This window comes from Pelobates fuscus, chromosome 9 (assembly GCF_036172605.1).
Source record: "Pelobates fuscus isolate aPelFus1 chromosome 9, aPelFus1.pri, whole genome shotgun sequence".
In the NCBI taxonomy this organism is placed as follows: domain Eukaryota; kingdom Metazoa; phylum Chordata; class Amphibia; order Anura; family Pelobatidae; genus Pelobates; species Pelobates fuscus.
This window is the reverse complement of record NC_086325.1, coordinates 108,522,561-108,810,918: the sequence shown is the minus strand read 5'-3', so window position 1 is coordinate 108,810,918 and position 288,358 is coordinate 108,522,561. Positions and strand designations below refer to the sequence as shown.

At 39.3% G+C, this 288,358-nt stretch overlaps 1 protein-coding gene across 1 annotated transcript; it reads right to left on the bottom strand.

Annotated features, from left to right (window-relative positions):
- Positions 1-100,106: 100,106 nt before the first annotated feature.
- Positions 100,107-235,421, bottom strand: LMX1B (LIM homeobox transcription factor 1 beta). Its single transcript, XM_063431071.1, has 8 exons — positions 235,189-235,421; positions 233,210-233,396; positions 109,929-110,161; positions 107,930-108,108; positions 106,864-106,941; positions 106,626-106,692; positions 104,459-104,620; positions 100,107-100,915 (listed from the first exon to the last, which is right to left on the bottom strand). Exons 1-8 carry the CDS (start codon positions 235,325-235,327, stop codon positions 100,758-100,760), a joined length of 1,203 nt encoding a protein of 400 aa, XP_063287141.1. The 5' UTR covers positions 235,328-235,421; the 3' UTR covers positions 100,107-100,757.
- Positions 235,422-288,358: the final 52,937 nt, after the last annotated feature.

Genomic DNA, 288,358 nt, shown 5'->3' with positions numbered 1-288,358 from the left:
AATGGAGCTCGGTAACTATTGGGTATTAGCCATTGACCACAAGGTTAATCACCATTTGTTTCAGAACTCCTTTGACACTTATCCAGTTCACATCAGCTGATCGCCAGCTGTTGAAGAGCTGTAGTACCTTTGATGCATAACAATACTTGCTGCCTAAGCACCACAAGACTTGAAGTTCTATGACAGCTGTTCCTATTCACTTAATATATGTGCCCTATATAATGGCACAGGGGATGGGAAAAAGGTTACATAGTTACATAGTTACATATCTGAAAAGAGACTTGCGTCCATCAAGTTCAGCCTTCCTCACATATGCTTTTGCTGTTGATCCAAAAGAAGGCAAAAAACCCAGTCTGAAGCGCTTCCAATTTTGCAACAAACTAGGAAAAAATTCCTTCTTGACCCCAAAATAGCAGTCAGATGTCTCCTTGGATCAAGCAGCTATTAGCCCACTAATTAGAAATTGTATCCCTGTATGTTATGTTTTTGCAAGTATTTATCCAATTGCAATCTAAACATCTGTATAGACTCTGACAAAACCACCTCTTCCGGCAATGAATTCCATATCCTTATTGCTCTTACTGTAAAAAAACCTTTTCTTTGCCTTAGATGAAATCTCCTTTCTTCAAGCCTAAATGTGTGACCTCGTGTCCTATGTATAGCCCTGTTTATGAATAGATTTCCAGATAATGGTTTGTACTGGCCCTGAATATATTTGTATAATGTTATCATATCCCCTCTAAGGCGCCGTTTTTCCAAACTGAAGAGATTTACATTTTTTAACCTTTCTTCATAACTAAAATGCTCCATTCCTTTTATCAATTTTGTAGCTCGTCTCTGCTCTTTTTCTAGTGCCATGATATCCTTCTTTAGAACAGGTGCCCAAAATTGCACAGCATATTCAAGGTGTGGTCTTACCAGCGATTTATAAAGAGGCAAAATTATATTTTCATCTCGAGAATTTATGCCCCTATTTATACATGACAAAACCTTACTGGCCTTAGCAACGGCAGATTGACATTGCATATTGCTACCGAATTTGTTGTCTATAACAATTCCCAAATCCTTCTCGTGTGTGGTTATCCCTAGTTCACTACCATTTAGGGTGTAAATTGCTTGTGCATTCAAATTGCTTGTGCACAGGTTACAGTTCATTACTACAGCCCCATCACTCTTTTTATTTAACCCCTCGTACACCTAATGGGTGACGGTCAAGGGGAGAGCGTAAGAACTCACCAATCCTTAACCCAGAGAATTGGAGGAGAAGACAGTGGGCACCAATGCATGCTGCTTCAATTCTTAACCTCACCCTGTAACACCCCCTCTACTCACTTCCTCCTGTATCAGATTCATTCCATCTTAAATAATTACCTCCTGACACTGGCATACATACCACGGTCGCAGGGGTCGCAGCTGCAACCGGGCCCGGCCCACCAGGGGCCCCGGTTCGGGTATGTACACAACCGGGTATGTACGCCAGTTTGCCAGCCTCTTTTCCTGGATGGCCCAGGAGTTGGCCACCTCAGGGCTCCCGAGGCTGGCAGTGGCATTACATGGTGGGCGCGCGAGGGAGCATATTCCCCTGAGCGCTCTCTGCCCAGCTCCCTCACGTGCATCGCAGTGATGCCGGAGCCGGAATATGACATAATTCCGGCTCCGGCATCAGTAAGTGGCGCACGAGGGAGCTGAACAGGAGGATCAGTGCTCCCTCGCCGCCTGCAGTGACCAGCCGCCCACTGGACCCCAGAGAAAGCTGGAATCCCCTCAGCACTCCCAAAGGTAGGAAGGCTGGGGGATTAAATTTAAAGAAAAAAAATGTGAGTGTGTATGTGTGTGTGTGTGTCACTGAGTGTGTTAGTTTTTGTGTGTCAGTGTGTGTGTGTGTCTGTTACTGAGTGTGTTAGTTGTGTGTTTGTGTGTGTGTGTTATTGAGTGTGTGTCTGCTAGTGAGGGTCAGTGTGTGTGTGTGTTAGTGTTTGTGCCAGTGAGTGTTACTGAGTGTGTTAGTTTGTGTGTGTCTGTTAGTGCGTGTCTGTTAGTGAGTCTGTTTGGTGTCTGTTAGTGAGTGTGTTTGTCAGTGAGAGTGTATGTTTTGTAAGTGAGTGTGTATGTCTGTCTGTCCGTCAGTGAGTGTGTATGTTTGTCTGTCACTGAGTGTGTGTCTGTCAGTAAATGTGTGTGTCTGTTAGCTAGTGTGTATGTGTCTGTTCGTGAGAGTGTGTGTGGTTAAAACCCCTTCAGCACTTACCTTTCTCCAGCGCCGGGCTCCCTTGGCGCTGCGGATCTCTCCACCCCGATCCGCCTCTCAGCTTCAAGGGGGCCACGGATCAATTTTTGCACCAGAGCCCCATGGATCGTGTGTACGCCACTGCCTCCCGAGTTCCACTATCCAAGGGATTGAGGGAATGTTGTGACATCTGTTTTGTCTACAGCCACGTGCAGTCAAACTATTGATCACTATTGGTCTTTCCCTCATCATTAGTGATGTACCAAACGGTTTGATGGCGAATAGTTCCTGGCGAACATAGCGTGTTCGCGTTCGCCACGGCGGGCAAACATATGCGCGGTTTGATCCGCCCCCTATTCGTCATCATTGAGTAAACTTTCACCCTGTGCCTCACAGTCAGCAGACACATTCCAGCCAATCAGCAGCAGACCCTCCCTTCCAGACCCTCCCACCACCTGTACAGCATCCATTTTAGATTCATTCTGAAGCTGCATTCTTAGATAGAGGAGGGAAAGTGTAGCTGCTGCTCATTTGATAGGGAAATGGATAGCTAGGCTAGTGTATTCAGTGTCCACTACAGTCCTGAAGGACTCATCTGATCTCTGCTGTAAGGACAGCAACCCAAAAAGCCCTTATTAGGGCTAGAACATCAGTCTGCTTTTTTCCCGGTGTAATCTAATTGCAGTTGCCTGCCTGCCAGCTTCTGTGTCAGGCTCACAGTGGATACTGTTCCCACTTGCCCAGTGCCACCACTCATATCTGGTGTCACAATAGCTTGCATTTAAAAACAAAAAATGTTTTTCACTGTAATAGATTGAATATCAGTTAGTTGTCTGCAAGCGTCTGTGTGTCAGGCCTACAGCATGTACTCTGCCAACCTCTGCCAGTGCACAGTGCCACTCATATCTGGTGTCACAATAGCGTGCATTTAAAAACAAAAACAATTTTTTCACTGTTATAGATTGAATAGCAGTTAGTTGTCTTCAAGCATGTGTGTCAGGCCTACAGCGTCTACTCTGCCATCCTCTGCCAGTGCACAGTGCCACTCATATCTGGTGTCACAATAGCGTGCATTTAAAAACAAAAACATTTTTTCACTGTAATAGATTGAATAGCAGTTAGTTGTCTGCAAGCGTCTGTGTGTCAGGCCAACAGCGTGTACTCTGCCAACCTCTGCCAGTGCACAGTGCCACTCATATCTGGTGTCACAATAGCGTGCATTTAAAAACAAAAAAGGGTTTTTGACTGTAATCTAATAGCAGTCAGTGTCCTTCAAGCGGGTGTCAGGCCTCCAGTGTGTACTCTGCCAACTTCTGCCAGTGCCCAGTGCCACTCATATCTGGTGTCACAATAGAGTGCATTTAAAAACCCAAAAACTTTTTTCACTGTTATAGATTGAATAGCAGTTAGTTGTCTTCAAGCGGGTGTGTCAGGCCAACAGCGTGTACTCTGCCAACCTCTGCCAGTGCACAGTGCCACTCATATCTGGTGTCACAATAACTTGCATTTAAAAACAAAAAAAGGTTTTGACTGTAATATAATAGCAGTCAGTGTCCTTCAGAAGTGTGTGTCAGGCCTACAGCGTGTACTCTGCCAACCTCTGCCAGTGCACAGTGCCACTCTTATCTGGTTTTGCAATAGATTGCATTTAAAAACCCAAAATCTTTTTTCACTGTTATAGATTGAATAGCAGTTAGTTGTCTGCAAGCGGGTGTCAGGCCTACAGCGTGTACTCTGCCAACCTCTGCCAGTGCACAGTGCCACTCATATCTGGTGTCACAATAGCTTGCATTTAAAAACAAAAAAAGTTTTTGACTGTAATATAATAGCAGTCAGTGTCCTTCATAAGTGTGTGTCAGGCCTACAGCGTGCACTCGGCCAACCTCTGCCAGTGCACAGTGCCACTCTTATCTGGTGTCGCAATAGATTGCATTTAAAAACTAAAAAACTTTTTTCACTGTTATAGATTGAATAGCAGTTAGTTGTCTGCAAGCGGGTGTCAGGCCTACAGTGTGTACTCTGCCAACCTCTGCCAGTGCACAGTGCCACTCATATCTGGTGTCACAATAGTGTGCATTATAAACCCAAAAACTTTTTTCACTGTTATAGATTGAATAGCAGTTAGTTGTCTGCAAGCGGGTGTCAGGCCTACAGCGTGTACTCTGCCAACCTCTGCCAGTGCACAGTGCCACTCATATCTGGTGTCACAATAGCTTGCATTTAAAAACAAAAAAAATGTTTGACTGTAATATAATAGCAGTTAGTGTCCGTCATAAGTGTGTGTCAGGCCTACAGCGTGTACTCTGCCAACCTCTGCCAGTGCACAGTGCCACTCATATCTGGTGTCGCAATAGATTGCATTTAAAACCCAAAAAATTGTTTTCACTGTTATAGATTGAATAGCAGTTAGTTGTCTGCAAGCGGGTGTCAGGCCTACAGCGTGTACTCTGCCAACCTCTGCCACTGCACAGTGCCACTCATATCTGGTGTCACAATAGCTTGCATTTAAAAACAAAAAAGTTTTTGACTGTAATATAATATCAGTTAGTGTCCTTCAGTGTGTGTCAGGCCTACAGCGTGTACTCTGCCAACCTCTGCCAGTGCACAGTGCCACTCATATCTGGTCTCACAATAGCGTGCATTTAAAAACAAAAAACTTTTTTCACTGTTATAGATTGAATAGCAGTTAGTTGTCTGCAAGCGGGTGTGTCAGGCCTACAGCGTGTACTCTGCCAACATCTGCCACTGCACAGTGCCACTCATATCTGGTCTCACAGTAGCTTGCATGCATAGTACCACTAATCCAAAAAAAAATGACAGGCAGAGGCAGGCCACCCCGCAGGGGCCGTCGTGGTCGTGGTGCTGTGATTCCCTTTTGCCCTAGAATAATGTCCAGTTTTCAGAGGCCACGTACCCTGAACTTGAAAAGTTATGAGGACATAGTTGACTGGCTAACACAGGACACCCAATCTTCTACAGCTTCTGCTCGGAACCTTGACGCACCATCCTCCTCCAGCTTAGCTTCGGGCACCTCTCAAGATACCACTCACCCGCCTGCCGCCACCACCAACACTAGCACCACAGCCGCTTCACTTTATCTGTCAGAGGAGTTATTTACACATCCATTTGAAGAAATGAGTGATGCGCAACCATTATTGCCAGAGGATGTAGATAACAGGGATATGTCTCAGTCAGGCAGCATTACACACATGGACGTACGGTGTGATGATGATGATGTTGTACCCGCTGCTGCTTCCTTTGCTGAGTTGTCAGATACAAGTGAAGCGGTTGATGATGACGATGCGTCCATGGATGTCACGTGGGTGCCCGCTCGGCAAGGAGAAGAACAGGGTGAAAGTTCAGATGGGGAGACAGAGAGGAGGAGGAGACGAGTTGGAAGCAGGGGGAGTTCGTCGCAAGGAGCTAGTGGCACAGTCAGACAGCATGCATCGGCACCCGGGGTCAGCCCGACAGCACGCCAATCAACGCATGCTGTGTCCACCACCAGAATGCCGTCATTGCAGAGCTCAGCAGTGTGGAATTTTTTTTGTGTGTCTGCCTCTGACAACAGCGATGCCATTTGCAACCTGTGCCAAAAGAAAGTGAGTCGTGGAAAGGTACAACTGCTTTGCGTAGGCACATGATCGCACATCACAAACGCCTACGGGATCAACACATGAGTACAAGCAGCACACAAACTCAAAGCCGTCATCCTCCTCCTGGTCCAGCATCTTCAGCCACATCAACCACTGCTGTCCTCCTTGCCCCCTCTCAACCATCGGCCACTCCGTCTCTCGCCTTGAGCAGTTCACGCTCATCTGCCCACAGTCAGGTGTCTGTCAAGGACATGTTTGAGCGTAAGAAGCCAATGTCAGAAAGTCACCCCCTTGCCCGGTGTATGACAGCTGGCTTGTCTGAACTATTAGCCCGCCAGCTTTTACCATACAAGCTGGTGGAGTCTGAGGCATTCAAAAAATTTGTAGCTATTGGGACACCGCAGTGGAAGGTACCCGGCCGAAATTTCTTTTCACAAAAGGCAATCCCCAACCTGTACTCGATTGTGCAAAAGGAAGTAATGGCATGTCTGGCACACAGTGTTGGGGCAAGGGTCCATCTGACCACTGATACCTGGTCTGCAAAGCATGGTCAGGGCAGGTATATCACCTACACTGCGCATTGGGTAAACCTGCTGATGGCTGCCAAGCATGGAATGCGTGGCTCTGCAGAGGAGTTGGTGACACCTCCACGACTTGCAGGCAGGCCTGCTGCCACCTCCTCTACTCCTCCTACTCCATCCTCTTCCATAACCTCCTCGGCTGAGTCCTCTTCTGCTGCTGCATCTTGCTCCACATCAACGGCACCCCCCCAGCTCCCCAGGTACTATTCCACATCCCGAATACGGCAGTGTCACGCTGTCTTGGGTTTGACTTGCTTGAAAGCAGAGAGTCACACCGGACAAGCACTCCTGTCCGCCCTGAATGCACAGGTGGAAAAGTGGCTGACTCCGCAGCAACTGGAGATCGGCAAAGTGGTTTGTGACAACAGAACAAATTTGTTGGCGGCATTGAAGTTGAGCAAGTTGACACATGTGCCGTGCATGGCACATGTGTGTAATCTGATCGTACAACGCTTTGTGCATAAGTACACAGGCTTACAGGACGTCCTGAAGCAGGCCAGGAAGGTGTGTGGCCATTTCAGGCATTCCTGCATGGCCATGGCACAATTTGCAGATATCCAGCGGCGAAACAACATGCCAGTGAGGCGCTTGATTTGCGACAGCCCGACACGTTGGAATTCAACACTTCTAATGTTCGACCGCCTGCTCCAACAAGAAAAAGCTGTTAATGAATATTTGTATGACCGGGGTGCTAGGACAGCCTCTGGGGAGCTGGGAATTTGTTTGCCACGTTACTGGAAGCTCATGCACAATGCCTGTAGGTTCATGCGTCCTTTTGAGGAGGTGACAAACCTAGTCAGTCGCACCGAAGGCACCATCAGCGACATCATACCATTTGTTTTCTTCCTGGAGCGTGCCCTGCGAAGAGTGCTGGATCAGGCCATAGATGAGCGTGAAGAGGAAGAGGAAGAGTCGTGGTCACCATCATCACCAGAAACAGCCTTATCAGCATCGCTTGCTGGACCTGCGGCAATGCTGGAAGAGGATTGTGAGGAAGAGGAGTCAGAGGAGGAATGTGGCCTTGAGGAGGAGGAGGAAGACCAACCACAACAGGCATCCCAGGTCACCTATCTGGTATCTGTGGTGTTGTATGTAGCTGGGGGGAAGAACATACCTTCATTGAGATCACTGAGGAGGAGGAATGGGAAATGAGTAGCTCGGCATCCGACCTTGTGCAAATGGGGTCTTTCATGCTGTCGTGCCTGTTGAGGGACCCTCGTATAAAAAGGCTGAAGGAGAACGACCTGTATTGGGTGTCCACGCTACTAGACCCCCGGTATAAGCTGAAAGTGGCTGAAATGTTACCAAATTACAACAAGTCGGAAAGGATGCAGCATTTGCAAAATAAATTAAAAAGTATGCTTTACACAGTGTATAAGGGTGATGTCACAGCACAACTGGAATCTAACAGGGGAAGAGGGGAAAGTAATCCTCCTCCTCCCACGACCACGCCTGCAAGGACAGGACGCTTTACAGACGTGTTGTTGATGGAGGACATGCAGAGCTTTTTCAGTCCTACGCATCGCCACAGCCCTTCGGGATCCACCCTCAGAGAACGACTCGACCGTCAGGTAGCAGACTACCTCGCCTTAAGTGTCCTGTTAGAAAGGACCTTCAGTGCAGCAGGAGGTATTGTCACTGAGAAGAGAAGTCGCATAGATCAAAAAAGTCTAGATTACCTCACCTTTATTAAGATGAATGAGGGATGGATCCCGAAGGGACTGACAGTGGGAGATACATTAGACTAAAAAAGGCCTGATGAAATGAGCTGCCTTGGGCTAAAAATGGTCCACACGCTGCTGTATTTTAGCTCTGAATGCCGGTTGACTTGTGTGACTTATCCGCCACCAACTAGGGTTCAAGCCGCAATGTTTTAGGGCACTTTCTGCCTGGGAAACAAACATCAATTTTTCTGGCCGCTGCTACAGCAGCGGCTGCAACAATACCTAATTTTTCAGGCCTAATTTTTCGGGCCTCTGGTGCTGCACTGTGGCTTCAAAAACCAAACAAAAAAAAAGGCACATAACAGGGATTAAACTGATAGGAATAGTACTACTTAACACACCACTCCTATCTGGTGGCACATTAGATTGCACGCGCAGTGCCCCAAATTTGAAGTAGGAGGACCGACCAAGCATCTTTTTCCATCTTCCAGTTCCTAAAATCGATGCCATATACACGTCCCCTGATAGGGCGCCAGCTCGTTATTCTCTTGGGCACCAGGTCGTTATTCTCTTTTTCACTTCACTATGGACACTTTACTGCACTATGGGCACTTAGACCCACTCTTTGTCTTGCACAGTGTTATTCCTAGCCAGCATCTGTGATGGGAAATCATGCAGTCATCTAAACGTTTAGATTGAGCTTTAGCTTAGAACACCCTTGAAGGTGTTTAAGGAGATTAGGGCTAGTTTAGAGGATTCTTCTTAGACCTGTCTGAGTCTTTATAGCCCTTCTACCTATCCAGCATTTCTGGAAACTAGCTAAGAGAAAGGGTGGCTGTGTGTCTGTGATACATTTAACTTTATATCACCTTATTGACACTGTTTATGACAGCATCACTCCGGTCTCCATACTCTCTGCCTATACTCATCTATTTAGAGGGAATTTCCTTGCCCCTGGCAGTATTATATAATAGGTAATAGTATTATCATTATTACACAATTAGCCACTATAGGGGAATGAGTATAGTATCCCTTTGTTATTTATAAATGATACAATAAAGACTTTTGTCCATTACTCAATTTACTTTAACAAAGGGTACTAACCACGGTATTAGGGAGCATTACTCTGCTTTCCCTTTCTCCCTCTATTATACACCTATGCTCACTAGGATTTGTAGGTATCACTTTATTATAGTTGTCTAACCTTTTCCTATGCCAGTTTTATATCTCCTTCTTTGGAGATTTTTTATTTTTTCAGTTTATTAGCATACCTGGGTACAAGCACTCGGTGGGGCTGGCACCACCACCTGACCACATTTCCTCGTTTCTTCCACTCATACCACTTTTTCCATCTTTGAAGGGGTTTGGAGAAACAAGGAAATCCTCTACTCGTAACAGGGATTAAACTGATAAGAATAGTACTACTTAACACACCTTATAATAACGCAGAGAGAGGAGTCTGAAGAAGAGGAGTCAGAGGAGGAAGGCGGCTTTGAGGAGGTGGAAGACCAAACACAGCAGGCGTCCCAGGGGGCTTGTTGTCACCTTTCGGGGACCCTTGGTGTTGTACGTGGCTGGGTGGAGGAAGAGACCTTCAATGACATCAGTGAGGACAAGGAACGGGACATGGCTAGCTTGGTATCCAACCTTGTGCAAATGGGGAGTTTGCGGTTGTGCAAATGGACTGTTTGCGGTTGTTTGCGGTGCGTTAAACGGGGAGTTTGGTCTGTCACTGTGAAGCGGGCGTAACCCTTACACTAACTGATCGATACAACATCATACAGTAGGTCCCCACCCTCATTATTTTTATGGCCCCCATCCATATTTGGCATTTAGTGAATATTCCCTATTCTGCTCTGTGTCAGTGTGTATCAGGGTCTCTGAGGACAGGTGTCAATCCATATCTGCCAAGTGACCCTATGTAGGAGGAACAGTCCCTATTCTGCTCTGTGTCAGTGTGTATCAGGGTCCCTGAGGACAGGTGTCAATCCATATCTGCCAAGTGACCCTATGTAGGAGGAACAGTCCCTATTCTGCTCTGTGTCAGTGTGTATCAGGGTCCCTGAGGACAGGTGTCAATCCATATCTGCCAAGTGACCCTATGTAGGGGGAACAGTCCCTATTCTGCTCTGTGTCAGTGTGTATCAGGGTCCCTGAGGACAGGTGTCAATCAATATCTGCCAATTGACCCTATGTAGGGGGAACAGTCCCTATTCTGCTCTGTGTCAGTGTGTATCAGGGTCCCTGAGGACAGGTGTCAACCCATATCTGCCAAGTGACCCTATGTATGGGGAACAGTCCCTATTCTGCTCTGTGTCAGTGTGTATCAGGGTCTCTGAGGACAGGTGTCAATCCATATGTCAAGGTGTCAATATTTAATATGTCAGGTGTCAATCCATATCCATTGTGATTTAGGAATGTTAGGTGATTTATGCCCTTTATGGATTAAAACCAGACTCTGCATTAACTGTGTAATTTTCCATGGGAGTTTTGCCATGGATCCCCCTCCATCCCACAGTCCAGGTGTTAGTCCCCTTGAAACAACTTTTCCATCACTATTGTGGCCAGAAAGAGTCCCTGTGGGTTTTAAAATTCGCCTGCCCATTGAAGTCTATGGCGGTTTGCCCGGTTCGCCGGTTCGCGAACATTTCCGGAAGTTCGCGTTCGCCATTCGCGAACCGAAAATGTTATGTTCGCGACATCACTACTCATCATTGCTTCCTAGTCACAGGCAGAAAAGAAAAAAACAGATGTTTTCAAATCACTGGGGTTTTTGAGCCAGGGAAAGCCTAGAAGTGTGGATCAGGGTACCTTATATGCTTGAACTAGGAATTTGTAGTGAAGTAAGTTTGCTTGAGAACAAAAAGTTAAATTATTCTCCTTCAATGCCTACTTCAATGCCTGATTCTCTTCAAACTATTTTTAGAACTGAAATTTTACAAAATATCCAAAGACGTGCTCAACAATAACAGCTTTTAGCTCACTAGCTTTTCCTGCATCTCTACACTAGATCTCCCCTGGACACTGTTGATTACTTTATTTTTCTTGAAACACTACAGTAAAAAAAAAAAAAAACAGTAGTGGAATATAAGATTCATTGAAATTCTACTGTGAAAGACAAAAGATACAATTTATTGCATAGAGCTTCTAAAACTCACAGGTGGTTGGAAGATTTCAGTGGAACAGGGTATATTCAGTCATAAAAGAGACATGCTAATCTCTCAGTATCATAAATCAACTGCAATGGAATATTGGTCGACTGGAGCACAAGTCAATACAAATCACAGATCTGTATATTATTACAAAGCTATGACCAGAACACCTCCATAGCAGTCATGGAGAAAACCTCAGATGTTGCAAGTAATGTTCTGTTTAATTTAAGTTATATTCTTAGAATAATCTCTCCTTTACCACATTGAATGTATAGCTTGTATGACTCTCTTCTGTGTGTAGATACAAATACCTCTCTCCTGGTTCTACCTAATTCATTTAATACCACTTTTTTGTTATTTGGAACCATTTATATGACAATGATTTTGGAAATGTCAAAACAAACAAAAACACTAATGCAAATAATAAAATTGTGTGCTTGCGATGCACCCATAAACTGTGATTTTAATTACCCAACATTTCAATATACATTAGACTTAGGACATTCGTTTCGGACCGAACAGTAATTCAGTCTAATTTTGGCTAATTGAAAGAATTTGATTTCTGAACTGCCTGTGCAAATATCTTGGGGGAACGGACTCGCATGAGCCCGAATATGCTCTTTTTCATTCATGATTTGGAGCACTGTTCTGGAAAAAAGGGAAATGGAATGGAGAAGAGATTTTTTTTTGGGGGTGGGAGCAAGTAAGCAGCTTAGTTTCTCATGATGGACAAGATATGCCCAAACGTGTGAGCTTTATCTCCTGTCCAATCAAGAAGTAGAAAACAAAAGATGATTGATGGCTAGTGTACAACCACTAAATGTTGATTTTCTTCGCAGATCAAGAGAAGTGGCCAATAGACAGGAAAAAAGAGCAATAAAACAACTATAGTTCCAAGCAGAATTCTTCTAGACATTGACTTCAACTATTGAAAGAGACAGACACGCTGTCATCCTGCCCCCCCCCCCCCCCCCCCCTCCTAGTGGAAGATAGGAGATTGACACTTAGGAGATAGGAGATTGACACTTTGAAGACATTTTGTAATTGATCCCTGTGTGAGTCTATTTTACTTATATACTGATGTTAAAAGGTCTTTTTTTTGTTAACTGTTTGGAGGAAAGAAAATTCTCCTTTTGGGGGCTTGGGTGTCAGGAGAAAAATAATCATTTAGCATAATCAGGGTGATTGATTCTAGTTTGAGACTAGCTTTCGTTTTATGCTAGTATTGCCAGGTGCACTCTTTAGAAATGAGATACATTGTAAATAAGATACTTTGTTTATGTTCTAAATTAAAGTTAGTTGCGTACTATGCCAAATCCCTGTGCACATTTAAATTACTGGAGTTTTTTTCCAATGGCCAATCAAGTGTAAGCTCACCTGCCACGTCAAGGCAAAACCTCTTAGATGAGTCCTACACTAACTTGTTTTTTATTGCATGTCTTGGAGCTGACGTGTGCTATAGTCATTGATGCCGCCCAGGAGTAGTGGGAGTTTAAGAGCAGTGCATAATTTGGTATGCTAAAATGAAAGTTTCTATTTGAAATGTTGGGAGGTATGCAGTAATTTTACAGTTGTAGTAAATCCACCAAGCAACAACCCATTTTTCAACACAAACATAAGGCAGAGTAAAACCACAACAACAACAGGCATTTTAAAAAGGGGGAGCAACAGCAGTATCTCCTCCACTACTTCAACCTTAGCAGTGGAATCTATCATGATTCAGGTGTTTGTAATAAGTGACCTTTTGGGGGGAGTAAGTTTGAGTACAGTACAACTTTACTCAAATTTTTACTGGAGTAAATTATAAATTTGAGATCTGAAGATGTTCATTACAGCCCAAACAGGTACCTGATATGAGAAGATTAAATTTAAGGTTACATCTTCAAAGACCATGTGACATTTATTCACTATCAAATGCATGATTATTATTATTATTTTATTATGTATATAGCGCCATCACATTCCGTAGCGCGGTACAATGGGTGGGAAGAACCTGGAGTTCTATAACCATGAGTTTCTCCTCTTCTGTAAAAACCCATACTCACACTATCTAAAGGAAGGAATTGGTTCTCCTGGGTCCTTTCCATCATGTCGATCTTTAAGACTGCAGCCATTTTTATTTGGCAAAAAAAGAAATAATCTCAGTTTAAGCTATGCTTTGTACATGCTAGGTTGATAACCCAAGTTGTGGTCAATACATCCTTAATTTTGTTGCTAAGATGTTTTGATTTTATGGTCTAATAATAAAATTACAATTTTCATCAAAGTGGTTTTGTCCTGCAGTGCCTGTTACTACCTTGTATAAGCTGATAAGGTTCTGGTTTTTTTTCACACTGGATGGTCATTGACACTATGGACTGGATATGTGGGAAAGCTAAAAAAAAATTTCTCAATGACTTTATAAAAAATCTCCTACTTTGAACTTGAAATGACTCCTTCTCCCCATTTGTCATTAATTCAAGATAGTAAAGACGTTTACAATCACTCATTCTAAAACTCTCTCACCTCTCACCATATTTTTTTTTAATCTAGATATCTAATTTTGGCAACTCAGAATTAGCATTGCAAAAATGACTGATGTTGCATAGCCTTTAAGCCAAGCAATATTGTAGCCATTTTTGCATGTCAGTACATTCATAGACAGCATTCTTCCTGCCAACTGACCTTCCCGAATATTTTTTGTTTTTCAAAATTTGGCCATGCGAAACCGCGACATGAACTAAATTCTGTCTACCGAAATATATATTAAAAAAATCCACCCTGCACAAGTATAATAAACATCATAAGATAGGATGTACCATTTCTTTAGTGCCTGAACAGTCTAGACACAGGCCACCTTTTCGCTATTTTCTGCTGCCTCGTTAATTAAATGTAGGGTCTATTCACAAAAGGCTGAGTTGCATTTCAACGACAATTAGTGAGAAATGTACCATGTGATTTTCTCCAGAGAGGCAAATGCATCCGTGATTCTTTTCGGTGTTGCAGTTTTATGGTTTGATAATTGTAAAATATCAGTGTGAAGTGTTAATCATCAATTATTTTTTTTCTATAGATTATAATTAGCCTAAAGTCAGACATGGGAAATTGCAATTATTAACTGTTTATTGATAAGCAGATAATTAATCTGCTTAATCAATTATAAAACATTTAACAAAACAAATAAATGAAAAATGATAAATTTTAAGCTATTTAAGGTACAAGATATACTATAGCTATATTATGTTGCATTTCATTTTTTTACAGATATTTTTGTTTTCTGTTCAGATATGGTTAGAACTAATAGTATACTGCTGTTTTCCAGATTGATTTTTATTAAAATTACCCTATTTATCGGCGTATAACACGCACCGGCGTATAACACACACCTCATTTTAAGAAGGAAATTCCAGGAAATGTCCCCCCCTCCCATAGTATTCCCCCCCTCATCCCATAGTGTCCCTCCCCTTTCCATAGTATTCTCCACACCCTCCCATAGTATTATCCACCCCATCCCATAGTGTTCCCCCCCTTTCCATAGTATTCTCCCCCCTCCCATAGTGTTCCCCCCCTCATCCCATAGTGTTCCCCCCCTTCCATAGTATTCTCCCCCCCATAGTATACTCCACCCCCTCCCATAGTGTTCACCCCCTCATCCCATAGTGTCCCCCCCTTTCCATAGTATTCTCCCCCCTCCCATAGTATTCTCCACCCCATCCCATAGTGTCCCCCCCCCTCCCATAGTGTCCCCTAGTGCACTCTCCATCCCCTTGTCCCATATTTACTTACCTGTCTTGAAGCGTGGGCCGGCTTCACAGCGCGCACCGCAGTACTGGAACTTCAATTTCAGGTTCCGGTTTCCGGCGGGACTGAAAGGAAGTGTGCACACTTTCTTTCAGTCCCGCCGGAAACCGGAACCTGAAATTGAAGTTCCAGTACCTCGGTGCGCGCTGATCACCGGCCCACGCTTCAAGACAGGTAAGTAAATATGGTATATCGGCGTATAACACGCACCCATCATTTTCCCCCTATTTTCAGGGAGAAAAAGTGCGTGTTATACGCCGATAAATACGCTACATCTATTTTCCATGTTAAGACATAAAAATTAATTAATTAATGTAAACAAAAAAAATATATAAATATATATATATAAATATTTTTATATTACTATTTTTATTATTTTTATTGTGTTCTTGCATAGCAAGACCACTTAATGTTATCTCACATATATATTATTATTCTTATTATAGCCAAATTTACCACCCTAACTCCTCCCACAGTTTTTACACTACATAGACAAAAAATATACCAAAATGTGCGGATTGTTCCCGATTGGTGTGCTATTACTTTGTGGAACGTTTCGCCGAATGGTTCACGGAATATCGTCGTTCTTGTGGCAAAATTGGTCCCATAGGAATGAATGGCAAAATGTTCAAAACTAGAGTGTGAGCTGGCAAAAGCTGAAAAATCAGGACATGATTTCTAAACTGCCACCATTCCCTCATTTTCAAGCCCACCTACACAAATCTTATATCAAAACGTTCAGCTATCCCTGCTGCCACTAAAAGTGTCCACGGCTAAGCCATAGTCCTGATAGTTTTCACAATATGACCATTTGTTTGCAACTCACGCCGTCCATTGACATTCATTGAAACTCCACTCTAGCCAGCTCAAATTTGAAGGGCAATTTCTAAACTGCGACTGTGCCTTCATTGTTAATATTTCAGAGACATACTATGCATCAAAATGTAGGTCTGGGCCTTGTGATTCTCACAATATAAAGCTCTTCGCTGTAGGATGTATAGTTTTTAAAATACGACCGTTTGAATATGGCAACCGCCAAAATACTCTGACCTGTGCCAGGCTGGAGCAGCAAGTGATGTCATAGACAGGGCCTTTTGTACACCTGGTAATGTTTTTATAAATGTATGTTTTAATGTAACTGTGAAGCACTTTGGGCAACAACGTTGCAATTAAATGTGCTATAATAAATAAATAATAACAGTTACTCCGCCCACTCCAGTTGTAGACTACTGGTGGAGGCAAGAACACTTCACACAATTTCCTCAGAAATTGTAGCTTTTCTAGTTATTATTATTATTACTAGCATTTATATAGTGCCAACGTATACAGCAGGGCTTTACAATATTATAAAGGGGGACATTTAACAATAAATTAAATTCATGATGGGATTTGGGAAGAAGCTAGAGTTGTATTACCATGAGTTTCTCTTTTTCTGTGAGAACTCATACTCACCATATCTTAAGGAAGGAATTGGTTCTCCTGGGCCATTTACGTCATGTCCATCTTTAAGACTGTAGCCATTTTTATTTGGCAAAAACAGAAATAATCCCAGTTAAAATTATGCATTTGAAGTGCTCGGTTGCTAACCCTATTTGCTAGCAAAATGTTACAGGAACAATAGGTTGATAAGGACCCTGCTCAAAAGAGCTTACAATAAATATATAATAAATGACAAATTAGTGACTTACCCTAAGTCACAAATTTGTAATTTATTATATATTTGTGCACATTACTGTATGTTATTAATCTTGATTAAGACCCAAGAGGTACTAAACTTTTTTTTTATATTACACTTATGAAAGAATCCAGTAGAGTGCTCTTTCATTTACCTTGTGTATATATATATATATATGCACACACAGTGACGAAAATACGATGGGAATCACTAGCGCAGTGCCCTCAGTAAGAAGCTGGGAGGAACAGAGGCCGGGCATCGATGCCAGGCTAGGCCCCTGTAGTATTGGCTGGCTAGGACAAAGTGACAGCCATTCACTTCCTCCCAGCTTCTTACTGAAAGCACCGCGCAGGAGGTAGAGGGTAGAAGTGAGATGTTGCAGACCCACATCAGTTTCAGCCAGCAGCAACCCAAAAACGTCACCCCCTTCAGATAAAAGGTAGGAGGGTGATTGTAAATCTATAAATGATGATATGTGTGTTTATGTTACTGTTTGTGTATCTGTGTGTGTTAGTGTGTGTATATCTGTGTGTTAGTGTGTGTGTATATGTGTGTCAGTGTGTGTATCTGTGTGTCTGTGAGTCAGTGTGTGAATCTGTGTTTGTATACATGTGTGTTAAGGTATGTGTATGTGTTACTGTGTGTATCTGATTGGGTGTATATGCCAGTGTGTGTATATGTCCAGGTGTGTGTATCTTTGTGTCTGTGTGTGTATAGGTGTCAGTGTGTTTATATGTATGTGTCTGTGTGTTAATGTGTATCTATCTCTGTGTACATATGTATGTATGTGCATAAATACCAGCAAACACCAACACAACATGCAAACACACTCTTGCAAACACAAACATTACATACAAACGCACCCTTAAATTCAAACACCAAAATTCTATACAAACACACTCTTTTACTCTAACACTAGTACTATACATAATGTACATCCACATTTCAAATACAACATTACATCCAAACACACCCCTTAATGTAAATGCAATCATTACATACTGTATTAAATCACTAAAATTATAAAAAAAATACACCCTAAATGCACACACATACTCTATACAGAAACACGCTTACATCCAAATGCACAACACAAATACAACCCTGCAAGGATGGTGTGACGGAACCAGCCTCGCTACTGGGCATTGGAGAAGACTGATTGCCAGCCTCCTGCCATGTGACTATGGCCCCTGGGATGTATTGCCTGTTCTCCTGTACTGCTGAAGTTTGCTACCAACTAGGTGGATTTGGCTATGGAGCTTGTCTAGTGCCCTCTGTTGGTAGCAATAGCAATATGCACTACCTGAATAGCAAAACTGGTTAATTTGCATATCCGGGTAGATTTGCATATTGCTAATTCTGCAGGCATGTGAGATATTTTCTGTTAATTATTGTCTACCCCACCTCTTTGAAAATATGCCATTGTGTTATAATAAGTCACTGTATGTTGCCTGCTATGATTTGACCGTTTGTAATTTTATTGAGTTTTCACAGCAATGTTAATGTAATGACCATATGGGCTAGTCCCAATGAAAATAAAGTTTTAGACAGTTCTTCTTGACCCGCAACACGTAGTCTTGTCTTGGGATTGGAGGGGACAGCTATACTCACTCTGGGGATTGGTATGCTCTGCATACTCCCCTGAGCTTTAATCACTTATCTATTTTAAGAGCTGTTCCTGTCATGCTCTCCTTGGAGGAGAGGTCTTCCCCACACAGTCCTGGACGCTGGAGGTTCATACAGGGTGGAAGGAAGAGGTCTTTCCCACACGGTCCTGGTGGAAGCTGATCCAGGGTGGAATGAAGACGGCGAGACTCCAGTCAAGCTACTGTGGTTGCGGAGTCTGCAGTGGTTGTGGTGTCCGGTGCGGTGCTTGTGGTCCTCGGCGCAAGCTAGGAAGCGTCCATCAACGTAGGGTACCCGGTCGTAGTACGGGGAGCTCCGTTACAGATGCGTAAATGGTAGATTCCCAGCTGGCATAGCATTGTGGGAGTTGTACAAAAAATTTGGTTTGCATCTTTCTCAAAAGGGAAGAAATATTCTCAGCGAGCAGTTCAGAGATTTTGCTAGGATGTATTTAAACTAGGAGGGGGGGGGGGGCAAAGGGTGATAAAACATCAATCTAATTGCCCCTCAAAACAAGGACAGAAAGTAACTGTAACGGGTAAAAAAATGATAAGTTTAGAGTCATGTCTACAAATGCTTGCAGTTTAGGGAATAAGATCCATGAACTTGTGGCAATAATGGCAACTGATAATGTAGATTTAGTTGATGTTACTGAGACATGGTATAATGAGACAAATGGCTGGGATATAGCAACACCAGGGTTTTCTTTATATAGAATAGGCAGAGAAGGCAAGAAATGGGGAGGGGTGGTCGTGTATGTGAAGGATAGCATAAAATCTAGCCTAATAAAAGTTAGTGAGACGAACATAGAGTCAGTTTGGGTTACGTTAGAATTTGGCAATCACACAGGAACTTGTGTAGGAGGACAAATAGAAGAGTTAGATAATCTACTAGTTGAGGAAATAGCTAAAATGACAATAAAGGGGGAAGTTATGATCATGGGTGACTTTAATCTTCCTGATGTGAATTGGAAAACAAAAATAGCTGCTTGTGCCAGGAGCACACATATTCTAAACTCCCTACTGGGATTGTCTCTAAAACAAGTAGTTGAGGAACCAAATCCATACTAGATTTAGTGTTAACAAATGGAGATTTGGTATCAGATATTACTGTAGGTGAAAGTTTAGTATCCAGTGATCATCAGTCAGTGTGGTTTAATATAAGAAAAGTGACTGAGTCACACCACACAAAAACAAAGGATTTATATTTTAGAAAAACAGACTTTTCTAAAAGTAGAATATGCGTAAAGGAGTCCTTATCAGACTGGAGAAGTTTAAATGGAGTCCGGGAGAAACGGAATTATTTAAAAGTTGCATTACTGAAAGCAACAAGCCCAATTCCATTGGGCTTGTCAGGGAGAGCAGAAAAATGAAGAAACCACTGTGATACTGCGCAAAAGTGGCCAAAATAGTAAAAAAACTTAAAGTAAGCATTTAGTAATTATAAAAAAACACAGAGTGAGGAAGACAGACAAATCTATAAGATTAGGCAGAAAGAGGCTAAGCAAGTTATAAGAGCATCCAAAGCACACACAGAAGAGAAAATAGCACAGTCAGTAAAAAAAGGGGACAAAACATTTTTTAGATACTTAAATGAGAAAAGGAAAGCAAAACAAAGTTAAATTAAAAACATAATAAGGATGTGCATTGTATTCCCCTGTCATGCCCTACAACAATTATGTTTACTACTATATAGCGGGTACATGCTGTTGGGGCATGGCACACACATTTGCGATTGTTATTCTTCTTTATGCACTCAAAAAATAAAGATTTTTTTTAAAAAGCAAGGTATGTAGAAGAGGATAAAGGTCTAGCTGACTGCCTCAATTAATATTTTTGTTAAGTATTTACAGATGCATATGAAGGAGAGGGACTTCAGTTAAGAAAATGGACAAATTAGTAATTTGTTACATGTGAGTTTACAGAGGAAGATGTTCTTTTTCAACTGTCAAACATATAGACAAATAAGTTGAAGGGGCCTGATGGGATACACCGAAAGTTATTAAAAGAGCTTAGTGATGTGCTAGCAAAACCATTTACATATTTATTGAACCAATCATTTTTAACAGGAGTAGTCCCAGAAGATTGGAAATTAGCGAATGTTGTACCCATTCACAAGAAAGATAGTAGGTAGGAGTCGGGCAACTATAGGCCAGTAAGCCTTACTTCAGTAGTGGGTAAAGTAATGGAAACCATGTTAAAGGATAGGGTTGTTGAACATCTAAAATCACATGGATTTCAAGATCAGAGACAACATGGGTTAACTTCAGGGAGATCATGCCAAACTAATCTTATCGATTTTTTTGATTGGGTAACTAAAATAATAGATCATGGTGGTGCAGAAGATATTGCTTACCTAGATTTCAGTAAGGCTTTTGACACTGTTCCACATAGAAGGCTCATCAATAAACTGCAATCTTTAAGTTTGGATTCCAATATTGTTGAGTGAGTTAGGCAGTGGCTAAATAACAGGCAACAGAGGGTTGTAGTGAACAGAGTATTTTCGAAAACAAGGTCTAGTTACCAGTGGGGTACCCCAGGGATCTGTACTGCAACAGGATTGAAGTTCCAGGAGGGATAAGCTAAATGGCAAATGATTTAGGTAAATTAGAAAAATGGTCAAAGCTGTGACAACTGATATTTAATATGGATAAGTGCAAGATACTGCATTTTGATTGTAAAAACCCAGAGGCAGAGTATAGAATATTTGATATTATTATTATTATTATTATTATTATTATTATTATTATTATTATTGCCATTTATATAGCGACAACAAATTCCGTAGCACTTTACAATATTATGAGAGGGGGGATTAAACTATAAATAGAACAATTACAAGAAAATTCACCCCCTGTCAGCCCTTTTTAAAAGAAATTAAAACTCACCTTATATACAGCACCACACGATTCCGCAGGCACTGACCCCGCCCCCTTGGTGACATCATCCGAATTGCAGATTTTTAACCAATCCAATGCTTTCCCTTGGGGAAACACTGTTTGGCCAATCAGCACCTCCTCATAGAGATGCATTGAATCAATACATCTCTATGAGGAAAATTCAGTGCCCCATGCAGAGCATGGAGATGCTGAATGGCAGTGCTGCCTACTGTGCAGCACTGAGCCAGGAAGCACCTCCAGTGGCCATCTGATGAGTGACCACTTGGAGAGAACGCACAAGGCGGGGAGCATGAACAGCATCAGCAGAAATACAACTGCGCTCCTCAGGCCCATAACCCTTCCAATGTACCAAGTACTGAAGCCAACCCCTAAGGAAACGAGAGTCAAGAACAGCAGACACTTCGAATTCCTCAAGACCCTCCACAGAGACAGGAGGAGGAGGAGGAGCATGCCGGGTATAGCGGTTGCGCACGTAAGGCTTCAACAACGAGGTGTGAACAACATTAGGTATGCGCAGATTCTTAGGCAGACCCAAGGCATAAGAAACGGGATTAACCTTATGTATAATATGATAAGGACCAATGAAGCGGGGAGCCAATTTCATAGAAGGCACCCGGAGACGAATATTCCGCGTGGAAAGCAAAACTCTGTCCCCCACAACATAGGAAGGAGCCGCTCTGCGATGCTTGTCAGCCTGAGCCTTCTGGCGAGCAGCAGAGTCAACCAAAGAACGCTGAACCTGCTCCCAAGTATCACGCAAACCAGCCAAATGCTCATCCAGAACTGGCATGCCCTGTGAGGAGAATGCAGCCGGGAGAACAACGGGATGCTGGCCATAGACGACGTAAAAAGGGCTTTTGCCGGAAGAATCATGAGTGGCGTTATTCCGAGCAAATTCAGCCCAAGGAAGCAGGTCAGACCAATTGTCCTGATGGTGAGACACAAAACAACGGAGGTACTGCTCCAGAGACTGGTTGGCACGTTCAGCAGCTCCATTAGACTGGGGATGGTAAGCGGAACTATATGATTATATAATTGAAATGGGACAAGAACAGTGACCACCTAGCCTGCCTGGAAGACAATCTTTTAGCTTCGCTAAGGTAGGACAGGTTCTTATGATCCGTAAATATGAGGATGGGATCCTTAGTGCCTTCTAACAAATGTCTCCATTCTTTGAGTGCTAAAATGATAGCAAGGAGTTCGCGATTACCCACATCATAATTTGTCTCTGCTTTGGACATTTGTTTAGAAAAGAAGCCACAAGGATGCAATGGCTTTTCAGGAGACTCTCTTTGAGATAAAACAGCACCTACCCCGATATCTGAAGCATCAACTTCAAGTATATAGGGCAATGAGGGGACAGGATGCTGTAAAATAGGTGCAGAGGCGAACGTAGTCTTAAGGAAGTCAAAAGCTTGAAGTGCCTCGGTAGACCAGACCCGAGTATTGCCATCCTTTTTTGTCATACGAGTAATAGGTGCTACAATAGACGAAAAACCTTTGATAAAACGTCTATAATAATTAGAGAAACCCAGAAAATGCTGGATGGCTTTTAGACCTTGCGGCAGAGGCCATTCTATGACAGCAAGCGGAAGAAAACGAGAGAGAAATACCCATTTCTGTACAATAGGCCTTCCAGAACCAGGAAATAAATTGGCTACCCCTATCGGACACAATAGATAAGGGAATGCCATGTAACCGAAATACTTCTCTAGCGAAGATAAGGGCCAGTTCCTTGGATGTGGGCAACTTGCGAAGAGACACAAAGTGAGCCAATTTGGAAAACCGGTCAACTATCATCAGGATGACTGTGTTACCATTCGAAGGGGGTAATTCAACAATAAAATGCATAGATAGGTTGGACCAAGGTCTCTCGGGAACGGGTAACGGATGCAACAGCCCACAAGGAACTCTACGAGAGGATTTCATACAGGCACAAGTAGTACAAGCACTTATATAGTCAGTGACATCCTTTCGTAAGGAATCCCGCCAAAAATACCGAGAAACAGCTGACACTGTTTTGGAAATACCAGGATGTCCAGCAGTCTTAGTATCGTGATATAGTGACAGAATATCCCGTCTCTCAGGAACGTCAACGAACAATTTATCATTAGGCCTCTCGCTAGGTGCCATGCTTTGTTTCGCTTGTATGGCCTGCAATAGGGACGAGGAAATAGATAATACAGTAGTTGCTATTATCCTGTCTGGGGGAATGACAGGAGTAACATCAATCTCCTGTTTGTCAATAGTTTCAAACTGTCTGGACAGAGTGTCCGCTTTAGTGTTCCGATCACCTGGCCTATAGGTGATTATATAATTGAAATGGGACAAGAACAGTGACCACCTAGCCTGCCTGGAAGACAATCTTTTAGCTTCGCTAAGGTAGGACAGGTTCTTATGATCCGTAAATATGAGGATGGGATCCTTAGTGCCTTCTAACAAATGTCTCCATTCTTTGAGTGCTAAAATGATAGCAAGGAGTTCGCGATTACCCACATCATAATTTGTCTCTGCTTTGGACATTTGTTTAGAAAAGAAGCCACAAGGATGCAATGGCTTTTCAGGAGACTCTCTTTGAGATAAAACAGCACCTACCCCGATATCTGAAGCATCAACTTCAAGTATATAGGGCAATGAGGGGACAGGATGCTGTAAAATAGGTGCAGAGGCGAACGTAGTCTTAAGGAAGTCAAAAGCTTGAAGTGCCTCGGTAGACCAGACCCGAGTATTGCCATCCTTTTTTGTCATACGAGTAATAGGTGCTACAATAGACGAAAAACCTTTGATAAAACGTCTATAATAATTAGAGAAACCCAGAAAATGCTGGATGGCTTTTAGACCTTGCGGCAGAGGCCATTCTATGACAGCAGCGAGCTTCCGGGGATCCATACGAAAACCCTTAGCGGAAATCAAATACCCCAAAAACTGGACTTCGGATTGGTCGAATAGACATTTTTCTAATTTACAATAAAGACCATTAGCAAGAAGGGTCTTCAGAACGGTCGTAACATGTCTGTGATGAGTGTGTAAGTCTGTAGAATATATTAAAATGTCGTCTAAGTACACAATAACGAATGAGTGAATAAAGTCTCTCAAGACATCATTAATAAACTCTTGGAATACTGCTGGGGCATTGCAAAGCCCAAATGGCATGACGGTATACTCATAATGACCTGACCTAGTGTTAAAGGCTGTCTTCCATTCGTGGTCCTTTTTTATACGTATCAAATTGTATGCTCCTCTAAGATCTAATTTGGTGAATACCGTAGCATGTTTGAGCCTGTCAAACAATTCTGTTATTAATGGTATAGGGTAAGCATTTTTGATGGTGATTTTATTAAGACCTCTATAATCAATGCAAGGTCTTAAATCACCTTCTTTCTTCGATACAAAGAAGAACCCCGCTCCAGCCGGAGAAGAGGATCTCCTAATAAATCCCTTATCTAATGATTCTTTAATATATTCCTCCATGACACGGTTTTCTTGAACCGATAAGGGGTACACCCTGCCCTTTGGAGGTATAGTGCCAGGCAACAAGACAATCGTAGGGTCTGTGAGGCGGTAATTTGTCAGCCTCTCTTTTATCAAAGACAGTCTTTAAAGATAAATACTGAGAGGGTATAGCCGTAGACAAAGGAGGAGTGGTAGGAACATTAATAGAATTCACAGGCGTGACTTCAATGGTACACGATTCATGGCAGGCCTCACTCCATGATTTTATCTGCCCTGTCTCCCAGTCAAAAATGGGATTGTGGGCACGTAACCATGGATACCCTAACACTAACTGTGAAGAGGGAGAGGTGATGACCTGGAACCGAATGGTTTCATAGTGTAAAACCCCTGTGTACATGTGTAACGGTGCAGTCTCATGAGTAACAACTGGAGATATCAATGGTCTACCATCTATGGCCTCAACGGCCAAGGGTATCTCCTTCTCCCTGATGGGAATGTTGTTTTTCTTTACAAAACCAGAGTCTATAAAATTCTCGGCTGCCCCAGAGTCAACCAAGGCGTATATATTTTCAACTATACAACTCTCTCCCATATGTAACGAAACAGGGAGAAGCAGTCGGTTAGGAGGCAATGTAGGAGACTTAGAAATCACACCCAAGGCCAGTCCCCTATAAGGTCTTAGGTGCGAAAGTTTTCCGGGAGCAAAGGACATTCCTTTACCATATGGTCTCTCCTACCACAATATAGGCAGAGTCCCTCCCTTCTCCTATGTAATTTTTCATTATCAGAGAGTTTGGCAACCCCTAATTGCATAGGTTCCTCTTCGGATACTTTTACACTCTCCGGTGTATCAACTCTGGGGTGAATAGGTGTAACAAAACGTCTATTTCTGTTCTTGGTATAGAGCCTGTCATGAATCCTTTTATCTATATCGATGAGGTAGTCAATAAGGTCCTCTAAAGCAACAGGAAGCTCCTTAGCTGCTACCTCATCCAATATAGAGTCTGATAAGCCTTCCATGAAGGCAGTAGTTAACCCATTGTTGGTCCAATCTACCTGTGAGGCAAGAGTACGAAACTGTATAGCGTAATCAGCCACAGACCTAGAACCCTGTTTAACCCTCATTAATGCTCTTGCGGCATTTTTAGACCTTTTCATAGTGTCAAAAGTTCTGCGAAATGCTGTAAGAAAACTGTGAAAGTCATGCACCATAGGTCCATTAGCTTCCCAAATAGGATTTGCCCATTCAAGTGCTTTGTCGGTAAGTTGGTGCATAAAGAACCCAACCTTAGACCTCTCTGTGGGAAATGAACGAGGATACATCTCAAAGTGAAACTCTATTTGGTTAATGAACCCTCTGCATGTCTTAGAATCCCCTCCATACCTAGGAGGAGGTGTTAATTAGCATTAGCCGTAGCATTAGGCACAGTCGATACTTCAGGAAGAAGGGGTGTAGGAGGGTTAGGTGTGGTTGCTGGAATGGTTCTAGCTAAGAGCGTCTGAAGAGCCTGGGCTATCTGATCCATTCGGTGATCCTGCTCTACAAATCTAGCCTCATGAGACGCCATCTGTCGAGCTAAATCTGCGGGGTCCATGGCCCTATCGTAATGTAACGAGAATATACCCCTACACGCAGGATCCAGCTAAACAGAAGGCAGAACAGAGGAGAGATACGTCTACCGGACCTTAGAATGGCCGGACTCGACGTATATAGGAGAAGTACAGAGTCAGGACCAATCCGAGGTCTGGTACACAGGAAACAGCAAGCCGGCAAACAGAACAGACAAGGATAAAGCGAAAACGAAGTCAGAATACAAAGCCAAGGTCAAGTACGGAGGAACACAACTGAACACAAGAAGCGCTAAAGGGAACTGTAGCAGAAACTACGATAGGGCAAGGAACTAAGGGAAAAGGGTAAGTATAAATAGGTTCAAAACTAATGTGATTGGCTCCTGTCACTTCCACACCCCCAAAAGGTAAGTGTATGGGGTGTGTGGGATGACAGGGGCCAATGGGAGCCTTTTGGCAATTTAGGCTCCCACTGTCTCTTTAAGAGCGCGCCCGAGACTCGCGGCGCGCTCTTAGATTCAGGCGGGACATGTGACTGCATCTCGCGGTCACTGCCCGCCCTCCTGCCTGAAGCGTCGGATGATCCGCGCGCGGCTCGTGCAGCTGCAGGACCGCGCGCGGCTTGAAGAGAGGACCGCGGCCGGCCCCTGGGAAAGGTGAGTAACGCTACACCTACCCCTATGAACCAGCCTCCATTGTGTTGTTTTTTTATGATAAAGTATCAGGATATTTATTCCTTTATAAAATATTTTTACCAGGAAGGATACACTGGGATTTCTTCTGTTTGCAAGTATATCCCAGTATATACCATAAACAAATAAAAAATTGATAAATGCCAGAGGAAATGTAATCAACCAATTTGTTAACATTACTAAACATTATTATGGAGACCAAGTCTTAGATAAGACATTTAAATTCCAGAAAAGATGATTCCTGAAAATATGTGTGTCAGCATAGACTAACTTGTGTTTGGTTAAGGGGTTGGCAGCCCACCCCTTGTTCCAGATACTTGCCCATCTTCCATTCCAGGCTGAAAATTTGTGAAGTGATAATATATATTTGTATTTTATAAGTGTATTTTTCTTGATTGAGCAGTTTTGAGCAGCCTGTCACTTCCTCACAGTTTTACAGTGCGCCACATGGGAGGGAGGGATGAGACAACGGGAGGTGGCATGGAGGCAGAGGAGAGGCGGAAGTGAGCTTCTACATGCTCACTTCCATCAGCTTCAGCCAGCACCAGGACCCCAAGCAGGCAAAGTGAACGTGAAAGGTAGGCTAACAGGAGGGTGGGTGCCAAAATAAATAGAAATATCACATGTTTGTGTATATGTGTTTGTCAGATTGTGTATGTGTCAGGGTGTCCATCTGTGTGTGTCAGTGTGTGTCTGTGTGTCAGAGTGTTCATCTATGTGTGTGTCTATGTGTGCATCTGTGTGTATATGTCAGTGTGTGTGCACATCTGAGTGTCAGGATGTGCATCTGTGTGACAGAGTGTGCATCTATGTGTTGTGGTGTGGGCATGTATCATTGTTTGTGTGTCTCAAAGTGTGTGTATCTGTGTGTCAGGGTGTACATTCGTGTGGGTGTGGGTGCATATGTCGGTGTATGCGTGTGTTAAGGTGTGTGCATGTATCAGTGTGTGTATGTGTCGATATCTATATCAATGTGTGTGTATGTATCAGTGTATTTATATGTATCTGTGTATTAATGTGTATGGATAAGTATGTATGGATGTGGTAGTGTATGTGTTGACGTGCAAATTTCTAAGCAATCAAATACCAGCAGAACATGCAAACACACTCCTGGAATCTAACACAAATATTACCTGCAAACACATCCCTGCATTCAAATTCCAAAATCATATACAAACACACTCTTAGACGCTTTCGATTAAAAATTATTTTTTTTTTCACTGTAATAAAAGAGCAGTTAGTTGTCTGCAAGCGTCTGGGTGTCAGGCCTCCTTCAGCGTGTGCTCTGCAGACCTGTGCCAGCGTACTTTGACAGTTGCCAATCAAATCTGGTGTCTCTTTAGCGTGCTTTTACAAAGAAAAAAGGTTTAAAGTGTAAGCTAATAGCAGCCAGTCAGTGTCCTTCAAGCGGCTCTGTCAGGCCTACAGTGTGTGCTCTCCAGAACTGTTCAAGTGCACATTGCCAATCATATCTGGTGTCTCTATAGCGTGCTTTTAAAAGCAACATTTTGTTTCCACTGTAATAGAAGAGCAGTTGCCTGCCTGCCAGCTTCTGTGTGAGGTTCACAGTGGATACTGTGCCCTCTTGCCCAGTGCCACCACTCGTATCTGTTTTTACAATAGCTTAAGCTTTAGATTTAAAATAAATAAAAAAAATTCACTGTATTAGAAGAGCAGTTGCCTGCCTGCCAGCTTCTGTGTGAGGTTCACATTGGATACTGTGCCCACTTGCCCAGTGCCACTACTCATATCTGTTTTTACAATAGCTTAAGCTTTAGTTTAAAAAAATTTTTTTTCACTGTAATAGAAGAGCAGTTGCCTGCCTGCCAGCTTCTGTGTGAGGTTCACATTGGATACTGTGCCCACTTGCCCAGTGCCACCACTCATATCTGTTTTTACAATAGCTTAAGCTTTAGATTAAAAAAAATATTTTTTTTCACTGTAATAGAAGAGCAGTTGCCTGCCTGCCAGCTTCTGTGTGAGGTTCACATTGGATACTGTGCCCACTTGCCCAGTGCCACCACTCATATCTGTTTTTACAATAGCTTAAGCTTTAGATTTAAAAGAAATTTTTGTTTCACTGTAATAGAAGAGCAGTTGCCTGCCTGCCAGCTTCTGTGTGAGGATCACATTGGATACTGTGCCCACTTGCCCAGTGCCACCACTCAAATCTGTTTTTACAATAGCTTAAGCTTTAGATTAAATTATTTTTTTTCACTGTAATAGAAGAGCAGTTAGTTGTCTGCAAGAATTTGGGTGTCAGGCCTCCTTCAGCGTGTGCTCTGCAGACCTGTGCCAGCGTACTTTGACAGTTGCCAATCATATCTGGTGTCTCTTTAGCGGGCTTTTACAAAGAAAAAAGGTTTCCAGTGTAAGCTAATAGCAGCCAGTCAGTGTCCTTCAAGCGGCTCTGTCAGGCCTACAGTGTGTGCTCTCCAGAACTGTTCAAGTGCACATTGCCAATCATATCTGGTGTCTCTATAGCGTGCTTTTAAAACCAACATTTTGTTTCCACTGTAATAGAAGAGCAGTTGCCTGCCTGCCAGCTTCTGTGTGAGGTTCACATTGGATACTGTGCCCACTTGCCCAGTGCCACCACTCATATCTGTTTTTACAATAGCTTAAGCTTTAGATTTAAAAGAAATTTTTGTTTCACTGTAATAGAAGAGCAGTTGCCTGCCTGCCAGCTTCTGTGTGAGGTTCACAGTGGATACTGTGCCCTCTTGCCCAGTGCCACCACTCGTATCTGTTTTTACAATAGCTTAAGCTTTAGATTTAAAATAAATATTTTTTTTTCACTGTAATAGAAGAGCAGTTAGTTGTCTGCAAGTGTCTGGGTGTCAGGCCTCCTTCAGCGTGTGCTCTGCAGACCTGTGCCAGCGTACTTTGATAGTTGCCAATCATATCTGGTGTCTCTTTAGCGTGCTTTTACAAAGAAAAAAGGTTTCCAGTGTAAGCTAATAGCAGCCAGTCAGTGTCCTTCAAGCGGCTCTGTCAGGCCTACAGTGTGTGCTCTGCAGAACTGTTCCAGTGCAGATTGCCAATCATATCTGGTGTCTCTATAGCGTGCATTTAAAAACACATTTTTTTTTCACTGTTATAGATTGAATAGCAGTTTAGTGTCCTTCAAGCGGCTCTGTCAGGCCTACAGTGTGTGCTCTGCAGAACTGTTCCAGTGCAGATTGCCAATCATATCTGGTGTCTCTATAGCGTGCATTTAAAAACTAAAATTTTTTTTCACTGTTATAGATTGAATAGCAGTTTAGTGTCCTTCAAGCGGCTCTGTCAGGCCTACAGTGTGTGCTCTGCAGAACTGTTTCAGTGCAGATTGCCAATCATATCTGGTGTCTCTATAGCGTGCATTTAAAAACAATTTTTTTTTTTCACTGTTATAGATTGAATAGCAGTTTAGTGTCCTTCAAGCGGCTCTGTCAGGCCTACAGTGTGTGCTCTGCAGAACTGTTCCAGTGCAGATTGCCAATCATATCTGGTCTCACAGTAGCTTGCACGCATTGTACCACTAATCCCCCAAAAAATGACAGGCAGAGGCAGGCCACCCCGCAGGGGCCGTCGTGGTCGTGGTGCTGTGATTCCCTTTTGCCCTAGAATAATGCCCAGTTTTCAGAAGCCACGTACCCTGAACTTGAAAAGTTCTGAGGACATAGTTGACTGACTAACACAGGACACCCAATCTTCTACAGCCTCCGCTCGGAACCTTGACGCACCATCCTCCTCTAGCTTAGCTTCAGGCACCTCTCAAGATACCACACCCGTCTGCCGCCACCACCAAAACTAGCACCACAGCCGCTTTACTTGGTATGTCAGAGGAGTTATTCACACACCCGTTTGAAGAAATGAGTGATGCGCAACCATTATTGCTAGAGGAAGTAGATAACAGGGATATGTCTCAGGCAGGCAGCATTAAACACATGGAGGTACGGTGTGATGATGATGATGTTGTACCCGCTGCTGCTTCCTTTTCTGAGTTGTCAGATACAAGCGACGCGGTTGATGATGACGATGCGTCCATGGATGTCACGTGGGTGCCCTCTCGGCAAGAAGAAGAACAGGGCGAAAGTTCAGATGGGGAGACAGAGAGGAGGAGGAGACGAGTTGGAAGCAGGGGGGGGTCGTCGCAAGGAGCTAGTGGCACAGTCAGACAGCACGCATCGGCACCCGGGGTCGGCCCGACAGCACGCCAATCAACGCATGCTGTGTCCACCACCAGAATGCCGTCATTGCAGAGCTCAGCAGTGTGGCATTTTTTTTGTGTTTCTGCCTCTGACAACAGCGATGCCATTTGCAACCTGTGCCAAAGGAAACTGAGTCGTGGGAGGTCCAACACCCACCTAGGTACAACTGCTTTGCGTAGGCACATGATCTCACATCACAAACGCCTATGGGATCAACACATGAGTACAAGCAGCACGCCTACTCGTAGCCGCCATCCTCCTCCTGGTCCAGCATCTTCAGCCACGTCAACCACTGCTGTCCTCCTTGCCCCCTCTCAACCATCCGCCACTCCGTCTCCCGCCTTGAGCAGTTCCCGCTCATCTGCCCACAGTCATGTGTCTGTCAAGGACATGTTTGAGCGTAAGAAGCCAATGTCACCAAGTCACCCCCTTGCCCAGCGTCTGACAGCTGGCTTGTCCGAACTATTAGCCCGCCAGCTTTTACCATACAATCTGGTTGAGTCTGAGGCGTTCACAAAATTTGTAGCTATTGGGACACCGCAGTGGAAGGTACCCGGCCGGAATTTCTTTTCACAAAAGGCAATCCCCAACCTGTACTCGATTGTGCAAAAGGAAGTCATGGCATGCCTGGCACACAGTGTTGGGGCAAGGGTCCATCTGACCACTGATACCTGGTCTGCAAAGCATGGTCAGGGCAGGTATATCACCTACACTGCGCATTGGGTAAGCCTGCTGACGGCTGACAAGCATGGAATGCGTGGCATTGCAGAGGAGCTGGTGACACCGCCACGACTTGCAGGCAGTCCTGCTGCCACCTCCTCTACTCTTCCTACTCCATCCTCTTCCATAACCTCCTCGGCTGAGTCCTCTTGTGCTGCTGCGTCTTGCTCCACATCAACGGCACCCCCCAGCTCCCCAGGTACTATTCCACATCCTGGATACGGCAGAGTCACGCCGTCTTGGGTTTGACTTGCTTGAAAGCAGAGAGTCACACCGGACAAGCACTCCTGTCCGCCCTGAACGCACAGGTGGAAAAGTGGCTGACTCCGCAGCAACTGGATATCGGCAAAGTGGTGTATGACAACGGAAAAAATTTGATAGCGGCATTGAAGTTGGGCAAGTTGACACATGTGCTGTGCATGGCACATGTGTGTAATCTGATCGTACAACGCTTTGTGCATAAGTACACAGGCTTACAGGATGTCCTGAAGCAGGCCAGGAAGGTGTGCGGCCATTTCATTTCACGCTTTCTCAAACTTAACCTCTCTAAAACTGAACTCCTTGTCTTTCCTCCTCCTAATACTGATCCTCCTCTCTCACTCTCCCTTCAAGTCAGTGATATCCACATAAGTCCATCCCTACAAGTGCGCTGTCTTGGCGTCATACTTGACTCTGGTCTCACCTTTGAGTCTCACATCCAGTTTGTTGCCAAGTCCTGTAGGTTCCAACTCAAAAACATAGCCCGCATCCGCCCCTTTCTTACGCAAGATGCTACCAAGGAGCTTGTCCATGCTCTAGTAATTTCCCGCATGGATTACTGTAACCCTCTCCTGATTGGTCTCCCCAAAAGCCGTACTGCCCCGCTACAGTCTGTAATGAATGCTGCAGCTAGACTGATTTTCCTATCCAGTCGGTCCTCTCACACCTCGCCCCTCTGCCAGTCCTTACATTGGCTCCCTGTATCCTATAGGAGTCAATTCAAAGTGCTAACCCATACATTTAAAGCACTGAACAATTCCAGCCCCTCTTATATCTCTTCACTGATCCAGAGGTATGCCCCTCCTCGTACCCTCCGCTCTGCCCGCGACCACCTCCTGACCGCTGCTCGCACCCGTACGGCCAACTCACGCTTGCAGGACTTCTCACGGGCGGCTCCTCTCCTATGGAATAACTTGCCTACTGCCATCAGACTCTCCCCTAGTCTTCAATCATTTAAGAAGGGCCTTAAATCCCATCTCTTCAGGAAAGCGTATGGCCTCCCAGAGTAATCTCTCCCTTACATACCTGTCTCTTGCTCTCCTATGGGATAGTGCTTTGCTCTCTCCTCTAGCTCTGCTTCACTCCTACTTGATATTTCCTATCCTAATGTTTCTAATACCCCACCTCCTATAGACTGTAAGCTCATTTGAGCAGGGTCCTCTTCAACCTATTATTCCTGTAAGTTTTCTTGTAATTGTCTTATTTATTGTTACATCCCCCCCTCTCAAAATATTGTAAAGCGCTACGGAATCTGTTGGCGCTATATAAATGGCAATAATAATAATAATAATAATAATAATTTCAGGCGTTCCTACACGGCCATGGCTCACTTTGCCGATATCCAGCGGCGAAACAACATGCCAGTGAGGCGCTTGATTTGCGACAGCCCTACACGTTGGAATTCAACACTCCTAATGTTCGACCGCCTGCTCCAACAAGAAAAAGCTGTTAATGAATATTTGTATGACCGGGGTGCTAGGACAGCCTCTGGGGAGCTGGGAATTTTTTTGCCACGTTACTGGACGCTCATGCGCAATGCCTGTAGGCTCATGCGTCCTTTTGAGGAGGTGACAAACCTAGTCAGTCGCAACGAAGGCACCATCAGCGACATCATACCATTTGTTTTCTTCCTGGAGCGTGCCCTGCGAAGAGTGCTGGATCAGGCCGTAGATGAGCGTGAAGAGGAAGAGGAAGAGTAGTGGTCACCATCACCACCAGAAACAGCCTTATCAGCATCGCTTGCTGGACCTGCGGCAACGCTGGAAGAGGATTGTGAGGAAGAGGAGTCAGAGGAGGAATGTGGCTTTGAGGAGGAGGAGGAGGAGCAAGACCAAACACAACAGGCATCCCAGGGTGCTCATTGTCACCTATCTGGTACCCGTGGTGTTGTACGTGGCTGGGGGGAAGAACATACCTTCAATGACATCAGTGAGGAGGAGGAACGGGAAATGAGTAGCTCTGCATCCAACCTTGTGCAAATGGGGTCTTTCATGCTGTCCTGCCTGTTGAGGGACCCTCGTATAAAAAGGCTGAAGGAGAACGACCTGTACTGGGTGTCCACGCTACTAGACCCCCGGTATAAGCAGAAAGTGGCGGAAATGTTACCGAATTACAACAAGTCGGAAAGGATGCAGCATTTGCAAAATAAATTAAAAAGTATGCTTTACACAGCGTATAAGGGTGATGTCACAGCACAACGGGAATCTAACAGGGGGAGAGGTGGAAGTCATCCTCCTCCTCCCATTACCACGCCAGTAAGGACAGGATGCTTTAAAGACGTGTTGTTGATGGAGGACATGCGGACCTTTTTAAGTCCTACGCATCGCCACAGCCCTTCGGGATCCACCCTCAGAGAGCGACTCGACCGACAGGTAGCAGACTACCTCGCCTTAACTGCAGATATCGACACTCTGAGGAGCGATGAACCCCTTGACTACTGGGTGTGCAGGCTTGACCTGTGGCCTGAGCTATCCCAATTTGCGATAGAACTTCTGGCCTGCCCCGCTTCAAGTGTCCTGTCAGAAAGGACCTTCAGTGCAGCAGGAGGTATTGTCACTGAGAAGAGAAGTCGCCTAGGTCAAAAAAGTCTAGATTACCTCACCTTTATTAAGATGAATGAGGGATGGATCCCGAAGGGACTGACACTGGGCGATACATTCGATTAAAAAAGGCCTGATGAGATGAGCTGCCTTGGGCTAAAAATGGTCCACACGCTGCTGTATTTTTTTTTTTTTTAATTCTTTATTTTTGCGGTGCTTTGCATGACAGTAAAAGAGTACATTGCAAGTCAGAATTTCCAGTATATAGCATCAACATATTTATCTTGCATCTTGTGAGACTGCACCAATTATATAATTTTATAAAATACAAGCAATAACTTGGATCCGGGTCATTAACCGCTTAACCTGTGTTATTTGTGTGTTTGAGTCGTATATTCGGTGCTGGTATCCGCATTCCGTGTGTGAAGTAGTTATGGAGTATGTGGTGCCTCCATGGGTGTGCCTGTATGTGTCGGTATGGTGTCCCATGGGCATATTGATGGGTGTGTACTAGTGAGTGACTTCTGAAGCGTGTGGGCTGTCCAGTGCTGCCTCCTGCCGTGAGTGTGGTCTCTGCCTCACGTGATCGAAACTCCTAACCTAGGGAGTCGCGGGGGGGGGGGGTGTGGTCGTGGTAAGAGTGTAGCAGTCACTCCATTAAGCGTTTGTGGTATGTCCCCGTCTTAGGTGTACCAGTCGTGCGAGAGTGGGTCCCGTCGAGCCTGTGGTGTCAGTCAAGTACGGTCCATGTCAGGGTTAGGCCTGTCGATTGTTGTACGTGTGTCAGTCTTCTAGTAGGGATCGCAACAACATAAACAATAAACCGTTTAAACGTCCTTTTGTAACTCAGGTATGGTGTGAAGTTAGATAGGTTTCTCCTGACCTTTGCTTTTGTATGCAATTCTTGACTCGTTTTAGACTTCACAAACCCTCGAGCTTAAAGCTCTACACCCACTAAGAGTGCAGGAAAAACCCTAATCTTTGCAGAATAATGTAAGTTGCCATATGGACACTTTGACGGTAGGTAATGGGTCGTATACAACCTGTACCTTTACTATGCTGCCCTCTTAAAGGCCGGCTACTGTTCAGTATTCTAGATTAGTCATCTATATAAGGTCAGCATTTAATATTTAGCAATATATACATTTTGTCAGACCATTTAATCTTGTTTTTGTAGCTTGAAAGTAGTGAGGTGTGTTTATTAAATTTTAGTGCCCCTATTCAGCCTTAGGAGGATAATGTCCCCTAGTCATGGGACACTGAGCTTGGCTTTAACCTCTATCAGATGTTTGGAGACCTTACAAACTGACAGCCACCGGCTCAAAAACAGGGTTCAGGAGAAAGAACAAGGTAATAAACAATTGTGATTTTCGCATTGAGTGTACGAACTGTAGGAATTATGGTAACGTTTCCAAAACGGCACTTGGTTACCAAAATTGGGCTCACAAAAAAAACAAGAACAATGGGGTACTATAAGAAATGTTAAACGTTCAATGAAAATAACTTTGCAGTCTTTAGACCTGAGGTAAAGGTGAGCGCTGGGAAGGTGTCCCTACTGTGCCTCATTGTCAGCCAGTCCCTTGAGGCTGTCTTGGGTACGAGGACCGAGGGCTTCTGTTCCGCGGTACAAACGTTGCGGTGCGCTCTGGGTCCCAATTGGTAGTAGAGGGTCTTGAGGGTGAGTTGGCGGTCGGTGGGTCCAGTCCCAAGGCCTGTATTATTGTGGGTGCCTCTTCCATGGAGGCAAGTGTGAGTTGGGATCCGTTCTGTGGTATCACCAGGGATCCGTGTGCCCCCATCGATAGGTGATGTCTGCTGCCCTCAGTCTGTTGGTGACCCCCGGCTCCAACCAATTGACTGAAATCCTCCAAGATGGCACCAATATACCAGTGGTCTAAGCATCTTCCCACCTTGGCCTAAAAAGGGGAGGTGATTCCACAATTAAAAATCGCTGCCATATACACGTCCACTGATAGGAGACGCGGAAGGTATTAAACTGATATGAACAATACTAAACTCACAACTCCTATCTGGTGGCACATTAGCTTGCCCGCGCAGTGCCCCAAATTTCAAGTAAGAGGACCGACCAAGCATCTTCTTCCATCTCCCTGTTACATAAATCAATGCCATATCCATAGAAATTGTAGAGAATATCCAGGATAGTTTTACAGGGCCAAATCATGTCGCCTGTTGAAAGAGGTGACCTTGCTCGGGTCCCAGGTGTGCGGTTCCTAAAATGGCTGCCATATACATGTCCACTGATAGGAGACGCGGAAGGTATTAAACTGATATGAACAATACTAAACTCACCACTCCTATCTGGTGGCACATTAGCTTGCCCGTGCAGTGCCCCAAATTTCAAGTAAGAGGACCGACCAAGCATCTTCTTCCATCTCCCTGTTACAGAAATCACTGCCATATCCATAGAAATTGTACATAATGTCCAGGATAGTTTTACAGGGCCAAATAATGTCGCCTGTTGAAAGAGGTGACCTTGCTCGGGTCCCAGGTGTGCGGTTCCTAAAATGGCTGCCATATACATGTCCACTGATAGGAGACGCGGAAGGTATTAAACTGATATGAACATTTACTAAACTCACCACTCCGAGTGCTGTTATTTATTTAATTTTTTTGTGTTGAGGCTTTACAGGACAGAGTGCTTCTCCACGGGACATGTTAACTCACGGGCAGCTGGCTCATCAAGGAACAAGAGCAGCTTGAACGAGGTGACCTTGCTCGGGTCCCAGGTGTGCGGTTCCTAAAATGGCTGCCATATACACGTCCACTGATAGGAGACGCGGAAGGTATTAAACTGATATGAACAATACTCCACTCCTATCAGTAGGTCAGTCCCATTGTGATTTATGCCCCCCACCCACCGTGCAGGGATGGGGTCCGGGGGGGAGGAAAGTAGGCCCCCCATTGTGATTTATGGCCCCCACCCACCGCGCAGGGGTGGGGGCCGAGGGTGGGAGGACAGTAGGTCCCCCCATTGTGATTTATGGCCCCCACCCACCGCGCAGGGGTTGGGGAGGACAGTAGCTCCCCCCAGTGTGAATCATGGGCTTTGAGGACAGGTGTCAATCCATACCTGCCAAGTGACCCTATGTAGGGGGAACAGTCTCTATTCTGCTCTGTGTCAGTGTGTATCAGGGGTTTTGAGGACAGGTGTCAATCCATATCTGCCAATTGAGCGCATGTAGGAGGAACAGTCCCTATTCTGCTCTGTGTCAGTGTGTATCAGGGGTTTTGAGGACAGGTGTCAATCCATATCTGCCAAGTGACCCTATGTAGGGGGAACAGTCCCTATTCTGCTCTGTGTCAGTGTGTATCAGGGATCATTAGGATAGGTGTCAATCCATATCTGCCAAGTGACCCTATGTAGGGGGAACAGTCCCTATTCTGCTCTGTGTCAGTGTGTATCAGGGGTTTTGAGGACAGGTGTCAATCCATATCTGCCAAGTGACCCTATGTAGGGGGAACAGTCCCTATTCTGCTCTGTGTCAGTGTGTATCAGGGGTTCTGAGGACAGGTGTCAATCCATATCTGCCAAGTGACCCTATGTAGGGGGAACAGTCTCTATTCTGCTCTGTGTCAGTGTGTATCAGGGATCATTAGGATAGGTGTCAATCCATATCTGCCAAGTGACCCTATGTAGGGGGAACAGTCCCTATTCTGCTCTGTGTCAGTGTGTATCATGGTCTCTGTGGACGGGGAACAGTCTCTATTCTGCTCTGTGTCAGTGTGTATCATGGTCTCTGTGGACAGGGAACAGTCTCTATTCTGCTCTGTGTCAGTGTGTATCAGGGGCTTTGAGGACAGGTGTCAATCCATACCTGCCAAGTGACCCTATGTAGGGGGAACAGTCTCTATTCTGCTCTGTGTCAGTGTGTATCAGGGGTTTTGAGGACAGGTGTCAATCCATATCTGCCAAGTGACCGTATGTAGGAGGAACAGTCCCTATTCTGCTCTGTGTCAGTGTGTATCAGGGGTTTTGAGGACAGGTGTCAATCCATATCTGCCAAGTGACCCTATGTAGGGGGAACAGTCCCTATTCTGCTCTGTGTCAGTGTGTATCAGGGATCATTAGGATAGGTGTCAATCCATATCTGCCAAGTGACCCTATGTAGGGGGAACAGTCCCTATTCTGCTCTGTGTCAGTGTGTATCAGGGGTTTTGAGGACAGGTGTCAATCCATATCTGCCAAGTGACCCTATGTAGGGGGAACAGTCCCTATTCTGCTCTGTGTCAGTGTGTATCAGGGGTTTTGAGGACAGGTGTCAATCCATATCTGCCAAGTGACCCTATGTAGGGGGAACAGTCTCTATTCTGCTCTGTGTCAGTGTGTATCAGGGATCATTAGGATAGGTGTCAATCCATATCTGCCAAGTGACCCTATGTAGGGGGAACAGTCCCTATTCTGCTCTGTGTCAGTGTGTATCAGCGATTTCACTATCTTTATTCAGATTCAAAAATTACAATTCCAGGAAAAATTTAACAAACATTTACAAGAACATGTTATGCACATCATAGAAACAACGTGAACCTCTTTAAAGCCACAAACTTAAGACAAAAAATACGTACACACAATGTGTAAGGGTTTGAAAGAATATTCTGAATCCTTACATGTTTACTTTATCGTTTGTTTGATTTTTGTGAACCATATATAAACTACAAGCAGCGTGAAAACTATAAAAACTCAAGTGGCCATGCTGATCAAATTAAAAAGTATGCTTTACACAGCGTATAAGGGTGATGTCACAGCACAACGGGAATCTAACAGGGGAAGAGGTGAAAGTCATCCTCCCCCTCCCACGACCCCGCCGTATCTGCCAAGTGACCCTATGTAGGGGGAACAGTCTCTATTCTGCTCTGTGTCAGTGTGTATCAGGGGTTTTGAGGACAGGTGTCAATCCATATCTGCCAAGTGACCCTATGTAGGGGGAACAGTCCCTATTCTGCTCTGTGTGAGGAGGAGGAACGGGAAATGAGTAGCTCGGCATCCAACCTTGTGCAAATGGGGTCTTTCGTGCTGTCGTGCCTGTTGAGGGACCCTCGTATAAAAAGGCTGAAGGAGAACGACCATTGCTGGGTGTCCACGCTACTAGACCCCCGGTCTCTATTCTGCTCTGTGTCAGTGTGTATCATGGTCTCTGAGGACGGGGAACAGTCTCTATTCTGCTCTGTGTCAGTGTATCAGGGGCTTTGAGGACAGGTGTCAATGTTAGGTGATTTCTGCCCTTTATGGATTAAAAGCAGACTCTGCATCAACTGTGTAATTTTCCATGGGAGTTTTGCCATGGATCCCCCTCCGGCATGCCACAGTCCAGGTGTTAGTCCCCTTGAAACAACTTTTCCATCACTTTTGTGGCCAGAAAGAGTCCCTGTTGGTTTTAAAATTCGCCTGCCCATTGAAGTCAATGGCGGTTCGCGCGGTTCGCCGGTTCGTGAACATTTGCGGAAGTTCTCGTCCGCCGTTCGCGAACCGAAAATTTCGGGTTCGCGACAACACTATTCACCAATCCATTGTACAGTACTTCGGAATTTGATGGTGCTTTATAAATCTTAATAAAAATAATATATATTCCTTCTACTGGTCTCTTCTCTTGATTTGTGAATAAAATAAATATTTGGTGACCATGACCTTTACTAGAAAATTATTAGTTGTCATAGCTGGAGCTCTAGTAAAGATGGGATCAAAAAAGAGAATGCAAGGAGTGGCTTGGACACTGAAGGGAGCCGACACATGGCGGCTGAGCTCCGGCGCAAAATGATGCAGACGCAAGCCTCAAGGTGTTTAGACACCCAATATTGGCAGACACAGTGCCCAATAGTCCCTACAAGATATGGGGAAAAAGACCAAAAGGCTAAAAACTATAACCTGAGACGGCTCTCACAGTATCAGCGACCTCTTGCAACAGCGGCCTAAGCCTAAAATGGCGGCGCCGCTCGACTCACCTTATTACTCCTCCGAGGAAGACGGCTTGGATGCCCCTGGTAAAATCCCTCACGGCTAAACCACCGGCAAAAGACTTACAAGCTCCAGCCACAAAGGGGGACATGAAGGCCCTCATGAATAATATCCGGGCCTTCTTCAACGCTGACTTCGACATTATCAGGAAGGATGTCGCTGGGGTCTCGGCCCGAGTGAAGACCACTGAGAAACACGTCTCTTCTATGGTCCACCAACAAGACAGCAGCAAAGAGGAAATACAACAACTGCAGGCGGCCCACAGAGCAGTTCAGATCAAGCTGGACACCCTGGAAGGCACACGAAGACGCAATAACCTAAAGATCTTGGGTATCTCTGAAAGAGTTGATGAACAAGAACTGCCGCACTTCTTACGTCACCTCCGGGCTTCCCTGCTACCTCAACACTCTACTAAGGGAATACAATTAGATGGCTGCTTTCGACTCCAGAAATCCAACAGGGCTTCGTCTGGGGCCACCCACAACGTGCTCGTTCGCTTCTTAATGAACCGGGACAGGGTGGCGGTCCAAGAGGCGGTAAGGAATAAAGCGCCCTACCGGTTTGAACAAATGCACCTACAATTCCTGATGGACTTGTGCAGATCCACGCTGGCCTGGAGAAAGTCCCTTCAGAGGGTCACCCTACGGTCAGAGGGAGTTACCTATAAGTGGGGCCCATCCCGTAACCTGCAGGCCACTAAAGATGGAGGCACTTATCAACTTACCTCAGCAGAGGAATCGGAGGCGTTTCTGCTGAAACTGGGCCTCACACGCGGATTCCGGTAGCGGACCGAGTGGCACATGGAACGTTGCCGGCTTCGTCCCAAGAGCCGCTGCTGACACCGGCTGAAGCCGGGGTGGCGCTCAGTAATGATCACTATACCGATCCGATCCTTTCAATAGTCAGACCTATTCTGTTTCCGTTAATACTTAAAGTTTGTAAATGATCCGTTATTGATTTAAATACACATAGTATGTTTTAGCATCGTTTAATTTGCCTGGAATGCAAAGGTAAATACGTGTCTACCGCTCCCCACACCCCAGCGCTCAGAGGTGTCTCCCTCTCCAGATAGCTATAAATGCAGCCTACTTATCATTTAACCAGCCTTATTCCTGTTATGGTCCTGTTCACACAGGCTCGTAGCCTTTAGTCCTAGACAAACTGGCCATACAGGTACCGTCCCCTTCCAGACATGTAAATTAAACATGTTGTTGTACCTTGACTTAATACCACAAAAAGTGCAATTATATCCTGTGACATTTTAAGCTACACATATATTGTTTTCATACTGTGTGAGCCCTTGTCAAGATGTCTATATACTCTTGCATGTTCCTCTATGCACACAAAAATAAAGAATAAAAAAAAAAGAACGCGAGAGACTCATAGAGAGCTAGAGAGCTACAGTTAGACAGAGAGACCTGGATCATTATATACAGACATTTTACTGTGAGGGTAGCTCTGTGTAATCCCTCACCTAGTATTGAGTATTGTATGGATATCCATATATTATATATTATAACTAGCTAAGAGTATTGTATGGGTAACTTTATATCGTATGCAGCTCTGTGCATTGTGTGGGGCATAGTAAAAATCCATTTATGTTTTTTTATTTTTACCCCACAGCACCCCAAACATCATACTACACCCCAAACACCACACTGCACCCCTCACACACACACACACACACACACACTACACCCCAAACATCACACTACACCCCAAACACCACACTGCACTCCTTACACACACACTACACCCCAAACATCACACTGCACCCCAAACACCACACTGCACTTCTTACACACATACACACACACACTACACCCCAAACATCACATTGCACCCCAAACACCACACTACACTCCTTACACACACACTACACCCAAAACACCACACTGCACCCCAAACACCACAGAGCAACCCAAACACCACAGAGCACCCCAAACACCACAGAGCACCCCAAACACCACAGTGCACCCCAAACACACAGTGTACCACACACACATACACACTGTACCCAAAATACCACACCTCACCCCGCACACACTGCACCCCAAACACCACACAGCACCCCAAACACACCCTTCACACACACTACACTCAAAACACCACACACACACTGCACTCCAAACACCACACAGCAACCCAAACAAGCAATGCACCCTTCACACACAGGCACCTCTCACACACTTACACAGTGCGCTCACTTTGAGATGGGGCGTGCTTGTCATTGGTGATGACAAAACACTCCCCTCTCTGGCCCTCCCCCTTCTTAGTGGGCTGCTGTGATTCAAAAATGCCCGGGTGGATTTTTTTTCCTAGTCCAGCCCTGAATGGAATCACATAGTTGTAAATGTGTATGATAAAGTCAGTTAAGAAAAACACATCAGATGTTTACCTTTTCCGTGTATTGAGTTATAATTTTACCATGATGACTCCTTAAATTAAGTGTTAAAGGTTTTATCTTTCAATCAATTTTCCTAAACTAATTTGTATGGGGTGTTCTAGTGCTGCAGCTATATAGGTGATGTAGGGATATTTTATAGATCTGAAATATACCTTCATATGTTTGCACAGATCAAATAAGAAAAGATATCAAAGAACAATAAATATTATATATCTTATGCAACTGGAAGAAAAAAAAACATTTGTTGGGTCTCACTCAATTCCTGCAGACAGAATGAGAGACGTGTTAAATAGCTCTAGGCCATATGTAATTATAACAAGGGTGAATGAACAAACAGAACGTAGCCAGAATAAATTGCAAGAGAACTCTTGATTTTTTTTTTTACATAGTGAGAATTGTACATCTCTCTCAACAAACTTGGCTTGCAATTAAATTCTATCCTGTATAGTATATGTGTGTGTTTTATGTGTGAATGAGTTCATATTTAGCAATTTGCTCACCATTAAACGATGGGTGAAGCCATGTTTCAAACAGTTCATTAGCAGATAAGATCAGATTAAGACAGATCACATACAACGCAGACTGATGTATTTTTTCCAATGTCACATTATTTACGCTTTTACTACTTTGATTTACTACATGAAGTAGGGTGCAAGCTATTTATAGGCTACCCATTAGCCCTTCTCGCGGTTACACAAACAAGGGCAACTCACTACATGCGTTAGTAGTATTTTTTTTAGATTAGATTCAACTTTATTATCACTGTGCAGTGTAAACATAAGACATAAGTGGCCTCCAATCAAAAGTACAGTAGTGATTACTAAAATATACAATAAAATATGTAGATGTAAAGATGTACTCTCAGTGTAAAACTTTAGCAGTCCTTACATAATGTCGTAATACAGCTAACACCCTCAACCATTAAAAAAAAAAAAAAACTTTAACAGCCTAATCCTACATATAGACATTACATAATAGTGCCACCAATATTATACAATGTGATTATATAGACTATGCCCTCTAATTCAAAATAAAAACATCTATCCAATATAGACCAACTACGATATACCTCATGTGAATAGAGTGTCTCAATCAGACTACAAATACAGTTAACACAATCTAGTGCGAATAAAGTACATAATTCTCAACATATACCTTTATCATGTGAAAAAACCCGCACACCATGTCTCAACCTTTATCATGTGAAAAAAACGCACACCATGACTCATTAAACATTCACAATACACGCAAAACACAGACTGCAAACATGTACGTTTCCCAGTGCATGCGTCCATTAAGTTCAGCTCTTCTCACATCTGTTATTTCTATTCATCTTAAAGAAAGCAAAAAACACAGTTTGAAGTGCTTTACATTTTGCAACAAAATAGGAAAAAATGTCTTCTTGATCCCAGAATGATAGTCATATCTCTCTTTGAATCAAGAAGCTATTACCTAACTATTAATTTGCAAGTATTCATCCAGTTACTGTTTAAATATCTAAATAGACTCTGATGAAACTACCTCTTCAGGCAGAGAATAGCACATCCTTATTGTTCCTATTGTAAAAAAAAACTTTCCTTTGCCTTAGACTAAATCTCCTTTCTTCCAGTCTGAAAGCATGACCTTGTGTCCTATGTATAGTCCTGTTTATGAATAGATTTTCAGAGTGGCAGAAGAAAATATGGTGAAAGTAGCAATTAACATCTACAGACAGCAAAACTTTAATGCCAATGCCACCTGCAGTGTTAGCAGCTATAATTTTACAGTTGTGTAAAACAGTTGTGTTAACAAAAAAAAATACAGTCTATGCTGCAGTCTGAGACATACGCATCTCTTAAGAAAAAGCTGACTGAATATCAACTATCTAACATGTTTTGTAAAAGAAAAAAAAACTCACTGGTCATGTTGCAGACATGCAATGAATCGTTGTTGAAGAGTTCTGCTCCCATCAGCTCATGATAGAGGGATGTGACATCACACGTAATTACTGTGTGGGCCACCAGTAAGGAGCTCTAAACAGTACTTTATTAGGCATCAGCAGTAGATCTGGTCCTGGAATTTACAAAAAAGATTCAGCTGCTATCGGATCTCCTCCAACTGGCAGCTGTACATGGTACCCAGTAATTTTTATTCTTCACAATCATTATCTCATCTGATGTATATCACAGAAGATTTGAAAATGTAACTTTATATGTAAAAAATTTACATAACTTGAATCTGTGGGAAAAGTCACATATTTGCATTTCCCTTTATTCCTTCTGGTGATTGCTATTGTGCCAACCTTCCAGTTCCCAAACTCAAGTTTGTCATTTCCTTTCCTGTCAGATCCTATTGTCCCTCTTTTTCTTCAGTGTGCTTTTTTTTAAAATTCCTATCATTTAATCTCCACTTTACCATTTACCTTATAATACTCTAGCTAACCCTGCTTTAGGTTTACCATTATGGCAGTCAGATTATGATATGTTACTAATGATTTACCTTTCTAATAAACGATGAACACACAATAATGTAGATATTATTGATTAAAAGGTTACTCCAAGAAAGACGACCACTTCAGTGATCTGAAGTGGTCATGCTGCCTGGACTCTTAATGTGCAGTGTTTGGCTATGAAATGCTGCAAACACAGAGACAAGCCCCTTACCTATAGAAGATTCAACTCAACTCCAGCAGCTTCATTAGACAGTCCAGAACAAAGTTCTGGGCTGGCTAATGTTAATTCTGTGCAAAATTGGCATCTGTTGTGAGTACGCAATGTATGCTGACAGACATAAAATGGGGGCATTCCCCTCCACCTCTGTCTTCCCCTTAGTCCGTACTCCCTGACCTCCAGTGAGAGGAGGTTTCGTCAATCAAGGAGGATAGGGCTGATGAGAGAACTTGGACTCAGCTATGGAACAGAAGTTTTAATGTTTCTTTTATTTATTTATTTTAAGTTTCAGGGTCGACCCACCTCAGAATAGATTACTCTAACCAAAACCATTTTTGCTTAGTGTAAACCTTTAAGATCACTATACACTGTAATGCAAAGTTTTAATGTTCTCACATTTGAATAATATTTTTGAAAACTAAGTAATATAAGTGATGTTTAATCAATTCACCATGGGGCAAGAAAGCCTATGGTTTTAGCTTTTCTTTTATTTGTATTTAACATTTGTTTAAAGAATGTTGGCAATGGAAATATCCACTGTTCTTTGATGAGTAAACCAGTTGGAAAATAACAATATGATACATCATGTAGGAAATGCCTTGACTGAAAATGAGGAAGGATGAATATACAATCATTGCATTAAAGTGATATAGTTCAATATTACAGTAAATAACTAAGAATGGCTTTATATGCCACATCCATATGTGTAAAGTTAGGCTAAGTGTCAGGTCTATATTTAAGTACAACTTTACCATCACATGGAAAGAAAGGAGTGGGACAAACTGTATCTATGCAAATGTGTGAGGTTTGACAAAAAAAGGTTTGAACACTTCGGTTGTGTTGGAAGAAAAGAGTTTAAGACATTGAGGTGTTGCATTACTTTGTTGCTAGTTTTGAAGTTCTAAGAGTTATATTTGAGTCATCATTGCCAAATTGCTAAAAGAGGAAATAGGAACATCTCCTTCAATCATACCCTAAAATGCTGCTTACAGTGGTTTGACCATCCTGTGCTCAAAATGCTAAATATAGACATTGTTTACACTAAACATAGTTCACACTATTGTTCATTGTACCTGGTCCCCATGTGCCACCACTTCTTACTAACAGGGCTGGTGCAAAGATTTTTGGGTAGACAGGCGAATATGATTCTGACACCCCTCTCCCCCCATCCCCCCGCCAAAAAAGCATCTTTTCATGTGTACCTCTTAACCCGCCTTTTGATTCTTATCCCCTTTTTTAAATGTCTAAGCCCCTGTAGTGTAACTTATCCCCTATTTTTAACCATTGTGTGTCTTACACATCCCTTGTGTATCTCTTACAACCCCTCTTTGTGTGTACCCTTCTCTCCCATCCCTTTTGTGTCTTTTACTCTTATCAGCTTCTTTGTGTGTGTCTCTTTCACCCCACGCCCCTTTGTATTTCCACCCCAGGCCCTTCTATGTGTTGCTTTCATCCCCAGCCCGTCTGTGTACTTGGGGGTTGGGGGGGCCCCATGGATCAGTTTTGCACAGGGGCCCCATGGATTGTGTGTACGCCACTGCCCTTAGTGTTCCTCTTTCCCCCTTACCTGTCTCTTAGTGTCCACGATTCCCCTTAATGTTCTTCCCAAATCCCCCTTAGTGTTCCTCTCCCTTCTCTTTTAGTGGTCCCCCCTACCCAAGTGTTCCTTTTTCCCCTCCCTCCCGTGTACCTTATTGCCCCCCCTTAATTCACCCACCTTCTGCCGGTCACTCTAATCTAGCGCCCCCCCCCCCAGGCCGGTGCACCCTAATGCCACTTGTGCCACCTTATAGACACACCGGCCCTGCTTACTAATAAACCAATATAAAATAAAACGGTTACTAATATAAAATAAACAGGGAAGGGGTAGTGGGGGGGGCTATGGGAGGGATGCATTGAGTGGCAGCTGGGGGCTATTATTTATGTAACCCAGGTAATACCGTATGCCCCCAAACCTATTCCTGAGCAGCAGATGGGTGCTGTTAATTTAATAACCCATGGGTGGCGGGTGGGAGCTTAAATGAGCACTAACATGTTAGGAATGCAGACCTGCTTCTTTAGGGTAAAATTAAAATTTGGAGCTAAAAGGAATACTATAGCATCAGAAACACATTCATAGTGGTAAAATAACAGTTTAGCTTCATGGCCCCCTTTCTTTACTTTAAAAAGGTGTTTTTACTCACCTTTTTTTCATCGGAAAGCATTGGGAGGCTATTGCGCATGTGCAGCAAATAGCAGCATTGAATCAGTACATCTCTATGGGGAGCACTCATGAAGACGCTAAACATGTGCAGCACTGACACAGGAAGCACCTCTAGTGGCTGTCTGAGTGACTGTCACTAAAGGTGTTTCTAGACAGCAATGTAAAACTGCCTTTTCTCTGAAAAGGCAGTGTTTACATTAAAAAGTTTGCAGGGACAGGCTGTTGACACCAGAACAACTACATTAAGCTCTGGTGACTATAGTGTCCCTTTTAATGAGTAATTTCCAGCATGTATTGCCAATGATACTTTGTTGAAAAAAAGGATATGTACACTTAAATTAAATGTTATAGTGATAACCAAAATAAAACATATAATAAGACTTTAACTGAGCCAAGAAAATCTGATGAATTTCATTTGGATATCTATGCATTATTCTGAGAAAGCTTTAAAGGAGCACTATAGTGCCAGGAAAACAAACTTGTTTTCCTGACACTATAGGGTCATTCGGTTCCCCCCACCCTCAGGGCCCCCCTCTCGCTGGGCTGAAAGGGTTAAAACCCCTTCGGCCACTTACCTTTCTCCAGCACCGGCCTCCCTCTGTGCTGGGGAACTCTCCACCCCCTGCCGACGTCAGATCTGAATGCGCATGCGCGTCAAGAGGCACGCGCGCATTCAAACAGTTTATATGAAAGCATTACTCAATGCTTTCCTATGGACATCCAGCGTCTTCTCACTGTGATTTTCAGCGGCCTCTAGTGGCTGGATTAACCCTCATTGAAACATAGCAGTTTCTCTGAAACTGGTATGTTTTCAGCTGCAGGGTTAAAACCTGGGGGACCTGGCACTCAGAACACTTCATTGAGCTGAAGTGGTCTGAGTGCCTATAGTGGTCCTTTAACACTGCACCATACAACATCAATTTTAATTTTGTTTTACTACTAACTGTTCTAAATTATGAGAATACTAGGAACTCAAATGGTTACAAAGATACAATGATGATTAATTTCAGCATTGCAGATATTCATGAACAAAATATTCTATGAAACACTGCCTTTTTATATTTCAAAGAAGATTATTGTTAGTCATTTAATCTTCTAAAGCCCAGACCTCACAAACTTTTATGTAGTGAAAATGAACAATTTTCAGGTACACGTGGGCATGATTTTTTTTTTTTTAGCTGAATTGGGAGGTGGAAGGATGGTAATTCTTAAACACATACCCATTGTTTGGGTTCAGAGCCTGGAACCAGATCACAAAGAAGGTAAATTCCTGGGATGAAAACGTTGACAATTAAATACATCTTACATCCACAAGACACATATTTGGGATGAAAATCAAACCACACATTTTTTTTTTTTTTTTTTTTTAAACCATACAACTTAAGCTCACATGTTCCTCCCGGGAAGAAAGATTTTCCCATATTTGATGGGCTATGATGTACATCTGTAGCTGGATATGTACATAGAGTAATAAATCACTGTCTGAGAGATACTGTTCAGAGGTTTTGGTAGATCTGCACATCACTCCACATAAATAACTCAGATACAAAATATTCCACTTGCACTTTGGTATATTTTACATTTAAAAATTAAAGTAAGTGAAATATTGATAGCTTCAAAATATATATATTAATAAGAACTCACAATCAACCAATAATATTAATATATTACATTCAAATGTAAATCATTCCCTGTAATAGTTCGATATAAATCTATCCATTCTTCCACTGTTAATCTATCTAGCCATCCATTTGTGTGTCCGTCCATTTCTAATATTTCCCATTCATTAAACCATACAGTAAGGTCCTATATTTTAGTAAGGTTAGTATGCATTGATTCCTTCTAACAGATAGTTTTTTATAAAACTGTGCCAAAGTTAATAAGGGTTTATGGGATATGGAAACCATAGACAGGCTGAGAGGCTCCTGATGGTAGAATCTCTTTCTGGTGTGGGAGTTGTATGCTTGTTGCAATTTTAGGGTATAAAGCAGGGGAACCCAAAAGGTAGATCCCCAAGTGTTTACAACTACAGCTTTCATGATGCTTTATCAGTCTAAAAGCATGCAAAGCATTATGGGAGTTGTAGTTCTGGGGAATTTATCTTTTGAGCACCCCTGATATAACGTATTCCCCATGCTTCACATGAGATTACTTCTACACTAAAAACACTCATTAATTACATAAAACATCCAAGATTTAATCCACATTAGTCATTTAGATTGCAAGCTTCTTTGGACAGGGCTCTTTTCACCTACTGTTCAATGTCAAGCAAGTTTTCTTAGAATCAAATGTTTGTTTTGTTTCCTATTGAACACTTCGGCGTATGTTGGTACTATTTGAATAATTGTAATTGTAGTAAAAATCCAATTAGAAAAAAAATAGATTAATGTGAGAAAGTACAAAGCAAATAAATGTGGCGGGGATAAAACAAGAAAAATGCTGGACGCATTTAACATTTACTGAGAATGTTTGTAGATGTGAAACGCAACAAGTCTTTGTCTTTTTTTTCTTCCTGAATATTCTCCCTGCAATTATTTGCTTTATACTTTGCAGATGCTGTTTATGCCATGTGTATATAAATATTTTTTGTGGGATTTTAACAAATTTCCAATAAAGTTTGAATCTTGTATATAACCCACAACACCAGTGGCCTGAGTGTAGATGACACATGATGTATAAGGATTACTTTGGCTCCAAAGGGAAAAGCAGGTATTTCCTCTAGAACAGAATGATTTTCCTAGATGCCGCAAGTATGATCTGAATGAACCGAGTGTAACGGATCGCCTGACACCCCGACTGGGTACCTCCGTTAAAGGATGCTCCTAGCGCTTCCTGAGGACTCTAAGCACTCTGGCAGACACCACAATCACCGAACCTATTCAGCATATGAATCTTCTCAAGCATAGGAATACTGTAGACCGTTGAATAGGAACCATACGAATAGGCTTATACTCCTAGCAGTCAACTGGAACAGCATGCAATAAATCCTTCCCCCAATAATGAGACGACACTTCACTTTGAGGGTAAAACAGGAACTCTGGACTGGCACATCCAGCCTGGCTTTTATTACAAGAGTACACATACAGGCCACACCCAGGGGGAGGCATAAAATAACCAATAGTATCACGGGTGCAACCCACACATCCCCTCCCCTTAGTGTGACACATAATCCCATTATTCATACAGTTTAAAATATACTTTTTATACAATATGTATAACTTTAAAACCATACATCACATCTTCATCACAATTACATATTTGGAATCAGCACAATTCAAACATAAACACTTCCAAAAATCAGGCAAATCCCTCCAGTGGATCAAAAGTTAGGTGGAAGTCCTTTATGACCGACCGGAAGCACAATTTCCTGCCCAAAACAGTTCCATAGATTTGGGCTGTGCGGTCGGTCAATTTCATGCAGAAAAACAACTAAGTCCCATTTCGAACGGGACTTAGTCTCTGGAGCTGAAAAACGAAGTGTAGGAGAAGGTAAGGGTCAGCGGTGTTCGGTAAAATGTGTAGCCGATTTCAGTTCCACAGAATCTTTAGCATACACCGCTGACCGCGTTCGACTGAACAAAGATGGCCGCCGCCACGTGCAATTAACCTGCAGTAACCTCACAGCCTGGGAGGTAAATTGCCTGCACACTTCAACTTCTGGGTGGTCCGCCTGTGTGGTACTTGGTTCAGTAAGCCCTATTTACTGAACCAAGAGGGAGAAAGTCAGGGACAAGTTATTTTACAGGTCTGGGGACATAGTCTTAAAGGAGCATTGTTCACCAAAGTTACAAGATGTCCCCAGACAGTTCTTAAAGGGCCATACACACCGAATAAAAGTCCATACATTTTCAGGGGCCATAGTCTTAAAGGGTATTGTTACCCAAAGTCTCAATATGTCCCCAGACAGTTCTTAAAGGGCCAGCAGCAGTACAATAAAATACCATTCACTGTGCTTAAAGGGCCAGCAGTTGCACAATAAAATACAATATGCCCCAAATAACCCAGGGGCCATAGTCAGCAGGTAGGAGGTGGGCAAACAGGCTTCTCCAGGGCCCAGTGGCGAGGTTGGTTTCGCCACACCGAGATTGTTGGAATGTTGTTGGGAAATATACCAAATATTCTCAATTCCAGGGACGATAGCATGGTTTCAAGACTGGTTCACACTTCCACCCAGAATTACTCAATATGTGGGCAGCCCCAGAAAATATTTAGTAGGTCGACTCTCCCCTTCCCACATTTCAAGCAGCTGGAGGAAGTGGACATTTCCATTTAAGTTGGTCATCAAGCGCTAAATAAGCATATAATACTATCCACCAATACATCTACTGGTATAGAAGGACTGGAATGAGTTTTAGTAATTTTTTTCTACTATTTTAATATGTTTTTACACAACTTATATTGGATTTACCTTCTTTTAAAAGATGTTTTGATCTTAGGTTTCTCACCTTGCCAAATAAAGTCAGATATATTACTCTCTGCTGTTGATTCAGTATACAGACTTGGCCTCTAAGAGGGATAGCTCTTAAAATATATGTAAATTTGGGGATTAAGTCTGCATTAACTGTATTTACTCTACCATGCCAAGATAATCCAAAACCTTTCCAGACTGTTAACTGTTTCTTAAATTCTGTTAACATAAGTAAATAGTTTTTCTGGATCAATTCATCCAGTGTCATTCATAAGATGAATTCCTAGATACTCTATTGAATCTTTATTTTATTTTAAATGGTACAGTAAAATCCATGCGTTTTACATTTAAATGCATACCATAGGGCTGTCAGTAAGACCTCCCAATTGTTATATATTTCCAGAAAATTACATGCTGGAGTCAAAAGATCTTCCATATTTGAGTTTGATCTTAAAATAATCTCATTAAACCTCCATCTAGTTCTGGTCTTATATTGTTGATTATTCTTGATCTCTATAGAAAAATTGAATATACAAAGAAAGGTGAACAGCGCTAGCGGTATACACAGATGTATATATATTTACATACGTAATTGGAGATATTCCTCGATGGTATAGCTTAAAAGAAAAGAACAAAATGCAATAATAGTGCAATATGTATTGATGATATAGTGAATGATAAAAAATTATATAAAATTATCACTCACACTTTTAAGAGCTTTATAAGCTCAATGTCAAGAGCCTGGACGGAATAATCCCCGTCTATGGATTTCTTGGTGTGCAATCTTCTAGATGAACTTTGTAGGTGTGAGGTTTCCGTGGTATATGGAAAAAGAGAGTACAAAAGACCAATGGTACAGATAGTAGGTGTATATGCAGTGCAAACAAAAGAGAACCTACTTACATAGACTAGAGCAATGGACCTGCTCTAGTTTAAACAGCTTCAGGTGGAACAATCCCCACCTAAGGATGTACTGGACCCAAATGTAGCAGCAGCAGGATGAGGTAGGAAGTAGGACTAAAATTAGACTGGGTAATGTAAAAATGTAAATACTTTATTTTATCCAAAAAATATTTTTTAAAAGTGAATAACAAATATATAAAATACCAATATAAAATATCAAGATAAAATTTTAAAAGTCCGTGGTTCTTCCTCACTTAACGCGTTTCGCCTTGGCTTTTTCAAAAGTGCATGTCTGCTGCAGGGGGTCCTCTCGGTTATAAGTCCTCTGTGATTGTGGAAATGGATTCCGGTGTGTAAATTGCGTCACTTCCGGTTTCGTCGCGATGACGCGAACAGGAAGTGCTTCGGGCGCCATTTTGGATATGGGCAAAAAGTCCGTGAGTGCCCACAAAACGGCACAGTGGTTTGCACATAAAAGTAACATGTTAGATAGATATTTACTCATAGAGAAAGGGTAAATGTTATGCTAGTACAGATGTTTAAACATGCAGGGGAGGCATAGAGATATTGCATACAGATACTAACTGTTTAGATGAACGTCTGGGCATTGATATTGTATATACTGATATATGCAGTCTAAATAAAATTAAGAAGGTAAAATAATAGTAAAATAGAGATGTGGAATAATAGAGACAAGGTATGTGAATAAAATAATTGTTAGCAACACTAAGTGCATATTCAAATGTGACCAAAAACAAGATTAAAACATAAGATACTTAAAACATTATAAAGAGAATATTTATAAAAAATGAATCAGATCGAATTCTATATTCAGCCCACTGGGGTGGAGGGTATCTAAACGGTAAACCCATTCCATTTCTAGTCTTCCAATATTTCTAATGATGTCTCCTCCTCTCCAGTGTGGCTTGTATTTTGCAATCCCTGTAAATTTTAGAAGGCTGGGGTCTTTATTATGTTGTAAAAAATGTGCGGACACTGAGTGGTTTTTATAGCCCTTTTCGATGTTTCGGCAGTGTTCGCTGATGCGTATCTTTAGTGGACGTATGGTTCTTCCAATATATTGGAGTCCACAGGGGCATTCTAATAGGTAGACCACATTGTTGCTATTGCACGTAATGATTTCATTTATATTAAAACTTTTTCCATTTCTGTGGGATTTAAAATTTAAAGTGCACTTGTCCATTATGTGTGTTTTTTTACAGGCTATACATGTGTTACACTTATAAAAGCCTTTGTTAATGGTAAGGAAATTATTTTTACAGATATTTTGATTTTTTGTAAAAAATTTTGTCAGCTGTAGTTTTAAGTTGGGGGCACCTCTGAATATTATGGTGGGTTTCTCTGGTAGGGATTTTTTTAAAATTGGATCTTCTTTGAGTAAATGCCAGTTTTTATTGATAATTTTTTTAATATGTTTATTTTTATTATTATAATCAAAAATGAGGGGGAGAGTAAACTTATTGGTCTGAGGGTCTTGAGGGGGTTTTTTGTTTAGTAATATTTCTCTTTGTGCTTTATCAATTAACGTAATTGTTTTATCAATTTTTTCGATGTTATAGCCTCTTTGTACAAACTTTTGTTTCATATCTACGGCCTGTGTTTGGAATACCAAAGGTTCTGAACAGTTTCTCTTTAATCTGAGCATTTGGCTTTTAGGTATTCCATCCAGCCATGTCGGATTATGGCAACTATCATAACTGATGAAGGTATTTGTATGTACTTCCTTGAAATGGGTTTTTGTATATAGTGTGTTTTCTTTAATATATATCTCCAAATCTAGGAAGGTGACTGACTGTTCGCTGAGATGAGAGGTTAGGATGATCCCCTCATCATTTTGGTTCAGATGGTCTATGAATAATTGTGCTGAGGACATAGAGCCTTCCCATATGAATAGGAGGTCATCTATATAACGGTAATATGAGACCAGGTTTGCGCTCCAGCCATGTCCTTCCCATATTGACCTATCTTCCCATTCTCTCATAAATAGGTTGGCATAGCTGGGCGCAAACCTGGTCCTCATCGCCGTGCCCTTGGTTTGAAGGTAGAAGGTGTCTGCGAACCAAAAGTAGTTATTTTGCAAGATTAAGTTTATCCCTTTTAAAACAAATTCTATTTGAATGGGGTCCATATCTTTGTATTTGTCTAGGATTGACTTGACCGCTGAGATCCCTTTTTCATGGGGAATTATCGTATAAAGGGATTTTACATCACAGGTAATTAGGATATAGTTATCTTTCCATGTGATATCTTTTAGCTTATTCAAAAGGTCTATGGTATCCTTAAGGTAAGATCTACTTAATTTTACATATGGCTGAAGCATGATGTCTATATATTCCGACAGATTTGCCAAAATGGCGCCTATTCCGGAGACGATGGGTCTCCCGGGTGGATTGAGGGGGTCTTTGTGGATCTTTGGGAGGAAATATATGACGGCTGGAGCGCAAACCTGGTCTCATATTACCGTTATATAGATGACCTCCTATTCATATGGGAAGGCTCTATGTCCTCAGCAAACCTATTTATGAGAGAATGGGAAGATAGGTCAATATGGGAAGGACAAGGCTGGAGCGCAAACCTGGTCTCATATTACCGTTATATAGATGACCTCCTATTCATATGGGAAGGCTCTATGTCCTCAGCACAATTATTCATAGACCATCTGAACCAAAATGATGAGGGGATCATCCTAACCTCTCATCTCAGCGAACAGTCAGTCACCTTCCTAGATTTGGAGATATATATTAAAGAAAACACACTATATACAAAAACCCATTTCAAGGAAGTACATACAAATACCTTCATCAGTTATGATAGTTGCCATAATCCGACATGGCTGGATGGAATACCTAAAAGCCAAATGCTCAGATTAAAGAGAAACTGTTCAGAACCTTTGGTATTCCAAACACAGGCCGTAGATATGAAACAAAAGTTTGTACAAAGAGGCTATAACATCGAAAAAATTGATAAAACAATTACGTTAATTGATAAAGCACAAAGAGAAATATTACTAAACAAAAAAAAACCCTCAAGACCCTCAGACCAATAAGTTTACTCTCCCCCTCATTTTTGATTATAATAATAAAAATAAACATATTAAAAAAATTATCAATAAAAACTGGCATTTACTCAAAGAAGATCCAATTTTTAAAAAAAATCCCTACCAGAGAAACCCACCATAATATTCAGAGGTGCCCCCAACTTAAAACTACAGCTGACAAAATTTTTTACAAAAAATCAAAATATCTGTAAAAATAATTTCCTTACCATTAACAAAGGCTTTTATAAGTGTAACACATGTATAGCCTGTAAAAAAACACACATAATGGACAAGTGCACTTTAAATTTTAAATCCCACAGAAATGGAAAAAGTTTTAATATAAATGAAATCATTACGTGCAATAGCAACAATGTGGTCTACCTATTAGAATGCCCCTGTGGACTCCAATATATTGGAAGAACCATACGTCCACTAAAGATACGCATCAGCGAACACTGCCGAAACATCGAAAAGGGCTATAAAAACCACTCAGTGTCCGCACATTTTTTACAACATAATAAAGACCCCAGCCTTCTAAAATTTACAGGGATTGCAAAATACAAGCCACACTGGAGAGGAGGAGACATCATTAGAAATATTGGAAGACTAGAAATGGAATGGGTTTACCGTTTAGATACCCTCCACCCCAGTGGGCTGAATATAGAATTCGATCTGATTCATTTTTTATAAATATTCTCTTTATAATGTTTTAAGTATCTTATGTTTTAATCTTGTTTTTGGTCACATTTGAATATGCACTTAGTGTTGCTAACAATTATTTTATTCACATACCTTGTCTCTATTATTCCACATCTCTATTTTACTATTATTTTACCTTCTTAATTTTATTTAGACTGCATATATCAGTATATACAATATCAATGCCCAGACGTTCATCTAAACAGTTAGTATCTGTATGCAATATCTCTATGCCTCCCCTGCATGTTTAAACATCTGTACTAGCATAACATTTACCCTTTCTCTATGAGTAAATATCTATCTAACATGTTACTTTTATGTGCAAACCACTGTGCCGTTTTGTGGGCACTCACGGACTTTTTGCCCATATCCAAAATGGCGCCCGAAGCACTTCCTGTTCGCGTCATCGCGACGAAACCGGAAGTGACGCAATTTACACACCGGAATCCATTTCCACAATCACAGAGGACTTATAACCGAGAGGACCCCCTGCAGCAGACATGCACTTTTGAAAAAGCCACGGCGAAACGCGTTAAGTGAGGAAGAACCACGGACTTTTAAAATTTTATCTTGACTGGTATTTTATATATTTGTTATTCACTTTTAAAAAATATTTTTTGGATAAAATAAAGTATATACATTTTTACATTACCCAGTCTAATTTTAGTCCTACTTCCTACCTCATCCTGCTGCTGCTACATTTGGGTCCAGTACATCCTTAGGTGGGGATTGTTCCACCTGAAGCTGTTTAAACTAGAGCAGGTCCATTGCTCTAGTCTGTGTAAGTAGGTTCTCTTTTGTTTGCACTGCATATACACCTACTATCTGTACCATTGGTCTTTTGTACTCTCTTTTTCCATATACCACGGAAACCTCACACCTACAAAGTTCATCTAGAAGATTGCACACCAAGAAATCCATAGACGGGGATTATTCCGTCCAGGCTCTTGACATTGAGCTTATAAAGCTCTTAAAAGTGTGAGTGAGAATTTTATATAATTTTTTATCATTCACTATATCATCAATACATATTGCACTATTATTGCATTTTGTTCTTTTCTTTTAAGCTATACCATCGAGGAATATCTCCAATTACGTATGTAAATATATATACATCTGTGTATACCGCTAGCGCTGTTCACCTTTCTTTGTATATTTGTCTTGTTATGCACAAGGTTGAGGGAACACCTTGTTGGTGAACTGCAGCTTTATTTACAGACAGAGAGCACTTATTTTTGTAATTTTTACCCATAGAAAAATTGAAGCATGGTCTAACCACGTTATGGAACCAATTTTCGATATCAAGATATACTCCAAAAGATGGGTTATTCTTGATCTCTATAGAAAAATTGAAGCATGGCCCAACCATATGATGGAACCAATTTTCGATATCAAGATATATTCCAAAAGATGGGTCATAATTAAAAAAAAATTGATTAGGGAATATGTTTGATGAACTTTAGAAAACAGTGTGAAGTCTTTGCATAGTATATGAGGAACCTTTAGAATGAAAGTCAATTATACTATTCCTTTTTTTCTTCTGTCAATCTTTGGATCGATTACACTATTAAAGTCTCCTCCAAAAACTAGGAAGTCTGTCGTCAATTCATCCACTTACTGCAGCACTGAGTTTATCTTGAAACTTCTTAGGGGTTTGATTCTGTGGATAGAGGTTCTCAAAGGTATAAGTTATATCATTAATTTTCTCTATCAAAATTTTAAACCTGTCTTTTTTGTCACTCTATTTGACACTTTAATGGTGACTGCTCTTTTCTTAACTCCCAAATGATTGAAATGATAGATTATTGGAAATTTACCAACATTTTTAACTGGAGCTATGCTACATAAATCCTATTAATCACATTTTCTACTAATAAATTATATATACAGTGTATTTTTGTGGGGAGTTTAAGCCCTGAACATTAATATAACATTAATAGAAGTAATTTCAGTAATAGAAGCAATTTTAAAAACAACAGGAAATTAATAGACGCATTACTGAACCTCATCCCGACCCCCCAGTGCTGTTAAAAAGAAAAAGTCCAGTGAGGAAGAACTCTTTCTGCTGCCATGTATCCAAAGTAGTTTTGTCCAAAGTGTGCTGCCGTTTGTTCCCAGCTTGGTAATGGGTCGGCAGGATTGTCTGGACCAGATCGTATTTTTAACAGCACACATGCCACAAAGTCTTCCACACCACCTAGAGCTGCGAGTTTGAACATGGGCACATCATTACGTCCCATGTGTGATTAAAGTTAAATTTACAGAGCATGAGATAAAAATGTATAAAGTATTTTAAACATCTGATTTTAAACATCTTTTCTTTTCATGCAGGCTGTGTGAGTCACAGCCAGGAGAATTGTGACAAGAGCTACATAAACAGAAACAAAACTAATTTAACTACTAAATGGCAAAGAATTGAGCAGTGAGACTGCATAGTATAGACCTATAGAATACAATTAAAGGGACACTATAGTCACCTGAACAACTTTAGCTTAATGAAGCAGTTTTGGTGTATAGAACATGCCCCTGCAGCCTCACTGCTGCTTGTTTATGAACCCTAGTCACACCTCCCTGCATGTGACTTGCACAGCCTTCCATAAACACTTCCTGTAAAGAGAGCCCTATTTAGGCTTTCTTTATCGCAAGTTCTGTTTAATTAAGATTTTCTTTTCCCCTGCTATGTTAATACCTTGCTAGACCCTGTATGTGTTTAAAGTTCAATTTAGAGATTGAGATACAATTATTTAAGGCAAATTACATCTGTTTGAAAGTAAAACCAGTTTTTTTTTTTTTTTTCATGCAGGCTCTGTTAATCATAGCCAGGGGAGGTGTGGCTAGGGCTGCATAAACAGAAACAAAGTGATTTAACTCATAAATGACAGTGAATTGAGCAGTGAAATTGCAGGGGAATGATCTATACACTAAAACTGCTTTATTTAGCTAAAGTAATTTAGGTGACTATAGTGTTCCTTTAAGCTTTCTTAGACATGCGATATATTCCTTTCATCCATTAGAAATAACAGCTAATGTATAGAAATCAAGAGATCTCAATGGTTTAGCTAGAGGTCGTTTGGATCCTTGATTGTATATGTCCCTCCAGCTATACCTTCAGGGCTTCCGATCTAGCGTACAGTTGCTGACAATGTTGCTGTTTTTGTTTGTTTGTTTGTTTTGAAATAATAAAGAATATTAACAATACCAATATAACTTTGTTACCTGTCACAATTGCATGCCTTTTTATATTTGCACATTGTTATTAAAATGTATTTTAGATGATACCTTGATTGTAATCTACGCACACTATGGCTTCGATTTAATATTGTTGGGTAAGCTTTTTAAATGATTTAGTATTTTTGCATAAGCATTTAAAATGATTTAATATTATGAAAAATATTTGAATGTTGGTCTATTTAGATTTTTTGATTTTCTTTAGGTGATGATATATATATGTAAATCAAAGTTTTATTGAGCATCAATGGAAAAATGTATACATATTGCTTACAGTCAACAGTCACATGGGGGTATGATATATAATAAGCAATGTTCATTCAAGTGCAGTGGTTTCTTTTGTTCTGCATCTCGTTTCTCTTTTGTTTCAGTGGTGATGTAAGCATTTATACAATAACAATCCAATGAGGCTATCAACTCAGACTGTTTAACCCTCTGCTAGTGATGTCCCGAACGGTTCGCTGGCGAATAGTTCCTGGCGATGTTCGGTCCGCCCCCTATTCGTCATCATTGAGTAAACTTTGACCCTGTACCTCACAGTCAGCAGACACATTCCATCCAATCAGCAGCAGACCCTCCCTCCCAGACCCTCCCATCTCCTAGACAGCATACAATTTAGATTAATTCTGAAGCTGCATTCTTTTTTTTTATTATTATTTTTGTTTTGTTTTTTGTGTTTGTGTTTATTATACATTATCCTCCATAGCCAGTAACCTGTGTTTATTATACATTATCCCCCCGTAGCCAGTAACCTGTGTTTATTATACATTATCCTCCCATAGCCAGTAGCCTGTGTTTATCATACATTATCCTCCCCATAGCCAGTAACCTGTGTTTATTATACATTATCCTCCCATAGCCAGTAACCTGTGTTTATTATTATACATTATCCTCCTATAGCCAGTAACCTGTGTTTATTATACATTATCCTCCCATAGCCAGTAACCTGTGTTTATTATACATTATCCTCCCATAGCCAGTAACCTGTGTTTATTATTATACATTATCCTCCTATAGCCAGTAACCTGTGTTTATTATACATTATCCTCCCATAGCCAGTAACCTGTGTTTATTATACATTATCCCCCCCATAGCCAGTAACCTGTGCTTATTATACATTATCTCCCCCATAGCCAGTAACCTGTGTTTATTATACATTATCCCCCCACAACCAGTAACCTGTGTTTATTATACATTATCCCCCCACAACCAGTAACCTGTGTTTATTATACATTATCCCCCATAGCCAGTAACCTGTGTTTATTATACATTATCCTCCCCATAGCCAGTAACCTGTGTTTATTATACATTATCCCCCCCCATAGCCAGTAACCTGTGTTTATTATACATTATCCTCCCATAGCCAGTAACCTGTGTTTATTATACATTTTCCCCCACTATAGCCAGTAACCTGTGTTTATTATACATTATCCCTCCCATAGCCAGTAACCTGTGTTTATTATACATTATCCCTCCCATAGCCAGTAACCTGTGTTTATTATACATTATCCCCCCATAGCCAGTAACCTGTGTTTATTATACATTACCCCCCCATAGCTAGTAACCTGTGTTTATTATACATTATCCCTCCCATAGCCAGTAACCTGTGTTTATTATACATTATCCCCCACATAGCCAGTAACCTGTGTTTATTATACATTATCCCCCATAGTCATTTATCGTTGGACCTAGGCAGCATGATGTCTTAGGCCGGCCCAGAGAGTGAGTGAGTGAGTGAATAATATAATATATATGCAGGGCCGGATTAAGAGCACACTGGGCCTGGTGCTGACAATTATGATAGGCCTAATTACGGAATCGTATCGACCAAAAACACTAAAACAGTCATAACTCCCAAGCGTCATGAATCCGATGGAGATGGTGCTGGAGGGAAACTCATAGGATGCAGTTATAAGAAAACACATACTCTATGCTAATCTCTCTCTAATTTATGCTTTCATCTTTCAAGTAAATCCAAATCCCCCAACAGCAGTGTCCAGTGAAGCAGGAAGTCAATGGGGGGGTTGGTGGGTGGGTTGAGGGCGTGCGAATCACGTGACCAGACCTACCAAAAGGGGAGAACTTGCCCAAAAAGGAGGCATGTCTGTCCAAAGAATTTGAAGGACCGCCTGACATGAATGCATGTCAGGCTGCCCACCAATCCTGCAGGCTGTCCAACTAAGGGCATACTATGCAGGCAGCACCCTGAGCTTGACATAAATGCGTCTAATGATGCGCTCACTCCATGCTTTCTAAGGACTGTCCCCTAGCACTTGCTGCCCCACTTGTCTCCTTACCTTCTTACTAACAGGCAGAAGTTCCTGGTATATAGTCTGAGACAGAGAAAAGGTGTATGTAGTGAGTGTATAAGAAAGGGGACATGCCACAGTGTTAGAGAGACCAACGTCTGCATTATCTAAACTAATTTTATTTTAAAACCAAGTTTTGTTCCCATACATCCCTCTTAAGCTTCCAAACTTAAAGGGACACTATAGTCACCAGAACAACTACAGCTTATTGTATTTGTTCTGGTAAGTAGAATCATTCCATTCAGGCCTTTTGCAGTAAACACTGTCTTTTCAGAGAAAATAACTCCACTGGCCACTCCTTAGATGGCTGCTAGAGATGCTTCCTGGGGCAGTACTGCCTAGTATGCAGCACTGCCATTCAGTGTCTCCACCCTCTACATGCAGACACTGAACTTTCCTCATAGAGATGCATTGATTCAATTTATCTTGATGAGGAGATGCTGATTGGCCAGGGCTATGTTGGACTTGTGCTGGCTCTGCCCCTGATCTGCCTAGTTGACAGTCTCAGCCAATCCAATGGGGAAGTATTGTAATTTGTTCAGACCACCACTTCTGATGATGTCAGCAGACAGTCAGTTCAGAGGCAGAGCCAGCAGCTGCAGACTTGAATACAAGTTATATTTTACTATACTTAGGGAGGCAAGAAGGGGCCAGGGTGGTGGTTTTAACATAATAGAGTCAGAAATACATGATTGCGTTCCTGACCCTATAGTGCTCCTTTAAGCAAGAGTATGTGAAGAGTAGTTAGGGTTGCCACCTTTCTTGGAAAAAAATGCCAGCCTTAATCATTTGTATAATCACAAGGAGTAACATCAGAGAAACTTCTGTAAAATCACCAACACACCACTCACAGTTTTATTCTGCTGTATAGAGGGATTGCTCCCAGTGTCTCAGTCTGGCAAGTAACCCAGTGTCTCAGTGTCCCTATGCATCACAGTGTCAGTGTCCCCATGTCGCCCAGTCCCCTAGTCTCCCAGTGTCTCAGTGTCCCCATTTCTCCCAGTGTCCCAATGTCTCAGTGTGTCCCCATGTCACTAGGATACTGGGTACACAGTGAGACATGGGGACACTGAGAGACCCGGGGACACTGAGAGACCCGGGGACACTGAGAGACCCAGGGACACAGAGACATGGGGACACTGGAAGACATTGGGACACTAAGACATTCAGGGAAACTGGGAGAAATGGGGACACTGAGACACTAGGGACACAGACACTGGAAGACATGGGGACACTGAAACAGTTGGGGACACTAAGACACTAGGGACACAGAGACATGGGAACACGGACACTGGGAGACTAGGGGACACTGGCTGGGAGACAGACACTTGGGGACAGTTGTGGACATAGACATGGGGACACTGGGACATATAGGGGCACTGGGAGACATGGGGACACTAGGCACACTGAGACACTAGGAACACAGACACTGGGAGACATGGGGACACTGAAACATTTGGGGACACTAAGACACTAGGGACACAGAGACATGGGAACACAGACACTGGGAGACTAGGGGACACTGGGAGACTAGGGGACACTGGCTGGGAGACAGACACTTGGGGACACTGGGAGACATGGGGACAGTTGTGGACATAGACATGGGGACACTGGGACATATAGGGACACTGGGACACATGGGTACACTAGGCACACTGAGAGACATGGGACAAAGACACTGGGAGACTTGGGGACACTGAGACACTAGCGACACTGGATGGGGGACATGGGGACACTGGGAGAAATGGGGACATAGCGTCTCCGTGTCCCAATGTCTCAGTGTCTCCCAATGTCCCTATGTCTCACGGCGTCCCCATGTGTCTCAGCATCCCCTTGTGTCCCAGTGTCCCCTAGTGTCTCAGTGTCCCCATGTTTTCCAGTGTCCCCAAGTGTATCAGTGTTTCCAGGTCTTCCAGTGTCTGTGTTCCCATGTGTCTGTGTCCCCATGAGTCCCCTAGTGTCTGTGTCTCCTAGTGTCTCAGTGTCCCCATATGTCCCCTAATGTCTGTGTTTCCCATAGTGTTTCCGTGTCCCCATATGTCCCCTAGTGTCTCAGTGTCCCTCAGTGTCTCAGTGTCCACATGTGTCCCTGCTGCCTTTCCCCCCATCCCTCACTTACCTGAGCTGTAGAGCTGCTGTCTGGACTCTGTGCTGTGTTGCTGCTCCCCCACGGATCAGTGAGTAGTAGAGAGAGGCAGGGAGGGATATGCTGTAACTTCCTATCCCTGTCTCTCTCCACACACAGTGACCCCTACTGGCCGGTGCTGATATTGCAGAGTAATCTCCATTTATTCTGAGAAAAATACCTGCATTTGTATTGCCTGTATTACTGCAATACCGCCACGGCCAGGCAGCCTCAAATACTGGCTGTGCCAGTAAAATACCAGTCAGGTGGCAAACCTACGAGTAGAGTGTAAAAAAAAATTTAAAAAAAATGGTTTTCTTACATGGGCCTATTCCATGGGCCTGGAGCTGCAGCTCCATCAGCCCATATGTTAATCCGGCCCTGTATATATGTTCAGAAACATATTAGTGATATATGTAAATCGGGTTCATGCAAAGAGGGTGAAAAGGTATTAAAGAAAAACACAGTTATTGCATCAAATTTACAAAGCCAAACTTTTAAATGCTTTACTCATTTCTTTCTCGGGATGAGGAATATATCGGTTGTAGACTGAGGATTTCCATCTGCCCAATCTTTTAATAATATGCACTGGAGTGTCAGTGTTGAAGGAGACCGAAGCTGCCCCTATTCTAAATGAAAGACCCGAGACATGGATACAACCCAATCTTAGGAGTAGTGTTCTGATGTAGAAGATGAATTTAGCGGTAGTCAGAGGGATTCAGTGAGAGTAGTGGTGAAATGTGTGTGGCATGACTGAGTGTGGGTAAGTAAGAGTCAAGTATTTTAACTGGGCACTAGTTCTAGGTGGGATAAAGTGGTATAGCGGATGGATGAGTAGTTTGGTTCGTTTTAGAGGTTTGTAGAGAAAGTATATAGTGATCATGATTTTTAGCGTTATCCAATATTTTTAAGGTGGTCTCAAACAAACATAAAATGCTATATAAAATTTGTGGGAATATCGAATAGTCGTGTACAGTAAATCAGAGAGGGCTCAGAATATCGAACCATCGATTGGTAACCTGGATGAAGTAGGGGGTCTATCTGTTTTATTAAATACGCAGTAATATGCTTTTAATGGGATAGGACGTTAGGAAAGGTGTGTGATTGGGATAAGTGGTTGTGGCTGTATTTACCTTATCCTGGGACCGACCTGGCTCCTAAGCTTGAGCCATGCGTGGCTGGATCACTCCTGCCTCCACACGAGCCGCATGCGGCTTGATCTCCTCTTCTGACTTAGCCGCGTGCACTGACCACAGTGATCGGTCACGTGGCCCGCCTGGCACTAGGAGCACGGCTCGTGTCACGAGCTCGCTCTTAAAGGGGCAGTGGGAGCCAAAAGTTGATTCAGGCTCTCATTGGCCCACGTCATTCCAGCACCCCCACACACGAACGTTTTGGGGGCACAATAGCTTGCATTTTAGAAAAAAAACTTTTTGGACTATAATATAATAGCAGTCAGTTTCCTTCACACATGTGCGTTTCAGGGCCTGCCAGGGCACAGTGTCACACCAGTGCAACTCATATCTGGTGTAACAGTAGTGTACAATAAAAAAAAAAATACAGGGGGCTTGTTGTCACCTTTCGGGGACCCTTGGTGTTGTACGTGGCTGGGTGGAGCAAGAGACCTTCAATGACATCAGGACAAGGAACGGGACATGGCTAGCTTGGTATCCAACCTTGTGCAAATGGGGAGTTTGCGGTTATGCAAATGGACTGTTTGCGGTTGTTTGCGGTGCATTAAACGGGGAGTTTGGTCTGTCACTGTGAAGCGGGCGTAACCCTTACACTACCTGATCGATACCACATCATACCTGATGTTTTAAAGCACGTTATTCCAAACAATTTAGGAATGTTAGGTGATTTATGCCCTTTATGGATTAAAACCAGACTCTGCATCAACTATGTAATTTTCCATGGGAGTTTTGCCATGGATCCCCCTCCGGCATGCCACAGTCCAGGTGTTAATCCCCTTGAAACAACCTTTCCATCACTATTGTGGCCAGAAAGAGTTCCTGTGGGTTTTAAAATTCGCCTGCCTATTGAAGTATATGGCGGTTCGCCGGGTTCACCCATTCGCGAACATTTGCGGAAGTTCGCGTTCGCAAACAGAGAATTTTATGTTCGCGACATCACTACCCTCTGCCATTATTTTATAGTTAAAAAAGTATTATTTGTGTGGTCCAAATTTTTAACAGATTTTAAATGGTCACTCCAGAAAACTAAAGCACTTCAGCTTACTGAAAAGGTTTATGTGTAAGGAGGGTGTCCTATTATTTTCATTTTGAAAAGAGTGTAGATTTCAATAGAAATTTACACATTTATAATTTAACCTGGCTCTACCCCTCCAGGCAGTCAATCAGACAACCGGTCCTGTTACTAACTGGTTTGTTTAGTTCAGTGGAGCTAAACTCAAGAGGCAACAATTGCCAAGAGCACCTGTCCTGCAAAGACTTTTCATTGAACTGTATTGGGAAGTCTGTGATTGGACAACCACAGAAAGTCTGGATGAGGATAGAAGGGAAGGGCTTGTAAAGGCTGCAGACAGGAGAACTGCAGGTTTTGCAAGCTATTTTTAGATATATCCCAAAAGAAAAAACACATTATTAGTTTTCCTTTAGGGTATATATACTATACAGTGATTTGTATTTATTTTGTATTTGATCAGTGGAGTATCCTTTTAAATAGTATTCCATAGGCATTAACTTTATATATGAACCTGCAACTGCACAGAGAACAGAAGGGGAGGATAACTAAAAAGATACCGGTGTATATTGTCGACCGGGCTACCAAACTTAGAACTCCTAACTTGTTTAACAAAAGGGGGATGTCTAGTACTTTAAACCTCTGTTGCTATATCGGAGATCAGACAAATGGGGAATGATTGACAGACTGAGATGGCAAACCTGTCCGGAGGTTTGACGTTTAGGATATTGGATGTGGAATCATTTTCATGTAGGTTAGCTAGCAAATCATAGCATTCACATTCTTTCAGAATATTTGGTAAGGAGATGTTTGGATTAGTGGCATAAAAGAGAAGATTGTTTGCCCAGGACATACTTGAAAACGAGAGAAATCTCAATGTATCTTTCCTGGTAAAATATTTTATAAATAAATAATAGACTGCCAGTTTATAGTGCCCCTGTCAGGATTGTGATGGACTGCATCTAGGAAGGGTTCGAGGCCAAGGACGAATGGGCAGTCGTGATGCATGCCATTATGAATATGAAAGGGAGCGGTCAACACCCGGTACATGCACACTCTAGCATTAGGTGCAGAGTACAGTCCTTTAAAGGGACACTGTAGGCACCCAGACCACTTCTGCCCATTGGAGTGGTCTGGGTGCCAACTCCCACTACCCTTAACCCTGCAAGTGTAATTATTGCAGTTTTTTTTAAACTGCAATAATTACCTTGCAGGGTTAAGTCCTCCCCTAGTGGCTGTCTATTAGACAGCCACTAGAGGGAACTTCCTGCTCTATAGCACAGAAAATCGCTTTCAATGCTTTCCTATGGGGTGCGCTAATGCGCATGCGCGGCATTGTCGCGCATGCGCATTAGGTCTCCTCGGCCGGTGGGCGGGATCAGTCTCGCCCACCGGCCGACGTAGGCAGAAGGTGGAGCGGCGGGGGAGGAGCAGGCAGCGACGTGGGACATGTCGCTGCCTCAGGTAAGTCACTGAAGGGGTTTTCACCCCTTCAGCAACTGGGGATTGGGGGGTGGGAGGGAGAGGAATCCTGCAGTGCCAGGAAAACTGATTGTTTTTCTGGCACTGGAGATTCCCTTTAACCCACTAAAGCAGGTGTGGACTGAAGTCCACCTGGCATTTGATATATATTTTTTCAGATGATATAATTTTTTATATTTTAATATTTGCGGGGAAATAAACATTTTAAAAGTATATCCAAAAATTAAATCATTTAAAAAGCTTATCTATCAATATTAAATTGATACCTAGAAAGTAACTGATTATTTATAGAATGAAATGAAAAAAATAATGCAATGAAAATGTAGCCATGTTCTCTGCCACTCAGTGAGTAAAGGATAGACCTTTTAAAAACAGAGGTTAAAGGATTATGTAGGTGAAGAATTACGGATTTTTGGCTTAAAATATTCTGGACAACGTAAAAACTATGTTGGAATCTTCAACAGATTTTTTTCGTTGAATCTTTTAAATAGTTGCACTTCCTTTCTTTCTGAATGTCTGTGCAAATTTCCTACTGTGGAAGAAAGTGTGTGTGCTAAAATGCTGGTAGCTGTTCCCAGCTGTGCTCTGCCTTCCAGCAGAGAGATAAGCTGAGACAACCTAAAAAGAGAAACCTTTTGATGTCTCAGGTAACTTAAGTGCCCTTGAGATAAGTAAGAGAGATCAGGACAATCCTATCTAAACCTGTTTGGGGAAAAACATTGCAAAAACTCTAACAGGTGTTAACCCTCCAGATACCAGTAGAAAATGCCTAACAATACATTAGTTATCCGCATAGCTTTAATGTCATCTAAACTGGTTTCCTATATAAAAAAAACAGAAAGCAAGTCTCATCTACTGAAGAAAGATATCATTCTTTACTTGTCTTTCTAATTGTAAGAAATGTACAGAAATGAAGGTCACCTTAAAGGATCCCTCAACATTAGAATTTAGAATTAGATCTTCATGAGGAGGTCTGTCACTGTGTCCTGCACACGGTTCATTTTCACTTCAGCAATTTCCAAAGTTATAATAATGTCAACATATGTTATGCTTCTAATTTGTACTTGTCTAGGCACCTTGTGTTGTGTAAAATATGTCTGCTGTTTATATCTGTTATATGCTGTTTAAATATGTCAGCTTATTTTATAAAATTGTCATTGAGTTAGAATAGGCCTGGCTCCAAAATTTCAAGCTGGACCGCTACAATTTAAAAGAATAGTAAGAATGGGATTATGGGGAATGCGTGGATGGATGGATGCATGGATGCATGGATGCATGGATGCATGGATGGATGGATAGATGGATAGATGGATAGACGGACAGATGGCTAAGGTCTGGTTATCACATAGTTTAAGGAAGTTTGATTCTTGTGTATTAGCTGAATCATGAGATTGGTAGACTCTCATGATGTTATTCTCTGATGTCTTAAAGGGACACTATAGTCACCTGAACAACTTTAGCTTAATGAAGCAGTTTTGGTGTATAGAACATGCCCCTGCAGCCTCACTGCTCAATCCTTTGCCATGTAGGAGTTAAATCCCTTTGTTTATGAACCCTAGTTACACCTCCCTGCATGTGACTTGCACAGCCTTCCATAAACACTTCCTGTAAAGAGAGCCCTATTTAGGCTTTCTTTATTTCAAGTTCTGTTTAATTAAGATTTTCTTATCCCCTGCTATGTTAATAGCTTGCTAGACACTGCAAGAGCCTCCTGTATGTGATTAAAGTTCAATTTAGAGATTGAGATGCAATTAGTTAAGGTAAATTACATCTGTTTGAAAGTGAAACCAGTTTTTTTTTTCATGCAGGCTCTGTCAATCATAGCCAGGGGAGGTGTGGCTAGGGCTGCATAAACAGAAACAAAGTGATTTAACTCCTAAATGACAGTGAATTGAGCAGTGAAATTGCAGGGGAATGATCTATACACTAAAACCGCTTTATTTAGCTAAAGTAATTTAGGTGACTATAGTGTTCCTTTAATATGATGTATGTTGGAAAGTTAATATCTTACTTGAGAACTGAAAAGTCAGCAGTAAAAAAAGTCCTTGAGTAGATTTGCAATGTTGTATTTTGTGACAAATGCAGACATGTCCCTATTTGGAGGTACCACATGGGGGACTATATGTTGTACAGTAACGCCTCCATTTTGCCAATCTTGTCTGCAGAAGAGACAGCCATGGTCTTAGTTGTTGGAAAAGAAGGATGCCAATATCAAAGCTTCTATCACTTACTGATAGCCAAAATGTTTTAAAAATGCCACCCCTTTAAGCTCCCAGGCATTAGTATAGTAGCTTGTGAAATCCCATTAGAATATCTTAAGGTTTAGCATGTGTGAGCACAAAGCTGTTAGCTCCACGTCTGCTTAGATAGCTGGTAGCTCTGTTTCCCCTAAATATAATTTTAATAAAGATAAAATAATGCAAAGCTGTTGGAATGGCATGTAACTAGGACTGTGTCTGACTCCAATACACATCAATGAGTCACTGTGAAATCAGTTAATAAAATCTTACCCTAAAGTCCTATTTGATAGGAGTGTCTTTACTTACAAAATATAAAAATATGACTTATAAATGTAATTACTTGTTATGTTCTAATAGTTTACATAACACTGTATGATTTTTTTTTGTGAGTTTTTAATAAAACTAAACAGGATACGAGATTAATAAAGCAAAATGTTAAAGAGCTATTGAATAAATAGCAAGTACCGTATCATGATGTATATATATACTTTAATGGCTGGTTTCCTAAAGCCTTCTTGGTCTCCCAAAATTTATTTTGTAATTCCATTTAAGTAATTTACAAATCTGTGTATATTCTTGTGTTTTATACAAAAGAGCATTGCGGATTCTTGGCCAAGGCAAAGAGAAGCAGTAAATGCAGGAGATGCTCCAAAAACTACGAAGTGACGTCGCACTTCCATACTGTGCTTGTATTTTACAGGAATAAGGGGTCCAAGAGAGCACCAAGACTGTATTCACTTCTAAGGACCTATTATGAACTTGATGCTCATTGTTATACTGTACATCATATGAGCCAAATGTTTCCCCTGAAGGGTTGTCTTGTTCTTTTGCTTTATTTGACATCTGATAAATGAGAGATGCCCCAAGATAAACTCTGTCATTACCCTCTCCCCACTGAATTGAGCATTATGGATATAAATCATCACCATTCTGTCTATCTTTGTAACATTTGTTTGCCTGCACCTGAAAGGATGCCATGAGAGTATTACGTCTCCTACATCTTCTATACTGAAAATGTAGAGAGAGAGAGAGAGATAGATTGTGTGTGTGTGTGTGTGTGTGTGTGTCTGTGTCTGTGTTTTTGTAATATGTTGCTCATAGCATATGTATTTGTACATATGCAACAACAGAATAATATACATGTGCATTCTGTATATATACTCTGAAGACTACACCCTGGGCTCACTGCAGATATGTCGAAGCATTGAAATGCTTGGATTTGGGATTGACTCAACTGAGTTACATTACACAGCATTATGAACACAACATCAACAGACATAAAGTGAGAATTCAAAGTTAATTTCAAATTCAAGGCCAGAAAAGCCTAATTAGAAAAATTCAGCAACACATTCAGGTTACATACTTTGGCTTAAAATGTGAAAGTCTCCTTGAATTCACTTTGAATTCTCATGTTTGTGAATAACCCTTTATATTAGAGATTGCCATGTAGCAGCAATGTACCATTCATCATACATATATAGTCTCCAGTTTCAGTTAACAGAACTTTACCTATGCATGACCAACGTAACACCTCTTCTTTTTCAAAGATATTTTTTAGACACTATTTAACTGGTTGTCACAATAATTATAATAATAATAATAATAATAATAATAACCTGAACAAAAAACATTATGTTGTCCAGCAACTTCTTGCTTAGCCGTCTAATAATACACTAACAGATTTATACAAATGAAAGTGTAACAGACATTTGTCGCTGCTCGTTTTGTCACTGTGTTTGCAAACAAACCTGCTTTTCTAGGTAACACCTATTCCTTATCTCATTACTTAGCAATAGGTCAATTACACATTTAACAGAAGAAATCTCCATTAAATTCTAGATGGATATTGACCCCTTGGGGCTCAATTTGAAAACCTTGAGTTTAATAGGAATCACTTTCCTATGCAAAACACAATTTAAATATGGTTTTATCTACAAACAGACCGGGCTCTTGTAATCACGTGTTAAATAAAGGGTACACTTACTTGCAATGAACACAATTCAGAAGCACCTGGATTCTCAGTTAGGGTCTAATTAACTCCAACTGCTTTTAGACTGAATTATAAAAAGGTTTAAAATACCTACCTTGCTTCAATGCTGTCCTTAAGCCATTGTTTCCATTGAATGTGTATTTATGATAACTATTGTTTCTAGCTATTTGTTTAAATCCATTTCCCAGGGTATGCCAAACTGCTACAATGATTCCTTTTCAGTCCTGCTACTTATAGTGTGATAGGTCTTTATGATGTAACAATTCCATGAATGTGACTGTGAATGTATGATGTCATCAGATTAACTATGTATGTGATATACTGGAGTTCCAAGCTCAAAGATGGATATTGTTATAAAAGACTGTTACATTGAGAATAAAATAACATTTATTATATCCAAATAGTTTGAAATGTTTATTTCCAAATGTTATTTTAATAGCCACTTTCAATTTGCCCCATACCACATGTGAATAAACTCATTAAATGGCAATTCTACTGCTTCTGTGTCACTCACATGTTAAATTCCAAGAATATGGCTAGAATAAGATATCCTCAAATCTTATGCTTATATCAGGATAAGGAAGCACCCATATATTTTCGCGTCATAATCACTATAATGATATATAGGTGGTATGATGCTTAAAATGCCCATTTAATACTTGTCAAATTTGGGCAATTAAAATGACATTTCAGTATAGGATTAGGGGTCAGAATACCCTGGTGATTCCTATATATGTATGTGTGTACAGCAAGACCTGCTATTGTTAAAACTAGCTGCAATAATATTCATTGACCAATGGCATTTATTTATTTTATAAATCTAATTTTTTTTTTTTTATAAGATTTTTGTTTGTTTGTTTTTTCTCTTTTCCTCTTTTATTCTCCAGCCTTTACAATAATTATGCCTTTGAGCAATTACCAAACAGCGTAAGAGTGAAAGAATCGAGATCGGTGTTGGCAGTGTTCACTGATGACCTATCTCCATGAAGATTGCCATTTCCAGCATAGATCATGACTTCCTCACTGCTAGATTATCAAGGAAGAGACGTGGGATTTGGAAGGAATGCACACAACCTTTTAATTCTGTAACATGGAATGTTGAGGTGCACAAGTAAATTTCAACAACAGAAAAAACTCAATTTCTTGATTACACATCTAATACAGTATTTTAATTTTTTTATTTTTTTTAGAACACTCCTTTGTGTCATGCAGGTTTTATGTTTCCCATTGTTCTTAGTACAAAGAAGTTAAACAGATTCTTTCAGGTGAATGAGTCAAGCTAAGCATTCTTCATCTTGGCAAATGTGACATTTTTGGATATTTTGAATTGTGATGATATATGTATGACTGTAGATATACCAAATAAGGCATAAAACAAGCTGTATTAGGTTTTCTCACCATTGCCAAGAGCGAGTAGATTAGTAGAGACAACCAAACTTTCCCTAAATGTTACCAGCCTGTGACTGGTTGCTGGCTTTCCATGGTACATTGGATCTGACTGTTCTCTCTTTTTTTCCATTTTTTTTTTTTTTTTAATGATAATTTTTCTGGGTAGCATTAAACATCAAAATTTCAAATAATTTTGTCAATGCATTATTTTTCTATTGATGACACTAAATCTACCTGCTGGGCATTATGATCTATCTAACTGACAAGTTATCAGCCAATTACCTCTGTTTAAATCTAGGCTGTATGCTAATTATCGCCCTACAAAACTAGTAATCCCTCCAGGGCAGCATTACCATAGATTCTCTTAATGGTAATTATACTAGTTACATTTATGTTTGAGAAATATAGATCTATCATCTTGAACAATAACAGTGTATTTCTTATTTAACCTTTTCATGGCAAAGAGTAACACACAACAACCCTCCTAGTACATCATGTGCCAAGCAGCTTTTAAACCCAGAACCTTAGACTCGTTTTTCCAAATTGACTATTTTAGCCATGCCAAATTACATTTCGCCACGTCATTTACAAGAGCATTCTAAGCACCATAACCACTACAGTGGCCCACTGCAAGCTGTGAAAAAGCTTAGGAACAGTTTGACACTGACATTGGTCTTTGGCCACACAATCTTTCTGATTCACATTATTATCATTAGCACGTTATGCTAAAGTAGAAGTTCATACGTTGGCATCTGCAATTTCAAGTTTATGCAGTTTTGCACAATATGTGTTTACTGACAACTTTGGACATTATTTTTTAAATGAGAGTGTCAGCTGAAAGTTAAGTCTAAATGCTTTCTGGTGGTTATGTTGTATAAAGTATCGCTTTAATCATTTCACTAATGAGCACTTTTGATTGAGAAAATATTAGCATGAAGTATTTGAAGCAAAGGATGCACAGCTATCGTTTAAACATATCATAACAGTTTTTTGGGGGTATAAATGTTGCTTTGCAGACAGTTGTAAAAATTTAAATTATGACAATTTACACGATTGGTACTTCTCACTCATTTGTTCAGCCTTTATTTAACTATTTGGGAAATAAAAAGCTTTAGACAGCATACAGTGTCCATTATTTTACAATATCTCACACAGAGTCTGAAAAAGTATAAAAGCTTTTTTTCCCCACATACAGTAGATGTGACAAAATAGATAAATATAATTTGTGAAATACATTGCTTATAGGTATTTATAAGAACATTATATAAGAAGGCATTATTAGCAGCACAGCCTACTAAAATTAGCAACAGAAATTAATGTCTGAATTTGAGCATAATGCCCACGTTCAGTAAATACAGCTAAATAAATATTTCTAAAATAATGGTTTTTAAAACTGCTTTAGCAAGCTTTCTTTCCTCCCCTTCCCTGACTGCAGGAATGATATGACACATTGAAACAAATTGTACTGTTTGAAATCAAATATTCCGGCTTTATAACAGTAACTAGTAATTTTGTGAAGAGAAATGTGTTCCTCTACAGGCTCATAATCAAAACTAGAGCATAAATGAGGGTGAGTGAGGTTTTATGAACTAGTGTGTGTGTGATAGGTGAGCATTTGTGTGGAGCAGACTCAATCAGTGACCCAGAGCACTGGCTGAAGTGCTCTGAGTCATTACGAAGTGCTGGGGGACCGTGAGGAAGCTCTTAAAGTGATTTATAACCAATATTGGTGCAGACCACAAAGCTCCATCAAGCAAGTGTAGGTATTGAGGGAAATCTTTTTGATCTCACCGTTGGCTTGAAGAGGGCCCCTCACTGCTGAAACTCCAGTCCCAGACAAGGGCCCGATGGACCTTTGCAATGGACAAACTGGCTGATGAACTGGAAAATAAATAATTTGTTTACTCCAGTACATGAATCCTATATACAGCTGGTCAGCACTTCAAGGTTCTGCCTGACACAATACACAATGCATTAGCATCCCTCAAAAAAAGATCCCTGTAAAGGAAATCTGCTCCTTCAAGTTTCCAAACCTGCTCCACATCAAGGCAATAGATTTCAACTACAGTCATCCACAATACCTTCAGGGCAAGCTTTGTCAACATCCCTGCTTATAAAAGACAATATACCCACCCACCCTTATCTTAACTCTTTAAGACAGGTGTATGTGTGAAAATGACTGATCCACTAAGTTAATTGGAGCCTGGTTTGAGGACTTGAGAAGTGAGAATAAACTCTGAAGCAGTGTTTGATAGAAGTGTCTATCACTCAAACCTCTTAGCACTACAGGTTTTACAGATCAATGGTTAAGTTAATTGGTCGTTTGGTCTTTTTCAGATACACTTGTGATTAAATAAACCTACAACCAAACCCTACCCCATTGAGTGATGGGTAGTTGAGGAGTTAGGTTACATATTGTATTCCTATTTTACTGGAAAGGGAATTAGGAAGCCACATGACATACCATGAGACCCAAGCCAATGCATAATGTTTTCAACATTGGCCTTTTCAGACATATCGAAAACAATTTTGCTGTAGTTGTAATTGCCAGTAATAGAAAAATTACTGGGGCGTCTGGATCCACTTTTTTCTGCTGGACAAATGTCACCTGTTCATGGTGAAACGCAACAAATGAAAAGTGCTTTTTTTGCAGTATGTAGAATCAATGGTGGCTGGTGAAGTTTAAAGATCATGGGGTGCTAGACTCTATCCCCCACTCACTGAATTCAGCCCACTTAACTCAACCCACTTAACTCAACCCCTGAGATACCTTGTCCTGTTCATCATAAACCAATAGATACACATTACAAAAAAAAAAACACAACTGCTTTAAAGAGTTTCGACTCCACTCTCAATGCAGTTACACATGGTAGCATTAGAAGACAGGACAACACACAGGTCTATTTTTTTAGGGTGTCCAGGATGTGATGGCCCAATACAAAGCCAGTGGGTGACATAAAAAATCATAAAAGAACAAACAAAGTTATTGAATAGGCAATACAACAGGTAGTGTTTTTCAAATACACCTCCAAATATTTGCATGAATAGTTGTTCAGGCACTCTCAGACATTTCTAGCCATTATTAAAGGGGGGTGAGACTGCAGAACCAACACATTTTATGAATTTTGTTTTCCTAAAACATGCTTCATTAGTCTACACACACAACAAAAGTTGGTAAAAAATAGATGGAGGGGGCACCAGTAACGTAGCTAGAACTTTTGCCACCCGGCACTGCCCCTGAGTTTGCCGCCCCTATTCTGACCCATGTTATGTCCGGTGCAGTCACGGACGTCCGTGGCTGCACCAGACATACCTCTTTCAAGTGCCCAACGCCTCTAGCCCAACACAGTTTACAACCTTTTCAAGCATTTTGTAAGATATACACACAATGAATACATGCATGAACAATTCATGCATGTAATTCATTGGGGGCATATCTACTAAACAGTGATTTTATGAGGCTGTGGGTTTTGCCCATTTGGGCAGAGTGTTCCTTTAAATAATTATTGTTACTGAAGCGCTTCAGTATATTTAACTTTTTATTGGTGTGAACAGAAATACTTAGGAGTGAAATGCAGCTTATTGAATCTAATTTTTTACACATTTAAAAAAATATATACTTTATGTTTTGGAGGGTGTGTGTGTGTGAGTTAGGGGGACGGTGCAGGGGAGAAGGGATCTGTACAGGGGAGGGAGAAGGACTGTCAGGGTGCTGGGGAGGCGGGGGGAGGGATCTGTACAGGGGAGGGATGGGATCTGTGCGAGGAGGAAGGTGGACTGTCAGAGTACAGATAGGGGTGGCTGTGCAGGGTGAGAGGGGATCTGTGCAGGGGAGGCTGGGGAGAGGGAATCTGTGCAGGGAAGAGGGCTGTCAGGGAGGCAGGCGGATCTGTGCAGGGTGAAGGAGGGGGAGAGGGGTTGTGTGCAGGGGAAGAAAGGGAGAGCAGATCTATGCAGGAAGACGGGCTGTCAGTGAGGGAGAGGGGTTGAGTGCAGTGGAGGCATGGGGAGAAAGGATCTGTGCGGGAAAGGGGGCTGTCATGGAGGCAGGGGGATCTGTGCAGGGGATGGAGGGCGGAGAGGGGATGTGTGCAGGCGAGAAAGGGAGAGAGAGGGGATGTGTGCAGTGGAGGAAGAGAGAGAGAGGGGATCTGTGCAGGGAGGGTGGCTTTCAGGGAAGCGGGGGATCTGTGCAGAGGAGGGAAGGGGAGAGGGGATCTGTGCAAGGAGGTGGGCTGTCAGGTAGGCAGGGGGATCTCTGCAGGGAGGTGGGCTGTCAGGGAGGCAGGGGGATCTGTGCAGGGAGGTGGGCTGTCAGGTAGGCAGGGGGATCTGTGCAGGGGAGGGGGAGAGCAGTTGTGTGCAGTGGAAGCAGGAGGAGAGGGGATCTGTGTAGGGAGAGTTCCGGGCTTCATGTGTGCCAGGGATGTGTAATTTTACAACATGACAGGAGGCTTCATATTTTGCATTAACCTTCTTTACTAACTCCATAGCAGGAAAGAAAAAAACTGTTAAAATAAAGAACCAATCAGAGCGAGTCAGAGTATATATAAGTCCAAGCATGACCAATCATTTCCTCTTTCTTTGCTGCTCCATCACAAGTCAGGTCAGAGTACTAATTTCTTAACTGTAATTTTTCAAATGTATTATAATCTTATAGTTAAAGAGACACTGTACTATCTTTCAATGTATTATTTTCTAGGTATTTTATATATATTTATAGACTGTATAGCAGAATTAGAATTATTTAATTATTATCTTATTGTGCAAAAATACAATTATTATTGTTTATGTTACTGGCAGGGGATCCCTTAGTATTTAATACCCATTGGGCTGTTAACCGTTGCAGGGGTTAACCCCTCTCCCCTCAGTAATGGAGAATAAATATAATCTCTGTGCTGTAATGCTGCATTGTAAGCTTGTGAGACTTAGATAGACATGTATAGCAATGTCAGTATGTCCAGATTATGGGCTATTGGATAGCATATTTCCATGTAATATTTTTATTCTCTTTTCATTAGAAGCCTCTTCTGAGGCAATGGAGTTTCACCTTCCCCCTCCCCCCCCCCCTCCCCTTATGGTGGCTACGTTCGCCCGCTGTTTGCACTGTAATCTGTGCGTACAGAGTGGGCAGTCACTCTGTTCGTGCATTGCAAGGCACGAACAGACGTGTGACTGACTTCCCCGCCTGTTCGCATTATATTTGTGCGAACGGAGCGGCCAATTACTGTTCATGTCTTTCTACACGAACGGGCCAACCACGAGACCCGTGGCAACCATTTTGTTGATGTAGTTTTGGCGGAATACCACACTCATCACGATAAGGCAAACAGGCTGAAGAATTTCTAAAAAAATGACCAGAGATGATTCCAGTTTTCTCACAGGTACGTGTGCAGGTTGGTTTGACTACCCCTGGGGAGTGGGACTGCCAGTTAAGGTATACCCTAGTAGTCTGGCAAGGGGTGAGCCCCCATTTGGGTAATTCCCTGAGTGCTGCCTAACGGAACCTGTTAAAGCAGTTCCGAATTCCTGGGTGAGCCCCAGCATTAGAGAGTCTGCTTTTTTCACGCCACTGGGCGACAAACATTATACGGCCTAACGGCCTGTCTACATCCCTCCCACAAGGTCCCTTCAACCCTCATACCTGTGCCTAATAGTGCCCAAATCATGGAGGACACACAGAACCCGATTGACCTTCAAACCATAATCAACGCAGTTGCTCTGTCCTGAAGAAGGCAATGGCGAAGGTTTTACCAACTGCCTCTGAACCTATCAAGCCGGTTGGCAATCATTCAGACACCAGGGAGGACTCAGATGAGTCAGATGATTGCAAGGAGAGACAACGCCCGGCGAAACGGCACTTGACGGGCGAGGAGTCCAAAAGGCCGCTAACAAAGGCAAGGCACCGCTGAAGCACAGTAAGTGCCCTACGACCACGGCCCCACATACAAAACTCGAGAGATTTCCTCAGATGAGGACAAAGATATGCCCCAATCCCTCTCCACTTATGGATGAGTGGCAGGCAGAGGTTTTAGATTCAGACGAGGGCGATTGGGGCTCCAACGCCTTATGTCAAGGAGACCTCCTTGGGTGAGCCCCAGTGTGAAGGGGATGTGAAGCCATCCACTACAGTTGCTACACAGGAACAGGAGATATTCCTGGATGCCACGGGACAGAGGATGTTTGACCCCAGGAACATACGGCACCCCCGCTCCGAGGAATAGACCCCGCCTGAGCACCTACTCAGGGTTCCGCAAGTCCCTGGAGAAACATGACCGCAAACGGATGAGAGTGGAGTGCCCCAGACCACCCCTGCAAAACAAGGTGACTTTTCACGCCAGAGTTTGACCAACTCATGCTGGCCTTTATGGAGCGAAGGGACGAGGGGTCGAGAGAAACTTTAAAGGGGCGCAAGACAAGCTCCTGGACGAGATGGGGCCACTGGCCCATGTGATATACCTGGCGAATGAAGCTTACGCCAGAGCAGACTCATTTACTGTGGACATGATGCGTGAATGGGCACATGATATCCGAGAATGGACCCAGAGGGGTTTCTGCTTTCTCGAGAATACCAATATGGCCCTCTCATTAGAGCGGTGCCGCGCAGCACTTTTCCGCATTGACCCCAAACAGGCCGATCTGGGGGTAAAAGAATTGGGCCCACATGCACAGGGTAAAATTTTGGTGAGGCATTTATGAAAGAGCTGAATAAGCAGGTTCACCTCGCTGAACAGAGCCGCACATCCATGCGCAAGGTCTTCAGGGACAACCCTTCAAGGGGGGTTTTCTCCCAGGGCTGATCGGCAACAGGCCGTGCCACCAGCCGATTCAGGCCATCAGACCCCATTTGGGACACCCACAGCAGGTTACCCGCAACAAGCGTACCAGCACACCGGCTCTAGACAACACTACCCCTACTACCAAAGGGTACAGACAGAGGACGGGGTGGTTGCGGATATACCCACGCAAGAGTCCCCACAGGTAAGAGACCAACACTTATCAAGGTCTCAACTAAACATGACTGCCAGCCGTGTTTCTCTTTGTTCCCATAATTGGGCAAAACTACCCACAGATGCTATGGGTGTTACAGAAGGTCAATGGGCACCACATCGAATTATGAACGTTCCCTGTGCAGAGGTACCCTCCTTGTCCCTTATACCTCTCAACTTTGGACGCTCACCTCATAGAAGTGGCGCTATACAACCCATGTGCAAACAAGGGGGCTTCTTCAGGATCATGTTCCTCGCCTGCAAGAAAACCGGGATTTCAGATCGGTGATAAATTTAAGAGACCGGAACGCCCAGGTGACCTACCGCTACTTCAAATTGGTAGACATACACTTACCTCTTTCAAGAAGGGGACTGGTTTACGCGTCTAGATTTCAAAGACACATACTGGTCGATCCCAATTCACAAAGTCAGCCGCCCCTTCCTTCGGTTACTGTGGCACGGCTTCCCATGGCAATTCACTTGCCTCCCTCTCGGACTAAACTCTGCACCAGGGTACTTCACCAAAATGTTGAGACCAGGGGTAACACACCTCAGAACACGGGGGATCAGATGTATCACTTACCCGGACAACATACTTTTAGTCTGCAGAACGAGAGAACTGGTCGTACAACATACCAATTATACAGTACAATTGTCCCCAGGTTTCATCGTCAACAGAGCCAGACCAGGAATGACCCCATGCAAGAAATTCAATTAATGGGCTTGGAGATAAACTCCAGGTCTCACATACTACCGTCGACCAAAGCGACGGCCATCAAGAAAGATTTCAGCAGAGTACTCAAGCTTGACTCCATGTATAACCAACCAGTTTCGCTGACAGACAATGTGCGGCAAGAACTTGGATGGTGGCACAACTGCATGCAAGCATGGAACGGTCGGTCCATCTCCGGCAACCACCCGAGCTTCGTACCGGAATCGGACGTGAGCAGACTGGGATGGGGCACCATGGGTGGAGAGGCATCCACGGGAGGAACGTGGACAACCCAGGAAACTCTCGATGCATTTCAACTGCCTGGAACTACGAACAGGGTAATTTTGCTATACTCAACCTAACGAAAGGACAATCCAATTGTTGGATACTTCTGCGGATGGACAATATATTTGCAGTACGGTTCATCAACAACTTGGGAGGGACTCGTTCACAAAAACTGGCCAATTTTCATCTACTGCCTCCCACGCAAAATCACGATACATGCATAACATTTACCATAACATAACATTTACCAGGCGGTCGAACCCGAGACGCCAGCGACTGGCAGTGGAACCCGCAGATATTCGCCTACCTGAACGAACTGAAAGGACCTTTCCTATTGGATCTGTTTACCCCACGCAACAATCAATTACCGCAGTTACAGCTTGCTCCCAGACCGGAGTGCTTGGCAGTGGACGTTTTCAACCAACGCTGGCCATCACAGGTGGCTTATGCCTTTCCACCAATTTTTATGATTGCAAGAGTTCTCCACCAGGTCCGGAGACGAGTAATAAGTAACCCTCCGGACGCCCCTCTGGCCGAACCACCCCTGGTTCCCAGAACTCCTCGAGATGTCCTACGAGGACCCAATTCTGCTGCCGAACGACTCCACCCTACTAAGGGACCCAGTGGGAAACCCCCACCCTATGCTCCTGGACGGACGCCTATCCTTGGTAACCTGGACTCTTTCAGAGGAACATGGTGTACCAACGTTTTATCGACAACGACTAAGAATCTTCTATGGGACTCCTGGACCCTTGGAATGCGAAAGAGCTACTTATCTGCAGGGCGATCTTGGACCAGTTTGCGCATGGGGCGGGACCTACATCCCTTTACTGCCCTGTTTCCAAGATCATGAACTTCCTCTCGTCAACCTTCAAAGAAGGTAAGTCGTCATCGATCTCCTATCCGTTCTTCACCTGGGACCCCCAAATGTGTGTGGTCAAGGCTTGGCAGGCATATGTGGCGGCAGCGGAGACGTTACGCCCACCGACAGACCAACAGCTATGGGTGTCATATGTTAACCTTCACGGTTCGGTTTCGGTCGTCACACTGGCCAGATGGATCAATGGCTCCTCTCCCTAACCGGTTTAGGCCCGTCTTTTGACACGCATTCCGTGCGAGGGGCAACAACATCATCGTTTTTTTTCTGGCGGGTGCACACCTAGCAGACATATTAATAGCGGCGGACTGGTCCCGCGAACCGACGTTCCAGACATTCTATTTCCGTCCGTCGTCCAACACCGAGTTCGCTCTTCTACCTAAGCGTTAAAATTGCAAAATATGAAGCCTCCTGTCATGTTGTAAAATTGAAGATTATGCTAGCGCAGTGTACTAATAATCTTAATTTTAATAATGACAGGAGGCGAATATTTTCCCTCCCTTTTTTGACTTGACGTTCCCACCCTAATCTGAGGTAAGTTAGAATTAATGGGTACTAGTCTAATTCTAAAGATTAAACATTTATACTGGTATGAACTATGGTTTGGATTGCTGATGTGGATTGACTCTATATGATAACATTTACGGTTAGTCAGATTAGTTATTATAAGGATTTATATACCGTATTTTTCGCTCCATAAGACGCACCACACCATAAGACGCACCTAGTTTTTAGAGGAGGAAACCCAGAAAAAAAAAATATTCTGAACAAACTGTCCCATAGTGTTTCTTACTATGGGACAGTTTGTTCAGAATATTTTTTTTTCTCCCCTGTCCCATAGTGTTCCTTACCACCCACTCCCCTCTCCTGTCCCATAATGATCTTTAAACCCTCCTCCCCTGTCCCATAGTGATTTTTAACCCCTCCTCCCCTGTCCCATTGTGTTCTTTAACCCCCCATCCCCTTGTCCAATAGTGTTCTCCCCTCCTCCAATAGTGTTCTCATTCCATAGTGTTCCCCCTCCCCTTGTCCCATAGTGTCCCCCCTCCCCTTGTCCCATAGTGTTCCCCCCTCCCCTTGTCCCATAGTGCACTTTCCCTCCCATAGTGTTCCCCCCTCCCCTTGTCCCATAGTGTCCCCCCCCTGCCCTCATCCCATAGTGTTCTCCCCCCTCCCCTTGTCCCGTAGTGCACTTTCCCTCCCATATTGTCCCCCCTCCCCTCATCCCATAGTGTTCTCCCCCCTCCCCTTGTCCCATAGTACACTTTCCCTCCCATAGTATGCCCCCTCCCCTTGTCCCATGGTGTTCTCCCCCCTCCCCTTGTCCCATAGTGCACTTTCCCTCCCATAGTGTTCCCCCCTCCCCTTGTCCCATAGCGTCGCCCCCTCCCCTTGTCCCATAGTGTTCCCCCCCTCCCCTTTTCCTATAGTGTCCCATAATTACTTACCTGTCTTGTAGCATGGGCCGGCTTAACAGCTCGCACCACGGTACAGGAACTTCAATTTCAGGTTCCGGTTTCCTACATGACCTATGGTATATATGTGATTGTATAACCATATGTTTAATAAGTTGTGTTATAGTTTAATGGTGAACTAAATGTATGCAATTAGAGGAGATCTTAAGTGTAATTATCACACTGTGGCCACATTGAATTTCATACCATCTTGGATTGAACAACATTGGTAGAGGACTTTTCCATAGACGCATTTCACATTGTTCTATTAATTGATTTCAGAGAAATGTACTACATGCTTTGCACTTTTATTTCTTTATTTGCTTTTTAGTATAATTTTTTTTTGTTTAAATACATTTCCTGTTTTGGGCACCTCTAAAAACTATTTTTGCTTTTTTTGCAATAATATTTTTAAGAATCTCTTCTTCTGTAAAAATGTTCTAGTGTATATTAAAACATTTAAAAAAAAAACAAAAAACCCAGACTATGTTTGTTAAATTTTAGTACTCTAGATAAATTAAAATCATTGCTGAATGTTTCTTTGTATTTAAAAAGAGCCTCTCTGGGGGGCAGAGCCGGACGGCCATGCTAGCAGGCTGCAAGTCACTATGGCTCCTGAGGAAACTGGCTATTTACGACTAAATACTTGCTTTACACAGCTTGGGAATCCAGCCTGGGAATCCATGGTACAAGGCTCTGGAGTTTCCCGGTGCAACTGGAGTGCCTGATATCTGGTGATTCTGGGTCTCGGTGAGAGACTCTGGGACTTGAAGACTGAGGCCTACCCGGAAGGGGAGTGAAGCGGATGACCGCTGCCTCGCTACCCACCCCGGCTACTGCTACACTACATCTCACCTATTGCCTTTCAGGTCCCGTTCATCCCCCCCCCTTTGGACCGGCGGAGGTTATCCTGGTCACCACAGAGGAGGCGGCTGCGCTGCTGATTCAGTGCTGCAACACCAGGGCACGCTGACTCACCATTTAAGATGGCTGCAGGACCGCATGGCGCAGGCACATGAGGAGGGGGAAATAAGCTGACAAGTAAGTGCGGCTGCTTGCAAGCATCTGGTCGCAGGGGACCCAATGACCGCAGGCACTGCTGCACCGACAGTGAGAAAAGTAGAAATAAGGGCTGCGCCAATTCTTATAACAAAATATAATGAGCAGTAAAAATCACAACACATAAAATAGGTAAAAAAGCCAGATATCTGTAAGAGTCCAATATGAAGGATCTTACTGAGATCAAATATAGAATAAAGTGCTTGATCGGGAGTAATATCCTCAGTGTCTTGGTCCAAATGAATCCACTCATATGAAAGACAAAAAACTAGTAAAAAGAGCCAATAGTGCAATATGAATGGTCCAATATATATGTAGATGAAACAAATGGGAATAAACTCGTAGAGCTATAGCTAGCTCTAGTAAGAAGGGCATACAGCGGTATAATCCCCTCTTATGGGATATGTTGTGAGTTTTTTCCGTCTGGGGTATGGTCCACACTCAGGAAAAAGGGTAAAAAGAGACAACTAATAGTGCTCACCGAATAAAAACAACAGTATATAAAATAACTAAAATAGTACTCATAAGCAAAGAGGAGGCCAACTGCTCCTTGATAACAGCATGGGTGATATGATTCCAACCACGGATTTCTTGGAGTACAGGATACTAAAAATAACAGGTAAAAATCAAGTGTATAAAATAGATAGTTGGCACAAGGGAAGTGACCAAAAAGCTTTATTATAATGCACAATTAAAATTCCACTGCTGCCCCGACACCTTCTACCAAGTCAGTACCACACCTCGCTGCCAACATGACGGCCTTGTGGCTCACACTGGGCAAGGCCACACCACCTATCCGCAGGCAGCCCTAATGGCAATAACGTCTGCTGACCAGAGCTCCCACACATGCACCAAGGATCAGCGGAACATTTCGGATAGCCCAGATTCTGTGCATGGTAAGCCGGACTGGTCCCCACTACTACCCTTCTGGGCCTTGGGCCACCAGAGGACAATCCTCACACCACAGCCTCACTCCTAGGCGCAACATGCAAGCTAGGATCTCTGTTGCTGGACACTCGGCGAGCCAGAATCGAGGGCACATGTGGTAGGGTCATGCAGTGTCTGGGGCTGGCAGAGTGGCACTTACCAAACCTGCCTGTACTTCCGAACTTCATAAGCATTACACCCTAGTAGGAAGCAGGAGGAAGCCATATCTAAAGGACCCAGCTGGCTTGCCTGTGTGCCCATGCTGGCGGTCTCGAAGAGCTGAACCCGGGGTGCTGCGTAGCCCTTACTAATGGACCTCTGTGGGTTTATATTGTCTTTTATCGTTTATTCTCGTTTAAGCTTCTTTTGTTCATCACGTTTTATATGTCTCACTATGATATATGCTGGCTCTCATTATAGGCACTAGGCAGCCTTTGTAATTTTATGGAAAACTAATGATTAATCTACTTAATTATATGCCTAGGCTTGACTACCTTGCTTGTTAGAATAAGGGCACAGCAGTACCTACGCTTAAATACCTAAGCATGTATACTTTCTGCTATTTACACATAAGGGCATTTTACATGATGTCAGGATACACACTCTAAGTAGGCTCCTATCGATATATTAATCTTCCTGCTTTTTACAGCAAAGCCACACAAATGCCTATCAAGCAAAGTCTGTATAACATTATATTTACAAAAAATGTATCTAATAGCTAAACATATCAGCAGGGCCGTCTATAATATGATTAGGACCCTGGGCAATGCATTTTCTTGGGCCCCCTGGGCCCTGCCCCTCCTATCCCTCCCCCCCAATTACGCCCAATGCGCAATCACACTGACAGACGTACTGGCACATACAGACACAGACAGACATTAAAACATTCACAGATACACACTGACACACAAATATATACTGGCAGACATACTGACACACACACACAGACATACATACACACACACACACAGACACATACACTGGCAGACATACTGACAGATATACTGACACACACAGGCACATACACTGACAGACGTATTGACACACACACAGGCATACTGACATACACATAGACAGACGTACTGGCACATACACACAGACAGACATTAAAACATTCCAAGATACATACTGACACACACATACACTGACACACAAATATATACTGGCAGACATACTGACACACACACAGACATACATACATACACACAGGCACATACACTGACAGATATACTGACACACACAGACACATACACTGACAGACGTATTGACACACACACACAGACATACACACACAGACACATACACTGACAGACGTATTGACACACACAGACACACATACACACAGACACATACACTGACAGATATACTGACACACACAGACACACTGACAGAAGTATTGACACACACACACAGGCATACTGACATACACATAGACAGACATACTGACACACACAGGCCTACTGACATACACACACACATACATACATACACAGACAGACATACTGACACACAAGCATACATTTAGCCACCCTCCAGGTTCTTACCTTTTTCTGGAGGGTGGTTTCCCTGGAGTACAGTGGCAGGCTGAGGCAGATGGGAGTTCTCCTCTGGAACTCCCCTCCCTGCCATTCTCCTCCCGCGGCTGTGCTCTCCGTCGGGAGGAAGTGACGTCGGTACAGGAAGGGGCCTGGTCGCGCTGTTTAAGCGTCACAGTGCCAGACCGGGCCCCTGCTCACACATGCTCCCCGGGTGGCCCTTAGTGCATGAGCCACCCGGGGAGCCTCCTCAGCGTGCGGGCCGGTGCGGCTCTGTGCAGCCGCACCGCCGGGTCCAAGGGGGGCTGCACAAATCGCGGGGCCCACGGGGCAGCTGCTCTGGGCCCCCCAGGAGCAACTGGGCCCGGGGCAGCTGCCCCGTTTGCCCCGCGTTAAAGACGGCCCTGCATATCAGAATAACCTGCAACCCTAGCTTAAGCTACTTTCTACTAATGTGCACTCAGACAGTTTACCTAGCTTGATATCTCTAACCTAATCCAAAATTGTGCATTACCATCAAAATACCATATAACGCAACATTCTTGAATATACATCTTATTAAGCAACGTGTTTTATTTGTGTTAACATGCTATTGTGGCATTACAAGACTCTTTGTTAATTTGCGCATATCCAAAAATAAAGATTTACAACAACAACAAAAGAGCCTCTCTTTTTAATTTTTATAATTCTTCTATTAGGTTTTGTATTTTGTTCCCATCATATTTTGTTCCATTAATTTGTCTTTCAGGCTTTTGGCTTGTTCTCTAAAATGTTATTTTAAAGCATTTACAATTTATCCTTAATATAATATTTGGCTCTTTTGAACATTATCCAATCAAGGGGTATAGTGACAGCTAGGGTAATCAATAAAAAAATTTGTGTGAGTTTTCTTAAGACAAGTAGAGGTTTTAACCTACGTACCTGTCTTTGACTTATATGCCTAAATATAAAATACATTTTAAAAATGACCTTCTCTTTGCTAAACTCTGTGGTAAGTTCTATTTCTCTATCATTTTACTTCTAAAAAAATGAAGAAACTCTGAAACTCTATCACAACAAAATTAGCGTTTTTATTTGTCTTTTTTATTTTTTTTTTATTGTCCTTATCCATTCACGGACTGTTCTTTAGTTGCATGACTATTTTTCCTTTTTTTTTATTATTTTTTCTTCTTTTCCATTTTTATTTTTAATTGTATTTTTTTCTTCTTCCCTTCTCTGGTTGTTTTCATATGTTTGTTTTCCATTTCTTTGTCTGCTAAATAGACAGTTAGACAATTAGTCTGTTTTACTCTGAATTAAGTTTTGTTCTATGAGAATTTCACATAGCTTCCCATTCTATGACATTGCAGCTTGGTTGAGTCCATATATTCCCTTCTGTAATTTCTGGAATAATCATTAATCAATGTATATACTTATTATGCCCACAAGACATTGGCTGTATTGGACCACATATATCTGAATTCATGAGCTGCAAAGACTTTATTAGGTGTACTTGGCTAAGAATAGAGGGACCTTTCCCTATTAGACAACATTTACATGTTTCTCTGTTGTGATCTTTTTGACAAGGTTTTATGGATATTCCTCTTGCCAAACCGTTACTCCATAGATCAGAAATCGTCCTGAAGTGTCAAAAATCTTTATGCCACAATTAGATATAATCTGAGCAATTCTTACCTTTGTAGTTTTTTTAAAAAAAAAATAGAGGCATTTTATTGTGTTCTCTTTATCACTACAAAGACAACATTCTTTACTTTCCTTTGCTGCATTGATAAGCTGGTTTGTTTCCTATTATATGCTTTTCAGTGGTTTGTATACCAAAAGCTTGTGATTCACCACTTCCTGAAAATGTAGCTCTTCTTACTCTCTCTTCACCACATGCTGTAAATGATTAGAGAGAGCATCTCTATGGTTTCTAGTGCATGCAGTAATGAGTTGTAGCTTTCTGGAAGACTTGACAAAATCAGTCTTTATTTTACAGAGTATTTCATTAAACACAGCATTTTGTTCCGATAGACAAAATCTGGGGATAATGGACAAATACTGAACGGAATGGCGATTCTCTTATTTACTAAAGACAAATCCAGTCGGAATTTGGCCAACCCGATCAAATCTGCAACAATTTGTCGGATGCATTTGGTGTCCAGATTAAAATCAGTGCTTTTCACTTTCAAACCCTACAGACAGCATAGGGTTCAAAATATTCACAAAGCTACAGATATTTTTAAAATCAGATCTGAATGCATCCGGCAGGATGCATGCTTGCTCTTCAACGATAAATGCTCACTGACAGCACTAGGAAGCTTTTTTTATTTTTGTTTTTATATTTGAATATTGCGACTGGCTAAAAAGCCATATGATCATCCTTGCATTGGCAAAGGTTATTTATAAGTATATGCACCCTGGCTGCTTGTGCTGCCAGCGCCAAACAGTTTAGCTAGTTAAAATCCAGGCCCAAATTTGAAGCATCCAGGTCCAGATGCTAAAATTCAAGCTGATTGAGAGCCTTGTCTGCAAAGAAACAGACATTGTTAAATAGTGTGAACAATGTCTGGATTATTAGCACCACACAGCACTGGATTGTTTTACCCCGTTCGGTATGTTTCGGTACAGGGCAATAGTGAATATTTCTGTAAGACTGCTACTTCCATACAATTGTTCAATATCTTCTCATAACTCCTTGGCTTCCTTAAAGTCTGTAATGTGGCATAAGTCACTGTTACTCATATAAGTAGAGATCTCAACTCTTGGTTTTTCTTTCCTTTTTCTCCCGTTGATATTCTTTTTGAATCATCTGTTGGTACGGAATTGTCCACTAGGTCCCAGAGATCATTTCACACAACCTCATTCTGAATTGTAAACGTCCATACCAGGTCATTTGTAGATGTTAGAACAGGCATAGCAACTCTTATAACATTTACAGTGTATGTGTATGTGGCCATCTTTGTAGCTTCTACACTGGGCCCATAATCTAAATGTTGAAATTGTGCAGAGTTAAACTAGCACAACAAAGGCATTTAAAAGTCAGATATGGCCACACAAATGAAGATCACGAAGGCAAAATAGATGCATAGAGAGAGAGCTGAGATGAGAAAAGACAGGAAGGTGCTTCCATTGAATTATAATAGAGACTATAGAGATCAAACTAATGATACCAACAGTAAGTCCTCCTACACATTCAGATTAGGCATTAGTGATTTTTGCTAACATGAGAATGGGAACGTTTAGCCTTATTAAGAAATTCTCACAGCAGACATCACTGTCAAACCCTCAAATAGGTGGTTCACATGTGGGGGGGGGGGGGGGATGTCAAAAATATGAATGCATGCCAGGCTGACTGAAGCCTCCCTGGTTGACTGGACACCCATTGAACAGACCCATGCCTCCCAAGTGTCCCTATTTAGAAGGAACAGTACCTATTTTGGGCCAAATCCTTCTGTCCCTATATTCTACTTTGCAGGAGCTTAGAATACTTGATGGATCAGCCATAGCAATAATACTGACAATAACATGTCTTTAAACTACAATAAATGGGTATAGAAATCAGTCTGTGTAAATAAGAAACATTGTTCTTATTCTAAGTTACATTTTTCTTCAAAAGTTTTTTTATTATTTTAAAATAATAATAATGACAAAGTGTAAATTTTTAGCTGCATAAATTATTATTATTATTATTATTATTATTATTAAGTCATATAAAATTTCTCAAAACAGTCATTCCCCTGACCACACCTGTACTCACACCCATAAAATGAAAGTGTCCCTCTTTGTCAATTTGAAGCCCATGGAGCAACGCAGGGGGGGAGTGGGACTTGACAGGGGCAGAGAGTGGGCAGGTGAAGTTAAGGTCAAGGGGTGTGGAAAAATTAATATTGGGTGTGGGGGGGGGGAGGAGAGTAAGGGTTTAAATAACGGCCATTTTGGTGAAGTGGCCTTTTTAATCAAAATTTCACTTACTTGCTACTTGTCCTTCCCACCCTCCCCTTTTTGGTTTGAGGCAGTTTCCTGTTTGGTCACAGCGGCGGGAATAGGGCGTGGGTTAAAGAGGATTTAGGTGGAATAGGAAGTGGGCAGGCCAAGGTCTAGGCTGGAGTATGCCGGAGTGGAAAATGGTTGGTAGGTTCAAGCTCGTTGGTGGCTACGAACCTGGGGGTGTAGGGGTGTCTGGGTACACCCCTACAGTTAAACATATGGTTATGGGGCCTCTTTGGTAGGCCATGGGTTAAACGTTATGCATTATTGGAACGTTTATTATTGTTATTTGGTAGGGTCATTGTCGGGGGTATTGGGCAAGAAGGTCGGACGTAATTAATACTTGTGACAATGACCCTAAATTGTTAAATTGTTGAATTATATAATTTAATAAAGCTGTGGACTTTATACTCCAACAGAAATTGGTGTCCAGGTGTCATTTTATTATGGGTTTAGCACATGCCGAATAACGACTGTGCACATGTCATGAAATATTAGGAGGTATGCAGACCTACAGAGAATGCTGCTCAACCGCTATCTATATGGCCCTGTTAAAAGGCCACAAGTTAAAAAATTGTAAGGAGACATGCATTAGTGAAGTCTGTGCACACTATTCCACAAATGTGTTAGGTAGCTGGACCAAAAAAAAAAAAAACAACAAAGAAAAAGAAATGGAAAATTAAAAGAAGACTTAAGATTCTAAAAGGAAAAAAGACAAAGACCATTTTTAATTGCCCTTGAGGAATCGGACCTGTAATGTCTGAATTGTGATTTAAATGGACAGCATTTGCATGTCATGTCTATAGATTCAAAACTTCACCGAATGTTACTGAACATTTTCCAATCCATAAAGCCTACTTATAGCAATGCATTATCAGTCTCTCCTCATTTAAAGTCATCATTTAGATCAATTTTATTTGAACTGCCCCTGGTGCACATGTTAAACCACTTCATGCTCCATAACGAGCATATCACCATGTTGTGTCGGCCCCACAAAACAATTCATCATCTTTTCAACTAATGAATCCTCCTTAGTATGAAATTCAAGCAGCTAATTAAGTTTGATTGAAAAGGTCCCGCTCAATTCAACAAGAATCTGCCAGGGCGGCGGCTAAAGGGTTAACGTCCTATACACCAGCAATCATTAGGGGCAGAAAGCAATAAACTGCAAGGCGACCCTGTGACCTTTCATCTCCCTGATGCATAATCGGCATCTATAATACGGCAGGTGCTGAAATCCTCTTTATTTGCCACAGAAGGTCTGTGTTATTGAGCTGATTTCCATTCTCGGCCCGTTTAAAACCTTCCTATTCCCTGCAGACTCTTGTAGGACACTTGAGAAATAAAAACCAAGAGGTTAAAGGTCACATCTTAATCTCCCGAGTCTTTTCCCAGGATAAAAACCTCAGCGTTCATCAGCTTGTCATATTGATTGGAAGCCCTAAGGGGGCTCACAAAGCAGATAAATAGGGACAATATTTATCTTGTGTGTATTATACAGAGAGGCCTGTGTATACCAATTACAGCCTGACTATGACGTCTATCTGTTTTACATAATGACTAGTGACTGCCGAGGATTTATTCACGGAACAGTTTATACCCAACTATCCACACCGTATGGTGGATTTGTTTTAACAGACAGCACATTGAAGTGTATTTATATTGACCCCTCACTAAAAACCCCATGAAGACAGGCAGCACACGTTTCCTGTCATATCTTTGAAGTCATGGTTTATGTAATTTTCCTATCGAAAATATCACAGAACCGAGAACATGTTTCTGTACACTGCTTTTACTGCAGTCTTTGAACTTCGCTATACGACATGTCTGTGGCAACTACTGCTAGATATGTTGTAATTTCATACCTGTTCTGATAGACACTCGGACACACCGACAATATGGAGCTTCTACAAACTAGGGACAGAGAGATTTTGGCTCAAAATATGGACTTTCCTCCTAAATAAGGACAGTTTGTAGTGAAAATAGATATATAGATAGATAGATAGATAGACAGACAGACAGATAGATAGATAGATAGATAGATAGATAGATAGATAGATAGATCAATACAGTTGCAAGAAAAAGTATGTGAACCCTTTGGAATGATATGGATTTCTGCACAAATTGGTCATAAAATGTGATCTGATCATCATCTAAGTCACAACAATAGACAATCACAGTCTGCTTAAACTAATAACACACAAAGAATGAAATGTTGCCATGTTTTTATTGAACACACCATGTAAACATACACATTGCAGGTGGAAAAAGTATGTGAACCCTTGGATTTAATGACTGGTTGAACCTCCTTTGGCAGCAATAACTTCAACCAAACGTTTCCTGTAGTTGCAGATCAGACATGCACAATGGTCAGGAGTAGTTCTTGACCATTCCTCTTTACAGAACTGTTTCAGTTCAGCAATATTCTTGGGATGTCTGGTGTGAATTGCTTTCTTGAGGTCATGCCACAGCATCTCAATTGGGTTGAGGTCAGGACTCTGACTGGGCCACTTCAGAAGGCGTATTTTCTTCTGTTTAAGCCATTTTGTTGTTGATTTACTTCTATGCTTTGGGTCATTGTCCTGTTACAACACCCATCTTCTGTTGAGCTTCAGCTGGTAGACAGATGGCCTTAAGTTCTCCTGACAAAAAGTCTTGATAAACTTGGGAATTCATTTTTCCTTTGATGATAGCAATCCATCCAGGCACTGACGCAGCAAAGCAGCCCCAAACCATGATGCCCCCACCACCATACGTCACAGTTGGGATGAGGTTTTAATGTTGGTGTGCTGTGCCTCTTTTTCGCCACACATAGTGTTGTGTGTTTCTTCCAAACAACTCAACTTTGGTTTCATCTGTGCACAGAATATTTTGCCAGTACTGCTGTGGAACATCCATTTGCTCTTGTGCAAACTGTAAACGTGCAGCAATGTTTTGTTTGGACAGCAGTGGCTTCCTCTGTGGTATCCTCCCATGAAATCCATTTTTGTTTAGTGTTTTACGTATTGTAGATTCGCTAACAGAGAAGTTAACATTTGCCAGTGACTTTTGTAAGTCTTTAGCTGACACTGTAGGATTCTTCTTCACCTCATTGAGCAGTCTGCGCTGTGCTCTTGCAGTCATCTTTACAGGATGGCCACTCCTACGGAGAGTAGCAGCAGTGCTGAACTTTCTCCATTTATAGACAATTTGTCTAACCGTGGACTGATGAACAGCAAAGCTTTTGGAGATACTTTTATAACCCTTTCCAGCTTTATGCAAGTCAACAATTCTTAATCGTAGGTCTTCTGAGAGCTCTTTTGTGCGAAGCATCATTCACATCAGGCAATGCTTCTTGTGGAAAGCAAACCCAGAACTGGTGTGTGTTTTTTAAAGGGCAGCTGTAACCAACACCTCCAATCTCATCTCATTGATTGGACTCCAGTTGGCTGACATCTCACTCCAATTAGCTCTTGGAGATGTCATTAGTCTAGGAGTTCACATACTTTTTCCACCTGCACTGTGAATGTTTACATGGTGAGTTCCATAAAAACATGGCAACATTTCATTCTTTGTGTGTTATTAGTTTAAGCAGACTGTGATTGTCTATTGTTGTGACTTAGATGATGATCAGATCGCATTTTATGACCAATTTGTGCAGAAATCCATATCATTCCAAAGGGTTCACATACTTTTTCTTGCAACTGTTGATAGATAGATAGATAGATAGACAGACAGACAGACAGACAGACAGACAGACAGACAGACAGATATATGATAGATAGGTAGATAGTTAGAATTAAAGGAAACACCTCAAAATGAAGTTTCAGATTATTGAATATATAATAGGATAGAAGTAATTTAAAAGGGACATGACCATGTGCTATTTTGTATTTTGCTTACTGACATTGCAATAATTGGCATTGCATATTACTAACACATCCATTTTAAAAAATACCCATTAAATAAATGTCCAATGCTTACATAAAGTATGCTATGGCACAGTAAAAATTTAAGGATTACAAAGCTTTGAGTGCAGTCTGTTGAAATGCAGTTACCGTATATACTCGAGTATAAGCCGACCCGAATATAAGCCGAGACCCCTAATTTTACCCCAAAAAACTGGGAAAACGTATTGACTCGAGTATAAGACTAGGGTGAGAAATGCAGCAGCTACTGGTAAATTTCTAAATAAAATTAGATCCTAAAAAAAATATATTAATTGAATATTTATTTACAGTGTGTATAATGAATGCACTGTGTGTGTATGAGTGCAGCGTGTGTGTATGAGTGCAGCGGGTGTATGAGTGCAGCGTGTGTATGAGTGCAGCGTGTGTATGAGTGCAGTGTGTGTGTATGAATGCAGTGTGTGTGTATGAATGCAGTGTGTGTGTATGAGTGCAGTGTGTGTGTGAGTGCATTGTGTGTATGAGTGCAGTGTGTGTATGAGTGCAGTGTGTGTATGAGTGCATTGTGTGTATGAGTGCAGTGTGTGTATGAGTGCAGTGTGTGTATGAGTGCATTGTGTGTATGAGTGCATTGTGTGTATGAGTGCAGTGTGTGTGTATGAGTGCAGCGTGTGTGTATGAGTGCAGCGTGTGTATGAGTGCAGCGTGTGTATGAGTGCAGCGTGTGTATGAGTGCAGTGTGTGTGTATGAGTGCAGTATGTGTGTATGAATGCAGTGTGTGTGTATGAAGGCAGTGTGTGTGTATGAGTGCAGTGTGTGTATGAGTGCATTGTGTGTATGAGTGCAGTGTGTGTATGAGTGCATTGTGTGTATGAGTGCAGTGTGTGTGTATGAGTGCAGTGTGCTTATGAGTGCATTGTGTGTGTATGAGTGCAGTGTGTGTGTATGAATGCAGAGTGTGTGTATGAATGCAGTGTGTGTGTGTGTGTGTTGCAGAGCCTTGGTTGGGGGTGGGCAATGTTTTTTTTTAATTTTTTTTTATTATTTTAATTTTTTTATTATTATTTATTATTTTTTATTTTATTTAATTATTATTATTTTAGTATTATTATTTATTAATTAATTATTATTTTTTTTTATTATTACTAATTATTTTTTTTTTCGTCCCCCTCCCTGCTTGATACATAGCAGGGAGGGGGGCTCCTTCCCTGGTGGTCCAGTGGCATTGGCAGTTCAGTGGGGGGAGAGGGGGCTGGCAGAGCTGTAACTTACCTTTCCTGCAGCTCCTGTCAGCTCTCTCCTCCTCCGCGCCGTCCGTGCAGCTCCCTCTGTCAGCTCCCAGTGTAAGTCTCGCGAGAGCCGCGGCTCTCGCGAGATTTACACTGGGAGCTGACCGAGGTGCTGAACGGACGGCGCGGAGGAGGAGAGAGCTGACAGGAGCTGCAGGAAAGGTAAGTACAGCTCTGCCAGCACCCCTCTCCCCCCTGTCTGTATTATGGCAATGTAAATTGCCATAATACAGACTCTGACTCGAGTATAAGCCGAGTTGGGGTTTTTTAGCACAAAAAATGTGCTAAAAAACTCGGCTTATACTCGAGTATATACGGTAATATGAATCACGACGGCCTTGTTGCCATTGAGAAGGTAAAGACTTGCAAAAAATGCTGGATACACTAAGTTAAAGATAAATTGTTGTGGTGAGACCAAAAACAATTAAGCACCCCACATTGCAGATAGAAAAATTATATTCCCAGCTTGACATGCAAATGAGTACAGACGGTATTGTGTTTAAGACTTCACTCTGCATTCCTGCAGGTACCTTTAGCAATACACACTGTTTAAAACACAGTTTTTTCTAATCAAAGCACAGGTTGTGATCCAAAAAGGTTAAAGGGATCCTATAGTGCCAGGAAAACAAACACGTTTTCCTGGCACTGTAGGTTCTTGGAGTGCCCCCCTCCCTCGAGGGCTCCCTCCCTCGGTGCTGAAGGGGTTAAAAGCCTTGAATCTTTTACCTTAATCCAGCGCACTCGGCGCTGGTGACCTCTCCTGCCCTGCCGATGTCAGCTCCTGAGTGGAGCCGAATGCGCATGCCCGGCCAGAGGCGGGTGCGCATTCAAACCCGCCCATAGTAAAGCATTACTCAATGCTTTCATATGGGGATCTTTTTTGACGTTGGAAGTCCATGAGGGCGTCCAGTGTCAAATAAGCGCGATTTACTCAGTGTAAATCACGGAAGCGCCTCTAGTGGCTGTCAGGGAGACAGCCACTAGAGGTTGGATTAACCCTGCAGTGTTAACTGTTGTGTTTTCAGCTGCAGGGTTAAAACTAGGGGGACCTGGCACACAGACCACTTTATTGAGCTGAAGTGGTCTGGTTGCCTATAGTAGTCCTTTAATGATGCAAAAAAAGCAACTGTCAGCACTGTTTGGACCTTTAGATTGTCAACAGCAAATATAAATACAGATTTTTATTTTTTGTACTGCTCCTCCTCTTTTTCCTTGTATTACTTACTTTTTTTCTCACTTGATCTGTGAATCAAATGGTGGATAATGCTATATCACAGAGTACAGGACATTTTATTCTTAATATATTATGTACATATTTTGCAGTGATAGACTAATTTTCACACCCTTTTTGATTGTCTTATTTGTTTCTTGGTACTGAACTTCTGCCGTGCCGAACCAACATATGGCTAGATTCATTCATCACAAAAAAATTATTATTTTTTCAGGAAAAATAGTCCAGCTGAGACAGATTTTCTCACCATGCCCAAGTCTATAGCTAAGGATGAAGTGTGTATGTGCCCATTTGGCATAGTTGTCAAAACATGATTTTACAGGTTCCTGTGCCCAAGGAGGACTTTCCAAAGTCCAAATCGAGATATGCAAGTGCTGTACAACAGTAATTTCTCTATTTGCACTGTGGGGAGATTTATTGTGTTTGCTTTCTGGCAACTAGCCTACAGTCTTTCTAGCAACTCAGAGAGACTATGACTTCCAATCCAGTATTGACTCCATGCTGATGAGACAATAAAGGTCTAAACTGTGTAGTCCATGGCTGGTTATTGGACACTGATCCTTATGGATCATAACTGTTGGTTTTAAAAAAGCTGTGTTTAAAACAGCGTCCATCACTAGGGTACCTACAGAAATACAGAGTGTACCTGTAGAAATACAGAGTGATGTCTGAAACAGAATGCCTGTCTGTACTCATTTGCATATAAGAGAAAAAAGGTCCAGGCACTCCATGAAATTGATGAGTCAAAATTTAATGAAACCCAACAGTCGGCAACGTTTCAACCTAAATGGTCTTTTTCAAGACATTTAGGTCAAAACGTTGCTGACTGTTGGGTTTCATTAAATGTTGCCTCATCAATTTCCTGGGGAGCCTGGACCTTTTTTCTCTTCTATCCACTGTAGTTGGGACCTTGTGCTGGTTCCTGGTTTGGTTGCACCCAGGATTATATGTTTTGTATTATGTGCAGTTTTGGATTTGGTTTTGGTGAGACTGTTCTCATTTGCATGTCAAGTAGGGGACTCTGAGATAGTTGTGGAAACTTGCTTTTTCGTGAGTTTATGTGCTCAAGGAGGACTTTCCAAAGAGATATGCAGCTGATGCGCAACAGTAATTTCTCTCTCACCTCTCTCTTTCTCTCGCGCTCTCCTTTTTACTATATTTCGTGCATATCCAAACTCTTAACAGAGCAAAGATCATTTGTGAAATATGATACAGAATGGAGAACACAGTTTGTTTTCTGTGCTTGGATCATACAGAATGTGTACCTTTTTGCTAAAACATAAAAATCATGGTATCAAAACCCCTGAGCGGTTTATAAACCATAAAATACACAAAATTAAAAATCAAATCACAAAATAGATTTTTTGAAAAAGTTCTCCAACTCAAAAATTTTAGCTATTCATTAAAAGTGAATTGTTGGGAATTCCAAGTAGATTCTGAGTTAATTTTATATTTTGTGCTCTGGATTTGAACTGAAAAATAGCTCAGTTTCGGCTACTGTAGCATAAAAGGTGAAATTCATTTTCCAATAATTTTTAATTAATTATCCTATGTAGGGTTCATTCACTAAGCTGTGAATTATGGTGAACTGGAAACCCAGCTAAAACAACAAAGCCATGACTATAGCTGAATTTCATATATATTTTTTTTTTTTTTTAAATCCACTATTTTTACCAAAATATTGTAGTTTGGATTACAATAGACTAGAATTCATTATTTTGCACAAAAAGAAAAATATTAATTTGCAATACCGTGTGTCCCTCAAACTACTACTGCTCAGATCTTTTGAATCATAATAATGTGATTTAACATGTGCAAGTATATAGCATATTTGTTGTTCATAATTATTATTGATTTACAAATTACCAAACACCGAATTACCAATGCTATTAAACCACAGAGCTCAATACTGTTGTACGTTTTATTAAATTAAGTTTTTTTTTGTTTTTTTTTCTGTTTTAAATCTTTAAAGCACCGTAAGGAACATAAGACCATTAATTTAAAAAAAATGGATCTCTCTCCAATAAAACATGCAGTCCTTCCTTTGTTAGCAATGATCTTGTGAAACCAATGCTTGCTCATATGATATAATGGCTAAAATCTAACCTTCTGGTCTATGGAGAAAATCAAACGAAACATTATAGGAAGAAAAAAAATATTATAATAATAATAAAATAGATTAAACGTCACATTTACAATAACTTCTCACAGTTCAAATTTGTTAATTCCACATCACGGTGACATTCATGCAGTTTTAGAGGAGGTGAGGAAAAGCTCTTAACAGTGGCTTTATTTCTGTATTATCCTAAAGGGAAAAAAACTAATTTTTACACAATTCTATACAAATACTGTATTCTTCCTCTTTTAAAATAATGGGTTTATTTTAAATTGGGGGGAAAAGTACGTTCTAGTTCTTGCTCATGCGTCTTCCAAATATTAAAGGGTGTGTTTGCAGTCATTGTTTTCTGCCGCTGTTTTATTAATAGTTCTTTCGTTCACCGCTGAAAGTCCTGGGAAGGGCAACTGCACAGATATGGCTGTAAATCTCTGAAGGTCCGAAGGTCCGGTTGTTGTTTTTTTTTTTCATTTTGTTGGTTTTTTTTGGTGGTGGTGGTGGTGGAATGGGATATGGAATCAAGAGGAATAAAGGAGGACTCATGATGCGAAGTAAGAACTCTGCATGGAGTACAGTCGGTCGATTGGGTTTCCCACTCTGGCCTGCATGGAGTTGACCTCTGAATTTGCTAGGAAGCAGTCACTAAGGCTTGTTAACGAGGTATCACTGTCAATGTCATGAAATATGGTATCATTGCCTGCAAAGAGAACACAGAATACATAGTTAAGAACACTGATTCAGTTAATAGAGAATTTATTTTTATAAACAATTAATAGAACTGGTGAGCCAAATCGATCCAAAAAATTGAATTGTACCACAATCTAGTTTACATATCTTCTATACAGCTGGTCATGAGTAAGAGCCATTATACATTACTATCTCTCCAGTATAATAAATGGCCATGCTCATAAGTACATATGAAATAATATATTCACCGATGAAAAGCTTTCAGTTCTAATTAATCTAATCTAATTTTTATCACTTACCCATCTACAAAGGAAGCAATGCATTTTCTAAAAAGGATGTTTTGACATCAGTATTTAGACTAGGGATGCCCAAATGGTAGATCCCTACATTTTGAAGCCCTTAAAATGATCATGCAAAACATCATGAGCTTTGTAGTTCTAAGATATGTTTAAGACATTAAAACCAACTAACTTAAATGTAACATATCAATTGATATTCTGCTGTATTCACCACTGATCCAAATGTTTACTCGTTCTTATGGTCACAGCGCTGTCTCATTGTATAGTGATTACATCACATTATGTCAGAGTGGAGACCAACTTTGTAATGGCAACAGTAGAATTAAGAAGATGTAGATAATGCTTTTAATATCTACAGTTGCAATGTTTACATTTCAGGGTTAAAGCCATCTTTCAGTGGCTGTCTTCATGATAGCCATTAGAGGCATTGGCCTAGTAAAACGTGATAACATCATGTGGCAACTATTACGAATGCACTGAATACAATGCTTTCCTATGGAGAAGCTTGGATGAACATGTGGAGCTTGCCGTATATATGCATCAGGTCCTCAGCGCTCCTCTATGAGGAGCATTGGACCTGACTATTGCCATGCAGAGCAGAGCTGAGGGAGTCTTGGCTCTGAAAAATGGTAAGTATTTTATTAACTTTATTACACATGGAAGACCTGTATATATATAGGGATAGGGATACTATGGCGTTAGGAATACAGGTCTGTATTCTTAATGCTACAGTGTTCTTTTTATCTATTAATCTTTAGTTAATTATCTCATTATTTTTGATCTCCAACTTTGGAATGTTATTAATAATTTTAAAACTGACAGTGTGGAGAGAGTATACCATTACCTTCATAAAGTCAATTCGCTACTTCATAGAAATGGCCCACTGAGTAGTGTTACAATTAGATAGCCAAGGACACATTTTTAAGTACCCAATATGGTGGCCTTGTTCCCTGTGCTTACATTCAGTATTGCATATGGTATGCACACAAAAGCTAAGTCATTTAAGTTACATACCCTTCTCACCCTGAACATTTATATCAACAAATCTGGATTTCATGAGGACATCTGCCTAGTGGGTCCCTGCACTCAACTGATAAGAAGTGTAATAACACGTCAGCAATAACACAGGAATGGATTCTTTAGAATAAGATGCCAAACCCAATCCTCAAGGCCTGATGCTCCTGCCAAAGATTTAGACTATCTCTAATTATCATTATGTCAAACAATTAAAATGTCACTTAGCATTATTGAGATAACCCAAGGGTCTACTCATAAGAGGCTGAGTTCCATTAACTTTGCGAACAACTTATAAAATGGGGGAAAAGTCTACAGTTTGATCTAGCCAAACAAAACTACTACACTACAGGGACCGATTTACAGATTTCCAGTTGGTACATGGGCAAAAAAGGGCTATTAAATTACAGGTTGGTTGGACATTTTTAGATATTTAATTACTTCATAAGACATTTGGAGTTTGTGGGGTTTTTTTGTACTTTTAATGCAGACGATTTTTATATGCAGTAGATGAAGGATTGTGTACAATGGTTTGTGAAGTTGAATTAATGTAAATAATACATACATTTTTAAAATAAAATGTAATAAGGATTTTCATTATTTCATTTAGATTGTTTAGAAACGCACCAGCTCCTTACACATATATATTTATTAAAAGGGAGGGATAGTCTTTCATTTTTTAAGGGGTGTTTAGATTGGCCATTAACTTAACATTACTTTCAGGGGTTTTTAGTAGTGCCAAGTTATTTAAAGGTTGTTTAGATTGGGCATTACTTTACTTACACTGGAAACAGGTACTCAACAATAAGGTGATCTGGCATCCTCTTTACACTTTATTGATACATAGGATTTCTACATTAGGATATAAGATGGGTCAAATAATCGGCTTATGAGTCAAAGATGGATGTTAGCTTGCTGGCTGTGCAGTTGTTGCTTTATATTTTTTATTTTTAAAGAAATTTGCATGGAGATGGAAGGTATGTTAATAGATGCCTATTTAATTTGACAGATGTATATATAAATTTGGCATCAGGTGGTGGACTGCTATTCAAAGGAATCTCAATTACCTATAATTTTGATTATTTTCTCTGTCCACGTAAAATCACTGGTTAATTTAAATCATGAAATAATGGTGATATATGTGACATCTTCAATTTTTAGAGGACACCAACTGCTTGATGAAGTGTACCAGTTGGTCACAATCGTATTTATTTGACATGTCTCCTAATTTATAAAAGATACCCTGTTTTTATTATATTCTATATTCTGGAAGGGAAAAAAAGCATGTCATTTCAGATTTCAGAGATGTTGGTTACCTTTGATAATCAATTTGTTGAAATGGCAGTAATATTAGAATGTCCCTATAATGAAGTATTGTCTAAAGTTCTCTGGTTATTTTTAAGTTGCAATCTCCATATCTCTCATTAGCATTCTAGCATACTATGATGGGAGTTTAAAAATTCTGAATTACCATTCTTAATTTAAGGAATGTCAGAAGTGCTAACAGTAGTAATATAAGACACAAGGATAATCTAAATTTAATTAAATAAATACAGTAGATGACTGATAGTCTATATTTATTTTCTTTCATTCTTAATCATGCAACGATCAGAGATTAACCCTACATTAATTAATCTCAAAAGTTGGATTGCAAATCCAGTCCATAAATGCGTGAGAGAGAGAGAGACTGGCTATTCATCATCCATTTATATTCATTAAAGCAACATTCTAAGTATGCTGTAGTGGTTATGGTTACAGGAGCACTACCCCTCTCTCCACCATTTAATTAGTGAAACAGTTTGCTAACGATTTGACAATTTACCTGTTGTTCAAAGGGCACCAATCACCTCCGACATGAGAACTGAAAGCTCTGTATTGGGGCAGTGTAAGACATAGCTCAATGTCTGAGAGTAATCAGCTGACACATTAAGCCTTACATTAAGAGATTTTAGCGTGTCATCCCAGGTAAGTTATCAGACCGTAACGAATGGTTTGATTACTTACACTAGGGGGAGGAGGGCGCTCCAGGCACCATAACCACTACAGTACTCTGAAGTGGTTATGATGTTTGACGTGTTCCTTTAAACATAGATATCAATGATCTGCTGCAGATATGTATAGGCATCCACATTTCTTTATACAATATATGTTTATACAATAATATGTGTTAGTCTAGAGACAGCAATATGTTTGAAGTTTGGAGATACTCTGTGTCACTGTACAGTGTGTGTGCAGCTTACCGTAAGGATTCATGTGGTCACCTGGCATTTGAGGAGGGGTGAGTCCTTGCTGGAAGGGGTCTGTGCTATAGCTGTTTTGATCCATTGTGACAATCTGTTGCTGTGATGGGGCCAGGGGGGCGTAAGAAGTCATCATCCCCTCCATGCGGCTAGACATGACTTCTAATGGGTGACAAGGAGTTATGTTAATGCATTCAGCCAAGTAAAGTCTCTTATATCAATTTATTTTCACATTATAAAAATATGCATAATTATGAAAATACCAAAAAGTTCTACCAAAGCCTACAAAAGCCATTGTGTCTATACATCGTAGCTTTAAATGGGCTTTTTTGTTGTGTAGTCATATTAACCTTCAGATAGGAAGAATGTTGTTTTTATCCAACTAGTTGGTATAAGCCTAATTTGGACTGTCACTGTCCTCCCATTACAGATAGTACCCACTTTCACATCCTATGAGAAGAGGAAAGAGCTTATCTCTAAGTTACAAATTACCAATGTTCAATGCATGGTGTCAAACCTGCAAAAAGTCAAAAGTAGAAGTCCACCTTAATCAATTTCCGTGACTTCACTTCTAATTGACCCATTGGTCCCATTTTCACCTACAGTAGCTGACTATATGTCTGCTTTCTCTAATATCTTTTAATTGACTCATTTCCCTCTTCCTTTAAATCATAAGCTTCTACACAAAAGGTCTATGTCTGAGTTGCATTTTTTAAAAGCCTTTTATTATACATATTAAATATTAATTTGTATTATAAATATTAAATATTGAAACATGTTAGTAATACAATGGACTGTTTCTCTAAACCGTTTGGTTACTTGAGAAATTGGATATTCATATCTCATAAGGAGCTTTTTCAGACCTGTGTTGAAAGGGCTTTCCTATATGGTTTAATAGAATATATTATAAATGGCAATTAAATACTGGATTAAACTTTGAATGTTTTTGCTAAGTTTGTATTAGATTTACTTGCTATTGATTTACTCATTTTAGAAAACGAATTTAAATGATATACAACCCCATTTCTGGTTTGGGGTAGTTTAAGGATTTTAGGATAAAGCTTGGATCAGATTTAGGGTTTCCATAACATTCCCAGGTTTAAGATTTGAAATTCATCCCAGGTTTAATGTTGGGCTTTTGGATATATTATGTTTTGGTTAAGGATTAAATGTAGTATTTGAAATTCAAAATAAGAGTTGTAAACGGGGGCTTCTGAATGGTAAAGGATTGTATGTAATATTTGAGTTAGTTTTTTATTATGGATATCCGTCTAGTTGAAGAAGCTCTACAGTTTTTTTTTTTTGTTTTTTTTTAATCTTTACAGATCTGTTTTCCATTTTCGGATAGCATAAAGCTCCATATTTTATTTTAAATAGATTGGATGTTTTATATGGGCTTTCTCACATTCTCGGTGCCAGGAATGAAAACCACACCATAATTCACAATAAATGTGTAGAACATGACCAATATTTAGACTTTTTGATGGCAGCTCAGCTCATATTAAGGTTTTTGTACATTTAAACATGCATAGGTTTTGGTTTTAGTAAAGATTTTGTGGATAGATTTTGGAGTGGACTATATGTATTTTTTAGGATTTGAGTCTCGTGTAGGGCTTGGCTTGATATAAACTGTATTTATTGAAATTCAGTTAACTTTATGGTTAGGTTTGAATTAAGAGGTTGCTAAATGTCATAGTTAAAAGCTTATTTGACTAGTTGTAGGAATTGCAAGGAAAGGTTGATGGTGTAACACAGGACACCAATGATGGGTCATTTGATACAATACAGAGTGGATTATAGCTAAATCTCGATACATCCAAATACATCCAATTAAAAAAAAATATCTATACATCCAATTAAAAACAAAAAAAGTATTGTTCCAATTTGTTTAGTGGTTAGCTCCTAAAGGTGAAATGTGCGTGCTTAGGTGTATTTCTATAAGTTGCTAGTATGCAAATGGCTGGTATCTGTACTCGCAGTCGTTATTAGCACTAGACCACAAATATTAAGCAATAATGTTGCAATAATGATGGCAATTTGTAGTCTCTACAAGCCACCAGCTGTTGGTAATAATGACAGCTTATGGCAGCTATTTACCGGAAAAAAAGATTATAAACGAGCCCAATGTAAATATGGATCATGTGAAAAACGAAAATGATCTAGTTACCTTGACCTAATCTCTGTGAGTTCTGCTGTTCCTGTTGTTGCTGATGCCTCCGTGCTAATTTCTTCATCTATTGAACAAAACATAATGCAGAGAAATAGGTGTATTAAACTTATGGAGAGTTGACTAGCAATACAGAAAACAACGGACCCATGCAAAGTAATATATAATGCGCAGACCACCCTGAGACATATAGAGTTTATTCGGGTTAAGGTTCCACATGAAAAGTATTTTGACGTACCTTAGCTCTTTGGTTCTGGAACCACACCTGGACAACTCTGACACTAAGTCCTGTCTCAGCTGCTAACGTTTCTCTGACCTGTAATGTTTAAAAGGTAAATGGTTAAAAACTAAGTCTGCTGAAAATGTTTTCATGATCATATATGTTAAAATTATAATAAAAATGTATTATATAGCAAAAACATTAACATTTCTCTCATTTTTATGTATGTCCTGAGACCAGCTTTATTATTGCATAACTGAATCATATTACTCAAACTCCGAAAAACAGGTTCAGTATCTGTAATTTGATTCACATTACCAACTTAGCTTTTTGTTAATGTAATATATTAACCTGTTACTGGTGTAAATTGGTGTTTTATTCTTTTTTATACACCCTCGGGCATCATGCAAGGATGATATGTTTGCAATCACCATCTTACATCTGCCAATTCATCTATGGAATGTCTGTGCATCCAGGCCTCCAAATTATCCTGATTTAGAAGGGGTAGTCCCTATTTTAGGTCCTACCATCCCGATTTAGGTCTTGATTTAATAGGCTTTAAAATAATTCATCTTCAAAAGTCACCATTAATGTCTATGAGAACCTTTGTAGATAAAGCATTTGGATAGATTTTGTAACAGTATTAAATTATTTGGAAAACATACTAAATCAAGCCCTTAGTTCCCTGGTGTCCTGCATGCAAGGACACCAGGAAACTGTCCCTAAGCAGATCATTCACACTATTGTATAGGCATTAGGTCCAGCAGCACTTTGGGATCTGGCCTGGAGAAGGTCTCTCAGCATAGTATGCGTGATGCTAGGATGACATGCCCTTCAGTGTGCAGGACCAAATTTTTCTAGGAGGACCCATCCGTATCTTAAACTTATTCCTCCCAATGGTGGGTGGTATGTGTAATTCATAACACAAAAGGAATCCTAAAAGGAAACAACTATCTCTTGAGCCCAGGAGTTAGTTCACCTCCACTTGTAAATTCTTACTCAAATCATCCCAATTAGCAAATTACAAAAATTATATAACAATAGTTAACAAGCTGAACCAATGTGTGACAAATTATGCAGATACCTTTCTGCAGGGTTTTGATGACACCTCGAATGATGCTTTGAATGCCCTCCTTTGCTGAGTGGTGAGTATTGTTCGAGGTCTTTTTGGCCTCCTGGGGTCTTTGCCGTCATCACTGCCTTTTCCTTGGTTTCCATGGCATTTCCCAGGTTTAATATCTCCATCTTCATCATCACTTTTAACTGATGGATTTAGAAAGGATACAAACATGGGTGTGTAGCTTTAGTACTATCCTTCATTAAAGTTAAGTATTTCAAACAACACCTGCTTGGGCTATGCACCAAACCACTGAGCAGTAACAGGGTCAAATATTAACATGCACAGCAATGTAACAGATACAATAGCACACAGAGGGGTCCATAATGCTGAGGTATAACATCAATTGAAGTATAATAAGACACAGAACAGTATAATAAAATGCAAACATATAATAATGAGACCCAGCATAGCTTGGCTGGTTGCTCAGGCAAGGTCATGAGTTCACGTCCCTATGTGATTTCCAGATGCCGATCTTAATACAGCTGGTGCTTTTTAATAGAAAATGAACTAAAATCCAAATTTCCACTTTATGAAAAATAACTTTGTAACAGTCACAAATAAATATGTTGTTCTTAACATTTTTGAGTCGTCCTCTTCGGATATTTTGGCGGCATGCAGAAGGTAAAGTGATATTGCACTTAACTCTAGAGCACGTCATAACAAGAAGCAAGAAGTATAAACACAAATAGCTTTCACTGACTTCAAAAAACACTTATTTTGATGCTTCTCCTCCTGCATTTGTATGAAATTCTTTATATACAAATCTGAATGTTTAAACTACAGCTATATCTTTAGAGGAACACGAGATTGATCGACGATGACTCTTTTTTTTCACGCACAATTTTCAAAAGCATTATGGAGATAACGAATCAAAAAAGATGAAAAACTACATAAAATGTTTTACTTGCCTCCAAATTTCATTTGTTTACTGCAAATCTGCAGCTTCTTCAAGGAAAAGGATGTGGCTAACACATCAATATATTCCTATGGTGGATGCTGTATGTCCTCATGGAAAGCTTGAGGATGTCCAATGTCGTTTCACGGAGTTAAACTCCATTAAAACTCCATTAAAAAGAAGTGACTATTGTGGCTGCCACTAGAGGTTGTCTTAACCATGCAATGTAAAAATTTAAGATTCTCTAAAACTGTAATGTTTTATATTGCAGTTTTAAGGGGTCAGGAGCACTGCACCCAGACCACTTCAAGGCAATTAAGTGGTCTGGGTGCCTAAAGTGTCACTGTAAATTAAATCTGATTAGTATGTCCAGTTAATTATGTGCTTGAACTGCACTTTCCCTCAATCACACCACGCTCTGCATATAAAGCGATCTATCGTTTGATCAGGAGTACTGCTGGAAAATCAGGTTAGCTAGCCAGGTCTAGCCAGGTCCTTGGTTCTGCACCCCTCCCTGTCACAGGTGCCTCGTCCCAGGACCCTATTTAGCCTTGTACTGCAGAGAACTTGAGATGGAAAGATTTCCCCAAGTGAGTAGCTCATTTAGCAGACAGTTGGCAGTTAGAGTAGGACCTGCCAAAGATGGGGCACATTGACGTTGTGGCAGACTTATGCAATGTATGATCAAATAATGTAACTAAATCACTATTTTTTTTGGCCTAGATTAGGTGTTTTTAATAAAAATCGGTCAGCACCAAGGTAGCTGTTTAATAGATAGGGAGTGCGCTGTATTTTCATTTTTTACTGCAGGAAAATCAGGTGTCACACAATAATACGGTGTGACTTGACAGGTCTAACTAATGACATAATACAAAGATACTTATGGCTGTCCAACTGTGGTTGAAACTGCTTTTTAATTACATATCTCTGCGGCTGGTTAAAGGTTATGAGAATTTTTTTTTAATTAATGCACATTGTTGCATGTGACCTCAAGTGAATACAAGTTCATTGATAAATATTATACACATATTCAATATACACATATATTAACTTGATATATATATTTACCAGAATCAGAATCATCAGGACTCCCAGAGCTCAGCAGATCTTTCTCCTTTTCGTAGTCACTTTTACATAAAAGTTGACCTTCTTTCAACACAAACTCGTCTCCCTTTCTTAGTTGCCGCTCACACACACAGCAGCAGAAGCAGCTCAGATGGAACACGCACTCCAGGGCTCGCATTACAAACTCAGTAGGAGCAATCTTCTCCATGCACCCACTGCATTTTGCAGCAAAAAGCCTACACAAACAAGAGAAAGAGAGGGTCAGCGTTATTAAAATTGATCAGATTTTATACAAAATCTTGTGACATGTCAAAAAATATACTCTAGAATTACAGTGCCCAGTATGTATGAGTAGTAGACATTTTGACTGTGGTACTTATACAGCGGTTGGATATGTTGCAAACTGAACTGACTTCTCCGTTTGGTGATGCATTTCTTAATAATCTCATTATAAATGGGTGAATGTGTGTTTTCAAGGCCCTTTCAATAACTATTCATTGAAGGGGTATCTGAGATATACACAAACACACAATAACACACAGTTTAATCATTTAGTACTACATTTTGGGCTTGCAACCTTTTCTGCATCAGTATACATGTATATGCTTGTGTTTTTCTTACACAAAGAAAAACACATAACAAAAAAGAAATACCTAATTACAAGGAAAAAAATGCTTGTTAAAGGAACACTATAGGCACCTAAACCACTTGATCTCATTGAAGTGGTGTAGATGCAGTGTTCCTGCTCCCTGCAGCTTTAGAGAAACCATAACGTTCACATTGCAGGGTTAAGATTGCCTCTAGTACCTGTCTCCCAGACAGGCATTAGAGGCACTTCCTGCTGTTTCACCAAGTTTAATTATGTGAAACGATGCTGGATTTGCTTTGCATGAGGATCTCCAGCGTTTTGCAAAACCCATTAGGAAAGCATTGATTCAATGTTTCCCTATGGAGAAGGCCTTCTGCGTGTGCGTTGCTTTCAATGCATGCGCATTAGGTTTTCCCCATAGCTGACATCAGGAAAGGCGTCGAGTGATCCAGCAGATCAGGGGACCCTTGTTGCTGGAATAATGTACGAGAAAGTTTTTTTACCCTTTACTTGCCAGAGGGGCTGCAGGTTTTGTATTTCATAACATTGATTTCACTTCTTCAAAAATCTCAGAAGTTTCTTGTATGTGTAAGTTAATTGATGGCTGAGGTCAGCCAGCGGTCAAGTTATATGTGGTAAGTAATGACTTAAAGGAAAAGTAAGGGTACTGTTCAGCACTTTTACCTTATATTTAAATGTTGAAATAATTTGTGGGAAAAGATATTAAACTCTCTACTTCCAAATTATGAAACAACAAAACACAACAAGTCATGTTTAAATGTTTAGACATCTGTCCATTTCCTAAAATTTCAGTCATACATTTATTTTGATGGAGAAAACGTGCTACATGTGAAGCTCTCTGGAAATAAAGTAACTACCAATCAATTAAACAGAGCGGTCAGTTGATTGTGAGGTGTTTGTAAACAGAAGCCTGCTATATAAACATGATCGTTTCTCCTTTTCTCTATTCTCATAATAACTCCTTGTTCCCTCAGCAGGAAACAGCCTTGCGCAGGAAAACAGAAGTTGAAATTTGGGAATTTGAATGTTAAATCATTACAGATCTCGGGTTATTGGTGGTCGGTTGTAAACCTGTTATGAGGTGCAGGACGAGAACAATATTTAGCAGATCACTTAAGCAGCAGTAAATATAGGAAGTTGTTCCCATTAGAAAAAGCAGCAGTATTTTACAGACACATTTACAAATGTGCAATGGCTGCATAGAATGTTCCTCATCCTTCCTATGTGGCGAGGATACACCTCCATACAACACTAAGCAACATACTGGGTTAACAATGAGATATATGACCTTTCAATGCAACGCTGGGGGTTTATTAATTGAACACTGAATTGTTGTGAATTTAACTGGAAACCCAGTTAAAAAATTAAATAAGCATACTTGGGGTGGCCCAGGCCTTTAGCTATGTAAGGGGCCCCACAATTTCTAATGGCAGCCCTGCTTGTGATGTGACAATGTTTGTGTGTCTGTGTTACATGTGATGTGTAAGAGAACTTTTTTCATAAAATATATATTTCTGTTTAAACACATACATCTAGTTCAATACAAAATATGTATTATGGGAAAATAAAGCCAGTAAAGGATCTAGATAGAGGCATTAATATATTGCTCAACATTTGGTCTTGGTCTTGGTCTTGTTTATTGCAGAACAACCAAATGGCAATAATATACTGTAATACACCACAATTATGTGTGTTAGCAGGTGTGTACTGTATATACACATACATCCCTGTGAGTGTAGACCCCCCCCCCCCCCCCTCCCTCCCTCCCTCCCTCCATCTCGGACAGACTGGGATATGCATATCCCAAAGCTGACAAACATTAAAGGAACATTAGTACAAACAATTGTAAAGCACTAGATACAATATGTGTTTTACGGGTGAAGATAATTCTACCTCAGGTTCTTAGAGGGATTCATAAACCACTCTATTTTTAATTTTGAAAGTTATATTTATTTTCAGTCATATTTATCAATTAAAATGAGTCAATCAGATGTAACTGCGTACCATGAAGCCTCTGGTCCTTATGAACAGAGTTTAAGGATGCTGCTCTGCACTGGACCATCTGTTTAATGTACAGCTAGTTCTTTATCTTTACAGGGTATGTCTAGCATTAAATTCTGCTCTTCTCTTTCTCTTAGCAAACTCGTTTCTCTGTTTACCTTTTCAATATCTCGCCCTTCCTCTCCCTGCTCCCTCTCTCCTGTCCTTAATTTCCTTCTATTTATCTGCAAACAAGTTTAATTGTTTTACTACAACATTTATTATGAACCGAGATAGTGCTTGAGCTTTGCTAAGGCTGCCTAATATATTAAGTGTGCTTCAAGAAATATTTTAAATAGGTTTAAACACAATGTATTTAAATGGCCTATTTGACAAAGAGGCCGCTTTAGAAGAATGAACATATTAAGGGAGACTTTCATAGATAAATGTGTCTACTACGTAGGTTTGTATCATGTTGCATCATGACTGTTCTAAATGAAAACAGAATTAAGATTATTTCTATCAAAGGTGTGATCGGAGTGTTTTTTTCCATAACAGGAACAATACATTTAAAGTTTGATCTCTGAGTGTATTCAAACTACACGAACAATAAATTAAAAGAAAATATAACATATTGAACAAGTGCTGTTAATCCTTACTCCTGTGTCATATCTAATATTTATTATATTTCAGTGGATAGTGATGCAATTCCAAATAATGTTATCCCTATTCTGATCTTCTAAGATTTCCTGATATGCCCAAAAATATAAGTCCCCTCCCCGTGAGTCCACATAACCTGCATACAATAATCGGTCCTGCTCAATACAACTGGCCCTATAACTCCTCCTCTAGATCCATACACACTTTTTAATGCTAGTTCTAGTTCCACATAGCTCTGATACATAAACAAACTTCATTTAAGGCTTATTGTTTTCGGGGCTGGTATGAAGAACTAATCAAATGTATAGCCAGGTGGAAATAGAACAAATGATGAATGTCAGCTCATTGGGCAAGGTCCCTATCATTTCTTATTTTTGCCCGTGTATGTATGTATAAATTGGAATTAATTATTAAAGGTAAAAGACAAATCACTAAAAATAGACATAATAAAATCAGATGGTATTAATGTTTACCCATTGCCCAATATGGGTATATGTTGGCGTAAATGAATGATCTATCTATCACTGCCGAAGCTTTCCCTACAACTCCCCGTTGGTGCAACATAATGATATCTTATGACACTTCTTCCCATTGCACCCTGAGATCTCACCATTATATATTGCCCTATATAATTGATACCATTTCATATTAGTTTATGTAACTTCCCGTAGAACTCAATTTTCTCTGTACAATCTAAACCACACTGAGTTTGTTTGGTTTTTGCTAAACCGAAAATTATTCACAACTGTACTGTAAATTTTAGACTGTAAAATTGCCAGTACATAAAAAGAAAAATTTGATACAGATTCCAAGTTAGGCTATTTTGTCTTGCAATTTACAATTGCTCCGTAATCTCTCCACGATCCTACTTTTGTGAATAAATCCCACAACATTGGATTATACCTTCTCCATAGAACTCGTAGAATGGCTACTCCATTAAATCTGTCACCCTGTCACCGATCTATACAACCCACTCCTATAACTCCTCCTTTTGCTCCATATCAGCCATCCCTATTATTTTCTATGTCCATATGACATCCACTAAGTTCTTCCTTTTGCTTTGTACCATAGCCCTCCTAAAAGAATTAATATTCTTCCATTAGCTATCCCTATGATTGTCTCTATATTTCATTAATTTGCTTCGTCCTTTAGTCGTAGTCTAGATAATAATGCGTACAAAATCTGTGTTCATATATACATTGAAATATGCATGAACCTCTAATAATATGCATTCTACTTGTACCCTTTTTTAAGGCAGGATGAGTTAAAATGTTGTACTTTCTGATAAATGCATTCTAAGGCATAAAGAGCAAATCTACCCTACCCCTCCTTTCCCCTAATAAAACACTTCCTGTGGATTCTCCTTTATGACCGATATCTATCATGACGGCTGAGAAATTTACGAGGATCCCTCTCGTTATTGCTCCAAGCTTACGAATTAAAACAATTTTTCATTTCCAAAAGTCTCATGTGCTGTCGTTCCTAACAGCTCTCTCCTGCCCCCTGCTCTGCTTCGTACCACGGCACAACGACACCCTGAAGACTTTGTGTGTAATATTCTCCAAATAGGCATGAAACAGCTGGTACAGAAGTAAAAAGCTTCAACTGCAATTAAACGCCTTGTTTAGCAATTAGAAAAACTTTGATAAGATCATTTTTTATTTTTTTTGCAAACAGCATCATACAAATCATTACATTATATACCCAAATTGCACATGCTTACTGTGCAGCTCTAATCTATTGTGTGTGTGTTAATCTCCCATTTCTAAACTGCACCAGGGAAAATATGAAGAGAGAGGTTGCCATGGAGCCTAACTAGGAATTTAAGAGCTAAATTTCCTCCGTAAACTTATAATTCAACAATCTTAAAGGTCAACCTTAAAAATTGAGGCTTGATTATCGATGGACACAAGGAAAAGCCCACATGTGTCAGTAGTGAATCAACAGTGTAGTACGCTGTTAGTCAGTATATAAACACAGAGTGGATATCTTTTTGGGAACAATAAATATTATCAATGACATTGCGTGTATATATAGTTGGTACTGTAGTAGGTGCACTGCCCCATGGTCTTGTGAAATTAAAGGGACACTCCGGGATTTTGCCACCTATTTCTATATTGGTCAGGAGATTAAAAATATACAAAAAAAAATGCTAAATTCTGAATATCCTTTTTTGCAACGAGCACCAGGGATCTGAAATGTTTTTATCATAATTTTGATTAGTTTAGGGACACACACATGTAAATGAAAGTAACCAAAAGGCAACAGGCTGGAACTATATTGCAAGAAGATTTAGATTTTTTTTTCTAAACATGCATCTAGTATAAAAAAACTCAAAACAGCATAATATCTTAAACAGTCGTCTAAGATTGGGTAGAATAATTTGGGTGCTAGTGCATGGAATGTCTGCCGCAGGTTAAACACCTGCTTAAAGCTGCAGTTTACAACTGGTAGAAAAAATAGACTTGGAGATTATTTTTGGACCAAACTGCAATTCGCACAAATTTGGACCAGCCAGGAGATCAGAAGACGTTTTGATTACCGAACTGCTAAGTGCCAGAATCTCAGTGGAACTGACTCACACAAGCCTAAACATGTTCAGTTCAGTTCTTGATTCTGGTGGAGAAGCAAATAAACAGCTTGGTTTCCACAAGTGGACAAGAGGACTGTGGGATGGATCACCTGTTCATCAAGAGTAAAAAAAATATGTTGATGATTAGGGGGCAGCCACTAAATGTTGAGTTTATTCACAGATCAGGTGATGTCACCAATGGGGGGGGAAGGATCAGCAATAAAACAACTATAGTTCCAAGTCCAAGCAGGAATCGTGTAGACACTTTAACATCAGCTATTGAGTGAGACTGTTCATTGATTCTAGTGTAAGACTAGGTTTAGCTTAATGCTGTATCTACCTAGCAGCTACTGACAGAGAAACATTAAACAATAATTAGTTTTCCCCTACCACTGCAGAAATAGCACTTTTAATTCTGACCCAGCAACTACTCAAATGTGAGTATGATGAGCCAGAGGAATTAGAAGATGGAAGTTTTGAGAGGACAGGTATTGGAGTATTTTCCCTTGCAGCTAGTGAGCACTTGGTTCCTTCATCTTGTCCACCATCATCAAGTCCATCTGTATTTTCTGTAGAATCAGATCACCCAACAAAGACAGTTGAGACATCAGCTGCACCTGCTACCACTGGCACAGGTAGCTCGCCCACCATCAACATCACCATCTCCGGCACCATCCACATTTCAATTAGCATTAATCATTCAAGTGCTAGTGCACAGACAATAACGTCCACTACCATCGAAGCCAGTACCAAGGCAGGCAGCAGGTCCACTGGTGCTGAATCTGATTTTACGCAAGTGGTACCTCGTCCACTACTAGCACCACCACCCTCATGCAGAAATGGGAGGGTGAGTATAGTGCCAGTTATCAACAGAAGCAGGTTGGACAGGAACAGTAGCACCCTTCATTATATGGTGAATTAAAAAAGAAAAACAGGAAAAATAATTGATACGAATAAAAATGTTCCTCTTGCCTAGCAGCTACTGCCAGTGGCACTTACACCCACTTTGATTAATTGATTTATAATTGTTTTACTGATTTGTGATTTATTTTTTAACTTCATTTATAGTAAGAAACAGATTATTTGTTTTAAGTAAAACGGGGGATGTAGGGAAGCAGCGCTTAACAATTGAATTCCTTGTGTGGGGTCCAATGGAGCCAATATAAGGGAGAAAACAAAATGGACAGGAATACTAATATAGTGTAGTAGGTCTATAACAGCAGAGGCAGAATATAAGGAATACATATATTGCACTCCAGATCACAGCGTATGGATGGTACAATGGCTAATATTGTGTAGCAAGTAGGTCAGACAATATTGAAGACACGTTTGCATGGCAGCACAGTCATAGGATTATTCCTGCATTATTCCTGCTGTTCTGGCTGCCTTAATTACTTTCTCAATTTTGTCTCGGTACCGAGCATCACTTGATCTGAGCAGTGGCATGAACTAAATTCTGCCATCCACAAACTTTTTTTTTTTTGCAGAGATGTTTCAGAAGAATTTAAATGTTTCACCCTAAACAAGTCTAATAAAAAATGCTAAACAAGGTGCTATCACTTTTTAAACCAATGAGATGCATTTGCATCTTGTGACCCATTACTATTATTCTTTTATATTATTCTATTGTAATATGTGGGCCCACATATTCCAATTACTATACAAGGGGTTTTGAAGTATTTAATTAGAACTGCTAATTAAACATATAGCCCAAAGTATTTCACCATTAGAATTTACTTTGAGGGTATCAACCCAATGTATTTCTGCACATAGACTCCGTGCTGAAAAATGTCACCATTGTATTTATTTCTTTAAAATGTTTATCAACTGAAAGCATATCCAATTGATGGAGACTATCATTGTATCAGTAATGTAATCACATAAATGTGATTAACAAGGGAAAGCACATATATAGAAGATGCCCAATCAATTATGTCACAAACAGATGCTAGCTTCCTGTGTGTTTTCTGTGTGGTATGTACCAAGATGCAGCAAAACATGGTATAAGGGCCTAATGAAAATGTTGCTTCATTATCTCCCAGGTAGCAACAACTATCAATTTCTCCTTATTAAAATTACTATTATCAACAAACGTCTAATATTCATCAAACAAAATACATTAAATTACATAACAACGATATCAGAAGATAAATTAAAGAGCTTATTCCATAATGGTACTTGTAGCATCCCATAAACATCATGGGAAATGTAGGCAGAAACAAAGTATGAACAGCTGTGCAAAACTAGTGCCTTTTTACCATTTAAAAAAAAGAAATCTCTTGGAAATATATATAGGTATAATTGGATCTTGAAGCAAAACCTGAATGTCTTTTTTTCATATGCGCTGGCCCCTAACTAATGATGCATTGATCCAAAATGAGCCTCCCCTATTACAAGCCTGCTCTGTGTATACAGGTGTTCTTGATCCTTATCCCAAACATAGATACAGATAAAGCACCTTATCACATGTTTCTATTTGCAGAACACTTCTGCCTTTTCACTCCTAATTTGTCTTTTTTTTTCTCCCTCTCTCTCTCTCTCTCTCTCTCTCTCTTGGCCTTATCTTTACAATTTTAAATCCAGTAATAAAACTCAGGCATTGATAGTGTTACAGGAGTTTCCTAGGAGTTGCTAAAAAATACAGCTACCATGGAGACAGCCCCATGTATCAAATCCAGATCAGTCTGCTGCACACAATGCTTCAGAAAAAAAAGGATGTTAAAGGGATAGAATCTGTACTAATACTTAATAAACTGCAAGAGGATACTGGAATAGCATAATGCAAAACGTTTTATTACATGCTTTTTATTTTTATTTTTATGGCCATGAAAAAAGAAAGTATAGCCTTAGTACCTCGTGTTCTTTGTATATAAATGGAGCAATATATGGGAGATTCTCTAATTAATTTTTGTTAAAGACATTGCATTTGGTGTCCTCTTGTAATGTGCAGTACACACAAAACGCGTCAAAGGTGCATGTAATTCCCACCTCCACCATGAAAGCTTTTTCGATATAATTATGGTATTTTGACTGGTAATATATGAATAAACGCAAACCTTTATTCACAATTACATCTTTTATGTTCACGATTATTTTAAAAGATTCGCTCAATAGTGCTGCTTTTACTAGCGTGTGTTTAATTTGAACTTTATAATCTTATTTTACCACCATGTTTGCATTTTTGCTTCCTTTATGACTATGGGGTACATAAACAGTTGGCACATTTTGAATAATACGGAACTGTACTTTAACTTGAAGATGTTTAGGTTAGTCATTAACCATTTTTTACTTCCCCCTCTTTTGTTGTTGTCTTTGCATTGTTTATGTGGACAACATAATATGTTTGTGTTTTTACATATCTTTATAGAAGCATTCAGCTTTTTGGCGTTTTTCGTGTCTATTTTGTTTTGGAGACATTCAAATAAAATGATAAAGCCAACCAGTTGGAACAGTTAATAGATTATGTTAATATTAATATTTCTGTAAGCCAAGATAGAGGAGGATTTTATGCAGTGCCCTTTTATTGTGTTTAAGTGTACTGCTCCCAAATTTAATTATTGTGGATTTCGCTATACGGAAATTTGCAATTCAGATTACAAGCCATTATAAACGAATAAAGGAAGCAAGATTCTGTTTTTTGCTCAGATGGGTCGATATGGAAATGTCACATTTTCCACTGAACATAGACTTCTGGATAGAAACTTTGGCAGATATATAGAATCTTTAGGGACTTTACTTAACTAAATAAAAACAGAGAAAAACATCTATATAGGCTATGCAGAAGAAGAAATGCTCTAAATGAGTGATTTTGAACTTTTATGAGAGTCTTTTTAACAACAGAAAAAAATCAGGACATCCTCATGGTAATATTTTAGTTCCCTGGTCATTAAGTGGTGTCGTACTTTCCACTTAGTTCTCTCAGTTCTATTATCTCTTACCCTTTGTACAAGGCGTCTTACCTCAGCCCTCTCATCAGTTTATACTCATAATTTATTTTGCGTCAACTTTAATATATATAAAGTTTCAATTGTTAGGAATTTTTTTAAATCTAGGAGAAACTGCTTGGTTATATAAATGCTATTTTATATATAGTATATCTTTTTGAGTTGGCTATTTTGCCATAAAATGTGAAATTAACTTAGAATTTCCAGCCATTCACACTATAGATGATATACCTTTGTATGCTGGGGGAATAATTTTCTTTTGCACTTATAAATGCTTAAATCACAGGAACTTGATGTAAGATTCTGCAGGTAGGGAACAGTGCAGCAGAGAATTGCTTCCCCCAGTCTACCAAAAAGCTGCAATTCAATTTTCAAACACTATATATAACATTTATATAAATAATGTGATTGCCATAAAACTATGATTCATGTAGGTAGATGTGTATTCAACTAATATTTTAATTTAAGGTATCTATAATGCTATACAAAGTTCCTCCCACACATAAAAACCAACACATTGCTATATACTGCTCTCACTGTAACTAAGGACGTTTTCCTCACACTGTGTAGAAGGTTGCTAAGTGAGATTAAAATTTTACTTGGATTTAATCCTTCCAGCAACCGTGTCACTAAAGGCTATTTGAATTCCTCCCTCTTGTTTGATAGTAAACAGCAGTGTGAATACACAACACGGAGGGGAACAGATCCCCATATCCCTAATCCTTGTCCCCCACCCTTGAAATATTTTTTAAGGTTGCTATAGCATTGAGTCATGCATTGGTATGCACTTAAAAAAAATCCCGCTGAGTCTTAGCCGGAAAAAAATAAGCAAGGGATTAGAGAAGAAGGACAAAAGGAGGGAGAGCAGAAAAGGACAAGGAAAGGGTTAACTGAGTGGATACTAGCTCCCTCCCATCAACAGCAATGAAAATACATGGTGGTATTGTACAGCTATTTTTTTTAATTCCCCTTGGACTCCTGCAGTACAAAGAAAATACATTTTTTCTTGCTAATTAAAATTGTTTTATTCATTCAATAAACTCTCTTCTCCTTCCCCTTCTTCCTACTACAATTTCAGAGGGAAGATGAAAATGAAATAGATCATTATTGTTAGATGATATAGCTCCAATATGCAATTGACCTTACTGACAATGAAGTCTACAAAGAGTAAAAGCGTCAGTCCCACTGGAAAAACACGAAGTTACTGCCCTGCCGATCCAGGTTTCCAACTCGTTACTACATTAAACAGGTGACAGGTCACCTTGCAGTTATATAGTATCATTTCTTACACAATGAAATGGCCACTGGCATTTGGCCACTTTGTTCCTATGAGGACATTCTACGCACATTTCTTTAAAATTTTAAATATATTCTCATTAATTCTCTGCACCACGGCAGTGACAAAGGCATTTTCTGGTAGCAATTGTCCCCAACAGGATATATATTAAATCTGCCCTGAGCCTTCTGTTAAATGCCGTTTTAGCCATAAACGTAAAACAATGACAGAAGGAGGAGACTTTGAAATAACACGGTCTCCCTCTTCCTTTGGAGTATTAATAATTTACAGGGCTGATAAGTTTGTAGGGAAAAGCAATAGGCCCCCTATTGAGAGAACATTAACGTATGGTATTTACGTGTCTCTGTATGCCAATCAATAGCTAATTTGCTAGTCCCACTGCATCTGTGGAAACCATTTCCAGACAATTGCTGCACAAATCCATAAATTCCACTTTTCATATTAAAAAGGTGGCTCTCCTCCATACTTTTTTAATGGTTTAATTTTCCCTCATACAGTGCTTGTTCCTATTAAATATTCTCTCGTTTTTCATCTCTATGAATATGGCCCTTCATGATGTGACAGTTATCATCAAGAGCTAAATTTGGCTAGGTCCTAGTTATAGCAAGCAACACCAGTTGTCGTTTGTAGAATGTTTGAGAACTATTACAGAGTGGAACTAAGCATGTTACTAATGTACCCTTTTATACCCACATGACCAAGTTAGACTCTGATTGACTCTGCAACAGTGATGGGCTTACCTTGATGCCACAGATGTTTGTGGACCTTATGTTTTATACTATTCGGGCAACTTAAGGAAAATGTTGTTGACCGACATCTTGTGTGGCTAGGTGGAACAACATTGCTCCATGGAGTATATTCTTTAACCACAGTGAGTTTGTTTATAAAATCAGCAATAATAGGCAACTTTACAACATTTAGACCAAAATATTTTCCAATTAATGTATCTTCGTGTAGGTCTAAATTTTTCACCAACGTATGAACACCATAGTTCACAATTTTGTGAATAATGAGCACTCAAACTGTGTAAAATATAAGTACTGACATTAATATACTTCATATTATAGCTATATAAAAGTATATTTGCATGCATTTATTTGTCTGATTCCTTTATACATTACTTATTTATGGTGATATTAGTTCAAATAATGTAACTTTTGCAATTGATTTATAAGTTACCTCCGACATTACAAGCACACGCAGACTGTTCATAAATAAATTTAAATCGACTAAAATTAGCTATGTAGTTTATTCTGTTTTAGTTCACTTGGATCAGTGTTTAAACATGTATAACCAAACTCATTAACTTATCTGGGAATTTTTAAGGCTTGGCAGCTAAGATCTTTGACTTTTATTGTAAACCAAATAGCTGAAAATTCATAGTGAGCATGGCGGACAAACTGCTGTTAACTGTTGAATGAAGCAGTATATTTTTTCTACATTTGAATGAGTAATGCCATCCTCTTAAATCCTTCCCAAATGTCTCAGCAATCATTCGTACCATTCCAAATTCAAGATTTTGTACCTCCATACCAGATTTGCTTTCTGGGGTCCCCAAAGACATAAGAATCGTAGCTCAACAATTTTCATGATGGCAAGATAGACAGTATTCCATTCAGGTATACATTCACAACAAGCCTCCTTTATGATAAGCCAAATAAAACAAAATAAAAAGTTGTATACATATCCAATCAATAGAATCATTTTATGATTGGACCTGCCCATAAGCCTATTTGAACAGGACATTCTTCACCTCCTATCTCTTTTATATTTCGTATGTAAATCACTTGTTGTCAAATATCCCCATTTTATAAAGCGCTACAAGATAGGTTGGCACTATATAAATACTAATAATAACAATATACCGAGCAAGACATGTCCCTATGCTGACCCATCCACTTTGTTCCCATCTTTCAAAAATAAGTAAGGCCACACCTTGAATATGCTGTGTAATTTTGGGCACCTGTTATAAAAAAGGATATCATAGTAGAGACGAGCTACAAAATTGATAAAAGAAATGGAGCATTTTAGTTATGAAGAAATGCTAAATCTCTTTAGTTTGGAAAAACAGCGCCTCAGAGGGGATAGGATAACATTATACAAATATATTCAGGGCCAGTACAAACCATTATCTGGAAATCTATTCATAAACAGGGCTATACATAGGACACGAGGTCACGTATTTAGGCTGGAAGAAAGGAGATTTAATCTAAGGCAAAGAAAAGGTTGTTTTTTTTTACATTAAGAACTATAAGGATGCGGAATTCTCTGCCTGAAGAGGTGGTTTTATCAGAGTCCATACAGATGTTTAAACAGTAATTGGATAAATACTTACAAAAACATAGCATACAGGGATATGATTTCTAATTAGAGAGGTAATAGCTGCTTGATCCATTTTGGGGTCAAGAAGGAATTGGAAGCGCTTCAGACTGGGTTTTTTGCCTTCTTTTGGATCAACAGCAAAAACATATGTGAGGAAGGCTAAACTTGATGGACGCAAGTCTCTTTTCAGTTATGTAAATATGTAACTATGTAAGTATGTTTACTTTGCCTGTGACTAGTAATAGCTAGCCTAGATTAATGCCATCTTTCCTGGCCAATTTCCAAGTAAGTAATAGCACCCTATCAGAGAGTAACTCTAATTTCTAGAGAGTAACGTCAACATTCCAGACAGTAACACTAACCTTTAGAGTATAATATCTCCTAGAGAGTATCATTTTCCATGAGTAACACAGTTGTCTTGAAAAATCTTAACTAAGACAGGGTTTTGACAACTTTATATGCAGTTAAATATCTAGTACATGTATTAAGATGCCGCTATTAGTTTTTACAAGAGCCATGTGTGGAACCCAAAGTATTGAATTCAACATGTTAGGTATCATCTAGAACAGGGATTTCCAAGCCAGTCCTCAAGACCCACCAACAGTCCAGGATTTGTCAGTATCACCATTGGAATAAAAATGGAAATACATATATCCTAGATTGTTGGTGAGCCATGAGGACTGGTTTGGGATCTACTGATCTAGAACATTTAAGACTCATTGGCTTCTAGACCTTGTTAAAAGATAAATGAGTAACATTAATATTAAAACCAGTGGATTCACTGAGAATAAAAATCAATACCAATCAATTCCAAATATAGAATTTTTATTTTATTTTCTAACAGTAAGTCCTTTGAATAAAAAAAAGAAAAAATGAAACTACACTACAAGACTCGGATATCTGTGTAATGAGTGAGTTGCTGCAGAACTTAGCAAGAATTATTTACACTTGCTGCGAGTTCTAGCTGCAGAATCTGTGTTTGCTCCCTTGAATACGGAGGTTATCGTAAGGACACGCATAAAAGGAATGGGGCAATATAGACAGAGGAAGTAGGCAGGCACTGAAAGGAAAACAGTGTTAGGCTCAATGGGCAGTATTGTGACGAAATATCAGCCTGAGCTTTAAAGAGCAATCATTTGCTCAACATTATCTTAACCTTTATATCGCAAGACTGATAGGATGCAGCTAATAAAATCACGATTCTCAGCGTGGAAGTATCCACTTCAGTATTAGATATAAGATGTATTTTCTTCTTTAGGGTGAATTATACATTATACACATATTTACTAAACTTGCAAAGCATATTCTTTTAGTGCTTATAAGACACTTATAATTGTAGCATTGACATTCTTTCCCATCAATGCTGTAACTACTATATTTTGTTGTTGATTTTACAAAATGGCCAGAAATTTTGGGTGGATTTATTTTAAACTAGGTATTATTATTGCATTTGTTAAACAAATAGAAGGGAGAATTTGGCTCGATTTCAAATAATGCAAATTAAACCCTATTTACGAGTATATAAAACTATTCTGTCTCTGGCATTTAAACATCTAAATATAAATCATACTGACGTATGCAAATGCATAATAAATACGAGCATATATCAACATAAGCGCGCACACACAAATGGCCATTTAATAGATTTTAAAAAACAGATAGCTGTATACACAGGACACACATACGCACGCAGGTTCCTGTCTTAACAACAGCATGTCTCATCATTATCCGGCAGCTAGCTGGCACATATCAATTTTAAATTAAAATCTACATGGAAAGATTCCCAGCTCTACCCAAGGTTGAGTTTGTTAGTTTTTCCTCGCTCTTTAATATCCCCGTTTCCAATTTAGAGTATAAATAATTGGAGCAGCCTCATAAAAAACGCCCGTTCTCTATCTCCCCTGAGCCACGTAAAAGTCTTCTTTTAAATGCTCCTTAATCACCGCCCAGTTATAAAATTACCATAGTAATGAGCTTTAAATGGAGCCTCCTTGATTTTTAATTAAGCTCCCAGCAGGTTACAAAATAGATAAATAAATATATAAAAAAAGATTATTGAAGAATGAAACTCACTGTTCATGGACTGTGGGGAAAATAACCGTTTTGCTATCATATTGCTGGATTTTAACGTCAGTCTTGCTGATGATTAAAGTAGCTTAATGATAGCAAAGGTAAACACGTTCCTGGTCTGCTACAAACAGCAAGTAGCTGTTTAATGGTTTACAGGATCCGCCCCATGTACAAGAAAAAATGACCTAAGAACATTGACCTGTTTAATTGGTTATAGCATCAGTGCAATTGGTGATGTAATGACAGTGACATGTTTAATAGATTGAATAGTCAACCGTACATAGACGAAAATTAACCTAATTACAGTTACATGTATAATGATCATAAAGGGCCAGTTCCAAGTCGGAAAAAGTGACCTAATTTCATTGACATGTTTAATGGGATGAAGGGGAGAAACTTGAATAAATAAATGAGTTGGTCAATTGTAGAAGTAAAATGACCTAAGGTCAGTGTAGTTTGTAATGAGATTAATGGGCACTAAACCTCTTTTAAAAAAATAAAATTAAGGGATCGGTGAGGCAAATCAAGATTTACTTCATTGCACAAGATCTCTGCATTTAGAACCGTTTTTCTAACAGACCTTCAGGCTTCCAATTGGTATAATGAGTTCTGAAAGTTAAATTAGTTAGCCATGTCAAGATTTGATTTAGGGTAAGCCATAAAATAATACATACTTTAAAACTTCACATTTTACTTAGGTATCTGAATCAAATCAGAATTTGGAAATACATTTCCAATAAAAAGCAGCACTAAGCTAGTGTTAATGTTAGCAAAAGAGGTGGAAACCATAACTATACAGTACATCTCTAAAAAAAATAATAATTAAAACGATATTTCAGAATGCTTTATTTACTTCACCGGAAACTATTTAAAAACAAAAAAAACTTGACATCACCGGTACTTCTGGGGAACTTTCAATGTGCTTATTCGCTAAACAAAATAAGATGAAAAAAATAACTGCAAAGTTAAAAAATACCGGTATTCAAAATGTACGCTAACATTTTAAATAAGCTAATTTTCCACCGTGATTATGTTGGCATACATTTTGCAGTCTGGCATTTAAATCGGTGTTGGTATTTAGTAATACAAAGTCATTTTGCACATGACTCTTCATGAGTCGCTTGTCAACATTAAGACATGATATGTCTCATGAAAAAGATGGTGGATAGACATTTCTCTATAGTGTGGCTTATTTAGTTACATCAAAGAAATATCGAACGTAAATGCTTGGGCAATTAACCGTAAACTGCTTAACATCTTAGCGAAAATTCTTTCTGCTCCCTTATGTATTTGGATATAAAGGAGCAAAATTATCACCCTTGATCATTAACCGATAATACTTGTTTCCAGGCACAGCACAGGAGATTACAAGTCATTCAGGGGGTAAAGTCAGGGTTCCTAGACTTAATAATGTGTTATTCATATTTGTTCTGTGTCCTTATATGCAAAAGTGAGAGCCCTTTTACAGATGACAGTTTATTCTCTCTCCTGATGATGTGTCAGTTTTCCAAAATGATTTATTAAAACTAGCTAAAATATATTGGCGCTGTCAAGTTACAAATAGTCTCCCTTATGCTCTGCTAGGGAAAAAAAAATCTTAACTCTCCATAAATTTAGATAAAAGAGATGTGTAAAAGAACAGATGATTTTGAAATCATAGATAATATTTCTAAATAGTTCATAAATTAAACACATCAAATATTGCAAGAGTCCAGCAAAATTGGGTCAACCTGTTAACAGATGCATCACTTATTAAAATGTTGTGACCATTTGCATTTTGATGAAACTTAAGTCAAACATTTATTAAATTGCCATGCTATATTCCTTAACCAACTATGATAGTTTGTCTGTGATTGGTCAGAAACTAGTCTATGCAGAAATAGCAGCATGCAAACAACAATATATATATATAATGGACAAAGCTATATTATCTAACTGACTTTTCATGGGATGCTTATATAACTCCCAATAATGGGAGGTATGGTTGCGGCACAGGTGTTGGGTGAGCCACAAGGAGGTGGTGATGAGGAGACGGCTCACCCAGAAAAGGGGCAGACACATTTGGAAAGGTTCATTTTAAAGAGATCAGTTAATTTCAAAGTGAATATTAAGTAAATTACAAATCGTAGCACAAACAAGCCAAACTGAAAACCAATTGAATCGCTAACTTGAATATCTTTTCCAGTTCAACTATTCTGACATAAATTGTGAAACTCACTTTGAATTCCCAACTAATCATACTTTAATTGATAACCCTAACAGGGTTTAAAATTATATGGACAATTTTCAAAAGTCTAATCCGTAAGCAAACAAAATAAATAACATTTGTTTTATTATATAATTTTTTGTTTTTATGAAAGTTTGGCACTCAATAAATAACTGGTATCACAATATTCCAAAATGCTTGTCTTCATGCTCCCACATTCCTCTAGCTAGTTTTCCGATAACCAGAACTGCTGTCTTTTTTTTTTTTGTAAAGAAAAAATTTGAATTTAAATGTATCTACATTATGATATTGTCCACTGCATGAACTACAGTATGCAAAAATGAAGATTTTTTTAAAAAAATATCTGCCTTATATTCCTTCATTGTATCAGATAATATGAGGATTTTCTTTTATATTTGATGGCATAAAATCCAGAAGCGATTTCACATACAAATAAAATAGAAGAAGAAAAAGCATAAAAAGAATTCTGCTTCCTTTATGCTGAATCAGCTTGTATGTTAAATATGAACAGATGGGGCCATTCCAGTCTTACAGAGACACTTTTGGAAAAAAAAAAAAATAAGAACACAAACAGGAATATGTTTTTTTTGTTGTTGTTGCATACTTTGTTTTCTAAATACACGTGTCTCTTCACAAAAAAAAAAAGGCTTGTGATTGTAGGACAAATGATTTAACGAGCCCGGAAATAAAAATCCCCCTTTAAATGTGGAGAAAGAGAGGAGAGTTGGGGGGGGGGGAGTGTGGTTGAGGGAAAAAAATGGTTTTGTCTGCTTTTTCTCATCAGCAACACTTTGGCATTAACTGTTTCCATGCTGGAAAAAGTGAATAAATATTAGTGAGTCTAGCGACCACCCAGTATGCCATTGAACTTAACCCTTGGCAGTCTATTTTATCTATAAAATTATTAACTCACAATTTATGAGAGTAAAAAACAAAAATTGACACAGTATTAATCAAATAGAGGATTGTCCATTGAAAGAATGTGGTCTTTTAAACATTTTTTTTTTTTACTAGTTATGTCCTAGTTTCTTAGCTGTCAATCTTCGGTAGTACATAAAATCCCATATGGAGTTTGGTTTAATCTGCCTGCATTACCAGTTCTTAGCAAATTAGATGTAATGATTACAATGTAAACCCCACTATTAGAATGAATTTTCTACTTTTAAATTAGAGAACTCATTTGAATTCTTATTTTAATGCTATTTTCACTTGCTTCTACACTGCATGGAAATCAATCACGTGTTCAAGACAATGGTTCACAGGAGCAGGCCCAATAATATGCTTGTGGCTTTAGCTTTGGATAAGCGAAAAGTTTTGAGATTTCCCAAGGAATTCTGGAGAAATATACATCAAATGTTTTCTGTGTTGTTCTAACGATTAGGTTGGCAGAACATCGTGGGAGTTCACTATGATTATGGACACCAACTTTACTCAAAACTTTCATGAATATCCATGAAATGTGAAATGTGTATCTTTTTAGTGTCCATACAAGGGGTAGATTGGCGGCCCATGCAGTTTTGCCATTCTGTTGGACATTTTGCAGTTAGAAGAAGATGCAACATTCGGTCGAAAGACCATCATTGATCTATACACTCATACCTTTTGTTTTTTTTCCAAAGTCTAAATGAGGCAAAGCTGGTTTAGAGGAAGTACCTAGAAGTGTAAATAGGTAATGTAGCACTATGGAGAATGTTTAGGCAATATATTAGATGTCTGATAGCTTTTTGTATCAATCATAAAGGCAGAACAAAAATCTAATATATTATTAACACACACTAACATGTAAAACATTTAACATTGCATAAAGGGTTGCTATAGTGATAGGAATACAAATCTGTATTCCTTACATTATAGTTGCATCTGTCCCCCTCCCCCACCCCCTCGTTTGTGGCTCACCCTCATATGAAGGATTAAAAAAACTACTCATCCGATGGTAGCGCCGATGTCCCTTGGCGCTGGGTCAGTGCTCCGCCTCCTCCGACGTCATCCAACGAGGAAGCACCGTGAGTGCATTAGGCCCTCCCCATAGGAAAGCATTAACTTAGTGCTTTCCTATGGGGATTTCACTGATGCTAGATGTCTTCATGCAGAGGGCGAGGATGTCCAATGTCAATTAAGGGACCTAGTGTATAATAAACTCCCTTGTGTAAAATCACCTTTAGTGGTGGTCTAAAAGACAGCCACTAAAGACTGTCTTAATAGTTTCTCAACTATAGGCACCCAGACCACTTTAATGAGATGAAGTGGTCTGGGTGCCTATAGTGTTCCTTCAAATATATATTACTCCAAGATAAGTTCCAAGATTCACTTATGCATACCACGTTTTACCAATTGTTTATCTAATGCAAACATACTCAACACAAAATCTAAAATAGATCATTACTTTGACACTTTGTTGTTCATGGAAACACCGAATGGAATCTATAACAATCAACAAAACAGGTTCCCCAAGTTTCTTGGGAGATGATAATGCTCCATTGTTAAGTGGGTGGATGAAAAACTGTATTGGTGGGCCACCACAATGTAGTGGTTAGGCTGCCAACAGTCTATGGGTTGCATATGTCATTTGACAAACACTAGGCTTCTTCCCAGTACACAACAACTGCCCCATCTTCTGGAACATTTTTTTAATTCTTAGGTCTTAGATCTACTTATTATCGATGAATATCCTTCAAAACCATTAAAGCCCAAACCAGTAGTACCTTCTTTCCCCGAAAATAAGACCGGGTTTTATATTAATTTCTCCCCCGCCCCTTCCCCCCCCCCCCCCCTGAAAAATGCACTAGGGCTTATTTTCAAGTGGTATCTTATTTGGGGGGAAAACGGTAGCAAGCATGTGCTAGAAAGCAGGTCTATGTCCTGGAAAATTGACCTGAACATAGAGCAGATCACTAGGGCCTGGAATCCCGTGCATTGATGTTTGGGGAAACTTTCCCGAACATAGATTAGTGAACTTGCAACGAGGGCTTATTTTCGGTTTAGGGCTTATATTACGAGCATCCCCTAAAAATAGGCTAGGGCTTATTTTCGGAGGATGTCTTATTTTCAGGTAAACAGGGTAAATAACTACTTAACCACTTTATTAACTAGGTCACACAGATTGTTTAAAAATAATTACAAAACAAATCCTATCTCTTTATTATTATTATTATGACTGGTATTTATATAGCGCCAGCATATTCCGCAGTGCTTTACAATATTATCAAAGGGGAAGATTTAACAATCAAGGAGACAATTACAAATATCTACAGGAACATGTTGAAGAGGGCCCTGCTCAAACGAGCTTGCAGTCTATAGGAGGTGGGACGTAGAACACAGCAAGGCAGGAGGTAGCAATCAAACAAGGTGGGGTTAAGCAGATCTGGAGGAGAGAATAGAGTGCTGCCCATTAGGAGAGAGCAGGGGACAGGTACGTGAGGTAGAGGTTACCCTGGGAGGACATAAGCTTTCCTAAAGAGATGGGTTTTGGGGCACTTTTTAATTGATTGAAGACTAGCGGAGAGCTTGATAGTCGTAGGCAGGCTATTTCAAAGGAAAGGAGCCACCTGGAATCCTGAAAGCATGAGTTGGACGTATGGGTGCGAGCAGTGGACAGGAGAAGATCACGGTCAGAGCGCAGAGACCGAGAAGGGGCATACCTTTGGATCAGTGAAGAGATATAGGAGGGGCTAGAATTGGTCAGTGCTTTTTAGGTATGGATTAGTATCTTGAATTGACTCCTATAGCATACACAATGTAAAGCTTTTTTTTTTACTTTTGTGGTTTCCAATGTTATTCCAACATAACTTTGTTAAGACTGAAATGCTTAACCACAGCCCCACATATTGTGCACACAGTGTAGTCTATACAAATCCGTGATATTCCCGCTATTAAAAACAATGCAGCAATTATAGCACCTATTCTGTTTGTGTCCATATGAAGCGGTTACCATTATGAAATTAAAGAAAAGATAAAAACAAGTAGTGTGGATAGTTTTTTTTAACCCCTGCTGTTTCAGATGACTGAACAAACGGTTCATTTTGCTTTCAGCCTGTTGAACAGTCTTTATCACTAAACCATACACTATTAACTCCACTGTCCAGCTGTTTAAACAGGGAAAGGGTAAGACAATATAATATAATCTGTTTGTTATGTCCTCCCAGAAAAGAAGGGAGATGATCAAAATAGGCTCCCCTGAACAGTATTATTCTACATTTCATCGCCTGTTTTAACCACACTTTATTAAACTGTGGAAGGATATGTATCAGACAGTACCAAATTGTCTGTCAGCAGATTGACAGTAAATAAGGTGACGGTGTGAGTGTTGTCATAGAAAAGGACAATTTAATCTTCAAAGTGCATTATAAACATCCAGGTTTGCAGTGGCAGCTATACAGCTGTATATACACATGGGTTTGTATGCAGAGCTGTATATATCATTGTATGTTTTGCTGTTCAAATATTTCTTTGTCCATGTGTATGTGAACACCAGTGTTTCTGTCTTTGAGGTTGTGTGTCACAGTACCTGTGTATCTGTGTCAATAATTGGTTGTACTTTGTATTGAATTGCTGTAATTTTTGTAATTAATTGTTAAAGTGAAAGCAATATTGAATAACTGATACTAAATAACCAAGTTGTGACTATTGGTCAGTTGGAGATTTTTTTCATACTCAGCAACTTTCAATTTAAAGGGGCAGTCTAAGTACAATAAACATAGTAGGTCTTAGTAGTAATGATGATGTTAGCAGGCTGTGGGTGCTGTCTTCTTGATCTGGGTCAAACCACTCAGCCTATCAATTCTGGGCAAATATGGCTTATGTTTACATTGATAATGTAGAAGTACAAAATTCTCATTAACATTGCAGTGAGACGCTGGAGATGCCTTGAGGAACCCTGCTTTTTGTCAAATCACTCTGAATCAGTTTGACCAAGGAACAAGGACGGCATTTGTTTCATGTAAATTCTAGTCAAAATATGGTTTAAAACCAGACGTTTTAGCTCACTGGGCTCACTAACCTGTTGGTGTAAAAAGACTGGCGTTAAGTTTCTGTTTGTACTATTAGATATTGTCATCATTAGTAAAAGAACATATGCCATTTGACCACTGGTAGATATATTAGAGAACTGTTTTCCACCTATCATTAAATTCTATATTTTACATTGTTATATTGTGCACAGCCTCCTGTCTTCAGTAGTTAGTAGAGTCCTATTAGCATTGTAGAACACATTGCCAGAGAAAATTAAATTAACTCTCTGCATTCCAGAACACTGCTCAGCCCTGTGATACTCAAAAGGCTCTAAAAACATAAAACCTTGTTTTGCCTACAAATGTCCAACATTGTTCCACTAACATAATCCTGTAGAAGCTTCTCCTGTAAAGTGGTTAATTCATTCTGCGAGTGAGTCCCAGCCACAGAATACACATGATGTCTGGCAGTAATAGGGTTACTAGCTGTGGATAGTGCTTGCAGGGTGAAGTCTATAGTCCCCCATCAACCCGCCATCACCCACTCTGTATGGAGCCCATAAAATACAGACTTGCTGACAGCTTCTGCTGCCCCTGAAACTAACCATGTTTTACTTAACATGCAAGGATGCAGACAAACATTTATTATGACCTCCTCCATCATACAGTCCTGTTTTACAATCCCCATAGCCCTCCTGTACTGTGACACTGTTACCCGCTTCTTATGTCTCCCATCCCCCTTATTCCAAGTCAAGGATATGACTTTATTGGCTGTATGCCCATAACTGATAAATGCAATGTTTTCAGGCTCTAAGTTCTCTATTGTGATGTTATGTACGGATAGATATAGATGAAAAGACAGGAAGAAAGACAGATAGACAGACGACAGGTAGGCAAGCAGACAGACAGACAGACAGCATAGATAGATAGACAGAGAGACAGACATGCATGACTAAGGCTAAGGCCTAAACATTGTAGCAGTGAATGGTGTTTTTCTATGTTTTCCGACTCTGAATAAAGACAGCCTTTTAACTGCATTATCCATCTTGTTGCCCTCCGAATTTGTTCTCCTGAAATTCACGTATGGAGAATTTGCGTGTTCTCCTTATTTGGCAGAGCACTATAGAGCAAACGTGAATGCTGTGGCTGATGGGCCATTCAAACCTATTTCCTGAGTGCATGCTCGACTGTGACGTTTTATTAGACAGACAGTCATACAGACAGAGATACATACATTCACACACTAACTTAGTGAGGTTAACAATCTTGTAAAATAACAGTATAACTTGAAAAGTAGACATAATTTAGAGCAGTGCTTTTTTCAAAGTGGTCTACAACTATCATGTGCATGTCTGCAATGAACTTACTGAAATATGTATGCTTAATAAACTGCAGCAGTAAATAAAATATGGAAGTCCTCCATGTATAGCCCCATACAGTGCTGAGACCAGCATATGCTGTAAATTGCAGTGGCCATGAAAAACATCATGATATGGGGGGCAGAATTAAAGAGACTCCTTAATTTTCATAAACGTCAACAAATGGTATCAATTAACACCTAAACATAGCAGGAAACAATGGAAAATGAGGTGGCATCTCTTGATGTGTAAATCTAGTGTCTTTTATGGGGGCATGTCTTGGATTTTTTTCTGTTAACCAGTGGCAGCTGGTACATTATCAAGATGGCTGGGAGCTAGATTCTAACTACGGGATTTGACTGTGCCCACTTTAGCTCATCTACTCAGTCCCTGTCCCACTGAAACCTCATACTCTGTTCATCACCATAAGCCTATACATACATGTATTCGGGGGGGAACAACCACTTTAACAAAATCTGACTCCACCCCCTGATGATTTTACTAAATGACTACCCTAGAAGTGATTATATTAAACAGGCTTATCTGTTAAAGTGTACAGAATCTGATGGAACAATGCAATGTCAATGAGTGAAATCAGAAACCCAAATAATAGAGATATTGTCTGAAGGTTGTACACCTATAAATATTTAACATAAACCACAATTTTTACATGACTAGTTGCTCATGTGTCCACAGCATCTACAGCCACCAAGAACAAGAGGGAATGAACTGCAAGGCTAATCAGGACTGACACAACAAGTGTTTATCTTTCACACACCTATCATAAGTTCTTACCACTCCAATTTCCATTTTTTTTATTACAACAAAAACTGACTAGCACTGTCTCACCTGCCCCAATGGACCCGTTTTCACTGCTTTAACTTGTATCAGATTTATTTTTTTCTTCTCCACATTGTCAACACTCCAGCTGAGGTAGCCTACGTTTGTCATAGTGCTCAGTAAGCTGGTGTACAACAGCTGGAGAATCAAATGCTAGCCATCACATTACAAGGTGCTGCAGAATATGTGCAACACTGTAAAAAGCCATAGCTCCAAGAAACATTATGGTTGAGCATAGGCATGTGCAAGGGTTGTTACAAGTTACATTTTTGTCAGTTTACTTTAGCTTAATATCTGGATAAAAAAAAAAAAATGAAATGTCTATGTATGTTATATACCATAATCACTAAAGAAAAAAATAACAAATTGTATTGTCGGTCCTGCTTATTAAAATTATATTGTGTAACGTTTCATGGGCTGCATACACCCATCGACCTAGATAACTTTGGGTATTTTATAGAGAACCATGTCTGATTTTTTTTTCTCTGACTTTTAACAAATCTGTAATGTTTCTGAATCATGTCTGTCTGGCTTCTAAATCCAACATTGTTTTCAGCCTCTGCTGTAAACAGTTCTCAATTAATCTGTTTTTCTACATTTCTACATTCTAAATTAACTTGAGCCTACAAAGGAAAAGTCCTTGAGACTATATAAAACAACCTATTCACTTTATGTGACAACTAAGACAAATCAAGTTCTAAGAAACTACAATTACCAGCCTGCAATGCAGTCTGTAATGCCACTAAAATCATAGATATATATTTTTCCCTTTAAAATGATTCATAATGTTTTAAAATGTTGATAGCCATTAACCACTGCTTCCAATCTGTTTGACATTCGAAACTGCACATCATAAAATCTGTGACCTAACTGTAGCAATGAAATCTTGGAAAGAGCTCAAACGTTATGGGATCCAAGCTTTCAAACCCACCAGGGAATAATCCTCTCCAGTAGTTCAGTAGTACCAGCTGGCAATGTAAACACTTAACGACTAGCCTGGCAACGAAGAAGTTCGCAGTTTGAATTTGATGTCAGACAAGTGGCGCTGATTTGCAGAGACAGTCCCTAGTTTGGCCTGATTTTTCTACATCGCGCAAATCAATATTCACCACTGGTTTTAAAACGTATTTAAAATGCTATACAGTGTCCTAGTCTGGGTAGCAATTTTTGAATAAAAGTAAAGAATAAACACTATTTCTTAGTCTTAACACTTTCCTCTATTGTTTTATGCTTTTCTCTATCTTACTAAACTATCTCTTTTCTCCATTAACTAAAAATGCTTTGGTGAGTGGGACCAATCCAACTGCCCTATAAATAAAAATAGTTGATGGTTCACTTTTCTTTCCATAGTCAAGCACACAGTCAAGACCTGATACGTCAGGGATATCTGAAATGTACAGTTATTTTGTTTACTACACTGAACTGAGACTGTTAATGTTATGGTTACATTTGTAAGTCAATTGATTTACTGTGCGATATCAGTATTTTACTACCTTGGCAACAATGATACTTCTCCACTGTACACTAATTCGGTAACTAGCACTGTGGTGTCCTGATATATCTTTTTAACTATATAATTACATGTCTACTATCTAAGTTGAAAATAAAGAATTAAAAAAAAAAGAAAGAAAGAAAAAATAAAACAGGCATGCTTCTACTATAGCACTATTATTGACCCTCGGTGAAATGTTTACTGGCCTACAACTGCATGGCAATCAGCCATGGAGAAACCACTGATGACCAACGATGACCAAAGAAAGGTACACAGAAAGAAAAGGTACAGAAGACCCTGATCTGATGTTATGATGCATGAAGACCCCATTATATAAATACCGGTAATATAAATACATTCAGTATATTAGTCCCAGAGAGGTTGCATGGAATACTAAAGATGTTAAAGATTGTTGCATTGCTGGGTGTACGCACAGCAGGATTCCAGGATCTCAGGTCATGGGCCCTCCAGCTCCTGACTCCCGTATTTCATTCCATATATCATTTCTTTATCATTAAAGGCTCATGTCCATTGAAGGCACACATCTACAGCTCTCTAATGAAAGGTGTGTAAACATAAAGATTTGTAATATGCTGGGAAAGGAAATGTTATCATTGACCGTTGTGATGTCTCCTTCATGGCATGCTGTTTTGAAACTCAGCTCCTATATGTGTAGGCAGCATTACTGTAACCTTATATGTATAAATGATTTAGCATTTTAAATCACATGTTCATCTTAAAGGATTTTGCTGCAATTAGTTGTGTGCTATATATACATATATATGTTGATCTAGATTGCCTGGGATATTTTAATGCAGACATGTTGAATTCACAATGGAATGCTGGGAGATAGCCAACATAGGAAACTCCAGGGTTCTCATTGGCTGAGTCAGTAATTTTCTCTGAAGAATTTTACTACAGTTTTAAGAAACATTTTCAAGATGGCCTTCATTGCAATAAAAACTGTTCATATTCACTGCAATGAAAACAACAGCTAAATGTAAATTAAAATAATATTAAGTATAATGTTCAGGTGATATAGTCTCAATGACTTTAGCATACATTTTACTTAAAATCACACAAATCTTAAAATATGTTCCACAATTATAGCCATTGAATTGACCTTTGTGGGTTTCCTTTGGACACCTGTCATTATTATACCTGTGGCAATGCACATTCCTGAGATAGTCTGCATGATTTTCAGTTTCCTTTGTATATAGGAGAAGCTTTGTCTAAAATGTACATACTGTGGTTTCTAGAAAACTTTGCTAGCTTAGGTAACTTGCATTTTTACTTCTACATACGTAGATTTTGTTCAAATAGGGCAATTGCGGGATACAGCTGTAAAAATGGAGCGGTAACCATAGCAACCAATGGAATGTTCCAGCTGAATGCCCCAGAATGTTTCATACATAACCCCCCAGTTTGTCTATATATAGATATATACGTACACATATGTCTTTGATCTCTAAACAACCACATTGTTAAGAAAAATACTGTTTGAATTCACAAGAGACTCTTTCTTCTCAAATGCCCTGGGGATGATTTCAGAAGACAGTGTTTTGGTTTCATCTCAAGGTCTCCAAAAAACATTAGAAATACGTTCTGTGGCAGCCTGTCTTCCCCAAAATGAAGGAAGAAGACAGTTCAAGTGGCGGCACGTTGTCCCAGCACAGGGGACTCTCAATTAAATGTTCAGGGATGTGGTGTACCTCTGTTTGCAGAACACCTGTGATTGGTATCCCGTCTACTGCCAAGAAGCGCTAATGTTGCAAAGTGTAAACAGCATGTAGCGCCACATAATGACATATTAAACAATATAATTACCTAAAAAGTCAAACATGATTTGTAACTGGTTTAACAAAAAGTGAGTGGATTCAAAAAAGTCCAAACTGTATTAACATAATTATTATGATATAAAAATGTTTTATTTTAACTATGCTATCAATTTCCTACTTGTGATTTTGATTGTTTGCTTCTTTGTTGCCTCTTTAACACTTTTGGTATATGTGACCACATGGTATATGTGACCACAATCACTACTGTCTTGCTGCAACATTCAGTATCTACTCATACTATAATACAGTTGTAATTGGAAAGAGACATATTGCAGTGTCCAGCCAAAGTACAGTTAGCATTGTAGGTTAAGGAACAGAATGTGCACGAATAAGAGTAAACTAACAACCAATGTCAATGCTTTTTTAGCACTGTCAAATTGCAAAGCATTGTAGAATATGTGTGCTCTAAAACTCCCATTGTACAGTGCTACGGAATTTGCTGCCGCTATATAAATAATAAAATAATAATAATAAAATAATTATATAAAACCCATAATAATACTTTTATCTTAAATATCTCTAATTATATATGTGTGTGTGTGTGTGTGTGTGTGTCTAGATTAGACCAGCTGTATTAGTCCATTGTACAAGATGCCAAAATACTGTGTGCAATGATACCTTTTTTATTGGAGAAACATAATATTTAATCTTATAGCATCTTATGTTTGAATATAAATATATATATATACTGATCAGCCACACCATTAAAGCCACCTGCCTAATATTGTGTAGATGCTCCTCATGCTGCCAAAAGAGTTCTGATGCGTCAAGGCATGGACTCCACAAGACCTCTGAACATGCCCTGTGCTATCTGGCACCAAAACATGAGCAGCAGATCCTTAAGACCTGTAAGCTGTGAGGTGGATCCTCAATTAATCGGATTTCTGTCCAGGTCATCGCACAGATGCTCAATCAGATTGAGATCTGGGGAAGCTGGAGGTCAAGGCAACACCTTGAACTCTTTCCCATTGTACAGCGCTACGGAATTTGATGGCGCTATATAAAATTAATAAAATAATAATAATGTTCCAGAAACCACTCCAGAAAAATGTTTGCGGTGTGGCAGGGTGCATGATCCTGCTGAAAGACACCACTGCCAGCAGAAAACACCATTGCCATGAAGGCTTATACGTGGTCTGAAACAATCTCTAGGTAGGTTGTACATGTCAAAGTAACATCCAAATATATGCCAAGACCCAAGGTTTCCAAACAGAACATTGCACAGAGCTTATCACCTCGGCCTGAGTGCCTTCTTCCTATAGAGCACCCTGCTGCCATGTCTTCCCCAGGTAAGTAACATCTGTCTAAAAAAAACACGTGATTTATCTGACCAGCCAGGCAGCCAGCTATTATTGTTCCATGGCCCAGTTCTAATACTCACTTCCCTATTAAAGACATTTTATGCGGTGGACTGGGCCACTGGACATTCATACTGCACTCCCCACGTACACCAATGAGCCTTGGATGCCCATGACAATGACACCAGTTCATTGGTTGTCCTTCCTTGCACCACTTTTGTAGGTTCTAACCACTGCATACCAGGAACACCACACAAGACTTGCTGTTTTTGAAATGCTCTGGCCCAGTCATTTAGCCATCACTTGCCTTTTTTTGCCTTTTTGTCTTTGTCAAAGTCGCTCAGATCTTTTTGCTTGCCTATTTTTCCTGCTTTCAACACATGAAATTCAAGAACTGACTTGCTGCCTAAAATATATCACCCCTTGACAGGTTCTATTGTAATGATATAATCAATGTTATTCACTTCATCTGTCAGTGGTTTTAATATACACTGATATAGATATATATATATATATATATATATATTATTGTTATGCATCACCTGCACACCCGCATATCTCAACTTGGACTTTTCAAAGTCCAACTTGAGATATACACAGGGTGACCAGATCCACCATGTTTTCTGGGATACATATCACATATGCATATTGATGGGCAGCACGTGAAAAGGGTAGCCATGTAGTATGAAGAATGTGTATTAGATTAAGCAATTAAGCAATGAAGAATCCTGCAACTAAGCAATTAGGCAATAATACAGAATATGCATTATACACACTGCAGGGCAGCTCTTTTCATGCATTTTCATAAATATGAGAAACTTATTTGTGTCGCTGTAAACATGGTGGATCTGGTCACCCTGGGTATACAAGTGACACATAACAGCAATTCGTCTATTTGCACTGTGGGGAGTTTTATTGCATTTGGTTTCATCCCAATCACTTTGTACCTTGATATATATAATATATATTCATGATATAAAAAGTATAATGGTATTTTTTCCAGGAAAGCCAAAAATATTATTCTTTCCAAAAGCAAAGCACAATGGGTTTGGCCAAGCTTAGCCACCTTGAAAGCTACAAGCAATTGCTACACACACCAGTTTCCACTATAGACATTTATAGAATTATGATCCCTTTCTAAAACAAGGATTCCCCTTTTAAAAGTCAGAAATGCCTCTGCTAAGTGATTTAACAGTTTCCGCGCAATGTGATTTAAAGGACATGTGTACGTATAAACCTTTAACACCCACAAAAGCTGAACTCTAACAGTAAAAATACATTTCTGATTTATGCAACGGTAAAATTACTACAAGCACATACAGTATTTTGAGCTACTGTGAGTTTAAATCTAGGTTTTCAAATCTTCTGCCTAACCACTGCTATTACAAGTATGACAAGAATAATTTAAAACACATTTTTCAAAACCCTTTAACTGCTTTTACAGAGTTTCCTCGCTTTCTTTTACATTTTTTTTTTTCACAATCACTTTGCTGCAAGCCAAGATCTTTTATTTGCACTCAATTATGTGGCTGCATTTGGAAATTTCCAGGAAAAATGCTTTAATTTTTTTTTTTTCTGTTGATGTTTAACCCCAATGTCATAAATATGTGACAGTCACATGACAATATACAATAAGTGCCTTGCCTAATTTCTGCATGAAGGGGCTAATATACACGTACGCAGTAGCCCTGGATGAAAATAATTAATCAGGATCCTGATGTCTGCTACATCACTGAAGGACACATAGTTAATACACAGTTACACAGTCTTGTACAGTATATTATGAGTGTCTGATTCATCCAAATATATACAACGGGAAATCCTTTAGGGTTGTGCCTGAGAAATTGAGTTTCACTGACACACAAACACAGAACTATACACAGACACTGACCTACACACTCCCACTCATAGATGCTGACACACACTCATTGACAATGACCAACACACACATTCACAGACACTGACCCACACATACACACTCGTGGACACTGACCTACACACACTCAGCAGCAGTTGAACCTCCAGCAGGAGTCCCCGTGACTTTGACCCCACCAACATAAAGTTTTCTTGGCTGATGAGGGAGATCTTTGATCTCCCCACTGGCCCATTAAGGGACAGTGAGCTGATGCTGTCTTACAAAGGCCAGTCAGGCAGATCCTTTGATCTCGCCTATTACCCTCAGCCCATGGCAGAGAGATATGCTTGCTTGTGCCCAGTGATAGCCTCCTTCTCTGGCCCATCCTTGGTACGCCTCTGCCCCGTTTTGCCTATTTATCAACCAATTTTGTAGTCTATTGGCAAATCACAACTAGTGTTGAGTTGAGAATCTACTTGCAAATTTCATACCAAAATAGTGTGGTTTAGATAAAAATGGTTTAAAGGAACTCTTCATTCCCTAAAGCACTTCAACTTGGTTTCAGTGCTTCTCAATAAAAAGCATGGCAGGCACACAACACCCTCCAATTGGTCAGATCTCATCATCTCCCAGTGAGTGAAGTTGAGCTGCAGAGAATGACCATCTCTCAGCTGTATTAAAGGTAAGTTAGCCATAGGGGATAAAGGTAGACCATGAGACTCCCCAATAATCCAGCGTTACAAATAAATTTATATACATTGATTTATTATGCAGGAGCATTCATCTAAACTTTGGTCAGTTCTCAGCTCACCTCAGCACTCTTCTTACTGAATGAACCCAAAATATTTTATGAGATAATATCTGACCCTTTATGATTGTGACCAGATTCTATGACCTGGAGATTTTACGCATATTGTGATGTGATCAGCAGGGGTTGTGACATGCAAATATATAATTTTCTGTAAATATGCTCTGTGCTTAAAAAACTTTACTTTGCACAATAACTTCCTAACAAATGAGTTTAAGTTTGAGCATCAGGACAAGCAGGGCACGTTTTTGTAAATTTTTAAAATATATAGTAGCAGTAGAGATCAAATAAAATACCAACAAAAGAAAAGATGAAAATGTACAATTTAAGATATATTTTATTATTTTTTGGTGAAGCAGCAGAAATACCCTAAATAATATAATTGCTATAGAAACATAGTGATTCACCAGGTTATGTTTAAAGATGCTATTGTATGAAAGATAAGGTTGAACATAGCATTCTAGGTAACATCTGATAATGATTAAACAGTTATTTGATTTTTTTTTTTCCTCAAAAGAAACTCCAGTAAAGAAAAAAAAACACATGTATAAAACACTTTATATTTGGTACCTGTTGAACTTCATTTAAATTGACTTGGAAAGGACTGACTCAACGAGCCAAACTGGTTAGTTATTAGGAATACACAGAGTTGGAATGCATGAGAGCTGTATGCGAGAGAGCTATGCATGTGCATAAAAGATGTCACATTTCCAGCTGGGGACAATGCCTTATGAAGTGTGTTCCAGAACTCTTCTAGAGGAGGAATAGAGATGTTGTGGTTTCAGCGTATATGCAACTGATTTTCTTCATATGTACACATAAATTTCATGTTTATACATCCCTGTGTATTTTTACAAAAATAAACTTAAAGATTCAGCTTAACAAATCTACAAGAATAAGCAATTTCCCATATTTGCCAAAGAATTTGGATATAACAAGCACACGTGTATCGGAAAATTGTATCAACCTGTCAGAATATAACGGAGAAAGAAAGCCTATTGTTCTTAGTCCCCTCTGGCATTGCTTTGTGTTTGTGGAGTCGTCTCTTTATCCTTCGTCTCTCTGTCTGTATGTCCTTGCATCTTTGGCCTTTAACCAGCAAAATAATTACAAAGCAGCAGGCCTCAAGGTGGAATATTTGGGAGACCCACTGAAAACCTTAAAGCAACATTCCAAGCACTATATCAAGTACAGCATGCTGTAGTCGTTATGGTGCCATGGGTGTCCTGGCGCCATCCCAGAGTAAGTAGTTAAACTGTTTAAGAATGATTTGACAACTTACCTGGGACCATAGCCAGCCTGCATGGCTGGGCTCAGCTCAGAGAAGCTTACTGAAAGCTGATTGAATGAAAACTTGGATCCTAAACAGTTTGACTATTTTCTCCAGGTGTGCAACAGGGCAATGCTAGCACCACAACCTCTCCAGCAGGCTACAGTAGTTATGGTACTTGGAGTGTTCCTTTAAAGCAACTCTGCTCCCCCATTCCCCCCACGTAATTTCCCCCTCCAAAATCAGAACTTTATAAGATAGAATCATTAAGAGATACTAACATTGACTGTGTTGGAATTTTACAACATAGGGACTACTTTGTCTTAGTATTTTTTCTCCGAATGACAAAGCTTGCAAAAACTAGTAGTTACTGTTTGTCAAGTCAACATTAGGTGCACACTATAGGCCCCCCTGACCACGTCATCTCATTGAAGTGGTCTGGGTGTACTGTCCCTGCCCCCTTAATCCTGCAATCTGAAACTGAGAATCTGAAATGTTACATATCGTAATTTTATATATTTCAGTGTCTTCTACACTTATGTAGTTATATGATTATATTATTCATGGAACACTATACTGTCAGAAATACAATGTTCTAAAATAACGATTTAGTCCTCCCCCAAGATAAAAAGTGATTTTACTCAAGCAATGGGAGGATGTCGTGCATGCACGGAAAAACGCTGCACTGCGCCAATCAGCATCTCTTCATAGAGATGCATTGAATCAATTAATCTCTATGAGAAACGTTCAGCAGCTCCATGCAAAGCGTCCGAGTGACTGCCACTAAAGATATTACTAGGCAGTAATGTAAACATTGCCTTTTCTCTGAATAGCCAGTGTTGACATTAAAAAGCCTGCAGTAGTCACCAGAACATTAAGCTGTAGTTGTTCTGGTGACTATAGCGTCCCTTTTAATTCAATAGTGGTAGAAGTACAAAATAGTTGAATGGATTCGAGTTTTCATAATTTGTAAACTTTGCTATTTAAAAATAAGCAGAGGGAACTCTCTATGGACTGGTTTTAAAACTGTCACAACCTCCTCCTCCCCCCCCCCAAAAAAAGGACAAAAACAAAATTATCCATTGTTACATTAGCACATTATAATGTTTATATATATCACCCTGTTTTCTTGGCATTTATTTTGAGAACAGTAAAATTTTCTGCAGCTCTATACAACGTGAGTAACGATATAAACACGCACATGCCCATAAAGACATACACAAGAAAACACTAAGATACACATGCCCTGCTTAGAATAACCCACAGGATATTACAAACTCCGTTGTGACCCAGCTGTTCATTATTGAAAAATTCCTGCACTCAATCCCCTCGCTTTGCCATGACCCCATCTCCTCGTATCTTCTTGTCATCTCCCTGTCCCTGAAAGGAACACAGATTAGCGGGGACGGTTTGTAGATGCTGGGTGATGGGGCAATATTAGGGACTGGGAGATATTTGAGGAAGATTTAATTAGCTGGGTTTAGTAAGAGAGGATTGTCTGTGAGGTGTGTGTGTTTTGGGATGGGAGGGGGTGCTCGCTGTGTAAAATACACAGTCTTGTTCTTAATAAGGTATAAGGACACTGTCTAAACAACATTAACCCTTCATGACGCACAGCTCAGACTTGTCGCACTAGAAGAATTAAAGCCATTATCTTTGCTACAGAATTATTAATCTGTCAGTTTATATTCAATATAGACAGACTGGGGGATGACCGATGTCCAAATAATAATAAGTACTAGTACTTTTATTTTTTTAATTTCCAAGTATATGATGTATCATCCAACTGAAAGGCACTTTTGTAATTGACCTACTGTGTAGAGTTGACAGAGGTACTAACTGACATCGGTACTAGAACTGGTGCATTAACCAACAGATTCTATGTTATAGTTAAGGAACATGCTCATCACAAAAACATGAAAAAAAATAAGGGCTTTTTTTTTTTCAAGAAGAACTAATAATATATATATATATCCCAACTAAGTATTATGATTATTCCCTCATTGACCAGTCTGTACACATAATCACCCACACAGAACACACATAATCCTTTTGGCAATAACAATAATGTAAACAATATTAACATCTAAGCATATGTATGTACTTATTTATAAAATATTTTCCCAGGAAGGATTACATATGTCTTGTCTTCATGTTTTGTACATACACAAGCCCACATGTGAACATATGGATATATTAAAGAAACCTAGAAACCGGTGTACAAAATGTGCACACACAAGATAATGAATCAATAAACAGAAATACCTTAAGTTAGCACATATGATATACTGTGTACGTAATTACCAGTAGCATTTTTTCCATCCTGTTCTGCAACAGTTATATATAGTAGTAATAGTATTATTTATAGAGCACCAACAGATTCCACAGCATTGTATAATTAGTGGACTAACAGACACGTACTTGCAACAAAACAAGTTGGACGCACAGGAACAGAGGATGTTGAGGGCCCTAACAGGGCTTCTTTTCATAGTATTGATTATGTTAAAACCGTGAATTGGTTCTATCTGGATACATGCTTACAGGTTGAATTTAAAGGAAGCACTTGTTAGAATATTCACTTATATTTATGTTATGTTGCACTATATTTCTCTCTTGTAGAGCCCTGCAGAATATGTTGGCATTAATAATAATTGTAATATTATTAAAAAAAAATTATAATAATAGGTTTATTTGTATCGGTTCACTATGATTTTTTAAATTTATATTATTCTAGCACCAGGACAGTCTGATCGTCCTCCGGTGAAGACATCCAACTTGATGGCAGTTGTCAAATTAGATGTTCCTATGCTTGCATGGTGAAGCATTATAGATACATAGTGCGTGTGCAGCAATCACCACAATCCACCAATTCAATGCCTCCCTATGAGAATCATTGAATAGAGTGCTTCTTTTACAGAAATATAAGATGCACACAGTGTCCGGATATCACAAAGATTCAGTTATTTGTATCCAAAGTCTTTTGTGACTGTCTGAATGACAGCAACTAGTAGACAAGGAAAGTGCCATATCTGTGTCTCACTAGGAAACTGACTCCAAAAGCATAGCGTGAGTGCATCATTAGACATGCTCGCGCTATGCTAAGGATACTAGGACAATGCAGAAAGCACTAAAATATTGCTCCCTGCAAGCTACCTGCATGGTCTGCCCACAGTAGGCTGACCAGTGTGATTGCCAGTTTGTTGGGTGTACTCGCCCCCATTACGGGCATGCCTGCAGACAGTTGGGCAATGCAAGTGAAACGATTCGCGTCAATGGCCCATCCCTGTTTACCATACCCCAGTTCACAATAATCACTGTACTCTGCCATTTGTTAATGTACCCATTTGTACTTGCTGAGAAATATTCCTTAAATATTGGATCAAGCACTCCGCAAATCCTTGATTATAAATGGTAATACATTGCTATTTAATTATGTTGAAAATAATAATAGAGAATTCCAAAATACATTCTAATTAAATGAGATACAAGAAAAGGCTATCACTCTCATAACATTATATAAGCAGGGTTCTTTCTGACAGTTTTACTCAAATGTTTTCTACCACCTTAAAAGTTCCACACATAGTAAAAGAATATACTAGAGCTTTTTGTCACCCCAGGTGAAGGAGAGTCATAGAACATTTATTCATTAATAAGTAAAAGCACTGTTTATGGCTATGATTCCCCAAAGCAAAAGGAATAAATTATCTTTAATCAAAGACTTTGCATTACCCCAAACTCAGGCTACATTTGTCCACCAAGAGATCAGAGGTGTTGCTAGATAGCAAAAAGACCAGGAAAGGCAGTCCAAGGTTACATTTTATCATATTTCCCTCCCAAAATCCAGCCCTATCTAATATTTTATGTCCAATCCTAACATACCTCTTACATCTATTAATTATCTTCAAATATGAAACATTAACCCCTTAAGGACCAAACTTCTGGAATAAAAGGGAATCATGACATGTCACACATGTCATGTGTCCTTAAGGGGTTAAAGACGCATTGTCACAAATTATATACTTGAAGGTGTTATTTCTCTATCAATACTACAGGGACTCAGGACTAACCATGAAAGGGTGCCAAGATCAGACCCGGGGCTTTTCAGGCCCCACTCGGGGCTCCAACCCCCCCTGGCAACATCTCCGCAGGAGATGCTATTAGGAGCAAGATCAAAAGACCAAACATAAGACACAGAATTACTCTGTTACCCATTCAAACTTATTTTTTTTTTCTGTATTTGAATTGGAGAAAAAAATATAATCAAGGTAATGTCACTAACCGCGAAGATGCTATAAAACTGTTACTTAAAGACTGCTGAGCTCCTATTATATTGCTGTCTTGATACAAGAAGCTTTAAAATCAGGATAAAGCCTACAGGCTTTCTAAATCTATATTTACTCCACAGGCCTCAGACAAGAAAACTCCATATAAACTTCATTGTCAAGAGATAATACTTGTGTTGGGCTGTTTACCTTCGTGGCAGAGCGCAAATTGGACAACGAAATGTGTTTTATTTCCCAAACCGTACAGAAACACACGAGAGGGATTAATCAGGAAGATTAGGATGCAAGGGAAAAATGCATTTGAATTTGTGGACAGGGGTTTTCAAAGGGATTAGCAAGATTTTGTGAAAGAGAGTGGAAAAAAAGGAACAAGATAACAAAAAGATGAGAAGAGAATCCAGTATGTCACAAAGTTGCATGTGGAGGGAGATTGAAAAATGACTTTTGGTTTGAACAAGGGGGTCAGGAATCTCTATAGAAATCTAAAGCAAGTTTCTGAGCTAAAGTCCTTCCAGGCAATTCTAAATAGAGAAGAAAGAGGCTAATCCTTCCTCTCTTATAGACTAGGCTGACCTATGAAAGTCCTTCTACCTAAAATGTTAATAGTCATATGTATTTTAACGTACTGTGAGAGGGGACATGATAACATTGTAGGTCTCTTTGCAGGTGAAACTGATTATTTGCTCAATTGCGTGGGTTTTTCAAATAAATATTATTTAATGGAACTTTAAATAAATAAAAAAAAATAAACAGCTAATGGTTAATTATTTTCATCCCAATTTTTACAGCCTTTGTTTTTTTCACAGTTATATAATTTTATGTTATTTGATCGCAAAATAAATTATCAGGAAACAGACATTTAGGATAGTTTGAGCAATTTGTTGAAGAAGACTAAATTCTCAAATCATACGCAAAGAATCACAATCTTCCATTAGATTCCATCTTTTTTTAACCTGTATAAATTTAGATTTAATATAGCCCAATTATGAATTCCACGTCTTTACACGCAATTAGCAAATAAAGTGGAGAGATGTCACAAAGGAAACTTTTGATAATCTCAGATTGAATAAAATGCATACAGTATTAGCCAAATTGGGCAGTTATTTTATCTATGTATCTGATATTAAATATGAATATATTTTAAGTTTGTTTAACAAATTATATAATAGAAATCAAAATTATTTATTTGATCTATATATATTTACATTATCATTTAATTATTGTGTTAAGTATTGCAAAATGTTTCCTATTTAATTTTAATATACGTAAGTATATTTAAGATAGCAAATAACAAAAATATACTTTTAAATTATTTGTCTATATAAAATACCAAGTCAACATTCAGAGGATAGTAGCAAGAAAATAAATATCAAACATATTCACTATAATCTGTCAAGAGTTGGAGAGAAAATGACTCTTCTGTGAAAGGGGGATTTAGCATTATGACTAATAATATTTTTGATGGGGTGGGGCACGTTTGAAGCTTTTCGAAAATGGTTTGCTTTTACTTTTAAGGTTTACACTAGGATATTTTTTTATCGGACGTGAAAAAAGTTGACTATGGAAAATTGTAATCTACCTTGAGTGTTCTGATACATCATTTAATTGTAATCACCTTACAGAAAATATATTTTTTTAATATTTAAAATATCTCAAGCTTTCTTAGAGACTGTTTGCTATAAAATAAAAATGACTTCTTCCTGCAGCCTTTAAAACAACCTTCAGCATTAGCAAGGCAGGAGATATAACTGAAATTAAGAATGATTTAGATTCCCCTTTAACCCCTTAAGGACCAAACTTCTGGAATAAAAGGGAATCATGACGTGTCAGACATGTCATGTGTCCTTAAGGGGTTAAGTATATAATTTTGTAGGGTAGAAGATAGTGGCAATAGTAAAGAATAGTGAGAAGGGACAATTGTGTCTCTATAATGATAGACAGACAGACAGACAGACAGATAGGCAGACAGGCAGATAGATAGATAGATAGATAGATAGATAGATAGACAGACAGACAGACAGACAGACAGACAGACAGACAGACAGATAGACAGACAGATAGATAGATAGATAGATAGATAGATAGATAGATAGATAGATAGATAGATAGATAGATAGATAGATAGATAGATAGATAGATAGATAGATAGATAGATAGATAGATAGATAGATGGGTAGATAGGTGAATGAGTGTGTATGTGTCTATAGAAGTAATAGTAGATGGAATGTATTTATTTAACAGTTCTCATATGGTGCCTTAAAAAATTCTTCAATTAATTAAAGGTTTGGTTATAGACAGAGGAATATGTAATTAGACATACTGGTACAGAAGAAGAGAGCTCTGCCTATGGGTATTTAATCTTACATTTGTGTCACTTTTCTACTAATTTTAATAGCATTTTTCTTTATATTTCCTACTTTAAAGAAAGAGAACTTTGACAGATTACCGACAAAGGCAAGATAAATCTACTTCCCTGAGTAAATGAAAGTAAAGGATAGGATTATCATAAATACATATTCAATACAGTACATGATTATAAATGATACCTTAAGAAAAATCTAGTCAATTAAAATATTTCGACACTAGACACAATTCATAGAAAACAAAGAATGCCATTTAGAAGATGAATATCAAAAATACCCTCCAGAATGTTGTTGCACACTATAGACAGGCATATATTTTTATTTTTATTAAAATTAGAATTTTTTTTTTTTTTTTTTTACATGTATCATTAAATAAAACATATTAATGTTGAGGCATGTTTTCTGATTGAATACATTAAAGGGAATGATTCCTTAGTAAGATAATGTAATACGTATTAGTAGAAAGTGATAATTCTTCTACAGCTCTAGTTGTATATTGGTTTTGTTTCTGCAAAACAAACCTTATGTATATGCACGTGTACCAATAATGGGCAATGGTGTTAAGAGTTACATTTGCAATGTAATAGGTAAACTGCACATTTTCATATCAATTTTGGTACGTATACTTTAGAAGGTAATTTTCGTTTTGAAGGAGTTGGTAACTGAAAACAAAAAAAATATTTTCCCGGGAATTTGAATGTAACCTGACTAAAATTCCTTCTTTCGTCAATCACTTAAATGCACATAAAACCCTTAAACTGCCAGAGCAATGCTGTGAATGCTTTCATAGTGTTTAGCTGGCAGGCGAATAGTCATGCTGCATTATACGGTAGAGAGACCTGTCGTTTGCATGTGAAAGAGCCTGCAGCCACCCTCCGATACACATCAATTTATCAGGCATTTTAACGCTGGTGGAAAGATGCAGCTGAATTATTGTCTCATTTTCAGCTTCACACCAGCTGTTCAAAGAACATAGAGGATGAATTATAGAGATGACACTTAACATTTTCAGACATGGGGCAGCAATGACCAATGTCACTTCCCTGTTTGTGCCACCAGCTCTGCCACTGCAGCAACCTCCCATTCTATTGGACGTTCTCGAGCAGATGATAATGCATTGTAACATCAATTCAATAATAGCAGCCTCGGGCAAGAGTGACACCTTCTTTCACTGAGGTGCCCCGAGGTAGATCAACCCTTTTCCACCAGGACGTATGTCCTCCCACCACCAGGTGCCTTACTCAATCATCTAGCCACCCAGCATGGTTTCCAACTGCATGGCTCCAGGCAAACCTTAGCCTCGTTTCACAGACACAACCAAAAGTTAAATACCAGGCTCTAAACATCAATTATTAGGCATAATCTAGCGGAACATATTCTCTTTTTTTTTTCTGGAAGCCCTGATGGGTCTGTGGAGAATTGTTTCTGTAAAGTGGGATATTAAACTGGTGGAGAGCTTTGCAGGAAGAGACAAACTCAATATGTTTCCTTAAGCTTTCATTTTATGAGGGTGAATGATTGCACTGCCCACAGTTTGAATGCTAGATATATAAGGACATTTTTGGTCTTTATTTGAAGCAGCGATTCCATATAATTAACTCTATAAATTCCATTTTATTTCTCTACGCACATGTAGTAACCCTTATCAAAAAAGGGTCAGTGATAAGGACCTACCCAAATAGGAGTACGCTCCTTCAGAAATACACAACCACGACAAATACGTTTTATAAAAAAATGTTTTATCCCAGAATTTTTAAAACACTAAATGAAGAGTATAGAAGATCATAAACCAACATAGATTGAGCTATACACAACTTAATGTACATGAAAATATGGTACACAAACAGGGTGCACATTTTTATACATTTTCTTTTATAATATTTCCTTTATTATCCCATCAGCTTACTTTAGTAAAGAGATATTTAATATAAAATATGCTATGTGGAACTGTTACAAATATCACTACGTTAATAAAAAAATATTCTTGTATTTCTTTGCAATGAAGTGAAACATAACAAGATTGGTAAAAAAAAATAGAAGTTATAATTAATTTATTTATTTATTTATTTAGGTAATAATGACTGTAGAATAAATTCAGATATTTTTTATCAATTTTATTTTAGTTTTAGACATTAGTATTTTTTTAGTCAAAAATATTGTAATTATTTTTTTTTTACTTCCATGGTATTGTTAATGTGTCTTAGCCATACGCTGCAAGCAATTGCACATAGTATATTCTGAGAGGTGTGAAATTGTTATTTAAAGTGGAAAAGCTGAAACCTGCACGAGCTGCATTCAAGCTTACAAATAGAAAGATTCTTTTGTCTATTTAGATAACAGAGATTTTCTCGTGAAATTTAGAGCCTGAAGCATAGGCATAGAACTCAACACTAAAAAGATAGCTCATTTCTAATATATATAGCTTTGCATCTTAAAGTTTAATTAATTTATGTTTCATCTAACACTATTTACAGACATTTACAAGACTTACAAGACTTTGTTTCATAAACTTACGCCAATGTCAAACAATATGGAAACTGTTCAATAGTTTAAATTCTTATTTAAAAACATATCCTTTAAAAGTACATCATAACAAAATAAAATAACTATAACATAGAGAATATGATCCAATAAGTTATCTTAAACCACAACATTTTCATATAATAGACATCTTTAAATTATTTATTACTGATCTATTCCAAACAGGATGCTCTAAAGAAAACCGAATTTGTAAAAATGACATCATTAGGCGTTAGCATCTTAACTCATTGAACCATATATTGCAAACAGTCTACTGATGTATTAATTCATAGTGCACCTTCCGTATGTGTACGGGCATTCTATGCTCCATATGCTTATAGAACTCTCATTCATTTAGAGGAAGAGGACCTAAACAATATTATCTAGAGTAGACTATGGGGGAATTATCAATAATATTTTTGAAACACCAACCTATTGTTCAGCAATATGCTGTGGGACACTTTATGTAATTGACATTTAACTTCTCTATATATTTTGGACTAAAGTTTATGTTTGAGTAAAACAAATTTCTCTGAAAACAAATGTATTTTTTCCCTTTCTTCAGTGATAAAATATTGGTACAAATAGTTACAAGGAGAGATGAGATAGTAATAATAAGAACATTAAGGGAATGGATTTATAGGAAACTGTTGGAAGAGCAGATTTAAACTACACCAGAAGGAGAGGTTAAAGGGGGCAGTAAACAAATGAATCATGTAGAGCTATAGCAGGATTAAAAGGAAATATACAGGCTTGGTTAATGTATCAATTAACGTCTAAGTCATCAGAACCAATACAGCTTAATGTAGTGTGTTGTGGTGTCTATAGTATGTTCCTGCAGCCTTAGCACTGTAAACACTACCTTTTTAGAGAAAAGGCAGGGTTTACATTGCTGGCTAGTTACACCTCTGGTGGCAGTCACTCGGATGGCCACTATATGTGCTTCCTGTCTTAGTGCTTCACAGTATACAGCAATATCCTCCAAATGCTTTCCTAAGGGAAAGCATTGGATTGGCCGAGATTAATAAAATTGGTGATCTCAGCCATGGAGGTGGGGCTATCTGCGGCGGGACTGTCGTGGAGTGGGAAAACGTTGTGGAGGTGAGTAAATTCACTTTTTTTTACTGAACAGATGGGGGGCCAGGGACCTAAACAGCCACACCAGCATTATAGCGTCCGGAAAAATGTTTGTATTCCTGATACTATGGTGTTCCTTTAATTAGGGGTTATACGGAAAGGTTAGAGCAGGATCATATGAAGCATTATTATGAAGTGATAGGGAGCAGTTAGGTCCAGGGTTGTAAAGAGCTCAAGGGGGAGGAGTTAGAAAGAAAGTGTGGGAGGGGTTATAAGAAACAGACAATAGAAGAGAGCAGTAAGGGGAGGAGCTATATGGAGCAGAAACGTGGAGGATATATAGAGCAGGAAAGTATCACATAGAGTAGTATTGGATATAAAAATGGGTAATGGTCAGGCCATACGGATCAGACAAAGAAGTCACCAATGCCAGGTTTACAACAGCTTATATAGAGTAATTTTGGCCATGTATTAGTTTAACTCGTCGATCGATTAGTTCATGTGTTTCTGAAGAAAAAAAGCATTGATCTATCTCCTTCATCTGATAATAAATCATCCGACCAATGATTAAATCAAGACTGACGTTCTCCTTAACAATTAAAGAAGTTTAAAGATAAGTGCAGTACAGAACAGTGAGACCCAGCATAACTGTGCAATGTGCAACTCGAGGAAACAAGAATATTATATAATTCAGAGTATAGGCTATGAAAGTTAAGGTTAGAAGGTAGAGATAAAGAAAACACTATTTATGGCTAATCAATATTAATGTTCCAAACTCTTAAACATTCTTAAACTATGCATTCCTCACACAGACATGGGAATATGGGTTTCTAGGTCTGTGTTTTGGAAGCCAATCAGATCAATTATTATTGGTTCAGGCAGAGAGATTGGTTGACAACTGACTAATAGACAGTAGCTTTCCTGATAACTAACTGGTATTAAATCTAGTACATCCCAAAAACAGGAGTAAACTAGAATTCAAAAAATAAATAAAGGAATTAATTCATTAAACCATTCTACACTAATGGTTTTCATTTTATTTTTTGGATTAATAACTTTTAATTCACAGAGTCTACATAGATAAAAAGATTACACTAAAACACATTCTTTGTCAAATGTATATTCGTAAGGACAGATATCATAAAAGATAATATTTCATGAAACAAAGTCACTATTAGGATTTTGCATGAGTACAATATTTTTTTTTTACAATATAAAATATAGTTCATCTCAACAAAAACACATTTTTTTTAATTGCTAGTGAGACAGTGATACATATTTCCCCTATAAATCTGTTAATAGAGATGCATTAATCTTAAGCAAACAGCCTGACAATATGTCCAACTGTAATGTGCTAAGAACCATTTCTAAAGCCTGTATCTTCCAGGCACTTATCACCTAACTAGTTATGACAAGCTAATTTCACTGCACAGCGCATATGGCTGACTTTAAATGGGTTACTTAAAGCATTGATGGATGAGCGAGAGAGTAACCTTGTTTGAAGAAGCGGCTGTGGGTAGGAGATCTAATTTTTGGCTGCTAATGAATTAGATTTAATTAGGGGGATCCCTGATCAGATTGAGAGGCTGACAGTTTGACCACAGCGAGCCTTTCTTTATGCAATTCTCTCTATTGTCCCCACAATCACAACACAAAATAATGAAGTTTTCCACCCCAAGAAAGTGTAGACAGGAATGTGCCTCAAATTTAACTCTTTCTCACACGGTATAACTCAATATTTGCAAGTTGCAAAATTCCAAATGCGCTCAGTGACTTGTCCACATAGATTGAAACCCATTTGTTTATTAGGTAGGTTTAAAAAGTATATTGGTATATTGAAAATTATTTTAAACTCAATTGTTTTGCAGCACAGTTATAAAACCAAGTAAGCAGTTGAGCAGTGGGCTTTATATTTAAAATATTATATATTTATATCATACTTCATATCTCTGATAATTTAGAAAGATTCATACATATTTGCATTGTTGAAATACATTTCATTAATTAATATTCTACACTAAGCATTCTCGGCTAAAATAAATTTATTTCCTAAAATGTAAAGAACAAAAATCTCAATGCATCTGATTTAAGCAATAATATATAATGTTGACATCATACTCAAAGCATCATCAAGAACTACCTATGTCACTGATATGGGTCATTATGCATTTTTCTGCCATGTTTTATAACATTGCAGTAAAGTTTAGAATACTGTATGTTTTATACTTCTAAAACAACTGATTCAGTTTTGAGTTTATCATCAATGAAATGTGTAAGCTGCCTGTCAGACCCTTGATACAAAAATTAGACTCAAGTTACATCTTTTTTCCTTGTACTCTAAAATGAAATAAATGTGACTGTACAAAAGTATGCCATCGAACAGTCAAATTCTCTATTTAATAGATCTTTTTTTTTTTCAAAACTTGAAAAAAGATCTATCAAAAGTTATTTTGGCATGGTTACTTATACGGCTGTCTTAAATCATCCTATTTCTCAGTGTTGGTAAACTTTCCTTGTCTTATTAGATATTTTCCTGCCTGAAATTAATGAACTTCAAGCGAGTTATAGTAAAAGCATTGTAACAAAAGGCTCCACTCGGTACGATCACAGTCATGGCACTAGGATGCATTTTACAATATTAGGGCAGTAAGAAGTAGATCTGCTTTGATAGTCTTGTTAGAAGAAAGCAAGTGCTGAGGTTCAAGGAGACGATCGCTAGAAAGAAATGGTAAAGATACTTGAGCTGTAATTAAACGATATACTCTAGCCGAACCATAAAAGTTGGTAATGTATAGCTTCTAAAATGTTACTATTGGCACTAACTTTTTATATCATTCTCTTTGGGTTGAGCTCTTTGGGTGTATCCATTAATGGATCCATTCCATCTGGCTCCTCATATTGACTGTTTATCTCCTAAATATTACAGAAATGGGTCCAACCTTGATGGACACCATTGTGGTATCAATGGGACTCTTCTAGACACACAAAATTGCCAACTTCCATTACTTAGAATTGCAGCCAAGTGGTTAACCAGCAATAGTCTTCTTCAATTTTAATCATTTGAAAAAGAACACAAAACTCCAGGGGACAGAGATTTTTGGAACTAAAACCAGTTATATTTTCTTATTCATTTTAAATGAATAGCTAGCGTGTTTTTGTTTTGGATGTAATTGTGTGTTTGGACGGCAGAACATTTCACACCGCCTGTTCATCTTAAAATCTAAATCCTAATGGCCCACAGACCACATATAATAATACTACTGGCCAAAATATTTGCAATTAACGTTTCTAAAGCAGTCAAGTTTTTCTGCCAGTAAAATGAGCAATTCATAACATGTTATATATAAAATATTAAACTAAAAAAAAGCCATTTCTAAGGAAAACAAAAAAGCTTTTGCATTGCATTTACACAGTTATAAAAATGAATGCTATAGACTCTATATGTACTATGGGACAGAACTGTATTCCGAAATAACCATCCAAAATTCTCATGTCTAATGCCAACAGCATCATGGTCCTGTTCAATGATTCATAGCACCCTCTATAACAGGGCGTTCAAAAAAGATACACCCCTCCATATCCCATTTATCCATAACAAGTCTGTTAGAAATCACAGTAATTAACTTCAACACTTGCTGAATATCTAAATGCTGGCTCAGCCTGGTTATCAACACTTTTTGTTTACATATATTCACGAGAAACTAGAATTAAAACAACATTTTTTAAAAATATGCAAAATAAAATGCAGCCAAACATCATCAACATTATAAATATAACACTGTGAATTAAGTAGCAGGATCAGAGCTGGTCCTGCTTTGCTACTAAATATCACACTTGTAATACTAATCTACCTAGAAGGGCCACTATTGGGGTCTCTGTTTTGAAAATTCTAGTGACTGTGGCATCAACAAGCAGTGCGTGATGATCAAGAGATGCGTTCAGGATCAAAAGTTCTCCCCATACTACAATGCAAGTGTAAGCATCTTAGACATGGGATCAAGGAAAGTTTAACTATAAGGTGACCATAGGCAGCAGAATAGGGCCCATGGGGTTAGATAGGAAACTTAGAATCACAAATTTGCTTGAACCCATTCATCATCCCTATGTGAAGAATGAAGATGGGCCCAAACTGGTAATCTTCATAGGGCCCTGTGTGATTTTAATTCTTCTCTGCATGGGATCCCAAAATTGTAATCATAGTAATAGAGTATGCTGACAAAGTTCGTTAGGGTCATTTTATTCACACAATCAACAGTTGTATTCTATGACTGTATTATTATAACATCATACATCATCAATACTCTTCTGTTCTCTGTATATTATTGTGACCATATCGTTAATTTAAATGTCAAGAGGTGTTCAGAAATAAAGGAATCATTACAATTGAAATAAAGGGAAACTTCACAAATACTAAATAATTAAAGAAATTAAAAAAAATACTATGCATTTTTTAATAATAGTTTTTAATAATTGCAGAAATAAAAACATACTATGCAGTTTTTACAAGCTGTTCAGCAGATATACCCCGAATAAAAACATACATGCATCTAATAATGCATTTTCAAATAGGGGGTATATCTAAAAATAGCTTGTAAAATCTATTCCATCCCTGATTTTCTGTGGCGGTCCAATCACAGACTTCCTAATGCAGCTCAATAAGACATCTTTGCAATACATGTGCCCTGAGTAACTGCCTGCCTCTTGAGATTAGCTCCACTGAGATAAACAAAGCATTAGCTCCACTGAGATAAACAAACCAGGAAGTAACAGGACCAGTAGTCTGATTGACAGCCAGGGGAGGTGTGAGAAGGTTAATTTATAAATCTACCAATTTTAGATTAAAATCTGCACTTTTGTAAATTGTAAAAGATGATACGCTCTTCAAGCCAAAGTTCTTTGTGGCTCTGTATTGTCACCTTAATTGATATATTGTATAGAGTGAAGATGGGCATTGATATTTTACTAAACATGACCACTAGGGGAGTTTACTTACTAAGCAGGTACTGGTAACTGATTTATAACACATAAATCAAACTAGCCAAGTATTGAGCTTGGCTGTGTGTGTTTTTATTCTACTATTTTTGTGATGTAAAACACAATAGCTAACTGTTCCAATCTTACTGTTTGCAGTACAACATCAGTAAATATGCCCCATCATCTACTTCAATATCCTTATCCTGCTAAAGAAATACACAAACACAGCCAGGACAAGATTTAATAAAGGAAGCAGGTTGCCAGGCGTCAAATAAACTTCCACTTCATTTCAAAGTCAGGCATGTCATAAATCTTTTTTTTTCCAGTTTATTACTTTTTTACATATTACATACACATAGACAACAATGTAAAATCTATTGGCAAACAATAAAATAATGAAACCACCGCACGCCACAAACACACAGAGACAAGGCATAATGCACAATATTTGTGTAGAGAATGCTATCTCACATCTGATATTTATCTAATATATATACTGTTAAGTTTGGCGGGGGAGAGGGGGAAGGGACTGGTTTCATGGTTTATCACCCCTACGAGAACAGGGAATTGAAAGTGAATTAGGCTGAATTACAAAATGTTGTAAGTTAATTCTGTTTCTAGCAATTTTGCTTTAAGTTTTAAATTCAGTTTGAATACACTTTGAATTCCCAGCAATTCTCAATTTAGTGAATAGCCCTATTGGTAGTACTGTACTCTTTTATTTAAAAAAAACTACTATAATTGGAGCGATGGATATGGATGAATGAATGACTGTAAGCTCGTTTGAGCAGTGTCCTCTTCAACCTACCATTCCTATAAGTTTTCTTGTAATTGTCCTACAATCATAATATTGTAAAGCGCTACGGAATCTGTTAGCGCTATATAGATGGCGATAATAATAATAATAATAATAATGAAATAAATTGAGGAAGGCATGTTAAAGGAGTAAGAGTAAATGGAGGTACAACTGGTATATCAGGAGTCAAATCCTGGCCCCTGGTAACGGACCACGATTCCACCAAGTGTGACCATAATCAGAAAAACACTAAATTATGCTATTGACAAGGAGCTGGATGCATTGCAGTGCTTTCACTGTCAGTGTAATTAATAAATATATTTAACAATATATAGTATAATAAAAAAAAAAAAAAATAAGAAGAATATATATAAAATGCTCTTTATAATTGTCCTCGTTTGGCATCACAAAGCTGTTGGGGAATCCATCCTTTTAAAAGAAAGATGCAGACCCAGAAGCTAAAGTTTCCTGTCATTAATTTATTATCCTGACACCTTTTTCGGCTTCCAAGCTTCTTATTTTGAAAGAACCTAATCTTGTGTGAATAGAGAATGGCAGAGACCTGCAGGCTGCAATTACAGGATAATTAGACCAATGCTCCACCTAATGATGGATACCAGCCCTCAACCTAAAGTGGATCTTGTCACACACTAATAGGGGGACAGGATTCTCCACTTGAGACTGAAGGATTGTTATATTATCTGGAGCTAATCTTGTTAAAGTGCCTATGGTGGAGTGATGAAAGGGCTGTGCTTATTTCTGTTTGGAATGGTAAGGTTACATTTAACTGAGAATGACTGAGAAAGACTCCAAAGGCTAGTTTATAACCTGGAGATATTACAGAAGGGTGAGTTATATTATAGAGCAGGAGTGTCCAAACCTTTTTTCGAAAAGGGCCAGATTTGATTAAGTGAGCATGCGTGAGGGCCGACCATTTTGCCTGACATTCTTTGAACCATTAAAATTAAATACAAATTAACCGTTTTATGCAAAGTTTATTGCAAACAGCATACTTTTCATTTCATCTCTTTATTCTGTCTCTCTTTATTCTTTCCCTTCTCTCTTTCATTCTGTCTCTTTTTATTATGTCCCTTCTCTCTTTCATTCTGTCTCCCTTTATTATGTCCCTTCTCTCTTTCATTCTGTCTCCCTTTGTTATGCCCCTTCTCTCTTTCATTCTGTCTCTCTTTATTATGTCTCTGTCTCTCTTCCATTCTGTCTCTCTTCATTCTGTCTATCTTCATTCTGTCTCCCTTCGTTCTGTCTCTCTTCATTCTGTCCCTCTCCATTCTGTCCCACCAGGGAGAAGGAACCAAATCCCACGACGTTGACGTCCAAGATATCCCGCGACGTCCAAGAGATCGCGAGAACACAGACTGAGGACAAGCAGTGACTGCACGTCTGTCTGTGTTCTCGCGATCTCTTGGCCCCCAGTGAAACCGCGCGCACTGCTCAGGACCGTGGCGTTCAAAGATCCAGGGACCCTGGGCAGCGCTCGGGGCTTCACTGGGGGCCACAACAGATAGATTAGCCAAACTACCTGTGGGGCCATATTAAACCGGAACGTGGGCCACAATTGGCCCATGGGCAAGACTTTGGACATGACTGTTATAGAGCTATATAGAATAGTAGGGGGGTAGGTGGTTGCATTTATATAACAATAACATTGTACTTTAGGAGTATAGGATAGATCCCATTGTACAGCGCTATGGAATTTGCTGGCGCTATATAAATAATAAAATAATAATAATAATGATGATATGGTACAATTAGTAATCATGTAATCTGCATTTGTAGGTAGTTAGATTAATAAGACAGTGTCAAACAGCCACTCAATTATACCTAAGTAATCAATTTTCCCTATATGAAAAAAGAGAAAGGGAAGAGCTTTCCTTTGATTTAAATATCTTTTTCACATTAATCTATATTCAATACAACATACCTGCAATGACAAAGCAAGAAACAGATTTTTGCAATAAAAAATTATTTTTAAACTTTTGCTGTGATGGTTGAACTTTGGCTCAGATTCATCCCAATTCTCTGCATGATCTTTGAGATGTTTCTACACTTTAATTGGAGTCCATCTGAGGCAAATGCAATTTATTGGACATGATTTGGGAAGGCGCACTGCAGTCTATATAAGGTCTTACAGCTGAAAATGCATATCATAAGCAAGCAACAAACAAGCCATGAGGTCAATGGAACTGCTCGCAGAGATCAGATACATGATTGTGTTGAGGCACAGATTTGAAGAAGGCTACAAAGAAATGTCAGCTGCATTGAAGGTTCACAAGAGTGCAGTGGCCTCAATAATTCTCAAATGGAACACATTTGGAACAACCAGGACTCTTCCTGAGCTGGCTTCTCAGCCAAACTGAGCAATCAGAGGAGAAAGGCCCTGGTAAGAAAGCTGATCAAGACCTAATGGTCTGTATAGGTGAGTTCAACAGATCATGTGTGAGGATGGGAGAAACTTGTGGAAGGACAATCATCACTGCAACACTCCACCAATCTGGCCTTACTTCACTGTAAGACACATGAAAGTCTGCTTGGGGAAATCAAACAGCTACTAGATGCATACTTGCAGAAACAGAATATTCAAGGATATAATCTTTTAATGTAGGGTAATAACTGCTTGATCCAAGGATAAATCTGACTGCCATTCTGGGGTCAAGAAGGAATTTTTTTCCTAGCTTGTTGCAAAATTGGAAGTGCTTCAAACTGGGTTTTTTTTTTTTTTTTGCCTTCTTTTGGATCAACAGCAAAAAACAAATGTGAGGAAGGCTGAACCTGATGGACGCATGTCTCTTTTCAGCTGTAACTATGTAACTATGTAATGCCTAGGATGGATGGATGGATGGATGGATGGATGGATGGATAGATGGGTCGATGGATGGAACAAATATGAAGCCGCGAAAGGCGTTTAAAATTTATGAGTTCAAATAAGGATAACAATCAGAGAACCTCAAATGAGTGACATGCTGGAAAGAAGAGATGTATTTTTTTCATGGTCATCATCACTAATAACATTACTTGCTAAATATATTTCAATTTTCCCAAGCATCTATAGTTTATTGGTTATAATATTGCTTGACAAAAAGGCAGCTTATACTGCAACTATATATCACTAAAAAAGTATGGTGGCACAATAGGTTTAAAAACATACAGCTCAACTGTGAGCCAAAAGGTACATGGCATACACACAGTATGTTCCATGTAGCATACAGATGCCTGCTGATTTCACTAGCTTCCACGGTTTTATACTTGAGACCAACACCACTTTCTTTGTAACAGAACACTTTCATAAATCTCTCCTTAGACTTGTGCAAGGCCCTGATACATCCCACAGGGCAGAAATGCATGTATACAGCCCTGCAGCAGACATTTTCCATGAGTATTTAAGTGAAAGGGAACATCTGGTCATTTTAATAAGTTTTGGAGCTGAGCTAGCGCTTTAACTGCACAGATCAATTCGTTATGAACAGTGCAAGAAAATGACTTTGTAGCTAATTGCCTGATAAGCTTTCCTGCTTTGCTGAGCGGTGTTTACATTTGTTCTGTTGATATCATCCTCCTACTTTTAGGATTCACTTTCTGGAGTCTCTGCAAAATTTGCTAAAATGCTAATTAAATGGAAGAACTCCTTTAGGAAAAAAAAACAACAGAAAATATGTCAATGGTTCCCTCCCTTTACGTATTCAGCTGACCTGAAAAATGCAAGTCTTAAGGCATTACAGTGCAGTGATTGCTTTTTGATGGCTAAGTCAGCGCCCTAAACTATCAAAATAAATAAACATATTATATTACTGATCAAGGCAAACATTTTGGAGTCCTTAATAAATATCTATTACAAATGATGTACTTGTATCATCAATAATAATGTACTAGTACAGGACATTCTTATTCTGTCACTGGCTGTATAGTTTCAAATAATGTATAAGATACACTTACCAGAAATAATTCCTCCCCTCTTAAATGGTTACCTCGTTAAAGCTAAGTGGGTACACATAAAGTCACCAGACCCCTAATGCCACATGCAGCATCTCACAATTTCCGCTAAGCAACAACACTAGTAATTGTCAGATGCCATAAGATTTGGTACGGTGGGGTGCTTGTCCATAGATTTTCACCTCAGAAAGCATGAAGGAATATAATTAAACACACACAATTAAAATGTTAACATAGGATCCAATTTTTATGTTTACATTTGCTTCTTATTTTATAATTACATAGTTAAATGTCATTTACTACATAAAGTGTCCTTTGTAATGCACTTTATTGCAAAGGACAGAGCCAAAGATGCTATATTGCCTCTCCTAGTCTGTCAATAATGATATTTTCAAAATGAAATCTTTCTTTCGTGAAATCAGTGCTAGTTCTTTTTTTTTTTACCTCAGTTTTCTCAGTCTTGCAGTGTTTTCTTAAGGCAAGAGTAAATCTAGAGTTTAACCTTGTGACACAAGGGGTGATCATTGATATGTTTAATAGCTCATCATGGTCGCAAAATATGTGTTTCATTTTTTGTTTTTGTTTTTTGTTTTGTTGTGTAGTATTAAAGGGCACTCTAAGCATCATGCGCACTACAGTGTGGTTATAGTGCCAGATGTCTACTAAGCTGTTCCACAGTAAGGAGTTAGACAGTTTTCAAATGGTTTGGCACTTACCTAGGTCCTCTGGGCCTTCTAGTCATCAGTAATGTTACTGAAACGTTCCTCTTTTTCTATCAATGGGGAGCTACTGATTGGTTTAGAGCATCAGTTGACCACTCTAGCCAATAAGTGGTGCCTCTGCCAGGCCACAATCCGCGCTTACTGTAGCTGAGATTCAGAAGCTGATTGCCACTTTGGATATTGGTGCTGGAGGCAACTTTTGGGTTTAAACTGTGCAAGAATGGTTTAACCCCTTACGGTAAGAGTGTGCCCAGAGGCATCTTGGCACCATAACAACTTCATTTATATGAATTTGTTATGGTGATCAGAGTGTCCCTTTAATAAATTGTCTGAAAGCATCAACAGACACTTTCAACCCATGAATTAAGTCCTAATAAGAACAAAGTTGATCATGCTAAAGCAGAAGAGGAACTTAAGAAGATCTCGGAAAAGCAGAAGGGTGGTGGGTGCCTAAAGGACCTAGATAATTGTCAAACCACTCAAAAACCATTTGACTCTTAACAGTAGGATGGTGCCTGGGGATGATTCTTAGAGTGCCCTTTAATGATTCTTAGAGTGCCCATCTACCATTTTTTTTACCTCAATGAAACCTCAATGAAACACTGATTATCAAATAACCAGTTCAACTGACAATTAGGATGATATAACCTTTTAAAACCTTGGGTTGCAGGGTGTATTCACATCAGGGTTAACTCAGCCTCTTTACTCACTGATATAAATAAAATGGAGTACTATTAAAGTGAGTAATGACAACTATATCTACAGCACATAAAAATATTTTAAATTCCTTGTAAACACATCTGAGGTTTCAAGAATTCAGTGTGAATTTACAATTTTATAAGCAAAGTAACCAAACTGGAAAAATCCAAAGTCAGTTATGTTTCCAATTTGACCTAGAATTTAAAATTCGTTTTGAATTCCCAACAATTTATACTTCAGTAAATAACTCTGCATGACATTTATATTTATAATGAAATCTGCATTTTGTGTCAGATGTTTGTTTAATGCTCACTTCTTCTGACTGGCCAAAACGTAAAAAATTGAAGTATTTTCAACATGTTTTTGTCACATTTTTCCCAATGAAGTTAATCCATCCCATAAACATCTGTGCAGCTCGCACAGCAACCATACACGTGCCAAGATATGTCTACAAATCTATTCTGGCGAATATCGAAAACAGCATAGGAACACACAAGTAAACAGAGGCGGAGGAAGACGAGATGGCTGTGTTCTTCAACTGAGTCTTCACGAACTGGATTGCATATTACACAATGCATACATGTGCACAGGCCATTGTTACATTTAATATAGAACCTCTTTTAGTGATTTCTCTAGTCCTTGCTTTATGATAACCCTTTAGATCTCACATTTGCAGTTCTGTACTGTGCCATACTAAATTAACATAAATGTTATGGACAAGCGTTTTACATTCACAAAATGCTTTTGTTTGGGCTATAGGGAAGGCATTTAAGCCATTTAAGCCATTTTGAAGGCAACCTTTGGCCCTCTAGATGTTGTGGACTACATCACCCATAATGCCGTTACAGCAACAATGCTGGCAAAGCATCAGGGGAGATGTAGTCCACAACATCGGGAGTTCCAAAGATTGCCTGCCCCCGGTTTAGGGTATTAAAAAAAGAGAGAGATGCTGCTTTGATATTAGTGCAGCAAGAGAAGTGAAAAGTTTTGAGCTCTCTTTGTTAGTTTAAAAAATATCAAATGATCTGTACCACTGCCATCACGGATCTATATCTACTGCTTCCCTTAGTTTAGAAAGTGCTGAATAATGCTAGCAATACTGACCGGCCTATAAGACAGACATCTCAGGATTCATGTTTTTCTAAAAAATTAAACCCAAATCTCATTTCAATGCACGTTATTATTGATGAATAAATAAGTCAACTACTCCTTTAAATTAAAAAAGAAACATGTTGATATCCCTTTAAATGTCAGTAATTAATCTTTTTTCAGTCAAGTCAGACACAGAGCATTTATCGCATTTATAGCAGGTATATGCTATTCTAAAAACATGGAGTAGAAATAGGAAACATTTAAAAATAAAGGTACACTGTTCTGTTTATGCACAATCACACTCTTCTATTATACATTCTTGTATGCCTTTCCACCATTCTTAAGTCAAATGCACATACCTTACAGTGTAAAGCTTAGATACAATCTATCCAATGGTATGATATAGCTGCCCAATGTTCTTTGCATAATATATCTATGCTGCTGTATAATGAATTACACTAATGGATTACAACTGTTTTGAAACAGGATTGTTCAAGACAATGATATCTTAAGGATTACCTTCGATTCAGTCAAGTATTACACCTCCTTATCAGGGAGGATAACTACTTGGCGTCTGAATGGCGTATATAAATATTTAGTTTTGTTCACTGCTCATCAAAGCAATGTGGGAGGTAGGAAGAAGGGACGAAGGATCACTAAAAGTTCTAGCCTGGCACATTACTTATTAAAAAATAACATTGTTTTTACTCAGCCTTGCATTTAAAGGGCACCTGCCATGACAAAAATGACACAGATTCACTTTAGAGAGTGGCAAACTTTCAGCTTTTTTTCTAGAATATCTTTCTATCTATCTATCTATCTATCTACCCATCTATCTATCTATCTATCTTGAGAGAGTGGCAAACTTTCAGCTTTTTTTCTAGAATATCTATCTATCTACCCATCTATCTATCTATCTATCTGTCTATCTATCTATCTATCTATCTCTATAACATGCAAATTTAGACTACTATGTCAAGCTGACTCCTTGTGCATTGCATTGTGGGATTGTTTGAATACATTGTGGGTGTTTGAAGATGAGCTGTGCTCAGCAAACGTAATATAATTAAAATATAACATAATCTTATTGCTAGCAATATGGCCCTAGTTCAATATATTGATTCGATTTGATTTATTTGATTAATAAGATTGCTGGTGACTTGTATCTAAACATGTTTTTGTTTTCACATACAAGCATTGTTTGCAACAAAATATTGTGGTATGCAGAGATGGACTGGCAAAGGTGCATGGAACCAGTGACTAAAGACAGTCAAAAAGACAAGTACCGAAATCAGGGCCGGCGCTTCCTAAAAGCGACTTAGGTAGTTGCCTAGGGTGCCAATTAGGGCGAACCTGCCTGGGGGGGCGCAAGAAAAGAGTGATCGCAGGAGGGAAGCGCACAGCGTCTAAGGGACGAGAGGGGAGAGCACTAAGGGACGAGAGGGGAGAGCACTAAGGGACAAGAGGGGAGAGCACTAAGGGAAAAGGGGGCGGGGAGATCACTAAGGGACAGTGGGGCAGGGGAGAGCACTAAGGGACAGGAGGGGAGAGCGCTAAGAGACAGAGGGGTAGAGCAGTAAGGACAAGAGGGGAGAGAGGCTGAGGAAGGGGGGAAAGAGAAGCACAAAGGGGCTGGTAGTACACAGCCCCTATCCTGCCCCACAAACTCTCTCTTTCACACTACACACACAATGCTTCCCTATACATACATAGAAAAACACACAGAGAAACGTACAGTGCATCCATTACATACACACACACACACACTAAAGGGACACTATAGTCCCCAGAGCCACTGCAGCTTAATGTAGTGGTTATGGTGTCTATAGCCTGTCTCTGCAGGCTTTTTAATGAAAACACACACTGTGTGCAGCACTGGCGTTAGTTCATATGGCAGAGCATATGGGTGGGGCATTGTGATGTCACATGGGGGCGGCAAATATCCTAGCACCGGCCTGACCAAAATTGTTGGCCAGTATTGTGAAAAAAAAAATTGGATTTCAATGATCCGAGTATGTGTGTGTTTGAAAATAGCTATTGTATCCATACCTACTGCAGTCTGTCGCTCTTGTGTATAATGTCCGCACACCACATTTCTCTATTGTGAAACACAATTCCAGCTTTCCTATACACGCCAGAGGATTTCCATTAAAACGTTGTACATTGCAGTGGACATAGGTATTCTTTATTTTAATTTTATTTTTTTTTGTTACTTCAGATATGCAGAGTATTTGGTAGAACATGTTACTGTTGCTGGTGTACTTGGTTGGAAAAACCTGTTATTTGTGTGCTTACTAGGAAAACTGTTAATAAACATATGTATGACATAATAAAAATTACAACACTACTCTCTGCACAGAGTATTTTCTGACTTTTATTTGTTTCTTGGCTAACAGTCAAAAATACGGAGCTTCTTTAAGGTTGTCTGTAGAGTAGAAACACAATGCCGGGGATTGAAAAGAAAAGAGATCGACTACAGCCACTAAATAAACAGTCGATACAGCATTGTGTGTGCAGTAACAGCTGTACACACATGCAGTATGCAAACCCCTTTTCTTGCAGCAATAGAGTGCAGGAAAATATATTGTCATTAAGCACCAGGAATAAATAAAGACTATTCAGTGTTAATCTGAGCAGCCATCAGTTTACATCACTATAGTACGTTTTGCTGCGCTACATTTTTTGAACTGAGTATAATGTGTAAATAGCCAGGGTTTACAAAGCACCGAGATGTGTATATCTTTTATTCTAACTGCTGGTGTTGACATGTTTGGGAGGAAATTTAAATCATAGAAGCCTTAGGGAGAACAGCAGCAAAAAATGTCCTAGCATTGTCCTGACAACATTAGGAGGCCAGCGAAATGCCAAACTGTCAAAGAACTGCTACTTGGAGCAAAAAAATCTGCACTCTGCAGGCCTCCAAGATTTGGGGTACATAACGGTCTTCCACAGATATTACTGAGCAAATCTGTGAAACATACTGTGCCGACATGCCCTGCTGGGGTTTGTAACCTTATCATAGGCACGTAAAGACATAATAGGGCGGTCATTTTTACAATTACATACTTACCAACAGTGTTATTTTGGCGGCAAATTTCAATTTAGTTTTAGTCATAGTGTTTTAACTAAGAAGCCATTTTATATTTAGTCGTGTTTTAGTCATCTGAATTGTTTTAGTTTCAGTCTAGTTTTAGTCGACTAAATCTCCAGCAGATTTTAGTCAACTAAATCTTTAGTAGATTTTAGTTGACAAGACTAAAAACTAATGGGTTTTGTTAAAGCCTCTATCTTTCTCTTTGAGTCATCCCAGCCCCTCTAGGTGTCTCTCTCCCAATCCCTGGTCTGTCTCTTTTGACTTTTCCATTTTAGTTTTAGTCGTATTTTAGTCGTATTTAGTCATCTGAATTATTTTAGTTTTAGTCTAGTTTTAGTTAACTAAATCCCAAAAATTTTAGTAGACTAAAATTTCACTAAAATTGTTAGTTGACAAAATTAACACTGCTTACCAAGCAAACATACATAACAGAATTCACTTTTGTGAAATAATAAAAATAGATCCTGTAAGTAGCATTCTATGTGCCACTCAATCAATATTTATTTTAAAATAGTCTATTAAGTTTAGGCTTTTCTTTGCTTAGATTCTGTAATTTGTCACAGAAATATCTATTTCAGAAAAAAATTCCAAATTTAGACTGACCTTAAAAAAAAAATAAGACCAACAGAAACACTTTTTCTGGCAGAAAATGTGATAGAAAGATTGTTAAATCAGTTGTATCGCTGAAGGGAGAAATAGAAACCATGAACAATTTATTTTTTTTATAAATTACGCCAACAAAAGTACAAAAAAGGGGGGTGGGGATTGCCTGTGACATGTTGATTCTAGATTGTAAGCTCCTTTGATCAGGGTCTTCATCAACCTATTGTTTCTGTAACATTTTGTATTGATAAATGTATAAATGTTAAATTTCCCCCTTTATAATTTTTTCAATCGCTGCGGAATATGTTGGCACAATATAAATGACAATGATAATAAAATCTCTCTCTCTGTTCTCTTGCTAGCCCAGACTGGCTCTCCCTGCAAACGTACAATTGGACTTGTTCATGCTTTTATCTTTTTTTAATAAGAATGGGGGTACTTAGTATCTACAACTACCTGGCACATAGGCATTTTTAATGGATAACGTGCATATTTACCTCACATACCTGTCCCTTGCTCTCTTCTAAAGGGCAGCACTCTACTCTCTCCTCCAGCTCTGCTTCACTCCCACCTTGTTTTATTGCTATCTCCTGCCCTATTGTGTTTTACACACCACCTCCTTTAGACTGTAAGCTCGTTTGAGCAGGGTCCTCTTCAACCTATCGTTCCTGTAAGTTTTCTTGTAATTGTCCAATTTATAGCTAAATCCCCCCTCCTATAATATTGTAAAGCGCTACGGAATCTGTTGGCGCTATATAAATGGCGATAATAATAATAATAATTATAATATTGAAACAGGATTTTTAATAAACACATTATACATGTCATTGAGTGTATGTGATATTTGTAACACCCTACAGCAACATGTAGAATGGACAATAAACTAAGGTGACAACAATTTGTTAAAGTTATAATAATGATGAAAACAATCAAAATGCAAGTGACCTCTGATTTGATATTAAAGACTAGTGTCTGCCTTCCCAAAACACTTACACTTTTTGAAAAAAAAACAAATATCTCCCTCGTTGACAGGAGCATGTAACACCTCTTTCTGTAACAAGTTCTAAATCACCCTTTTTAATGCAGCAAACACGTGTGTGTTTTTTCCTAATCTGTTTTGTTTCTTTTACTAAGAGGAACATGAGATCTCACAGGTCGGATTACTGCTGGTGATTGTGCCCCATAGACCACCTTGACAGATATTTAGGAAAAATAGTCTTGTAGGGTGACAGAACCCTCATCCATCACTCCCTCAAAGAGCCTGGAAGTCACAGACAGGCTCGTTTTACAACCTGTTGGATTTTTCCAAGTGACCAGATCTATGCAAAAGTGTTAACCCCAAGTGCCCCTGACATTGAGACTGCAAAAAGGGATGGATCCCCTTCTTTTTATTTCTCTCCACCCCTCACACAACCTCTCCACCCCCTCCCCTTTCTTACTTTCAACAGCTATCCCTTGACGCCCCCTCACTATCACTCCTTCTCAAAAGCTAAAAATGATACACTCCATTGTAAACTGTCTGACATGCTAAATCACACAACTCACCATGTAAAGGTTCCACCAGACCAGTCGGCATAATCAGAGAAGCAAAAACATAAGCTGCTAATCTTTCGCTCAAGTTACCAAATTTATTTGTTTACTGTATCATGGACTGATATAGAATGTCTTTTTCCCCCCTCGGATCCTTGTCTCGTGTCAGACTGACAATGTCGCTAACCCCCTGTCTATTATCTTGTTCGTAACTGAAAAACGAAAAATAAAGATTGTCAAAAAATATGGATGCATAAAACATTTAGGGTTGCTATAGACAGGAAAGGGATATAGTGAGAACCTCCATACAGCCGGAATAGTAGAAAACTAGATACAGTTTTAGATTAAATTAGGAAATGGCTAAAACGCATAGCTAGCATTAACCCCTTAAGGACCAAACTTCTGGAACAAAAGGGAATCATGACATGTCACACATGTCATGTGTCCTTAAGGGGTTAAAAATATTACCGGGGCAATTTGAGTTTGAAACAAGAACCCATGCAAAATATGAGGTTAATTACTAATTGTTGTGTATTAGGAAATGATTACTATAGTAGGAGATACCTTTAAGTGTGCCAACTAGTGCAGCCTCAAATTGGAAGCATTTTAAAAGGGATACCAACCATCCTTAACCCCTTAAGGACCAAACTTCTGGAATAAAAGGGAATCATGACATGTCACACATGTCATGTGTCCTTAAGAGGTTAATATGCTCTTATGCAGAGCCAGCAAATATATTCAAATATATTAAATATTAAATATATATTATATTAAATATATTAATATATTAATATTAGACCGACACAATGATATACAGAGCAGTTGATAAAAAATAGTCATATGGAACATTTATACAAATGAACGAGTGAGGAGGAGAAAGATGTAAAAAAGAATAGGGGAGAGAATGAAAACAAAAAGAAACAATGATATAAAGAGAGATAAAAGATGCAAAAAGAAGCAAAATCGTTCTTCATATTTTATGATATAAAATGTTGACAAACTTTCTGTGCTCATATATGATCATTTAAAATAAATTTCATATGACCAAGTTCTAGAATATTATTGAATATTCTATTAGACACTGCAGCTGTGTTGCAGACAGACACACACTGCATTTAGAGAACATTTTTTTCTCTATAATTGCTTATATACCTTAGTTTATCCAATGCAAAATTCTTTTCTACATACTTAAAATTATTTTATGAGAGTCCGCCTCTGCTGTACCTCAATTTCTGACTTGAATGTGTCCCAAACGTGTTTTAATGTTTAATGAAATATGACAGATTCCGCAAGATATTTAGACGCAGGACATTAATGAAGTTTATGTTGACAACATTACAATCTTCTCTGAGTGTTCACACACTCAAACAATATCCTAGGCAAGACGCTGGCAGCGTTAATGACGTTATGTAAAATTATAAAGGCAAATCGGATTTTCCATAACGCTCAAACGCCCCTGAAATAGCAGACAATAAACTAGCAGACTGCAAATTAGATTAGCTCGAAATATCAGAGCGGTTCCTGTATAAAATCCATAATTGCTTTTAATGTCTTTGGTCCTAGGAGACACAATTGTAAAGATCATCGTGGAGGCAAATATGAGAAGCTATTGACAGAGAGAAGGAAATCAACAGGGTAACCAAATAAACAGCAATGCCCTCATTAAATATTCAGCCCATGAAATTTGACTATGGCCCTGTCGTTCGCCCTACTCCATGCTTCTTCCTGCTGCAAAGCGTAGAATATTCGCTGATAGATAGGACTGACACGACTCCCTGAGGCTTTTCTAAGCCTGAGATGACAGTGAGAGACGAGAGGGGAAGCAGGAGGAAGGGGGGAGAGAAGTAGGGAAAAAGAAGATAGAGAATGAACGAGTGAGGAGGAGAAAGATGTAAAAAAGAAGAAGGGAGAGAATGAAAACAAAAGAAACAATGATAGAAAAAGAGATAAAAGGAAGATAGAAATATGATTGAAGGCATAAAGAGGGGGAGTGAGAGGACCGGTGAGGAGGGAGAGACAAGCAGCTGCAAGAGATACACATAGCATATGTGGCACTTGCATTCATTATCCATACTCCAAAATGTGTTGCAGCTTTTTCCCAGCAGGCAAATGAATGCTTCAGGATTTTACTGTGATACTCTGCAAGGTGGAATGTGAAATGGATGTCAGTAAGAGTAGCAACATGGAGAAACGGGAGGGATATGTATAGACACAGGTTACATGGATCAACGTGGAGTTAGATTGAGTTAAGTATTAGAGAACAAGGTTCGGTACGGAGCAACAGGATTAGAAAAAGACGAAAGACTATAGAGAGAAATAGGAAGTCACACGGTGTGGTATGGGAGCAGTAAGAGCGAATTAATGCATGAAATGACCAAATATGAGGACTCATTGGAAGAAGCTGTATGGAGCAATAGGATGAGTTACAGAGGTGCAACACACGGAGTAACTGGAATTTTTATAGAGTTATATGGTGCATTAGGAATTATTATTAAATAATATTTTATGATGCAAGAAGAGGAATTAAGGGAAGATTGTTTATGGGACAAGAAAATATGTCATATTTAAAAGATATACAAAATAGCAATGTGGAGCAGGAGGATGTGCGATGGAGAAAGATTTGGAAAACGTGCAGTTTGTAGAAATTGGATGGGTTGAATTTGTTTTGTTTTTATTGTACCAAGACTGCTAGGAAAAGCCAGCAATAGAAGGGAAGAGTATATATTTCACCGATCTTGCAAAATGTTATTAAAAATAATATACCAGCTACATGTCAGTTATATCACGCAATTGATGAGGATTGTAGGAGAACAACATAAATATGGAGAAATAGAAGAAAACACACACACACACAGTAGCATCACTTACATGAATTCCATGAAAGTCAGTGTCCACTAGAGAAGATGCTCTACCACCGACTATAAGCTATGGAGAAATACTGGCATCTATGGCAGTAGTGTCCACTAAGTTGGAATGCCAGAGGTTAGTTATATTAGAGCTGAAAGGATGGGAGACAGCATTATACAAATGGTGCATATTGTCATTCTCCATTCTTTAATCGCTCGTCCTGCTAATGTTGTATTGTGACACCATCTGTTATTGGGCCTTCTCTAGGTTATCCAGTATGGGTTTATCTTACAGTTTTGTCAGGAGTTTTACTCTGGAGGTCTTTGATTTGTGCATTCAGTTTCAAATGAATTGAGATTTGTCTGAAATTGTGGTCAATCTGCGGTTCTTCAGAATTTTGTAACTCTGAAATGCTGTAAGGACAAATTACCAAACAAAACGAAACAGACATTGGATTGATGATTGATGGGAAAATTAGATGTTTTATGGTCAGGGGACATCCACTAAATGCCCAGGTAATAAATAGAGGGAATAAAAAAGCAGCATTTAAAAATGATCAATTTTTATATACTATAAATTTAATAAATATATAATATGAAAATAAAGCTATTCCTTTATTAGTCCTCCTTTTTTCCTCTATTGGTTACTTCTCACTTGATCTATGAACCAAATGGTATGGACATGCACCTATCAGTGTACTGCCAAATATATATATTAATAAAATATGTATATAAAATAATATATAAATAATTTTCATATTTATTCATTTTCAAGCCTTTTAGGTTCATCCATATCACATGGGTGAAATTAATTCGAACCGAAACTCCACATGGCGAATCCCAAATTGAATGACAAAAAATATTGTGTGTGTGGGGGGGGGTGAAGATAACAGTTAACAATAATAATACCAATTATAGTAATAATAAAGATTTAGCAGGGTTTTTTTTCCCACTGAACTATAACCCGTGGTCGTGCTGGCATGACACGTCAACATAAATTAAAATGTAAGCACAAATAACAGTAATGGTATCTTTTTCTATTGGATTTTGGCCTTAAATTAAAGTTTATTGTATCGCTTCCTCCTTACAACTGACTTTCTTATAAGCAGAATAACAGTATATGAAGGGAATTAGTATCTTTGTCTGTGTGTCTAATGGAATGCCATTACTTTGAGCTGGCAAACATTTTTTTTCACTTAAAAGCCAGTAAACAGAATAACCATAGTCATGATACACATATAACATCAATGTATGTGTATTTACTTCTTTGCACCATCAAACATAAAACACAAATAACAAGGCATAGTTAAACCCTCCCTTCATGAAATGAGTTTATTGGGGGGAAGGAGGGTGGGGGGGAATTTCAGGTATACATTATGCATGCTCTGGCTGTACCCAGCACAATTACAGATAATGCCTCTTTTCTCTGCACTCGGAAACGTTATGCAAATAGCCTATGACAGCATTATTGTGCAAGGAATATCAATGCTGTAATTAAAGTTTAAGGTTCGCACTGCCGCCACGAGCCTGCGTTAATTTTTCACAGCCTCTCAGGGGAGGGATAAGAGTTTGCTCCTAGTAACAGAGCTAATAATGAAATCTATGAGCTGAGGCAGATATACCTAACCCCGAGGTCCTTTTTTACAGGCAGGCTGCTAAACATGGCTTCTTCCCTTGAGATGAAGGAGCACACAGGGGCACGGAAAATGATTAAAAAAGAAAAACTCTGTATAAAAAAAAAAAAACCTGCACAATTTCCAGCTCAACCTGTGTAAAAATTAGAAAGCCTCGCCATCGAAGTGCCAAAAATATTCTTAAATGGATACATGAAAATATGAAATATGGTTAAAAATAAAAGTATATTGGAGAAAATGTAATTAATTAATTAATTAATTAATTAATTAATAATTAATTAGTATTTTAACATATATGATATAATTAAGTTAAGCTTTCCACCCACAGTATATCTTTATTTACTTTAGTATACTAGAGTTGTCTCTTAGATTGTAAGTTAAAGGAACACTATGCTGTTAAGAATACAAACATGTATTCCTGATACTATAGCCCTGATGTGGCATTTTAGGTGACCAGCCTGCTCTGATCACACTAAAAGGGTTAATATTACTTTTTTTTTTTCCCACTCAGCACCAGTCTCACGGAGGATGGCTCCACCTGGCTCCGCCTCCATGGCTGAGATCATCAATATTGATGAACTCAGCCAGTCCAATGCTTTCCCATAATAAAGCATTTCAATAGCAAAATGTTGTGCTGCTCCTCATAGACATGCATAAAATCAGTGCATCTCTATGGGTAATGTTCAGGATCTCCATGCAGAGCGTAGAGATGCTGAATGCAAGTGCATTCACACTTCGTTCACACTGTGCAGCACTGAACTAGGAAGCACCTCTAGTGGCCATCTGAGGGACTGCCACTAAGGTGTTACTAGGCAGTAATATAAACCCTGCCTTTTCACTGAAAAGGTTTCATTTATCTGGCATTACACTGAAAAGCCTACAGGGACATGCTATAGACACCAGAACCACAACATTAAGCTGTAGTGGTTATGGTGACTATAGTGTTCTTTTAATAGTCTTCTTTCATGAGCTATATAAAGTTTACAAGTAGAAGCAGTAACATTGTTAGAGCCCGATCTATTTCACTTCTGTAGTTTAATCCTGCAAAGCACCGCTCACATTAGGCCTTCCCCATAGGAAAGCACTAAATCAATGCTTTCCTATTGGTCTTGCAAGATGCCGGATGTCCTCATGCAGAGCATGTATGTAAGGCAGCCACTAGAGGAAACAATGCAGTTTCCTGTCAAACTGCAATGTTTTAGATTGCAGAGTTAAGGGGCAGTTTCAGTGCACCCAGACCATTTCAATGAGTTGAAGTGGTCTGGGTGCCTATAGTCCCTTTAAGGGTCCAGTACAGGCCTCTGCGCAAATAAGGTGCAATGTGTAAATTACTTTACTGTTGTGATTGTGGATTTGTTATTGTACTTATCTTCTTTAAGGCAAAAAAATAATAATGGTTCCCCTGCCACTCAAAGAATAGCAGTATGTGGTCTTACAATAAACAACACAACACAGCATGGTTTTATGGGAGTTGTAGTTCATCAGGTCTGTTGTAAAAATACAAACAACATAGGAGTATAAAATAAATAAACATGCTTTTTATTTAACCATGAAAATTAATTGATATATTATATAGTGTGTGTGTCTTTATATGAACATCAAGGCAGCTTAATGAATGCATCTACATTTCTAGGTTATATTTGACATAAATGTTGCAGTTCCATTGTGTTCCGTTCACTACTGTTCACCATTTAGTAAATAAATCCTGTTTGTGTTTCAGTGATTGATAGCTTTAAAGATTTGATGCTTGGGGTAAGTATTGACATCTTTCTCATTAATTAGTGGTGTGTTAACACCAGTGGAGTTTATATCCACACTTGCTCCCCCAAGCTGCCAACCAAATAATTAAACTTAATTAGCAAATAAACGCAGTGGGTTTAAAACTTTTAAGTGGACGTAGAATCATTAGGAACACTGTAGGAATTTTGAAGAATAAAGGGACATTTTAAATTATGACAACATTATCAGTGTGGGAGAAAAGAAAAAAAAGTAAATTAAAACTTGGTATAATTTGAAACTATTAATAAGGATATTAACCAGAAAGAATGAGAATGTATTTTAAGACATAAATTAAAAAGTGTTTTGGGTTTTTTTTTACGCTGTAGTCATTGCTGGATTTTCTAGTAGAGCTGCTACTTATAGGCGGCCCCCCTCCCATGGCTACAGATTTTTTATTAAGTTACCTAAACAGTCTAATTCTGATTGTGATGTCTTCAGACACTCTCTCAAGGTTAATTCGCTAAAGTGAGAATTCAAAGTTAATGTCATATTTAAGGCCAGAGCATGCAAAAACGAACCGAATTGAAAGGCATAGCTGACATAGACATTTTTTCCAGTTCAGCTATTTTCACCTTGAATTTGAATTTCAGTGTGAATCCACTTTGAATTCTAACTTTAGAGAATAACTCTGCATGTGTATGACACGGAAGTATACTTGGAGACACATTGTGGTGGAGTCAGAGATATCCTTGTTGATGCAGTGAAGAGAGTGCGCACTCGGAAGGCATCACACAGAGCCAGAGACTATATACACCACAGTACTGAGAACCTAACTTCCATGCTTTTTAATTTGTTATACTTTTGGAAAGTATCGATTTATCGTTCAGCTGGTGGTGAGTCCACATATTTTTCATCATTTGGATCCAGCGCACACGAGGGTCTATGACGTGATCGGTCCTTGCTCGGGTTCCAGGGTTAGACACCTGTTACATGTTAATATGCTGAAGCCCTACCACGAGCGGACAGAGGATGTAGCCGCTATATGTTCTTCAGCCTCGGAAGATTTTGATAATCTTCCCCTGCCTGACCTCCTGGAGGTTGGAGCTCAGGCCAGGTCCATAGACGAGGTCCACCTAGGGGACCACCTAACCAAGGAGGAACGCAGACAGGCACAGCAGATGCTGTCTGCAAAAAGGGAGACGTTCTCCAACCTGCCCAGGTATACCATACTGGCCACCCACCGGGTGGAGACCCCCGACCAACCCCCTCTGCGGCAAACCCCATAACGGGCTGATCACCTCTAGGCTCAATAGTTTGGAGTGGTACTTCAACCACTCCACATTTGTGTGTTTATTTTCAACAGGGTTTTATATTTAATTTCTGTGTACTACAATGCTGCACTAGAGTTCTCTCTGTTTTTATGTATTTTAGATCATTAAGATCATCATATCAATCTCTGTGCAAGTATATTTTATACTACTCACTATATAACAGTGCGTTTTGTGACACTCATGGGTAGCGAGATTGTTTCCTTTTTAGTTGGAAACATTTGGTCATTTATATGTATTGACTTTTAATCTACACTCACAATGTTGGGTTTACATTTTGATTGCCCACGGCCCACCTATATATTAGATTTACATATGACAATCTAACTGCCAAAATTAAGCAAACCTAGTCCCATTCTGTCCAATACAAAGATATTGATTTCAAATTAACTTCATACTCAGATTGTACCTGATTTTGTTGTAAAAACAGCCCATAGTTCTAATATTCTGCTAATCCATTAAAGTGTCAACTTGAGTTTTTCAAGAAAAGATCTTTATATACAAATATGAAATATTGTTGTTCAATATAGTAGGGTCAGCGTTGCCATTTGTAAGCATTAATGTTTAGCCAAATGTGTCAAAACGCTGAGTTCTAGATAGCTACATCTTGCTATGCTATCAGCCATCACCTGCAATAACTGCTACGAACACCTTCTGTCTTTCACCCTACGCATGAAATCCATGCAAATATTATTAAGTTAACACACAGACAAAGAGAAGCCTCGGTTTAATTGTCTACGTATTATTAATGAAACATTGTATATGTGAGTTGGTTCCACGACTCACTGACTTCTGGGTAAATATTTATGAAAGCAAAATCACGCAATAAGATCTGAGTATATCTTTTAGCATATAGAAAGCACACAGCATAACTGTTAAGCATACAAGTGCAAAAGATGAGTATAATATAAATGTAAAAGTTAATTTAAAATAAAACAAACCTAAAAGAGCAGTCTAGGTACCATAACCACTAAATAATAATGTAGTGGTTATGGTACTCTTAGGCTGCAGGCCCCTTTTTCAAACTGTTTCTGAGTGATTTGACCAAAATCTGCGGTCCCAGAGGCTCCATGGACTGGCCACATGCTTGGCAACATCAGTGGAGTTTTTACATTGCCAAAAGCCATGCAGTGGGCAGTGCCACAGATTTCTCAAGGACTCCTGTTTTATTTTTGGAGGGGGATGGGAAGGTAGGGAGTGTTATTTATTTATTTTTTATTTTTTTTCATCTTTTCGGTATAGTCTATATATATATATGTGGGATCAACAGAATTTAAAAAAAATGGTTGAAAATTGTGGTTTTGTTGATCTCAGACAGAGTTAAAATGAGACTTACGAGGGCGTCAACGTCACGTCTTGATTTAATTATAAACTGGGTGGTGGTTTCACGCTCTCCCCTAATCTGGATTGTTGGTAATTAGTAGGCTACAGATCCATCTCTTCTTCGCCAGAAATAGACCGATATGTTATGTTTCTGTTTTTCCACAACTACATTCTCTTATTAAAAATGCAATATTCAATTCTCTCTTTTTACTTAGCATAGGCATGGTAATATTTTAAAGCATCAAATCTATTTCAGCTATATCTTCCAACCCCTTCTATATTCTTTGTATTTATTTTTACCAACCCTATTTGGAGACTGTTCAAGATCTAATGGGTGATCCCTTCATTCCATGTAAACAGAGTTAAAGACAGAAAGATGGGTGTCATTTATGCATAGCCATACCACAGCCATACTGCCTTGTTATTTGGAGACACTTAGAAAATATGGCAGCTACGTCTGTCAGCAACTTGCGATTTTCTGAAAACAGACGTTAAATATGCACAGAATTGGCATTAGGAAGCCCAGAACTGGCTACCTAAGTCACGTGTACCAGGAGTGCCCCCAACACACAATTAAAAATATGTCTGTATGTGCTGCTTTTCAAGCTGAAACACTGCACATACTGATTCCTACCACCATGAACACTTCAAAAAACAGAAGTGGTCATGATAGTTGGAGTAACTCTTTAAGGATGCAATAACTTCCATTGCCTGTAATATTAGAAATCGTATTTGTAGTTTTTATAATATTTCACATGCTAAATACAGAAAACATTTTTTTTAAAAAGGAAGGAAACAGAAAGCAATGTTGTCACTTAAACAATACGTCTTGCACAGAATTCATAAACTGTCATCACTCTTTTATTTAAATAGCAATGGTGGTTCTCAGCCATCTGAAGAACGCATTTTTTGCATTAGGACTTTTTCCAAAATGCTTATTGTTACAGATTAAACATGTATTTTAAGTATTGTTTCCCTAAAGAGATGAAGACCCTTCTCATTCCTGTCATGGGAACTTGAATTCACATCCTACGATACAAAGCCACAGCCATCGCAACTCATTAAAAGCCACACTCACCTCATCAGCTAGAGGATTGGATTAAGCGCCTACTCAACCAGGAGACACGCTGATGGTCCTTAATGCTTTCACATTTTTTATATAAAGGAACAAATTGCATTTACACAATGTGTTTCCAACTTTTAAATATCACATAATGGGAAATTTACTTTCAAACAGAAAAACAAAATAGTGTTTATTGAAAGCTTTGAAACACTTCCTGTAATACTTTATGTTTTTTTCACATGTTTTCAAGGAGACATACCAATCACTTTCTTGGAATCTTTACAAAAATAATGGCTAACATTTTCCATTGCAGCTGTTTTACGGACTACCTTCCCATGGTCCTCAGCCACTACCACTAAATGGGAAAAAAAAGTTCTGTTTTCATAAGTCATTCTGACATTTTTACTGGTGGCTTACAGATGAACCATATATGAACGTGCTCAAGAGCCATCACCACACTATTAATGCATCCTCCAAAGCATAACGTCTAAGGAAAAGAAGATATGCGTGGGTTATAGCTCTTGATGACTAGCAGCAAATAGGTGGTCTCTTGCTATGGCAGCGGATACAGAAAGTCTTATCTCTATATCAGGCCTCCCAATTATCACAATTGTGGCAACAGTTCCAATTTTTGGGTCCTGTCTAACCATCCTTTCCCTGAACTTCCCTCAGTGGGTTGGCCTGGATGATTTACAGACAGTCTGTCCTGCATTCACACCAGACTGACCTAACAGTAAGTCAGGAAGACCCACCCCATTCTATTAGATTTTGTGAGCTTTGAAGCTGGTATTTTGTTAGTGAGTGTGTTGGATTTGGAATGTTGTATAAAGTGTCCCTGGCAGCACCCTTATAATGAGTGCCTTTTTAGGTAAGCGCAGTCTTCCTGGTTTCATCTATGCAATAAAACTGACAATGTGCCTAACCACAAAGGGGTTGCATTCATGGACACCAGGATAATAGTTAACCTACCAAAGCAGTTCACCAGGATCGCCCATATCCTAAGTGCTTCTGAACTGCATTAAAAGTGAAGTGCAAGAGCGTTTAAACATATACTCATGCTACACCTTCACTCAGTTCTCCCTACACCAGATAACAGAGCCAAACTATCTGGTGATCGAGAGGATAGAGGGCAAAATGTGTATGTCTCATGAGGATATTGTATGATATGGCAGGTCTGCCTTTATCACTCCTCATCATCACCCATATCCTCTCTTGCAGCTAAGGTAAAGAAATGCAATTGAATAAATGACCATCATGAGGATTATTCACTGAATGTTGAGTTGTCGAGCATTCACAACCATTCTACAAAATGTAGGAAATAGTTTGGCCTACAATTTGACGTCCAGTTGTCAAGTCACCACAAATCAATATTTAGCAACAAAAAAAAACCCAAGTGACTATTAACACCAAAGTCCTGTCACAACTCCAAAATGGGATTATCCTTTATATTTCACTGACCTAAAATATACATAATTAGCCACAGAGTGCTACAGTGTCCAGAGGCAAGTTATTTGGCTTTCATTGTAGAGACCTTAGCAGCATGTAAAAGGTTAATTGCTGTATAGTGTCTCCTGCAGGGAGAGTGTTCACAGAGAGGATTTATTAAGGTTTCCTATCAGTAAATGCATTTACAACTGCTGGTTAAAGGATATCCCAAAACTTTCCTCACAAGCCACAATAAATCAGATAAGAGAAGAATGTGATGTTCTGAAGAGGAGAAATTGAGATGTTATGTTACTCTTATAGTTTGATTTATGTCTATTGCTGCTAGTTTAGAGAAAACATATAGTATAGGATAACCCTTCCTATGCCAGAGAGACTTGCAAAACCGATGGTCGCCTCACATTTGCCAAACATTTACAGTATGAGTTTCTGGGAGTTCAAAGTTAAATTTCAAAGTTTAGGCCAAAATACCTAAATTAAAAATATACTTGACTAGACAATATTTCCAGTTCAAATATTTTGGTCTAAAACCTGACATGCACTTTTAAAAATGAGATCTGGTCTACCGACTTTAAGGGTGTTTCCACAGAAAAACCTAGATGTTTTATGTGACAAACAACAAACTGCGTTAAGACCAAAATAGTCACCCTGGAAAATGTCTTGAATTAAAGTGTTCTATTTTTTGTGCTATTTTTGCTACATTTAGAAGGCGTTATCAACTAGACACAAATTGCAGTTAAGTCAGCAGGCCCCAAGCATTATGTAGTCAATGTACCCACTTGCAATATGTCTGCCAAGTATGTTGTTTGGACGGATGGGTGGATGGATGGACTGAACATATCTCTGGACATACCTGAAAATGACTCAATGTTCCTCCATGGTAAAATATTTTATAAATAAATAAGTAAATAAATCTCAATACTGTGTTCAATAAGATAGATACAGAACAAAAGATGGATAGATAGAAAGATAGATGATAGATAGATAGATAGATAGATAGATGGATAGATAGATAGATAGACGGATAGATAGATAGATGGATAGATAGATAGATAGATAGATAGATAGATGGATAGATAGATAGATAGATAGATAGATAGATAGATGGATAGATAGATAGATAGACGGATAGATAGATAGATGGATAGATAGATAGATAGATAGATAGATAGATAGATAGATGGATAGATAGATAGATAGATAGATAGATAGATAGATAGATAGATAGATAGATAGATAGATAGATAGATAGATGGATAGATAGATAGATAGATAGATAGATAGATAGATAGATAGATAGATAGATAGACGGATAGATAGATAGATAGATAGATAGATAGATAGAAAGAAAGACAGATTTATGTAATGGCTTTGCATATACATGCTTTTGATTTATTACCACAGGAATTGTTTATCATATGTATCCTCCTTTCTAATTGAAACCAGGGACTCCTCTAGGCTGCTCATGTGCTAAACTTTGCAGTTCCAACAGCTGAGAATCAGTTTCATAATATTCACATTTTGTATTTAGTCAGCCCTTACATATACTGCAGCTCTATTCACTGACATAAACAGAACATTCAAATATTTAACCCCTTAAGGACTGAGCCAAATGTACACGTTTTGATCAAAACAAAACGTAAACAAAACTTGGAACTTGACTATATGTCTGTTCCACCGTAATTCACCTCTTTCATATTATGTGCACCCACACCTATTATATATCATTTTATTCAGGGGAAACTGGGTTTTCATTTAACATCAAATATTTAGCTATGAAACATAATTTAGTATGAATAAAATATATTTAAAAATATGAGAAATTAAGACATTTTGTTATTTCTTTAGTTCTGCATAACATTTTAACTGTGAATGTCATAATACTGCTACCTTTTACTGCAATAAAATACACATATTTGTATTCAGCGATGTCTCATGTGTAAAACAGTACCCCCCGTGTACAGGTTTTATGGTGTTTTAAGAAGTTACAGGGTCAATATAGCATGTTACATTTTTCCTTTTTTTTACATTGAAATTTGCCAGATTGTTACGTTGCCTTTGAGACCGTATGGTAGCCCAGGAATGAGAATTACCCTCATGGTGGCATACTATTTGCAATAGTAGACAACCCAAGGTATTGCAAATGGGTTATGTCCAGTCTTTTTTAGTAGCCACTTAGTCACAAACACTGGCCAAAGATAGCGTTAATATTTGTGTGTGAAAAATGCAAAAAACTAATTTGAAAGCCAATCACGATCGCCGGCGTGGGATCGCAGGCAAGCAGGTAAGTGGCCAGGATGGTGTGGATGTACTATGCCACCCACCGGCGTATGGAGCCGGGTCCTCAAGGACGGCATAGCACGCACGCCGTCCTTAAGGAGTTAAATGTACAAAACTACAATGCACAAACCATTTGAGACATCCATACTGCCTAATATGTGTCTGAGTGACAGAAGCAAGAACAGATTGTAAACCTGAGGAAAGGGGCCACAACTTACCTTATCAAGTTGTTTCAGTGTGTATCTTTAGGTTTTATTACATTACTTTCGGTCTCCTGCTCAATGATATTTGTTTGTGCTATTTAAGTAAAAGGTAGTAATAAGAAATATAAAAATCATTATTTATTCCAAATAATTCTACAGCGCTGTATATTGGGTATTATGTTAGCTGATCTTCTACCTCAGCAAGAGTCTGAGGTTGCCATGATCAAGTTTAAACCGCTAGCATATAGGGTAACGTGACCATCACAAAGTCACAAAGAGAATTATTTTGGTTTTCAAAACCTTAACAACTTTGAACATGCAAAGTGGATCGGGCAAATTATTTTAATATAGCGTTATATATCTATATATCAGTGCAGACTGGTTAACCAAAAAAAAAATGTGTTTTGCATACTACAAGGATGTTGTTACTCTAAGTATTGTATTACAATGTACAAGCATTTCAATACCTTAAGTGTCTTTTTGGTACAAGATTGTAGAAAGGCAAGTATCTATTTACTTAAAGAATCTTGTTTCCATAGGATCGTATTACTAAACTGATCTCATTCACTCTATGTTCTTATACTACAGACATCGCCTTTCTCCAATACTATATTATTACATCCGAAACCTCTACTACAAGTATCTTACTGTTTCAAGATTTGTACTCAACAAATCATATTATCCTTTAATCTCATTCATAGGAAACGCAAACGTTTTTAATACTACGTGTAACACGTGCATTTTATATACATGTAGATTTTACAAGAAAAACGTGCTATAGTAATACCTTTATGACTTTTTTTTTGCTGTAAATCCTTTAGTTGATCTTAAATTTAGTTACCTTATACAGGAACTCTGAAAAAATATAGGAAGACAACAACACCTATAATCTGAGCTAAAAAAGTAGGAGTAGTTACTAAACAGAGAGTTGTAGGGAAATGAATATATTAAAGGGTTATTCAGTAAAGTGTAAATAGTTGTGGATTTAAAGTGAATTCAAAGTGAATTTCAAATGTGAAACACATATACCACAAGTGGCAATAATCTCCAAATCGTCTATGTTTAAAGTTTGGGTATTGGGGCCTAAAAATAACCTCATGACTTAATTTAAAAAAATGTAAGTGCAAATGTCATCAAATGTTTTCTTTGTTACCTTACATTGTACTTTAAAAATGTCTTTATCTGTAAGTCACTTTAAAAGCATTCGGCACTAAAATCATTTAGGAACTCCTAGAAAATTTTCTCTTGCTGACCTTTGCGTGCATTGAGCCCTGAGGGCTATCAGCAACATCAGAAAGTTCACAGGACCTTGAAGGCTTTCTTCACAGCATGGTTGCATGCTGGGAGCTACTTGGAGCATCACATATTCTGATTGGCTACACGCTCTCCACAGTGAAAAACTGTTAAACTTTCATCAGCATTTACAGTTAAACAGATTCATGTTTTGTTGTTATGAACCGATTTTTAGTGAATACAATATTAATGATAGTGTTCCTTTAATAAACATTGAGCTGTGTTACGCTTAGGCCTAACCTATGCCAAATGGCACATATGACATCCAGCTCTCCAGAATAAATGGTTATAGTGAAAAATGTAAGTATGCCGACTAACGAGAAATATTGTAGGTTCTAACACTGCGCCTCTTTCATAGACATATTGAATCATTAAAGCATAAAAATTGAAAAAATGCACGGCAAAATAAGATTTCCTAAAATCAGTATGTAATATCAATAGGTCTCATCCAGGGTTTCTTACTGAAAGTCTGTCTATGATGTAAGATAATGCTACAGTCAAGGATTAACAAAAAGACAGTTCCTTTCCATGCATGATCTCCATCCCAGGGAGTACCAGGAAGGTCACGTTATATGATATGCAGCTTGCAATCAAAAACGCTTTCAGTTTATAGAGTCAAGTCACAAATAACCTATACAACTTTTGGCCTCATAGAGCGTTAATCATGGATGGAAGTCTGTCTATTGAGCTTGAGATTGTAGTAAACGTCTGAACACTTCAGATTTGGAGTGAGATATGGCTTCAGTATGGTTACCTTCAGTTTATGTAATGTGATGAGTGATACTGTGGTTGGAGATTAACAACTTATCCCATAAATTCTTGCTTGAAAGCAGTTTATGGGACAATAAAAACAACAATACACTGGAATCACAAACTACTGGTCAAAGAGGGGTCTGTCTGCCAGTTGCTGTAAGTAGTTTTTTTATATTTAATTTTTGCATTTTTTTTGCTTTTTTTTGTATCATATTTGTAATGCACTTAAATTTGGGAATGGGTCAATCCATGCAACAGTGTTACTTCAATTTATTCTAAAATTGTGATGAATTGGCAACGGAAATACAAATCTTATCTCCAACCAAGCAAGCTGTAAAGATAACGGAGTGGGAGAATTTTTCACAGTTCGATTAATGTCCCCTATTATTTAAAATCGAACTCTCAGTTCTGTAAAATTCCAAATTTAGTGAAAACCCAATACCATTTGATGTGAAAATGCCCTTTAATACAAGAGCATCATTGCTACAAATATTTATATTCCTATAACAACCAGGAATTGTGCTGATGTCTCCCCACATATTGCATTTCTACAGAGATTGTATTGTTATAATAATCTGATTATTGTAATAATGTGATTACTACAAGAATCTTGACACTCCTAGGGGTAAATGCAGCAAAATCTTCAAATTGGCACAAACTGCTGAAATTCTTTCTCAGTGTGACACTGGATCTATTAATATTTGCCATGCTCTTGTCTTAACCCCTTAAGGACACATGACATGTGTGACATGTCATGATTCCCTTTTATTTCAGACGTTTGGTCCTTAAGGGGTTAAAGGGAACTGTCCCTTTCCATGGATTATGATAATATGTATACTTAACCCCTCTGTTTAGGTAATATGTATTGAATCTGTTTTATTCTGTTGCACAGTTTCCAGGTCAGTGACAGTTCCACTTTAAATTTTTCCATTAATTCCATTGGGGTTTTTTTGGAGGAAGGTATCTCTTTTCATGATGTTAACCCCTCAAAAACTCTCTAAAAATTATGATGGTAGATCATTTATAATATCATATTGTTATAGTACCAACATATTGTACCTTGGTTACAATGTGGTTTTAGATTCAATGTGTTATTATTTTAAAAACTATATATAATAAACTTTCTCCTTCTTACATCATATTAAATATAGGATCGACCAAATATACGATTTTTAACTACACACATCAAAAATGGTTCAGGTTTAAACACTGTGATGCAGCCCCCTCCCCCCCCCCCCCCCCCCCCCCTCCGCCCTTTCCACACCACACCTCTATTTTACCTTCTGTACCAACTCCCTGTGTTACATACAAGTGAATGAAGCTATTCTTACCCATCTCCCTTTTCTTTTCTGTCCCCACCCCCCACCATTATTATCGACAAAATAAAAATTGTCAAATTACAAAAATAAAAATGGTTCTGGTATATATTATATTTTTTTATATAAATTTCCTATAAATACACTTTAGATTTATTTTCATTTGTGTTAAAAACAAAAACCTGTCCATCTTTAACCTATTTTAAAGTTGCAAATAGTTTTTCATGTTTCTTATGTAGTTCTCATGATAATGAACGTGAAAAAAATAATCTTATTATGAGACATTCACAGAACAAAAAAGTGCAATAAACTAATTATTCACTCGGAAATTTAGATTAAAATAGTTGAGTTTTGAAGATAAATTCCCAAAGTGGTCATTTCTTGGCAGAATGCTATTTCTAGGATAATAGGAGATCATCGGAGATATTCACTACCATTACAGAAACAAATAAATCTTAAAGAAATATTTATATAAAATGATACACCAAATAACTATCAGAAGCTAGAAATAATTAGTCTAGTTACTCTGAATGCTATTTCAATCTTTAGGTCATAGGTCAAATGTATGGTTTTCATGACCAAATGAGAAATAATAGGAATAATAATGTTAATTAGTATTTACATAGTGCCAACATTTCCACTTTTCTTTTTAAATGTGTCGGGTTTTTTTTTAACAAGAAGTTATTGACAGACAAAAATTGAAGTCAAATGCAAGTAGTGAAGAAGCCATGTTCAATTACTATTATTAGTAATTTATGGTTTTGTTCTACATCCTGAGACTTTGACATATATCCAAACTCGATTTGGATATATACATTAATTTAGCAGTTTTAATGTTTATGCACATATATAATATATATGTCTGGTCCACAGGTGTGAGAGTGAGAGGTTTCCTGGATGTACCCAGGCACATATTAGTAAGGGGACAATTTGCCCCTTCTCTCTCCCATTTAGATTTAATCTTGCACCTTCAAATCACATTAATTGTTAATTATCTGGTGGAAGAGTGTAATAAAAGTGGCAATACACCTGGTTATCACTGGGCAAAAAGCTGGCATTTTCTGTTATGTATGTATTTTTAAATTTAAAACAGTTGGTACGATAAAACATTTAGTTTGAAGAATTAAAATACCTCTTTCTTATAATTTAATAATTATTAGTTTTCTTTTATACAGAAACCTTTTGCTTTTGCTTTTGTTGTGAGCCACAGAGCTTACAATCAGATTTGAAATGTAATGGTTAATACTGAAGGTGACCACATATGCCTGATGTCTGTTGTGTCTATACATGCCTCTGTAAAAGGAAAAAAGCAAGTTATGTCTCCGCAGAAGTAGGCAGATTGACAAATTAGGAGAGAAGAAAAAAAAATTACGTTTCTACATGTCTCTGGGACGAGAACTTTCAGAGGGATTTCTTGAAACTTTCAGAATATTTTCTAGGGATTGAATTACTGGGCCTCTCTTATTAAAAAAAAATACAATTCATTTATATAATTTCTTTATGGCACTTATCCACATAATTCATGTTTTCCAAAGTCAATTCTACAGTAATATTCATGATATTGCAAATACCATTTGAGTATCAAAAGAAGTATATCTATCTGTGTGTCTGACGTCTGTCTATGTTATATATGTAAATAAAATGTTATTGAATATACGTTATATATAAGCTTATATGTACGAGCTTAATTTAGTATTTTCATAAATTAATATTTACCCTCATTGATATACACTGAAATAGAGTATTAGATTGACTGAGACGAAACATTAGAAAAAATGTAATTCTCAGAAGAAATGTAAGAATTTAAGAAAAAAAACAAAACCTACAGGCCAAGTCAAACCGCATAACTGCATTTTCACCATTCTATAATTACGTCTACAGCAATGATGGAGTTAACAGTTCTGGGAAGCATAGATTTGATGAAACAGGGTGTGTGCCCTGATGACCCAGTTTGACACCTCTCAGTGGGGTTACCTGACTAGACAGTCCCACAGATTGCACAGCCTCCAGCGGAGGAACAGGATACCACAGAGCGAGGGTAGGAGGCGGCTGGAGGGTCCATCTCCGATCTCTCTCTCCATGGGACCCCAAGCCACAGTTCAAAGGTACATATTTTAGCCCCACTCTCTTTCTCATCTTCAAAGAGAGCCAGCTAGTTCTGAAAGGGTTGTGGCAGACAGACTGCTGGGACACAGAATGCAAGCTATACTGTATATATAGACTATGTATATAATACTTTATATATAGCATACTTACTGTGAACCATGCATTATAAAACAAATAGTTCCATTGAGGGGTTCTGGAAACATCATAATAAACAACAAGAACGAAGGGTAAATGTTTTATGGGTGTCTTCACAAGCCTAGGATTGCAATGTATTCCCCTATTACACAATTCAGTGCTATGTATGTATTGAGGTATGTGTGTGTAAATGGAGGGTTATAATTGTACGACGTTTGTGTGTGTAAACACAGGTTTAGATTTGTTTGTGGATGTTCAGTATGCTTAGACACTGGGGCATATGTGTATGAATGCAGGGTCATGTGCAGGGCCGGTGCAAGGATTTTTGCCGCCCTAGGCAAAAGTAAAGTTTGCCGCCCCCCCGTGACATCACAATGCCCCACCCATATGATCTGCCATGTTAACTAACGCTATTGCTGCAGTGCCGCTGTGTTTACATTAAAAGGCCTGCAGGGACAGGCTATAGACACCAGAACCACTACCTTAAGCTGCAGTGGTTCTGGGGACTATAGTGTTTCTTTAATGTGAGGTAAATTAGAGATTAGTGCCACAAATAATATACTAGATTGCCTACTTACAACCAGATGAGGATGATGATGGGCTCTAGCTGCAGTCTGGCTCCACTGGACTGGTGTAGAACAGGATCTCTGGAGGCTGTTTGTAACTGTGGTCACAAAAATCAATGTTCCGGGAGAACGGGAAGCAGCTCCATTTTTTGGGGGCCCTTAACACAGCTCAAGGTCTGGGTCCCAGGGTCCACCTTCATGTTCCACCAATGAGTTTGTTCACAGGGGGTGGAGTGTGTAGGGGATGTCCTGATTTGTGTGTAAGGAATGCATTGTGTGAATCTGTGTTTGTATGTGTACTCCCCCCTCCCTGTCAATTTCTCTCTCCCCGTCAATTCCCCTCCCTGTCAAAGTCTTCCCCCCCTCCCTGTCAATTTCTTTCTCCCCCTCCTGTTAGTTTCCCCCCCGTTAGTTTCTTCCCCCCACCTCCCTGTTAGTTTCTTTCCCCCACCTCCCCGTTAGTTTCTCCCCCCCTCCCTGTTAGTTTCTTTCTCCCACCTCCCTGTTAGTTTCTTTCTCGACCTCCCCCCTGTCAGTTTCTTTCTCCCCCCACTCCCCCTGTCAGTTTCTTTCTTCCCCCTCCCTCCCTCCCTGTTTCTTTCTTCCCACTCCCTCCCTCCCTCCCTGTTTCTTTCTTTCCCCTCCCTCCCTCCCTGTTTCTTTCTTCCCCTTCCCTCCCTCCCCTCCCCTCCCTCCTTCCCTGTTTCTTTATTCCCCCTCCCTCCCTGTTTCTTTCTTCCCCCTCCCTCCCTCCCTCCCTGTTTCTTTCTTCCCCCTCCCTCCCTCCCTCCCTGTTTCTTTCTTCCCCCTCCCTTCCTCCCTGTTTCTTTCTTCCCCCTCCCTCCCTCCCTGTTTCTTTCTCCCCCCTCCCTCCCTTTTTCTTTCTTCCCCTTCCCTCCCTCCCTCCCTGTTTCTTTCTTTCCCCACTCTCCCTCCCTGTTTCTTTCTTCCCCCTCCCTCCTTCCCTGTTTCTTTCTTTCCCCTCCCTCCCTGTTTCTTTCTTCCCCCTCCCTCCCTCCCTCCCTGTTTCTTTCTTCCCCCCCCTCCCCTACCTATGTTGTAGCGTGGCCGAGCTCTGTATGGTCCGCGGGTACAGGGAGCTTTTGTGTCCTGTACCCGGCCGGACTAACAGGAAGTGCACACTCAGTGTTCACTTCCTATTAGTCCGGCTGGGTACAGGAGACAGATGCTCCCTGTACCCGGCCGGACCATATAGGGCTCGGCCACGCTACAGTGAGGGAGTGACAGGAGGGAGCGCTGAACGCTTCCCTCCTGTCAGCCCCTCTCCTCTGGCTGCGCCCGGGCGGTGCGCCCTCATGGACGCACCAGCCCGGGCAAAGCTGCAGCCGCTGAGGCTCTCTGCAAAGCGCTCGGGCGGCTGCAGCATAAGGTGGTCCGGCGCTCCTGGCGGCGCCCCTTCCAAAGTCCGCCTAACAGGTAGCGCCGGCCCAGGTCATGTGTGTGGATGGTCTGTGTGTGTAAATGCAGAGGTGTATATGTGCGGAGAGGGATTGTGCTTGAATGCAGAGAAGTAGGTGTGCATGAATGCAGGGGTGTTTTTGTATGATGTTGCTCTGTCTGTGTGAATGAAGTGTTGTACTTGTACCCCACATAGCCCATTACAAACTCCAGTAAGTAGTAGCACATTTTTCTCCTCTACACCCCAGTTTCTAGTAGCCCATTTTCATCCCCTCGCAGTCAATAGCTTCTTGCCTAAGGGTAAGTAAATAATACACAGAAGAGGGGGTACTAGAAAACACAGAATGGGGACAAGAAAATGGAAAGAGTGGTGTTAAAGGAACACTATAGTGCCAGGAAAACAAACTCGTTTTCCTGGCACTATAGTGCCCTGAGGGTGCCCCCACCCTCATGGCCCCCCTCCCGCCGGGCTGAAGTTGGAGGAAGGGGTTAATTTCTTACCTTTCTCCAGCACCGGGCTCCCTCGGCGCTGGGGACTCTCCTCCCTCTTCTGATGTCATCGGCTGAATGGGCATGCGCGGCAAGAGCCGCGCGCGCATTCAGCCAGTCCATAGGAAAGCATTCTCAATGCTTTCCTATGGACGCTGGCGTCTTCTCACTGTGAAAATCACAGTGAGAAGCGAGGAAGTGCCTCTAGCGGCTGTCAATGAGACAGCCACTAAAGGCTGGATTAACCCTCAGTGAAACATAGCTGTTTCTCTGAAACGGCTATGTTTACAGCAGGCAGGGTTAACCCTAGATGGACCTGACACCCAGACCACTTCATTGAGCTGAAGTGGTCTGGGTTCCTATAGTGGTCCTTTAAACAGACACCATAAAGAGGATCAAGCAGAAATAATATTTATAGAAGCGTTTGAAAAACACACTATAAAGAGAGTGGAACAGAAAAGGGCAAGGTGGAGAGGGTTGAACAAAAATAGATCAAAGGTGTTTGAGAAAGAAAAAGGTTTAATAGATGGAGAGGTACGGTGCTTTAAGGATTTTAAGTTCATACAAGGCCCAAAACTAGTAATAATGACTTTATACTGCATAAGCAAATGAAAAATATTGTTAGTTCAAAGTAATGACAATCTAAAATTTATTATTCTTACCACAAAAATCCAAATACTGAAGTCATTAAAAATCTGGAAGCAAATCTGCTGATTAACTGAACTTTTTCCAATAAAAAATTCTGATATATAATTTTTTAAGATTATTGTAAACAGATACAAAAACTGTCTTTTTAAATATAACAATAGGGAAGTCACTAGATCTTGGGGCCTATTCAATTTAATGTTATACCGTTTTTAATCATTTAATGCTAAACATGTCCCCTCGAGCAATGGGGGCTGTGATTGGCTGAGAGTATCCACTGACTGCTTTCAGCCTATCACAGCCACTAATTGCTAGTATGATTTGGTATGGTTAAGGAAGAATGTAATCTCTGCTTTAGACATATATCCAGTAGAGGCCAGACTGTGGGCAGCATGGGACGCTCATTCAGTGTTAAATTGAATTAAAATGTTTGAACATTTATGGAGGGACAGCACCAGGAGACTCCAAGCATTATACTGTAACTCTTAGACAAAGGAATGATAATAGTGCCTAGAGCAGGGGTAGGCAACCTTTTAGCAGCACTGTGCCGATATAGGATTGTGATGTCCCGTAGCGTGCCGATCCTCAGGCCCGTCGCTACCAGGCAAGCTAACCAAGCAATTGCTTGGGGCCACGAGCTGGCCTGGGCCCCCAAGCAGGGCCGGCGCTTCCTATAAGGCTTCATCCGCCTGAGTGCTCTATAGAGAGCCTCAGGCGGCTGCAGCACTGCCTCTCTCGTCACCTCCCCTTCCCTGTCAGTCCGGCCGGGTACCACACGGTACAGAAGATTCAGTGTCCTGTTCCCGGCCGGACTGACAGGAAGTGCACCCTGAGCTTGGCCACGCTACAGGGAAGGGGAGGTGAGAAGAACATAGGGAGGGGGAGTAAGAAGGATACGGGGGGAGGGGAGTAAAAAGGATACGGGGGAGGGGAGTAAGAAGCACACAGGGGGAGGGGAATAAGAAGTACACAGGGAGGGTGGGAGAGGAGTAAGAAGGACACGGGGGTGGGAGGGGAGTAAGAAGAACATGGGGAGGGGGGAGAGTAGTAAGAAGAACATAGGGAGCGGGGAAGGAGTAGGAAGAACACAGGGAGGGGGAGGGGTAAGAAGAATACAGGGGGGTGAGGAGATTAGGAGAACACAGGGAGGGGGGAGGTGAGGAGAAGGGGAGATGAGGAGAACACAGGGAGGGGGTGAGGAGAAGGGGAGATGAGGAGAACACAGGGGGGGTGAGGAGAAGGATAGATGAGGAGAACACAGGGGGGTGAGGAGAAGGATAGATGAGGAGAACACAGGGAGGGGGGGTGGAGAAGGGGAGATGAGGAGAACACAGGGAGGGGGGTGAGGAGAAGGGGAGATGAGGAGAACACAGGGAGGGGGGTGAGGAGAAGGGGAGATGAGGAGAACACAGGGAGGGGGGGTTGAGGAGAAGGGGAGATGAGGAGAACACAGGGAGGGGGCTGAGGAGAAGGGGAGATGATGAGCGCCTCCATGTTCATTTTGCTTGGGGCCCCCAAATTCCTTCAAACGGCCCTGCCGATCCTATTTTTTTAAATTGAGGTGTGTGTGTGCTGCCGTTTTCTGCTTGTTATTTATACTGTAATTGGTTTGTATCGTTGTATTTGTGCGTATATGAGCTATTATATTGTATATGTTCATTAGTAGTTTATGGTATCGTGTATGATACATATGATGTGGGCTGTGTATGAGGGCTGCTTGTGGAATTGTGTGTGGGTGGATATGTCACATTGTGTGTTAGGTAGTGGATGGGGGCTGTTTGGGGTTTTGCATGTGAGAGGCTGCATGTGGAATTGTGTGCATGTATGTAGATTGTTAGTGGAGTTGCGTTTGTGGGGATTGTGTGTATGTTTGTGTGTGGGCTGTTCGTATTATTTGTATGAGGGGAGGCTTATTCTGCAGGTCTGTGTTTATCTAGCAGTGTGGGTGGCTTCCCTGGGTTCCAGTGGGGACCAGCCTGGGCAGGTACAGGTCAAGGACAGGAGCTGCAACATCAGCTGTGGGCTGCTCTACTACAGTGTGGATTTCCATTCACAAGTGCTGGGAGGAAGTGATCTGAGATCACTTCCTCTACGCGCTGCAATGCATAAATTGAGGATTGTCCTTCACTACCTCTTTGTATTAGCAGATCTCTGAAGTTTCACTGAGACTCCTGATAGGCCAGACCCTGTTTGGCTCTAGCAGCCTTGAGTGCCGTGGAAAGACACCTCGAGTGCCGTGCATGGCACTAGTGCCGTAGGTTGCCTACCCCTGGCCTAGAGTATCACTTTAAACTCAGTTCTTCACCAGAAGGATTCAACAAAGCATCTAATTTATACAGTTTAGACCCAGCAGAGGAACAAGAATCCTATGCGACAAGCGAGTAACAAAACCAGATGGGAATCTAGCTTGAAATAAATGCTATAAATTATATTATGATAAGACTATTTTAGCTGTGTTACCAATGACAGGCATGCAAAAATATAATAAAATGGTCAGTAAAATTCATATACTTACAGCATTGTGGTCATGGTCTGCCGTTAAAAAAAAAAAAAAGTGTTGATCCTAGTAATAAAATCATTAGGATTAAAGAATGGATAAAGGATTGGCTAAAAGCCTTCAATAATGTGGTGGACAATGAGATTTCAAAAAAATATTGGTTATAGGTGTTGTTCCTAATACATGCGTGTTATATTGCACAGTGATTAGTAACTTAGTAGACAGAGGCGTAATTAGAAACCGGTGCGAAAATTGCCATGGGCCCCCCATACATCTACCCCCCCATACGCCTACCCTCCCCTTCCCATACGTGTCCACCCCACACATGTAGACACACACATACACACAGAGACACACATACATACAAACACACACATACACAGACAGACACATGCATACTCATACATACAGACACACATACAGACACACATACATACAGACACATACATACAAACACACACAAACACACAGACAGACACACACATATACATACAAACAAACACACACAGACAGACACACATATATACACACACACATACATACAGATACACATACAGTGAAACATTCATACATACATACACATACACACAAACAAACACACACATATGCAAAATATTGTAGTCACCCTCCTGTTTCCTACCTTTTAGATGCAGGAGGGTGACTTCCCTGGGGTCCAGTAGTGGCTCAGTCTGATGGGAGTCAGAGTTCCCACTCTGACTCCCTCCTCTCCTTCCTCCCACGTGGCTCCTAGTGGTTGGTGGGAGGAAGTGACCAGGACTGTCACTTCCTCCCAGCCTCTGACCTCATCAAAGGGGGCCTGGTCGCGCTGTTAAAGCGCTGCAGCGCTGACCGGGCCCCTGGAAATCCATAGCTATCGGTTGTCCCTAACAGCATGGGCCACCCGATGGGCCCCATTAACATGCAGCCCCGGTGGTTATACTGTGCCACCTGGGGCCGCAACTAATGGCGGCAGGCACTGCAGTCGCAGGGGTCCACCACTGTTAGTAGTGGTCTATACGAAACTAGAAGAATGGACAGCTACCTGGATCAGCTTTGTAAGATGTGAAAATCTATGTCCAAAGTCGAATAATAGACTCTTACTGATGCCAACAGAAATATAATGATAACAAGGGATTATCATCTACAACTTAAAGGGACACTATAGTTACCAGAACAAAGACAGCTTATTGAATTTGTTCTGGAGAGTAGAATCATTACCTTTAGGCTTTTTTGCTGTAAACACTGTCTTTTCAGAAAAAATGCAGTGTTTACATTACAGCCTAGTGATAACTTCACTGGCCACTCCTTGGATAGCTGCTAGAGCTGCTTCCTTGGGCAGTACTGCAGAGTAAGCAGCACTGCCATTCAATATCTCTTCCCTCTGCAAGCAGACACTGAACTTTCCTCATAGAGATTCATTGATTCAATTCATCTCCATGGGAAGATGCTGATTGGCCAGGGCTGTGTTTGAATCATGCTGGCTCTGCCCCTAATCTGTCTCCTTGTCAGTCTCAGCCAATCCTATGGGGAAGCACTGTGATTGGATCAGGCCACCACTTCTGATGATGTCAGCAGATTGAGGCAGTTCACAGGCAAACAGTGGCAGATCCAGAAGCTGCAGACTTGAATACAAGGAGCTAGATGATGGTTTTAACATTATAGTGTTAGGAATACATGTTTGTGTTCCTGGCCCTATAGTGATCCTTTAAAGTGTTAGAATGATGTTACTACAATAGGGGATAAGAGGGATAAATGGTAGCTAATTCAAGATAATGATGTCACTCAGCAGATATGTTGTAAGACTTCACCTAGATTAGAATATTGTGTCCTGTTCTGGGAGTCTATTATCATAAAAAATTGTAGAAGAAAAAAATAGAAAACATTAACGCTAATGGTAAGGCAAGGTCTTTATAGGTTTCATTAATGGAAAGGTCTTTGTATGTTTCATTGAAATATCTGATGAGATGTAACAAAGTATATGTTATTGATGGTTTCTGTAGGAAAGGGGATTTCTAGGGCAAAGAGACATATCCTGATTCTTGACTAAAGCGAATATAAGAACAATGCTAGGATAGAAAATGACACAAAGTTGCATAGAACAGCCCTGCCAAAGAAGTGGTACAGATATGGAATTGGCAGTTTAACTGAATTTTATCTGACATCTAATTCTGTGTTTCTATGTTTATCCAAGACACCCCCATGAATCACATGGCTCAAAACCAAAGCTGGAATCCCATGCCTCAAAGTCAAAACTGGCAGGTATATTTGGGATAATAAGACAGAAAGTCAAAATGTAGGATTGTCTCATCGAAAACTGGCATTTGTACTGGTCAGCGATTAGGGCTCTTCTCTAGGAGTGTTCACACTCTGAGCTACAGGTTCACTTACAAGCAGGATGATATACCCACTTATCCTTAATACTGTGAAATAGCACTCACTTGTAATTCACAGGGGCTCGAGAAAGGGCTCCTTCCCTTCAATGGCACAGGTTTAATGAAGGTTGAGTATTACCACTTCTTCGGTTTGTAAATTTTATTCCAACATAGTTGACCTGACAAATTTTTGACATGTATAGTGTCTGCGTGATGGTGTTTGACAAGTATATTACACCTGATAAACTGTTGCCATAGGAACAATTACTGATTTCTATAAAGGCATACATGCATTGCTCTTTGTAGAATAATACAGGTACACTTGTCGCTCTGCGTATTTTACAAAACCTCCTCCGTCTCTGTGTATAATAAAAACCCTGTGTTTAATACAAGCACACACTATTTTGTGTACTGTTAAATCTCTCTGCTCTGTGTGTAATAAAGATACACTTGTTGCTCTGTGTATAACCGAAATATACTCATTGTTCTGTACATTATTATACACGCACTATATTTTATCCCTTATAGTGATTTATAGAACCTGGATTTTGCGTAATTTCTTGATTTATTTTGTGTGTTTAGACGTGGATAAAATGATAGCTGAATGAATAGAAGCTTAAAATAATGAACACCAGGATTGATCCAAAAAAGCCTGAAAAATATCTTGAAAAGCAGAAACACATGCCACATCGTGTGGTACCAATGCTATATTTCATGCATGACTTTAGGGAATGTTAATAAGGATTAAAAACATACTCCACAGATCAACAAATCATTGAGAAGCAGCCAATTAGAATTTCTGCCTTCAGATCTCTGCTCTCCCAAATTACCAGAAGAAGAATGCCATTATTTATATGTGTACCTGACTATGCTTAAGACTGAAAACTACAGAAAGCCCCAAAGAAGGCATTAAAAATACAATGAATATTCTTTGCTTTTATGGCCATATAAGCCAGAGCTGTGTGTCTCCCTTTCTTTCTTTTTTGCTGTTCTATGAGACATCAAAGTTCGACGACTTGGGTACTATTTAAGTATTAGCCAATAAATGTGATTAAGATAACGCTTCCAAAAAAACATGTGTCTGGGACTGATATAGTCATATGGGATACAGATGTGTTTTTGATTTGTGTTTGACCTAAAAAAAATCAGCTGATTTTAGTAGAGATGGTACGAAGGGACACTGCCAGATTCAACTTATTAGTAAGGCGCGTTTAGCTCTATGACATCAAAGCGCTGCGGTTTATTTGAGTCTATTAAAAAATCTTTTCTTTGTAAATACACCATTTTTTGTGCATTGTTATGGCTGCCATGGGAAGAGAAGAGAGAGCTCTCTAATATATTGCTGCTTTTGTTAAGTGTAGGCTACATTGTTATTAAATTCAACCCAAAAAAAGAACATTGTGGACATAATTAACTCAACAAAAAATGTATGAACTGATATGACGTGTGTGAGTATGTGGGGCTACGATGAGAGGTGGCATTCATTTGGATTTGCTGCTGCCATTCGTGTTGGCAAGTGCTCTTTGAGTAAAGAACTGAGCGCTACTTGTAAAGAAAATACATATGGGCAAATGGAACCTGATATATTTACTTAAATTACTAGAATTATTGACAAGTAGCATGTTTTACATAGTATAAATACATGAAATACCTGCCAGAAAATCCAGGATTAGCTGTACCTTGTTTATGGTGCGAAGATTCATTTTTTAATACTGTCTGTGCTTTATTTGAAGTAAAAAAATGGCACTGGTGCTCTTTTAAATTGAAGGCTGTGTACTTAATTTTATTGAAGTGTAAGGGGTGCAGTTAATCAATAATGGTGAATAATCCTTGGGAAATAAACACTGATGTTTGAGCAGAAGACATATTTTAAATTGGATGGATGGAAATATGGTGGATAAAGAGAGAGAGAGAGAGAGAGAGAGAGATAGATAGATAAGGCAATCTAAGTTTGCATAGAAGTCTGGCGAGTAGAATTGCATAGAATAGGTCTCGCGGGGAGTCAGCAACAGGTTGCGTATATTTCAATAAAGACTAGTATCTTTTGTTATATCACATATATTATTGTAGACCCACCTAGTAACACCTCAGTCCAGCTTGCAAACACACACATGACTTATTATATAATGTTTTTAAAGTGGTAAAAATGACTAAATCCCACTTCAGAAGTCAGAGTCTTATCCTCCCACATTATCCAGAATGCACGAAATATATTATCTCAACCTGTGCATGTTTTTGATGAATCTTGTCATCATGGCCAAGTTTCCGACAATCTGAAACAGAGACTAAATTCATACTTCGTGCACACTACAGAAGGTAAAAGTTTCCCATTTAAAAAGCGTGTAATGGTTTGTGTGAGAGTACTAAGGCATAATTGAGTGTTTTCTTAATGTATTTTGAATTTTGTAAGTGCCTAACCAACAGATTAATTTGTGATACACTTAGTTTTGTACAATAGACAAATATAATGTGTTTATACAGATAACCACAATAGTATATGTGGATATGGATATGCTGGTCTTGTGGGAAAAAAATAGCATTTCTATTGGCACAGAGGGGTTAATACTGCCTACTTGACCTGATCTAAAACATCTGCATTGTCTTTCTTAACATTGCCCTTACCAAGCAGTGTGAACTTCTACAATGTTTTCATTCCATCCTTTTTGATGCTCCCAGGGTCACAGACCGAACACAAATCATTTTAGGCTTAGTAGTGGGGGGGGGGGGGGGGGGGGGATGAAACCCAATCCCCAAAATACTCTGTGTCTACAAACAAGGGCTCATTTTTCCTCCAGGAGACCTCCATGACTTCTTCTGGTTTAGAGTTAAAAGACTTACACTAACAAACCACAATACAGATTCTGAATGTGTTTCGTGACTATAAGGTATATCATATTCCCTTTGTCAGACTGCACAAGACAATCCTGGGTATCAGGTGCTGCATATTACAGGTGCAATATTTTGAATTCTAACAGAATACACTCATCAACCCTATGTATAGTTCATCACAAAAACACAGTTTTCTTGCTAAATTAAATTACAGTATATCATATTGCTACAGTATCCTTCCCTTTAGTAGCATATTTTTTTGTATTTCAATTAAAACATTTCTGGTGGAAAATGCTATATTTATAATATGCTACGAATTATCACTAACGGTTTGTGTTCATATGCATTATGCTCTGAATAATTCTGATCTACTTGCAGATCGATGTACATTTTTACTACTGTATTTCATAATTATACACCTGGGATCATTGGTGGATCTTGAGATCAGCCAATTCCATTTTATGATTAAGCAGGTATGGGACAGTCTTGGGCAACAGAGATGAGGTTTACTACTGTTTACTACTCCACGCCCATAGTACTGAGCTATGTCATTCAGGTGTCTGACATACAGTGTTATTTACTGAAGTGAGAGTTCATAGAGAATTTCAAATGTAAGACCACAATAGCTGAACTAAAAGCACAGCTGATTTAGAGAATTTACCCAGATTGAATACGTTGATCTTAAATTTAAAATCACATTGAATTTGCACTTCAGTGCATCAAGGGTTCTTCAGCAAAGTCCCCAGGTATGATGTCAAGTACTGAACTTCAAGAACAGAGAAGAACATATTAAAAATCTGTTGAACTCTCCAGAACGTGTATGTTTCATAATATACCTTATTCTGGAGTGCATTCTTGCAAGTAAGGGAGGCACACACTTGCCTACTATGCACTGCATGTGCAAAAAATAGTATTGTTACAATAACATGTAAGGTGGGTTACAGCCACGGCATGTCCCTCCACTGTAGGAACATAGGTGTATTTCTAAGATGGGAAGCCCAGCAAAAGACCTAGTTTTAGTCTGTCCCATGTAGCCCTGCCACAACATGGTATTTTACTTAAAATGGTAAATTCACATTTCACCTAAATGTTCACCAAAAATAACCCTGTAATCATGCAATGGAAAAAATAAAATAAAATATATATATATATATATAAGCTGTAGCTTAGTCCAATGGTTGTAAGGAGTGAGTAAGAAAACAAACAAACACTGCTGATGCAATAATAAGTATAAAAACAGTTGCAGAGATTAGAGAATAGATAGTTTTTTGCAAGAATTTGTATGAAATTTGCTTTTTTCCAACTTGTGGAAATTAAGTTTGGCATTTACAAGACTGATAATGTCTAAAACAATATTACTTCCAAAATTTGGAAAATCAGAAAAAGCTGTGCTGATTTACTCCATAAATAGAATGGATATAAGTGAAATTTACTGTGCCAGACCATACGCACTCACCTAATGCAGCATCATGGAAAACCGGGACATTATTTGGTCAGTGTACAAAGAAGAATGTAGCTCTTAATATCCCTAGCAATACCGCCTACATTAGTGCTCAAAAAGGTACTTTTTAACTAAGAAGAAAATACACCTGCTCTTTCTGCATATATCCTACATTTAGATGACCTCAAAGTCTTGAATAGCACAATCATAACTAGAAAGAGACTTCCGGTCTAATCCACTTGAGCTCCCTGTTCCCCTGAATACTGATTTTACTTAAACTCTGTTTGCCCTTTTTTTTATGTAAGCTGATGAAAATAATAAATACCATATAACCTCATATTTATATTGAGGAACAACTCAAGAGCCATGGGAAAGGCTTATTAACCCTCTTGGAATTAGACACGAGAGAAAATTGTTAAAGTTCATCTACATTGTGTTTTCTCCTAAAGGAGAAATAATAAACCAAGATTTCTTTGAGATGTATATGTAATGAAATTTGCTTCAGTGTGTAGTTTATCTTTAAGACTAACATACTCCCAAATCGTTCCTCTTGTAAGTAAAGCCCTCTAGGGTATGAACGGCAAATGTTGGTCAACAGAGCAATAAACAGGAATTTCTGTAAGGGATTGCAGAAATAAACCAATAATATTCCATCGGAGCGAATGTACTGGACCACATATCACATATTGCAGTGTATCCATGTGTGTAGGGGGTAGATCACCAGATCATCATTTTCAAAAGAGATGCTTATGTAAAATATGCACGCCACGGTTCAGTTTATCAATTATAGCCTGAATGTATGCATTTTTATAAACGATCCTAATTAAAATTAAAGTCTGGGCACCCTACTAGATATCCCTAGCCCAGAAGGTTATTAGCAACAAAAAAAAAAAATTGTTGACAGAAAACAATTCAAAAGGTCTAAATGTGAAGTAATGGAAATCAGTGGGATCAATATTATATATTATCAATATTATATATTATCAATATCAGTAATATTCATAATATTATTTTGGTTTCCATAGGAATTGCTTTACTTTTACAACTTTGCTCCACCTTTGTGTTAGTGACACATTTACAACTTTCCCCCAATGAGGCTTTTACTCTGGTGTTGATCTCTATTGTAGAGACACATGAGAGACATAAGGGATGGCTGGGTACAGACTTTTGAAACCTCGGTATCAACCGAGCTCTAAGAATTCCATTGGCCAAACCCATGTGAGCTGGTAAAACTGTCAGTGTTCTGGTTATCTTATATTTTTGTGGTTTAAGGTGGGAATTGTGGTGAGTTTTTAAGGGAATTGCAAATTCTAAACCAGAATAGCCAAACCGAAAAAAAACAACAACAAAAAATACTTTAATTCAGCTATTTTCTAAATTTTACCTTTTTCTAAAATTTACAATCCTCTCATCAATTCTCGACAATTTCCATTTTAGTTAATTGCTCTATGACTTTGTATATCAACACTCTAGCCCCAAGCATTTTTTCTTTTTATTGAGGATCTTATAAAAAATATATATATATATATATATACTTGGCACAGTATAGCATTTACTTTAATGCAGTCCTGTAGAATGTATTTTCCATAATCAACTGAATTAAAATAGGCAACTGATTAAAGACAGTGTTAATATAACAGACGGTGTGTTTGCACTACAATAACAGACAGTTTACGCTAATATATTTTAAAACAAATGACATGTTACAACATATTGTGTAAAGTCTATTTACGTTAATATTTTAAAATATAAGCAGATGTAATTCCAAGTCGAAATAGACAACTGACATGTATAAATGTATAAATGTCCATGTTATTGACACTGTGCATAAACGTATTTAAAAACACACTGAGTAATTTAGTATACGGCAGATCAGAAGCCCCAGGACAGCAGGCATAGAGCCGGATGGTGCCATCCCAAGGGTCTTTCTTTACCATGCTGACATGAATAAGGGGATTAGGATGGTATGTTTCCGCCAGCTCTCTCTATGGGACAATAGGCTCCGAGGTTTAGTGTCACACTCTCTGATACAAGTACAGCAGGCTGTCAATCAGATTTCATCAAGACACTTGTGTCACTTCCATAATCTTATTACCAGATAAAAACAGGCAAATCCTCCCTAGAATAGAACGTTACATTTAATAGCTCATACAATTCATTTAATCCCTATGGTCATCAGGCCATGTAACCCCTCCGGTGGAATTCGCCACAAAAAAAGAGGGTTGTAGTTGTGGGTTATAAATGACATGGGAATTTGAGGGGCACAATCCTTAAGTCGACCAAAATCTTTAACCAACTTTATTGCAAACTGCATTTAATGGTTCATTGATCTTGTAACAATGTAATGCTGTGTACAGCTCAAATCTGATTGCTTATGTTGAACGGAAGATTGGTTACTGAAGTCACAGACAGACACGTGAATTTTAACCTCCGGAAGGAATGGGCTTATATTAAAAAGTGCGTTTCTTTTCTTCCATTTTTTTTTCCGTTTTTTTCCAGGAGCGAAGTGTTAAGGGGTCAGGATGAGTTTATGGGATATATGAGAAAAGAATATATTTCTAACAATATGTATATAAATGTAGTTGGTTTTTTTTACTTTGCAAATGGCATTTTTCCTAAGTTTAGGGAAACTAAAGTCAAGAAGGTATATTTTTATATCTACAGTTTGACTTCTGTACAGAGTCAGCACATTGAGAAACTTAAAATGTATGGCAAATATACATAGCGTTGTGATAATAGTAGTCAGATGGAATTAGAGTTTAAAGAAAACAAACACAGACTTTTGCGATTGCAATCTACCAAACGGCAGCTAAACTCTATCCACCCTCAAATCTAAACCATTTAAACAAAATAAAATATTGGTTACAACTAGCAATAGGCAAAATATTTCACCTTCCAAAAAAAAGTCTGTTAACACTGCCAAAGACCATTTGTGAAAAATAGAAACGTTTTCCAAATCTCTCTCTTACAAAACAAAGATGTGCATCAGATATGTGTGTGTGTGCATAACGTGGCTTACTAAACATGCGCCTATGTTTTTACCATACGGAAAAAACGAATAGGTACATTGTCTCTATAGCTAGGAGAAAACAATTACAATTTAATTTTACTTTTTTCACACCATTTTCTTGTAGTGAAACAGAGTAAAAGGTTAAACCTGAGGATTTTGTAATAGAAGAATAAAAATAATCAGCCAAAAGAAAAATACCTGACCATAAATAAATATATATTTTTTTTTTATTAAATAATGATTTTTTTTTTTCATTCAAATATATAGGCAAATAAAATATAACCATATATGTCTAAATATTTTTTAATTCTTTAGTAGTGATGTACTATTATTATTTATAGACCGGCAATATATTCTGCAGCACTGTACAATGGATCTTGATTAATATTTAGATAAAAAGAAATAGTGGTACTTTCATTAGTTTGTATATGAGAAAATAGCTAAATTCCTTATATATGTTTACCAAGGTGGTTTGCCAGTAAGCACATTCTGGAAACTAAGTACTTTAACCCCTTAAGGACCAAACTTCTGGTATAAAAGGGAATCATGACATGTCACACATGTCATGTGTCCTTAAGGGGTTAAACAAACCAGGTGGGTTTTTAATATCTTGATGCTCCTAATGCAAAATATTAAAAACTTAACAAAGCAAATGTTCTTTTGACCAGGGTGGACCCCATGTGCTGCATAAATATAACATATAGAGGGGGAGCCTTGTGCGTGACCTCTTTCTTTAAGAATATGGTCAGTTTTAACAGTAAGCGGTGTATCAGGACACTGTATATACCAGTGAAGAGATGGTCATGCACTGGTGCTGAGTTACATTGAAATGGAAAAAAATATATATAATACAGAAATCCCACGATAATTATTCCCAACTATTATTCAAAAAGTGAACTTTAATATCAGTTATTATTATTTTTGTTGTTTTATACAAACGTCTAAAGAAAAAATTGCAAACTATAGGATGTGTAACAACCTTTTAATTTCCACGTTTACAGCATTTTTTTCTCTCAAGTTTATACAATCATTCAAAAAAAATGCTAAGATTTTTTTAATAAAAAATGTTTTTTTAAGGGTAGCCCGAAAATACCTGATTTTTCTGTTGGATGCAACTAATATATAAAATGCAGCTACTAAATAAAAAAGCACTGAAACAATGAAAAACATCTGGATTCTAATATTTTGATGAACTGATTAAGTTATCACTAATTATCTTTTTCTTTCTTATGAAACATTAAGCTTTACAGTAGAGCTCTTAATAGCCTACTTGCTGTTTCACTTGCAAATTTAAAAAAAAAAACACCCCCTTCCCAAAAAGAAAGATCTAATGAAAAATAATATTTGCCTCCACTGGGCAATGTGTGAGACCTTTTAGGAAATGCTGTCAGTGTTGAATTGCAGTGTTAAAACCTCACTGTTGATGGCAGAGTGCAGCCCTTATAAACAGCTAATCCCGGGAGCAGGAATACTTAAAGCAAACACACAAGCCATCACTTCTCCATCAAATTACACCTTCCTAGAACATTTTAACACAAACTTTCTCCTGAAAGGAGATAGATTCTTTTCACAGACTTGAGGTTAGCTTTTCACTTTTTTAAAAGTATATTATTCACAAATAAACATTTATAGGCAAAAAAAAAAAGAAGAAGAAGAAAAAAAAAAACTTTTAGCCCCTGCAGGGAGGAAACCATGTTATTTCTGGCGTCGGATGACACAAGACATTTATGACATGAAATTCAGATCAGCGCGAGGCCGATGAAATGGCAAGCCATCGCTAGTCTACTTCCTCAGGCTTCCTGCGTTAGCTTTTCAAAATGCTTTTCTTCCTCTCAAACATGTCTGTAAAAGAAATAACATTTTGCTTTCTTATTTAGTTGGCAAAAGGGAAACCTGAATGTTTTCAATTGCATGTCCTTAGGATCTTTGTAGTAACCATGATCAGTCCCCTGTATGCATAAAAAATGCCATGTTTTCTGCGATAAGAGGATTTTATTTTGTAATGAGCACTGAGAAGTAAGGTGAGATGCTGTTGTAAACATTTTAAGTGTGAAACGCGTCATTTTGGGGTTAATTTTGCTTTTTCTGATGTAACTGAATATATGTGTCTTTTTAACATTTTCCTTGGAAGCATATGCACAATTGAAAAGGCCAAGTTGGTAAACACCTTTTTATTCAGTCATACTCCAGACCATTGTCCTTCCCAAAATCCCCTATTCATTGTCATTAAGACCTCTCTTGTTATAAATACTGATGGTTATCCAGTTTTAACAACTGATAAAACATTCTCATGATTTTGCAATAGTGGCTGGCATCAGTGGCGTCTCCAGAATTCATACTAAGGAGGGGCATATAAGGGGCCAGGGAAAAAAATAGGGGGAAGTTATTGTGTGCGTGTGTGTGTGCGTGCGCGTGCGTGTGTGTGTTATTTAAAGTACACACCAACAGAGTTGAGGAGGGGAAAAAATGTGGATGAAAACCCCTTCCACCTGAAGTGGATAGTTAATACATTGCTAAACACAAATACACACACCTGTCAAGCCATAAGACTTGCTTTTCCCACAGAAATCTCACTTTAACAGTGCACTCACTACTGTATATATATATATATATATATATATATATACATATATATATGTATATATATATATATATATATATAAACGCACACATACATACACAAAGCTAGACAAATTCCAAGCGCCAGGGCAAAATGTCTAGCAGCCATGGCGACCTGGCGCCTGGAATTTGTTGAGCTTTGTGTATGTATGTGTATATATATATATATATATATATATATATATATATATATATACAGTAGTGAGAGCCTGGCATTTGTCAGCCCTTTGCTAAGTCACGCAGGAAACATTAAAGCAGGCCGCCGTGGGGAGCATGGAGGCGGCACGCGACGGACCAGTAACCTTCCTTCCTTTCCTCTTTTGCGTGCTGTTAAGTGACAGGACATCACTCCGGCCCTGACATTATTACAGAGAGTGCGCAGGGGTGCAGAGAGAAACTGCAGGGAGATTGAGAGGAGACACACTGGACGCCAGGGAAAGATCCACTAAGCTCTCCCAAAGGTAGGGAGGCTGCGTGAATTTAACTTAAAATAAAAAAAGCAATTTGTGAGTGTGTGAGAAAATGTGTGTGTGTGTGTGTGTGTATGTGTCTCAGTGAGTGTGTGTGTGTGTCTCAGTCAGTGTGTGTCTCAGTTAGAGAGTGTGTGCTTGTCACTGTATGTCTGTTAGAATGTGTGTATGTCTGTCAGTGTGTGTCTCAGTCAAAGATTGGAGGCGGAGCTTGTGTACGGGGAAGCTGCTGCACAGTGGCGGAACTAACGTAGAGTGGGCCCTGGTGCAAAAACTGTTTTGGTCCCCTGAAGACACATGCTCATCAGGTGGCCTTAACTACACAGTAGTATATATAAAATTTGGTGTGTAATGGGGTGAAGCATGTATGTATGTATGTACGTTTGTATGTGTGTGGAGGTGAAGGTATGTGGGGAAGAAGTGTGTATGTGGGTGAAGAGATGATGTGTGTGAGGGGTGCACTGTGTGTGTATAAAAAGGTGTACTCTGTGTTGGTGGGGGTGTACTGTGTTCAGGGGGTGTAGACAGTGGGATAGGGAAGAGCTTCAAAATTTTTACTTTAATAATTGTTTTTTTTTTAAAAAAAAACAACAATTTTTTTCTTCATCTTACCTTGCAGGGAGGGGGTTTGAGAAGGCTGCCTATCCATCAGGTACAGGGGAGGTCACGAAATGAGAATCACAGACTGACTCATACACACGCGCGCACACACAGACCCATACACACTCACACACACAGACTGTGTCCCCCCCACAGACTGACCCATACACACACACAGACTGGCCCACACACACACACACAGACTGACCTACCCCACATGACTGACCCAGACACACACACACACACAGACTGAGCCTCCCCCTCCCCCCACAGACACACAGACTGACCCCTCCCCCCTACACATACACACTCAGACAGAACCACACACACTAACTCACACTTACCAGCAGCTGCCTGGATGCCTCTGTGCAGAGCCGAGCTTCCTCTTTTTAAAAACCTTAAATATATATATATATATATGTGTGTTTTTATGGATGTTATGTTTGGTTTCCATGCAACTAACTCTATGGTTTATTTTCTATTGCACGTGTTTCCTGTTGGGGTGTGTGCTTCCTTCCTGTATCTCCTGAAACATGGATGCTATACACTAATAGCTTGCAGTGTCTTTATTTATATCACCTGAAACATGTATGTCAAGATGAAAAAAAAAGTGAATGCTACAGTATCGGAGCCCATATAGATAGTTCCACCATATACACAGCATATGCTGCTGCCTATGGAACCCAGAATTCTAGGGGGCCCCCATCTGAAGATGACGAAGGATCTATACAAGCGCAACATATTTATGCTTGTAAATATGGGGTTCAAACCTCACTTAATGTCCATTAATATCTAATATCCATCCAAATTCAGTGATGCTAATAACAAATAGAGGTGAAATAGTATGGGCTGTTCAGACTATAGAATGCATAAGGGAAAATAAGACCTTTATTCAATTAAAAAATCTCAGTTGGAAGAGAGTATTATTAATTGTGTGTGCTTATGTATAATGCTTCCTCGTAAAAGTATTTAGGAGATATAGGGTGCCTAAGGTGTTTTAAAAACGCATGTGTGAAAGACAGTAGATAATGCTGAAAGACTACAAAACACTATTGTGATCATGAATGTTCAATGAAGGCCTTGATTGTTTGAGCAGCATAGTATGTGGTAAAACAGGTATACCCAACTCAAGATATCATTTATTGAAAAAACTGTGAGAAAGCATCATAGTATACGTAATATAATCCATAAGAAAAGGTAAGATGTTGCTCTTTTTTTCCCCCGTTGCAAAACTGTGAAGTTCTGTAAAATAAGTTAGCACCATATATAATAATAATGGTAAAATAATAACCGCTGAAACCGGATAGATAAACTATTGTTTTGTACTATATACGGGGACATTTAAATTTAAAGGGTTACTTCAACCACCATGACCGCTTCTGCTTTTAGAAGCTTTGCCGGTGCTGGATTCCAGGTAAGTTTACATTTTCTTTCACAGGTTTATAGTGGGGGGGGGGGGGAGGGAGGGGAGAGGTATTGCATGATGTCAAGTAGGGCATTTTAAAGTTTTTTTTAAAAAAGGTTATAATAATCCTTTAAGTCCAACTGCTGTTTAAATGGAAATTTATCTCCAAAAATGTACAGGTTAAAGGGCGCTCCAAACCCTTAAAGTACTTCAGCTTGCAGAACTGTTTCAGTAGTTCACTGGTTCCCACCCTTGTCCTCATTTATAAACGTCGTGATTTCAAGACAAATTGGCAGTTTTATGAAAAAGATGCTGATAAACAGGGCTTGTTGATTCACTCCACATGAAGTGAGAGTTTCCATAGGGAAGGAGTAGTCAATGTTTCACTATGAGAGGGATTCTATTGGGCAATCACAACATTTGAATGTCGTATTTGCAGTATCCTAATTTTGGCCAAACAGAGACCCTTAATGAGTTTGAAAATTATGTTAATAAAAAGAAAAGTGTTTTTGTTTTCCAAAACCCCCTCTTAAAGTTGTAACTCAATCTTCCCATCACTATGTGGAAAGATACAGGGTTAGCTTTAATTAGTACCTGTAACCTGTATATTCACTAAGATTTCTTACATATTCCCAGGAACATTGCAAAGCAAACTAATAGAGGAATAAGTGACTCAGTTGACATAATTATTTATTCTATATGTAATTAAAGGATTATCAGTGCGTCACAGGGAGATGGATTTGTATTTTAAGTAAATACATTTTAAATAAATAAATTATCAAAGGAACAGTATGGCAGCACGAACGTGTGATTGCTATTTGCCACTTTACGGGTCTGATGAGTTTATAGAACAAAATTAATTTTTAAATGTTGTTGTTTTTTTTATTTTAAATGATGGATGAGCTTCATTATTATTATTATTATTATTGGTATTTTTATAGCGCTAACTTATTCCACAGCGCTTTACAATATATTCATCGGAAATGTAGTTCCTAAACATCCACAATGCCAAAATTAGAAAGTTGTGCTGTACAGGGTGGTTTCACTATACCATGAAAAGGCAATCTTTTGTACTCCAGATGTGGACTACATGTCCCATAATGCTCTTAAAGCCATAATGCTGACAACAAATCAAGGGAGACATCTTCCCCAAGCCTAAAGGCCTTTACGAAATCCCTCTCTACATACCTCAAAACGGAATGCGTGTGTTATGGTTAATTATATATTTCCTACCTGTTCTATGTTACATTTTGTATATATTGTGTATTAATATTGTTTTTGTATTTTATTGTACCCTAATGTACCAATGCAATGTTTTGTGGACCCAGGACATACTTGAAAACGAGAGAAATCTCAATGTATCTTTCCTGGTAAAATATTTTATAAATATGGAGTGCCAAAGTTTTCCTATTCCTGAAAATTTGAAGACTTAGACATGCCCGTGACTAAGGGCTTAGGGCACTAATTGTCAAGTGTTCCTTTTCCCTTCTCTCATAGTCTCTATATCTTATACATTTAATGAAAATAATAACCTAAGGGACTGTCCAGCAAATTGTTTGTTAAAAATGTGTACATTCGACCCATTCTTTCATGTAATACCTACATGACAGTTGCACTTCACACATTCAAAGTTGTTCATTAATAAGCTGATAATGTCCCAGCTTTTCAAGTCCTGCTTTAAGTGATATCTTGGTGGAATTTTCAGACTGCCTTTTGTTAGAAACTAAAACTTAATTCTCCGAGCCATGCAGCAGGCTCTGGCACATGTGAGTGAGCATTATTTCTATTATCAGCCTATTATTCTGTTTAATGTACAATCTAAGCTATTTTAACCATTGTTTTTATTGCCACCAGTTCCTCTGTATTAAAAAAAACTAAAAAGCATCTGTATCTCATATCACGTATCTCTCAATTATTTTAATGATGGAAGAACTCCACATTTGTTTAGCATTTTATTTTCCTTAAGTATGTTACTAAAGAAGAAGAAGAAAGCTGTGCAATCACTACATTATTAAACAAATAATTCATGTATGTGCCAGGACTGCTGAATTTCAAATAAAATAAAATACTGGCTGGTTAAAATGATAAAATGTAAGTTTGAAGAGAATCATTAAAGTGAAAATGAAACAGTGTTCAAGTAAAACTTTTGGTATTTAAGTACAAGACCCCGAGGCAATATATGTACTTATTTTCAGCTGCTTTCCTTGCATAAGTTACCTGTGCAACACCTTCTTTTCCTGTGCACAAACCTATCTTTACTTCTATTTAGACGAAAATTGGGCATGTCTGCCCTTTAACCGTTGCTGTTTACAACAGATCTTCTAGAAAAGCATTGTCTACTTGTCCAGTAATAGTGCCTTCCTAACTGAATGCTAAAAATAAAAAAAGGTTAACAAAATTCTACAATGTAATAAATGGCAAATCCAAATTAAGAAAAAATAAAACTCCTTATAGTATTATTGTTCCGTTTATGAACCTAAATCATATCTCTGATTAATACAATACATTGGAAGGGAATAAAATGTTGTTTTTGTTTACTCTTTGGTGGCAAAGTGGGATTATTGGGGTGACCATGTACAAAGCATACATGCGGCTTCTAATATGTGTGCATGTCACTTTGAAAATTCATTAGAGTTTAGTCTTGACTGTAACCCCAAAATTCTCTTCATCACAGTTTATATCTATATGTTACATTTTATGACTTTCTTCATCTGGTACAACCTACAATGGATCAGCCCATAGGCTCGGTTCTATTCATGTTAGTCTATAGTCAGGGAACCGACAATCCCAATAATTGGCCAACACAGCTTAGTACCCTAGGCACTGCATTAGCACAAAGACCTCCAGTTGAGATTATGCTGTATTTAGCAGAATTATCTGCCATTCTATAGAGAATGGTCTCATTCATTCCTAGTAGTCAGTTCTGGGAATGCCATAGTTCTACTCTGGGAGTCATTTCTGGGAATAACCTGGTCTATCCCAGGAGTCATTTCTGGGATTGCTTCATTTCATCCGTATGAAGAAGCTCTAGGTCTGTATAGCACAACGTGACCTCATTTCCTTTCAACAATTGAGGATACCATTATTATTAAGGTTTTTTTTTATTATTATTCATTTTATATTATTTTGATTAGAAAGCAAATCTGATCTTTGCGGGTATGGAGACCCAGTTACCTGCGTACTGCGTTATAGCTTTAAAATAGCTTTACAACCTGCTTAATTTTTGTGTTTGTAGAGCATGAAATATCCTCAAGATCAAAAATGGGAATGGACACAGGAACTTAGTTCTAGCTTCTATTTTGTATCATATAAGGCTGCACAAAGTGATTGCACACGAGGGTACATTCTACATTCTTCACAAACAAAATATTACACAAGAACAGTCCTTGATAACTTGGAAAATAAGATCTTGATAGAACATTGTACATTATAATGAAAATATTTTAATAGTAAACTAAAAACAAGATATGCTTATTTAAATGGCCATCTTTGTCTGCCTACCTCAACTAACTCTAAAGGAAACAATGACTATATTAATGTTTTGACCAGACTCAAAATAAAATAAATGTATTCTCAAAAGACAGCAAGATGTAATGGGAATAACAACATTTTTAGTTGAAAGGGTTAAACAAAGCAAATATACAAGAACAATAACGTCTTCTAATATTCTTACAGCATCCTGACGCCAGCCTAGACAATGTCTGTCTGTGTACAGTACTGTTACTGTCTATGAATCTCTGTGTTTAGGATGCACGGCTACACATTAGTGTAGACTGAATTTGGTAGGTACCACTGTGCACACAAAAAACTATATTTGAAGTATAAAAAGGGGTAACATACTTATGCATTTGGATCTCATAATAACCATGTACTATCTACTGTCATATGTTAATCCACTCAATAATAAATTTATAAAGAACATACATATATGGAGAAATAATAAAAAATAAAAAAAACTTGGACAAAAGACTAAATACATTATATTAGTCCAATAATATTATAAAAATGTAATGTACAGTTTATATATCAAAATCAAAGAAACGTTTCTGTTAAGTCGATATGTGAAATATTAGAAAACACAAAATTCTGATTTTAGCTGTCAAAAAAATGAAAATGTATTAGAATAATGTTAAAAAGATGAGCTATAGCACCAAGTTCACTACAAAGTACTGCAATGCCTGTTATGGATTATATACACCATTATATATCATTATCTATTCACGAATTAAAATATTGAAACTAAACTACTAAAGACATATTTTAGCTGAATCTCTCCAGCAAATTACATGCTAGTTTATATGCTTGTTTGAGAAAGAATTAAGTTTCATGGCTTCAAGAATTCGAACAGTAACTTCTATGTTATTACTAATTTAGTGGTATCCTTACAATATACAGCGTCGGGGAGAGAAGAACTTTCACAGAAGTTGTAGTGGTTGTAGGGTAAAGAAGGGCTTAACCCAGAGGAAGGGATGATAAAGAGGGCTGAGACAGGTTCTGCAAAAGAGCACTCCTGATATCAGTCCTATTACCCTGATAGCAATTAATAGGGCGTAAAGTGCCCTATTCTTAAAAAGCACAAAAAAATATATAAAATAAAATAACTTTATTCCCCTTATAGGGTACACACATCTTGAAAAAAGACACCAAAGTGAAAAATAAGTGCAAAAGGAAATCAAATATAAACTGATAAAATAGGACCAACTGCTGAAGCTTATCCGTACAGGTTGTAATAATCCTGTGACAAAGTTGCCAATAAGAGATAGTGATCTAGCCTTAACTCACTTTCTTTACCCAACTTTTTGTTTTGGTCTTCATTTAAAATGAAAATAAATAAATAAAACACTGTTTTTTTTATATGGAACTATATGGTAATATATTCAATATACATTTTCGTGGCATTTTCCCCTTCACTACCCAATTAAGATTAACTTTTCTATGAATCATGGGATGAATGACTGCCACACAAAATTAGAGAAAAGAAATCTGGATACAGATATTTATTTAGCTGCTTAAAGAATGTAAACTAGGTAATAAACATCAATTTATCATCTAGACATGCTTTACAAAAATAATGCTGTGAATATAATAATGCTGTGAAAATAATAATGCTGTGAATATAATAATGCTGTTAATATAATAATGCTGTGGAAATAATAATAATGCTGTGAAAATAATAATAATGCTGTGAAAAGTATCCCTTATCTTAAGATGTGCCTGACTGATTGAAAGTTATGGAAAAAAGCACAAAACTCATTTTTGTAACATTCACTAGGTATGACAAAAAATTGGAAAATGGACAAATATCTTCCTTAAGGAACTTGTTAGCAGTTTTTAAAACGAGCTGCCAAAATGCTATGAGAATACAAAATAATGTATTGATTTGGCCAGAATATCCACTTGTAAACAAGTGGCATGGTACGTTGCTATTACAGCATACTCATACAGAGTTATTCACTAAGGTGAAAATTCAAGGCGAATTCAACATGAATTTCAAGTTTCAGGTCATAATAGTCAGACTGGAAACATTATCTAAGGCAGCTGTGCTTTCTGTTCAACTGCTCTGGCATTAAATGTGAAATTCCCATAGATTTCACTTAGAATTCTCACTTTAGAGAATAACCCTGATAATCTGTATAGATTTCTCTTTTACTCTATTCTCTACCTGGTTGCTAGAATGTATGTTTGAGTCACGGTGTAGTAATTTGTTCTGTTTCGTTAGTTTCCATTCCTGTATTACAGCAACATGCATTTCTGTGCTGCACTAAAACACCGATCTCTTGGTGCACCTCCCACTTTGTATTAACAGTGACGCAACATATGTCACTAGGACACCGGTTCCTCTGCTGTGCACTTTATTTCTGATTTCATACCTCACCGTGCCAGGGAATTAATGTATGTTTGCATATATCATGCTGTTCTACCCTGACTACATGTCCACATTTGGCTGGTGAATTACGGCGGCACCTAACACTCAAACACTCAATCAACTGGGCCTACAGATGTCTTCAGTGCGGACACAGGCACAGAGCAAGAACATCACAGAGGTCCGCAGTAGAGTTTGATCTATTGAACCAAACTCTTACTGTAGTTACTAGTATGTAACTGACTGTCTGTGATTCGGACAACCTGACAAAATGTTGGTTCCTTGCACCGCAGCATAACATGCACACTGAATGCATACTCTAAAAATAAAACTAAAGACAGATCCTTTAATTTAATACAATACTTTTTGTATCTGTAAATTCTTTCTATAACATTGGTTTCTATTAAAGTTTAAAAAAAGATGAAGAAATGGCTCTTTAGCTTTTCTAACTGGTGGCTGGCTAGACGCCAGGCGTCCGTTAGTTTGGTGGAGAACCTTGGCACATGCTTGGTGTACTAATTGGGGAATATAGACTTGATGAGCTGCCTGTTCACCTTCTTTGTTCTTAGGCCCTGAGAATCTAATGGATTCCTAATGGTAGCATTGGAAGCAGGTAAGTTGTATATTGGTAGCATATGTACGCACTCAATTCTTGATTGAACTGTGCTTTCTCTCGCTGTGAGCATACATGCAATACATTATTAAAAGGTTCTGTGTTTGTGCATGCACATGCTGTTCTTTGGCACAAAGGGAAAAGTTTTGCCCTGTGCTGCCGTGTATAATTTTCTAAGTGTTAATAGATGTTCTAGCAATTTGATTTTCAGAGGTAAGGATGCAGAATAACTAATAATTTTCATTTATCAGAGTTTGTATTAGACCTCTTCTCAGAAAGGAGCTTAAATTGTAAATTTCACTTTTCACTCTGAAATATGAACTCATAGTAAGTATGTTGACAAGCCAGGACGCTGTAGGATGGGCTAGTTTCTTAACACAGCAGTATGGAAAAAAGAAGAAATGACAGGAATTCTCAAACATGCTTCAATCTTAGAATTTTAGTAATCTGACAAAGTTACAAACTAAAGTGGGAATTATCAAAAATTCAAAGGGAATTTCCAATTTACTTTATGTGCTAAGAGTGTGTCTTCTGTTTTCATTTTACAAAAAGTGCAGATTTCAATAGAAATTGGAACATTTATAAATTAACCTGGTTACAACCCATTGGGTCCTGTTACTTCCTGGTTTGGTTTCTCAGTGGGGCTAAGCTCAAGAGGCAGACAATTACCCAAAGCACCTGCCTTGCAAAGTATGTGATTGGACATTCACAGAAATTCTGGGTTTCCAAACCTTCAGACGAGATCTGCAGCTTTTGCGAGCTCTTTCTAGATATACCCTAATGAACTAATGCAGAATTCAATACATGCATCTTTTCATTTCTACTAAACTGTGATTTTTATATTGGCAGTAAAGTGTCCATCTAAGTCAGTCATGTTTTCAGTTTCGTTATTATGGCCTAATGGGGGTAATGTATTTATATATGAAAAATAAGTGATATTTTGGGTGCACAACTCTAAATGTTGAGACACATTCTGCTGATTTATATGGTAATTGCTCTTCCTCTTGCACTTTGCCTCCCCTCTCACCCCCCTCAATTAGCACCTATTTTGTTTTGATATATCTCCCCCCATGTGTTATACGGCTGGAGTGCCGGGAGTATTATGGATGTAACTTCAATATGCCTAAAACTCGTTCAGTGTGTGTATATTGTTTTGTGGAATCTTTATCTGAGAATAAAGATTGGAAAGCAGAGCATGCATATGTGTATACATGTTTACCTTTTCTAGTAGGATTGCTGTTCACTTACTTAGTATATGACGACAACCTTACAGTGTATTAATGCCTGGAGAACAAAAATATCAATAGTTCAGTTTGGCAAAACATCAAATAAGGTTTATTGAAACTTTTTTAATTTTGGCCCCTACTGCTAGATACTTAACACACTATATTGCATATTGCCCGTGCCCATCTCTACATATGCTCTGTCTCGGTTCCACCTACTAATGCATACACTCCCTATTTAAACTCTATTAGATACCGGGTTTAAAACATCTGGCCACAAGGACATGGGTGATGCCAGCACGACTGTCTTGGCCAGAATTGGATTTTTGGCAGTTACAGAAAATGCAGCTGTTCTCACCAGTGAGTAATAAGCAGCCTAGGAATCTGCTCACTAAAGGTCAAAAAGCTGGCAGGGTAACCGGCCCCTGTTGAATTTGGCTGCCTCGTTCACATTCACTACAAGATGATTTCACAATGCACCTCTGCCAAATGGAGTCAAAGTCAACAGCCAAATGCACTGTCAAATTACCTGTTTATGTCAATGAAACTCAGCAAGAGTAAGTTGAATTTGCCAAACAGTTACAAGGTAGAAATTGGGCAACACAACTAACTATACTAACAGATTTCAATCTGATGTTGAAAATGGATAACCAGTCTTGCACTGGGAAATTAAATGGATACGTTTAATAAGCTTATATCCATTATTCTTCTAGTTTTGGTTGTTAGTAAGAGTAGCAAGGAACACATACCCTTTTTCTTGTACCAGTAGAGTTTAAAATTATTTTCTTTGCTTTACAGAAGAAAATATTAGTTTTAAACAGTGCCCAGAATTTCGAAATACTTTACATACAGTACGTTCAGAATATAATGTTTTTTCTTTTTCCCTGCAGTTTTCCAAAACGGATCAACCAGCGTAGGATGATGTAGCACTGATTTATTATTTGCATTTAATATGCAATTTCGTTTTATCATTTAGGGGAGAGCCATCACACAATACCAGCTGGTCGGGTGAAGCAGAGCTATCTTCACATTGCTTTTTTCCGCCCATGATTAAGTGCCACATTATAACGGGCGGAGATAATTTCCTGTATACTAACCATTGGCCTGCCAACTTGTTTCCATTTTAGCAGACTTAAAAGACATGCTCACTTTGTCTTTGCTAGACATGTATTCTGGGTGAGTACCAATCGTTTTAACGATTATGCATCTGCAGCCTATAGGTTTGCTTAATGACAGATGTCAAAAACTTACACCACAATAAATTTCCATCCCACTGAGTTCTGATAAGTTTTCATAGAGGATAACTTGTCCATATTTGCTTCTGCATAAAAGTATACTGAGAGGGTTAGTCACTAAAGTGAGAATAGCTGGGATTTCAAAGTGAATTTCAAACTTAAGGCCAAAATTACTCAATTTAAAAAAACAAAAAACGGGACGCGGAAAATGTTTCCAATTTGCTAATCCGGCCTAATTTGGGAAATTCACTTTGAATTCCCAGCAATTCTTACTTTAGTAAATAACTCTCACTTTTACACACATACAAAACAGTATATAAAGCAGGAGTTAAATATACTGGTCAGATTTATTCACTACAAAATTATTTATGAATTAAAGTCAATTTCAAATGTTGCTGAAGTGCTTTGTGTGTGAAGAGTGTGTCCTCTGTTTTCATTTTACAAAAAAAGTGCAAATTTCAATAGAAATTGGAACATTTAATAAATGAACCTGGTTACACTCTCTTCCGTCCTGTTACTTCCTGGTTTGGTATAAATCAACGTGAATCTAAAGTAATTTTAAAATTTTAGGCCAATATAGTCAACCTGAAAGCATAGATAAAGTTTTTCAAAGTTTGCTTTTTTGGCCTACATTAGACATAAACGTTGGATTCCAGACAATTCACTCGTTAGTGAATACTCTCAAATAGATTTGTAGTGAAACCAAGCCTCTTCTCCTGCCATTCCATTCTCCGCTCTTTGGTCATAATTCAAAGACACTTCAGAATGGATTGAATAAAAGAAGCAATGTGTTACATTTCCTGACTGTGATTAAGGGCAACTATACTTGAAACACATACGTCCACCTCTTGTTATAATCCTGAGATCCTTCCGCGATATGCTGTGTATGTCTTAAAAAACAAGATTATTTTTCATTACTATTGCCTTCTTCAGTTTTTATTACTGTTTAATTTATGAAACGGAAGGTAAAATTAAAATATGTACAAACGTAAACTACTAAATATTATTCTTACATGAAAAAAAAAAATGTTTACACTTAGTGTTGATTCAAAGACATATTCCACTTTACTTTATGTTTATTGATGTCCCTAAAGATAGCATGTGCTTCAAAATTCAGCAATTAGTGTCATTTCCAATTAGTGTCATTATAAATGCCTGAACAAAACATGTTTACTATGCAGAAATTATGGACACGCTATTTTTTGCACATATTTAAATACTGTATATATAGAATGCAAGCGTGTAAGGCTAGCAATTAGGCACTTTCCATATTGTGCAACTTGTAGAACCCTGAATACATACTCTTTGCATTGTGCTTTCAAATCAAATTTTACATTTGATAAATGCATGTAAATTTTTTGGGATCTGCTAAAAATATATATTTTTAAATATTATTATTCATCATATTTCTAATATTTTTGTCAGCTTTATATTTACTGGAAATTGTAAATAATGTACAAGAAATTAAAAAAAATTAAAGACTAACAGACCATTTTTTCCTACTTGATTATAATTGCCTACATTTTAAATTAATTTCACAATTCCTTAAAATTCCCAGTTTGTTGGCTAAATCCAACAAGAGCTAAACATAAAGTTATTGAATTGCTAGTAAAATTAAAACATGTAGTTCTATTTACTGATAAGGATGTGTTTGGATATAATATACATGCCGATTACTTAATTTTTTTTTAAAATGGCTACAATAATTATACAGGTATTGCAAATCACAATAGACCAGAGGAGAATATTTCAGGAATTTCTACAAATATGCCATGTGATTGGAGTCACAAACATCAAAGTGATCAAAGTGGTTGGTGGCAGGAGATACTACAAATTGTAATAAATAATTTTGACTAACATACAATTTGAATATAATTTCCATTCAATGGTGATTCTCCATCTGGAGAACTATGAAATGAGAACCACAAAAAAGATTTAAGCACTATATTGATGCTGAGAAAATGACTTCATCAAGCAGTTGTACGTTAATCTGGGTTTTCTCATACTGCACTCTCTGCATCAGAAACCCTTTGTGGACAGGTTTTTGGCGCACACTGCTCTGCATATCTTAGAGTACAGATGTGTATTAGCTGGCTAAAATCTATTATGAAGCTTGGTGTCCAAAATATGGAAGCAGAAACTACCCTTAGTCAAGATATGATGAAGACTAGTAGTACCAAATGTGTTGGAAAATGGGGAAAACAAATCTAAAAAACTAAATTGCAAGTTCACCTAATGCAAAACTCACCGGATTATACACTAAAGTGTGAATTCATGGTGTATTCAAAGTGAATTTCAAATTGGTGGAAAAGCTGAACTGGTGAAATTCACTACCTCTATGGCTATGCTGCCAGTTTGGCTACTTTGGCCTTAAATTCGAAGTTTACTTTGAATTCAATTTGAATGATCACTTTAGTGAATAAACCAGCAGATATTGTTTTGATAACATTTCTTAATATATGTGCAGATTATTTTCAAATATGAAAGAACTTACAATGAGATGGATGAAATGTTTTTGCAGTTGATGTTTTGCATATTCGTTTTGTTTGTGTTTTATATTAGCCGTTACTACTTCCTCCTTGCTAAAAAAAAATCACACCTTCATTTAATTTCATGTATTTACCTCTAAATAGTGTTTGCAAAAAAAGAGTAAAATACATGTCATCAATGACAAAGATGTTCAATAATTAAAGTGGGTTATTCACATATGAATCAAGACCACTGGAGATTTACCATTAAATAATAAAAAACGTGTTTTAAAAAAGTTTACTTAAATAAACCCTACGGCATACTCATTTAGATGTCTGATCTCAGGGGTTTACGTTCCTTTTCCCCTTCGTCCCCTTTTGGCTGACGTGTTTATTTTTTGTAAATATCTGTTTATTTCGACAAGAGGTCCTCTCGTCATACATTTTTTTTTTTTGGATGAGTCAAGCATAACATAGAACAGCATAGTACACAACACGCAGGTCGGTGTCAATTAAGCGTAAAACCATGGAACTCGTAGGTTCCGTGAACATTTAAGCAGCTTGTGAGATGGCTGACATGTTTAAATAGTTTTCACGATTAACCATTTTAAACAAATCTATTATTAAATATCATGTTACCATACATTACAATAAAAGCAATGCCAATGGAACCCATCATAAATCAACACATTTATAACACCTTATAACAAACAGTTTTTTAATGTTAAGCCACTTCCTGATCATAGGCAAAGAATTATTTAGACTCCTACATACTGGAACAGGATTTAGTATTCTTTAACAAGTGACTGCAACAGTTTACCAACATATGTAACTTCCAGGATTTTTAAAGGAACACTGTAATGTTAGGAATACAAACCTGTATTACTAACACTAAAACACAAAAGTGTCCATAATCCACCCCCCCCCCCCCACCTCCCCATCCTCGCAGCCCCACAAACGGCTTATAAAGGGTTAATTTCCATTTAAACACTTACCTGATTTCAGCGTCGATATCCCTACCTCCTCCTCCGACATGAGACGGTGGGGGGAACCTAATTCGCATGCGCGCTGAGTGGCAAGCCCACATTAGGCCTTCCCCATAGGAAAGCGTTGACTCAGTAAGGTTTTGTAACTCTGGATGTCTTATGCAAAGCATGAGGAAGTCCAGCATAGTTTCAATCTCCGTGAAACTGCAGGAAGCACCTCTAGTGGATGTCTGCTGTCAACCACTAGAGGCAGTCTTAACACTTCAATGTAAATATTGCAGTTTCTCTAAAACTGCAATATTATATATTGCAGGGATAAGGGAACAGGGACAGAGACAGGGCACAAAGAACACTTAAATGCAATGATAGTGTCCCTTTAAGATTATGTTTAAAATCTCCTATATTAAAGAATATGTCTTTGTGAGGTCTGAATAATAAAAAAAAAAGATTTACAAATCCACCACCCTATATTTACTGTAATACTAGAACTGAGAGACTTAATCTTGACTCTCTGTCAATCATCTTCATACGTTTTTGTGTTTGCACCTATCAGACAGAATAGAGAGAAAAATCTTATCCTCTTCCACCAATGCAATGTGTGCCCTAGCAGGGCAACGGGTATGTTATTGTAGTCTGATTTAGCACAGAGAGACTCTGATTTCAATGGTAAACAATAGTATTGGATGTTTTATTATTTTTTCAAAATGCATTTTCAATAATTGTAGGAACATCTGATAAAATATTGGACTCATGCGTTCTCTGCACATCTTTTAAAAATCTTATTGACGATACCGAAAGTACGATATAAACATCTTCATTTCATACACAAATATGTGTCGGAATGTCAGCGTTAATCTTTTTCAAGGTTTCTGATGAGACCATAGAGATGTTATTGACATCAGATATTGATAGGTTGGCCTAATTCTTCACTGCAGAGATGTATTCACATTACTTTAAATATTGTTTGCTGTGCAGCACCCGATTTTGATGTTTTACTGTAGTCTGACACATTAATATGTCACACTATTTATTCTGCTCTTCCTGTTTCACATTATCTGGTTTTTGATTGGTACCAATGTCTACCATCTGAGTATTAGTAAACTGTGATGAGAGATTGAAAAACACAGAGAAAATAGATTGCTGTAATTAATCATCTGCACACAGCAAAAGGAAATCTAATATAAACTTTAAAAAGGTTTAGGTTGTGCTATATGATAAGATTTGCAAGGAATACCACTATCTTTCTTTTTCAAAACGCAGAATTCCTTTTTCAATGATTAGTCCCCTTCTAATTCTAACGCAGATGTAAGCAACCTATTGCACTCAACATGTTCTGGACTACATCTCCCCTGATGCTATGTCAGCATTACGGCTGTCGGACATTCATGGAGCTATAGTCTATAAGGTTAGGAGTGCTGAAGGTTGTCTCTGCCTGTTCTAATGTTTTAGTTTTTTTATTTTATTGGACAATCTTTGTTTGTGATTATCTTACACCTCCTCATCTACATGTAACTGGTGGTAGAATACTATTATAGCTGCTGTATATCATCAGCTTACATTTCAATAAATTATTAACTGACAGGTGTTTTTTTTTTCTAATTTAAAGATTTATTTGGAATGTGTCCATGTGACTGATTTTTTTTTACTTTATAACTGTGCTCTGGTAGTGTCTATGACATAAGTTCTTTTATAGATAATGTTCTAACATTTAATGATTGATTTAACTGCAGTAGTTCAAAATTAACACGAGCAAGTATTGTTTTTGCTGTTTAAACCCCCCAAAAATTATGTTGGTAAAAAAAAAAACAAGAATTACAAACTCAGCTCAAAGGAATAACCCCATTCCAGCAGTATAGACTGTGTTTATTTTGTGGTGACCTGTATCAAAATAAGCAGTTATATACACTAGAAGATTTATGATCATGTTTAAACATAATTATAAGTATATAAAATGGTAATGATTTATAAGCACAGCTACCGATTCAGCTTGGTTGTGTATATATATATATATAAGGTAAAATTGGTATGATCACAGAGCAAACATGTAGTAATACAGTATATGTAATATAAAGGTAGTATAATAGTCAACATTTTAAATATCACTTTCGTCCCTAGGAAGATTCATATATTTGCAAATGTATCTAAACAGCAATTGTTAAATAGATGTTTCTATTATGCACCCTAATGAAAGCATAACTGACTTGCAGAGTTTTTTCCATTTTAGTTATTTTGACCTTAACTTTGAAATTCACTTTGAATGCACCTTCTCACTTTAGTTAATAATCCTGTAATTAATGTCAGATGGTTGAGATCACCCTGCCAAGAATGCAAGCTGCAACCACGAGGTTTGAACAGACACCATTGTTGGTGAAATAACCATCTGAGCTATTATAACAAGTAAACAATAATATGACGTTTCACACAGGATTTACCAACAACCTTCATATCTCTATCCCATTTATTTTATTGGGTATGTTTCCAAGTGTTACTTTGGTGACATACTCTGTCATGCTAATAAAGTTTCTTTGAACTTGAAAACTTGATAATTATATTTACCAAGATGAAACAGAGTGTATGCTTACTGCACCAATTGGGTCTATTTTTCAGGCATATTCCTTACAAGGAAAGCTTAACATGTATAGCTTGGAGGAAAGACGAGACAGGGGGGATATGATAGAAACATTTAAATACATAAAGGGAATCAACACAGTAAAGGAGGAGACCATATTTAAAAGAAGGAGAACTACCACAAAAAGAGGACATAGTCTTAAATTAGAGGGGCAAAGGTTTAAAAATATTATCAGGAAGTATTACTTTATGTTTCTATGTTTCTATATGGGTATAAAAAAATCTCGAGGCCCAAATATTCTAGAAAGTTACATCCTGTTTTATTAATTAAGTCATTATAGGTGTCACTTTAATTAGTTTCTACATTTACAAAATGGAGTATTGCTACAAGGTATCTGCAATATCACCAAAAAACAAAAACCATTCCCCGTGGAGTGTATGGTTCAGCAGGCCAGAACACTTAGATTATAGCACATTATTAAACAGAAGTCTGTTTGGTCTTGTTTTGATAATCCGTAAGGAACTGACAATAACCTTTTGTCTCTTTGTCTGTAGTTCAAGGTCCTGTCCCACTGGAGACTAGCGCAATCTTATGGTAGGGATGTGCTTTTAACCCCATGATGACTAGTTAAAGCTTCTCAAAATAGGACTCAAGCTCACGCTATCAGGGTTATATACCAAAGTTAGAAAACAAAGCGAATTTCAAATTTAAGGTCAAAATAGTCTAACTGGAAAAATTCTCAGCTCTGCTTTTTAGTTTGACTACTCTGGCCTTACATTTTAAATTCTCTTTGAATTCTCATTTTAGTAATACCACTGTACAGTAACTCAATATACTCCCATGTTTTTAAATGCAAGTGTTATTCTTTAACCCCTTAAGGACACATGACATGTGTGACATGTCACGATTCCCTTTTATTCCAGAAGTTTGGTCCTTAAGGGGTTAAAGAGCACACTGCAGACTTAGACATCCATTTAGTTAGTATTCATGAGTGCAAGCTTTTGTCTTTTTGGTGGTCAAGGAAACCAATTTCTACTAATATTCTTGAAATGGCCTTGCAAGATATTGAAGAGTTTCTTAACGTTACTCATCAAAACTATACTTTATTCACTAGCCAAAGAACAAAAATGCCAATTGCCCATCCAACATGTAAACACCTTAAGCAGTTTTGCTTATAAATCAGGTAATTTTCCCCTCCTTCTATAAGCCTGGACAAGTGAAAATATCCACAGAGAATAACTACTTCAAGCACAATGTGTATTCACCAATAAGTATACAGATTTCTTAACCGATATTATATACACACATTCATAGAAATCTTTAATATATATATAATTAGATAGGCCCTGAAAGTGAAAGTTTCTCAGCTATATATATTTTACAATTAACTGGGTGTATCATTTTGTAAATTTGTTTAGGCCCCATTGCATAACAAGGGGTTGATGCTTCTCACAATACATAGGACAGCACAAAAAAAATCTATTAAATTGCATTATACATTGTCCCAGGAACTCGGACCATAGCACCCCATGAATCTGAAATCAATCCAGCACATGAGATTATAAACATAGTCGCAACCTAAAGTCTGATTATTTTTACTGCACTATATCTAATCCTCAATCGCTGATAAGGATTGATAGGGTGAAAACCAATTTTTTATCCTTGTGATATGCATAATGCCTAGACACAACCTTACTGCCACAGTACAAATTCCTTCGGTCTACCGATATCCGTCTCTCGAAAATCATGATGACTGTATAAATTTGTATTCTACTCAAACCAAACTTCACACACATAGACTTTTATGTGTGTTCTACAATTATATTGTTATGACGTATTTTGTATGCTTGATAACTATCCATTTATCAATAGAAATACTTTTTTTTTCCAGTAAAATGTAGCGCTCACACGTCAGATTTAATGTGTCCAACTCCAACAGGACACACACAACAAATGTGCAGTGCGACGTTTCGACCCTACGGGGTTATTATCACACCAGTATTATACGAGTGTGGATAAGCACCAATAAGCTGTTAGGTAAGAGCTTTGATCGAGGAGAGTGACAGATAAATTCTGTATATGTATATAAACACACTCAAAAACACACATACATACACACACATACACGCACAGAAATAGAGCAAGAAAAGAAAAGTTTGAGAGCCAGAATGAAAAAGAACACGAGGGAGGTAGAGAGAGAAAGTTAGAGAGAGAGAAAAAGAGAGAAAGAAAGAGAGAAAGAAAGAAAGAAAGAAAGAAAGAAAGAAAGAAAGAAAGAAAGAACAAGCATATTCATACATTATATATGTACTTTTGAGAAACTCTTAGTGAACTTGCCCATTAGAAATATCTCAACAATTCCGAAACCTGGTTTCCTTTATATTTGATGCAATTCCTGACCTCATTTCACTAGAAAATAAGCGGTATCAAGCAATTGCTTTCTGCCTGTTTAGCTATATATGGATTTATGTTTCTATATATTTACGAGCAAAACCATATGGTTTTCCATTGTATAAAATAAAAACATGATTCTCTTTCCGAGGGTACTTTCTAGGACTAAGTTCCACCACCTTTTTTTACTTTCAGGAAAGTACTAAAAGGTTTTTTTGCCCTTGCATAAGTGAAATAATTAGGAAGAAAATATTTGCCATTAAATCTTCGAACACCACCACCACCACAAATGCTACATACAGCTGGCTTTTTCCTAAAATCTTAAATACCACCACTAGGTATCCTGCAGAGACATCTCAGACTCAGAGACAAGAAAAACCCCTCTTCATGAAAATATCACAAAAATTCTCGTTAGATGTGTTCCCATATATCTTTCCATTAAGGTTTGGTAGCAAAGGGTTCATAGTGACAGCCCCCCAGCAGGTCATCATGTTGAGTCACACCAGGTGCTGTGACATAACAATGCATTACAAGGAGATATCTCTCTTAATTACCAGTAAGCATGAATACCTCGACAGGGTCCCACTTGTCATAAACGGGCTACAATACTTAACGCATTTACTGCCTGAGAGGCCTACACTGCAATTGCAACTCAGGACTCTCTATTATTAAAATAGGTTAATGATTTGTTTGCTTCCTTTCAAATTGCATCCTCTAGATTATTCTACTAATATTCTATCAATACTGGTCAACAAAAGTCCCATTTCGGCTCATTGTAAAATGTGGAGCAAAAAATTGAGTGCAATTTAGGCCAATACATGAAAATATTAATAAATAATGGATTTAAAAAATGTTTTTCCTGAATAAAAGCCTACTACCATATCTACTGGAAATGTGTGCATATGAAGTCAAATTGTTGAAAATTAATAAAAGATACAAAAATAAGGTCTATTAAAGAAACTCACTTCTGCAAACAATGAAAATAATCAGATCACACCATTAAATGCATATTATGATGCTAATTTGTTCTATTATATAGATAATTAGATGCACTGCTCTCCCCCCCCCCCCCTCCTTCCCCTTATCCCCCCAATAAATATAAGAACATGTTAAAAGCTGTTGGCAAATATCAAGGTATTCGAGATAGAGAAAAGTAAAATCCCAGAACAGTTGTAACCTCAAAAATATTTATAGTCAGCATGTCATGTTAGCATTTAGTGAGGGTTTCCAAGGGGAAGAATTTTCATGCTGTAGGTACGAAAAAAAAAATATTGCTGCTAAGAATTATCACAGGCCTGTTTGGGATCCCTCTGAAAGCCTGACAAAGACTGATGCAAACCAATAGATGTTTCTCTTTGTGCCCTGCCAGACTTCTAGCAGAGACATATTATGTCTGAGTGATTGAAGTGGCTGTGCTCACCCCACTACACAAAAAAAGACCCTAAATTTTACTGACAAGCATGGAGAAGACATTTAAGAGTCTCTTTCCCCTTCTCTCTTTTTTTTTCAAGTGATGAAGCACTGTTTGAGTTTGTAGATGGCTTTAAAAGTTTGGGGAGACATGGTCATTTCAAAACAGAGAAAGAAAACTAAAAATAAATTGTGGCTTCCACAAGATGGTAGGTGAAGCCTTGTAGAAGTATAATTAATTTCCCCCTGTCACTCTCAGGGTTAAACTTAGTCTAAATGTCTCTGAATGAGCAATGTAAATACTACATGAAGACATTAAAGCTGAATTTCTATATTATGAGTCATACACAGTCTACACATAGAAAGGTGCATAAAAAGGTAAAAATTATATGTGGGTGTCTGAATGAACATATTTAACTGTAGATAGATAGATAGATAGATAGATAGATAGATAGATAGATAGATAGATAGATAGATAGATAGAATACTGAGTGTCTGAACAAATAAAGAAAAATAAAGAGGGTAATTTTCCAATTTTTTTTTTTTTTTTAGGAAATCAAAGTTCCCTCTTTAGGATGCCAACAAAAATAAAATTAAATATACATACAAATTACAAGTATTATTATTATTATTATTGTTATTATTATTAATATTATTATTCTTGCTAACAAAGTCTGCAGCTCTGTACAGTGGAAATATAATCTTTATTTACAGGTGCATTTTCATTGTTCTGTTTTAATGACATGTTATCTATATTATCTATATTTAAAAGTGGCTGAACCCACTAAATCCAAGACACAGATTTATGGATTCATTTATGTTATGTCCTTAGAAGGCATGCAGAATAAAAGTGAGCTAGTATTGTATGATGGAGGGCTGGGGAGGGCAGATTGTATTGTCAGATCTATTTCTACAATATAAAAGCTGTGGCAAGATGATTTCAATAATAAAAGACCCGACAGCCCAATGCATTTGAAATTGGGAAAAGACCGAAAAAAGTAACAGCAAAAAAAAAAAAAAAATAGAAAATATTTTATATATATATATATATATTTACTGTACATAATCAGGGAGGTAAAAAAATAAGTATAATTATTTTGCTTGATCCTGGTCTAATGACGATTTATTTTCCTTATCTGAAATCATTTTCTGTATCATTAGTCGTGTTTTGTTTTTGTTCTTTTTTCCACGTGAATTATGGAAATTTTGCTTTAGCTACCGTACCTATTCACTAAAAAGCGAGTTGCAATAACTTATGGAGCGAATTAAGGCTAAAACAACCGTAGTGAAAATAATCAGCTTGCTGTTTAGTGAATTAACCCCAAAGTCTGTCTGTCTATTATCTATTTATCTGAAATCTCCCTTGTTTATAAGAGTAAGCAAATTAGATATAAAATGTATTAATAATTCAAAGAATGCTTGAATGTATTATCCACAAGAGACTGTGTTATTACAGATAAAGAATGAAATAGTTATTTTGTTGTTGATGATAATTCTGTTGACTTGATAGCAGTAAAGCTAGACATGAATAATTTTGGCTATTCCTGAGTACCATTCCTGCACCCATCGTATACTACATTCTGTGTGGATATGGAACACGAATTGTTGTGTATCCCTGCTAACAGTATCACCATGTGCAATGTGAGTTTATTGAGTATATTGCACAGATGGAAAATCTCATTCCAATTTTCCTAATTTAGGGAACGTTAAATGCACTGAATATGGGTTAAGATGTATTCGGGAGTAAAAACATCGTGGGAATTTTAGAGTAAATCTAGTTGTATTCTGCATTATACAGCCAGATACACAGGTGTATACTTATATATATTGTTACATAAGCAATATACAGCATTGCACGAAGAATCGATCTATACATCAACAAATGTATACACTAAATGTAATAACATACCGAAAAATGCATGAATTGGTAACTTTGTACAAGTCATAAATTATAATATATTTTATAATACTATAATATATATATTTTATACATACAGATACATATTTATAAACACACACAAACACACATATAAATATTATATATATATATATATATATATATTATATGTAATTTATATAATATAATTAAGAACTGTAGTAAGTAGTCTGTAATATGTGTTTATGTATTTAAACTGCAATAATAATAATATAAATTAAAATTATGAAAAGATCACCATTGCATACTATCAATAAATAATTTCTAAAAATGATAAACTGTCACTCAAGTCGCTGGATAAAATGTTCTCCATGAAATACACGTTAAGTTAAACTAGATACTATCTATCTCGCTTAACACGAGACATGTTTGTATCTATTTAATATCTCGGTAGCTATTATATATTATATAGCCATAGCGTTCAGTTTACTGTGGATTGCGAATTATTGCACACGGAGAGCTATAGCAGGCAGAATTGTCATAGATTCATTGTTAAAAATATATATATATATATACTGCATTTAATTTAGACATTTTTCGAAATGGAATCGGCCTTGCATTTGGTAATATGTAAAATCATCTAAAATCTCTCATATTATCATTACATTTATATAAATATCCAAGTTAGTTTCTCTATATATTTATCTCGATTTTTTTTCCCTCAATAGATTTATCTAGATATATTTTTTTCTAAACACGTCTACCTAGTTAAATAGCTTGTTTTTATCTAGAACTATCTGGATAAATGCAGATCTATCTTTTTTTCTCTATACATCTCTCCAGGTATTCATAGGGTTTTATTCTCTATACTTCTAAACATTTTTTTATATATATATTTTTTCTCTATGCTTCTATCTAGATGTCTATCTTGTTTCTTTATCTATCTTGATTTCTCCAGGTTTTTTTTTTTTTTCTCGATACAGATAACTGGCAGAACCAGCTATTGGCTAGCTGCAGGGAAGCAGGTGAGTAAATAGAAGATTCAGCCCTGATTCACCTTACACAACAATACCTATGTTTATCTGAGAGCTCTATCTCCCCCTCCTCTCATTTACAAGAGCTGCATTTCAATCACTCGCAGGGGTAATTAGTGAAATGTGGAGTTAAAGTGACAGCTAATAATCTATTTAAAGGGAAAGATAGCCGAACTGAAATGTGCGTTCCACTGACATAATCTACGTAGAACCCTTACTGTTACAAGGTAATCGGAGTTTAATAACAGAGTTCTCATGGATGGGTTAGAAGAGAGAGACAGAAAGGGAGAGAGAAAGAGAGAGAAAGAAAGAAAAAGAAAGAGAGAAAGAAAGAAAGAGAGAGAGAGAGAAAGAGAGAGAAAGAGAGAAAGAAAGAAAAAGAAAGAGAGAGAAAGAAAGAAAGAAAGAAAGAAAGAAAGAAAGAAAGAAAGAGAAAGAGAGTGAGAGAGAGAGAAAGAAAGAGAAAGTTAAAAGTGACTTTTACCAGAGGTTGATACATATTTAATGTTCCCTTGATCATTGCAATAACCTGTGAATTGGGAATAGTTACACTGTATTCTATAATGTATTATAGACTGGGCATTATTCAGGGCAGAGAGAGCTGTGTGACGTGTACCGACCAACACACCATGATTGTATCTAAGTAACATGTCTTCATCACAAACATGCAACACACTGGGGCCTTCCTGCCCCTCCTGGGGTATAGACACAGAAGTTTCCTTACTGTTGGTAGTCTTGCTTGCAGAAGAGCTTCCTATCCCGGAAGTAGCAGCTGGTTGTGAGAGGCTGCTGGCACACCGTGCACTGTAAGCACTCCTCATGCCAGGAGGATTCATTGACTCTCATCAGAAAGCGGTCTGAGATGGGTCTCTGGCAGCCCTCACACACCGCCTGGTGCTGGCACTCTGAGCCTGGGGGCACACACATTATAAATGTTATATACACATAATGCTCTATGTACATAGCACACACTGCCAGGAGGGAATGTTCTGGGCGCCTAACATATACCAGTACTCAGTGCTTTGATCTGAATCATTAAAAACTGGGGCCTCTCATCACAATCACACGCCAGCTGCATAGCAAATCATTGGATCATAATACATTTGTCTAGGGTTTGATTTTAATTCTCTGCTTGCTTTATTTTAGAACAATGTCATGGCACATTTATTTGTTTATCTATAAATGTCATATGCTCGTGTATACGCAAATATTTCAGTACACAATGATTAATATGTAGATTTATTTTCTGCACACACAAATACACAGATTGTGACAGATAGATAGATAGATAGATAGAGCTGCCTCTATATAGTTCACAGTATAGGGCAAAGTTCTACAAAGTGGAGCAGTCACCATGGAAACCAATGTAAAAATCCAGCTGATTGCTCTAGTTTTCTAACTTTGTCTCAGTATTAATCTTTGTATATCATCTTTATTACTTATATTGGCCATACCGCTACATAGCATGTATGTACTACATTGCTAAATATGGGGCAGTTACCATGGAAACCAGGCTTGTCCTGTTTATGTCATGGAGTCAAAGTGTGTTGGCTAAATATATTATATTTGGAAACCAATTGCTCCTTTCTCGTGGCTGTTTGATATGTACCGTTTTTACCACAAACTGCTTAATGTTGCCTTCCTAAAGGTAGCTTAATTTTGATATATCCCATCTCTATCCATTGATACACATGATTGTCTTACTTTATAATGATACCTTCACATAGCTACACACTGTATACTCTCTATATATCATAATCCGTATATGTCATCTCTCAACAATGTATCTGTGTGGTGTAACAAGCAAGAGGTAAACATCACACTTTAACTGTTTAGTTTAGCCAATAAATATATTCACAGATAAATCAGTTTGTGTTTTATTTACACATTGTATCTACCAGTGGTGTATATTAACACACTCCCTGCATTAGTGCACACATTCTGACATTCTAAATGATTCATTTACCCAGGCAGACTTTTATTTTCATTAAACATAAGTGTATTGTGAGCAGGAATTCTCTGTTATGCTACTGACTGCACACACTGATTCAACTATTATTGCACAAATTAGTGTAACGCACACTCTCACTGCACTCACTAGTGAAACCTTCACACTATTAGTGTATATTTTAGTGCAGCACACACTCACTCTGGTATTACTGAACGCAAAATGTGTGATATTAATGTACACATTAGTGCAACGTGCAAACACCACTGTCCTTGTACACATTAGTGCACACGATTTCCTATCTATTGCTTAGAATATTGGGTGCTATCAGTGACACACACTCCCTATATTGTCACATTAGTGTAACACAAACTCTGACACAAACGATTTTTCTAATCAATGGATTGTGGGGTCTGAAAACTAGACTTGCAGAATTGAATATATAAATCTCAGCTGGAGTATGTTCTAATGTTTACTTATATCACTTTTCAGTGAATATACCCCATATGTTTTTATTTTACAGGACAGCCCACACAACCACCCTCTATGGGTTCTAATATTATATACTTTATTCAGATGTGCCCCTTTACTATTGTAAGTTCAGCTTTGCTTTCTATTTGTAAGAAATAGCACACATTGTGTCATGCATGTAGCCAATAAGTAAACGAGAAGAGAACTTTAGACATTCTGCTAAATTGTATGCATTATATGCAAGACTTGACCTAGAAAATCAATGACTGGTTGTTCACACTTACCAAGCATCACTCCTAAAGTGGCAGTGCCAGTCCTAAGAGGGTGATCTTCCATTTTAATATTGTCCAGCATCTTGGTACAGTCACTCTGCCCCCTGTTAAAACACCTCTCCAGTGATTCAGGACCTGTTGCAATATCCATAACACTCTCAGAGCCGAGTTCAAAGCCCCCCCACAAAGGACAAAATACAAAAATGCAACAATGAAACAATACAAAAGAATTATAAATAATTAATTTTTTGAAGAAAGTTCAAAACTCCCAGCTGGTTTTGCAAGTCAGAAGAAGAAGTAGTTGCTGTTGTGTTGTTTTTTTTTTCTCTATCCCAAAATCCTGCATGGGAAATAGATTCAGATGTCTCTATTCATGATTGAATAATGATCCACACAAAGCTGTACATACAACAAAAATCATAATAAAAAAAAAGGTAAAACAATTTTTAGGAAAGGGGGGGGCTCTTTTAGGATCACCTGCCTGTAAAGTGGGGATAAGGGTGGAGGGATCCACGTTGCAGTGGAGAGAGAGGTTAGGGGGTGAGTGGCAGAGGTGCTCTCCAAAAGCCAGGGTGAGTTGGGAGGGGTTGATAAATCCCAGGGAATGGTCTCTGTAGGATGTCCAAAGAGAGAGCTCCTGAGCCTGTTTGCCATACAGAGTTCTGGAGATCAACATACAGCAGGGATTGCGAGGCGGAGGAATACGCCAAGACAGCCACCTCCTCTCTTTTACAAACTTGCTGACATTTGAACTCTATTGCTTGCAAGCTGAGCGTATCCATCCGCGCCTGTGATGCGGCCAGCTCTGCAAGTCAAAGAGTGCCCAGACTTTCACAGTCAGATCCTTAGCCCTCCCTAATAACTTATTAAAAGGGGGGAGTTTCACGTAAAAAAATATATATATATTTTCCCTGTACATGAGTTCGGATGGGCCTTTTTTTTTCTTCTTCTCCCCAGGAATTAAAAAGGGCAGGTTATAATTAAACATAAGAGATTTTAGTGAGCCCGACACCTGAGTCAATATAGTAGAGCCTCCCAGTTTACTGCTTTAAGACCATTAGGGCTGAAATGAGATATTTTTATGTAGCTGATAAATGTTCTTATGGACACCTGCGAAATGGGGGTATGTAACTATAACTGTTTCATTCTTTCACATTTTGTATGTTACCATTTCAAGTTAAACTCTATATTTAATTTGTAACCATTAAATATGTGTGTGGGTATATATATATATGTGTGTGTGTGTGTGTGTGTGTGTTGGGAGGTTGAGGAGGGGGTTATGGTTGTTGTGGCAACCGATCTCCTGCATTTAACATGCCAAATCGACCCCTATATCCCATAGACCCCCTACCATCCGTATTAATTTATTAAATACATAAATAAAATAGGGATTTAAGAACCACTGTTGGTCGCATTCCTTTAAATATGTTTACTATAACACAGACAAATGTTAGTTTATTTATTTATTTTTAGTATTGGCTATTATTAGGTGTGACCTAAAAAAAAGCAGATCTAACCCCAAACTCGTACAGTCACCGAAAATGTATTTGTGGCATTAAATATGTTTTAAAATGACGTCATGCATCACCCCATCTCCAAATAAATGTTATAGGGTGTGTTTTTTTGTGTGGATATTTTTCCACTGTATTAACTCCTTATTTGCTGTAATAAAAAAAAAAAATATTCCAAGTTTAATCAAATGCATGCGGTTGACTTCAATTTCAATTTTTTTCATTTTAATTTTTGCTGTTGTTGGTTTTTTTTTTTTGTTTGTTTTTTCGGGACATTGGGCGATAAGACTTTTTTTTTTTTTTTTTTTTTTTTTTTTTTTTTATGGATTGCAATGGTCCTGAATAATGAGTTGGCAAAACACACATACTGATTCCTTTATGGGGAGAGAAGTGTGCCCTTATTGTTTTGGATACAAAAGATTCTAAATGCAGTGACCTTCCTTCGTCTGCACCTGGTGATTAGAATTGATAGTGTTAAAATAAAGCATCATTCAGTACTGAGCTAAGGATAGGGGGGAGATATTTAAATGATAACTTGGTACCAATATTGCTGCAGAACACTGCAATATCCTGTCTTCAGTTATATTCTGCAAGATCCCTATCTCTTATATGTCTGAATTCTAAATTAAACTACTTATCTCTTTCCCCTGAGCGAGATAAGATTTTTTTCCCTCAGTTTTTCCTTTTAATTTTTTAAAATGTATTTATTATTTGATGAAAGCGTACATGAAAACCGTGTATGTGTGCGTATTTCTGTGTGTGTGTTTGTGTGTGTGTGTGTGTGTGTGTGTTTGTGTGTGTGTTTGTGACTTGTGTAAATAAAAAATACACTACATTTCCAATATTAATGGAATATGATGTATACTCTAAAATAAGGAAATTTACCAAATATTGCTACAATACAGTTCGAATGCCGTTGCACAAATGTCCTTCCTTTTAAATTTTCTTGGGGTCACGGTGAATTATTTTTATTCTTTAAACTTAGAATATAGCGAAATTTAGCTTTTGTTATTTATCCTTATCATTGTTAGTTACAATTATTGTTATTAGTTTCTACATAATATATATTCTCTCTCTGTCTATATATATCTATATATTTATATATAATACAAATGTAGTTGTAGTTAGTATGTATATAATTTCTACTACTAATTTTTATATATGATATAATTATATATATCTATATGTATTTATTTATTTATAGATGTATATATATATATATATATATATATATATATATATATATATATATATATATTATGCCCACTTGTATATATGTAGAGATTTCTTTTTGGTTGTTTAAGTTTTAGAGCAGCCTCTGTTTGATGTGATACCATCAGTTACGGTGGCTTAGAGTAGGTTGGGACAGTTAGCTTTGGAGGGGGTCTCTTAAATTTGGAACCATGAAATGCTGTTTCTTGCTCAGTAGGCTAAGTTTGAAAGAGACAGCTCATCCCACAACAGGGGATTTTCAACACAGAAAAGAAACCCTCCTTAGAAAATCCCTTTTCATCATCAGTTATTGATCAGACATCCACCCCACCAAGTGTCTAACCACTTAAAGGTGTTACAGATTTATTTTAAAGGAACACTGAAATCAGGAGCTTGCTTCTAAAGAACAGGATCAGGGCAGGAAAAACCCACAAGACACCCCATTGGGGACAGCTAAGAACAACCTGCTAAAATCGTATTAGGGTCAGACAGCTACTCTGGGCTAAATGAGTCTGGGGTGGTGGTGTGTGGGGGGGGGGGGGGTGTCTTTATTCCTCAAGATAAAATGTCAGGGCTGAGGATTTAGGTATACAATATTTCATTAAAAATGCAAATGTCTATGTAATTCCCAGGTTTAGATTAACCCTTTGAACACCGGATGTTTATACTTTAACATGAATATACATATACCAAGTCTTTATTATTCAATCTTCAGTCTAATATGTACAGAAATACAAATAGACAGACAGACAGATAGATGGACAGACAGACAGACAGACAGACAGACAGACAGACAGATAGATGGACAGACAGACAGACAGACAGACATACATACAGACAGACAGACAGACAGACAGATAGATAGATAGATAGATAGATAGATAGATAGAAAATGTGTGTATACATATTTATATAAATATAAAATATCTATATATCTATATATATATAATAAAAAAATATATATAGGTATTTAGGTATTATAAAATATACATAATACTTGTGTTTCTACATGTATATATAAACATCTATATACACATATTTTATTTAGGATGATGTATTATTTTCCTTTTATTTATGTTTTATTTATCTTTAATTAAGTTCATTTGTTTTGAAACTAATCCATCTATTTACTTGTTCCTCTGGGTCTCTTAGCAGGTATTTAAGTGAGAGGAATTTTTGCCATAGGGGCAATCATGGAGGGATATTGCCTTTGAATGGAATTCTTCAAAGCACCCTGATTCTTTGAGTTAGAAAAGCAGGCTATGCCAGGTTAATAGCGCTTTATGCTCAGCAACTCATCAAGCAGAAAATCAGAGGGGGAAAAACAGATCCTGGAGCAGAGAAGCAGGATAAATAGACTGTAAATGAGCTAATTACTGCAAATGAACAGTTCCAATTTCTTTATTCTGTAATCAGATGGGACTAACAGGTCAGTTAGCAAATTCAATATGCTACTTATCTGGGGCAAGTTATGGCTTGCTGCCCTGCTAGTTACCCCCTACTCCTGCCTCAAACAAATCCCCTCCAACTGTGATGTGCATGCCCCTCTATCTATCTATCTATCTATCTATCTATCTATCTATCTATCTATCTGTGAATCTTTGTATTTGTGTGTGCACAAAAAAAATCTGCTTTTCAATAATTGTGTACTGAATGTACATCTATATATATATATATATATATATATATAGAGAGAGAGAGAGAGAGAGAGAGAGAGAGAGAGAGAGAAAGAGAGAGCGATAGAGAGAGAGAGAGAGAGAGAGAGAGAGAGAGACAGAGAGACAGAGAGAGAAAGAGAGAGACAGACAGACAGACAGACATGGCTTATATGTGCCATGATAAATTGTTCTAAAATTCGATAGATATAAAGACACAGAAAAAAACAAAACCTTGGACAAATGTATTATCATACAGTGATTTACCATGCAGCTGGTGTGTGTTTGTGGTAGGAAGAGTGTGTCGATCACACTGTGTATAGTATGTATAGGGTTTTTAGTTTTAGTGCCCCATATGAAGAATGCACTTGTCTATCGTAGTTTTGTAATTAATGGCCATAAGTAATGCTAGAATATTAGATTTTTTTCCCCATATCCAGAACACCTAGTTTAGTCCAGGTCTCATATGGATTACATATATTTAAATAGGAAACAGATCCCTTGTATTTTATCTTCTAAATTACTGTGAACCCAATGTGCTGTGATAGTCTGTGTTCACACTTTCTTCTGTCTCTCTCCCCTGTCTCTTCATGTACCAGCCCTTTATTGTGTTTTCTTGCTCTTAAACCCCCATACCTTTATCTTATTACCTCCCCCCATCTCTCTGTATTTCTCCCCTCTCCTCTCTGTATCTCTCCCTCACTCCCTCCCTCTCTCATTGCATCTTCCCATCCCTAGCTCCCTGGATGTGGCAATGATACAGTGTATAATGGCTAAATATTCCAGACACTAAGAGGTGACCCATCCCTGCAAAGCATTTATTAGAGTAGAGCAAGAAAAGCTTTGTTTTGATGTTAGACATAAAAGTACAAAGGATGCAGGCATTCACCCCATATCTGAGCACATTTACAGTGTCTGCCATTGCCATGCAATGCCGTATTAATAATTAACAGCCCTCTTTTATTAAGAATAAAGCTAAATTACACAAAATACAATATGGAATTCACCCATTGCGTTTACTGAAGACTTGGGGTTAAACATATTTTAAAGAGTACAAACAAAACGGTCCTATTTGTATCTGTATGTAATCAACATAAAGTTAATCAACTGGCATTTACATATTTATCCTTTATATACCAGTGCCAAGTATTGCCGAGACATACATAGATACATGCATACACACACAATCAACCTGATATATACACAATAACATTATCTACACACACACATACACTAAATACTGTCTATATACCCCGCAAAACACACACCAAACATAACACTCCAAGCAAGGTCTTCATATACTATCACAGAATTTTACCTACACACATATACAATTTGAACATTACACACACACACACACACACACACACACACACTCTCTCTCTCTCTCTCTCTCTCTCTCTCTCTCTCTCTCACAGACACACTGAACATAAAACGCTCACAGTAAACTTGTGCACATACTTAATATTATTGAAAGGAACACAAATACAACATCCACCCAACAAATAAACATACACACTAAATCATATTAATTTTTACTTACAGATTTACCATTATGATCAACATATACATACATATTAAATACACACACGTACACGAAATACACATTAAACACATAAACATACAAAACACTAAACACACACACATTTATACACTAAACACACACATATTAAACACACTGAACAATAACTAAACACACTACACACAAAGTAGACACACATACGCATTAAACTCGCATACTAAACATACATACACTACACAGAAACCAAAACACATACACACACACACACGGACACACACACACACGTCTGTCTGATGTTGTAATAGACAGCCCCCCACCCCCCCCACATTGATCCGATTGTAAAACCAGCAAAGAGATTTTCATGGATATTAAAAGGTTTAACTTTATTTTGTAACGAGGATCTAGCCCCGGATTTTCTCTCTGGCGAGATAATACATAAATCCTGTATAGCAAATGGTGAAATAATACAATATGGCCATTTAACTTCACAGATCAAGATAAATCCTGCATTTATTCGTGGTGCTTATAATCCTAGGTTTCTTCCAATTCTGTGCACATTTAATGCTGCCTATTGCACTGGGTTGACAAATCTGGTTTTCATTTAATGTTGGATAAATTACTAGATCTCAACCACCGGCTACGAGATCCAAAATTCTGTATATTCCAGTTTGTCTCGATTTTTTTGTATAAAAAAACCGTTAATTGTGTGTGGATGCTCAATTAAAAATTAACACCTACCTTTGATCTCTGTGGATCAAATGCTAAACTCCCAGTCTTATGAGATCTCCCCATAATTTAATCTTTGACTTATTAATGTAAATAAATGCATATTATCCAGGTAATCAGATAGCAACTAACTGAACTGCTGCTAATTTCATCAGTGAGTTTCAGATTTTGCCACACTATACAATACATTCATAATTTATTTAAAACACAAGTTGTGTTATTTTGTTTCCAAATACCTGATTTTCGAAAAAATATATTCTTATCATGTTGCCTTCCTTTTTTGTATGGGGTGGAGGGGAGGTGGGTATGTGTTCCTTTTAGCTTCCCCCCCTCCAAGTAATAAAGAACGTATTTTGAGAATATCGAATGTTCATTGTGTGTTGAAATCACGCCCTCTGCTGGCCCTGCAAGGTACACATTCTTTACCTCTGGCATTTGGAATAGTTTTTATTTGTGTTACTGAGAATCCATAGAATTGCTTTCGAATGCATTCATTTCAATTATTAATAGAGACTGGATTAAATGTTTGTTTATGAACAGCATTCGTCGTTTGATATTATTTCAGAACAAATATCAGTTTAATTAATATCAATTAATAAATAAGTTGAGTATTTAAATCCCCCTGGTAGTTATTAATATATATATATATTTTCCTCCACCAAGTAGAAAATTAATTTCTGTTCAATAAACAGAGTGAGCCACATAACGTTAAAACATCAACTTGTGTAAGGCAACACACACCACGTCCTCTCCTACTGCCCCTTAATTACCAAGCAAAAGGGCAGCACGATATTAAGATCCAATGATGTCCCCAGAGAATGACATGTCTTGATCCTTGCTGGAAGAATGGTATTGGGGATTGATTATTCGCCTCGTGGAGGATTTAGTCTTAATAATAAAATACTGCCTTCAAGAAACTTGACCCTTTAAATACCGAGGAGAAAAAATGGCTCAGATCTAAAATAGAATATAAAAAATAGTAATTAATAAATAAATACATAAATATCTAAATAAATTAATAAATAGGTAAACAGGTAAATGGTTGTTTATAATATATATATATATATATATATATATATAGATTAATTGGAATTATTTATATGTTTGATGTTCGATGATATATATATATAATTCCATTTAATTCCAATATATGTATATATTGGAATATATATATTGGAATTAATTGGAAATATATATATATATATATATATATACACACACACAAATAAATAAATAATTATTAAATTAACGATTTCATGTTTGCGTCACTTTATCGTGTATCTAGCGCTGTTTCCATGGTTACACGTGAGGAGGTGTAAGCATTCTTAGCTGGTTTATTGATGTGGTTTAATAAATCAGATCACTTGGTTATCTAACAGAAAAAAAAATGGAAAAATCACAGAAATTCTATAGCGTTTAATTTATTATTATGGTTAAATGTCTAATTAAAAGCATTGGTTGTTTGTTGAGTAAATGTGCACAAACACATATTTCATCTCATAACATTAAGACACACAAAGGTACAAACATGAAAATCCTATCCCCAGTGTTTATGCCTGTGTGACGTCAGGGGGGACAGAAGCTGAGGTGACAGTTTTAAACTAGAATGAGGGGGAAAGTTACAAATATAACTAATTCTTTCTCGGTCTCTCATTATGCCAAATTCTGTAGGATTTGTATTTTTTACATTTTTCAAAAAAAATGAATATAATCTTTTAGGTCAATATTTAGGTGTGCAGTGCATGCTTCCAGTATGCTTTAATTTTTAACTATCATCATGAGAATTAAAAGGACACCTGGTAGTTTATAGAAACTAGCAGGGTTATTCAAAGTAAGAATTGTTAGGAATTATAAATTTAAGTCCAAAGTAGCCGAACTAGAAGAATAAATGACTTGGATAACTTTTCCCATTTCAGATAATTTAGCCTTAAATATGAAATTCACTTCGAATTCCACATTCTCACTTTAGTAAATTACTCTGTGTCCGTTTTTCCTGATAGGTGTTTTTATAATAAGTGTAATAAATGTTTTTTGTAATTTACCTGAATTTTGGTTTTATACAATGTTAATAAAATGGCCCTTCTTATTTATTTTTTGGGGTGATATGCACATGTACATTTATTTCCAAAAGTGATAATATATGATCACAATTCAGATCAATCCCGGTTTGACAAAGGAAGGTAGCAGCCGAAACGTTGATTTGCTGTTATATAGTTTAATGCTCATAAAAAACTCAAGACAGACAGATATAGATTCATAATTTCCATTCATGATATTTATAAAGCAGATGATACATAGTATGGCCCTTCAATCGATGTATTGTCACATTAAAAAAAAAAAATCAGCTAATCAACGGGTTGTTTGCCACTCCTAACCTTGATATACATAAAATCTTTTTTGTTACATAGTATAATTTGTGTTACATAAAATGGTGAGTATTGCCTGTGATTTGTATACAATAAATGCAGATATGTTGATGTGTGTTTTGTGACATTATGTTCTGTATGATAACATGCCTGTTTATGCCCATGATAAGTATTGGAAACATTATGGAAAAAAAAGTCTGTGTGTACAGTACTTGCCAGATTGTTAAACCATTATTTCCATCTATTTAAGGCCAACACTTTCCTCAGCCCTCATCTCTCACTTTTATACCTGCCTACCCTAGACTTCCACCTGCACATTTTACAGCAGTCACACCACTTGATGTTGGATGGAAAAAAAAGTTTCCACATCAGGATTTCCTTTAAAATTTTTAGTGCCTTAACACTGGGTATTTTGCCTTGTGAGTCTGGTTCTCTCCCTCCACCTCCAAATATCCCCCTCCCCCCCACCACTACAGCTCCTTCCCCCATCATTACTGCACACCCCCAACCACTCCTTCCCCCCCAAAAAAGGAAAGGGTTTAAAATACTAAAAAGGGAAAAAGGAAGATTTTTCTTTCAAAATACTTTTCTTTTAAATGTCTTAATTAATATATAAACATGCAAACCTAATTTCAGAATTATATATTACAGCTTAATTATATATATATATATATATATATATATATATATATATATATATATACATTAATTAAAAATAAAAACATAAATAAAAATATTAATTAAAAATAAAATAAAAAAATTAAACACAAATGTAACAAAAAAAAAAAAAACATTAAAAAAAAAACCTGAACATTGATTATGGTGTCTTCATTTAAGAGTTTAGAATTTTGATACACTACCCACCCCTATTGTGATTAAAGATTCTGAAAGGGATGGAACTGAGCATCAGATGGCAATAATGTGTGTCTGCTTCTTTTGCAATAAGACCTGGAGAAATCAAATGCCTCTAGCAATGTAAACAGAGCAGTGTCACTCTTATGAGCAGGCAGCTGCTGATTAATCAGATTTGAATCTCATATTAAAGAAAACAATATTTATGCAGTTTATGCTTTATTTTTTATGTATTTTCTCCCTTGCTAAAGTGATCTTTGGATTTGATCCTTTGACCTCTCATAATGCAACAGCCAAAATTGTCTGGGAGGCAGTATGCTAATTATGAATTAAATATAAAATTCATTTGCAAAAAGTGTATTTTTGGAGGACAAATGTGGTGGAGAATGCTATCAGATGCTTAGAAAATATATTTCATACAAATATAAATATAAAAGCTATTTGACTAACACTATTCTAGTAACTTGTTAAAACTGTTTTTTTTGTTTTGTGTGTTTTTTTTAATTTTTTTTAAACCTTGTTAAACATTTTAAGATGACATGTGAATAAGTATTTTCCCTCTGAGTGTCTGTCAAATTCAATTATAATACTGATTACTGATATAGTTTCACACACAATTAAGCTCAAGTCTTGCATAAAGAAGCCCAAGGAATTTGACAACCTCTTGAATGATTTAGACCAAAATATCAGATTCAAAAACAAATCTCCAATTCAGCCAAGTTGGAAATGTTTTTGTAGCTCAGCTATTTTGGCCTAAAACGTGAACGTCACTTGTCAACACATTAGAGCTCAAATGTTTAGTGAATAAAGCCCCAAGACCAAAATCGGAACATTTGTAGATCCTTGAAGAAAAAAATGGTATATGATATAGTGAGTCTTTTAATTCTAATATCACTTGTAGTGCTTTTCCTAAGCCCTTGGCTGCCAGAGGGTCCGTGATGCATTACATAGAGGGTTAAGCTAAGTTTGTCTGGGTTATTATAAAAATATGATCCTAGAGACATTTCGAAATATATTCCTCAAAGGCCCCACTGTCATTCAGCGGTCAAAGTGGTTACAGGAAAAGCCCTGATATCTAGCTTGATTTAGGGGGGAAAATACACATGGAGAGGAGAATTTTAGCCCAAATTAAATTTTTGTCAACTTACATTAAAAAATTAACCTTGTGAAACCATGAATTGCTAGTTGCCAAATACAACAGTATTTATATAGTCATGTTTTCTGCTTTAGTGTGAATGAAATTAACTAAGATTGCTTGGTTGATGAATTTTTATATATATATATATTATTATTATATTATTTATATAACGCCAACAAATTCCGTAGCGCTGTACAATAGGTGGACTAACAGACACATAATTGAGATCAGACCACTGGACGTACAGGAACAGAGGAGGTTGAGGGCCCTGCTCAATGAGCTTACATGATATATATATATATAAAAATATACAGCGTCTCAGACACAAATATATATATATATGCTTAATCATATACCCATGTTCATATAATCATGTTTGCTACTTTAGTGTGAATGAAATTAAGTCAGATAGTTTGTTTGATTAAATTATTAAAGTAGTTCAACAGCAAATTGTATAAACCTTACTTAAAAAAGTGACATAAATGAATTAACTGTGATGCAAGTGAGTTACTCTGATAAAGCTTTGCTAAAAAAATATTAAAAGACACGTGGAAGATACATTGTGAACTAACAAGAATATATGTAAGATTAATCACTAAATTGTGAATTATACGGATTACAAAGTAAATTAAAAGTGAATTTCAAAATTTAGGCCAAAATAGCTAAAGTGAATACATTGTGCGCTATACATACTTTGAATTCACATTCATATCACACTATAGTGAATAACCCTGACCAGAATAAAATATCATAATTATTAAGTTACTTAATGTCAACACATCATCGTACTTTAGTTATGACTTTAAAAAAAAAAAAGATAACCGTGTTGCTTCAGAAAACAGCTCCTTGATATTGTCTTTCTAGTGGTCGCTTATAACTCTTCCTGATGCAGATTAGATGGTTTTTATAACGACTTTCACTTTTCCCTGTTTTTCCCAAGACTACTAATTACCGAATTTCCTATAATTTTGCCTTTGTGACATATAAATCTTTCTGTGCCTCTGTTCCCTTGTTACAGACTGGTGCCCCAGCCTTCTACCATTCAAGTAAACCCCGATCTGAGGCCTAGTGAGCTCAAATGTCCTTATTTGCCTTATTATTTTGCCATTTATACAGGGTTATTCACTAGAAGTGAGAATTTGAAGTGAATTCATAGTGAATTTAAGGCCAAAGCAACCTAAAAGCATAGCTGAATTGTAGTTTTTTTCTAGTTAAGCTATTTTGACTTTAAATTGACTTTATTTTTATTTCAATTTGAATTCTCACTTCAGTGAATAAGTATGCTAATCTTATTTTAGCAAATCTAGACTCAATGTCAGCCTGCAGGTCAACTGATTTACTTTTCCATTTGGATTACCATTGAGAGGTTTGCAATTGTAGCGATGATGTTGAATTTATCCATATTGTCCTTGGCTCACGGAGTTTGAAAACTGTGGCAGACATCTAAGGAGTAAGAGCCATGCACCTTACCAGAGCTGACCAATGGACACTCCAGCTTATAGTATCTCATATCTCATCGATATTAAGTTGGAGCACACTATTTTTCAGCTGGTGAGGTAATGAAGAGCACTGGGCACTTCCTCACCACATGTCATTATATTTAGATGACTGCGAGATCAGAAGACCAGAAATAAAGCAGGATGATAACAAGGAAAGGGCTTTACATTTAGCTGGACAAACATAAAATGAACTAAAAACAAGACTAGGACACTATTATACAATATCAATTTTACTAGTAGTTAATGGCCAAATTGTTCAGCTGTCACATGTGTTTGTGACATAACGACTACCAAAGGTTTCATGCGTCTCCTACAAATAAATACTGGTCAAGTGCTAACCTATTCATTAGTAGAAATATACAATAGTGAATAGGTCATCCATTGAGACTGGAAGAAAGGTGTTTTCACTTACGGGAGAGGAACAGTTGCTTTACAATAGGAACAATAAAGATGTGGAAGTCTCTACCCAAAAAGGTTGTCTTATCAGATTCTCTATAATTATATATATATATATATATATATATATATATATATATATATATATATTTAAAAAGCATAGTTTTTTTTAAAACCAGAATATTCAAGGATATTTAAACAAATAAATAAAATATATATATATATAATATTCTAAGATTTAATTAATATCCATGTGAGCAGGATGTTTTCTGATTGCCATTATGGAGTCAAGAAGGATTTTTTTCCACTTTTGTGGCATCATTTTCCATCACTTCATATTGCTTATTTTCTTTTGCCTTCTTTTGCATCGACAGCATACAGAGATGTGTTTTTAAGTCAAAGTCGATAGTCTTTTTTCAACCTAGATTGCACGGTAACTAAGTGTTTGAATACAGAAGACATTATTATAAATTATCACATCAGAATATAATTAAATAAACTCTGTTCCTCCATGTTAAACATTCTTTATTATTATCCCCTATTATTGCCCTCTAATCATCTGCTTCCTAAAAGCCCTCTCACTAATGCTCTTGAAGGAACACTGTACTCACTATAACAACTTAATCCATAGAAACTTCTTGTGTTGCTTTCTGGCTCTCATACCCCAGCATACTGAGTTGTCACAAGCGCATGTGATGGTCTGCCATAGAGAATCATTGCATACAATGGAACTCTATGGCAGAATCATAGGTGCACTGAGGTAAGCACCTACGCATGCATCTACGGCCCCTAATGCATTGAATTAGACCTTCATCATGGTGGAGACCCCTAATGCATTGAATTAGACCTTCATCATGGTGGAGACCCCTAATTCATTGAATTAGACCTTCATCATGGTGGAGCACCTCCAGGATGACATCAGGCAAGAAGGAGGCCCCAGCAGTTCTCATGGAGACTCGGCACTGGAGAGAAGGTGAGTCATTCATTTATTGTTTGTTTTTATTCAAATTACACAAATCAAGCTAACATCACATACATTACACACACACACAATACTTCACGTACATTACAAAAAAACAGCAAATATTACATACACAAATATTACACACAAAGCTGGTAAACACCACACACATTACACACAGCCAGCATACAGTACACACACATTATACACAACTGGTTCACAGAACACATATATTACACGTAGCCTTGAACACGCATGCAGACAGATACCACACACAAACACACATATGCTATGGGAGGCGGTGGGTGGGACACTCAGGGTTATCCACTAAGCTCTGAATGGAAAAATTGAGGCAAAAGGTGAGTCTCTGAGATGAGCAGTTTTTCCAGAACAGCCTTTTTTTTTTTTTTTTTTTTTTAGTTTTTCCATGTGGATAAAATTCATGAAAAGTCTAAGTTTGGTGAATAAACCTGTCAACATCCAGGACTCTTGGTAGGTGCCCCAATTTGAAGTAAATTTGTATGCCAGGACAAGTAGAATCTCATGACAGAAAAGTACATTGGACTACTGCATTAGGATAAGTAGATTTTTTTTTTAAATGTCCACATCCCTGTCAAAGGGTAAGAAGAGGGGTAATAGAGAATTAACACAAGGGATAAAAGGGGTTAGGAGGCACAAAGGTGATAAAAAAAAAGTGGGTCAGAAGCGTACCTAGTTTACGTGGCTGGGGCAGAAATGCATTTAGGCACCCCCCTCCAGAACTGTAAAAAAAATCATACACACTAATATAAATACAAATTGATAATCACACTTACATTAATATTCACACATACATTCATATATACACACACATTGATATACAGACACAGACCCATACACAAACCAAACACACACAAACAAAAACACATTCAGACGCACACATACATACACATACATTCATATACACACATAGTCTCTTAGACACACACAGGCTCATAGATACACTGACTCATACACACACATTCATATACAGAAACACACATTAATTTACACACACGGAATAATACACACACATATACATATTCATAATTACATCCATAAACACACACTTACATTTAATAATTTCTAAAATAGTATATACCGGTATATGTTTTTTTTTTTTTTTTAACACTGAGGTCCATCCAGCTTCTATGCTCTTACCTTGTCAGGGATGGTTGGAATGGAACCTCAACCATAGGATCCAGTGTGGAGCTGTTGGGATCAGTCTCTGTGCATTGATTTCCCAGCTCCCTGCTTCTCTGTGCTGTTGGCTAAGAGGACATATCATATATCAGAATCATATCCTGGCTCCAGCAACAGTACTGGGCGCGTGCGGGATCTGGGAAATCAGTGCAGAGACAGTTCAGCGACAGCAATGCAACCAGCTTTAGGTTAATGCAAATCAGATACCAAAAGAAAATCTGGCCCACTAAGTGCCCTGAGTGTAGTGCAAGTACGTCGAATAATGGTCTTGCATTATGCTTTTTGTGGACAGTGCCCTGGTCTTCTAAAAGCAGGACCACAGGGAACAAAGTTGGGTTGGCAAGACAGAATACCCAAATATAGATCTTTCCTGTCAAAACTGAGGCTGTTGGGAGTCCTGGAATACAGCAATAAAGCAATCAAACATAGCCTTTCCAAATATTTGTCACTCTGTTTTTTATTTAAGGCATAGTTGGTACATTACAGAAATGAGAAAAAAGAGTTTTTTCACTTGCGTACAAAACCATAATATAACAGGTATACACAATTATTCAGCCTCTTTTTTTCTTTCCTAACTAACATAACTTAAATAAAAAAATGTCCTGTTTGTTTAGCCAGAATCATGAACAAGCGGTAAAATTGTACTGAACATCTGTAGCATAATACGTCACGAGAAAATAAAACCAGTTAATGGAAGATAAGCATGTTAAGATAAATCAGTAGAGCAATCTCTTCCTGCTTCATTTATGGCAGCGCCATTCGCCTCTCCCAGACTTGAGCACGGATGTGGAGTAGTGGGTGGTCGGTTGCAACCCGGCCCTGTGGACCCAGAGCTGGACGTGCGTCTTGTGCAGCTGGTCAGGACCTCGCCAGGAATTAGACCATTGGCGGCCCAGTGTCGATGAACCTCCCTTCAGGGTGTAGCGCTAGTGTCAGGTGTACAGCTTGCTGTGGCCAGGAGTTTACACAGTCCCTCTGAGGCAATTTGGGATTTCTCTGTGGGCCGCGTGGCAACAAGCCCATGTGGTGGCCATTTTAGATATGGGGTATTGGAGTACTATCAGTCGGCCTTGCTGACGACTTCTTCGGTACCCTCCAGGGCGGACTGGGATAACTCCCACCGGTCCAAAGGGGAGCGGGGGGGGGGGGGGAAAGGGGCCGGTGAGGCATGTTACAGAGTAGCAAGGTAAGTGAGCAGGGAATCGTCCGTCTGTCCCGCTTTTCTCCCGAAATGGCCGCAAGCTCCTAAGTCTTGTGTAGCCCGTGGTGTCACAAAAATCCCGATCTCAGAGCCTGGTGTTCAAGGCCGGACTGGGAATGAAAAGCAGCCCTGGAAAAAAATTCCATACCAGTCCCATAATGCATCGCGCCAGCATAGTGTGCAAATATGAAAGCGTGAAAAAAAAGCCTTAAAACTGAAAACTATCACTCATAGGGCTTCAAAATAAACAAAAGAGCAGATTTGTTGTAATCAAACGTGCATTTGCATATAATTCCCAGATTTTACTATTAACATGACGTAAAGTCATGATTTTATTAAACACACGGAGGCAAGTATTATGCATAACCCTTTCTTTATTCCCTCAGCAGCAGAGATAGAGAGAAATATATAAAAATGAGAAAAAAAACTGTATAGGCACACACAGGGCCGGACTGGGAAAAAAATTAGGCCCGGGCATTTTTCAATCAGAGCGGCCCCCTAAGAAGGGGGCGGGGCCAGAGAGGGTGTGTTTTGTCATCACTAATGACAAGCACACCCCCTCTCAAAGTGAGCATGTTGGTTCAATGCGTAGAGCTTCGCTGAAGAGCTTTGGCATTAGAAAAAGGCCCTGGATTTGTTCTGCGCATCGCAAGCAAATTTAATAACATGCTTGTGCTGAGTTTGCTTTTAAATTGTCTCTGGTGTCTCCACAAGTGGGATACCGGAGGACAAAAGGGCCAGGAAAGTGCATGGTGCATATGTTTGGAGCCTGCTTGTGGGATTGCGTGTGTGTAGAGTGTGGTGTGGTATTGTGTAAATAGGTCAATTTCATTTGTGTTTGTGGCGTAATCTGTGTGGCTAGGGGCTGTAGAGAGTGTGTGTATAGGGGGCATAGTGTTATAGGGGATGTAGCGAGTGTGTGCATACGGGCTGTAGTGTGTGTGTATAGGTGATGTAGTGTGTGTAGGGGTTGTAGAGAGGGTGGGTTTAGAGAATGTTGTATGTGTTTCCTGACAAGGAATGTAGTGTGTGTGTAGGTGGTGCAGTGTGTGTGTGTAGGAGATCTACTGTGTAAAGGACCCAGAGTGTGTATAGGAGATTGTGTGTGTGTGTGTGTGTAGAGGATTAAGAGTGCATATAGGGTAAGGGATCTAGCGTGTATCTGGAGCGTAATGTGTGTAGTCGTGCAGTGTGAGTGGTGCTGTAGTGTGTGTGTATATATATATATATATATATATATATATATATATATATATATTTGGATGTATTGTATGTGTGAGGGGCGCAGTGTCTGTGTATGTAAGAGGGGTGCTGTGTGTGAGGGTGTTTTTATCTGCCGTCACATTCTAGGTTTCTAATTTTCTTTGTCTGTTAACTCACTGAGGGTTATTTTATATATTATATATATGTGTATGTGTGCTGTATATGTGTGGGAGTGTGCTGTGTGTGTGAGCAAGGGTGCTGTCTGACTGAAGTGCTGTGTGTGTCTGGGGGTGTGCTGTGTGTCTGGGGGTGCGCTGTGTGTGTTTGGGTGCTGTGTGTCTGGGGGTGCGCTGTGTGTCTGGGGGTGCGCTGTGTGTCTGGGGGTGCGCTGTGTGTGTTTGGGGAGTTGCTGTGTGTGTTTGGGGGGGTGCTGTGTTCCTGGGGGTGCGCGGTGTGTCTAGGGGTGCGCTGTGTGTCTAGGGGTGCGCTGTGTGTCTAGGGGTGCGCTGTGTGTCTGGGTGCGGTGTGTGTCTGGGGTTGTTGTGTGTGTTTGGGTGCTGTGTATGTTTGGGTGCTGTGTGTGTCTGGGTGCTGTGTGTGTCTGAGGGTGCTGTGTGTGTGTCTGAGGGTGCTGTGTGTGTCTGGGGGTGCTGTGTGGGTTTGGGTGCTGTGTGTGTATGAGGGTGCTGTGTGTGTTTGGGTGCTGTTTGTGTCTGGGGTGCTGTGTGTGTCTGGGTGCTGTGTGTGTCTGGGTGCTGTGTGTGTCTGAGGGTGCTGTGTGTGTCTGAGGGTGCTGTGTGTGTCTGGGTGCTGTGTGTGTCTGAGGGTGCTCTGTGTCTGGGTGCTGTGTGTGTCTGGGGGTGCTGTGTGTGTCTGAGGGTGCTGTGTCTGAGGGTGCTGTGTGTGTCTGGGTGCTGTGTGTGTCTGGGGTTGCTGTGTGTGTCTGGGTGATGTGTGTGTCTGAGGGTGCTGTGTTTCTGGGGGTGCGCGGTGTGTCTAGGGGTGCGCTGTGTGTGTCTGAGGGTGCTGTGTGTGTCTGGGTGCGGTGTGTGTATGGGGTAGCTGTGTGTGTTTGGGTGCTGTGTATGTTTGGGTGCTGTGTGTGTCTGGGTGCTGTGTGTGTCTGAGGGTGCTGTGTGTGTCTGGGTGCTGTGTGTGTCTGAGGGTGCAGTGTGTGTCTGAGGGTGCAGTGTGTGTCTGAGGGTGCAGTGTGTGTCTGGGGGTGCAGTGTGTGTTTGGGTGCTGTGTGTGTATGAGGGTGCTGTGTGTGTCTGGGTGCTTTGTGTGTTTGGGTGCTGTTTGTGTCTGGGGGTGCTGTGTGTGTCTGGGTGCTGTGTGTCTGAGGGTGCTGTGTGTGTCTGGGGTTGCTGTGTGTGTCTGAGGCTGCTGTGTGTGTCTGAGGGTGCTGTGTGTGTCTGGGGGTGCTGTGTGTCTGGGTGCTGTGTGTGTCTGGGGGTGCTGTGTGTGTCTGGGGGTGCTGTGTGTGTCTGAGGGTGCTGTGTGTGTCTGGGTGCTGTGTGTGTTTGGGTGCTGTGTGTGTTTGGGTGCTGTGTGTGTTTGGGTGCTGTGTGTGTTTGGGTGCTGTGTGGGTCTGGGGGTTGTGTGTGTCTGGGGTGCTGTGTGTGTCTGGGTGCTGTGTGTCTGGGTGCTGTGTGTGTCTGGGTGCTGTGTGTGTCTGGGTGCTGTGTGTCTGGGTGCTGTGTGTCTGGGGGTGCTGTGTGTGTCTGGGTGTTGTGTGTGTCTGGGTGCTGTGTGTGTTGGGGGTAGTGCTGTGTGTGTTTGGGGTAGTGCTGTGTGTGTCTGGGGGTGCTGTGTGTGCTTGGGTGCTGTGTGTGTCTGGGGGTGCTGTGTGTGTCTGGGGGTGAATGTATTTCTTATATAAATTTAAATATATTTTTTTATTAATACCAAAAAAAGTTATACCCCCCCTTCTTACCTTTAGCCTGGGAGCCGTTCTGCCTGGGAGGGAGGGGGGGGGAGTTCACTATCGCGAGATCTGAACGTTGCCGCGCTCAGAATCCCGTGAGAGGACCAGGCGGAGCTGCTGGCTAGAGCCCGGCCGGTCCTCTCTCCTGCCTCCTTCCCTCACACCCCAGCTGGCGGCCGCCTGTAATTGCCTGTGGGCCGGTGAGGGAGATCCTTGATCTCCCTCACCGGCCCGTGGAGACGCACAGCAGGGCTGGCGCTCGGGTAGCGCTGGCCCTGCAGGGACTGGCAGGGGAGATCCTGTGCACCAACCAGACCATGAATTAGAATGTTGTCCAGGTAAAAAATCAGGCGCACATCACGCGTACGAAGGAAGGTCACCACCGGTTTCATGATCTAGGTGAAGCACCAAGGAGCTGAGGAGAGACCGAATGGTAGGCATGTAAAACGCCACCGCCTCCCGTGCCAGGTGCAGTGGAGGTAGTCTCTGTGTTCCACCACAATGGGTACCGTAAAATATGCGTCCTTCAGATCTAGCTTCGCCAACCAATCTGACAGACGGAGAAGGTCTCTGAGGCAATGTATGCCCTCCATCTGAAAATGCTGGTAGTGTAGGAACGCGTATAGGGGTCGGAGATTTATCACCGGCCGGACACCTCCCCCTTTCTTTGGCACCAGGAAGAGGTTGCTCGTAAAGCCTGGGGTGGACAACTCTTCTATGGCGCCTTTTGACAACATCTCTCTGATTTCCGCAGAAATCGTCTCGTCCTGCTCCAAAGGAAGGGATAATTCCCTGGGGACAGAAAATTGGACAGGCAGAGAAACAAACTCGAGGTGATAACCCCTTACTGATTGTAATACCCAAACATACGAAGTCACAGCTACCCACCCCCGGTAGAATAAGGCCAACCTTCCCGCCACCCGTACATGAGCGAGAAGGGAAGAATGGTTACTCACCATAAGGAAAAAGGAACCTCTGTTGGCTCGGAATTAGCCCCGGAATCCGCGGCCGGTTGGACGGCTCCTGCTACCCTCCGAAAACCTTAGGTGCAAACATACGCTTCATATTGGGCCTGGGCCTTATCAATGGCCGTGAAGGTTTTAACGTAAGACCCCAGGTCCTTCACAAAGGTAGCACCAAATAACATCCCTTCGTCGGATGAACTCGGTTCTGCCACTGTCATGGCAGCTAATTTGGGATCGATTTTTAGCAAAATCGCCTTACGTCTTTCCGTAGACATAGCAGTATTGGCATTTCCCAGAAGACAAATAGCCCGCTGGACCCATCCAATGGTCACATCAACATCCAGGGCCGAGTCGCCAGCCCTAGCGGCATCCAGAAGCTCATATAGCTTTGACAAAGGGCCCAGGGTATCTAAAATCTTGTCATGGCACCCTTTTAGGGAGTAGTCCAGGCCCTTCTTCGGTTTCCAGCCATACTTGTTTAACCCCTTAAGGACCAAACTTCTGGAATCAAATGGAATCATGACATGTTACACATGTCATGTGTCCTTAAGGGGTTAAGAATTGTGCGATCTGGGGGACAATCTCAGGGGTCTTTCAAGCCGAGCCCTGGAGGGAAGGCCTGGGGCACTCGGCGCGTAGTTTATTGCGCCCCTCTTTGGAAAGGGGAGTACGCATGCGCCGTGCCACATATTGGGCGATATGCCCTGGGGGTACCCACTACGCTGACCGGGGGTGGCGAAAGTCATCTGGATCGAACAGGGGATTGCCCTGTGGATCCAACAGCATCTTACTATCCCCAGTGGGTCCATGCAGTAGTGGTAGAGGTCGCAGAAGGGGTTATACCCGTATGGGGCAGATCCTCACCCGACTCATCCTCATAATTAGAGTCGTATTCCATCACATCTGAATCAGCCTCCGCACTCCGGTCGGTATCCAACCCTTCCTCGAGGGCTCTAGCCCATTTCCACGGTCTAGCCTTTTTAGCCAAGGCAGGGGCTCCTTTGCGCATGGGAGGCGCGCCTTCTGTGACTGCCTCAAGCGTGTCCATCATGGCAGGAAGAACCTGCATCGAGGAGTGGGAGTCAACGTGCTTAGCCTTAGCCTTTGCCTTATGGGCTCCAGGCATGGCGGGGGCTGGCGGGGGGTCCCATCACCTAGGAGGGAGGGAGCCGCCATACAGGGTAAAAGCATATTCTGCAGTGACTGGGAAAACGATGAGGACACCGCTCCCATGGCAGAGGCCCTCTGCAAGGATGATGCCATAGTGGCGTCCAATAGGGCCTGGAATTCCTGGGAGGCTACATTACCCTCAGGATTATCCTGGGTAAAAGCCTCTGTAAGGCCCTCTGGCCCCTCACTCACAAAATGGCAGTAGAAAAATGTCCTGAACTAACCAGATGATGAAAAACAGCAACAGGGTTGATTAACCCACATGTAGAAGAACAAAGACAAATTGACTGCAGGTATGCCCAGGGGACCCAGTGGACTGCAAGGGCGGGCAGCAGGCTGACCGCAAGCAGCAGGTTGCAGGGAGACCGGCCACGAGTAAGATCCGCCTCCAAAATGGCCACCGCACGTGGAAGCCGGCAGATACCGCTCGGGGCCAGCACACTCCTGGGGGAAGCGGCGCGTGCACCTCACCCACGCGGGCAGGCCGCAAGAGTGAGGAGAGAGAGCAGCGGTCGGCTGAGAGAGCCACGGCAATCCACCGCCCAAGGACCGCACGCATGCTACCCAGCAAGGCAGCTAACAGCAGGGAAGCATGGGAGGGAAGCTCCCCAGCGGGTAACAAATAAATAAAAAGGGGGAACCCCACTAGGCACAATGACAGTACAAACACACTAAATCACAGCAATTAATAGGATAACATGCAGAAAAAAACAATAATAATAATGCAAAATCTAGAACAAAAAACCATAAGAGGAGCAAGATACTAAGTTGGTCTGAGGGAGCAGCAAAGAAAGAGCGGGATTGTGGGAGACACAGGCCTTTTATAGTCACTTCCTCTGTTATGTGATTGGCTGCCTTTGTGCCTATACAGTTTTTTTCTTTCATTTTGATAATATTTATATTCCTCTATCTTTGCTGCTGAGGGAATAAAGAAAGAGTTATGCATAATATGAGCCTCCGTGTCTTTAATAAAATCAATGTTTCAGTACTACTACCTTGACATATTAAGGAAAGTTTTGTAATTGGACTGAAATTGAGAATGTATGCTATTGCACCGCAATAAAAAAAATGACGTTATCTTGCTCATTTTGAAGTAACAAGAGTGTGCTCTTCACTTTGGCTGACAACTGGATGATCTCAGTCAACGCCAATTCAATTCCCATAAGAAAGCATTGGGAGGCAATTGCGCATGTGTGGCAAAACGCTGTGCTTCACCACCCCAATTAGCATCTCCTCATAGAGATGCATTGCATCAATGTATCTCTATGGGGGGCGTTCAACGTCTCCATGCACAGAGTGGAAATGTTCAACATAGGTACTGCACACTGTGCAGCACTGGACTAGGAAGCAGCTCTAGTGGCCGTCTGAGTAACTGCTGTTCCTAGGCAGCAATGTAAACACTGCATTTTCTCTGAAAAGATGAACAAAAGACACGCAGAGGGACTGGGGAAGGGGAGAATGAGACACACAGAGGAGCTGTGGGGAAAGAGACAGGCTATAGACACCAGAACCACTACATTCAGTGGCATACACACAACCCATGGGGCCCCGGTGCGAAAACTGATCCATGGGCCCCCCCCGCGCGCGCGCTTACTCTGCGCGGGCTGGGGCCGCAACACATGGCGGCGGGCACCTGGTTGCAGGGCTGCGACCCCTGCGACCGCGGTATGTACGCCAGTGCATGCATAAACACATACACTTAAAGGACCACAGACACCCAGATCACATCAGCTCAATGAAGTGGTCTGGGTGCCAGGTCTCTATAGTTTTAACCCTGCAGCTGAAAACATAGCAGTTTCAGAGAAACTGCTATGTTTCACTGAGGGTTAATCCAGCCTCTAGTGGCTGTCTCATTGACAGCCGCTAGAGGATTTTCTGCGATTCTCATTGTGAAAATCACAGTGAGAAGACGCTGAACGTCCATAGGAAAGCATTGAGTAATGCTTTCCTATGGGCGGTTTGAATGCGCGCGTGGCTCTTGCCACGCATGTGCATTCGGAGCTGAGAGGTGGATCGGGGCGGAGAGATCCCCAGCGCCAAGGGAGTCCGGCGCTGGAGAAAGGTAAGTGCTTAAGACAGACACGCACACATTAACTGACAGACACACACTCAGTGACAGACATACATACACACTCAGTAACAAACATACATACACACTCACTAACAGACGCACACAGACACACACTCTAACACTAACACGCACACTCTAACACACACACACACTAACACTAACACACACACACTAACACACACACACTCACTAACATACACTTACACTAACACACACTCACTAACATACACTCACACTAAGATACACTCACACTAACACACACTCACTAACATACACTCACACACACTCACTAACATACACTCACACTAACACACACTCACTAACATACACTCACACTAACATACACTCCCACTAACATACACTTACACTAACACACACTCACTAACATACACTCACTAACATACACTCACACTAACACACACTCACTAACATACACTCACACTAACATACACTCACACTAACACACACTCACTAACATACACTCACACTAACATACACTCACAATAACATACACTCACTAACATACACTAACATACACTCACACACATTTTATTTTATTTATTTAATCCCCCCAGCCTCTTTACCTGTGGGAGAGCTGAGGGGATTCCCTGGGGTCCAGTGGTGTCACCCGGCCGGCTGGCTGGTTGTCTGGTCCTGCGGGCGCGCGAGGGAGCACTCTCCCCTGGGTGCTTCCTCTTCAGCTCCCTCGTGCGCCGCGTACTGATACCGGCGCCGGAAGATGACGTCATCTTCCGGCTCCGGTATCAGTGTGTTGCGCAAGGGAGCTGAAGAGGGAGCACCCAGGGGAGAGTGCTCCCTCGCGCACCCGCCCGCCCGCCAGCCTGGTGACAGCAGGGCCAGCCTCGGGGGGCCCTGAGGTGGCCGGCTCTTGGGCCCCCCAGGAGAAGAGGCTGGCCCTGTGGGTACATACCTGGGTCAAAGGGCGGCCGGGCCCCCTGGTGGGCACATTTCACTGCCAAATAACACTCACTCTCTCCCAAATATGTGGCCACGTTCCACTTCCACTACTCTTCCCCCTATGGTGGGCCCCAGTGCCATTGCACCTTGTGCACCTCAATCCGCCCCTAATTCCTACAATAGTCCATATTTTGTTTCAGCATGTCGTTTGACTAAATTCTGTAAAATCCCAACACCGCCAATTCCCCCTCCCACCCCCCATCATTATGAATTTGGAGGGGGGAGGGGGATTTGACAGAGTCGTTTTATTTCAATTTATAGAAACGTCAGATGCAGTTGCAAACTCAAGCACACACACACTCGCCTGTTAAATTTTTTAAAAAAACATATCTCTTATATAATACATTAAAAAATACTACCTGTTATTTTGTTGAAAGAAAATATGACTAAGAGTAAATTTATTATGATGACAACTGACTATAATTTTGATGCACACAGTTCCAAACTCATTGCAAATGAAAAATGCTTGTTAATTCTCAGCTTAATTAAAGACTTATCTGCCGTTTAGGAGTTAAATTACTTTTGTTTCTGTTTATGCAATCCTAGTCACACCTGCTAAGTTGCTTTATAAGTTTTTATCTCCTGCTCTGTAAATTGAACTTTAATCACACACACAGGTTCCTGCAGGGTCCAGACGGCGATTAACAGAGTAGGAAATGAGACATTCTACATTTAAAAATAATTGCAATAAGGGAAGTATAAACATTAGATGTCTTTTCACAGGAAGTGTTTAATAAGGCTGTGCAAATCACATGCAATGAGGTGTGGCTAGGGCTGTATAAAAAAGTGATAACTCGTAAATGCCAGAGAATTGAGCAGTGAAACAACAGGAGCATGATCTTTACATCAAAACTGAATCTCTCCCTCCCAGGACTTTCCAAATATATGTAGGTGCCAGGAGGCTCTCAACCATTACTTCCGGCAGCTGGATAATTCTCATAAGTCCCAGGTTTCAAAATGTTGCTGTGGATTACCACAGCATCTTTCCAATATCACATGGAGCTGGTGCTTGCTGAGGTGAAGCACTACCAGACCAACAGGGAATTCTCTAATTCTCTGTCTCCCATCCCCCAGGCTACAGGTAAGAAGCAGGGAGGGGGAGTAAAGCTTAAAATAAATAAATAAATAAATAAATATTTTTTTTATATATATAAAAGCTCCCCTCTCTCACCATAACAAAATACAGTCACTACCACACAAACTTACACACACACACACACAATACATCCCTTAATCACACACATTGCATCCACTAAACACTCACTACATGTATCTCTTACATACACATACACTGCATCCATTACACAGTCAAGCCACATGTATTCCTTACACACACATAAGCTACATCCACCACACACAAGCAAATTACATGCATTCTTTACATACAAGCACACTGCATACACTACGTATATACACACTACATCCTTTACACATACACTCCACCCCTGTGAGCGGACTCAGGGGTGGAACCTTTGATTGGACTCAGGATCAGACTCTGTGGGCAGACTCGGGGCGGCACCTTGAGCTGTGTAATGGGCCCCAAATTTTCTGATAGTAGCCATGTTGACAACTACAAACACATTGTTTGAACATAAGTACAGTTAAATGCATAAGAATTCCATATGTCATTTCTACTTATTGTTCTTAAATAAAAAAAGAAAACAGTGATATCATTAATATGTGTTTTATAAAAAAAGGCTTTCTCACTTCCTCATTTGCTGAAAGACAACTATGGCAATTTTTGATTAGACTTTGCCTTATATGTGTGGACGTCACTTTAAAAGGAGGAGAAAGAGATTGGAGATCTGGGCAGCATAATTAATATATTCTATTTAGAGTACTTCACATTTCTTTTACTATTTAAGCAAGAAAGAGGCTACATAAACACTAATTCTAAACATATAAGTCACAATCATAGTTTATAGCTACCGACTTTAAATATGTATGATGATGTATAAAAAGAAGTGTGTTTTGTACTGTTCAATGTGGTGATCCTTCAGAAGGATATTGATACCTTAGAGAGAGTTCAAAGAAGGGCTACTAAACTGGTTCATGGATTGCAGGATAAAACTTACCAGGAAAGGTTAAAGGATCTTAACATGTATAGCATGGAGGAAAGACGAGACAGGGGGGATATGATAGAAACATTCAAATACATAAAGGGAATCAACACAGTAAAGGAGGAGACTATATTTAAAAGAAGAAAAACTACCACAACAAGAGGACATAGTCTTAAATTAGAGGGACAAAGGTTTAAAAATAATATCAGGAAGTATTACTTTACTGAGAGGGTAGTGGATGCATGGAATAGCCTTCCAGCTGAAGTGGTAGAGGTTAACACAGTAAAGGAGTTTAAGCATGCGTGGGATAGGCATAAGGCTATCCTAACTATAAGATAAGGCCAGGGACTAATGAAAGTATTTAGAAAACTGGGCAGACTAGATGGGCCGAATGGTTCTTATCTGCCGTCACATTCTATGTTTCTATGTTTCTATGTGATGGACAGGGAAAAGCTAAGCACAATGAAAGTATTTTATGTATATTGACATATTCATTAAACAAAATGTTACAATAGCCAGTAAACAAAACAAACAGTCCCCAGTGTTTACATATTAAACAGTTTTTTATGTTTTAACCATACCTGTGTTGTATTAACCACAATAAAATCACAGGGAAATTTTGGTGACATAGTGTAATGTTTAAAGAGCATTAAGAGAGCATGGCATGCCAAAGAAGAACATACAATGTGCCAAATAAAAATATATAATGAGGTTGAAAATTAGAAACCACCGTTCTTTTCATTAAGTACACTGCTAAGCTTTGTATAACAATAGTTTTTTTTGGGAAACAATATATACCTATATAAACAATATAGCCTATAACAGTAGGCTAATCATATACATACAGTGGGTGGAATGTTGTGGTTCAAGATTAGATACAATGATATTGAGGTCGATGAAGTAACTGTGGAGATATAAACGTACAGATACCTAGTGCAATATTGTACTGTAAAATAGAACTTCAACATACAGTGTATAGTTCAGTACTCACAAGGAGGGAGCCAATTGGAAATGGCTCAGTCCTGACGCCTGTGGGATAATTAGAAGGGATCCCACTCCCTTCCAAAGTGCAGGTGCTTTTCTGTGTCTTTAAAAAAGGAATGTCCACGCCAATGTGAAATTGGGGACTAAGTCCTTTTATTGGTAAGATCCCTTCTAATTATCCCACAGGCGTCAGGACTGAGCCATTTCCAATTGGCTCCCTCCTTGTGAGTACTGAACTATACACTGTATGTTGAAGTTCTATTTTACAGTACAATATTGCACTAGGTATCTGTACGTTTATATCTCCACAGTTACTTCATCGACCTCAATATCATTGTATCTAATCTTGAACCACAACATTCCACCCACTGTATGTATATGATTTGCTGTGATTTTTAGTGTGGATAGAGAGGTTACCACACGGGTGTTTTGAGTGTTGTTGGTATATATTTGGGTAACACGCTGTGACTCTGTACTTTTATTTGTATATAACAGTAGGCTGACCGCATGTGCTACGACTATTCTTAGTATGTCTCTATTAGTAACAATCGCTAGTTCCTAATATGAATGTGTTGGAGGACATTAGAGAATCTTACTGTTGCTGGACAGATTTGATTATCTGTCCTGTATTGTCTCTATTAGACTTGGAGAATTGATTTCAGCAGAATCATGATTCAGACAAATTTGGGTCGGTCGGGGATTCTGCCGAAAAATCTAAATCTCAGTAGCCATATGTCCTAATACAGAAGCAATGAAAATGGCCATTGGCAACTGGGCGAGCAGCATACCTAGGTTATGTGGCATCTGGGGCAGACATTTACTTTTGTACTCCCCTTCCACCTGAACTGTAAAAATGTTTCAGGTCTCCCTATGCACCACTACCAACCCTCTTTTGCTAGGGAAATTACATGCACATACTAACATTAATAGATACATACACATTCATACAATTACATATTCATTTTCACAGATACTTACATTCATGTACACAGATCCTCATTAAGGTTGCCCAGGACTTTGGCATGATGCTAGAATGCCCACACACCCTCCCCAGTCTCTGTTTCTGTGAGTGATGTGAATCTGTGGTGGCTGAGTACTGTGTGTCTGAGAGTGTGTGGAGGAAGGTGAGAGCTGTAGGGGAGGAGGCTGAGTGTGTCAGTGTGTGCTTCTTCAGAATATTATGTATGGTGGATGAATCGTGTGTGGCAGTGTGAGTGTTGTGTGTGTAATGTATTTGTGCACAAACGTCCAAATATGTGGAATGTTTTATTTGTAGCTGAATCTCATTTTGCTATAAACTATCTGATATATAGATGCAGATTGAACTGGAGATAAGTAAGATTGTAAATTTGAATTGTCCTATAAGATGAACTAGTTGTAAACAAGAATTAGAGGTGCAGTCATCTACAGAAGCAGAAGTTATCTCTGCAGAATAAGCATCCAAGGAAGCACAATGGCTAAACCAACTTCTAGAGGACTTAGGAATGACACAACCAAAGTCCATTTAACAGATGGAGGACATCAAGAGTGGCATACAGCTAGTGCACGCAGAAAAAGTACCAAGCACATTGACTTAAATGTCATACAATGAGGTACCTGTACCAGAAAGAATTTATTGAGATTCAGCATTGCCCAACAGCAAAGATGACAACTCACATTTTGATAAAGCCTTTGCCAAGAGATGTTTGTGAAATACTATCCTTAAAGATAAATGTAGTAGGTTTGAATTAGGCCCCATGATAATGGTATTTTTTAGTAATAATCCCCTGTGCCAAATCTGAATGTGTTGGAGGACTTACTGTTGCTAGCAACAATTGATTGTCTGTCCTCTATAGTCTCTGTGGTGGAAGAGAGGAAATGTGCAATGATCGGGTCATGCCTGACTTTTTCTCTCTCTCTCTCTTGCTATGCAGTAATTTTTACTTTTATGTAACTACGTTTTTTTGGTTCTATTAACTTTAAGCAAACCACTGACAAAAGATTTTGACTGCTCTGACTTTTATATGCCGATGCTGTGCTAATACACACTCTGTTAAATTTCAACATTCTCAAAGTGGAGACATCCCCTAGGATAGGACTAGGAAACCTTTAGCACTCCAGATGTTGTGGACTACATCTCCCCTTATGCTTTGCCAGCAATAAAGGTCTTTTTCAACTGAAGATGACTCGTATCTCATGTGTAGCTACTCATATCAAATCCTTTGTAATATACTCTCCGAGCTTGCTATGCCTAGAGAGAAGACAGTCAAATAAAGTACATACTGGAAATTAGTTGATAGATGATGACAGTAGCCAGTAGCAGTTGATTTTATTGAGAGTCCACATCACACCTGTTCATTGAGACGTATAGTGATAGAGAAAAATAATCATATAGATATAGGTGGAGTTCATTTATGGAGTCTTTATCAAAGATAAGATCACCAGGTATCAGCTCTTAGATACATTTATAAAATTATTTAATATAGGATATATTTTTTTGATATTTTAATATTCTGGAAAAAAAATATTTTCAAAGTTTATCTAAAAATATTTTATCATTTGGAAAGCAGGTTTCAAATATATTACATAATTTGGAAAGCTTATCCAAAAATCTGAAATCAAAGCATAGAGCACCTAACAAACATAGGCCTTGATCACAATTTACCATTTGATAATAATGTATATGTCAACCATTACCTATAACAATGTCAACACAATCACAATTACATTTTTCCAAAGTTTTTCAAAAACACTTTTTGCATGTGTATTTGGTGTCATTGGTAATATTAAATCCTATTTCTGTGTCCCCTAAGATATTGTGACTAATACAATCATGAAGAAATCGATACACATGCATGAATAATGGGGGTTATAGACTAAATGTGGATCAATCAGGTATGGAATCAGTAGAAGTAGATTCTGCAGATCGCTCTACATTTACAATTTAGCATTATTCTACACAATTGTATTTTATGCATTTTTTGTAGGTTTGTCTGCTTTGATGTTGGTATAGACTTAGGGACGTTGCTAGGTAGAATAAAGACCATGGCCGTTAACCCCCAGCATAGGTTTTATGACATTTTTCAGCCTATATTTGTTGCTACTCAAAACTCTGCCTCTTGTATGTTATCACCTTCAATTGCAGAATTTAAGGAATCTTGGGCTAGAAATGAAACTAACTAAAACTTGCTCTAGTATATACAGCATAGGTGGTATAATCCCCACCAGGGAATATGATGGTAACCAGGATGTAAAAAAATCGAAGGTGCAAAGTTTTTTTTTACTTCCTGGTTACCATAATATTCCCTGTTGGGGATTATACCACCTATGCTGTATATAGTAGAGCAAGTTCGGCTCTAGTAAATGTGAGTACATTACCTTTTTCTTTTTTATACATTTATAAGTACTTATTGCACTATTGGATCCTCTTTATGTCTCTTTACATATGACTTACATACTCCACTTTGCCTGAGACTACCAAGACGTCAATCACTGCATATATATCGTTAGACGGGGATTGTTCCGTCCACGCGCATGAACAGCTGAGCTCTGAGTTAGCTCTGGTAAATGTGAGTGTTACTATATAGAAGCACTCATACATATACTCACTGTACACAATATATTGCACTATTGTTCCTTTATGTCTTTTTATTTTTTAGGTCAACTGTATTTATATCATCACAAAAGACTTTTGTACGTATATGGTGTGGCAAATCTAGCCACTTCTGGACTATACTGTACAAAGGTTGTCCGTATGCTGTATGGGGTACTGTGTATATTTTGTTATGTATGTATTATATTATGGCCGTTCGCATGCTGGCAGCCGTAAGCTACCAGCATGCAAACACTTCGTTCGACGAACCGCGGCTATCCGGGCCTTTCGGAAAACGAATAAGGGCTCCCCAGGTGGACCACACACTCAGAGGCGTGTGGCGCTCGTTAACCGATTGCAACAATGTTGCAATCGGTAATTAAAGGCTCTCCTAGGTGGCCGTCGTTCGACTACCGACCATGCGGCGGTCGGCCATCTTGGATCCTTTGTCTCTCCAGCGGTGTTCGGTCGTCAAGTGCCTGGAACTAAAAACAGCTACTCGATGATACGAACACCGCCGGACTTCCAGAGCGTTCGGGAGTTCCGCTCTCATCACATTTTGTTCCCCATCGGTGTTCAGTAGTTTTAAACCGAACTCGATGGTTAAATGTATTTCATGCGGCGTTCGGTCAGTTCAGCTGGGAGCTGAGCGGTATTCTCCCAAAAGATGCGCTCAGACCCCAGCTATCTACCGAACGTTCGGTCACGTTAATCTACCGAATAAAACTCAAAAACTGTATTTTAATGTAGATGGTCAGTTCTGCTGCACGAGGGGATAATCCACTTAATCGGCCATTTTAGTGGGAGTATCCTTCTCGTGCAGCAAAGCCTGTTGGGAGAATTATAATGCCTGATGGGAGAAATCCCCTGAAACAGCTGTATGGAAACCCCTTGCATGGGGAACTGTATAAATATGCAAGCTGAGAATAAAGCCAGTTAGTTGACTCCCAAACTGTGTTTCGTCCGGTTATTGGGAGGATTGGGGATATTGCCTTGCTTTCTAAACTCTGACTGTGGATTACCTATGATACCAACGGAAATCGTGGACTATACTACTGCATTCCGTTACAATTGGTGGCAGCGGTGGGATCCAACCTTACAGCTGAAAAGCAGTGTTCGTGTAAGCTGAAACTACCGAACAAGGAAAGCAATGGCAATTCGTATGGAGATTGATTATAACGTATTGAAACGGCAGACATTGAAGGAGCTACTGGAAGCCAGGGGTAAGATAGCCAGCAACAAATCCAAAGCTGTGCTGATCGCTGAACTGATGGAGGGAGATAGAGCTCGCAGCGCTACACCTCCACCAGCAATGGAAGAGACCCCATACCAGAGAGAGCTGAGGACCAGGGTGGAGTTTCTACCACAACCAGTACCCCTGGATATATTGACTGTACTGATGTCGGATGTGCATGATTATCTGATGGCAAACCGCACCCCGGAGACACCGTCCAGGGCAGAGTCTGTTACTGCCTCCATATACGGACAGGTAAAACCCCAAATCCCATATCACGCATTTAAAGTGTTTTGTGAAGAAAAAGATGAGATTGACGGGTATTTACAAGATTTCGAGAGGCTGTGTGATTTGCACGACTTGGAACCAGCCGTATGGGTACCGCTACTGGCAGGCAAATTATCGGGTAGGGCAGCAGAAGCCTACCGCGCTGTACCCCGAGAGGACAGCAAAGATTACCCAAAAGTAAAAAGGGCGATCTTAGAGAGGTATGCCATTACCCCAGAGGCATACCGGCGCAAGTTCAGAGACTTGCGCAAACCCGAAAAAGATTCCCATGCAGAGTGGGCGCACAAGCTGGACCAAGCATCACAAGGGTGGATACAAGCCAGCAACGCTACCACTATGGAAGAATTGCGGCAGTTAATGCTGCTGGAGCAATTCTTTAATGGCTTGTCCCCAGAGGCACAAGAATGGGTGAGAGATCGAAAACCCCTCACCCTAACAGAAGCAGCTCGACTAGCTGACCAACATTTTGATGCCAGGAGACATCACGGACTCCAAAGTAAGACTTATCCTCAACTCCCCGTGTCACCCAGTAACTTTACCCCTACCGGCCCCACAGTACCACTGTCGAGATCAACGCCAAGTAATCCACCACCTCCCTCCCGATACAACGGCCGGGCTAACATCCAGTGTCACACCTGCAAACAGTGGGGACATATCTCCCGAGAGTGCACTCAGAACCGGAGCAGACAAGCGTGGAACCAGGTCCGACAAAATTTGGCACCAAGGGCTGCTGCTCATCATTATCAAGTAGCACCAGCCACCCAGGAAATATTGAGCACTCAGACCGAGGAACCTCTAGGAGTACTCCACGAGGTGATGTCGGTTCGAGCCACCGACAACCGGCAGCATCATCGCCAGCTAGTGACCCTGGAAGGGAAGGAGGTACAAGGGCTCCGAGATTCCGGGGCCACCCTAACTTTGGTTGCACCTCATTTAGTCCCAGGTTCAACCCACACGGGCGGATCAGTGGCAGTGCGAGTGGCAGGGGGAGCAGTGTACAGACTACCCACTGCCAAGGTGCATTTGGATTGGGGTGTGGGAGAGGGAACTGTGGAAGTGGGGCTTATGCAAAATTTACCCGCAGATGTTGTACTGGGGAATGACTTGGGCCAGATGACTTCTGCATTTATACCCCAGACCCCACACCAGGAAGCCCATCCAGTGACTACCCGGCAGCAGGCTCGCACCACGGCTTCACCAATACACTCTGAGGCTCAGGTAAGAGACCATGACCCCCACACGACACACATGTCCTGGGATACCCCGACTACCTTTGAGGCAGAGGTGAAGGCAGACCCCACACTACAGATATATCGGGACAAGGTACACACTTACCAGGCAGGGCTAGCGGGGGAGCGGTACACATGGGAGAAAGGGTTACTGTACCGCATCGCGGAGAAGGAAGTGGGAGGGTCCGTCACAATGACAACAAAACAGCTAGTGGTACCCCAGAAATATAGGCAGGAGCTACTTAGGATTGCTCATGATATTCCCTAGGGATGACCCGTACCCGATATCGCCTAACGCATGCCTTCTTCTGGCCCGGAATTTCTCAGGATGTGCGACAGTATTGCACATCCTGTGACGTTTGCCAACGAGTAGGTAAACGAGGTGACCGCCACAAGGCCAAGCTATGTCCCCTGCCCATTATTGCAGAGCCCTTCAGCAGGGTAGCCGTAGACATAGTGGGGCCCCTGCCAAAGCCCAGCCCCTCTGGAAAAAGGTATATCCTAACCGTAGTGGACTACGCCACCAGGTACCCCGAGGCCGTAGCGCTCCCTAATATTCACGCTGAAACAGTAGCTGAGGCCTTAATGAAGGTATTCTCCAGGGTGGGGTTTCCCCAAGAAATAATCTCTGACCGGGGCACCCAATTCACCGCCGAGGTCACCCAGCATATGTGGAAGGTATGTGGCATTAAGCCAATAGTCAATTCCGCCTACCACCCTTAGTCCAATGGACTATGCGAGAGATTCAACGGTACGCTGAAGCAGATGCTTCGTACGTTTGGGGAAACCCACAAAGACTGGGAGAGGTTTCTACCTCACCTGCTCTTTGCATATAGAGAGGTCCCCCAGGAATCGACAGAATTCTCCCTGTTCGAATTACTGTTTGGGAGAAGGGTGCGAGGGCCTTTGAATCTAATTAGGGAACACTGGGAGGGGGAGAGTAGCACAGATGGAACCCCTATTGTCTCATACGTACTGGAGTTCCGGGACCGTCTGGAGGCGCTGACTCAGACTGTGCGCACCAACCTCCAGGCGGCCCAACAACGCCAGCACCGCTGGTACGATAGGGGAGCCAGAGACCGCAGCTTTCAAGTGGGACAGAAGGTTTTGATTTTAAAACCCGTCCGCACAGATAAGCTGCAGGCCATCTGGCAAGGCCCATACCAGGTGGTGGAGCAGAGATGTGACACCACCTACGTGATCGGCCCCTGCTCAGGGGTAGGGAAGAGACGCATGCTCCACGTGAACATGCTCAAACCCTACCATGAGAGGATAGAGGACGTGACGGCGATCTGCGCCGCAGCCTCGGAGGATCAGGAGAATCTGCCCCTACCTGACCTATTAGAGCCGGAAGAGCAGATAGAGCCCTCCCGGGGGGTTCAGCTGGGGGAGCGGCTAAGCCCTCAGGAACGTGCCCAGGTACAAGCGCTGATCGTAGCAAAAGGGGCTACCTTCTCCAATTTACCTGGGTACACTCCGCTAGCCACTCACCGAGTCGAAACCCCGGGATAGCTACCTATGCGACAGGCTCCATATCGGGTCCCCGAGTCAGTCAGGACCCATATGAAGGCAGAGCTAGACGAGATGTTACAGCTAGGGGTTATCGAACCCTCAGATAGCCCCTGGGCATCGCCGGTAGTGCTGGTACCTAAGAAGGACGGCACGACCCGGTTCTGTGTCGACTACCGGAGGCTAAACGACAAAACGGTGTCGGATGCCTACCCGATGCCCCGAATAGACGAGCTGTTGGATAAGATGGCACGGGGCCAGTATCTCATTACCATTGATTTGTGTAAGGGATACCGGCAAATCCCACTAGCCGATGATGCCATCCCCAAGTCGGCGTTTGTCACTCCGTTTGGCCTGTGCCAGTTCCGGGTCATGCCATTCGGAATGAAAAACGCTCCGGCCACCTTTCAGCGGATGGTAGATCGGCTACTGGACGGTTTCCAAGATTATGCCTGTGCGTACTTAGATGACATCGCCATATTTAGCCAGACCTGGGAAGAGCACCTCCGACATATAGGGGCTATACTAGATCGTATTGGGGAGGCAGGGTTAACCCTAAAGCCCAGTAAGTGCCACATAGGAATGGCCGAAGTGCAGTGTTTGGGGCACCGAGTGGGGTGTGGGCAGCAGAAACCCGAGCCAGCCAAGATTGAGGCCGTGGCAAAGTGGCCTACCCCAAGGACCAAAACTCAGGTACTAGCTTTTCTAGGGACTGCAGGATATTATAGAAAGTTCGTACCCAACTACAGTGCCCTGGCCAAACCCCTGACGGACTTGACCCGCAAGAACCTTCCCCGACTGGTTGTCTGGGCCCCAGAGTGTGAGCAGGCATTCCAACAACTCAAGACTGCTTTAACTAATGCTCCTGTACTTACTGCTCCTGATCCAACTAAAAGATTTCTTGTCCACACAGACGCTTCAATGTTTGGATTGGGGGCAGTGCTGAGCCAAGTGGGAGCAGATGGTGGAGAACATCCCGTAGCTTACTTGAGCCGAAAATTGTTGCCCCGTGAAGTGAGCTACGCCGCCATTGAAAAAGAATGCCTGGCCGTGGTGTTGGCCCTTAAAAAGCTACAGCCGTATTTGTATGGACAACCTTTTTCCTTACTCACAGATCACAACCCGTTGGTGTGGCTGAACCGTGTGGCTGAGGACAATGCCAGGCTGCTGCGCTGGAGTTTGGCGCTGCAGCCCTTCGACTTCACCATACATTACCGCCCAGGGAAACAAAACGGTAACGCCGACGGGTTATCCAGACAAACTGAACTTGAAAAGTGATCTGTGAATACTCTCCCGGACATCCCCAAGCCGATCCGTTGGGATCAGACTGTGTATGCCGGCTTGGTTCTGGGGGAGCATTGTGGCAAATCTAGCCACTTCTGGACTATACTGTACAAAGGTTGTCCGTATGCTGTATGGGGTACTGTGTATATTTTGTTATGTATGTATTATATTATGGCCATTCGCATGCTGGCAGCCATAAGCTACCAGCATGCAAACACTTCGTTCGACGAACCGCGGCTATCCGGGCTGTTCGGAAAACGAATAAGGGCTCCCCAGGTGGACCACACACTCAGAGGCTTGTGGCGCTCGTTAACCGATTGCAACAATGTTTCAATCGGTAATTAAAGGCTCTCCTAGGTGGCCGTCGTTCGACTACCGACCATGCGGCGGTCGGCCATCTTGGATCCGCTCTCATCACATTTTGTTCCCCATCGGTGTTCGGTAGTTTTAAACCGAACTCGATGGTTAAATGTATTTCATGCGGCGTTCGGTCAGTTCAGCTGGGAGCTGAGCGGTATTCTCCCAAAAGATGCGCTCAGACCCCAGCTATCTACCGAACGTTCGTCACGTTAATCTACCGAATAAAACTCAAAAACTGTATTTTAATGTAGATGGTCAGTTCTGCTGCACGAGGGGATAATCCACTTAATCGGCCATTTTAGTGGGAGTATCCTTCTCGTGCAGCAAAGCCTGTTGGGAGAATTATAATGCCTGATGGGAGAAATCCCCTGAAACAGCTGTATGGAAACCCCTTGCATGGGGAACTGTATAAATATGCAAGCTGAGAATAAAGCCAGTTAGTTGACTCCCAAACTGTGTTTCGTCCGGTTATTGGGAGGATTGGGGATATTGCCTTGCTTTCTAAACTCTGACTGTGGATTACCTATGATACAAACGGAAATCGTGGACTATACTACTGCATTCCGTTACATATGGTTTTTTAACTATACAATCTAGGGCGCAGTCTCCTCCTCCTTTTCTTTCTATACTATACATCACAAGGTTGTGAATCCTTGTATTGGTTACTGCTGCCCAATACCACCTTTAGCCTAATCCCCCCCTTTTTTTACACAACATTCATACATAGACGGAGACCCATAAAATAGTGAAGTATCCATGGGGAAGGAACAACATTCCTTGCTGCTGGACATCTCTAAGACACTGTATAAGTTGCCAGAATTAGTGATGTCGCGAACATAAAATTTTCCATTCGCGAGCGGCGAACGCGAACTTCCGCAAATGTTCGCGAACGGGCAAACCGGGCGAACTGCCATAGACTTCAATAGGCAGGCAAATTTTAAAACCCACAGGGACTCTTTCTGGCCACAATAGTGATGGAAAAGTTGTTTCAAGGGGACTAACACCTGGACTGTGGCATGCCGGAGGGGGATCCATGGCAAAACTCCCATGGAAAATTACATAGTTGATGCAGAGTCTGGTTTTAATCCATAAAGGGCATAAATCACCTAACATTCCTAAATTGTTTGGAATAACGTGCTTTAAAACATCAGGTATGATGTTGTATCGATCAGGTAGTGTAAGGGTTACGCCCGCTTCACAATGACAGACCAAACTTCCCGTTTAACGCACTGCAAACAACCGCAAGCAGTCCATTTGCACAACCGCAAACTCCCCATTTGCACAAGGTTGGATACAGAGCTAGCCATGTCCCGTTCCTTGTCCTCACTGATGTCATTGAAGGTCTCTTCCTCCACCCAGCCACGTACAACACCAAGGGTTTCCGAAAGGTCACAACAATCCCCCTGTATTTTATTTTAAATGTACACTACTGTTACACCAGATATGAGTTGCACTGGTGTGACACTGTGCCCTGGCAGGCCCTGAAACGCACACGTGTGAAGGAAACTGACTTCTATTATTTCACAGTCAAATTTCTAGTTTTTTTTTAATGTACACTACTGTTACACCAGTGATTGGCCCACGTCATGCCTACGCCCCCAAAACGTTTGTGTGTGGGGGTGCTGGAATGACGTGGGCCAATGTGAGCCTGAATCAACTTATGGCTCCCACTGCCCCTTTAAGAGCGAGCTCATGACTCGAGCCGTGCTCCTAGTGCCAGGCGGGCCACGTGAACCAAAAAAAAAAAAAAGAATGCAGCTTCAGAATTAATCTAAATTGTATGCTGTCTAGGAGGTGGGAGGGTCTGGGAGGGAGGGTTTACTGCTGATTGGCTGGAATGTGTCTGCTGACTGTGAGGTACAGGGTCAAAGTTTACTCAATGATGACGAATAGGGGGCGGATCGAACATCGCATATGTTCGCCATCTGTGGCGAACGCAAACAAGCTATGTTCGCCAGGAACTATTCGCCAGCGAACCGTTCAGGACATCACTAGCCAGAATATAACAAGTGAAAACTTACCACAATTTACAAAATAGTATATTGTATTGTCTCTGCTTGCTATCTATGTATTAATTAATAATGATTTATTATTGGCATATTGCAACACTGTATTGGAAATAAACCTAGTGACAAAATCAATTTCTATTTCTGCATTAGTTTAATCTATTAATTTAAAGAAAAGAAAAATATAAAATAAGAATAAAAGAGAAAGGACGTCTACAAAAAAACAAAAACAAAAAACAATTTTATCGAAGAAATGAGTAGGAAATTCATCAATACTCAAAATTACTTGCTAGCAACATACCTCAATGTATTATTATACTAAATATCCACTTTGATGGAAATTAACCATTATCAAGAAAAATCTGTGTTCAGAAATGGTGATCAGGGAATATTCAGAGTCAGTTTTTAGACTAACCAGATGTAGTTATCTCAATTATGTAGGCTTAATATTATACATATTTAAAATGCTAATTGCCCTTTTAAGAAATCAGATGCTTAGGCTTATATGTCCATTGGTTAAAATAATTAAGATATTTTATTGAACTGGGAATTACTAGTACCACAATCAGAATACCTCTTCTCCAGATTTAAAAGAGAGCAGATGTTATAATAAGAATTTGATTAATCTACCTTAACACAAAAATGCAAATTATTGTAATTTGGCAGAAAATATCTGTATTATATATATTTTTTTTTGATTCTTAAAATTTCTTTATTTGATTTTTAACATATAACATACAGATATCTCGTATAAAAATATAGATATAATTCTTCCGATGTAACATACGAATTCCCATTTATACATACTTAGAACATCACACATATACAAAAACAGGACATAGTGGGATGAGAAAACAGCATAGATTTGTTACTTTGATTATGTATATGTATTTAACAATTCAATATGATGAAGCCCTAGATTATAGTCTATGGGAGCTACTGATTCCTTTCTAACAATTGTAAACATTTTTTACTCATTTCATATTTTCGTAAATTCTCCTTAATTCTAAATAATGTTATCTCGTTCTTAAGCTGTAAAACCAATTGGTTTTCCCAATTTTTATACTCAATTGTTGTGGGATTTTTCAATTTTCTGGCTATTAATATTTTCATTGCTGCAAAAGCATGGTTTACTAAGTATTGTTGGTATAGACAAAGATCAGGCCAATGTAAGTGAAGTAGAGCAGTGATTGGGGATTGTTCTATCCAAATTTTATCCCAAATATACAATTTTCTAAAGACTTCCACCCATATTTTTTTTATTATTTTGCAGTTCCACCATATATGTATAAAACTACCAACTTCTGATCCACATCTCCAGCATTGGTTGGACTCCCTTTGGTCGATTCTATTTAATCTGCTAGGTACCAAATACCACCGATAGCATATTTTATAGTGTGTCTCAAATAGAATCGCATTATGGATATTTTTTTTTAACTTGTGTCAACATATTGCCCCATTCTAATAAATCTATTTTTAGATTGCATTCTTGTTCCCAACTCTTTATCTGTTTAGATGATTTAATTTTAGGGGACGATCTTATCAGGGAATAACATTTGGCCATATTTTTGTTTGGATTTTCATTTCCAAAATTATGAGACTATTCCTATTATTATTACTGCTTGCAAGATTCTTCCCCAGACAGGATTTTATCCTTAAATATCGAAAAATCTCAGTTTGGGGGAGACCAAATACTTCTGACAAAGTTAAGAAATCTTTCATTTTATCTCTTAATAATATGTCTTCTAGTATTAGGATATTCCTTCCCCTCCAAGAATCAATTTTTAAGTTGTTTATGAATACCTCTAATAAACCTATCTCCATAAACCCATAAAGATTTCCCAGCATGTTTAGTTATTTTTTAATCAAAAACCATTCATTTAATAGATGGGAAAGGATTTTATTACCAATCACTTCTCCATGCTTTTTTTGGTTGCCATATAGCCCTTGTTAGTTTTAACCCATTCAGTGTTTGGGTCTCTAAGCAATACCAAGCCAATTTTCGGGAGTCTATTTTTGTCAATAGCTGGGTATGATATACAATAGTGGCTTCGTAATGATTTATCATGTCTGGGAAATTTACCCCTCCATGTCCTATAGTATTGGTTAGTTGATCTAAGCTAATCCGCGGTCTTTTCCCTTTCCAAATAAATATTTTTAAGAAATTCATCTTTCCAGTTTTTATTACAGTTTTTGAACATCACTATGGTTTTTTCTATATTTATCTTATAATTCGAGACTATACTATACTGTTCTATTTCTTTCATCAGGTTCTTAATTGACTCGGCTGGATCTGTAAGGGTCAAAATGGTGTCATCGGCGTACATACTGATTTTTAATTCTCTGTCTGGGGAAGGTACCCCCCGAATATTGGGATTATTTCTTATTCTAATCGCCAAGGCTTCCATAGACAATATATATAAGATAGGTGACAATGGGCACCCTTGACGAGTGCCATTTTTTAAATAAAACCACTCTGAACACATATCCATTCCTACCACTCTTGCCATCGGGTTTTGATAAATCGAACCAATTGCTGAAAACATCCAGCCATCTATTCCCATTGCCTTCAACACCCCCAACATAAATCCCCACCCGACCCTGTCAAAGGCCTTTTCTGCATCCAGTGACAGGGTCAGGAGGGGAATCCCAGAGCCATCACTCCAGTCCAGGACATCAATCATTCTCCTTATATTAGTGCTCGCCTGTCTTGTGGGGACAAATCTTATTTGATCGCTGTGTACTAGATCTCTTACTATCCCTTTCAACCTTTCTGCCAGTATAGAAGAAAATAATTTAGAATCCACATTGATAAGAGAAATGGGACGATAGTTTTTTAATTCTTGGGGATCTTTGTCCATTTTAAAAATAGGAATTATATTGGCTTGTAAAAGTTCTTTTGGACCCCTTCCATTCTTTGTTATTTCATTATATGTTTTAGCCATATGTTCCACCAAAATATCCCCGTATATTTTGTAAAATCTATTAGTCAGTCCATCCGGACCAGGAGTTTTATAACTCAGTAATTTTTTTATAGCTGTACGAAATTCTATTTCTTGCAAGGGAGCGTTAAGCTTTCCTTTTTGCTCTTCTGATATCCTGGGGAAACGTATTTCCTTCAGATAGACATTTATTATTTTATCTTTTGGTTGATTTGGAATATTATACAGTTCTTCATAGTATATTTGGAAAGCCTTTGCTATATCTTCTGGTTTCTTTAATAGAATTGTTTCCTTCCTAATACTGTTTATCCTATTTTTTCCATCTGTTTTTTTCAGTTTTCTAGTTAGCCATTTATTGATCTTATTATTTTCATAATAGAAGTTTGCTTTCATCCGGTCTAGTTTTTTTTCTATTCTTTCCCTTTCTATTTTTTCTATCTTCATTCTAAGCTCTGATAGTTGTTTAGATGACTCTATATTTAATACACTTGTATTTTTCCTTGCTAATTGATAATATTCAATATAAAGTCTTTCCCTACTCAGACCTTTTTCTCTCTGGATCTTATTTTTTAATTTAATCAGGTACCCCCGAACGACCGCTTTGAAAGCACACCATATTGTGGCTACTGAAAGTTCTTCTGAACAATTCTCTCTAAAGTACAATGTAATTAATTGTCTTATTTGTTCTTGATCATTCTTATTATTCAAAATATAGTCATCTAGCCGCCATGTCGTGTTAGATCTTTTTTTAATTTCTGTTTTTATATTAAAGACAATATAGCTATGATCTGATCATATGTTTTCTTCTATCCTAATGTTTATTGTTTGTTCTACTAGATTTGCTTCTCCTAAGATTAAGTCTATTCTTGCAAGAGAGGAATGAACTTTTGATGTATGTGTATATTCTCTTTCTTCTGGATTATATACTCTCCATATATCTAATAGCTTATGTTCTAATAATATATTTCTTAATATTCTGGCTTGATTAATCAGATGCTTGGATATTGGTTTACTATTTCTGATTTTTTTTATCTAGGACGGGATCCATTATACAATTAAAATCTCCCGAGACTACTAAGAGTCCCACCTTAATCTTATCAACTTTTCCCATTATCATTTTAAAGTATTTAGTTGGGAGTATATTCGGGAGATATACATTGACCAGAGTGTATATTTTCTCTTCCAGCTTACATATTAATATTTGAAATCTTCCTTCCTTATCTATTTCCTCATATATTATTTCTTTGTTAATTTTTTTCGATAAAATTATAGCCACTCCTCTTTTCTTTTTTTTTTCAAGGACGCTTGTGAAATTATCTCATATCCTTCATATGCCCACCCCCTATCTTCTGTATTCCAATGTGTCTCTTGCAACATCGCCAGATCTATTTGTTTTTTCTTAAGTAATTCCTTCATCATAATTCTTTTATATGGGGTATTAAGCCCCTGTACATTAAGTGAAATACACTTCATGTTATTATCCTATATCAAGTAACTCCTTTCTGAGCTGTCATCCTTCCCACATCATTCACACACATCTGAGTTCTCATAATACAGAGAAACCCATACACACTCATTCTTACAAGATGATATGACAGTATAAATACAACCGTCTCTTCAGTCTGTAAGCCTAGAGAATCTCTCATGAGATGTCTAGGGCTAAGGTCTGAGTCAGACCCTAAAGTGGTAACTCGCAAGGGGGGCTTACGAGGCTGAGGTTATTATTATCTGTTCCCTCCCCTCTGCCGTCCTCCCCCTCTCTTCCCCCCTATCCCCTCATCTCTCCTTATATCCCAGATATATTGTATTTTAACCTGAGGGGAAAAAAGGAAGCCCAGGGGAAGGAGAATGGGAAGGAGAATGGGAAGGAGGGCGGAAACATAGAAAAAAAGAAAAGAGAAAGAGGGGAAAAAAAAATTAATTTTTTTAAAAATTAATTTATCTTATGGATCAACCCTTCGTAGTATTCTTTCTTGCGTCTAATGTGCAATGATAACCTTGTATATTCCAAACATCTCCTACTTCTTAAAAGATATCATCACTTTACCAAAAATAAATATTCCTCAGTATTCTAAACACGTTCTATTATTAACCTTTTGATCTAATTGCCACTTGGTGCTTAATTAAACATCATATAATAAATCAGTAATATCTTAGCTCCATATATTATTTTCGTTTAGGTTTAACCATAATCAGTGTCTCCTTATTATTGTGCTGAATTAAATTTTCCTCCTTTTGACCCACATTATCTATTATTTGACTCACTGCTTAAATGTGTTGTGCTATATTGACCATATATTATCCGCTCGACTTATCCTTTCCAAAAATATCAACAATTTTCCAAAATTAATATTCACCACTGTTCTAAACAATTTCTATCATTAACCTTTTAATCCTACTACGTCTTAGTGCTTAATTATACCCCACATTCTAAATCAGTGGAATCTCTCCTCCATATATACAATTCATGTCAATCCACTCATAATTCTTGTCTCCCTTCTATTATTCTTAGTGGGTTTTCCTACTTTTACTCATCTTTATCATTATTCTAAGTTACCTCCTATTTTTACTATTACTTTCCTACCTCACCCTGTTCATAAATTACCATATACCACGTGCCATTTCCTAAGTCGATTTATCAGATGCCCACCAACACATTGCATTAAATATACATCTTCAAATTACCCTTCATATAAAATGTTCTACTCCTCTCTGCTAATCAGAGAGAGAGAGAGATTAGAAAAAAAAAATTATATTTAAAAAAAAAAATAAAAAAAAAAAAATAAACCCTTTTCTTCCCCCTCCTCTCCCCCCTCTCTTTAGACTCTTATCTCAAGGAATAATTCGTCCATTCTTGTAGTTCTTTTGGGTTTGAGAAAACTTTCTTCTTATCATTCCAATTTAGTGTAATGGCTTTGCCTGGGCCCCATCTGTAAGCTATTTTTCTTTCTTTGAGTGGTTTCAGCGCGTCAAAGTATTTCTTTCTCTCCAATCTTACAGCTTTAGAAAGATCTTGATAGATTTGAATGTCCTTAAATTTATCGCCTTCTGGAAAATTTTTATTTCGCATAGCTTGAATTAGTTGTTGCTTGAAGATCATTGAATGGAAGGAGACTATCAGGTCTCTAGGAACGGTGTTTTGAATTTCTTGAGGTTTTTTAATTCTGTATATGTTTTCCATATTTGTAACCAGGTCTTTATCTTGTAAATTCAGAGTTAGGAACAGGTCGTTTAAATAGGCTTTTATTTTATCCTGGGTGATTATTTCTGGAATATTCTTTATCCTAATGGTTTTAACTCTCGCTTTTTCTTCCAACATATTTAATCGATCTTCCATTTTCTCCATTTCCAATTTCATCTTATTTTGTTCCTCTTTAATTGTTTTACAATGGTTGGCTACTTGTTCTTGCATTTCTTCTACTTTAATTATCCTTTTATTAATTTCTTCCATACTCTTTGTCATTTGGATCGTGCTATTCTCCAGCTCCTTTTTAAAGATTTCAGTTTGACTATCAAGACTCATTTTTATAAAATCTTGAAAGTTAGTTATAGAGCTTCTTTTATCTTCAGGTAGGGATTCATCTGAGAAGGACATTTCTCCTCCTTGTTTGCTTTGAGGAGAAAAAAAATTGATTGGGAATTTTTCATTTACTTTATCTTTTTTGGTCTCCTTAGTTTTTTTTTTGTATCCTTGGCATAGCCATTTTTCTTCTTTACTGTTCCCTTTTCTCTTATCTTTTTCCTTCCCTTTTTCTTTTCTTTTTTTTTCCCTTTTCTACAGATATTAGACCTCAAGAGATAGAGACACTTATATATATTATAACTCTTATTGCTGTTAACTTTTTATTGTGTCTCTTCCTTCCCTTTCTTCTTTTCCTTTCTCTCTTCCCCTCTTCTCTTTCCGCTGAAAGTTGTAGTTATTTTATATTTATTATTCTGTTATGAACCATAAGATGTCCCCATACAAATGGTCCTAATAATACAAAAAGAGGAAAAATCTCTTATCTCCTTTAATTCACCAACTTCAAATGGTCTTTTTTTTTTTTTCCTTTTTTTTTTTCTTTTTTTTTTAGCCCAGTCTGGATTTATAGCTTATAACTTTTGCAGTTTCTGTGATGGTTCTTTTCAGCCCACCAATATATCTTAAATATTTATAATATTTATAAACGGCTAAACAACCCTTTTTTGGGGAGCTGTTAAAATCCCCTTTTGTGCCTCCGTTCAGATAAGCTTATGTTAAATTAAATCAATGCTTGTATATCGTGGGCCGTCCAGGTATTATGAGACTTTGCTTCTCAAGCCTTATTATTCAGCTTTTTATTCAGCTTATTATTCAGCTTTGCGTATATGTCTGAATATTATTTTTGCAAACTTTTATGAGTGCTAGCAGTTCACATAATCAGGCCAGTTGCATTCAGAAAAAAGAAAGCAAAGAAATAATTAATGCCATCTGAGTCACTGTTGAGCGAGCAGTTCCCTAAATCAGGCAGGTTGCATTCAGGAGGGAAAAAAAAAAAAATACTAATCGCCAACTGAGTCACTATTGAGCGAACACGCTTTACTTATGTGCCCCCATATAATTCGAACAGACTTTTGAATACTTGCATATTTGTAGTTCGAGTCTACGACCCTGCAGACACAGAGAACACTTCCAACTAACGCAGTGTAGCTCTGAGAAAGTTCAGCGTTCAGATTCAGCGTGCATATCGGGTTCAGTCAGTCCGAGTCCGGTTGTTCTGCCCGGACGCCGTTTCCTCGTGGCATCCTTTCTTGCAGCCTCGCGTCCCCCCACAAGCTCCTCCTTACGGTGCGTGCGCGCTCACATCTCTCGTCACACCCCCAAAATATCTGTATTATAAAGAATCAGGTTGTAAAGAAAATATAAAATGAAATCATTGGTAGAAAACAGTTACCCATTATACTAGTATTTTTATTTTTTATTTTAAAAAAAACTCCATGTTTCATATTATATATATATGTATATATATATATATATATATATATATATATATATATATATATACACTGTCCAATGCTTGCATTCCAGTAAAATAATAGTTATGGCCCGGTGCTTGTCAACAATAATAATAGATATCAAGTAGGAAAAAGCACTCCAGGATAGTCCTGACGTAGGACTGAAACGTTGATTCTTCATGGCAGTTGCCGAATAAAGCTAAGTCTATTTTTTTTCACCATTTGAATGAAGTCCCTGGAGTGCTTTTTCCTACTTGATATCTATCTAGATATATATATATATTACACAGAGTCAGTTTACAAGTTAATGGTTACATACTTACATATTTACAGAAAAGAGACATGCGTACATAAAGTTCAGCCCTCCTTACATCTGTTTTTTTGCTGTTGATCCTAAAGAAGGCAAAAATCCAGTTTAAAGCCATTCAAATTCTGCAACAAACTAGAAAAAAAAATCCGTCTTGACCCCAGAATGGCAGTAAGATGTATCCTCTTATCAAGAAACTATTACCCTACAATGGAATTATTATATCCTTGAATATTATGTTTTTGCAAGTATGGATCTAGTTGCTGTTTAAACATCTGTATGGACTCTGATAAAACCACTTCATCGGGCAGAGAATTCCATATCCTTTTTGTTCTAACTGTAAACTTTCTTCCAGGCTATACGCGTGACCTACTGTCCTATGTATAGTCCTGTTTGTGAATAGATTTCCAGACAATGGGTTGTATTGGCCCCGGATATATTTGTATAATGTTATTATATCCCCTCTGAGGTGCCATTTTTTTTAAACTAAAGAGGTTTTAATTTGTTAACCTTTTTTTCGTAGCTAAAATATTCCAATCCTTTACTATTTCTAGTGCCATAATATCCTTCTTTAGAACAGGTGCCCAGCATTGCACAACATATTCAAGGTGTGGTCTTACAAGTGATTTATAAAGAGGCAAAATTATATTCTCATCCCGAGAATTAATGCCCTTTTGGTACATGACAATACCTTACTGGCCTTAGCCACTGCCGATAGACATTGCACATTGTTGCCTAATTTGATGTCTATAACAATTCCCAAATCCTTCTCGTGTGTGGTTATCCCTAATTCACTACCATTTAGGGTGTAAATTGCTTGTGCATTTTTGACCCGAAGTGTATAACTTTGTATTTTTGTACATTAAATTTAATCTGCCATTTGAGTACCCAGTCACCCAGTCTATCTAAATCCCTCTGCAGCAAAGTAATATCTTGCTCACATTATATTCTTTTACAGAGTTTTGTGTCTCTGCAATCACTGAAATATGGCTTCCAATGCCTATTTCAAGATTATTTATAAATATTTTAAATAGAAGCGATACCAGAACAGAACCCTGAGGGACACCACTCACCACTTTTGTCCAGCTTGAACATTTACCATTAATGACAACTCGTTGTACTCTATCCTTAAGCCAATGTTCTACCAAAGGTCAAGAATTTTCATCTTGGCCAATTCCTTTGAGTTTGAACACTAATCTATTGTGTTGAACCGTATCAAACCTTGGCAAAATTCCCAGATTTTACTAATAACATGACGTAAAGTCATGATTTTATTAATGACACGGAGGCGAGTATTATGCTATCTCTTTCTTACTTTATTCCTCAGCAGCAAAGAAAAATATAACTGAAAGAGAAAAATATGTAGAATATGAAATATATAACAGATACAACCATATCTGCCTAGTAACAGGGCAGCCAATCAGTCTCTAGGAACAGTCCATAAATCTCCATCCTTGTATTTCCACTTCCTCTTCTTTGCCTTCTGAACCGAAGACCCAAACCGAAACATCCATATTAGTAACGATTAACTTTCAAACTGGTAACTTCCACATAACGAAATCAAGCTGTAAAACAAAGAAATATGTGGTAAACTCCAAACTTAGGACCTGAGTGTAACATATCGTATACATAATACCTGTACATAACGAGTATCCTAGTTAGATTAATAAAGATATATGTCACACCCGACAAGAATATGAATTCAAAACAAGTAAACCAAGTGCACTTACCATGAGTGAGAAGATCACCCCGATTGAACCATAAACATAAACTTACCCCAGATCCATGGGCGGGTGGGTGGGAATAATACTCGCCTCCGTGTCATTAATAAAATCATGACTTTACGTCATGTTATTAGTAAAATCTGGGAATTTTATTAATGACACGGAGGCTCCTATTATGCTAGTTTAAAGCTGAGCCACCACCAACGAAGAAACATGTTCAATCGGGCGGAAATAGAAATCACGGAACGTAGATTCTTTAGACCAGTCCGCCGCTCTCAAGATATCGTCCAGACGACATCCCATCGTAGAAGCCTTCGATGCCATGGCACCCCTAACCGAATGTGCCGAAAAAATCGAAGTATCAATTCCTGCAGCGGAAAGTAGACCCTTAACCCAGCGGGCTAACGTAGTCGAGGAGACAGGTAGAAACGGTGCCTTAAAGGAAATAAATAGTGGAGGCAAGTCCGTTGACCTCAACTGTCGAGTACGAGCCAAATAGACCTGGAGACAAGCCACAGGACATAAAGCCGGTCTGACGGAGCACCTAGGGTAGTCCACCGACTTGGAAGCCGACTTAGTCCTCCTTGAGATATTAAACGACACACCTTCGGGGGTGAACGAAATCGCGTTCCAATCCAGAGCCCTGACGTCCGATACTCTTTTGCACGAAAGTAAGCACAGAAGCATGACCAGTTTCCATGACAACTGTTTGAGAGTCAGGTCCTCATTACAGGGCCAGGAGTCCAAGAAACCAAGGACAACGTTAACGTCCCAAAATGATGAGTATCTAGAGCTTGGAGGCCTAGCGAAACGGATACCCTTCAACAGTCGACACACAACAGGATGTTGTCCAATCGGAGATCCATCTAGCCCCCTGTGTCCGGTCGAAATAGCCGATCTATAAACATTAAGGGTACAATAGGCCAAACCCGAATCGAAACGTTCAGTCAGGAAACTGAGCAGAGCAGTTAGAGGAGCAGAAAGTGGATCCAGCAATCTTCCCAAGCACCAGCTAGACCACACGCGCCATGCGGACTTGTAGGCCTGCCTGGTACCTGGCGCCCAGGCATTCTCCAAGAGTCGAGCAGTCGCCTGCGAAACGTCCGTGACACACCAGGGTCCCCTGAGATCAGCCAAGCCGTGAGTTGGAGCAAGTTCTGATCCACCAATTCGTGCGAGTTCCCATCCGGGTCTAGAAGCACATCCGGCCTCATTTCGATCATCCGTGGGAAGTCTATGGCCATTTCCAGGAGATGGGGGAACCACGGTTGAGATTGCCACAGGGGAACCACCATTACCAGCGTGCAATCCTGCCTGGTCGCGTACGCCAGCGTCCGGGATATCAGATTGAACGGTGGGAACGCAAAGTGGCGCCCTTGCGGCCACGTCTGTAAGAACGCGTCCACCGCAGCGGCTGTCGGGTCCGGTCTCCAACTGAAGTACTGGGGCAGTTGGGAGTTCAGTCTGGACGCGAACAAGTCCAGGCGTAGAGGACCCCATAGCCGGTCCATCCTTTGGAAGGTTGAGGATAGTAAATGCCAGTCTCCTGAATCTTTCAGGTAACGCGAATTCCAATCCGCCCATTCGTTGTCCAGTCCCGGAATATGTTCGGCCGTAACCGATATAGCGTTGTGGAGGCAAAACTGCCAGAAGTCCCTTGCCAGGTTCGCCAGCTGTTTCGACTTCGTACCACCCAGGTGGTTTATGTACCTGACTGCGGACACATTGTCCATGCGCAGTAGTACGCAGCAATTCCCTTGAGTCGGAGATAGGCTCCGAATGGCGAACGAACCTGCCAGAAGCTCCAGGCAATTTATGTGTAAGGTCGACTCGACTTCGGACCATCTTCCACCGGTGGAGATACTGCCACAGCGAGCGCCCCAACCGTGTAGGCTCGCGTCCGACTCTATAACCATGTCCGGCGCGGAGCCGAAGATGGCCCGGCCGTTCCATGCCTCCATGTGGTCCAACCACCAACGTAGCTCGTCTCTGGAGTCGTCGTCCAGGATCAATACTCTCTCGTACGAGCCCCCGGCCCGAAGATGGGAACCTTTCAAACGTTGTAGGGCCCGGTAATGCAATGGGCCTGGGAAAATCGCTTGAATTGAGGAGGCCAAGAGGCCGATCACTCTCGCCAGTTGCCGGACGGAGAGAGAGGAGGCCCGTAGTGCACGCCGTATCTCCTTCTTCATCGACCGAAGTTTGCTTTCCGGTAGGAACAGAAACTGGGTGACCGAATCGACCTCGAAGCCCAGGAATTCTATTCTCTGTACCGGTTCCACAGTGGATTTTTCCCAATTCACGAGGAAGCCCAGGCCTTCCAGGAGGTTTACCGTCCATCCCAGGTGTCTGAGAAGTTGGTCGGGGGACGAGGACATAATCAATATGTCGTCCAGGTAAATAATCATGCGGACCCCTCGGGCCCTGAGGAAAGCCACCACAGGCTTCATCACCTTCGTGAAACACCATGGAGCCGAAGATAGACCGAACGGCAGACAGGTAAACCGCCATCGACGACCTTGCCACGTAAAGTGCAATAAGTCCCAGTGCTCTTTTGCCATGGGTATAGTCAAGTAGGCATCTTTGAGGTCCAATTTGACCATCCAATCCCCTTGACGTAGCAGGTCCCGGAGACAGTGGGCACCCTCCATCTTGAAGTGATGGTAACGAAGGAAAAAATTTAGGTGTTTGAGGTTTATCACCGGGCGGACACCTCCGCCTTTCTTGGCGACAAGAAACAAATTGCTCAGAAATCCTGGGTGGTCGTAAGGGATTTCTTGAATGGCCTGTTTGGCAGACAACTCCGCGATCTCCGCGGTAATTAGCTCGGACTGATCGTCCGGCAGTCTCAGTTCCTGTGGGATAAAAGTCTGGACAGGGGGAGATAACAGATCCAGACGGAAACCCCTGACCGTCTCCAGAACCCATACATCTGCGGTGATCATACCCCACATTTCTAGAAATAGCGCTAACCTGCCCCCCACACTCGCTCTGCAAGACATACGTTTTGGGGTACTCACCGTAAGGGCGTCTGTATGAGGGTTGTCCACGACCTCCTCGACTTTGCCAAGGTCTCCCACGTGAGGGGAAGAAGGGTGCTGGCTTATACTCCTGGTAGGTTCGGGGGGCGGAGAAGGAACCTCTGTGGGTCCGCGAGGGACCTCGAGCTCCACGGCCGGGCGGACGGCTCCTAAACCTCCCGGCCCCATGGAAAACCTTAGGGCCAAAAACCCGCTTTAGGTTAGACTGCGCTTTATCAAGAGCGGTGAAGGTACGCACAAAGGAGCCCAAATCCTTGACAAAGCACTCCCCAAAGAGCATACCTTTGGCCGAGGCACCCGGCTCCTTCACAGCGAGGTTCACTAACTTTGGCTCAATCTTGAGCAAAATCGCCTTGCGGCGTTCAGCCGACATGGCCGTATTTGCGTTGCCAAGGAGGCAAATCAACCTCTGGACCCACCCAATCGCCTCATCGAGGTCGATGGGTTTTGTCCCAGCTTTAGCTGCCTCCAAAAGCTCATAGAGCTTGGCAGCGGGGCCCAGGGTGTCCAGGATCTTGTCCTGGCAGTTATGCAGTGAAAACTCCAGCCCCTTCCTGGGCTTCCAGCCTGTTTTAGCCAGGAATTGGGAGATCTGAGGGTCAACCTCTGGCGTCTTGCACGCCGCATCAGGCACGGAAGGCCTCGGGCACTCGGCCCTCAATTTACTGCGCCCCTCTTTGGAGAGAGGGGTACGCATACGAAGTGCCAGATAACTGGCAATGTGCGCGGGCGGGTCCCATTCCGCCGAGCGAGGATGGCGGAGATCATCGGGATCGAACAGGGGGTAACCCTGAGGATCACAGATGTACTGCCCTCACCCGGAGGAAGTGCCGAAGCGTCAAACTCCGCCTCATCGCCGGAGCCCCCCTCCTCATAGGAGGCGTAATCAGGGGGGTCCGAATCCGACTCTCCAGTCTGATCGGTATCCGATCCATCATCACGGGCACGCGCCCGTTTCCATTTTCTGGCCGATTTTGCCCGGCCAGCGGCTCTCTTGCGCGGAAACGCGCCATCTTGGACGGCCATGGGCACGTCAGTCAGGGCAGGTAACACCTGCGTCACATCTGGAGAGACATGTTTAACCTTAGTTTGAGC

What these genes read in the sequence shown, in the direction of transcription:
- LMX1B (XM_063431071.1), bottom strand. Translation starts at nt 235,327, where the DNA reads ATGGATATTGCAACAGGTCCTGAATCACTGGAGAGGTGTTTTAACAGG. An exon ending in TCCTGATGATTCTGATTCTG is followed by an intron (nt 108,109 to 109,928) that starts GTAAATATATAT and finishes TAAATCCATCAG; the next exon opens with TTAAAAGTGATGATGAAGAT. An exon ending in TGACCACATGAATCCTTACG is followed by an intron (nt 100,916 to 104,458) that starts GTAAGCTGCACA and finishes TTCTCTTTGCAG; the next exon opens with GCAATGATACCATATTTCAT.